This window comes from Notamacropus eugenii, chromosome 3 (genome assembly GCF_028372415.1).
Source record: "Notamacropus eugenii isolate mMacEug1 chromosome 3, mMacEug1.pri_v2, whole genome shotgun sequence".
Taxonomy (NCBI): Eukaryota; Metazoa; Chordata; class Mammalia; order Diprotodontia; family Macropodidae; genus Notamacropus; species Notamacropus eugenii.
The window spans coordinates 290237711-290526068 of NC_092874.1; the positions used below are offsets into that span (position 1 = coordinate 290237711).

At 42.0% G+C, this 288358-nt stretch overlaps 1 protein-coding gene and 1 long non-coding RNA gene across 7 annotated transcripts; one reads left to right on the forward strand and one right to left on the reverse strand.

Annotated features, from left to right (window-relative positions):
• Positions 1-4825: 4825 nt before the first annotated feature.
• TIMP3 (TIMP metallopeptidase inhibitor 3) lies at positions 4826-67240 on the forward strand. Its single transcript, XM_072655852.1, has 5 exons — positions 4826-5414; positions 52332-52414; positions 61173-61284; positions 61898-62019; positions 63089-67240. Exons 1-5 carry the CDS (start codon positions 5294-5296, stop codon positions 63284-63286), a joined length of 636 nt encoding a protein of 211 aa, XP_072511953.1. The 5' UTR covers positions 4826-5293; the 3' UTR covers positions 63287-67240.
• On the reverse strand, positions 65933-219403 carry LOC140534628 (uncharacterized). 6 transcript variants are annotated; one of them, XR_011977399.1, is made up of 7 exons: positions 219209-219403; positions 216883-217239; positions 202444-202498; positions 200595-200654; positions 191288-197811; positions 175668-176188; positions 65933-70678 (listed from the first exon to the last, which is right to left on the reverse strand). It is a non-coding gene; the product is annotated as an uncharacterized lncRNA (long non-coding RNA). The 6 variants fall into 6 exon arrangements; XR_011977396.1 differs by having other exon boundaries at positions 191288-200654; XR_011977398.1 differs by having other exon boundaries at positions 200595-202498.
• Positions 219404-288358: the final 68955 nt, after the last annotated feature.

Here is a 288358-nt window from a genome sequence, read left to right on the forward strand (position 1 = left end):
ACATATACATATGATCATACACATGATCATATATATATCTGTTGTCTGAGGACCAGTCAAGCTACTATTTAAAGACCATTTACTAGGTTGGACAGGGGGCAGGTCTGCTTCCAGATAGGGAGTACCCACATCTAAAGGAAGCCCTGACTTCCAGGAGGAATGAGAGTGACTGTCATTTATATTAATATCCATATTAATATTTGTCAAGGGCTTCTGCCTCATTGCACTCCACAATCATGGGAAAGATTATTTCTGCCTTTGTTTTACAGATGAAGAAACAGATGCTTGGTGATGTCTTGTTCATGGACAGCTGGTAAGTGTAGGTGGTGGGGTTTGAACCTAGGCCTGGGCTGACTCCTAATCCAGCTGCCTTTCCACTAAAGCACAGCTGCCTCTGTAGTACTGAAGCATATTTTATATACATATATATATGTATACAGATACACACACACACACACACATATATACATTTGTAGTTGTTTTTCAGTTGTGTCTGACTCTTCATGACCCCTTTTGGGTTTTTCTTGACAGATACTGGAGTAGTTTGCCATTTCCTTGTCCAGCTCATTTACAGATGAGGAAACTGAGGCAAACAGGGTTAAGTGAGTTGTCCAGGGTCACATGGCTAATAATCACATGAGTCTTCCTGACACCACGTCTAGAACTCTACTCATTATGGTACCACCTAGCTGTCCCACACATATATACATCTACATGTATATGCCTATACATGTACACACCTGTATGTACACATATCTGATTAGATCTAATACTCTTTGGAGTTCTATAGGGGAACACAATATAATCACCCTAATTCCTCTCTTCAAAGAGTTTCCAATTTAGTTGGGGAGAGAAGACCATGAGAACTCACTAGAGAATAATTAAGTGATAAACTCTGCTATGGAAGGTAAATTTACCAGATTCCAGCTGGAGCTAAGCTAAGCTTTGGATGAGAAGTAACATTGGTGGGAGGTGGGGAGGAAGAACAAATAAAAAGTACACTGGAAACACACTTATTTCTCTTCTCCATTAAAAAAAATAGTCAAGAAATAAAAGAAGGCTCCAAAAGTAAAGGGCAATTGTTTTTGGAGACCTGTCTTTTCCTCAGGCCTTCTTACCTCTGGGAGGGAATCATAGGGTCAGAGATTCAGGGCTAGAAGGGACCTTGGAAGCCAAGCTAGAAAAACCCCTTCCGTTTGCAGACAAGCATTTGGAAACTCAGAGAGAGTAAGTGATTTCTCAAGGTCACTGAACTATCAGTGGTTTGAACCCAAGGCCTTTGACTCTAAATGTGGAATACTTTCCAGTGTACCATACTCTTTCCATCATCATTATCATCATCATCCTCATTCTCATCATCATCATCATCACATTTAGATGCCAATTTTTTTAGTCAATCAACTAGCATTGATTAGGTGCCTACTATGTGCAAGGCTTCAGTTTCCTCATCTGTAAAATGATATGGAGAAGAAAATGGCAAACTTCACTATCTTGGCTGAGAAAATCCCAAATGAGATCATGAAGAATCAGACAGGACTGAAACGACTGAATAGTAAGGACCAATATGGAGATGCTATGTTAGATTCCAAGGATGATAGACAAAAGTAAAACAATCTTTGTCTTCAAGGAGCTTTGGGGGAAATGACATGTCCGCAAATGATCACATTCAAGCTATTTACAGGGGGAAAATCTCCCTTATCAAGGTAAATTTGGGAGGGGAGGGATACCTGGGAAGCCAGGCTTCATGGAGTAGGCAAGAGCCAAGCTGGGTGTTGAAGGATGGGTGAAATCCAGAGGAGTTGAAGAAGTTGGATATTGCAGACTAACACTGATCAAAGAAGCAACAAGCCCTGCTGGGAGCAGGCCCAGAGAAGAAGAGCAGTCCTGAGGACCTTATGAGAGGACATCAAGGGCCCTGTGGTATCCCATCTATCAACTGACCATTCACTGCTATTTACTCATGTAGGCTACTCCTGTGTGATCTATGTTCTTGCTCACTCTCCCCATTAATGGTATTATGTTTGGGGGAGACCATACCCTAAATTTTGGGGGGATAGTAATGCTCTATTGTAAATCTTACTGTGTTATTTCAGTAAGTCCCTTTGTTTTGAGCTAAATACGTCCTTTGACTGACTATTGAAAGGCAACATATCAATGGGGCTCATGAGCTAGTATAGGTTTAGGAGTTTCTACAGTCTTTAGAACGTGGGGTAACCATGCCCTGGGACAGGGGTGGGACACCTGTAGCCTTAAGACCACATATGGCCCTCTAGGTCCTCAAGTGCAGCCCTTTGATTGAATCAAAACTTCATAGAACAACCCCTGCCCTGGGGAATCCACTGGAGAGTTGGATGGAGGGGGAGAGTAGCCCAAAGGAATACTATGTCTAGATGAGGAAAGCCAGTCCCGGGGAGGTGAGATAATTTTTCCAAGATCACACAGGTAAATAATTCAGTAATCAGATCAAAATCTTTTCTTTTTTTAAAGGTGGTTCTTTTTCTTTGGAGGGAATGAGGAAGGTGAAGGAGTTTGCCCTCTGATGATTTCTTTATCTGGAAGAAATGTGTGTCATTTCCCAAAGAAGCAAGGGAGTGGAAAGGTACAAACTTTCTCCATCCTAGTCAGATGGAAAGTTTGCTAAAAGTCTATTTTTCCCTATTAGCTGGGGTCAGATAATCTATCCATCCTGAATGGAGCCTGGTTGCTTCTCTAGATTTAAGGTCTAGGTGAACACCAGATTTGGGCTTACAGAATGTCAGACTTAGGATGGGCCTTAAAAGACTAGCTCAATCCCCTCATTTTTCATGTGAGGTAATGGCCCATAGAGATAATGTGACTTGCCTAAGGTAACACAGAACCGAACAGTAGAGCTAGTATTAGAACCCTTGTCATCTGACTCCAGATTCAGGCCTCCAGCCATTACAGATGGCTGTAATTATGAACTGAATTCTCTTTAAATTCCTTATATGAAGAGAGAACACCTGTGTCTAGATTGATGAGATCTCCTACCCTTTTTGGAGTTGTTTTCCTTATTTAAAATCCAATTGCATTGAAATACAGCATAGTATGGAGGAAAAAATGTTGAACTAGGGTTAGCAAGTCTGAGTTCAGATCCTTGGTCTGCCACTCACTACACATGTGACCTTGGGTAAATCACTGACCCTCATTTGTAAAACACAAGGGTTGACCTGGATGGTCTTTAAACTGTCTTCCAGATGTCCATCTAGGAACTCTCTTATACTCAGATATATTTCCTTTTTAGCTGTGACCATCAAATATCTCTTGGAGGCTGATAGGATGCTCTTTTGTAGTTCCTCAATCCAAGGTTTGCTTGGTATGTATCTTGACCCTATGGGGTTGCCTCTGCACCAACGGATTCACTTTTGTCAATGCCGAGGGTACCGTCAGGACTTAATAAAAGCTTGATTGATTGATTAGATTTGAACTGACAGCAAAGGGAAGGGGAGGGGGTGTCAACTGGCGCCTCAATTTCCTCGTTTGTAAAATGGTGGGGTTGAATTAGATGGACTCTAAGGTCCCTTTCCACCTAGAAATCTCCGGTCTTACTAATTCACGTTCCCTCTCCGGGGGTTCTTTGGTGTCTGGGTCTTAATGGGGAGGAGGTGTTTAGCGTTTGTCTTTGTAGCACAGAGCCTTGGCACATCGTAGATAATAAATGTTTGTTGATTGATTAGCATTTAAATAGCTTTGAAGTTTGCAAAGTGAATTATATACTTTATTTTACTATCTTTTGAAGATAGTTATTATTATTATTATTACTGAAGATAGGTTATTATTATCCTTAATTTTTCGTTCTGGGGTTTCGGGCCTGCCTGACGTCGGGACCCCTTTTGGGGTTTTTTTTGGCAAAGATATTGGAGTGGTTTGCTATTTCCTTCTCCATATCCCCATTTTACAAATGAGGAAACTGAGGCTTCAGAAGATTAAGTTTTGCCGAGGGTCATATGTGGTAAATGTCTGAGGTAGAATTTGAATTCAGGTATTTTTGACTCCACATCCAGCGGCATATTCACTGTACCAATTGTTGACACCTGATTTTTTGGGGGGGGGGGGGAGAAGGGGATGGGGAATCAACTGGCAAGTGTTTCCTGATCTTTAAATTGAGGATGTTAGATCAGATGTCCACGAAGGACCCTTCCAGCTGTAAATCTATAATCCTATGACTTGGGTTCTAATCTTGATTGCTACTTACTATCTGTGTGACCTTGGGTAGCACAACCTTGTGGATGCTCCAGTAAAATGAGGAGGTTGTGCCAAATGGCCTCTACGCTTCGCCCCCTCCCTCGGCCCGGTTCTCAATTTGTGATTCGCCATGGGCAGCTGTGTTCCTACCACCCCCACTCCACAAGACACAGGTGAGGCCAGGATTGCGGGGTCATCCGGGCTCCGGTTGCGCTGTCCAGGAGAAGGTGGAGAGATGAACCCTCTTCCTCCGCAGCTCTCCTATCCCTCCAGAGGGCACAGCGCCGGGTCGACTACTCTAGCTCTCTTCCCCGGGGATGGACGTCTAGGGAGGACTGGCCTGCAGTCGGCGGCGGGGAGCTCTCCTGCCGGCCAGTAGGATGGATGAAAGGGGAAGGTCCGCGCAGGGAGGGCGCTCAGAGGAGATGCTCCAGGTGGTAGCAAACGTCCCGGAGGGCTCCTGGCCCGGGCTCCCGCACCAAGCTGCCCCTGGGAGGTGCGGGGAGAGCCCAAAAGGGAGAGCAGGGCTTTCTTGGGTCGCTCCCAGGCAGCCAGCACACTCCCGCATTCCCTAAAAGGATCTGGAGCTTACCGGGCGGCCCCGCCCCCTCTCCAGCGGCCCCCTTTCCCGCGGGGGGGCGATGAGGTAATGCGGCTCGCCGATTGGTCAGGGGGGGCGGACCTCGGGCCGCAGGAGGGGGGCTCCCAGAGCCTCCCAGGCTATATAAGGCTGCGGCCGCGCCGGCAAGCGCAGGAGCCTGGGGACGGATGTGGGTCTGGTCGCGGTAGCGTCTTAGCCCCTGCTCTCCCATCCTGCTCGTCCCGTCCTACCCCAGCCTCGCCACTCCAAGGGCTGCCCAGGCGCCGGGGCCCAGCCTAGGAGCCGTGGGGGAAAGTTGGTGGGCAACTTAGACAGAGAAGGAAAGGAGGAGAGCCAGAAGACAGGAGAGGGAAGGAGGAGAGAGAGAGACAGGAGACAGGAGAGGGAAGGAGAAGAGAGAGACAGGAGACAGGAGAGGGAAGGAGGACAGCAGCCCGTGCCCGGCCCGCGCCCGTGCCCGCAGCCAGTTGGGAAGCCGGGCGCGCCGCGATGAGCCCGTGGCTCAGTCTCGTGGTGCTTCTCAGCAGCTGGAGCCTGAGGGAGCTGGGGGCAGACGCGTGCACTTGTTCGCCGAGTCACCCCCAGGACGCCTTCTGCAACTCCGACATCGGTAAGGGACGCCGCGGCAGCCCGCTTCCCCTGCCGGCTCTGCCACTCTCAGCTGGCTCGGATCTTTTCACCTTCTCCCTGTCTTCTTCAGTTGCAGTCCGGGGCAGGAGCGTGGCGAGAGGGCGAAGGGAATGGGGAGTAGGCACCTAGGGCTGTATCCACACTTTTTGCCTCGTTCCCACCTTCTTTAGTTGCAGTCCGGGACAGGAGGGTGGCGAGAGAGCAAAGGGAATAGGGAGTAGGCACCTAGGACTGCATCCACACTTTTGTCTCGATGTCCCTTTTTGACTTGATCCCACCTTCTGTCTTCTCCAGTTGCAGCCCGAGGCGAGAGGGTGGAGAAGGGGGTGAAGGGAAGGCGGGGGTGGGCACCTAGGGCTGCATCCACCCTTTGGCCAAGATGTCCCCTTTCGGTGGTGGGGTGGTGGAGAGGTCTTGATTTTTTTTGTCAAGGTCCTCTATACTAGTCCATGGCCATAAAGGACTCCCTCTCTCCTCTCTTTGCTTCCTTCCCTCTCCTTCCCTCCCCCCTCTCCGCCCCCCTACAGAAGCTCTTAAGCTCTGAAATTTTTGCTTTCCCACTTCATCCAGTTTCCTTTCCCACTCCGATCGGTGGCACAGGGCACTTGAGATTCCTTCTGGGTCCTGTTGCCGTCTGGAAAGTTCTCTCCTACAAAGCCCTGCAGGAAGGATTGGTGGTGGGCGTCATAGTTTTCCAAAACTTTGAGTGGAGCCTGGAGTGGAGGGGATGAGGAGGTTGACTCTTTAGTGGAAACTGAAGCAGCCCTGTACAGAAGAGAGTGACCTGCAAACGGGGAGAGCTTGCAGCGTTTGGGGGTTCACATGGTGCTCCTCTTCTGGAGAGGGAGCCCTGCTCCCTGTCAGTCTTTAGGCAGAACTTCCAGAGTGACTAGACGCCTGGACTGGGGATGTGCTAAGGGAAGTTAGTTCCTTGGTAGAAATGTGGACTATGAAATGGATGCTTCCCTACTCCCCCCAAACGTAAACGCAGAACTGTTTTTGAGGGTGTTGATAGCAAGCAAAAGGTGTTAATCGTGGGGGAATCGCCCTACCCAAACTTGTGAAAAGTCTCGAACTTCGTTATTTATGGGATTGGGGTGGAGTGAAAGGGAGTGGGGTAGGGTGGGGTGGAGAAGAGCCCTGGGAGTCAGAAGACAGAGATTTGGAATGGGGGTGGGGGGGAGCTGTCACTGATTTGGTCAACTCCTGAGTCTCAGTTTCCCCATATAGCAAATGCGCAGAATAATAATATCCTAGTGCACCGCCTAGCTTCCAAGCTTGTTTTGAGGTTTAAATGACGTGACTGCCCTTCTTCCTCCCCTCCTCCCCCCTTAAAGGTTAATGCTTTTAGATGTTGTAGAAATCCAAACTGTTTTGTTTTGAGGCTTAAAAAATGTTGCTGTGGGCTTGCAGTGGGGGAGGGTGGGCAAGTCTCTTAGTGGGTAAAGGTTGGCGATTCTCTCCCAACTAAAGAGTCATCTTGCAAGGAGAAGCAAATCCAGTTATCCGGAGCCTCAGCGAGTGGCCCCTAAAACTCCAGTGGGGGGAAGGGGGTAAGCTCTTTGGGAAGCCTGCGCTACTCAGGTTTGAGGAGCTGGAAAAGCTTCTATTTATTTTCCTGTCCTTTTCTCCCTCAGGCTACAAGAATAGAGTGACCTCTGAGTTTAAGGGAGTAGGGTAAAGGAAAAGGGAGAGAGAAGTTCAGTATTTTTTTTTTGGGCTATGGTGTTTTGGGATGGATTCTTGCACGTAGTAGGTCCTTAATAAGTGTTTGAGGACCAAAGCAATGACAGGTTAGGGGGAAGATTGAAGGGGTGCTGAAATGGGGAAGAAAATCCTTACTGTGTCCTTCTTGTCTATGAGGCTGGCATTGTGAGGGCTAGTCAGCAAGTGGGCTGGGTGTGGTAGAGGAGAGGGTAGAGCAGCAGGAACCTTGCGGCTGGTTGGACCTGTTGGTCAGCTAGCTTTGGTTTGGGTGAGTGGCTGCCAGCATCATCAGGTGGCTCTAAGTTGGAGGCACTTGGGAAAGCCTAGGGTTCCTGGGATCCCCCCAGACAGATGCTTGTATAGCTTTTGGGGTGACAGGGGGGCATTGGAAAGGCTTTTGCACCGTGTGTGTGTGTATGTATGTGTGTGTATATGTATGTGTGTGTAAGGAATGTATTTTCATGATGCTGTTGTTATGAGTACCCAATACCAGGGGTAAGGCTTGTAATGAATAGGATCATAGATCTTTGTGACCTTAGCCAAATCACTTCATTCCTCTTGGACTATGGTGTTTATGATGTTTCCCTGTCTGCAAAATGAGGGAATTGGATCAGATAGCAAGCTTTATCCAGGTCTAAATGTAGTCTGGAAAAATGTAAACTCCCTGTGGATGGGGACTAAATTTTTAATATATATTTTATATTATATATATTTATATATTATATATTTCATATATGTATATTTCCAATGTCTTATAGCAGGTGGTTAATAGAAAGGTGCCATTTAGCTGTACCTATTTATTTTACAGGTGGGGAAACTGAGGCCAAGGGAAGAGAAAGGGACTTGTTCCAAGGTCACACAGAACATTTGGCACATCCAGAATTTGTACTCTGGTCCCCTGGTACCAAATCATTTATCAGATCCTTTTTGGAGAAATCAAACCACTAGGGACTCTCTTCCTTCCCCATCCCTTCCAAAGCAGCTCAGCACCACTCCCAAGACCTTGAAATATAAAAGGAGAGATTGTGTCGGGGTGGAGGGAACCATAGTGTTTATGTCTGTAAAACTGAGAGAATCAAAGAAGAAATTGGGGAGTTAAGGCTTGAGAGTCCCTTAGGATCTAAGAATGGAAAGGGCATTTCATAGGAGTTTACTTTTTTTTTTTTTTTGTTTCCCCACCCCCCCAGTCATTTGCTTCTGGACTCTTGAAAGACCCTGGGAGATCTGCCAAGGAGAAATAGAGGCCAGTATACAGGAGCGATCACTTGGGCACAAATAGGCAGTTTGGGTTTGACCTCAAGCAGAAGGTGGATCTGGCTTCCCATGGGGGCTTCTTTGCCCCCCCACCCTCGACTTCCACTGTTGTTTCCTCCCATCCACAGCTCAGGCACCCTTGGAACTTCTGTGAAACTCTTTATGAAATTGTGATTTAAAACCAACAACAAACCACTCCCTGGAAGGAAGCTTAAACTCCCCAGTGACAATAACCAGAGTTGGCCTTTAAAAGGTCTTTTCAGACATCCTGGATGATAGTACTTTGAAGGGATTTGCAGGGAGGCTTTTGTTATCATAGGACAGTGGCTTTAGAGTGGGAATGGTCCTCACCTGCCCTCTACTGCAACTGCTCCTTTTACAAGTGACAAATCCACGCCCCCCCCCACGTCCCCTTCCTCAGTTGAAATGACTTGCTCAAGATCATACAGGTAGTAAGTGCCAGACGCAGGATTAGGAACCAGGTCTGTTGAGCCTCGAGTTTCCATAACTTATATAGGCTGCAGCTGATGCTCAGGGCAGTTAAGAGTTTCAGAATCACATAGGTACTAAGCTGCCAGGGGCAGGATTTGAACCTGACTCTAGGCACTCTCAGGACAATATCACACTGGTTTAGAGATCTTTACCAGATAAGAACAAATCATCGAATCACAGACGATCACAGGGAAGTCAGAAGTCATCCAAGATTGTAGGATCCTAGAGCCAGAAGGACATTCGAGGTCATTGAGTTCAACCCTCTTATTTTACAGACCAAGAAACCAAGGCCAGGATATTTACTGGATTGTAGACATAGTCGGGGAGGAGATCTTTGAAGCCCTCTGGTCTCATTTTACAGATGGGGAAACAGAGTTAAAGTAACTTTCCCAAGATTGTATATATTCATTAACAAACATGAGGAGAATTCAAACCCAAGTCTTGTGACCTAAGTTCAATATCCTTGTCATTGTTTTTCACTGTCCTCCATCTATCTAATCCAATGCCTCCCTCAAGAAATTTCCCCTCTATATCTCAGCTAACAGTGGCCAAGGGGAAAAGCTCCTCCCAAAGTAGTGCATTAAACTGAGGTTGGACCATCCTAGCTGGGTCTGTCAAAGTTCATCAGCTCTCCTGTGTTTCTGGAGACAAGCCCCGATGTGCTCTGGACATGGGTCCCAGGAACGGGGCTTCTCTTTGAATTCCCAGGTCCCTGGGTTAATCTCTTTGCTTTCTTTGGGAGCACCCTGCTGGCAAGCAGGGGACAGCTCATATTTGTGCTTTGTTCTGAGGCTTTCTGGCTCAGAGCTTGGGTAGGAGGCTCCCCCCTCCGCTTTCCCTCCTTCCTCAAGGAGTTCTTACATGTCTCCCCAACCTACCCCATTCCCCAGGAGCTTGCCAGCTTTGTGGCCCATTCATTGGTTAGCCTTGTTCAACCCACCCTCCTTCCCTGGCTCTGCTCACCATCCCTTTGGGCAGAGGCAGGGGGCTGAGTTGGGTCAGAAAGATGGCCCAGGATGTTTATCCCTTTGAACATTTGGGAAGCCCCCTTAAAGCGCCCTCCCATGGCCTGAGCTCCAAATCTCAGCCCAGGTGACGTTTTTTCTGCAGCCAGCTTGGAGGGAAGGGGGAGAGGGGGACTTGGAAACTTCTGGGTGAGCAGGAGTTAAAAGGTGTTTCTATGGCAACTCTGGGCCCTGTACCCACAGTAGTGTTTGGGAGAAGAATAAACTACATGCCGGGTTATAAAACACGCTGGGGGAAGAAAAGGACTTGGCAGCAGCCAGGATGTGTGTGGTTCCTTGCCCCCTCCCCCCCACCCCATTCCCAAGTCGTTTAGAGAGATGGATTGGGGGGGTGGGGGGAGGGAGGAAGCAGCAGGTGAGGCCTGGGAAGGAAGAAGCCAGGCCTAGCAGGCCAAATCCTGTTCAAGCAACTCCTTGACCGCCATGTGGAGAAAATGACCCAAGAAGGGAGGCTATGCCTACAACTCCCTCTCTTTTTCTCTTCATCTATGTGTTTGACGTGCTTATTGTGTAAGAGGAAGCACATACATGCATAGTGGGGGCCCTGGGGCAATCTGGGTTTAGAATTCAGAGCCCTCCAAGGGAGAAGAGAAAGTCCTGCGGGCAGGGTGAACTGGCAGTGTCCCCCCAACATGCTGAATCTCATACTCCAGGCTAGGAGGATGGAGACTTCAGTGCCCCAAGGGCAGAGGGGTAGCAGGAGACCAAGCTCCATAAGATGACCCTTAGCTGTCTGGAAGGCAATGCCAGGATGGGCATCAATGGATCCTCTAATGCTACTTCTTTCAAAGGGGCCATTTCACAGGAAACTAAGCTCCCTTTGTGGGTAGGCACACGTAAACACGAAATACACCCTCTAGCCCTGAGGAGCCAGCTTGGGATTGGATCTTCCCCTCCCAGAGCCGGAAGGGAACTGGGACTCTGGCCTTCCCTGGAATAATGGGAACCTCTTGTTCAGTAGGGCTCGGACAGCTTTATTATATTGGGATTCCCAGCAGGAATCCTCTCTCTAGGCTAGATCCGGGGCTGGAAGAAACCTCAGGCCATTTACAGCCCTCTCAGTATTACAGAAAAAGAAACTGAGCCTCAGAGAGGGAGAGTAGCCAGCCCAGGGACACTGAGGTCACAAAGCCAGGATTGAAATCCAGGTGTTTTCATTTTAAGGTGGTGATTTTGGAATGATGTATAGAACTTTTTAAGAAAAGAAATAGCATAGTAATATAGATAGAATGTTGACCTTGAGGAAGATTCAGGCCTCTGACATATACTGATTGTGTGACTCTGGGCAGGTCTTTTAACTTTTCTAAGGCTGAGACCTGTCGGCCAGTGGGTGATCCATATAGTGGAGAGAGTCTCCACACTGTGAGTTGTGAAATCTCAAGTCCCCCTGAAACAAAAAACAAGAACAAATGATTTGCTCCAGGTCATATAGTACATGGCAGAACCAGAATTCAGACCTAGGACTTATGTTTCCAAGCTTGGTGCTCTTGGCTACAGTGTGTTTTCACCAGAAATCTTGATAATAATATGGAGCCTTAAGGAGTCAGGAAGATTCATCTTCATGAGTGCAAATATGGCATCAGACACTTACTAGCTGTATGACCTTGGCCAAGTCACTTAATCTTATTTGCCTCAGTTTCCTCATCTGTAAAATGAGCTGGAGAAGGAACTGGCAAACCACTCCAGTATCTTCGCCAAGAAAACCTCAAATGGAATCATGAAGTCAGACACATCTGAAAAACTTCTGAACAAGGATTTGAATTTGAGTTGTCCTGACTCTAAGACCAACGTTCTATCCATTGCCCCTCCGATGATGAGTGACAGAGAGGAGATTGAAACCCAGACCATTTCATATACATGGCTGCCTGAGGAAGTCTTTGAAGTTTGTGAGTTAATTCCATCACTTCATTTTATAAATGTGGAAACCCACGAAAGGAAAGTGAGTTGTCTAAGATCACATAGCAAATTAGTGACAAAGAGGAGACTAGTTTGAGGAGATGGAATGTGATGGAAATAAGAAATCTTCTACTAATACTCAGGACATGGGCCCTAGGCTGCAATCCCATACCCCTCATGGGTAGGGTGTAGGGCATATGCCCTTTGCCAAGTTCTAGGACAGATAAAACTAGAGTGAATGTCCATGGAAAGCGGCTGGGGTGGGGGGTTTTTTGTTATTGGCTTTGCAGAAACGTCAGGAACTGTTGTGCTCAGCTGCTGATTGATGCATTCCTACAAGTTCATTTAAAAAAAAAAAAAGGGGGAGAGAAATTGGGTATCCCTTCCTAATCAGCCCCTCTTGGAAGCAAGCACACCCTCCTTGTCTGGGCCAGCTGTTGATGTCCTGTTGATGTGACCCAAAAAAGGTATCCTTCCTTGCCTCTCCCTGGTTTTCATTTGATCCTACGAGATAACACATTTATAAAACATTTTGTGTGTGTGTGTGTGTAAGGTATGGTATTCTGCACTAGTGGTCATAAAGATAACTATGGACATTCTTTTTCCATCAAAAGTTTCATTTCAATTGGACTTGCTTATTTTCAGTTATTCATGATTTCTCTGTCCATATTAATCCTAGCTAGTATTTCTATAATATTCTGAAGTTGGCAGAGCACAGTATATTAACTATCCCATATGACCCTCACAACAATCCTGTGAAGTAACTGCTATAATTATTAATCCCATTTTACAGACCAGGAAACTGGGTGAGAGTGTTTAAGTGACTTGTAAGGAAAGGATGTGGGAGGAGAAGGGGGAGGAGGAGGTGGGATTACCCGACTAGTTAACATCAGAGGTGGGATTTCCACTGAATGGAGTTTTCAGTTCTCAACATGATATCTGGCTAACCCTAGATCAAAGGTTCCCCTTCCTACACCGCCACCCCCCCCCCCCCCAGGGGTGTGTAGATAGATTTGGGAGAGGGAGGGGAGAATTCATGAACTTGGATAAGAAAAATACTTTGATATCTAATTCAACAAAATTGGCCTCCTTTTGTAATCTGGTGTATTTTATTTTCCGCATCTAATAAAATTCTTCTAAGAAGGGATCCTACAGGTTTGACTGGGCTGCCAAAGGGGTTTACGATACAAAAAATCATTACGAACACCTGGGTTTGATGATCCTTGGGGTTTTTGGACAATTCTGACCACTGTACTTTATGTTAGTGTTGAGTTTAGCAAATATAATATATATATTTGTGTAATCAACTATCTCTTATGGTGATGTATCTCTTTTACAGGGCGTGGGACTTTGAGGGTTCCAGAGGTGGGGTAATCAGAGGCCTGTCTGGCCTAATCAATCAACAATCCTGTATTAAGTATTGCATATAAATGAATATTTATCTTTCAAGCAGAGCATATAAATGAATATATCTCTATAGAGTGCTGGGCTCTGTGACCTCAGACACTCATTAGCAGTGTGACCCTGTACTAGTCATTTAACCCTTCACTTAGCCATGTTTTCCTCAGTTTCCTCATCTGTCAAAAGAACTGGAGATGGAAACGGCAAACCACTGCAGTGTCTGTGCCAAGAAAACCCCAAATAGGGTCACAAAGAGTTGGACATGACTGAAAAATGACTTAACAGCAAAAAAAAAAAAAATAGATTCCTCCTTCCTTCTGAAGTGATAAAGGAGTTTGCAAATCTGGGATAGTAAGAAGGCAAAACCAAAAATCAACCCCTCCTGCCCCCCTTCCCTGCAAAAAACTGGTCCTTGCTCTCAAGGAGTTTACATCTGATTTAAGCAATACCCACACTAGAAATGGGTTTCTATTTATTTCATCACCAGTTTTAGGTTTGTTTCTGTTTACCTTTTTGCCCAACTACCTCTTGAGCTGAGGGAGAGTCATGGGGAGGAGCTCTGAACTCTTGACAGTTGGTTTGTTGACAGTTAGGGCATAATTTATCAAGAGAGGACTTTCCCCCTATACAATTAAGCAATGGATGGGGCCTTTATTGTATTCTGGTTTGTTTGACTTTGGGGTTTCCACTGGATAAGAGGAACAGGCCACCCTGTTTGAAAAAACAAGCAGCAGCCACCACTCTTGGCCTTTGGTGGCACACATAAGGAAGCCTTGTTTCCTGCCTCTGGGGCCTCCTTGACTTTTCCTATCTAAATGGTTTCTGTAGACAGTCCATCATGGGGCTAGGCAAGCCTTCTCTCTGGATCGTTCACTACTTCTCTTCCCTGGTCTTCCTTCCCCTGCTTCTGTTAATATCCTGCTTCACCTTTTAATGGGGGCATCAAAATACCATTGGTTAGGGGGGTGGTGGCAGAAGACTGGGAAGAAAGCTAGGCTAGACTTTAGATTCTTTCATAATAGCAGACGTGTCCTTTACTATTAAGGAAACCTGCCCTGAGGGGCGGAAGGAAAGGAATGTTATATTCCCATGGATATTGTTTTCTCCTTGAGGGCAAGAATTTTTTGATATTGTTTTGGTGTTTGAATTCCCCTACAAAATGGATGCTTGTCAATTTTATTAAGGACCTCTTGCCAGGGATGATATGGAGGGGATAGGTAGGATCCTCAATTAGGTACCTGTTGGCCTCTTTCCAACCGTGCTGGTGTTTTTCGGTTATTTCAGTCCTGTCTGACTCTTAGTTACCCCACTTGGGATTTTCTTGGCAGGGATGTTAGAGTGGTTTGCCATTTCCTTCTCTAACCCATTTTACAGATAAGAAACTGAGGCAAACAGGATGAAGTGAAGAATTAAGTGACTTGCCCAGGGTCGCTCAGTTAGTAAATGTTTGAGGTCAGATTTGAACTTAGGAAGAGATGTCTTCCAGATTTCTCCACCTAGCTGCCCCTCCAACTCTGAGATAGTTATAAGTGTCTCCTAAGGGAAAAATATTTGTTAGATGGCTTTAAAACAAAAATTGTTTATATTCCTTTATGGTTTTTGTCTCCTATAGGACCAGAACAGGAACTCACTTTCTCCATTACCATGTAGATGGTTTATTAAGTTCTGTGTGTATATCTGCATATTTAACTAAATTGTGACTTTTTCTCAATGTATTGATTTGAAGGGGGAGTAGCCAAGTCCTCTGTCTTCTATTAGTTAGAGTTTGGTCTTTCTTCAGATTCCCTCCCCTTTTTTTCTCCTCTTCGTAAAATATCCTTCATTTCACTCCCCCTTCCCCAAAGCACTCCAGCTACCCCATAATCTGAGTCAGATGGCTTTCTCTCCTATCCGGTTTACGTTTGGAGAGACTGCACCAGATCCCTCTCAGGAAATGACTGTGTAGAGAGGCCCCTGTGCCGGTAGAGGCCCAGATGTGCAGGCCCAGATGTTTCCAGCCCTGACTTCTGGAGTTTCTTCTTTGCTTTATCCCTTCTGGCTCCCGAGCTCCTGTGCATGTAAAGGCCCCACTTCTGCCCCCAGTCTTGCACTATTGACTAGTGGGAATGGGGTAGGGGGGGGGAGAGAGAGAGAAGAGAGAGAGAGAAAGAGATGAGGGGAGGAAAAGGGTGAGAAAGGAGGGGGGCAGGGAATGACTTGCTTTAATGACATTTTGAAAACTGCATTCATGGGCAAATTCCCCTTCCTGAAAAAAGTGACTTCTGTATAAACCAGGGAAGTTCTTTGGGGAAGGGAGGGGCTGCTATGTTTACTGGTTTCTGAAGGAGACTTGTGAAGCCTCAGAGCAGAAAGGCACCTCTTGGATTGCCCCATTACCTCATGAAAATACTGGCCTACAGTGAGAAGCTCACTTCACTTTGGTTTGCATGTCCTGGGAAGACCTCCAGGGGCTATTTGCTTCCTGCCAAACCCTGCTGCCTATAGAATGGTAGAAGGCCATGTGTGTGTCTGTGTGTGTGTCTGTGTGTGTGTCTGTGTGTGTGTGTTAATAGGAGGGTTTTTTTTTTTTTGAGTATGCAGAAGTTTCAGAGATCCAGAGGATCATAAGAGCATATAGAGGTCATCTAATTCCCTGGCTCCTTCATTTTCTACGTAAGAAAACGGAGACCCAGAAGCAGATCTGTGATTTTTAGCTCTGAAAACTTAAAAAATGACACTAAGACTTTAGGAATACCCTGTAGAACTCTGCGTTCACCATCTCCAAGAACTGGCTTGCATGATCAGCAGAATGTAAGGGAAAGTGCACTGGTTTTGGAATCATGGGGCCTGGTTTGAATTTTGGTTCTTCTGGGCCTCAGTTTCCTCATCTATAAAGTGACCAGGCTAACTGGCCAAGGATTTGGTAAGATTAGGTAGGATTTGCTTACTTGTCTTCAGGGAGTAGGATAAGGGAGGGCTGAGAATGTTGTCTTCTACTTGATCTTTCTGTTTTTGTTTTATTTTCTTTCTCTATCTGTCTCAATTAAATGCTTTGCTGTCTGGAGAGAGGACTAGATCTCCATAGTCTTATCCAACTCAAATTCTAAGCTGTTTCTCTGATTAAAGGTAATTAAGTGCCAAATTAGCTTTTGCTTTCAATTTTAAAGAGATACTTTTGAATCTCATCTCATTTTATCTTTAGGTGTGGTAGAGAATGGAGAAAGAGAACTAGGAAGGTTTTGTGTTCTCCTTTTAGGAATGAGGAAATGTGTAGACTTGAATTACTAGAGCTGGAATAGACAGTCTTGTCTTAAAGTGACTTTTCCCAAAGTCTTCAAGAACTCTGTTCTGTTACTCAGTGTTCTCTCTCCCTTTACTAACGAGTTTTCTTTCGTATTTGAGAAGTAAAGCGGGGAGAGAATTTGCACTGAGGGACAAAGTCACCTCTTGCTTTACTTTTCAAATACAAGGGAGAACTGGGGTCCATGGTACAATGGGAAAAATCACCATCTCTGGAGTCAGAGGAACCATATTCAAATCTCACTTTGGATGTGTATTATCTGAGTGAAAGCTGCTTAGCTTTATGTTACCTAACATCCTTAGGTCTCAATTTCCTCCTCCAGGCATGGATCTGAGCGACTTGAGTCAAGGATTCAAAAATAAGCAAGCCAGAATTAAAATGAGCATGAACTTTCCTGGGCCTCAGTTTCCTTTTTTGTCAGTGATCTCTAAGATTGCTGTCAGCGTGATCTGTGATTTCTTGGTGGTTGAGATGAATGACCTTGGGGGTGAAATGCGAGGAACTGACTGGCAGCCTCAGTCTTTTGACTGATGTCCAGTTAGGCCTGATTGCCCAGCCATGGCATTCACAGCCCGGGGATGGAACACTTGGGGCATTCCTAGGGTTGTGACCACCTGGCTGTTGTAGGGGCAGGGTGTGGAGCTGGCCTCTGAGAGCTGAAGTTAAAGCTCATGGGGTGGAATATCAGAAAGTGGGATGGCTTGCGGAAGGAGAGGAGGGGAGATCCATCCGGTCAGGGTGTCTTGAGGCTTTGCCTATCAGAGTAGTGGTGTCCGTTAGTCATTCCGGAACCAGAGACCTTAAAAATAACATGATAATTACCACCCTTTTCCTTAACCACAGCCCCCAATTTAATCCTTCTCCAAATGAGGGAGCCAGTTGTCAAATAGCTTCACCACCAGACTTAACTGCTGTTCTTTAATGAAAATCAGGAGATGAGCTGAAGAGAACTCATGGTCAACTTCTATCAGGGCTTAAAGTCTCTGTTAGCTGGGTACGATAACATGAGAGAGGTATGAGCTGGAATGCTAGGACTCATAAGGATAGCTCACATTTCTGCAGCCTGTTGGGGAAGTAGCAGGTTGCAGCGGTAAAAGTATTAGATCTCGACTGGGAAACTCTAGAATTGAAACCTGGTTTCTGGGATATTGGACAAACCCATTCATCACTCTGGGCCTCAGTCTCCCCCTCTGTAAAGAGAATTGGGGCTTATATAACCTCTACTGGTCCAATTCAACTCCCCAGATGGCCCTGGGAATGTTTACAAGCATGTTCCACATGATGGGCTTGTGAGGTAGGTGGAGAAAGCAAAATCATCCCCATTTTCCAGATGGGAAAACTAAGGCTCAGCTAGGTAAAGGGAGTTATGTTGACTGGCTCTGGATCAGAGTGTGATTTATTCTAGAGGGGATCTTGGAAAGCATTTAGCCAGAGCCTGTTTATTTTATAGAATGATACAAATTGCTTCATTTCTGTGTGTTCCAGTCAACTCTTTCAAGACCATAATTTATCAAACAGGTGCTAGGTGAATGTTTTTTGGGCATCTCCTACACCGATAAAATCACAGGTATATATCCTTACCCCTTTACAAAAACCCATCAACCCACAGGAGCAATGTTGTAGTGGCATGCATTGTGTTGTTATGAAGGACAAAAAGTCCTAATGGGCTCTGGTTTTCTCTAATGATCCAACTGACCACAAAGCTTCCTATCAGAGCCTCTCATTTGTCAACTGGACAGGAGGTTGGGTAATGCAGCTGCCTATAGGGGTGAGAATCAAGGTTACCCCAGAATGGGATGCTGAGAGCTGAATTCTACTCCCAAATGGGAGGTCTTTAGACTGTCCTCCATCACATGGAATGTCATAGCAGAAGTCTCCCTCGTCTTATCTATAAGATCCTAGTAGGAGAGTTTAAAGAGATCTCGGGGGCCATCTTGTTCAACCCTCCCCCTGCCCCATTATACAGAGGAAGAAACTGAGGGCCAGACAGGTGAAGGGACATAGAATATCTATGACAGGATTTGAACCCATCCAGAGCTTTACTGATTTAAAAAAAAAATCTTTTTAAAATTAGCATTAGATTCAGCCCATTGTTAGATTTTTCAGTCATCCAATGAGTTAACTGTCTTTCTGGCCTCTCCAGACAATGTTCTGATCTTCTGAGATGTTGTGATATGGAAAGGAGAACATTTTCAGGAATAGCTTAGAAGTTACTATTAACAGGACACAGGGAGATCATATGGAAAAAAAGAGAATAAAGAATTAACATATCAGAGGCATTCTAGAAAACTTGGGATCCTAGTTTGAGAGTTGAATGGGACCTTAGAAACCATCTGGCTCAACCCCCTCATTTTGCAGATGAGAAAACTGGGGTGCAGAGATGAAGAGACTTCCCAAGGTCACAAAAGTACTAATGTAGAGAAGCCAGAATTCAAATCCAGGGTCTCTGACTTGAAATCCAGCGCTCATAATTTTTGGACCACTTAAATGAATTTTAAGAAAAAACACCTTTTGAACCATTGCTTATTTGAAATAGAGGCTCTGTAGGGCCCATGTCCAGTGGAATTTTCCCCCTTGTAATTAATTGACCATGAACATCCTAAATTCTTTCCTGTGGTGACACAGTCTCCCTTTCTTACTTCTACTCCCTTTTCCCAACAGTTTTGAGATAATGTATACCAAGTGCTTTGCCAACTTTCAATACCAACTCTTCTTAGAAATCAAGCAAAGGCGAAGGGATGGGAGCCGTGGGAAGGGGAGAGATCCAGTTTTCAGGAAATCCTCTTCCCCTGCTTCTTCCTGTCCTGACTGCAAGGCACCTGGCAGGCCAGGACTAGGGGTGGGGGCGGGGGCGGGGGAGGTGGGAGTGGTCCTCTAGGAGGAATTGAGGCTGCTTTGTGCACAAACTTGGACGTTCTCTTGGGCCACTTAAGCTTGGCTTGCTTTTCCCCCCTAGTAGAATGTCAACTTCTTGAGATCAGGAGGACTGATTCCTGCTTTTTTTCGTTGTGCTTATATCCCATGTCCAGCACAGTGTGTTGGCTCAGGGACCTCAGAGGCTGTGTAGGCCAAGTCCACTCATTTTACAGCTGAGGACGCTATGAGACTGAGAAAGCAATCATAGGATCCTAAAGGGACCTCAGAGGCCATCCAACTTTTTATTTCATAGATGATGAGACTGAAGCCCCAGGAGATATTAAGTGTTTTGCCCTAGGCCATATAGTTATTGCCAATCTGAGGTAGGGTTTGAACCTCTGCCCTCTGATGGCTGAGTCAGTGTCTACTTTCCTTATATCACTGGTAAATGGTTGAGTGCTATGCTCATTATGGTTTCTGGACTTCTTGAAAACATTCCAGAACGTTAACACACATTTATAGATTCGTGGGGCATAAAAGGAAATCAGAAGGAATCTCAGTGATAGTGTAGATCAACCGTCAGTGAAGAAATTCCTGCTATTACACACTTAGGGAATGGTCATTCGGCTTCTGCTCAAAGATCACTGAGAAAGGGACCTTTGGAGATCCATGTGGGTGGTAGAAATATGGAGGCCCTGGGAAGGTAGCATTGTCCAAGGTTTCGCAATGTCAATACGTGATAGAGGCTTGACCAGAAGCCCCACTCCACTTAATATAGATTTGAAGATGGCTACATGATCTAGTGGGTCATGATGGATGTGGAGTCAGGAGGATCTGAATTCAAATGTGACCTTTGATATGTACTAGCTGTCACTTTAACTGTTATTTGCCTCAGTTTCCCCATCTATAGAATGAGAATTACACTTGCCTCCCAAATTTACCATGAGGATCAAATGAGATATTTGTAAAACTCTTAGCACATAGTAGGGACTTGGTAAATGCTTCTCTCCTTCCAAGAACAATTTTGGTTTTGTCTTACACCTCTAGCCTCTAATGCAGTGCTTGGCATATAGTAGGTACTAAATATATGCTTGTTCAACATAAAAAATAAAGGAATGGGGTCTTGGATAGACTCTAAGCTCCTTGAGGATGGGTGCCATTTTTCTTTTGTTTTGGCGTGCCTGGCACATAATTGCTTAGTGCGTTGGATCAAAGAAGGCTATAGTGGTGTTCATTGGTCCAATGTATTTGTTAAATGGGAAGTTGGGCACCCCTATGGGCCTTTCCAGTTCTGTAACCCTCTGACTGGGGTGGTGTTGCATCCTCAAGGCATTTCTACATGCTCTTAAGTGTTTCTGGTCTTGGGGATAATACTGTGTTGATACTGTGGCATTGAAGAAAGTGAGGAAGGGGGATCTTTGAGACAGAGATGTGAATGCCAAAGAAATTCAAAGGGATTGGTAGAGGGTGTGAGTGGATGGACCACTCTAGGGAGGATAATGGGAGGTAGACAGGAATCCCCCCCCACCCCAAATTCATGTGTTCTGTGTTCCTAACTAGTAGATCATACCTGGATGTGGGAAGCAATACTTGTGAACTATTTAAGTAACACAACAATGTTGAGTTCTGAATTGAAGCCTAAGCTGATGAGGAAGGAAAGGGACTGCGTGGGACAGCATGTTGGTTTATCAGCCAGATCCGGCCTCAGACTCACTGGGTGACCTTAGGTCTGTCCCTTACCCTTTCTGAGCCTTGATGTAAAAGTAGCGCTGGTGGGTAGGACTTGTCAATCTCCCAGGGTCCCTTTCTATGCAGATGTTTTGGTGACTTTCATTTTTTTCCATGCCATAAGCAAACAAACCCCACAAATGCAATTGGAGACAGAGAAACCCACTAATGGATTTTTCAGGACCAGTCTGATTTTATAGCCAAGGGCTGCTCCACACTGGAAAGCGGTAGGGGGTTGGTGGTGCTGCCTCTGTTGGGCATCTGGTGGAATTCTAGGGGTTTGGGGAATGGGGAAAAGCAGAGCCTTGTCTATGTGGAGGGTTCAGGAATGGGGGTGGGGAAGGAAGGGAGAGGAGGAAAGCAGCTTCCACCCAAGCAGAAAGAGGAGGAAATAGCTGGTCTGTGAGGAAAGTACCAGGTAAAGAGGACTGGGGCCAGCCTGCTGGTCAGCAGGCACTTGGACCTGGTCAAGCATTTGTTAGTCACGTGGTCTGACCTCTGCTCACAACTTGAGGAGGGAATGCATTCCAAGTCTGCAGGGTGCCTTGGCCCCTACGTTCCTTCCAGCGCCCCTCCTGGCCCCCTCCTTTATAATTTCCTATTTCCTGCCTCCCTCTCCTCTGACATAGCTATTAATAGTTTGTTACTAGCTCTTAGACTAAGTATAGGTGAATGGGAGAGACTGGAGAGGGAACCAGTTCTCAGAGCTGTTGAAGTGGCTGGCATTTGGGGAGGGGATCTGGGGGAGGTTCAGGTTTTCAAGAAGGAATGTTCCCCTTCCCTGCCCCCTTTATACTTAGGCAAAGGGAGGGAAGTATGGCTTTTTATTCTGAAAGAAAAGGCTTGAATTTGTATGTTAAGTGGCACCCTAGCATCCTAGGTTTAGACACAGAGGTTGGAGGACTAGGGTCTGAATCTTGTCTCTGATAACTTAGCAGCTACGTGACCCCATGCAAGTCACTTCCCCCAGCCTCAGTTTCCCCATTTGTAAAATGAGGAGGTGGCTCTCATGACCTCAGAGGTCCCTTCCAAGCTCTAAATCTGTGACCCTATAAAATCCTTTTTGTTCAAATCTAATGCCTAGAATTACAGATTTAGAGACAGAAGGACCTCCAAGGTCATCAAAACCCATGGCACCATCAAGTCAAAATTTCTCATTCAACAGATGGGAAAACTGAGGTAGACAGAGGTCAAGAGATTTACCCAGGGTCACCCAGCTATGCAGTGTCTGAGCTAGGATTTGAACCCAGGCCTTCCTGACTCCAAGTTTAGGGCTATGTCCGTTATGCTATCCTGAATCTCTGTCTGGAACCTTTCATTGATAGTCAGTGGTGTTGGCATCTGGGGCTGCTCAGACCAGCCCACCCTCCCTCCAGTCTGTGATCAGTCTCTCTAGATGATGCCCACATAAGGAAAGGAAGGGGTCTGTGGGCACCTTCATCAGGGTCAAGAGGGTCCGTTTTGATTAGAGGGCCTGATGGACAGGCATTGTCATGATGCCACGTTGGAGCCATAATTAGGGAGCAGTATGTTTCTATGAAAAGAGGACTAGCTAGGTTGGGAGTTTGGAGTCAGAGGTCCTGGGTTCAAATTCCAGTCTTGCCACCTGCTGCCTGAGTGACCCTGGGTAAGCCACAGGGTTTGGTCCTTTCTAGCACTGAATCTGTAACCCTGTGAATTGGTCTTCAACAAGCAGTGTTTGTAGGAATATAGATTTGGAGCTAGAATGAGGTCACAGTCCAACCTTATAGAGGAGGAAACTGAGGCCCCTGGGAGGTTAGACCCGGGATTAGAACTCAGGTCTTTCTGACTCTAAGTGCTGGACTCAGTCCAGTGATGAAAGGAAGAAGACCTTCTCTGACAAAGCCCCAGCCCCTGCAGCGTTACATCCTCACATCACTCGCTGTTCAGGGTCAGGGTTGTCAGTGACTTCCCAATGTACGTGGAGTCCTGGGGCATTAGAGCTGGGAGGAGGTCTCTGAGCTTGGTAGTTTCCTGCCCCCCCCCCCCGCCCCCCCCCCAACCCCGGCAGACTCCCCTCCTCCATCATCTGTGTTTTCCCTCTGTGCCCCTTCAGTTTCCTCTGGAAACTGGGGAAGGGAGGGAGGAGGACAGGAAAGAATTCGAGCAGAAGCTCGCCTGGCACTTTCTCCACCCCTCCCTCGGGCACACCCCCTGCTTACTCAGCAGCCCCACCACCACCTGCTGGCCTGGGAAACACGAGACCCAGAGCCAAGCCTGGAACCCAATGGAGCAGGCCCACAGGGTGCCTCCCTGGCTGGGATTCTATGGGCCCTCCTGCTTGGGAGGGGTGGGATTCTTCAGGGTCCAGGAGGGGCTGCATTTGCCTTCTACTTTTCTTCTTGCTTGTGAGGGGTGAATGTTTTTCCTTCCCTCCCTTTGAATGGAAAACATATCACTTTCCATTCTAAGAATCTAATGGACAAGTGGATCCACTTAGGTATGGAGGTGAGTATCCAAAGGTAATCTCAAGTTCATTAGATAAAAATTAATAATAAACTAAGGTTCATTCATACTTACATAGTCAGTCAACAGGCATTTATTAAATACCTACGATGTGCCAGCCACTGGGAGGGTACAAAGAAAAGCAAAAACACTCGTTCTGCCCTCAGGGAGCTTACTGTAAGGAGGCCACATGTAAACAGCTATGTAGACACAAAATACAGAGAGTGCAAAGAGAGGGTAGTCTCAAAGGGAAGGAATTATTGTTTGGGGAGACCAGGACATCTTTCCTGAAGAAGGGGGATTTGAGCTAAGTCTAGAAGGAAGCTGGAGTAACTGAGGCAAAAGTGAGAGGCCAAGAGCATTCAAGACATGGGGGGGGGGGGGTATAGCCAGTGAAAAGTCTCAGGAGTCTTGCATTCAAGGCATAGAAAGCTGGGTCAATGACTCTGGAATGGGGAGCATGTCGAGGGGTGTCAGGTGTGAGAAGACTGGAAAGGTAAGGGGCCAGCCTGGAGCATTAAAGGCTTAACTGTCAATTTTATATTGGATGTTGGAAGAAATAGGGAGCCATGAGAGTCTGAATAGGTGTGTGTGTGTGTGTGTGTGTGTGTGTGTGTGTGTGTGTGTGTGTGTGTGTGTGTGTGTGTGTGTGATATGGTGGGGCCTTGAAGTCCTGGGTTCAAGATCTGCCTCCTTCTATGTGCCCATAAGTCACTTTACATGTCAGTGTCTTGGACATTCTATAAGTTGCAGAAGAGGTGCTTACCTCTCTTGGTAGAGAGAGTTTCTTCGCCTTAGACTTCCCTATACTAACAAAGTCATAGGACCAGTCTGAGAAATAAGGGAGTACCTAAAGGTCATAGAGGTTCAATAAATTACCTATGGTCACACAGCTAGTAAATAAATTGTCATAGTTTGGGGAGGAGGGCACTGTGGAAAGAGCCTTGGGTTTGGAAGTCCTAGGACCAGGTTCTAGTCAGAGGTCCTGGATTCAAATTCCAGAGCTGCCACCTTTTGCCTGTGTGAGCTAGGAAAACCACTTAAAGTCTGATCTATAAAATGAAGGAGTTTGGATTAGCCCCTGAAGTTCCTTCTAGTTCTGAATCTATGGCCTGTGAATTGGCTTTGCAAAAAAGAGCTCACCTTCATTTTAGAGATAAGGACACTTGGGACCACAGAAGGGAAGGGATTTGTTTGGGTCACACAAGTAGTAGGTGGTTGTGCTGTGATCTCAACCTGAGCCCTTAAGCTACTATTCTTTCTACTGCACTGGCCACGATCCTGGATCAGAGGCGAGATTCGATCCCTTGTCTTCCTAATTCCAGATTCTATTTTGTCCTCACTCTGCTGTGACTTGCGGAGTTGGAGGATTCCTTCCCTCTTTACATGGGAGTCTTGCTCTGTGTGCCTGGGCTGATGCTTTTTCCCTCTTCCTTGGATTTGCTCATTCTGAAGTTGAGGTCCTAGTCACCAGGGGGATGGAGGGAGATGGAAGAAGGTAAGGGCTCATCCAAATAGAAGTCATTCTTTGAGGAGTCAAAGAGAAGCCAAAATAACTTTGAAAGCCAATTTTTTTGCCCCCTACTTCTTTAATTTCTGCCCAATTAAGCTAAAGGACAAACGATAGACACTTTTTTGTTGTCATGGATAAAGCAAGCCTTGCTTATTGAGTTCTAAATCAGCAATATTCGCTAAACTTGGGCATTTGTAATCTGACCCCCATTATTCTCAACTGGACTATAGCAGTGGTCTTTGGATTGGTCCCCTGCCTCCAGTTATCCCTTCCTTCCCACCCTCCAATCCACCACCAATGCTGCCAAGGCCATCTTCCTATTGTATGGGTCTAGCCACATTACTCCCTCTGCTCTAAGTACTTCAATGGTGATTCCTTAGCCCATCATCATGTGGCTCCAAGCTGACTCTCCAACCTTATTTTCACACAGCAACAGATGGCGGTTATGGAAAAGAACTTTGAGTCATCAGGGTTGGGGTAAGAGTCATTTGTCCTCATAGGTCACTCGTCCTATTTTTCAGCCAAACTGGGTTTCTCTTGCTTCCCTCCATCACACTATCTCTGGGCTCCATGTTTATTTGTACAAGCTATCCTGCTGGATGCGCTCCATCCTTATCACTGCCTTTTCGATTGCTTTTTTTCTTTGAGATTAGTGTCTTTAATTTCCCTTATTTGTTGATTGTCTGTTTATTCGTCTCTGTCTCTCTGTCTCATGTCATTAATTTATATTTATGTTGGGTCCCTCAAGTAGAATTCAAATCCCTTGAGGGCAGGCATTTAATTCATCAGTGAACATATATTAAGCAATAACTCAAAGCCAAACATTTGAACCATGCCAAAATAAGCAGTTTCTGTTCTCAAAGAACTTGTATTCTAGTGCAGGGTAGGTTGGAAACCTGTATACAAATAAGAAATATAAGAATTGTAGAATATGGTGTAAAATGTTGATCTAAACCTAATTTCTGCCAGACTCCCAGTTTTCTTAACAAATTATCAAATGGAGACTTCTTCTTAGGTAAACTTATGTTTAACAAATACTGGATTTCAGAAAGATCAGTGATTTCTCATTTTCTTCTTGTTTGTCGCATTGATCCCAGTACCAATAACCCAGTATTGTTTTGATGATTGCTGCTTTATAATATGCTTTAAGTCTGGAAGTGTTAGCTTCCCTTTATTCCCACCTTTTTTCATTATTTCCCTTGATATTCTAGATCAGGAGTGGGGAACGTGGGGCCTTGAGGCCACATGTGACCTTCTAGGTCCTCAAGTGCTGCCCTTTGACTGAATCCAAACTTCACAGAACAAATTTGTGGCCTTGAGGCTGAAGGTAGGTTCCCTACTCCATTCTAGGTCTTTTCCCTAGGAAAATAGGACATAAATATTTGTTGAATTCAATTTTGACATGACATTTTGTCGCAGTCTTTGGTAGTTTGACTGGTGATGCCTTAGGTCTATAAACTAACTTTAGTCAAGTGGTAATTTTTATTACAGTCAACCATGAGTCCATGATATTTATTCCTCCAGCTATTTAAATAGTTTGTTTTTTTTTAAATTTAAGAACATTTTGTAATTGGGTCTACATGGATATTGAATGTATTCTGGCAGACTGATTTACAAATATACGTATTTTGTGGTTATTTGAAATGAGATTTCTCTTTCTATTCTTGTCTCTTGGATTTTGTTTTTATTATAGCTTTGGATTTTTGTCAGTTTATTCTGTAATCTTAAAAGTTTATTGAAGCTGTTAATTATCTCAGCTTCCTTGTATGTTTTCTAATTTTTTAAAAATAAACTATCATCAGCCTGAGTGATAGTTTTGTCTTATATCTGTCTGTCTTTGTGCCTTCAGTTTCCTTCTCAGGTCGTAATTGCTTTTGCTAGCATTTTTGGAACTAGATCAAATCAAAGGCGAGAAAGAGGGTGGGGTGGGGAGAAATCCTTGCTTTACTCCTGCATTTCGTAGGAAAGTTTCTAGTGTTTCTGCATTGTTCAGATTTGTCATATTAAAAGAAGATCCCTCTATGTTTATAATTTCAAAGGTTTTCAGCATAAATGACTGGTGTACTTTGTCCAAAGCTTTTTTTGTGCATGTTTTGAAATGCTCATGTATTTCTTCTTGAATGTTCTTGTTTTTAATAAGATTCTTATTCATTCCCCTCCCACCTCATGTTGAACAGTCTTTGGATTGTTGATATAAATCCAACTTGTTCATAAAAATGATTTTTTTCATAAATTGCTATAGTTTTTTAGCCATAATTTTATTAAAATTTTTGAATATAGATTCATAATCACTATTATTTATCTAAAGTTTTCTTTCTTTACTTTGCTTACTAGCTAGCTGTGTGGCCCAGAACAAGTCATTTAATTTCTATTTGCCTTAGTTTCCTCAACTGTAAAATGGAATATCTACATTCAATACCCGTGTACACCCAATACAATATGTAATAGCAATACCTCCTGATTTGTGAGGATCAAATGAGAAAATATTTGTAAAAATCTCTTAGCATAGTACCCGGAATTTCGTGGGCACTCTATAATGCTTAATTCCTTTCCTTTTCCTTTTTTTTTCCTTTTATCCTTCCTCAGTTTAGGCACAAGAGAATATAAAACACATGTATTATAAGTATTACTGGACAAATAAACTTAGTATAAGATAGTCTAGGGAGGGAGGATGCTTGAGGCTGGGAGGATCAGGAGAAATTTTCAGATAGAATGTGGTACTTGAATCACATCTTGAAGGAGAATATTGTGAAGACAGTATGATGTGGGTGGTCATTTCTGGCATGAATGATATCTGGGGCAAGGGGTGAAATATACTGTATAGGCGGTGATCCAGAGGGAAGGCTGGCTTCACTTTTAGACCATAGGACACAGGAAAGAGAGTAATGTATGAGGCTGAAAAAGGGACACTGGAGCCAGGTGCTAAAAGCCAAATGGAGGAATTCAGATTTTTTTTCTCCTAGGGTCAATAGGAAGTCACAGGAGTTTATGGAGAAGAAAAGAATAGATTCTGATTTTTACCTTGGAGTCCTGTACTTTTGAGTCACTGAATAGGAGCTTTATAAATATTTGTCAGATTCAATTTTGGCTGAATCACCATCATCATGAGATATTTATATAGCGCTTACTATATGCTAGACATTGTGTTAAGTGCTTTACGATCATTATCTCATTTGTTCTTAACACCCTTGGGAGTAAGTGTTACAGATAAGGAAACTGAGGCAAGCAGTGGTTAAGTGACTTGTTCAGGCTCACATAGCCATTAAGTATCTGAGGCCAAATTTGAAGTTGGGTCTTCCTAACTCCAGACACAGCACTCTATCCACTATATTACTTAGCTGTCAATGATGAATAAACCCCTCTCTAATTATAGAGCCATGACCCGGCTCCATGTTGGGGTGGGGCCTATGGGTTGGCCAAGTAGAACTCACAAAACATGACTCACATGTCATAGGAAATCCTCATCGTCCTGTGCTCTCCAGGAAAGATATTCCCCTCTGGCTTTGTCTCTGCTCCTTTTCCTTAGAAAACAAGAGTATTTGAGAAGGGAGCAGAGTTTGGCATTGGCCATTCCTGGAGGTAGTATCCGTAGTACTGGAGTGTAGAGAGACTGAGCGAGGGCCCCATTTAGATCCTGTAAGAGGGTGGGCTGCCCTTCCATTGGCTCCTAAACCCAGAGGAATCTAGGATTTTAGACCTGAAAGAGATCTTAGAAGAGGTAGGACTAGTTAATATCTTTTATTATTATTACTACTACTAATAATATAACAAAATGCTGTGTATACGCTTTCTCATTCTCACAAAAACTCTGAGATAGGTGCTATTATTATCTCTATTTTATGCATGGGGAAACTGAGGCAAACAGGGTCGAGTCCATTTGCCCAGGTTCACCCAGGATTCAGGCAGGATTTTTCCATTTAAGGAAAATGAAACCGAGAGGGAAAGTAGCATGTATAACATCATGGAGCAAAGTGGGAGTAGAACCCAGGTACCACATATCCACTCCTGCTGGCCCAATAACACTTAAAAAAACCCAAAAAACAAACTTTTTATGTCTTTTGTTTCCACATCACTTACATTTCCCCAGCGTCCTGTCTGACATTTTAAGGTTTGTCAAATGATTGGTAGAATGTCCCAAATATTTTTTAATTTGAATTTTTTATTAATTAATTTATTTTTAGTTTTCAACATTCATTTCCACAAGATTTTGAGTTCCAAATTTTCTCCCTATCTCTCCCCTCCCCTCACCCCAGATGGCATGCACTTTGATCACCCCCTTCCCCCAATCTGACCTCCCTTCTATTGCACCCCCCATTCCCTTCCCCCTTACTCTCTTGGAGGTCGAGAGATCTCTTTACCCCATTGCCTGTATATCTTATTTCCCAGTTACATGTAAAAACAATTTTTAACACCCAAATGTCTTTAGTGCAGTTTGAAGCTTTTGTGGCTTGGATACATGAACTCATTTGTTTCTCACCACCCCAATAAAGTCACTGCAAATATTCCTTCCCCCTCTTTTAGAGATGAAGTTGGGACTTAAGAGAAGGTATGACTTGTTCATGGGGATTTGAACCTGGGTCTTTCTGACTCCCAACTCCAGCATTCTCTCCCACAATGCCTGCTCACCCTCACCTGGAGTAGGGAGAAGTTTTGGTCTAGGAAGAGAGAGATTCTGAGCATCTTCTCCTGGGTCCCTCCCTGCCTCGTGTCATGGCTTGCTGACATGACAAGCTGACTCAAACTGGTATCACCATGTCCTTGTAATTAACCAGGAAGGTAACAAGCCCCTCATCCCTTCCCCCCTGACTCCTACTGTAGCCCCCTGGGTGGGGGGAGAGGGCTCTGACTTTGGAACTGAGTCATAGGGATTGGGAGCCAAAGGATGTAGGTTTAAGTTCCATCCCTGTGCTTTGTGATTTTGTGCCATCAATCAGTCAATCAATCAACACTTATTAAGTGCCCATTAAATGACCAGTACTGGAAATATAAAGACAAAAAAAAAAAAAACCTCAGCCTAATTTCTCTGCAACTTAGTTTCCTCATCAGTCACTTGGGGTGGGGGATGAGATAGATGATATGGATGACCTCTAATTTCCTTTCAGCTTTTAAGTTTATGACCTTGGCATCTCCTTTGAAGGGTCCTGTCCCTTGACTTATGGTTTTCTCCTTCCTCACCCCTGTCTTCCTTTATATTACAAGCCCCTTCCTACCTTCCTCTTTATCGTTTAGCACAGGACCTAGCACATAGTACATGTAGGCACTTAATAGATGCTTATTGGCTGACTGTATCTTTCATGTCCATAGTCACACGTTTGTGTTGTTTCCCCCATGAGACTGTGAACTCCTGAGGTTAGGGATTCTGTTTTTTTGCCTTATTTCACATCCCCATGTGCTTGCACATAGTAGGTGCTCTTAATAAATGCTTGTTGATTGACTGTCAGGGAGCATCTTTTTGAGCATGTCTTTTTTTTCCCCCTGTTCCTTTCAGGAAGCTGTAAGCAGGTGTTGTGGTCTCTGGTCCCAGGACCTTATCATTACTGCACCTGGACTATGCTTTTTGGCTATAAAGTGGGATTTCCTCTGCCTCCTGAAGTATTTTGCAGGCAGCAGGATGTGCTGGAAAGTTGGATGGGGAGCCCGGAGGCAAAACTTTGAGTTTCAGCTTCTTTTCCACTAACCAGCTATGTAAAATGAAGCAAGTCCCTTCCTCGTTGGGCTTTCCTCCTTTCCTTTCTTGTAAAATGGCCCTCTCCCCTCTACTACCTGGGGGCTGGGCTATCTCTGGACCTGGAAGCAGTCTCCAGAGGGCAAAGGGATTGACTGAAGGATGTAAAACTGGGCTTTGGATGGATGGGTGGACTGAGGGAAGGTGTGTGTGAGGGTCTTCTCAGCTTGGCTGCTCAGCAGATTGTACAACAGCCAAATTTGCTTTGGTTCAGCTGCCAAAGTGGCTTATATAACTGGTCATGTGATGGATGTCAGCTCCTGCCCACAAATGGTCAGCAGGGGTCCTGAGGGGGAGCAGAGGCTGTGGGGGTAGGGCAGAGGGGATGGAGAAGCAGAAATAGCCACAAATGGAAAAATGAGAGTCACCTGGAGAACCTTCAGCCATCGAGGGTAGGACTCATTGTCTTTTATAATCTCAGAGAGGCTGCTCTATCGGAAAGAAAGCTAGACTTGAAACCAGGGGAACTTAATTCGTATCCTGACGGCTACTTATTAGATGTATGACCTTGGGCAGGTCATTTGAACTCTAGAAAGTGCTTCATTTGCTTCCTCTATGTAAAAGGAGGTGATTGAATTGATCAGGTCTTCCCAGAAGCCCTTTCCAATGAACTCTGGCAGATACAAACTGCTTTTTGCCACTTATGTTCCTTCACCCCCTGGGTCAAGGTCACCTAACTTTTCAGCCTTCCTGTTGACACTGGCCTTTGCTCACTCTCTGGTCCAGCCAAGCTAGCCTTCCTGTCCCCACCCACAGCTCTCATGAGATTGGATTCTTCTAAAACAAACTCCTTAAAGTTAGAGGAGGAAACCACGTGGTCCTTGGGGACTATTTTATGTTGCCCTAGGCATAAAGTGAGTTAATAATTATGGTCACAGAGTGACATAAGTTTCATTTCCATGCCTTTGCCTCAGGCTGGCCCCTGTGCCTGGAATGCCCTCCCTCCTCACCTTCACCCCTTAGAATCTCTAGCTGTGTTCAAAGTGCAACTCCTCCAGGGTCCTGCCTTCTCCACCAAGCCTTCCCTGATTTTGCCAGCTCTAACCACCTTCCCTGGCCCCAAATTACCTTAAATTTACTGATGATGTATCCTCTTTGAGGGCAAGGGGACCGTACTTCTTTGCGTTTGAATTCGCAGTGACTAGCACATTGCCTAGTATCTACGGGGTGCTTAATCAATACTTTTTTGGTAGACTGAGTCTGGTCTGTGACTCTGACATCACTGATGTCTGTCCAAGGCCAGAGAAGCTTGCTTCCTTCATGTCGAAGGAATCATCTGAATGGGAAGAGGGACAATTCCTACTAATACTCCCCCATAGCTCGCTCCTTCCTTCCTTCCTTCCTTCCTTCCTTCCTTCCTTCCTTCCTTCCTTCCTTCCTCCCTCCCTCCCTCCCTCCCTCCCTCCCTCCCTCCCTTCCTTCCTTCCTTCCCTTCCTTCCTTCCGTCCTTCCTTCCGTCCTTCCTTCCGTCCTTCCTTCCGTCCTTCCGTCCGTCCTTCCGTCCGTCCTTCCGTCCGTCCTTCCTTCCGTCCTTCCTTCCTTCCGTCCTTCCTTCCGTCCTTCCTTTCGTCCTTTCGTCCTCCCTTCCTCCCTTCCTCCCTTCCTCCCTTCCTTCCTTCCTTCTCCCCCTTTATTTTTATTTTTTGAGAAACATGCCCTTGGTGCTTTGCATGTCTTGAACATTTGATTGCTTTTTGTTAAATGAGAGAACATGATTTGAATAGTACCTTTGGTAGCTTTTCATATTAGAGAGAGGAGAGAAATGAATCAGGAAAACAAGGTTCCCTCCTGGCTGTGTCATATCACATAGGGTCATATCACAGAGCCAGTGCTGGAAGTGGCCTTGGGTGGGGAGGAGGGGGAGGAGCTCTCTATTCTTAAACTTTTTCCACTCGAGACCCCTTCAGCAGTTTTTGACCTGTGGATCTCGGACAGGGACATACCCCCTCCCCCTTTTTCAGATGAGAAGTAAAGTGTCCCACTTGCACAGGGCAAACCCGCAATAACCCACATTCTCAGACTCTCCAAAGCAATTTCTTTTTCATCTGGGTGAATTACTACATGAGTAGAATGTGATCCCCTTGAGGGATGGTTTCATTTTTCTGTGATATTGAAAATGTCTGGCACATAGTAGGCACTTAACACTTTTTTTGAATTGAAGAAAGAAAGGGTTGGATTAGGGAGTCTGAGTGTCCTCCTTTTCTCAGGAGGCCTAGAGTAGTCTGCAGGCCTGTTTTGGCTCACTGACCCTTTTCTCTCTGATTTCCTAGCAAAGCCCAGATATCTTTGTGAATTGCAAAGAGCACATGGGACCAGGAGCATTAGAGTTAGGAGATGTGTCCTGTGTTGGGTTTTACAGGGAAGGCCTTAGCCTCTGATTTTACCACATCAGTGATTCAGGTCAGGAGGAGTTATGTTCATCTATCCCTGGTGATTTACTTAGGCCTTGCAACTTTGAAATAGCAAGTCGAATTGCATGAGGCAGAAGAGGGAGGGAAGGTGAAGGGTAGGAAAGAGAAGCATCCTTTGTCATGGTACTTGGTGCTTCTCCGGGTAGGCGGCTTGTTCAGAAGCAGCACTGGATAGAAGGGAGAGCACTAAACTTGGAGGCAAGAAGACCTGAGTTTGAATTCTATCTGAGGGTACATACCAACTTGTGAAGACACTGGGCAAGTTATTGAGCCTTTCTGGGTATCAGTTTCCTCCTTTTAAATGGAGAGGAATAATATTACCTACCTCATCAGTTGTTGTGATAATGAGTGTCAAATTTCTTACACACCTTAGACCAATAGTTATTGTTATTGGATTAAAAAGCAATTGGAGGTGATGTCTGAGACTTATCATTTCATCAACCTGAAGAATGCCCTGTAGGAAATGCCTCCCACTTCCGTACACGGATATCTTTGTGACTTAGGGGTATTAGACGGTTGTGTGAGACACTGAGGTTTGAAGCAATTTGTCCACAGTCACTCCGCCTTCCTTCAGCAGGAAGATTTGATCCCCTGGCTCCCTGACCCCAAGGCAGGCCCCCCTCTATCCACTAAGATGGTCTTCTGTTTACAAGGCCAAGATACATGTTGAAAAAGTGGCGGTGCCAGAATTTTGCTTGGTACCAGGCAGGTGTGCTTGGTTGTAACTTTTCCATTCAAAATCCAGTTTCAAGGGCAGAGATAGATGGGCAGCCACTGGAAAACAAGGGGCCCCTGCTTGGTGCATTGGATGAAGACAACTGAACTCTGATCCTTATCATGTCATGAGATGACAATTCTTGGCCCAGGGTCAATGTTTCGATTTCTTTGGACTCTTAGTTTATCTGTAAAGTGGGGAGGTTTCCTTCCTTTAGGTACTAGACACAGTGACTCCTGGACCCTTAGTTCTTCATCTATAAAATGGGGATGATTCCTTCCTGTTAGGTACTAGACTCTGTGATCTCTCAAGCTCATTGTTCTTTTAAAACTTTCAAAGGAGACAGATAAGCAGCCTGGTAGGTTATGGAGTCATAGATTTAGGACAGTCCTAAATGGAGGCCATGGGGTCCAAACCCCTCACTTTTTCAGATACCTCAGACCCTCAAAGCTGAAGCGAATGGGCCAAGGTTGCAGAGCTGGTAAGCAGAATTAGGTTCCATATACAAATTCCCCAAGTCTGAAGCATTGCCCTTCTGACCTAAGGTTCTAAGATTTGCAGGTGGGGATGAGCTATAAACCTGGAGGAATCATAGTTTCAGACTTAGAGCCTGAAGGACCCTTACAGGTCATTGATTCCAATGTTCTCATTTCACAGATAAACTGAAGGTTGAGTAACCGGTCCCAAGTCACAAGCTCATGCTTAACTGAGTCAGGATTTGCACTTGAGTCTTCCTAGTTTTAAGTCCAGGACTCAACCCATTATGTAGAGAATCTCACTGGTCCTCAATTTTCTAATCTATAACATGAGGGGGTTAGACAAGATGACCTCAAAGGTGTCCCTTCCAGCCCTCAACCTGTATAAGTAATGGCTACTGGGGAGACATTCATTGTCATTCCCAGGCTTGCCAGGGACCTTTTCTGATTGATTGAAAATTCATTTCTTTAGCCTGGTGGTTCTCCCCACTTAGGAATCTCTGTAGAGTAACAGGTCAATAAAATCCAACTGTGGCCAGGAAGACAGCAAGTCTGCATATATCTTACTTGGTGTTGCCCTACTCTTGGATCGAGTATAAGCAGAAAAATTGGAGCAAGGCAGAGCCTCAAGAACTCCCCCCTCAGTCAGATATGTGAGTTGTATTGGGCCATGACAGCTGCTAAGGCTACCATCTTCAGCAGGGTAGAATTTGTCATCCTGCCATTTCCTTGAAATCTATACAGCGCTAGTGGGGAGGGAGCCCTGCTGTCCCTGAGGGTAGAAATGCAACTGAGAACTCATGATGGGATGGGTCATTATGCCTGACACCTAGTAGGAGCTTTAAAAAGAAAAAAAAAAAGGTTTGTTGACTTGATTTGTTACTATGAACAGATAAACCCTGGACTAGAAGATGCTGGTGGGGGGAGGGTGATCAAAGCAGATGTGGAGGGAAGTGAAGCCTTGCACATGCTGGAGGCATTTAGTGCAAGTCGATGGTTGGAAAGGACTAAATTCTCTTTGTATCTGTTGGTTTAAGCAAAAATGCATCTCAGAGATCCTCAGGATTAGGATACAGGATGTTGGGGGAATCTTGACATCTTGCCAGCAGCTGGCTTTAGGGGATTTTTCAGTAGTTGCAGGTTGTGTGCAGGGAGCAAGCTTGAATTTGACTGAAGCTGTTCACTCTTTGGGATCATACTGTCAGGCTGGAAGAACCCTAGAGGTCATATAGTCCCTTCTCTCATTTTACAGATGGGGAAGCTGAGGCTTCACAAAGTGATTTCTCAGGGTGCTATAATATTTGTATTACATAATTAGTCCTTCTAGGTAAACTTGAGATCAGAGGCAGAGAACCAGGTCAGACTGGCTCCAAGAGAATGTTAGAACTGAAGAAACTCTGGACAAAAGAGTAGGCTGGAGACGTGGGTGCCCACATTTGTAGACAGCTGGAAAGGGATCTTAGTACAACTTTCTAGTTCAACCTATGCGTTTTTCAGAAGATGGATAGGTTCAAGTGACTGTTAATCAGTATTTCTGAGAAATGCTGCTTTTTCCGATTAACTCTCTCCCCCTCAAGTACATTATAATGCTGTCTGGGATTGATTGAATAGCTAATTCTGCTGGATTTATAGTTTACTAGATGGTGAAGTCCATGAAGTCCAAAGGTCTAGAGTTAAAAAGGGCTCCTTAGACGTCCTCTAGTTCAATCCACTCATTTTCCAGATGAGAAAACAGAGGCCTGGGTACTGATTTGCCACACAGGTGACACAGTGGATAGAGTGCCAGGCTTGGAGTCAAAAAGACTCCTCTTTCTGATTCATAATTTCACCTCAGACACTTACTAGCTGTGTGACCGTGGGCAAGTCATTTAATCCTGTTTGCCTCAGTTTCCTCATCTATAAAATAAAGCGGAGAAGGAAATGGCAAACCATCCTAGTATCTTTGCCACGAAAAGCCCAAATGGGATCACAAAGTCAGACTTCACTAAAACATGACCCAACAACCCCACACAATTTGAAAATAATCTCTGGAACTATAAATATAAATAACCTCATCTCCCTGAGCCTTAGTTTCCCCATCTATACAATGAAGATTATGATAACTTGCACTCCTCACCCCATGAGATTGTTTTGAGGAAAGTACTTTTTTGTCCTTAAAGTGGTATACAAAGATGGAACCATGTGCCATCAAACTTCTTGGACTGTTGACATGTGGATTATTTCTCTACTACTCAATGCTGGGATGGTGGAATGGGGCTATGGGGGTAGTGGGGTTGGCTGGGTATCCTATTGCTTTAGAAAGCAGTTGACCTGAGGAATCAAAAAATGAATTAATTAGTCATTTAGCATTTTATTATCACTATGTGCCAGGCATGAAGCTAAATCTGGTGGGGGGAGGGAGGGAAACAAAGAAAGGCAAAAAAATATCCATACCCACAAGTCTCCAGTCTAATTGAGGAGACAACACATAACTATGTGAAAACTAGATAAATCCAGACTGAATGGGAAATAATCATGGAGCAGGCAGTAGCAGCTGAGGGTAGAGGAAAGGCCTTCTGCCTAAGGTGAAGGAATCTGGGGAAAGTGAGGAGGAAGAAAGCATTCCAGGCATGGGACAGTTAGAGACGTCTGTGGGAACAAACCACAAGAATATTAGTGTGTGTGAGGAATGAAAAGGAGGCTAGGTTAAATGTTAGAGGACTTTGTATTTCATCCTGGCGGCAATAGGAGACCCCTGGAATTTATTGAGTAGGAAGATGATATGAGTAGATTTATGTAAGCATTAGGAAGATCATTTTAGGATCATTGATTTAAGTGGAAAGGATGTTAATTCAGTCATTTTTCAGTCATGTCTGACTCTTGGTGACCCTATTTGGGGTTTTCTTGGCAGAGATACTGGATTGGTTTGCCATTTCCTTCTCCAGCTCATTTAACAGATGAGGAAACTAAGGCAAATAGAGTTAAGGGACTTGCTCAGGGTCACACAGCTAATAAGTGTCAGAGGCTAGATTTAAAATCAGGTCTTCCTGACTCCAGGTCTGGCATGCTATCCACTGTACCACCTGGCTGCCCTGTTAGTTTGGGGAAGATAATATTGTAGGAATAATATTGTAGGAAATTCATCTTTTCTTGGGGCCACAGCAAGGGCTTCTCTCACCACCTTGGTGTCTTGGTCAATGCATGGAGGAAATGTCTGGGAGGGAGTGAGAGAAGAGAGAAAGAGGAGAAACACACGGGAATGTCAGTTTCAACTTGGGTTGACCAGAATAAATCAGTCCTAGTCCTTCACCCCAGGGAGGCCGGGAGAGGATGAGGGGAAGCCAACCAGCTTGTTTCTTGGCTTGGTTCTGAACTTGAACTTGGTATTGGGAGATAGCTGATTGAAATGGCTGCCATTTCCTTGTCTTGAGTGTGAAGAAATCCAAGGAAGGGAAAGCCCCTTTCACCTGAACATCACTCCAAGGATGAGAGAGGAGCAGGCCCTAAGCTGGATGCCCTCTGCCATATTGGATGTGAAATTGATGCTACTTTTGCCTGAATTTCCCTTTTCACTGCCACATCTAGTTCAAAGGAATCATGCCCCAGCTCCCTGTCCCTGATCACTAGGGAAACAAAAGCTCTAATTGTTTCCAAATGGGATGGAGGAAAGCTTTTTTACACAGCTGGTTCCCAATTGTCACTTCATTAAAATAGAGACACAGAGTGAGAGAACCATCTTTTCTTTGTGAGAGTTGATTTCTGTTCTGTATTGTCACCTCCTGACTGGGCTAGTGATCCATGCCAGCCTCCTTCCTGCCAGGCAGTAGGTGTCCCTAAGGCAATGAAGCCTACCATGCCAGACTCTCATCTCATTAAGAATTACGCCCGGTTCCAATTGGCCTCTAATTGGTTTTGTTTCTGGCTCTGCTGCTCACTGGTTGGGAAGCCCAATTCTTTTTTTTTGGTGGGGGGTGGACAGGAACCATCCACCACACCCCATCCAAACCACATCTTTTTTGGGTATTTCTGAGACCGATGCAAGTAGATGTTTAGTAGCTCACTGTGAATGATCATTGGGTCCATCCAGGGCAGGGAAAGGCAGCAGTAGGAAGCTAACTCCCAAGAAGAAAGGGTATGTGTGGGTGTGGTTGGAGGAGTGGGGAGGACTTGCTCGAAGCAATCTAATATCATCCTATGACATGAGGCCTGTCCAAAATTCGTGTCAGGAGGAGAGGGGTTTCTAAACAGAGGGGTCAGTTCATGTGACTATTAATTAGCATTTCTGAGAAATGCTGGGTTTTCTCTTTATCCCCTCCTGTTCAAGGATATTGTGAAAGATCCTGGGATTGAACTCTAATTCTACTGGATTTTAGTTTACTAAACTGTAAATTCCATAGTCACATTTAGATGTTAATCTGCTCAAAGAGATTTCAGAGTGTCCTAGAGGAAGAAAAAAGTTAACTTTATTTTCACTATCCTCTAATCAACATTCAGCATTTTCTTCAATTACTTAAAAACATTATTCTGAGATCAGGTCTGTATATGCTTCCCCAGACTGCCAGAGGAGTCCTGGACACACGAAGAGTTTAAAATCCTTGTCTTATCCAATCCACCAAGCATTTTCTTTGGCGCATACATTGTGGCAAGAACATGTGATAGCTGCTAGGGAGGCAGACCCTCTCCTTCCCTCCCAGGAGGTCCTGGAAATCCCGCCTTTTGGCTTTGCTCAGCATGTCCTTCAAGGTGTTTCCTGCCTACAAATCGTGCTGACCAGTCACAGCTGGCACAAAGTAGGGCCTGCACGGGCAGGACACCGGAATCTCCTGCTGGCAGGGTTTTGTTTGGTTTATTTTTTGGAGGGGCTACCGGCAGGGCTGGGGAGGCAAGGGAAAAAACACCGCCCAAGTGAAAATGATTGAATATGCCTTCTGTTTTAAAACCAGAACTTCTGGGTCTGGGATGTGCTACATCTGAGCATGGGGAATCAAAACAAGGTTGGTCTCAGGAGTCTAGGAGATGTGGAGATCCTTCTTGTCAAGGGAAATCATGAGAAATACCACTCTACAGAGAAGGATCCAAGCTTGCCAATCATTCCAAGGATTTCAAGGAGCATTCTAGATGAGCCCTACTCAAGCACTTTACCTTACCTAGAACATTGTACAGAAGTTTGTGGGAATGGCTGTCTCCTCTATTTTGTAGATACTTGTGGTCTCTTTGCTATAGGGAATTCTCTGTTTAATCACTTGGCATTAGACAATTGCCTAGGGCACACAGAGGCATCTGAGGCTGGCCTGGAAGCACCCACAGAATTTACAAATGGCCATTGATCCTTAGCTTGAAGACCTCGAGAAGACATCTCCCTAGCCCATTTTCTTCTGTACAGAAGCAGCTGGTAGTGCAGGGGATGGAACACTGGACCAAGAGTTAGGAAAACCTGGGTTTAAAATGTAAGACACTTACTAGCTGTATGACCCTGGGTAAGTCATATAACTTGTTTGCCTCAGTTTCCTCAACTGTGAAATGGGGATAATAAGGGTACCTGAGACCACCAAGTGTCTTAGCCAAGGTCAGACAGAACAAAACCAAGGAACCAACTTGGAGAGGTAGAAAATGAAAATTCTCTCCTCCTTTAAGGATTGAGTTTGCAAAATGCAGAATAACCTCAGGAGTTTGCAAAAATAGAGCCCAGGACCATTTCATATGGAGAGAAAAGTGAGTAGTAATTCTAGATAAATAGATCTTTTCTCCTTCTCCCTCATCTTTCTCTCTCTCCCCTTTCAAGAGGGGAAGAGAGGAGAGGGAGGGAGATAGAAGGTTGGGGGAGAGGGAGGGAAAGAGGGATGGGGAGGAAAGGATTCTATATGACTAAAGAGTTACATATATTATTGGTCTTTCTTTTTCAGTTCTGTATAATTCTATATAAATAGACCATGCTTCCTCCCTCTCCCTCCTCCCCCCCCCCATCCCATCTCCCTCTCCCCACCTCCCACCTTGAAAGGAGGGAGGGAGAAAGAAGAAAGAGAAGGAGAAAAGATGATTTATTTATCTAGAACTACTATTCAGTTTTCTCCCCATATGAAATGGTCTTGGATTCTATTTTCCCAAATTGCTAAGATTATTCTGCATCTTGAAAATGTAAATATGGCTTAAAAAATCATATAGTCCTTGCTCCCTTGGAGTCAATGCTGTTCTCTGCTCCATCCAGGGCAGTGTGAAAACTAGATGATAATAGTGGATAGAGCACTGAACTTGAGGTCTGGAAGACCCGAGTTCAAATTCTGCCTTAGATACTTTCTAGTAACATGACTTGCCTTCTCTGAGCCTCTGTTTCCTCATTTGTAAGATGGAGATAATAAAAGTACTTACCTTATAGAGTTATTGCATGTCTCAGACCAGATAATGTATGGAAAGCTTCTTTGAAAACCTTAAAGTGTTATTTATATGCCAGCTATTATTAGCCTAAGCCACATGATACTAGGCTAGAGAAAACCTCCCTAATAGTAATTACATTTCCTGACATTTCTTTGGTTTTTCTTATAACCTTATTTTAATGACAGCATCTAAATGTAATAAATTATAATTTATTAAATACTAAATAATTCTTGTTGACTTAAGTCACAAGTGGGGAATACTTGAAACATGGGGTGGGCTAAAGAGATTACATAGGAAGTACCCCCAAAGTGACAGGAGTCCCCTTTTGAAGGGAGATGATCTAATGGGCTTTCAGGGTCACCCAGGATCATAGATCTAGGACTGAAAGGGGCCTTAAGGACCATCCATCCCTTAGAATGAAATCTTCTTTATAGGCCAGATGAATAGATGGAAGGATAGGCAGAGGGATAAAAAGATAGATAGAGAGATAAAGCTATGAGTATCTACCTATCCATATATCCATACAGACAGACAGATGGAATGAGAATACTTCTAATTTGTCATTGTACCCTCAAGCATCTAGCATACTCCCTTGTTCACTATAGTAGCTGCTCCTTAAGTATTTCTTGACTTGACATTATACCTTTGCTTATCCTGCAGATAAAGAAAGTAAAGGCTTGAGGTAGTGATGGGGTGGAGTGGGAAGAGTGACTAACTCCCAAGGGTCTATGGTGTGTAGCAGAGCCAGGAGCCAAGATCTTCTGCCTCTAAATCTAGGGCTCTGTTCCAGGACACCCCTTCTTACCTATCAGTGAAAAACTCCGTTTAGGATGAGAAAACATGGATTCCAATCCTGGCCTCTGACCCTAGGTTTTCCCCTGGGAAAGGGAGTGGATGGGATAACCTAAGGCAGACTCTCTCTAGCTGTGATGTCTCTTTCACCATAGCTTAGCAGACCAACCTTAGGCCACTGGATTATTTATCCTGCTAGCTAGTGGATGTCGATGGTGAGGGTGGTTGAATTCAGATGTTCTCCAGATGTCCTGTGTCGTGGGAATTGGCTCAGTGGGACTATGATTCCCTCCAGCAACATGATGTGAGCCAAGTGCATGTAAACCATTGACCTAGCTGTCCCTCCTTTAGAAACTGTAACGGGATCCTCCGCAGTGCCCATCTCTCTTGCCTTGGCTTCTAGCAAGCCTAAACACAGCTTACAAGCCTGCTCAGGTTAGGCTGTGTCTGCCTCAGTGGGGGTACATTAGGTCAGTCACGAAATGGACCTTGGGGCTTTCCCAAGGGCCTGAATTACATTAAAGCAAGCCTAAGAATACCACTCATATTACATGACGTGTGGGGTCTTCAAATTTCCAAACTGTCTCCTATCAATTATTACATTTTGAGCATCACAGCAGCCTTATGGGGTAGTAGGCACTATGGGTATGATGAATCCCATTTTACAGATGAGGAAACTGAGGGCACAGAGAAATTAAGGGATGCTTGTGGTTATTTACATGTAGTGATTGTCAGAGACAGGATTAAAACCCAGGTCTTCTTGACTCCTAGTCTAATATTTTGTCTGTAAGACCCAGTCATTCAAAATCACTCCATGTCTTAGCATGACCAACCTTTTTTGGTTTGGAGGCAGGTAAGGTCTCAGGTTCATGGCTCCAGATCTGAAGGTTCCTTGGTCAAATTACTTAACTTCTCTGGGCCTCAGTTTCCCTAACTGTAAAATCAGGAGTTTGGATTAGATTGGGGGTTCATTACTGTGTGTGTGTGTGTGTGTGTGTCTGTCTGTCTTATGGAGCCCTTTGCCACTCTAAAGAAGTCTCTTCTCAGAATGTATTTTAAATGCATAAAGGAAAATACATAGGATTATGAAGGAAACCCGTTGTATTGAAATAAAGTTAACAAAATTGGAAAAAAAAATACTCGCTGACCTCTAGGTTAAGAGCCGTTGGATTTGATGATTGTTAACCTCCCTTTCAGCTCCCGGTACATGACGGTGGAGGCTTAGAATCTTTTGTGCTCAAGTAAAAGACTTCCCATCCCCATCTGCTCCTTACTCTTGCCCCGGGGGAGCAGAGCCTTGGGTCAGTGCCTGGGTTGTGGCAGGTACAAAAACCAGGGGAAGAGGAGCAGCTGTGACTTGTCTAGACAACACCACCCTATGTTCCATGGCCTTGACTAGGCTCAGAAAAGTTAAAAGAAGAAACTTTGGGGGAAAAAAACTGTATACATATACATACGCACACATATACATATATAAAATTAGATATGTTATTTAGTATGTAATTACATTAAAATATTATAGAGCTATATCTGCCATTGTATGTATATATTTAATATCTATTAATACAGCAATATTATACAATTTTAATATTTAAATCAAATATATATATATATTTAATGTTATATAGTGTATATATTTAATATTGTATATATATGTGTGTATATATATGTGTGTGTGTGTGTATATTATCAGATACTCCGTGGGTAAAATTTATTAACATATTGCTCCTTGCCTCCTTGGCAGCCATACTAAATAAATTTCTTCTTGGCTGGCCATGCTGTTGAGTCTAAAACACAGGGAAGATCTTTTCGCCCTCCCCCATATATGTTTTAAGAGCAGATATTCCGTGACGTGAGCATCTGAGAATTTGGAGATAGTTTAGAAGAAGAGGCCTCTTCTGGATGGCATGGAACAGGCTTTGGTTATCATAGTCAGTCCTCCCATTTAGCATGCTGCCCTCCAATGTTTAGAAATGAAAATCCAAATGACACAGCGTAGGAGATGTTGCCAGCGGCCCTGGCCCCTCCAAAGACCCAGGCCCTGAAACTCCCAAGTTCTGAGAAACTCTCGTCCCCACGGTGTGTTTTTCTGGGCAGGGCTTCAAAGGGACTGTGGTTTAAAAATATGTGGCTATTTCAGTGACCACTTGTGTGGGATAAAATTTCTCAGGCCGGTAATGGGAGCCTGGGGAGGGTCAGGGGTGCGGAGCAGGGTGGAGAATGGCTAGAGTACCCCTTGATGCTCACTGCTAGATCGTTGCTGATGAAATTGGAGCTTCGGAAAGTAAACATGCACCTCCTGAGTCTGACTGAACCAGAGTGCGGGGGAGCAGCTTTCTAGAGATCTGGAGAACTTTGTAGAGCATTAAGGTAAAAGTTACTGTGGAAAGAATCCTGGAGAAAGAAAAGTATCTACTATGGGTCCTACACTGTGCCAAGCACTTTTAAAAAAAATGTATCTCATTTGATTCTGGCAACAACTTTTGAGAGAGATACTGTGATTTTCAGCATTTTACAGTTGAGGTAACCAAGGCAGACACAGGTGAAGAGACTAACCCAGGACCTTGCAGTTACTAAGTGTCTCAGGTGTTTCTGGCTCCAGGCCTGGCATTCTAGTCACTACCTCATCTGCTGCACTGGCTCTGGAGTCAGAACACCTGGATTCTACTACTCGGGAGATAGTAGAGGGAAACTCACTTTTCCTTTGTCAGCCACCATATCCTCTTCCATAAAATGTTAGATTAGTTAGTTAGATTAGATGACCTCCAAGGTCTCTCTCATTTGTGAAAGAGCACCATGCAGTACAAACAGAACTACACTGGGACATAGAAAACCTGGATTCAAATCCTACCTAAGACCCTCATTGGGTGACCCTGGGTACATATAAATCACTTATTTATATGAATAAGTAATTTATTTATAACATCAGTAAGTAAATATTATGTATAAATTTATATAAAATAATTTATTTTAAACTAATGAAGGTCATTCCTTTAAGTCCTTAACTCACTGCATAGGTAGGATCAGGTGAGAGAGTCTATATACTTGGCAAACCTTGATTCCCCATGATAGCAACATTTCTTATTTCATAGTACTGAATGAGATCATAGCCCTGCAGACCACATCTGGAGCCTTGGGCTCAGTTCTGGGCACCACATTTTAGGAGGGACTTTGACAGTTGGAACACCTCCAGAGGAGGAAAGCTAGGATGCTAAGGGCAATCTGAAACCAAGCCCTGTAGATGAGGGTGTTTTAGCCTGGAGAAGATAATTTAATTCAATTCAGCAAGCTCCTACTGAGGGAATTTCATGCTTCTTTGAATCTCTAATTTCCTTTAGAGCCTCAGCTCCAGTCCCACCTTCTCCCTGAAACCATTCCTGATTCCTTAACTTGTGTGCTCACTACCACCTTGCTACCACCCCAAATAACTGTAGTTACTTTTCTTGGTATAAGCTGGTGGTCTCCCTCCCCATGCCCAATGTGATGTAAGTTTTCCAAAGGTATATATCTATCACTATTACTTATATACTTAATAAAATACTTGCTGATTGATGCTGGAGAAGAAAGATTCTTAAGAATAAGAAAATGCCTGAAATTTGTACAGATTTGTACAGATTTGTACAAGGAACTTATCTTAATTTAAGCATCCTCCTTCCAGCTTTCCTTCTGTAATAGAAGAAAGAAAAAAAAAAAAGAAAATCAAACCCAGACTTGTAAACGTTCTGTCCCTTTAGGTGGTCGCTTTCTAGAACCTAGATCTGTAGGGATCTTTAGAGACACTCCAGGTGTGTGTGTGTGTGTGTGTGTGTGTGTGTGTGTGTGTGTGTGTGTGTGTGTGTGTGTGTGTGTGTGTGTGTGTGTGTGTGTGTGTGTGTGTGCGCGCGCTGGATTTTTTAATTGATTATTTTTGAGTTAAGGAGACAGGTCAGATGGATCATCTTCTGGAGAGACGGAGGGTCACAAACACTGGGGCTATCCTTACTTGCCTGTTTTTGTTGAGCTGTAAAGTCCATTTTCCTCATTTTACTTATGAGAAAATTGAGGCACATGCAGGTTCTGACTTGCCCAAGGTGGCACAGGCTTGTAAGCATCCTTTAGCACAAAGTTGGGGAACAACCCAGGCCAATAGAAGGAGGGAAAGAGGGAAGAAGAGAAGGAATTTGAGGAGGAAAAAGTTAAAGGCTTAAAGTCTAGTTAGTTGTTCCAGTGTCCAGGCTCAGCATGAGCACTCTTCACTCTTGTCACTTTCACAAAGCACCCCTCCCTCCCTTTTTTATTTGTGAGTTTCAAAGCTGAAACCCGGCATTTAACATGCACTTAGTATAAAAGATAAGCCTGGAAATTCAAAGCCTCTCTGACAAATTCTTTCCGTTAAGTCAAAATATTAATCTTGGTTTTATTTAAGCAGGGTTTTTTTTTTTGGGCACAGAAGAGAACTCAGGAAGCTAAAAATAAACCCAAACACACAAAAAAGAAAAAAAAAATCTGGAGAGACATAAGTCATTTTAGCCTGAATTTCCATCTCTACAAATGCTAAGAACCTTTGTGGAACTCTGGGTTTTCTGGGCTTCCAGGTCTACTGGCTGAAAATGCCTATTAGGTAAAAACACACAAGTATGCCCAGGTCTAGGGGGGGAGGGTGGGAGGAATGGTTGGCAGGAGGATTTCTTTATCTCCTAAGTCTGATGAGACTGGTAACTGATGAGATTGGTAACTTATGAGAAAGGTAGTAAACAATCAGGGGCCTAGATATTTAAGAAAAAAAGCCTGGAAAGAGGAAAGGAAAAGAGAGCAATGACTCTTTGGTATTTTTGGTGAGTGATAGGTTCAGCTTTTTCCAAAAGAAGCAAAAATAAAATTTTCTTCCCTACTGCCTTCCTTTTTAAAAATGCTAATTTTTAAAATACATTTTATTGTCTTTTTTTTTTTTTTACATCGGTGTTCCTCTTTCTTTTCCCATAGAGCCATCTCATATAACTCATAATATTTTACTTAAATTTCTAAAAAACATTTACTTTCCCCCCATTTCATTTAAAAACAAATTTTAACATTCATTGTTAATTTTTCAGTTCCAAATTCTAGCCTTCCTTTCCTCCCCTCTCCCATCCCTGAAACAGTAAGTGATCTGATACAGGTTATACAACACATAGTATTTGTAAAAGACAAAAGAGGGGGAAAATCAACAAGACTGATCAAAACACTGAAAGAAGTCTTACACGTGTGTGTTGTGGACCTCCCACCATTGCAAAGGGGTTGGTTGGGGCTGTCATTGCTCTCCAGTTTTTTAAACAATCTAAGGTGAATTTTGAGTTCCTAAGCTGGATTCCCTGATGAGTACTATAACATGAGTCTATAGCAAAACTCGACATATTACTATAATTCTAGTCTTTTTAGGGGTAGACATAAAGGCAACTTGTAAGCCCTCGAGATCAACAGTCTCCTCAGCAAAATCCCCAACAAGCTATATAATCTGGCCTCTTGCTCAGATTCCTGGGCAGGTTCAAATCTCGGTTTTGTTACTTACTGTGTGACCATAACAAGCCTTTTAAACCTCTCTGGACACCTGTTTCCTCATCTACAAATGAAGGGCTTGGCTTAGATGACCTCTAAGGGCTTTCTGAGCTCAAATTTGAAATCCTATGTTTCGAAGAGGGGTATTTATGAATCCCAAGGTCGCTCATTGCGTTGCTGGACAGCTCATTGTTGGGAAGTGATTCTACCTAGTTGGAATCTGACTCGTAGTTGTTCTTCAAGAAGGCTGAGGCTTTTCCTCCTGACGTCTTTCGAATATGAAAAGGCTACAATTCTGCCTCCTCCATAGCCCTTTCCGAAAGAAGGTAACTCCTTGAAAGCTACAACTTTTCATTCTTGCCTTTGTATTTCTGGTGCCCGATTTCATTCAGTGCCTACTGTGCTGGGAAACAATGCCTTCCCTCAAGGAGTTTGTATTCTGCCAAGGGGAGACAACATGGAGGCATCAATAGATTAAAAAAAGAATAATAAATATGTATCTATTTAGTGGTGGTAGTGGGGGTGGGACTAGCTTCACATAGAAAGTGGTGTTTGAGGTCTATCTTGAAGGATCCCAGGGATATTAAGAGACAGAAATGAGGCTGGAGGACATTCCAGGTGTGTGTGTGTGTGGGGGGGGATAGCCTGGGGAAAGGCTAGATGAAAGAAAAAGTAAGAAGACATGATTATTCGCACACAGGGTGGAGAACTGCGAGTCACATGGACTGTCCATTCCTATGTGAGCAGGTAAAGAGAAGTTGAAGTCTTTTAGGTGGGTATATTGGAGACAAGGTTAGACTCAAACTTTGTCCTCATGTAGGGGAAATGCTGTTTGGGGGGTTGGAGTAGGTGGCCTTTTGGCCCCCTAGACTGCTGGAGAAACAGGAATTCAATTATAAACCCTAATAAAAGAGGTCTGGATTCAATTGACAGAGAGATGGGGGAGCTGAGAGATGCAGCCACTCATTGGGTATCTGCCTCCCCTTTGAATATGCTAATTCATAGCATGTGGAAAACCTCTGGAAACAGGCTAATAGGCACATTGGCAGTGGGGCTCTGTTTGCCACCAGAATTCCATTTCTGTTTAAAGTCTGGGCTGCCTGCAGTCCACATGGAGGTTCAAAGTCAATAAAGCAATGATTTTATAGGGGATGAGAGTGCCAAAGCAATGCTCTCTCCTGCCTCCCCTCCTGCTGGGACAGAGAACCAGAAGAGAAAGCTGGGCTTGGAGTCAGGACCCCCTGATCTCTTCCCCTTGGTGGCTATGGAATTGTGATCAAGTTCTAGATCTACCGGAGAATAGATCTCCCAGCCTCAGTTTCCTTTTTTGCTAATCTGAGAGCTTTAGACTAAGACAACTTCAAAGTCATGTTATTTTAATCAATGGACTTCAAAAAGGATTAGTTATGGACTCTGTGCTAGGCATTGTGTTAGGGGCTGTGGATATAAAGAAAAAAGAAAATTCTCCCTGCCTTCAAGCGTACTTTCTGTTGGGGAGGAAACAACATGTGGTAGCTAGGTGGCTAGACTCCTGAGTTTGAATGCTGCCTCTGATACTTACTAGCTGTGTGACCCTGGGCAAGTCACTTCACTTCTGTGTAAACAAGACCAAAAAAAAAAAAAAAGTCCCAAAGTGATGGATAAAAGGCAGGATTTGAACTCTGGTCCCATGACTCCAAATTCTACATTTATCTCAATATGCCAAAATGCCTACTGAGTATCAGTTTCTTTATCTGGAAAATGGGGATAATAATAGCTTCTATCTCCCTACGTTGTTGTGAGAATCAAATAAGTGCTGTATAAATGTTAGCTATTACTGTTTAGTGTTATCATTATTATTATTATACTAGGCACGGTCAGAGATGGGACTTGTGATTTCATTGCTCTAAGGAACTCCTAAATGAACCTCAATTTCCTCATTTATAAAGTGAGAGGGTTTGACCAAGTTGGTGATTTTTAGAGATGAGGGAACTCCTGATACATAGAAAAGTTATGTGACATGTCTAAGGTCGCACAACTAATTAGTGGCCAGCTCAAGAAACTGAGGTTTCTAATCGGATTTCTAATCTAACCCAGTGTCTAATCTAATCTGAGATTCTAATCTGATCTAGTGTTCTTTTTATTATTCCCAAATGTCCTCTTGGGACTGTACGACTGTTCTAGGAGAAACAAACACAAACCCTTAGTTCAGCTGTGACTTCTAAAATTGGACTCAATCCATCAACTCAAGTTGGGTCAGAGTTCAAGGCTACTGGCTCAAAGTTGGGCAGCTGTCACTGTCATGGGGGTTTTGTTTTGCTTTTGGAGAAATGGCATTTCCCTTCTCATCTATACTTCTCCATAGAGAAGTGGCTTGTAGTGAGAAAAGAAGACTCTAGACTCCAGAATGTCTGCCATTTCTATCGCAATTTGAGAGGCAGGAGGGTGAGTGAAAAGAGAGCTGGACTGAGAGCCCTGGGTTCAAGTCTTGCCTTGGAAACATACAGAGTCTGCATGACTTGGCCATGGCCAAAGAGCTGGTAGATAGCAGAGAGGTCATTTCTCCTGACTTCAAAGGCAGAGAACACTGTTTTGGGAAGGGCTTTGTTTGTGAACTCTGCTGGGAGGGGAGCAAATGAAGAAAGACTTGTCGCTACTTGTTTCTGTTCTTGGCCGGGGCTTTTGCTGATTTGTGGGTCTGTATGATCTCATTTCTCTTTGAGATTAGTGTGTTTTATCACACATGCCCTCCTCTCCCTTCACGCAGAACAGTAAGTTGCATTTACTGGGACATTGGGGATCATTGGTTTTTGAGTTAGATTGGACCTTGGAGGTCATCTGGTTCATCCCCCTCTTTTCACAGAGGGGGAAAATGAGAGTGAGATAAAGGTCATAGGATTGTAGGATATACTGGAAGCTGGAAGGGAATTTTAGAGTCCTCTAGTCCTAAGCCCTCATGTTACAGATGAGTAAACTGAGTCCCAAATTGGACAGGGATCATAGATTCAGAGCTGGAAGAAACCTCAGATGACATCTAGTCCAGCACCATTATTTTACAGATTAGGAAACTGAGGCCCAGGGAGGTTAAACTTCTTGCCTAAGGTCCTACTTACTAGTGGTTAAGTGTCACAGGCAGGATTTGAATTCAGGCCCCCTGACTTTCTACTGTCTCATACACAAAGTAGGTTCTTAGTAGCAGCTTATTGAGTGATTGTTTTGTAACATAAAGTACTATGGGAAGGGGAGGTGTGGTGGTGGTAGTAATGGTTGTTGCTGTAGCTGGAAATGAAAAAATAATCTCTCGTGAAAGCCTGGCAAATAGGGAAGGAGAGGGTGAAGTCCATCCTGTCTGTTGCAACCTGCATTTGGCTTCCCTGCCCTTCCAGATGCCTTAGAGATGAGTCCTTATAAACACTGAGAGCATGGAAGGGCTGCCAACAGCCACTAATGCACTTGGGTGGATTTAGACTCACTGGGGGTCTTGGGTGGCGGTCTGGCCAGCTCTGCACTTAGCACAACCTTGGAAATATCCATCTGCCCAAGTGCAGAATTGTGTATGAGTCCATACTGCTAATGCCGTACTCCTCCTTTCTCCCCTTGGGGCCACTGAGGTCTTGTCCTCATCAGCAAAGTGTGTGTGTGGGATTATAAACTCGGTTTGCATCTAGGTTATTCTTTATACCTTACAAAATCCTTCTCAAACCAGAGATATGCAGAATATAAAATGTTTCAATTTTACAAGAAACTAGGGAAACATAAGGAAATGATGTCTCCAAAGCCAGAGGGACTGTCCTGGAGCTTAAATCAAAGACTTGAGAGTTGGGAGAGGCCTCTGAAGCCATTAGCCTAACCTCCCTATTTTACATATGGGGAGACTGAGGCTCAGAGAAGTTATAGGATCATTGATATAAAGTTGGAAAGAACTTCAAAGGCCATATAGTTCAACCTTCTCATCTGAGAGATCAAAAACTGAGGTTTAATCTTGTCCAGTGTTATATAAGTAGCAGGATTTGAATCCAGGTCTCAAGCCTCTAAGTCCAGCACCCATTACAAAGAAAGCACCACAGTTCTTCCTTACTGCAAACCACTTTGTAAGCCTTAAAATGCTACATAAACATAGGGGGCCCAGTGGATGGGAAGCCTGAATGTCAGTTTAGAAGTGATATGACAGGTAACAGGAAACCTCTTGAGGCTGCTGAGTAGGAGATGACATGACAGTTCTATTTGGGGGAGTATTTATTCTGGGAGCAAAGGACAGTGCCCAGCTGCAGCAGGGGAATGAGCCAAGGCAGGGAGAAATGGGACTAGGATGGTGGGGGAAATATCGAAAAGAGGTTAAAATGGCATTAAAATTGGAAAGGAAAAAAGAATAGTCGTATAAAGGAGGGTCAAGTAGGATATCTTGGAATTAGCTAAAGGTTTGAGTCCCACATCTGATACTGTCAACTATAACCCCAGCTTCTAACTTCCCTGGGACTCTATTTTCCTATCTGTTAAATGGGGACAATAGTACTCGACTATTTATCCTGATTTCCTAGAGTATATGAGATGATAGCGTTAGCTGGAAGGAACCTCAGAGGCCAGTTATGGAGTTTAATCCCCTCTTTTCACCAATGAGGAAACTGACAGTTTGACTAAGATCATATAGCTAATGTCTGAAGTGGAATTTGAACTCGGGTCTTCTGCATGCTAACACACAATACCATGCCGCTTTTCAATTGTGAGAAAAGTAATTTTGTATACTTTAAAGCACTACAAATATTGTATTATGATCTTTTTGGGGAGACTGGAAAAAGAACTGACTTTTGGAGTCAGGGACTCTGGGTTCAAACCCTGCCTCAGAATCACACTGCTTCCTCCTCTGTAAAATGAGAGGGTTGGACTCAGGGGTCCCATGAAAGGTTTTCACTGTGCTACAGCTTAGATGCCAGGGCAGGATCCACATGGCATTGCTTCATAGGAGGTTGAAAAGAAGAGTGAGGGGTCAGTGGTACTGAGATCCAGTTTTTTAAAACAGTAAGTAGGAGTGCAGAGGTACATGACTATCTGGGAGAAAAGTTGAGGTGCTAAGCTGTGACTTATTTGTGGAATAAACTTGGACAGTGCCAGTTTTCCCTTTCTCCTCACTCCCTTCATAGTCTTTGCTCATGTAAACAAAATCCTCTTTCCAGTTGGCTCCAAAAATACAAATGAATTTCCAGAGAAACTTGGGCTGGAGACCTCACCCTGAGACATATGCTAGTGGGGTGTGGAGTTGATTTCCCTGTCATTGGAAGCCTCTAGTAAATATCCTTTTCCATATATTCTCTCGTTCTCCAGTGATCCGTGCCAAGGTAGTCGGAAAGAAGCTGGTGAAGGAGGGACCTTTTGGGACTCTGATATACACCATCAAGCAGATGAAGGTGAGTGAGGTGTCTCTCACTTTGGACCCTCTGAGAGATGTCCAAACACATACAGCCCTAACCCTCCATCCTTCTGGAGGCGTAAAGATAACGTCGGGGAGTGACGGGCTGCCCTCTCCTTAAGGCTGAGTATCATTCAAGCAAGAAAACTGGCATCATGGAAAGAATATTCAGCTGGGAATCCATAGATCTGGCTCAGCCATTAAGGAACTGTAGGACCACGGAGAGCCTGGTGTCTTAGAGGGAAGGACCTGGGAGTCAGAAGAACGAGTTAGAAATCTGCTTCAAACTATGTGCTGCACATGGGAGCTAAACCCATTGTCTATTGACTGACACTCACTTTGTCTTAGATCTTAGATCGCTCTCTATGACCAAAAGTTAGAGAAGGTGCCAGACCTGTATTGCTAGAGAGAGGCTACCCCGTGCCAATAAAATCGCTGGTCCAGCGATCTCGTGTTAACTGTGCCAGGAACATAAAAGAAAAGACATAGATTTTGCCCATAAGGAGCTTCTATTCCACATTGTATGTACTTGGCACATAGTAAAGCTTACTTGTATTTTACTCTAAAATTGTTTACTTTTTTACATTCATTAAAAAACATTTTGAGTTCCAATTCTCTCCCTCCCACCCTTTGAGAAAGCAAACAGTATATGAGTCATTCATGTGAAATCATGTAAAACATATTTCCATATTAGCCATGTTGTATAAAAGAAATAGAGAAAGTGAAAGACTTTGGCTTCCGGGTACATTCAGAGTGCATCCCTTCTTTCTCTGGAGGTGGATAGCATTTTTTCATCATGAATCTTTCGAATTGTCTTGGGCCATTGTCTTGATCAGAGTAGCTAAGGTAAGGCTTACTTTTAAATGCTTTTTCACTGATGTATTCATTCTAAGAGGTAGCTACCATTATTGGCTGACTGTCAGAGAAGTATTCAGTGGACAGCTGTAAGTTTCTTTTGGGGCAAAGTCTTTCCCTTTGTAGCATGGACCTTTATGTGCTAAATGAATGAACACATGTAAAGGACTTTGTAAACATCAAAGTACTATATACTTGCTATTATTTATCATATAGATGTATGCACACACACATATGTATACACACATATGCACTTGTTTTGCTCTGGATCAGATTTCGTCATTATAGAGAGCTCTCAACATAAGACTCCCCTCTACTTTTTCAAATCAGCAACTTCTCTGTTGCTTCTAGTCGTACACAGTTGTCTAGGGACACTAAGAGCTTGGGTAATTTTGTGGTCACACAACCAGGAATGGATCAAAGGCAGAACTTGAACCCAGGGCTTCTTGACCTCAAGACAGGCCCTCCATCTACCCTACCACTTTGGCCTTTCTTCACACCTACATAAAAGAGGTTTATAAGTGACTGGTGAATGAATGGGGAAAAAAAAAAGCTAGGTTTTGAGCTGGCTAAATCTTGAAAGATTTAGATTTGAGGTGGGGGGGTGGTCAAGTCATTCTCAGAAGGACTCCTTTCTCTCTGCGGGGTCTTTGCAAATGCCCTGGTGTCCTAAGTGGCTGGATGGGGACACCTCTGGGATGCAGTCCTCTCCTTATGTTCAGATTTCATGTAACCTGCTTCTTAAAATCTTATTTTTTGAATTTCTGGACATTCCCATTGACCTCTTGTTATGTAATGTTAAAAATCCGCCCTGGCTTGCTTCCCTTGGCCTTGGCAGACCCTGTCTTTGTGGAAGGCGGCAGTGATGAGGGAGTGCCGGTGAGGGGTGGGGGTGGTGGCGGCTAGTGTGGGGCAGTTGGGAAACAACAAGCTGGAGGAACCAAGGCCCCACCCCCCCTTTTTAAAGGCCTTGGCAGTGGTCATAGTAAATGTGAAACAGATTAGACAAAGCAGAGGGTCAGAAAGTGCCTGCTCCATAAAAATCTCCTGTTTAAAGAGGAACTTCTGCACCAGCAGCGGAGCTATTGGTAGGGGAGCTGGCACAGAACTCCCCTGGGTCCCTGGGACCAGAGAGGATACCAAACCTTTCAAGGGATGTGGCATCCCCTTCCCTGCTTTGTGGGTCTTAGAAATAGGGGGCCCTACACTAGGAAGAGAATTAGGCTGGTCCTTGAGTGATTCTGAGTCATAAGAGAACCTCGTGCTTTGGGTCAGTCTTCCTGGAAAGCCTCAGGTCAGAGATTTCTGCTTAGGGGTACCCTTTTAGAGCCCACCACAGTAACCGGCACACAGTCAGTGCTTAATAAATACACCTGCTTCACACTAGGAAAGTTGACAAACAAGGAAAACCAAACAAATGTGGGAGAAGCCATGGGAAACCAGGCACTTTAATACACTGTTAGTGGAGCTGTGAATTGGTCTAGCTTTTCTGGAAAACAGTTTGGAACTATGCCCAGCAAGTTATTCAATTGATTAGTGAATGTGTGGAGGGAATACTTGAATCCTCTCATCAATTGAGAAGATGGAGCTGGGGTTCTTCATCTATGTTTCATGGACCCCTTTGGTGAGCTAGGTAGAGTCTCTGGACCCCTTCTCAGAGAGGTGTTTTTAAATGCGTTACACAAAATACACAGGGTTACAAAGGAAACCTATTCTCTTAAAATACATTTAGGAGAACAGTTAGGTGGCACAGTGGATAGAGCATAGGTCCTGGAGTCAGGAGGACCTGAATTCAAAACTGGTCTCAAACTTACTAGCTGTGTGACCCTGGGCAAGTCACTTAACCTTGATTGCTTCCCCCCACCAAAAAAAAAAATACAGTTAGCAAAAATAATTTTTGAAAAAGTTCACAGATCACATAGCTTTGTGACCTTGGTCAAGTTATTTTGTTTTTTTTGGCCTCAGTTTCCTTATCTGTAAAAGAGATAGCACCTTGTACTTGAGCAGGTTCTAATGAGGCTTTCATGAGATGGAACCTGGCCCTAGAATTTCATAGGCATAGGGAACTTCCAGAAGAGGAAAACCCCTTTTATCATTGCGTAGAGGCACCTGTTCTGCATCTTATAATCTTGGAGAGTTGTTTAGACAACTCGGAGATCAAGTGACTTGCTGGGGGTCATACATTAGTGTATGTCTTGAGCAGAACTTGAATTCAGGTCTTTGGGGTTTTAAAACTCTATTGGTCTATTATTTTTCTTATATGTGTGAGGTACTTTAGTTACAAAGTTAGTACTTTAGTTACAAAGAGTTACAAAGTTACTTTGTAACTATTACAAGGATGCATGTCAACTGGTCTGTTTGTGAAGGTCCTCTCTGAGTGGAAACCCCCTTCCATTAATAGAAATCTGCAAGTCATCTGCACACTTTTAGCCTGGGTCAGGACAGCAGCATGTGTCCAAGGTGGGGCATTAGCTTGGGCATTCTCCATGCTAACACTGCTCTTCTCCCGTTATTGCCATGCATTGAGGTATTTACTCCCTTCTAGCCTGATCTCAGAGGTTTCTCCTAACAAGGCTTTTGACTGCTGTCAAATTAGAGAAGATATATAGCTCAATGTGGAATCAACAGGGAAAGGAAATCTGTCTTCCTCTTCCCCATCCTGTTTCCATCTGCTATTCTTCTGGGTTACTTCACCACCATTTAAAGAGCATGAGATAATTTGTTATTTGCTGACCTAGAATCTTCCAGCACCTGAGTGACTGTGGGGTAAACCTCTTCTCCCCAATCTGGAAAACGAGTGGGTGGTCATAGGTGACCTCTGAGGTCTCTTCTAGTCCTAAACCTATATCCTGGGTTTGAATCTTGCTTCTGTCACTCTCTGTCCTATAACTTGGATGCCCTCTCTGGGCCTCAGTTTCCCTATTTGTAAAAATTAAGGGATTCAATGACCTTTAAGGTTCCTTCTAGTATTAATAGGGAGTGAACAGAGTTTAGCAATGGCCCACTCACCAGCCAATTAGCACTTCTTCTGTGACATCTTGCCAAGAGTATATCAGAAAAAAAATATTGTAAAGGAGAGGAGAGACAAGTCCCACGTGTGTGTGTTGGCAGGAGCTCGGGGCCTGTCTGCTATTGCTTTGTTCCGTGGGATTAGTGAGTCTGCCCCAGAGTCAGTCAGGGTGAAAGAGGGCTCCCTCCCAGTAGGACTGAAGGAAGCCTGAATGCAGGACAGAATGTCCACGATTTCTGTTTCTGACAAGACCCTCCCTGAGTGAAATAGCAGGGACAGTTTTTCCATGAACCCTTGGTCTTCCCTCCAACCTAGTTCTGAAGTCAGGGAACCGGAGCTTTCAGTCTCCCTCCAGTACTTAATCTGGGCATGACCCTAGAGCAGTGCCTTCCCTGGGCCTCAGTTGCCTTATTTGTCAAATCATTGTGTTTGGCTAGACGGTCTCTGAGTCTCTTCTAGTTCCTCATCTCTGACCCTAAGTCACGTAGCCTCCTCTCCTAGTCTCTGTTTCTTCATGTGTAAAATTAGTTTAGGTTTAGATGATCTGGGAGGTACCTTCCCACTCTAAATCAGTGGTCATAAATGTCTGTAATCAGACAGTCATCTTGGAAAGGGCAGATGATGTCTGCATGGAAGGGTCAAGAATTTGGGGAAAGAAGGTCGACTTTGAAACCCAACCTCGGTCTAAATCACAAGGGTTTGTGGGGCAGGTGAGAGTGATGGCTGACAGGAGGTGTAGCCCTAATCTGTCTAAGCCTTTATCACTCCGGCAAGACCGTGAGAAAGTGATCCCCTTTGCTGGGGGCTGTTCTCGTTCTCTGGAAAAGTTTCTCCAGCCTTTGGTTGTGGGAGGGACCGCACGTGTGAGACAATGTGTCCAGCCTGAACCATGGGGCTGTCCCGAGGAGCAGGACACTGACTCATGTGTTTCACCTTGACCTTGGGCAGGAAGGGCCCCCTGGGCTAATCTATTTGGCTCTAGCAGTGCCTGCTTCCTTCCTTCAGCTCATGCTTCTAACAAATACATAACTGGGGGGTGGGGAAGGGAGAAAGGGGAGTCTCTTCTGAAGCTTGGTCTCATGGCCTTCCTCCCAGCTGCCAGGGATTTACCCCACCCTGGAACTCACATATACCTGTACTGGCTTCATCACTCATTGAACACTTTCCAGGGACAGCCTTGGTCTGTCCCTTCACCTCTCCATCTAAAAAATGGTGCTGGTAATGACGTGTGCTCCCTACATTTCAGGACCCTTGCAGGGAGGGCCTCTGGAAACATAATCCCTTGGAGGGCAAGATCGGTGTCTTCTAGCTCTTCCCATAAGATGTAGTCTCCTTGAAGACAGGGGTCTTGAAGTCCTACCATCTTGTACCTGGAATGCATAGTAGGTACTTAATAAATGGGTATGGATTGATTTTTTTCTTCCCAGCATGATTCTCTGCATCTCTCCCTCTCTGTAAGGATTTCATTTATAATCAAGGACCTCAAAATCCACCCCTTCAAATCCTTCCTGATTCTATCATGGACACCAACGTCACTCCAAGTCGCTCAGGGTCTCCTTTACCCGTCCCATATATCCACAGTACTCCTCACATCATGCCCCTTCACTCTACTCACAGAGCCAATACCTGGGTTATAACTTCATCTTGTTTCATCTGAACTATGGCAATCGTCTTCTCATTATCCTCCTTTCCCCCTCCCCTCACATTTACATCCCCAACGCATTTAATTTGCAATACCTTAGGGTTTATACTTTCCTCAAACACTCCTGTGAGTTAGGCCAAATAAGCATTATAATCGTCATCCCCATTTGACAAATGAAAGAACTGAGGTTCAGAAAATTCAGTTGAGTTCATTTTATAGCCAGCCAATTTTAACTTGTGAAGGGCCTGTAAGCTCCTTGAGGGTGGTGTCTGGCACACAGCCCTTAAATCCTTTTTGCCATGACTTGTCTGAGGTCCTACACAGAGGTAGGATGGCCAAGGTAGGACTCAAACCTAGTTTTTTTGCAATACAGATTTGTTTTCCTAGTAATTTCTAATGGAAGTAGCATTTCAGGGTTTGGCTACATTTCCCAGGGGTAGAGAAGGGCTAAGAGGGGAGCATGAGGCTGACGTCTAAAGCTCCCCTCTCCTAGCTTGAGCAGATCCACTGCACCCAGTGGGTGCCTGGACCTGCTATGAAGGCCAAAACCCCTCCAGCCTACTGAAACCACAGCTGCAGATAGAAAGGAGCATGAAGTTGCTTTTGATGAGACACCCATGAGGTGATGTCTGGTTTGTATTAATTAGCATAAGCAAATTAATAACTCTTGCCAGAAAAACCGGAATAGAGACTTTGTCCTGTTTATAAACAACAATTCTTTGGAGACCACCATCAGCCCTAATAGGAGAAGACCGGATGGGAAGAGGATTGGGTAACACCCACAATGCCCTCCTCAGCTCACCCACTAACAAGGTTGTTTCAACCCTTAGGAACTTGACCCAGTGGACTCAGTGCCCTCCTGCTGCCCCCTCCCCTCTGCACCTCATGGACTTTATTAAATAGGTGAAAGGTAGCTTCTTGTCTGGCCATGGGCCAAACTGAGAGGAGGATAAGGGGAGGCGCCAGACAGATTTCAGCATCTGCCATCTTCTCTGTAAAATGAAGAGGTCAGATTCAATGGCTTTAAGTCCCTTTCAGATCTAAATCCCGAGATCTTGCCAACATCTCACACTCACAGCCCTCACTGTAACCTCATCTGGACTTAGTTCCTAGAGGAGAGTAGATGGCCTGAGTTGGGAACTTGACTTCAATTGCTTGCTACTTTGGGAACTCCCTTTGTCTTCCTGGGCCTCAATTTCCTCCTTTGTAAAGTAAGAAGATAAACCTCAGAAGTCCCTTCTGGCTCTCGATCGATAAAGCTGTGATCCCAATGTATCTCTGAGATTAGAGGATGGTTCTCTAATGCTTAGTTTATAAAATCTTCCTCTGGGATATTGAATCAGGGAGATGGGGCTCTCTGAGTTCTGCCTTCTGGGGCACCAAAGAGCAAATGAGATTGCATTTCTTCAAGGTAATGAATGCCCTTTCAAATTCTTAGACAGCTGATATTCATGTGGAATAAACCTGAGGCCTTTCACTTTCCTGGGTGTCCTCTTCTGTGTTCTCTCGAGCTTATCCAAAAAGAGGGTGCCCCAAATGGACGGTGACCATCCAAGACCACCCAGATAGGAAGGTCTTCTGGTGCTACCATCACAGTTCTGTCTTCTGTCTCACCTGCCTCTCCATTCTACTGTGTCAGCTCCCAAGGGTTACACACACAGTGATTCAGCCCTAAAAATTCACGTGTTCTATGAGGCACTGGGTGTGACAGGGATAGGACAAATCCAGCTTTTCCACCCTCTTCCCTCCTTTGGATTACTATGGGAATCTATGTGTCTTTAAGGGGAGCTGAGAAACATGGCTACTGTGGGCAGATGCTTGTGGCTCCTTAACCTGGAACTTGGGGATGAGTCCCCAGGTGGCCCAGTTAAGCCTGCATGAATGAAGGAAAGAGGGTTTAGTAAGTCCGTGCTGTGGACAAAGTGCAAGGGGTGATGATTCTGAATCATAGGATCTTGGAGTCCATCTTCCCTAACCTATGCCTGAACAGGAGTACCTTTGATGTACTGGTGGTCACCTACTCTGCATCTCTTGTGATGGGGAACTCAGTACCTCCCACCCAGGTGATTCCACTTTTGTAGAACTTTCATTGTTTTACTTATCTTAAGCTGAAATTTGCCTCTCTTCTACTTCTATCCATTGCTTTAAAATTCTGTCTTCTGGAACCAAGCAGGAAAAAGACTAATCTCTCTTCTATGTATTTGAAGAGAGCTTTTCTATCACCCTCAGTTAAAAATTTCCCCTTTGCTTCAAAGGGTTCTCCGATCGCATTTTGTTAAGATCACCATCCAGGTCATCACTGCCACTACCCTTCCCAAACTGGGGTGCCCATTTTCTTTCTTTGAAAAAGCATTTAGGCGCTTACTCTTTGCAGGCTCTGAAGAGACAAAGAAAGGCAAAATCACCTCCCAGCCTTCAAGGAGCTCACGCTATTATGGAGGATGGTGGGGGAGATAACACCTAAATAGCTAGGTACCTAGAAGGTCCATATAGAGTAAATGGAAGGAAATTTGAGAGGGAAAGGGAAGAGGCAAATCCAAAAATGATTTTCATATACAGACAAAAGGTAGTGACAAAGCTTGTTTAAATTTTTAAAAATAGAATCCAGAATTGAACCTGGTTTTTCAGATATACCTCAGTTTCCTCATCTGGAAAATGAAGGTATTGGCCCAAGGGCCTTGTAGCTCTAGCCATGCAATCCTACGGGATCTGGCCAGGACTTCCTCTTATTGAATACTGTGTTTCTCAAGGCAACCTCGGATTTCATCAGTTTTTAGAACCTACTGTTGATTGACTGAGTATGCCCATGTTTGAAAATCCTGGGATAGTTTGTTTCATGGTGCCAGGCACTGTGAACAAGGAAAGCCACCTGTTTAAATATGGTTTGAAACAAGGGAACTGCATTTTTTGGGTTTGGGATAGAAGGAATGGAGCAGAGAGATGAGGCAGATTAATTAAAGGTGGGGCAAGCTACAGATGCTGACAGACTCAATTGGGGTGTTGGTCAGTTTTGCAAAATTACTTTCTCTTTTATTTGTGATTACAAAGAATGGCTCTTAGGAGGAAGGGGACATATTTGGAAATGAGGAAGATTTATAAAAAACGAAAAAGGCAATGGATTTTTTTAACCTTAAAAAGAATAAAAGAAATGATCATCTGTCCTCGCTGTCTCCTCACCCCCAAACGACAATCCCAAGTTCTGCCAAGTCCTGACATCTAACAGAGACCCTCCCGTTCCTTTCCCCACAGATGTACAGGGGCTTTAGCAAGATGCCCCATGTGCAGTACATCCACACAGAAGCTTCTGAGAGCCTTTGTGGGCTGAAGTTGGAAGTCAACAAATACCAGTATTTGCTGACAGGTAAGAGCCTATCAGTAGAGACAATCCCATCCCCACCTAGAGGCCTACTCTCTGCCAGGGGCCATCTTGGATGGTTACATGTCTGCAGTGGGGAGAGAAGGAAGGAGGAAAAAAAAGAGTTCAAATCTTGTCTCACATACTTGATTATATAATGCCTAGTAGTTCTCTGGACCTCAATTTACTTATCTGTAAATGGAGGACATTTGACTTCTCCACCATCTATTGCTAACTGTATGAACCTGTAGGGATCCCAGACTGATCTTAGTAAGAGACTTCAGAGGCTAGCTCATTCAATGCCCTCATTTTCAGTGAGGAAACTGAGGCCCAGAGATAAGTGATTGATTCCCTCTTAAACTATAGGGACTGGCTCATTTTTTGGTTCTGTATCCCCAAAGTCTTAACAGTACCTGGTCTACAGTGAGTGGTTAGTAATTGCTTGGTGATTGACTGAAAGCCATCAGCCAGGTTCCAGCCACCACCCAAAGCCTAGATCTTTACCCGCCCTGCCTTCCTAACATAAAACCTGCTAGCTAGTTCAGCAGTCTGCTCCCTCCTTAGCTTGATGCCAGGCAGAGAGCTAACCTGACCCTCTGTCTTCTTTCTCTTCCCCCAGGCCGGGTATATGATGGCAAGATGTACACAGGCCTTTGTAACTTTGTGGAGAGATGGGACAGACTCACTCTGTCCCAGCGCAAGGGACTCAACTATCGCTACCACCTTGGATGTAACTGCAAGGTAAGATGATGGGAGTGGGGGAGGGGGTGATAGGGAAACATGGGGAGCTGGATTTGAATCTAGGCTCTGCCCCTCACCTATATGATTTTGGGCAACTTTTTAAATCTTGATTTCTTCATGTGTGAAATAAGTGACTTAGACTATGTGGGTTGTGAGGTTCCTTATGGCTGTCACTCACTGGGCCTCAGTTTCCCCTCTCTGTAAGGTAAGGGGATTAGACCAGCTGGCCTTTGAGCTCCCTGTCATCCTGTGCAGAGGACTGTATTTGGGGAAGGAGGTTGACCTTCTTTCTGGGATTTAAATGGAAGACAGCCAAGTACAAAGGATCCTGCCTGTGGTGATCCGTTGATGGATAGTATGACCACATCCCAGGAGGTGCTTTGCTGAAAGTGAGGGTCACTCTGAAAGCTGAGTCAGAGCCCCAACTGTCCCCTGCCGAGGATGGGGAAGAAAATAATCATGCCTCTTCTTTCTGCCTCACTTGTATGACAAAGTGCCTTTCCCACTACTATGAGGGGAGATGGTGCAAATATTATATTTCCATTTTACAAACAAAGAACTAGAAGAGATCTCAGGGCATCTCATCCAACCTCCTCCTTTGACAAAAGAGGAAACTGTGGCCCAGGGAGGGGACATAACTTGGCCAAAGTCATTCCTAGGACCGTTCATCAATGTGGCCAATCAATGACTCAAAAAAAATTTGGGAAGGATGTGAGAACTGGGAGGGACTTCAGAACACTGAATGTCAGAGTTATGTAACTGGTTAGTGATGGAATAGAGACCCAGGTCTCCTCTTTTGATTTCTTGGCCACGTATGTTTTGGACTCGAATTCAGAGTCAGAGCTACCCATATCTTCATCAAGATAACCCAGTGATCCTTTTGGATCACTTTTTGGTAGCCCTTTGGATGCCATATGGCATAAGGAATCAGATGCTGGATGAAAAGACCTGGGTTCAGATTCCACCTGTGACAACACCACTCTGCCTCAGTTTCCTTATCTGTAAAATGATTCGATTCAGTGACCTCCAAGGTCCATTGACTCACCTGTCTCCATTTCTGTAATTACAGATCAAGTCATGTTATTATCTGCCCTGCTTCGTGACTTCCAAGAATGAGTGTCTGTGGACAGACATGCTCTCCAACTTTGGCTACCCTGGGTACCAGTCCAAGCACTACGCCTGCATCCGGCAGAAGGGCGGCTACTGCAGCTGGTATAGAGGCTGGGCACCCCCGGACAAAACGATCATCAATGCCACAGATCCCTGAGCTGCTGCCCCTTCTCTTTCCCCCTTCCCTCCCTCTTCCGGCTGAGTTTCCCTCGGACACTAACTCTTCCCAAGACGATGAAAATGAAATTAGTGCCTGTTTTCTCGCCAATTTAGCACTTCGAACACTTAAAAGGAAAATTCTATGCGATCATCCTGAGTTTATTTTTAATCACATTTCCCTCCCCTCCCCCCTTCTTTTTGGCTTTGACATCACCTGTTTCCACCTGGAGAAATCTATGATGGCTTGCCAGAAAGGAACAAGGAGAGCAAACTTCTTTTATCAGCGTCTATATAATCTATATTTTTTTAGGAAAACAAAAATCTAAAAACTATCCCAGTTGGGCATTGTAATCCCCTCTGTCCCTTCCCTTACTCCCTCCCTCTTTATCCCCAGTGCACAAATTATATACAGACGAGGCATTTTCTGAAGGGAGGAGAGCGATAGAATGGGTCAGCACCAGCAAAGAAACAAATCCCAAGGCATGTGGGGAATTTCAAACCACGAGGACATGAGGAGATGGGATTGGATCCCCTAACAGCCTCTTGGAACTCGTCTGCATGTATGAGTGAGAGCAGGCGTGCTGGGAGAGTGTGATATGAGGGGGAGGTGGGCATGCTTGTGTGCACCCCAGCCCTCCCCCAAATCCCCTCAGCTGGGGGTGCTCTCCCTAGACTGCACAGTTTCATCAGTGCAAAGCCAAGAGGAAATGTACCTGCCTCTTACAGCAGACCAGGTGAAAGGCTGACACCCCCAAAAAGTTCTCCTAGAAACTCTGTGGTCTCTGTTTGACAGGGGGCTTAACATGTACATTTAAGAAATACATACACACAACTCTTAGCTAGAGTCCTTTAGAATGTTGCTTAGAGAACACCATTGCCAAATTAGCTTTTAGCTCAAAGGGGGAGGGGGGAATATATTGGGTGCACATTTACCTATAGCCACACAGAGGTATAAGCTAAGTTTTTACAGGACACAGAATTACATTCAATGCTGTTGAAATCCTCTTTCTCCCTGCCTTCTTTTGTTTTGACATTCCAAGTTGTTGGCTTTTGATATTAAATTTTTCAACCCCTGAGAAGTCCAGGGCAGGGGGCTCTGAGCATTTAGAACCTCTCCTCCCTCTCCAAGGCTGACGGTGCCAACATGGCAGCCAGGGCAAGGAGATGGGAAAGGTCGGGGTGGAGTGAGTACAGATATGGGAGAGGATAGCCTGATGGAATGGCCAGATTGTACAATGTCTCCTTTCCCAGCTTCCCGTTGCTGGACCCCTTGGCCTGCCGTACCCTCCTTCCTTGTCCCCACAGCATAACCAGTGGTGTTAGATGTTAGAGAGGTTGATTTTGCTGTTTGCTGGAGGGCTTTTTGTTGTCTTTTTTTTTTTTTTAAAGAAAACTATAATATAAATTCTCTTATTAAATAAAATTATTCTAAGTTTTAATGTTGATAAATAGGAGATACTGAGAAAAGGGTTGATGATGTGCATTTTACAGAGTTTTGGGGGTGGTGACATTTAACACAAGATTTTTTTTCTTTTCTTTTTTTTAAAGATTATAGTTATTTATCAAATATGATTTTCAGTTCATTCCAGTTTAGGAAACAGAGCTGCTCTGCTTTTTGATTTTGTTTTGTATTTTAAATCGCCAACACAATGCTTCTGTATATACATATACACACACATATCCAAACCCCTGAAAAAGGCATTTGAAATAACCTCAGTTTATAGACATCCTTTGTCCTCAGTAGCATTATTCTACTTTCCAGTCTTTCTGACCTGTAGAGAATCGATGCAGATGAGGTGGTATACCAGACTGCTGGAGATAATAGTAGTGCCCATGAATGACTAAGGCAAGCTGGCCAGTGGTTCTTGTTACCTCAAACTAGAGTATACAGCTTTTTTTGTAGGCCCCCCCCCTCCCCAAGACTGGCCAGTTGGGTATCTTGAACTCCAGTTTCACTGAGGCATTAGTGTTACCTTCTTTAGAAGGTAACTAATTATGTTGATTGCCACCCCCCCCCCTCCCCCACCATCTTGGTTGATCTTCAGAGTCCCCTGCCTGGTAATGGAGAGACTCTAAAACCTTAAAAAAAGCAAATGCTAGATGGGTTCCAGGGAAGACATAAGTGAGAGTGGGGGGGATTTCACCTCTCTACCAGCTCCAGGACAGAGATAATGGGGGGGTCTTGGCCAAAAAAAAAGAAAAGAAAAAAATTCTCTTGTGTGATGTCCAAGGGTGATTACTGAGCTTGCAATAAGCTACAGCTTTGTTGACTATACCTGTTCACTTAATGTTTAATTCAAGGTCATTTATGTAGCTGAGACATCTCAGTACTTCAAATTATTGTTAATTTTTTTTGTTTTGCTAAGTTCTGTGTTGTGTGTAGGTTGTAATATCTGCGCAAATTCTTTTTCAAAGCAAAACTAGACTCTTCCTCTTCCCCCCGTATGCCACCAAATTTTAGTAATATTTTGAAAGATAAAACATTTGATGTGTAGACAGCCAGACTGGCAAAATGTGGTTGATTAGAGAGCAAACAACTCTTTGCTTCCATTGGAAGATGTGACATTTGATTTGGGCATGCCCTTGGGTGGCAAGTATTTTCCTGGTGGAAGGGAGAACAAATCAGGGGAAAAAGTTATGTGACTGGTAAAAAAAAAAAAAACCAAAAAAACAAACAAACATGGGAAGAACGTTCTATGGATGTAAAAATAAATCTTTAGAAGGAGGATGAGGGTGGCTCTGGATTGAGCTTTTTCCTCTGATAAGCCAAGTCTGACATCAAAAGTTTGACTGTCCTAGCTTTCTCTTTCACTCCCAAACTACCCATTAGCAATACCCATACACCCAGGGTCCTGGCAGACCAGGAATTTGACTTCAAATGCAGTCATCCTACCTGGCCAGAGGATGCCTTTTTCCCCTCATCCCTAACACCAAACCACAATTGTGGCAGCACTGGAGATATCAGTTCAAGATCCCCATGAGCTCATCTTGTTCACTTTCCATGATTCTTGGGAAAGGACAAATTGGAGTGGGAGAGGGGAGCTAGAAGCCAACAGCCAATTGGAAACATACTTCCCAACAGATACAAGAGTCTTGCCTCTTTGGAATGATTTGTCTTCTGATTATAACATGACAGTGGTGGCTCAAATCTGTCATCTCTTACCATCCCTACATTCTCTCCACCTCATGCATGGATACCATCGATTCTAGCAGTGGTGGTGGGAAGGTGGAGTCAGTTACCATAGGGTAGTGCCTAAGAGTTTCACTGCTGGCTACTTCTTTAAAAAAGACAAAGGTCATTGGAGTAGCTGAAAGGGAACCAGAAGTCAAAGTACGAATGGCTTTGGTCAAAAGAAAGAGTGATGGGGGAGTTGAGCAGACATAGAATTTAGAGCTGGAAGGTCATCTCGTTCAATCCTCTCTCCTTTAACAGATGAGGAAACTGAGGCCCAGGAAAGCTGAGTAATTTCCCCAAGGTTACACAGGTGATAAGCGACAAAGCAGGGATTCGAGCTCAGGTCCTCTGATGCCGAGTCCAGCCCTATTTCTGCTACACAGGCACCAACAGCTTTTTAATTAGATCTTCCTCTTCCCCCTTGGTTAAGAGAAAGAACATGAGATCAAGGGAGCAGATTCTCTGGCATGGATTAAGCCTTCAGAGAATGACCTGAATGAGCTTACGGCATCCATCTAAACTGTCTCCAACCCTTCTGTGTAGCCAGTTTGCCGTCCTCGTGTTATGGGAGGGAAAACCACCAGGAGAAAACCTTGTCTGGAAGGAATGTATTTGTCGCTAAATTTTGTAGCACTGTTTACAGTTTTCCTCCATGTTATTTATGAATTTTATATTCCGTGAATGTATATTGTCTTGTAAGGTCATGTGGCATAATGTTCACTTTTTATAGTGTGTCCTTTATTCTAAATAGTAAAGTGGTTTTATCTCTATCACAAACACTATCTGGTCTCCCCTTTGTGTTGTGTGTGTGTACGTCTGTGCACCCCTCGCTCTCGAATTCCTTTCTGCCCAGTGGAGCTTAGATAAGCGGAGACTTAGGGAACTGTATTGTTATTGTCCAGAGAAGTGACTTTGCAGCCAGCTCCCCGGGATTGTCTGAATCTCATTTAATCTGCAATGAGACAGACATAATCTATGGAAAAATCACAACTCTCTTTCAGAAGTGGGGACCATGGTGAAAGTAATTCCATACAACCCTGGCTACATGGCTCAGTTGTAAGCATCGTCATATAAATCTGTCAAAGACCTGTAATCTTATCCTTCCAAATGGAAAGTCCCTCAGCAGATACAGTTCACAAATCATCTGTAATTTCCAATCTTAGCAAGTTGCCTGGGACTCAGCACATGCCCATGATCATACAACTAATAAAAGTCCAAGGTGGGACCTGAGTGGAAGAAACTCTGAACCTGAACAAAAGTGGCAGAATTTATTCCATAAAGTTCAGTGTCTACAGATGCCCTACATTTGAACAGGACTTTGGGCTTTATTGGGTTTCCTCATTTGTAAGACAAGAGTGGCAGACTAGATGGTCTCTATAGCTTCTTACAGTTCTAAGTCTATCAACTATGCCCATTCTATTGCTTATGATTGCAAGCACACCAAGAGAACATTCCAGCTCAGTCGCTAAACTTTGCCCCCATTACTTCCTGTGGGATTGTGCCGAGTGGTAGTTTCAGAATCACATACAACAAAAACCCAGTTTCTCAGCTGTGACATCTACCCACTTTAGGGAGCATTCCCTAACATTCCCCATCCACTCAAAGCTAACCATAAAAAATCACATCCCTGTGATATTAATAAATACATGACAAATAGGTAAAAAAAAACCCTACAGAAATCTGGAATAAACAGACATCATCTCAACAAGTAATAATGAGAGTTGATGCTATTGCATTTGTCAAATGCAAATGAAATGACTTACCTTCAGATGGAGCCTAAAAAATAGCTAAGAAGGAAATCAAAAGGCCCTCCATGGGTGACACCCACATAAACTCAGCCACCAGTATTGTGACAAGCACCATATGGCTGGATTTGCTTGTATATAGAGAGGAATTTATTGTGGCAATTGAGCAAACTATTGCCACCAGAAACTACAGAGGGATAGCAATCAATGCAGCTAATGACAGGAAAGGGGGAAGATGGTGAGACCCATTATTTATTCATTAGGTAAACTTAGCATCTACTGAAAACCAGGTACAAGATGATCTGGTGGCTAAAATTATATATCAGAGGTTCATGCTTTCATGGACACAGGGACTGAGAACAAATCTCTACACTATCAATGCAGACCTCAAAATACCCTGGAGAACTCAATCCATTAATATAGACCAAACCATAACTCACAATCACCCCAGACAAAAAACTGATTCATAAAAACTCTAGAACAACATTTTAAAAGATATTGCCATCCCAACGACTCATGCCAAGCTGAATGAAATGAGTCGCTTTTGCAATACAGAGACCTGGCCAAGATCACAGGCATGCAGAGACAGGCTGAGGTACATATCAACCTCATCATCGTATTGGAGTCATACCAAGGGTGCTTTCAGTGAACCTACAGAGGAGAACCTTAGATTGAATTCTTTTATTTAACTACAAAAAACAATATTCTATCTACCTGTGCAAGACTCCACACAATATTGAATATGAAGGAATCATAGCAGGACTTCAGCCAAGGTATCTCTGACACTGGACAAAAAGATGAATGGTAAATAACCTTATGGGCATCTGGAATCAGAAGACTCATCATTATGAGTTCAAATCCAGCCTCAGACATTTATTAGCTGTGCATCCTAGGTGAGTCACTTTACCCTATTTGCCGCAGTTTTCTCATCCGTAAAATAAATTGGAGAAGGAAGTGATAAACTACTCCAGTATCTTAGCCACAAAAATCCTCAGTGGGGTCATGGAGAATCAGACATGACTGAAATGACTGAAAGACAACAAAATGGTTCACAGAACACTAAGTAAAAAATCATAAAAGTATAGCGACTTATCAAGAGCTTTCTATGTGAACTCCATTGGCAAAAGATGAGAATGAGATAAAAGCGTAATGACAATAAAGATGGCCACAATAAAATAACCCAGTTTGGGATATTTGCCTCTGACATATGACACACTTTGGCCACCCTGGGTACAAGTCACTTAACTTCAGTTAACTCTGTGAATCACAGAACAGATGCTCATCTTCACTGAAAGAAGAAATTCCTTCCTCTGGGAATTCCTTATCCAAAATCATAATAAGTGTAGATTGCTTTTCTAAAGCACTTTAAGAGTTGCAAACTACTACTGGATTCTCACAAGAACCCTGTTAGATATCACTGTTCTGATTCTCATTTTACAGATGAGGATACTGAGGCTGTATCTGAGGTTTCCCAAAGTCTCAGAGACTTTCCCAAAGTTAATTTAATAAAGTTCTGACAATGGATTTGAACTTGGGTCTTCCTGACTATATCGGGCACTCAATTCACTTTGCCCTGCAATTTCTTTGGTAAGAAAGGCTGGTGTTGAGATCAATCCATTTATAAGAATAATAGAAGCCAGCTCTACATCGAAATAATGGGCATTTTATTGGTAACTTTATACAGCTTCATCCAACCAGAGAGCTAAGAATTCCTGTATCTCTATCCATAATATGGAGTAACCCTAATGATGACCACTTACACAATAAACCTTAAGCCAGAGGCTGTCAGTCCTGGCCCCAAGTCCTGAGTCCTGTGTACTATTCCTGAGTCCTTTTTAAAGTATCTGGTATCCAGTGGGGAAGAAAGAACCAACGTCTTGCTTTTGCTTTCCAGTGACAGATAAAACACGAATAGCTGTGTATTTTAAACATCAAAGGAAGAGTATTATCTCCTCACCACTTATTACAAGTCTTTACCCACTTTCACTGACCACATTTCTAGGCTTGGCCTTGGATTCACACAGGCAAAGACTCTCTTTGCCCTGCTGAGATCCAAAGGAACAGCTGCCTGCATTTACCACTTGACCTGCCCCACGGCATTTAACCCAAGGAGATCATTATTTTCTGGGAAAAAATGAGAACTCTCCCCACATGACTTCACAACACCTCTTTAGCTTTCAGTGGGTCAGAGGGTCAGAAGGAGCGAGAGAAAATGTTTTCTCATGCATACTCTTGTCTCATAGTACCCCTTCCCCACATCTCCTTCCTTCCACATGCAAAATGGTGCTGTCTGTATATGCTAGGTAAATTCATTGAGTTCCCAAAGAGCCTTGTAGACTCCTGAGCCAAAAGACTATTCAAGGAAACCAGTTGTACTTACCACTTGCTTGTAATTGGGGGAAAATGCTTGTTCTACAAGTGGAAACTTCTCTGGGGCCAGTGAACTGAAGATCTTCATTAACTGGAAAAACTGAAAGTGAAAGAGAGAACTGGGTAAGGTTCTGAATATGGAGGACATCATAGGGTCTTAGGGACCTCAGGGACCATGTAGTTCAATTCCTTCATTTTACAGATGAGAAAAAAGAGATCCCAGAGGTTAAGTGACTTGTCCAGGATCCTACAGGTAGTAAGCTTCAGAGGCAGGCTTTGAATCCAGGCCCTCTGATTCCAGTTCCCCGCCCCCCCCCCCCCAACTGTGACCTGAAAGAAGCACATTCTCTGCTCAAGTATCCTTCAGGCTGCCTCTAATGATCTACTAACTAGAGAAAAAATCCACTTTTGCCTAGAATCCTAAGCCTTTTGTAATCTGCTTCCTTCTTTCACCTCTTATCTCCACCTAGCAAACCTATATAACCTTAGATTTAATTATTATTCATCATCAAAAATGTTCCCCTTGAGCCAGAATAATTTTCTTCAAAAAAATAAATTTTTATTAAAATATTTTTTAAAAAGTTATTATTAAAATTTTTTTTTGTTAAAAATTTTTTTTTGAATTCCAAATTTTCTTTTTCCCTGTAGTCTTTCTCCAACCCATGGAAAAGTCAAGAAAGATTATAACAATTATACATGTGAAATCATGCAAAACATTTCAGCACAGTCTTCTTGCTTTCTTCTGAACTTGGAACCATTCCCAGCTCCTGAGGCTCAGATCTTGGGATCAGAGGACCCCAGATTTAGAGCTGGAAGGTGTCCTAGCGATCTCATCTATCCTCTTTATTGACACAGGAGGAAACTGAGTCCCAGAGAAGTGAAATGCCACAAGTAGTGAATGCCAAAGGTGGGATCTAAACCTGAGACTTTTGCCTCCAAATTCAGAGCTCTTCTCTCCACTTAAGAGTATACAAGACTTTCACTGAAATTGAAATTAGACGTGCTTCTCTTGCAGGTAGAAATGGGTTGATTCCCTTGATGTATTCTCTGGCTCTTAGGGTTCCTGACCCTTAATTTATCTTTCTTGTCCCTGCATCCATCCCATCAATGAGGTCCTTTTATTAGGATCATACCAATAGTATCAATCCCCTCCAAATCAGAATGAAATTATAGAAATCTTTCCAAAAAATTACGGTATTAACAATGTTAGTCCTGACAGGAACCTTAGAAAATATCTAGTTAACCCTTTCATTTTACAGATAGGGAAACTGAGTCCCAGGGAGGTTAAGTGACTTGCCTAATGTCATATAAGTAATGATTTTTTTTAAAAAAAGGCATATTTAATCAGTACATCAACTCTTCTGTTTCAACATTCAACTAAATCGTAAACACATAATTGAAACATTGAAAACTAAATCAACTATATTCCCCAAATTATTTTGTATAAACACGGTTTTTAGAGACTCCATTTTACACATGAGGAAACTGAGATGTAGAGAAGTGAAATGCTTGGGGTTCCCTGACAGTCTGGTGAATTTGTAACTGTGTGAATGCCAAAAAGCAGTAGTTAAACTTTCTGGTCTCAGGACTCTTAAAAGTTTTGTTGGTTATATCTATCAGTATTAATCATATTAGAAATTAAAATATCTTATTATTATGAAAACAATTTTGATCTCACAGACTCCTTGAAAAGATCTCAGGGACACCCATGGTTCGCTGGACCATACTTTGAGAATCACAGCTATTGAGGATCAAATTATGTCAATGACTTTGGGGAAAGTTAATCTCATTGTAGAACACTCATGCTGCTGATTATGTATCCCTTTGCTTTATAAGTGTCCCCAAAGTATTTATTAGATGTCTTTGTGGTGTACACTTTAAATTTTTTTTAATTTTTTCCAGTTACATGTAAACACAATTTTGAATTAATTTTTTTAAAATATGGAGTTTCAAATTCTTTCCCTTCTTCCTCTCCCCCTACATTGAGAAGGTAAGCAATTTGATATGTTATACACATGTAGTCATATAAAGCATATTTCCATATTAATCATGTTGTGAAAACACAAACAAAAAAATCCAAGAAAATAAAAGTTAAAGAAAAAGTCTGCTTCAATCTGCACTCAAACTTTATCAATTCTTTTTATGGAGGTAGATAGCATTTTTCATCATAAGTCCTTTGGAATTGCCTTGAATCATAGCTACCAGGGGTAGAAAACCTGTGACCTTGAAGCCACATGTGGCCCTCTAGGTCCCCAAGTGCGGTTCTTTGACAGAATCCAAATTAAGCTCTGTGCAGTTTGGATTCAGTCAAAGAACTGCACTTGAGGACCTAGAAGGCCACATGTAGCCTTGAGGCCACAGCTTCCTCACCCCTGAGCTAAGTCATTCCATAATACTATATTGATGATATATATTTGACTTTGATTTTCAAATTTTGATTTTAACTTCCTTCTCAAATTTGAGATCATCAGAGAGCTCCTTATGCAGCTACAATGGTCTGTTAAGATACTTGCTACTTTTCTTCTTCTTTGGGATGATTCATATATGTGTCATTAAAATTCTGTTCTTAAGAGCCTTCCTATCTGTCTATATAGGCCATGCTATGTAAATTAGTGACGACAGCACCAAGGTTAGGGGCTCTCTAGCTGATGAGAATTTAGGAGAATGTGGATGGCAGGATTCAGTCATCTGTGACTAAACTTAAAAGTTTGTTATCTGACATTGAACTGGAATTTTGCTCTATGGATTACTTCATTCCTGAATTCTGGATCTCACCTTCTGGACTTGGTTTTGCTTTCCATACGGCTAGTTTAGACAACGGTCACTTCCTCTAGCCTCATGATCAGAAACTCCAGCTATTAACCTTGACTTCCATTAGAGATATCACCAAAATCTAGTCCTTTAAGTTCCAAGACTAGTTTCCCAGGCACTGATTTCAGTTTACTTGTACTATAAGCCTATCTCCAACCTCCCTCCCAGTCTTTACCAAGGAAATTCAGTTTTAAGCCTCTCCCCCAATGCAGGAAAACATCATGGAGTAGTTCATTTCCCATTTTTCTGAAATTTTTCTTTTTTGATGTCTCAGGAATCATACTTAATGAATGCTTGCTGATTGACTGGTCATATGGATCTTTTCTCAGGACATTTCTGAAATCTCTTTTCCTAAAGTCTTGGCTACACATCTGAGCATACTCAGCATTATTTTCATTAGCAATCATAAACTCTAGGATGGTAAAGTCCCCTTCTCCCTGGGTTCCTGTCAATTTCATTTTATCAACTTGGAACTGTGGTCAGACTAGAAGTAACCCCCAACATTCCTTTACCCTCTCATAACTATACCTAACCATACCTATTATATGCCAAATCATGGTCATATAATTATAGGCAAAGGTTTGGGCAACTTAATTGATTTACTGAATCAGCACAAAGTAAAGAATAAGAGTCAAGGTTGGAATAAATCCCAATCAACTGTAGACTTCATAGGAAGATTTTTATTGTTTTTTGGATTATAGACTCTTTTTGGCAGTCTGGTGAACTCTATAGACCCCTTTGCAGAATGTTTTTAATTGCTTAAAATAAAATCCACAGGATTACAAAGAAACACAAAGGTTAGTGAAATTAAATGTAATATTAGGAAAATGAAAGATGTAATATCCCCCCCAAGTCCAGTGCCCCATGAAATATGTCCACAGGTCCACTGAAGGTCCATGGACCCCAGATTAAGAACCCCTAATAAATCCTAAGTGTGAAAAGTTCTGGAAGGAAATGGAGTGTTGTATAGGAACTGTGTTCAGATCAGCTGAAGAAACTTGATTATAGCTTAGGAGCTGTCTGCAAAACATCGAAGTAGTTTAGAACAGAAGTAATTCCAGAGATAGAAGCAAGTACAGAATTTTAGTAAAACATTCGAAGAGGAACTGTTTGGGGGTAGGGGAGGAAAAAGGGGTAGAAGGAGAGGCCTTGATCTAGGTCTCATTCCCTCCCCGTGATTTTGATAGAGAAGAGCCTTACAAACAAGGATATTTCGGATTTCCCATCTAATTATCAGTATCCTAGATGCATCCCTGGATCAGCTGATGGCCGAGTCTGCTTTGGAAGCCAAGATTAGTCTGGACATAGATTCACCACTCAGCAAGGAATCTAGCAAAGAAGTTATACCATGATCAAGAGGACCTTTATGAACACCTACAAAGGGGAGAAAAGGAATTCCAGGGACTGGGAGTTATCCCTTTTGCCCCATTCATTCCCTAAGCTTGAGTCTACTTTTCACTGGACTCTGTATTTACTGTAGAAGCGTGTCACAGACTTTTTAATGCTTTCTATCACTGTTCTTACTATTTTATTTCAGTAGATAATCTTTTCTAAAAGCTATTTAAGGCTGGCTAAGTTGATTCTGTTTATACATAAGATACTCCCTAAAGCCCTTCACAGATACTCCTAGAGTGCCCATGTGACATGGTAACCATGTTCTGCGGATGAGAGTTGGGACTGGACTTTAGAGGCCATGTAGTTCAACACCTTTATTTTAAAAATAGGAAAAATGAGGCCTAAGGAGATTCAATAACTTGCCTAATCATACAAGGAAGCAAGTATCTGAGAGAAGATCTGAATGCACGTCGTCTGACTCTATGTCTAGTACTCTCTCTATGTTCTCATTCAATCCCATACCTATGGAGAAAATTCCCTACATAGACCCATTAGCATGCAGGCAGGTAGGAGTCCTGTTCTTCCATCCTAGAATCATAAAGGAGCTCTTGTACATTTATGATGCGTGGCTGGGGAACGCTGAAGGGAAATTTGGTCATACAACTCACAGGCCAAAATAGACCTGTTTTAATAGACTGTAAACTTGCCCCAACAAGGTAAAACAGAAGTCCACAGATCTACATGTGGAAATGAAGGAAGCTGAAGGTCCAGAAAGAGGGGGGAGAAGAAGGGATGGGAGTCCTGCTGTATTTGGCTCCACTCAGATCACATCTGGGGTATAGTGTTCAGTTCTGAGTGTTGTATTTTAGGAAGGAAATTAATGAGTGTCTAGAAAAGGGGGACCAGGACAGTGAGGGCCTTGAGTTCAAGTAATATAATAATAATGAGGAAGAGGAGGAAGAGGATGGTAGTTAGTATTTATTTGGCACTACAAACAATATCTTCTTTAATCCTCAAAACAAGCAGATGAGGAAATGGAAGTAAACAGATAAGTGACTTGTCCAGGGTCACACAACCAGTAAATGAACTCAGATCTTCCTCATTTCAAATCCAGTTCCCTATCCGTTATTCCACCAAGCTATTTAGACCAAGGAGAAACTCAGTAGCTATTATTGTGTTTAAGTGGTTGGCACAGGAAAGAGGGATTAACTCTGTTTTACTTGGCCTCAGGGGACAGATCTAGGAGCAAGTTAGAAAGAGAGGATGATTTTGGTTCCAATTAGGAGGAAAAATCATAATACTTAGAGCTGTTCTTGAGCACAATGAACTCCTTTGTAAGATAGTAAGCTCTCCATCACCAGTGGTCTTCATACTGAGGCGAGCTGATTATCTGTCGGAGGTTATAATCGCAGTGGTCCCTTTTCCTGAATAGATAGGACTAGAAGCTGTCTCCAAACCTCCTGATTAGGGGGTGTAGTAAGGATATACTGAGGAAAGCTAGGTGGCACAGTAGATAGAGTGCAGGGTCTAGAATCAGGAAAACTTGTGTTCATATCCAACTTCAGACACTCAGTAGATGTGTGACCCTAGAAAAGTCACTTTTCCCTGTTTACCTCTGTTTATCATCTGTAAAATGTTTTGGAGCAGGAAACAGCAAACCCCTCCAGTATCTCTGCCAAGAAAACCCTAAATGGGGTCACAAAGAGTTGGATGTAACTGAATGATAACTGAGGGAAGGCTATTGGGATAGCTACATATTCTGTTTCTGAAAATGTCAACTCCTGTTGACTTGGGTTAAGGGATGGAGTCCATTGGTCTATGGGTAAGCTGGAGATCACATGCCCACAGCTTTCTGGTCTCCAACAGCCATGGCATTAGAAAGCAATCCTCGTTGGCATGTACCCCCCTAATCCTGTCACGGGGCTAAACCTTCTACCACTTCCTCAGGTTTGGCTCTCCTCCTAGGCTGGCTACCTCCCAGCCTGGGCATGTAGGTCTGGGTCCCTCCAGGCATAATACCTATAACTAAACAAGTGGAGGGAGTGAAGAAGGCTGTGGAAGGGATGGAGATGCAGTCCTGGCTCACAGAAGGAGAGAATCTTAGAATCATCTATTTCCAGCTGCGAGGAACCTTAGGTCCAAACCCCCTCATTTTTGCAATGAAGCAGAGTTCCAGAGAATTGAAGGGCCTTGTACGGTGACATGAACATTAAGACACTGAAACAGGGTTTGAACCCATTCTCTGTTTCCAAAGCCAATGCTTTTCTCTGTGGAGAAAAGTGAGACATGGACAAAAGTCCAATGCCATATTCCCCAACTGATAAATGGTCAAAGGATATGAACAGGCAATTTTCAGAGGAAGAAATTAAAGATATCTATAATCATATGAAAAAATGCTCTAAAACACTTTTGATTAGAGAGATGCAAATCAAAACAACTCTGAGGTACCACATTACACCTATCAGATTGGCAAACATGATAGAACAGGAAAATGATAAATGTTGGAGAGGATGTGGAAGAGTTGGAACACTAATTCATTGTTGGTGGAGCTGTGAGCTCATCCAGCCATTCTGGAGAGTGATTTGGAACTATGCCCAAAGGGCTACAAAAATGTGCATACCCTTTGACCCAGCAATATCGCTTTTAGGACTGTATCCCCAAGAGATCATAAAAATGGGAAAGGGTCCCACATGTACAAAAATATTTATAGCAGTTCTCTTTGTAGTGGCCAACAACTGGAAATCCAGGGGATGGCCATCAATTGGGGAGTGGCTGAATAAATTATGGTATATGAATGTAATGGTGTACTATTGTGCCATAAGAAATGATGAACAGGAAGACTTCAGAGAGGCCTGGAAGGACTTATATGATCTGATGCTGAATGAAAGGAGCAGAACCAGGAGAACTTTGTGCACAGCAATGACCACAGTGTGTGAGAGTTTTTTCTGGTGGACTTGGATCTAAATAGCAATGCAAGGACTTAAAAAAAAAATTCCCAGTGGTCTTCTAAGGCAAAATGCCTTCCACATCCAGAGGAAGAACTATGGGATTCAATCCCAGAATGTAGCAGATCATTTTGTGTGTGTGTTTAATGTTTTGGTTTGTTATATGATTTCTCCCATTCATTTTAGTTCTTCTACACAGCATGACTATAGTGAAAATGTATTCAATAGGAATGTGTGTGTAGATCCTATATAGAATTGTATGCCTTCTTGGGGAGGGAGGGGAGTGGTGGGGGATAAGTGGGGGGAAAAATATAAGTTTTATGGTAGTGTTTGAAGAACACTAAAAATACATAAAATTAATATAAAAAAATTCAATGCTGTGTCAAAGAACCCTATGGGCATCTACGCTGTCGAAATCCTTCAGTCAGACAGGTAGAATTTCAAAACAGCTTGTTAACTATTTGATATAATGGATAGAGGCTGGATTTGGCATTAAGGAGACCTGGGATCAAGGGCTCTCTCTGAATTATACTGGCTGGGTAACCCTGGGCAAGTAATTTCACCTCTCAATGCCCCAGGTAACTCTCTAGTTACTTCTTTATAGGACTGTAAATTTCAGAACAGGTCTTGATCTGTCTGGGTAGAGTGAACTCCTCCCTGAGAGCCCCCTAAATTGATGGGCTCACAGGTCCAGTCCCCCAAAACCCAACCCACTCTGATGGAGGGGGATGGGAAGTGGAGAATTAACTTGGCCCTTGGCCATTCCAGAAACCAGCAGAGGCCAGCCCACGATGACTGATTGAGCCCTTGTCTCAGGGTACCACTCATATCCACTCACTGGGGAACTAGGAAAGGGAATGACTGGGGTTAGGAAGATGGGAATCCAAGCTTCCCAAAGTATTATGGAGTCCCCAATTCCAGAAGCTATTCAAGGCCAAGTGCACCTTGGAAATTTCCCATTTGCAATTCACATATTATTAAAATTCCAAGTTCTTTGCGTGTTGACTCCCCCATCGTATCTGCAGGGCTTGGTACATAGTAAGCGCTTAATAAATGCTTATTGATTGACTGGGGAAAAGTAGGGCATGCTCTAAATTAGAATCCTAGAGAATGAAAAGGAATGTAGACAGAGTCAACAAATCCAAGGGTTTAGACAGGTAGGAGACAAAAAAAAAAAAAAAGACTTTATAGCAGTGGTCCAGCTAGGTTTGGAGTCAAGAATTCCTGAGTTCAAATTATATTTTGGATACTTACTTGCTATGTGACCCTAGGCAAGTCATTTAACTTCAGTTTCCCAATGTATAAAATCAAGAGGCTACTCTCTAAGGTCACATCTATGACATAGAATCTATGATATAGGAACTTCTCTGAAAGGGTGTCTTGGTTAGTACATTACCTCTTAGTAACTGTATCACCCAGGCCAAGTCATATCTCCTCCTCTATAAAATGAGAGGAGTTGACCAGATGGCTGTTGTGGTCTCTTTTAACTCTAATTCAAAATCTATGACTTGGGTCTGAATTCTGGTTCTTCTATTTACTATGTAAGTATTTGTGAATAATCAGCCTCAGTGACTTTTCTGGGCCTCAGTTTCCTCATCTGTAAAATGAAGAAGTTTCCCTTCCAGCTCTAGATTTATGCTTCATGTCCTGGTTTTCTAACACAAGAATTCCCTTCCAATCATGCTGACCATATGATTGTTAACACAGGGTTCACCATCTCCTTCCTTCATACCTTTGCACTGGCTGTTCCCCATGCCTGGAATGTTCTCTTTCCTTCTCTTTCTTTGCCTCAAGGTTCTAGTTTCCATCAAGAACCATTTTCTGCAGGAGACTTTTACTATTCATTCCAGCTTCTAGTGCTTTCTCTCCCAAGGTTACCTAGAATTTGCTTTGTATATTACAAACGTACTTCTTAGTGCTTTGTTAGAATGGAAACTTTCAGAAGGCAAGGTGTCTGGCATTCAGCTAGCACTCAACAAGAAATACTTGTTGAGAAATTGCCATCTTGATCATCTTTGAATGTTCCCCAGTGCTCACAGAAGATTTTTCCCACAGTTAGTTTTCAACCAGAGTTTGATCAAAGACTATCAAGCATCTCAGAGAACATTCAACTCAATTCCCAACATTTCTTGAGCACCTACTAGGTACCAGGCACTCTAGTTGGTTCCTCACTAGGAATCTCCTCTCTAACAGCTCCGACCTCCACTCTAGTGACAGGAAATCCACTAGCTCAAGAAGCAGTTCATTCATCCCTCCTTTTGAACAGCATTAACTTGGAAGATTTTTTCCTTATATGGAACCAAAATCTGCCTCCTTTCAACATCTTCTCACTGCTCTTAGTTTTGCCCCGTAGGGCGAAGCAGAACAGACTAATCTTCCTTTCACCTGAGAGACCTTTGGATATTTGAAAACAGCTATTACATCCCACTGTTTCATATGTTCAAAAAAATTTACAGAGCCTGCCAGAGGGTGGGCAATTTTGACCTTCACATTCCTTTCACCAGCCCAGGAAGCTAGAGATCCTCCTCTCCTTCTATTTTCCAGCCTATTGAAATATTTGCATCCCAGAGTCAGTTCAGCTCTCAGTGATCACAGGAATAACTTCAGCACATACCTGAATTCACTCCAAACTGATAAAACCTGGCCTGACTGACTGCCCAAATGGGTTTTCAGGACAAGTGGACTGCTAAGAGAAACTTTAACAGAACAGATCTTTGCAGGGGTGGGCTTCATTGTTTAAATATTTTAAAGCTATCGCAACGTGGAGGAAAGGTGTCTTCCTGGTGAGAGTTCCAAACAACAAAATCCTCTGCCTATTCTTAGAATAACCTTAAAACGACCACTTATCCAATCTGTAACATCTATATGTGGCACTAAGGGATAAATCTTCCAAAAGCCAGAGTTGGTAGCAGGCATCTGTATGGTGTAACATCAGCTTACTTTTATCCATTATAACCTCCTCTGTTTCTTCTGTTCTCTAATTAGGCAAGGGACCTTGAGAGCAGGAACCATATAGATTCCTCTTCTCTTGGTATCTTTAGGTCCTGGCATGGTACTTGGCATTCAGTGATTAATAAATGCCTTTTCATTTCTTTCCAAGCTAGCACCTAGCAAATCAGCTCATAAGGTAGGATACCTAAATGTATTATTCTCACTTCACTGATGAGATAAAGTGATTTGCCTGAAGTCAGTGAGTAGTAAAGGATAGCTAGGTGGTACAATGGAAAGAGCTGGGGTCTGGAGTCAGGAAAAACCCAAGTTCAAATCCAGCCTTTGGTACTTGCTAGCAATAGACTGCCTAGCAAATCAGTTCTAACACAAAAACAACTCTCTTTCCAGCCACCACTTCCCTGTATATGTTATTTCCCTCTATTAGAACAGAAGCTCCTGGAGGGCAGGGATTATCTGGCTTTTGTATTTGTATCCTTAGTGCATAATACCCAATATGTAGTGCATACTTGATAAATGCTTTTTCATCCAGTCATTTGTTCTACTGTGGAAGGGATTTCTTTAACCTGGAAAGACTTAAATCAACCGATACAAAGTGAAGTCAGCAGAACCAGGAGAATGCTATACAAAGTAACAGCAACATTGTTACAGTGATCAACTGTGAATGATTTAGTTATTCTCAGCAATGTAATGATCCAACAGAATCCCAAGGACTCATGATTAAAAATGCTAGCAGATGCTTCTAGAGAAAGAAGTGATGGCCTCTGAATACAGACTGAAGTGTACTATTTTCCCTCCCTCCTTTCCTCCTTTTTTTTTTGGAGTTTTATTCCACAAAATGACTAATATGGAAATGTTTTTACATGATTGCACATGTATAACCTATATCGGATTGCTTACTGTCTCAGGGAGAGGGGAGGAGAACAAAGGAGGAACAGAATTTGGAACTCAAAGCTATAAAAAAAAAAATTGTTAAAATTGTTTTTGCATAAAATTGGGGGAAAATATTTTTTAAAAAGAATAGATTTCTTCAAATTTCAAAATAGGAGTAGGTGGCCTCTGGGGCATCTTCTATCTCTGAGATTCTATCAGTTGAAATCCCACTTCTGAAAATTTTCCATTTTTATGACCTTGAGTAAGTCATGCCCTTTACTCTGAGGATTGGCTTTTCCATGTTGTAGAAGGGGAATTTGGTCCAGAAGATGAACAAGGGTTCCTTTCATCTTTAAATCTATAATCCTACAAACTTTGGACTTCATTGACTTGGGGAAATCCTCTCTGTGAAGCATTGGGGGCTAAGGAGAGGGGAGAAGGGGGCTTACATAACTCTGTGCTTCACCCCAGACTTTCAAAAGAAAACTATCTTCTGGTCTCACAGTTTGGTCTCAGCACTTACCACTCAGGGTTTGCTGCAGAAGTTGTAAAGGGAGTGCAAGGAGTTCACACTCTGGAGTCTACCACATTGGAAGCCAATAACTAGGCTGTGCTAATCCTCTGCCAAGGTCATACTGTAGGTGTAGGTCATACTGAACCAGGTCAAAGTTGGGCTTGAAGGATGTGAGAAGAGACAAGCAGAGATAACAGTGACTTCATATAAAGATTGAAGTTTGTTGTTTTTGAGCAATGATTTTATGTCCAACTTTGAGACCCTGTCTCTCTTCAAGTGACTTTCAAAGCTGTAGAGTTTCTTATCCTTCGACTTAGAAGGTACTTTGTAAATTCTAGTTGAATTTAAATGAGTTCAATGGGGAATCATATGCTTATAGGTCTAGAGCTCATGTAGTCTAAACTACTCATAAAGAATACTGAATCCCAAATGAGCTGACTTATCCAAGGTCACCCAAGTAGTATATGTCAGAGGCAGAATCTGGTCTCCTGACTCTAGAGACAGTGTACTGGGAGGCAAGATGGTGTAGTAGAAAAAAAACCTCTGACCTTCTAGTCAGAGGACCTGGGTTCAAATCCTACCTCTTATCTTAACTGCCTTTGTGACCTTGAGAAAATCACTTAACTTCCCTACCTACTCTTTTCCCCTACCTTCAAATGGACAGGATTGGACTTGAGGGTCTCAGAGGTCCCTTTCAGTTCTGTATCTCTGCTCCTGTAATCCTATGGCAACCACACTGCCTTGTAGAGACAAATACTTAAAGTCTAACAGAGACAGGTATTAACATTTCGTCAAGAATGTCAGCATGCAAAATTTTTATGGTCTCCTTGGGAAATTGTTCTCACAGCTAAATTTTTGACGACAGAAGAAATTTTTTAATGTTTAAATACAAAATCACATATACCATATACATGTACATATGCATGAGAGTGTGTGTGTGTGTGTGTGTGTGTGTGTGTGTGTGTGTGTGTGTGTGTGTGTAGGTAGAGATGAGAAGGGGGGAAAGAGGGAAGGGGGAGAGGGGGAGGGGAAAGGCTGAGATGGAGAGAGGAGGGGGAGGTGGGAAGGTCAACACATACATAGATGAGTAAATACAAATTTTATTCTGAGCAAATTCATATGTTGACCTTCCATCCCTTTCCCCAAGTGGGTACCTTTTGTCACTCTTTTAGTTCCCTTTTATATGGCTAAGTCTATTAGAATGTAAATTCCTTGAGTGCAAGGACCGCTATTTCTCACTCTTATATTTTGTATCTTCAGCCTTTTGGTTTTTATGAAAATTCAAATTTGGCTGAAAATTTTCCACTACTTAAGATATGTGGAATTTCAAAGTGCCTTCATCTTCACAGGGAATCCCTACCTTACCCCCAAGAGTCCCAGAAATGCCCCAAGCAGTGGCAGCCTGGCCAGAAGGACACAGAATTCTATGGTGACTTTTCATAAAGGGATGGTCATTCATCTGGATGGATGAGTTCTGGAATGTTTGCCTGAGCCCTCATGTTGCTCCTTCATTCCTGTTCTTGACTCATCTCATGGGACATTAGAATTAGGGAATTGAAATAGACCTTAGGAAATTTGTAGACCCACCCCCTCATTTTGGAGATGAGAGAACTGGTCTGTAGAGGGAAGGTGGGTGGTTGTCCTTTATTCTTGGAGAGGACCATGACATCAGGGAGGTGATGCCATGACTTGAAAGTGAGGGAGGGCTGGGCAAGGTCACCAGTCTCATTTTCTCCTGGAACTATCTGGGTTCAGTCACAAAATGTAGTTCAGGGGGACTGGAGATGGCTCAGGATGCACTGGGAGGCCCTGGCCATTTTAAGTTAAGGTCTTTCACAAGTCTCAGTTTGACTGAGGCAATACCCATTCAGTGACTAAGGCTAGGGAAGAAATGAGGCAGAGAATGGCCTCTTTACCTAGTCCAAGAAAAAAACAATCAGTGTGGGAAAGGAAGATCCTCAGGATTTCTAGCCAAAACAAACAATTGCACATTCACTCTGAGCCAATCAGGGCTCAAAGACCAAGTAAGGTTTGGGCTGGGACCTATTGTTGGTCAATCACAGGATAAATCCTGTTAAGCTGCACTTGAGGACCTAGAGGGCCTCATGTGGCCCCAAGGCCTCAGGTTCCCCAACCCTGGAAGATGATCCCCAAGTTCTCTTATAGTGTTAGATAGACTTAAGATCCTATCACTTTCCCAATCTGAGCTTCTATTCTCTTATCTGTAAAACAGATCGAGAGGGTATGGATAAATTAGATGGTCTCTAAGATTCATTCTCTAAGTGTGTGCTCTCATCACTCAAAAGGTATGTATTCCCAAAGGGGACCTCTTGCTGTTGAGTCTTTTTAGTCATGTCCAATTCTTCATGACCCCATTTAGGGTTTTCTTGACAAAGACACTGGAGTGTTCTGCCATTTCCTCCTTTAACTCTTTTTCCAGATGAGGAAACTGAGGCAAACAGGGTGAAATGACTTGCCCACTTACAGTTAGTAAGTGTCTGAGGCTGGATTTGAACTTATGGAGGTGGGTCTTCCAGGCTTGGTCTCTATCCACCTACCAGTCCTACCTCTAGGTACTTTGGGATATTGTTTGTCCCGGAGGAGGTTGGATCAGATGGATGGGAAAGGGAAGCTGTTTTTCTACTGGCTAGTCTTCAGAATGGCTTTTCCCTCAAGAAGAGACAGGGGCCAAAAATTCAGTGGAGACACATTTTCTCTGTGGGAAAGAACTCTCCTCTATCCATGCCCAGGATGAACTCAGTAGGGGCTGACCCTGTAGTTTCCTTCTCTTTCATGGTTTCATGGAGAACTCAATAGCAGCCAAGAATCCAGAGACATCTGGAAGTTGATATGTGTCCTTTTAAGGCCTGGTTCAGGCCTCTTCCCTGGCATATTTTGCATGGTCTCACACTAATGCTTAAAACCAAGAGTCTCTATTTAATAAAAGCTGATAAGTTTATATGTACCAAACAGGTGGGATTTCCAAAGCAGCGGAATTGCCTCTAACCTATCACTGACAACATCAGCCCTTGGAAGTTACTAGGTTAAGTGATTTGTCCATGGCCACAGAGTCTGGTGCCTCTTGCATTTCAGTTTTCATTGACATATTACTTTTATATACTCTAAAGCTAAAATGGACCATTTCATGACCTGCAAATAGGCATTGCTTCCTTCTTCCTCTAACTCAAAGCTTCTGCTCATACTTTTCCCTATGCCTGGATGTCTCTCCTGCTCTCTCTTTGCCTGTTGCATTGATAACCATCCTTTATTTTATGTTTTTTAAGTCTTTATTTTATTTTATTTCAATTAGCAAGCATTTAATCTCCTGCCAAGCTCCCATTTAAAAAAGAAAAGCAACATCTTTGTAACAAATATGTATAGTCAAGTAAAGCAAATTCTCATATTAAGTCAAACTATATTTCTGGAAATGTGAGCTTTTCCCCCCAAATTTATTTATTTGTTTTGTTTTCAACTTTCATAAGTTTGAAATTCTCTTCCCCTCCCTCCCTGAGAAAGCACGCAATCTTATATAGGCTCTACACATACATTCCTATTCAACACATTTTCACATTAGTCATGTTGCATAGAAGTATTATAGCGAATGGGAGAAACCATAAGAAAAACCAAACAAAACATAACAAAAGAGAAAACAGTTGCTTCATTCTGCGTTCCAACTCCATAGTTCTTTCTTTGGATGTGGATGGCATTTTACATCATGAATCCTTTAGAAATGTTTTTCAACCTTGCATTGCTGAGAAGGGCTAAGTCTATCAGAAACAGTCCTCGCACACTATGGCTGTTACTGTGTACAATGGTCTCCTGGTTCTGCTCCCCTCACTCAGCATCAGTTCATGTAAGTCTTTGCAGGTTTTTCTGAAGACCTCCTGTTCATCATGTCTTACAGCACAATAGTATTCCATTACATCCGTATACAACAACTTGTTCAGCCATTCCCCAATTGGTGGGCATCCCCTCAATTTCCAGTTCTTGGCCACCACAAAAAGAGCTGCTTATTTTTGTACATATGGGTGGGCCATTTTCCCATTTGTATGATCTCTTTGGAAGACAGCCCTAGAAGTGGTATTGCTGGGTCAAAGGGTATGCATATTTTTCTAACCCTTTGGGCATAGTTCCAAATTGCTCTCCAGAATGGCTGGATCAGCTCACAGCTCCACCAACAATGAATTAGTGTTCCAGCTCTCCCACATCTTCTCCAACATTTATCATTTTCCTGTTTTGTCATGTTAAGCAATCTGATAGGTGTGATGTGGTACCTCAGATTTGCATCTTTGTTTTGATTTGCATCTCTCTAATCAATAGTGATTTAGAGCATTTTTTCATATGACTATAGATAGCTTTAATTTCTTCCTCCGAAAACTTCCTGTTCATATCCACTGACCATTTATCAACTGGATATCCATCCTTTAAAACTCTACTGAAATGGCACCTTCTCTGATCTCTCTGGCCAATAATTTTCCTTCCCTAGGGAGCTCACATACACTTTATTTTTCAGGTCTCTGTTGTACTTAAACATTCTTTCTTATGCCCATTTTAATGAAAAATTAGGAAGTCACCAGAAAACACTGACATCTCAATATAGAGAGGATAATTAGCAGAATCAATTGCATGTGAAACTGAACTTCCATTATATCCAGTTTGTTTTGAAAAAGGATGGAGACTGGACCTGTGATTTACACAGATATGGGGAACTCCCAGGTGAAGATATTCTTTTTAGTGGGCATAGGTTTAGAGCTAAGAGACTCGAGGAATGACTAGTTCCACTCTCTTATTTGCAGATAAAATAATTTAACTTTTTATTAATTAGTACAAATCAAATGTAGTGTCAAATTACCCTAGGGAGGGATATAGAATGGGGTGTTGCTTGAGTTTAGTACCAAAGAATGCTGAGTAATGGAAGGATGGGAGCTGGGCACCTTCATAGGAACAGGCTGGTATCCTTCCACCATCCTGCTGCATGTTTCTCTCCGTCCTATGCTCTTCCATCAGTCTGAAGACTTGGTCATTATTCTACATGCCCCAGCACTTCTAAGGGAGGGTAATGAATTTGCCAAGAACCTTTGAATGCCCCTCCCCTTGACTCCAAAGGCCTGTGACCCAAAGGCCTCTGGCTTTCATGTCTCGGCAAGACAGCTTCATGCTTCCAAAGATGTTTGCCAAGGTTTTCCTCTTGTTGGGCTTCAGCTCAGAATAAGAGGTGTTGTTCCAGTTTCTGATTGGCTCTAACTGACCTGCACCCTTGAAGCAAATATTTCTAAGGAACTGAAGTTAGTTCCAGTTCTTAGACCAGTAAAAGTCTAAGTCTACAAGGGACTACACTGGATATAGAGTCAAAGGACCTAGGTTCAATGAAGTCTCTCCTCTGTCACTTAGTAGGTATGTAAATCAGCTTATTTCCCTGGGCCTCAGTTTCCTCATCTGTAAAATGAGTGGGTGAAACTAGATGAAGTCTACTGGGGATATAGTGGACAGAGTATTGGACTTGGGGGTTGAGTGCCAACTTGAGCCCAAAGACACTTACCAGCAGTGTGACTGGGCAAGTCACTTAACCACTCATCTATTTCATTTTCTTCATATGTAAAACCAAGGAACACAATAATGCCTACCTTCCAGGGTTTGGGGGGAAAGAAATGGAATAAGCATTTAGCATCTTCTGTGTGCCAGGCACTTTTTCTCCTTTCTTTTTCCTTCTTCCCTCCCTCCCTTTTCTTTCCTTTCAACCTTCTTCCTTCCTTCTTTTTCTTTCCTTCTTCCCTCCCTCTATTCCTTTTCCTTCCTTCCATCTTTCCTTGTTTTCTGCCTTCCAAATTCTATCTTATTTGATCCTCAAAACAATCCTATGGGGTAAGTACTGCTATTATCCCCATTTTACAGTTAAGGAAATGGAGGCAGACAGAAGTGAACCCAGGGTGAGGGAGGAAGCATGATGCTACAGAACACTGAATTTAGAATCAGAGTTCTGAGTTCGAATTTCGATTCCTTATTACCTTTGTGACCTGGGCTAAGTTGTTTCCCATTCCTGAGTTTCAGTTTCCCTATCCTTTCAGCTCTAAAGTCTATGATTCTGGAATTCTTACTCCCAGCCCCAGTTTGCCTCTTGGCGATTGTGAGTCTGGACCAACAAGAACAATCAGATTTAAAAAAAAATAAACTGAGGTATAAACAAAAAGTCAAGGTGGCTGAGTAGGAATCACCTCGAAGATGGCAGATGGTCCTGGGCCAAAGAGTAACTAAGGGATGAACTTGTGACAGTTAAGCACAACTAAGGGACATTGGATGGTTGTGCCCAACCCAAGGCAAAGACTATGAGCGTCAGCCTTTGGAGGTGCAGGAGGAATTCAGGCTCCCCTTATCTGGACAGCACTCCCACAACCTGTAGGGAGCTTGTAGTGCAGCTGAACCTGGAGTCAGGAAGACCCAAGTTCCAATCTAATCTAATAAACATTTAGTAAGCGCTTACTATGTATCAGGGACTGTGCTAAGCGATGGGGATACAATTAATAAAAGAGGGACAGTCCATGGCCTCAAGGAGCTTACAATGGCAGGCACTGACAGTTTCTTATGCCTCAAATATTCTACCCCCTGCCTTCCACCTTGCAGAACCCCCAGCTCCCTTGGAAACATCCCTCTGGGGCCACCTTGTCATTTTCTGTCCCATCAGGAGCTATTCTGCTTCCCACACCCAAATGGCTTTTTGTTGACTTTGTGTATATTTTGTATGCAGAGACAGGATAGACTGAAAGAAAACAATTAGCCTCAAAGTCAGGAAGATCTGGGTTCAGGTCTCCCCTCTAAGTTATACTCCGACTGTGTGTCAATCAGCGTTGACTGGTTTTTTTTTCCAGTTGGGTCTGATTCTCCATAGCCCCATTTAGGGTTTTCTTTGTAGAGATATTGGAGTGGTTTGCCATTACTTTCTCTAGTTCATTTTACAGATAAGGAAACTGAGGCAAACAGGGTGAAGTGACTTGCTGAGGGTCACCTAGTTAGTAATTTGAAGTTGGGTCTCCCTGACTCCAGGCCCAGCACAATCTGTCCACTGCACCATCTAGCTGCCCTGACCATGTAACCCTGGGTAAATCTCTCCCTCTCTGCCCCCTTCCCATTTCTTTCCTTTTCTTTCCCCCTTTCTCTCTGTACATGTATATATGTGTATATACACACATTTTTATTTAGTAATATACATATATGATTTTTCTGAATGGAACATAAGCTTTCTGAAAGCAGGTACTATTTCTTTTTTCATTGTTTAATACAAAATAGGTGCTTAAGAAATGCTTATTTAGTTGAACTCACAGGTTATGTTGTGTTTGTCCTTCCTTTGTAAAGAGGACCAAGACATCAGGGAAATGGTGACATGACTTAGAGTTGATTTTGATTTCAAAGAGGGAGGGCAACTAAGTTGAATTGAATCACTGCATCTGACTGGTAAGTGCCTTAGGTCAGATGAGGCAAGAGGCCAAACATTTGACTTTTAACCACCTGAGACATGTGGTTAAAAGGCCTCCAACTCTGCAGTCCCTGGGGGGTTCAAGTCCGGATGTTGGCCAGTTAACAATTCAGCTTTGACACCCAACTCAAGCATTCCTTATCCTCTAAGCCCAACAGCTATTTCATAACTTTCTCTGTTTCCCAATCAAAGAATGATGGCAGAGACAAATGGGTTTAGGGAAGGAGTAACATCACCATTGGTGCCCATCTGGATATTGGCAGGAGAGCAGCTTGCCTTCCACAATTCTAGACCTCAATCCAGGAGCATGGAGGACACTCGGTCTTGGCTGGCTGATGCTAGTTAGCTAACCTTTTTCAGACAAGTACTTGCTAAGCTTTTCTTCCCCTCATTACCCCAGACCTTCATAAACAAAAAAGTCCAGAAATTTTGATTCAGGAAGGAAAGAATCCAAAAGGAGCAAAGCTGTGTGCCAATGAAAGGGCATGTGATTGGAAAGGGAGAGAGATGGCCTTGGAAGCCTGTCCAAACTCGACAGCTAGGACCTGATAGAGTCACTGATCTGTGCTGATGAATTCCTCAGTATTTGGCAGAGACTGAGGCAGAAATGGTAGTGAAGGATAAAAATCAGGTACATGGAAGAACTTTGAACGTTATGAATAGTCTCTAAATGTTTAAACACTTAAAAGTATTAAGGGGAGGCTGGTACAATGAAAAGAGAACTACATTTGTAGTCAGTGGGCCCAGGTTAAAATACTTGCTCTGCCTTTTATAATTTGTGTGAACATGGGCTCCTTGGACCCCAGGTTACTTATCTTTAGCATGAGGGAGGTGAATTAGACAGCCTTCCACTTCTTATAACCCCAGTTCAGGTTAAAAAGAAATTAGATGTTTGACAAAAATTTCAGTAGAATGAGAAGCCCACATGAGTCTATCATCTCCACCTCAGCAATTGGACTCAGTCCTTTAAACCAACCTGGGCTTTGGTAGGCCAACTTTGGCCTTGCTTTGGCTTGTTCCAGGCCTCCATAGCACTTTGGGCATCTCCGGCTGTGCCATTATGCATGAACTTCACCTCACCCTCCACTGTCTTCCAGCTCCACTTTATAGGTTTTCTTCCCTCATCAGAATAGAAGCTCCATGAAGGCAGGGATAGTCTTGGTTGCTTTTACACAAATAACCAATCCCATGAAATGGTAGAACATGCACTAAAATTCACACTATTATAAGTGTTCATTATGTAAAAATATGGTAATTGCATCCAGCCCGATGGAAATATTCAGTGTAAATTGGAATAATGGGAACACTTCACTGACAGTAATTATTTGTACTCATTGGGACCTATTTGCATACCCAGTGCTTAACATAGTAGCTAGCACATAGTAAGTTCTTAATAAATGCTACACTGATCTATCTGTCCATCCATCTGTTTGTCCATCTATTCATACATTTGTCCACCCATCCATCCAGCTGTTCATCTGTCTGCTCATCTATCCATCCACTCATCCATCCACCTATTTGTCTGTCTGTTCATCCATCCATCCATCCATCCATCCATCCATCCATCCACCCACCTACTTATCTAATTGGACACATAGGAGGGTTGGTTTAGGCTCTCTGATGCGTATAGTGTACAGGCACGTTAGTCCTATGCCAATGGTCACTTTGACCAGTCCAAGAAAGGTTTTTACCAGTCAGTGAAGCTGTGTGTTAGACTTTGTTTGGCAAGCAGGTTAGATTTCCCTATTAGTTATGGCAGCCTTTCCAATGGTTGGTCTACTATACTTCAATGTTGATAAAATTAAAAAAAAATTACCCGAAGGAATTGAACCCTCTCACCTAGATGACAAAGCAGATAGAGGCTGGGCCTGAAGTCAGTCTAATTCAGCCTCAGACCCTTATTAGCTGTCTCTTAACTTCTGTTTGCCTCAGTTTCCTCATCTGTAAAATAAGGATAAAACCAGTACCTACTTTGCAGATGAAGATCACATAGTATTTGTAAAATGCTTAGTACAATACCTGGTATGCAGTGTGTGTTCATCCTTTGTTGCTGAAAACATAATGACATGAAATAGACATAAAAAGAAGACATAATGACATGAAAAAGACATAATGACAGAGAAATAATGACATGACTTGCACTTGACTTTGTTTTGAGTGAGGGAGGGCTGTGCAGGTCACCAGCCTCACTTCTCCTCCACAGTCATCTGAATCTAGTGACCAGATATTCTTCAAGATGACTGGAGATGATCCAGGATGAGGTAATTGGGGTTGTGACTTGCCTAAGGTCACACAGCTAGTGAGTGTCAAGTGTCTGAGGTGAGATTTGAACTCAGGTCCTCCTGACTCCTGCACTGTGCCACCTAGCTGCCCCACCTGATATGCAGTAGGTATTATATAAATACTCATTCCCTTCTCCCTCTTCTTGCTCCTTTTTCTTACTATCAATAACCTTCTCTCCTTGTCCCTATCTTTTCTACTTTCCCTTTACAAAAGGGAAGAAATTCAAGACCTATGACCAGAGATCTCCATTCTCCTTCCACATGCCATTCTAGTCCATCTCTGTAGGAACTTGTTCCTCAGTAACACCCCCACTAACCCCAGCCCCACCCTCAACACACCACCATCTTTATCTTCTATCCTCCTCTCCCTCTCCAGGGGCTTCTGTCTATCTTCAGGCATAGCTCTCATTATCTTGACAAAGAAAACAAAGTGTCTCCACTTGACCTTCTTGATCTCTCCAGGTCAGAGGTTCTTAACCTGGAATTTCAAGGGGTTTGGATAGGAAAAAATATGTCTTTATTTCAATATAATTGACTTTTGCAATCCTATGTGTCTTCTTTTATGCCCTTAAAATCAATATTTGGAGAGGGGGCCCATAGGCTTCATCAGACTTCCAAAGGGTTCCATGACAAACAAAAAACTTAGAACCACAATCTAAGCATTGTTCCCTTTTCCTTCTTCCATTTACTTCTCAAATGAGGCATCTCCATCTGTATGCCAATTCCCATGACCTCACTCCCTTATAACCCCCTAGAACCTAGCTTCTGCCTCCATTAGTCTGCTGCAGCTGCTTGAAGAATGCCCTCCTAAAGATGCCCAGATCAATAATCTTTTCTCTTTACTTATTTGCCTAAAGTATGCTAGGAAACATCTGTCTTTTGAGATTTCCTGATTCAAGCAGAATTGACAGGCTTCAGCTCAAAGTGAAAATGCATATTCTCTCTCTGCTTCCCTCCCCATTGCTTCCTTCCTCCCTTCTCTTCTCTCCTCCTTTTCCTCCTCTCCTTCTTTCTCCCCCATTTTCCTTCTTTTCTTCCCCCATCCCTTCCTCTCTTTCTGCCTTCTCTGTCTCTCTCTCCCCTCCCTTCTCTCTCTGCCCTCCCCCTCCCTCTTTACCCCCTCTCTCTCTGCCCCCCCACCCCTCTTGCCCCCCCCTGGAGCTATACTTTAGATCTTCCATTTGATTCTATCACACCTTCAATTATAATTACCTCTGTACATAACATATTCACTCTAGTAGATCATAAGCTCCCATGGCAGAAGGAGTGTTTAGCACTTTGAATCCTTGGTTCCTTGCACATAGTCTATCAGTAAGCATTTATTAAGTACCCACTATGTGCCAGCACTGTGCTAAGCACTGGGAACACAACAAAAGGCAAGAGGTAGATCCTGCTCTCAAAGAGGTCACAGTAGAACAGGGAGACAACATGCCAGCAACTTTATTCAAGCTTGTTATAGACAGTAAACAAGATACAGGTAAAGCAGGCACAGAGTGAACTTAGAGAGGAAGGTCCTGAGACCTGGAAGGACCAGGAGTCTCATTGTGCTAGGTTGGATTTGATCTGAGTCCTGAAAGAAAACAGAATTCTAAATGGTGGCAGTGAGGAGGGAGAACATTCTAGGTGTGTGGGGATAGCCACTTAGTACAAAGGCAAGGACCTGGAGCTAGATTGTTGGCTTCAGGGAAATGTAAGTAGATTAGTATGGGTGGACCATAGAGAGGAAGGATACAGATTAGGAAGGAGTCTAAGGATTGGGGGGATGGGTGTTAACTGAGTCAACTAAAAGTCATCTCTACCCCAACTGAAGGAACTAACAAGATATTGGAGTGTTGACACCTTTTTATCAGTGGAGAGGGCATCTATTATAATCAAAGACATTAAAGTAAACGTGAAAAACTCAATCAATTTGACAGCAGTGAAGGGCACTGAGTGAAATGTCATGATGCTGTACAGGAATTATGTTGGTATTGGTTGAGAAGATTTGGTCAAGCCCTGTGAATCTGGTACAAATAAAAAAGCTAGTTCAGAACCTGCTTATTCCAGTAGTGAGCCAGAAAAGAGCAATTTTAGTCAAGCCCTAAGAGGTAATGACTTTGGAAGTGGGTACTGAGAGAAAAAGAATCTGTCTCCTTTGCTCTCACCCTGCTTTGACTAGAGGAAGAAGACCTGCGGTATTTGAAAAAGTCCAGAAGATTTGGGCTTTTCATAAGCCACATTCTCAGACACACGAGGAAAGGTAGTTTCAGGACTCTACAAAAAAGAGAGAAGAAAGCTAAACATATATATGGGGCAATTCATGGGAGTTCCAGGAAGAAAGGTAAAGGACTTTTAGGGTCTGTGAATTATTTTGCCACGTGAAATCTATAAGCTTGAACCTACTTTCTCCTATTTTTTAAAAGGGATATATGTGTGTGTGTATAATGAACATAATGAAAATAATTGTTACAAAACATCTCCTCAAAAGTCTGTGACACATACAGAGTAGGGGAGAGTGTCACAGATTTTTGGGGAGATGTTTTGTAACAATTACTTTCATTATATCCCTTTAGAAAATCCCTTTAGAAAACACTCTATATGAATAAGTCTGATAATCTAAGTGAAATAGATAAATAAAATATGGAAAAAATGAATGAATAAAATAAAATTAAAAACCCCCAAATATAAATTTCCCAGATTAATAGAAGAAGAAATTGAAATCTTAACCCCATTTTATAAAAAAAATATCCTTTATGTAAAAATGAAATTAAATTTGGTTGGCTAATATCTACTAATAGTCATTGGGGAAAATACACCAGTGGGGTCTTGTGGTCTATAATACTAGAAAAACATTCTCCATCTTTCAGGGTTTTCCCCTTAAACCATAAGGGGAAATGTTATGGCCATATGTTGGGGAGCACACTTGTCACTCTTAATATGCGTTGGAGTTACAGCCTTAGAGTTATGGTAGGAAGGAATCAGATGGTTAAGACATTTAAATGCCAGAGGAACTTAATATTTGGTTCTCAAGGGAGTAGGGAAAGAAATGACATTTGATGAAAAGGGGGTAACATTCCTATACTTTAGGAAAATCACTTTTGTGTCTGAGAGAAGAAAGACTGGAATGGGGAAAGACCAGGGAAACTAAATAGTTACAATAGTTCAGGAAAGAGGTGACGGGGGTCTGCAGTAGGCTGGCGGTTGTGCGAGTGCAATGGAGGAGAAATATAGCTTTGAAAATAGAAATGACAAGATTTGACAAATAATCAAATGTGTAGGGTGATAGAATGGAGAAGTCAAAGACAGTTTTGAGATTATAAGCCTAAATAATTGGGAGTGTGGTATTGTTCTGAAGAGTAATATGAAAACTGGGAATCAGGGAGGATTTGAGTATAAAGATAAGGAGTTCTGTTTTGGATATGTTGAGTTTGAGATACCTACCTGAGGTTCAATTTGAAATGTCTACTGGGTAAGGTGTGATGAAGGACTGGAAGTGAAGAAAGAGATTAGGGCTCTATATATAGATCTTGAAATGGGAATCATCTGAACAGAGAATAATTGAACTCACACATACTGGAGGGGTGAGAAAATATAGAAAGAAAAGAGAGCCCAGTAAAGTGCCTTGAGAATACCCATAGGAATTTAAACTTCCAAGAGCCAAGATCGCAGAGTAAGCAGCAAGTCACACTCATCCAACCCAAAGAATATTGCCCTGGGAAAAATCCTGGAACAGTGGAGCCAACAGAAAGATGGGTTATCACAGTCTTTTAGCTTGGGAGGCTAGAGGGATTAATGAGAGAAGTCCCTCTTGAAGTGGCTGAAGGGGACCAGTACAGGACATCCTGGCAAATCCCACCTGAGCAGAATCAATAGGAGATCCTGAGCCCCAGGGTGGAGGAGCATGCAAGCACCAACATCAGGTACACACCAGCTGCCACCACTAGCTCCAGCTCAGCAGCAGGTTAACTACTAGATCACTGCAACATCCAGCTGCCAGCACCTGAGGCTCCAGCACAGAGAATCAGTACCCAGGCTCCTCATTCCTGGTACAAGTCTGGAACAGTGCTCTCTGGGTCCCAGAAAGAGAAATCAAATTTTAAAGGCAGAAAAAAGGCAAGCATGAGCAAGAAGAATCAAAGAAAAACAATATTTTGGTGACAGGGAAAACACAAATTCTGGACAGTTCAACATGGTCAATAGACCCACATCTGAAACCTTCAAAGGGAAAAATGAACTGGTCTCAAACCCAAAAGCCTTCTTGGAAGAGCTCAAGAAGGATTTTTAAAAGTCAAATAAGAGAGGTAGAAGAAAAATTGAGCCATTACTTTAAAAATACAATTGACAAAACTGAAAAAGAAAAGTACACTGAAGAAAACTCCTTAAGAAGTAGAACTGGTCAAATGGAAAATGAGGTGCAAAAGCTGACTGAAGAAAACAATTCATTAAAAGTTAAAATTGGACAAGTGGAAGCTAATGACTCTATGAGACATCAAGAATCAGTTGAATCAAAGAATGAATCAAAAGAATGAAAAGTTAGAAAAAAGCATAGAATACCTCAGTGGAAAAACAATTGACCTGGAAAATAGATCCAGGAGAGAAAATGATAAGAATTATTGGTCTATCTGAGAACCATGATGAAAAGAAGAACCTGGACAGTATCTTTCAAGAAATCATCAAGGAAAATTGCCTTATGGTCCTGGAACCAGAGGGCAAAATAGTCATCCAAAGAATACACTGATTACCTCCCCAAAGATTCCAATTTGAAAAAGCCAAGGAATATTGTAGCCAAATTCCAGAACTATGAGATCAAGGAGAAAACACTACAAGCAGCCAGAAAGAAACAATTCAAATATTGTGCAACCACAGTCAGGATTATGCAGAACCTTGCAGCTTCTACATTAAAAGAACAGAAGGGCTTGGAATATGATATTCTTTAAGGCAAAAGAGTTTGGATTACAATCAAGGATCAACTACCCAGCAAAACTGAGCACAATCTTTAAGGGGAGGAGATTAACATTCAATGAAATAGGGGACTTCCAGATTTTCCTGATGAAAAGACCAGAGGTCAATAGAAAATTTGGTCTACAAATACAAAACTCAAGAGAAGCATAAAAAGGTGCACAGGAAAGGGGAAAAAAAAACTTATGTTATTCAATAAGAACAAACTATTTACTCCCTACATAGGAAAATGACACATTTCTTGAGAATTGTATCTTTATTGCATCATACAGAAAGGAAATACATAGAGGGGATAGGTTTAAGTTGATTTTAATGTGATGATAAAAAATCTAAATGATAAAAAAATGTAATGAGAAAAGAGAAAAGGAGGCAGAAAAGGATAAACTACATCACATGAAGAGGCACAAAGAAATATAACAATAGAGGGAAAGAAGAGAGGGAGATGTGCAATGCTTGGACTCACTCTCATTGGATTTGGCTCAAGAAAGGAATAACATATTCAGGTATAGAAATCTAACTTGCCCAATAGGCAGTTGGAGGGGGAAGGAAAATAAAAGGGAGGGAAGAATAGAAAGGAGGGAAGAAGTAGTAAGGGAAAAGGGGAAAAAAAAGGAGGAGCCTGATAGAAGGGAAGGCAGATTGAGGGAGGTGGTTGTCAAGGGCAAAATTCTAGTGAGGAGGGAAAGGGAGAAAGGAGAAAAAAAAAGCTTAAATGGGGGAGGAGAAATTGGATGGAGAGAAAGACACAAATAGTAATTATAACTGTGAATGTGAATGGGAGTAGATAGCAGAATGGATTAAAAATCATAATCCTACAATATGTTGCTTACAAGAAACACATTTGAAAGAGAGAGATAGACACAGGGTAAAGGTAAAAGGCTGAAATAGAATATATTATGTTTGAATTGAAGTAAAAAAAGCAAGGGTGCAATCCTGATCTCAGACAAAGCAAATGTAAAAATAGATCTAATTAAAAGAGATAAGGAAGGAAAGTATAACCTGCTAAAAGTCACTATAGATAATGAAGCAATATCATTCCTAAACATACATGCACCAAGTGGTATAGCATCCAACTTCTTAGAAAGAAGTTAAGGGAGTTACAGCAAGAAATTGACAGCAAAATTATACCAGTGGGGGACCTCAAGCTCCCTCTCTCTGAACTTGATAAATCTAACCACAAAATAAATAAGAAAAGCTAAGGAAGTGAATAGAATGTTTAAAAAGTTAGATAAGGTAGACCTCTGGAGAATTTAATTAAATTTTATTTAATTAAATTTAATTTAAATATAAATTAATTTAACTAAATTAATTAAATTAATTAAAATTTAATGGGGACAGAAAGGAATATACTTTTTTTCTCAACAGTACATGGCACTTCCAAAAATTGACCATGTACCAGGGCATGAAAGCCTCACAACCCAATGCAGAAAGGTGAAATATTAAATGCATCCTTTTCAGATCATGATGCAATAAAAATTATATGTAACAAAGGGCCATGGAAAGATAGGTTCAAAATCAACTAGGAACTAAATGATGTAATCCTAAAGAATGAGTAGATCAAACAACAAATTAAAGAATCAATAACCTCATCCAAGAGAATGACAATAAAGAGACAACATACTAAAACTTATGGGATGCAGCAGAAGTGGTTCTTAGGGGAAGTTTTACATCCCTAAATGTTTACATGAATAAAATAGAGAAAGAGAAGATCAATAAATTGGGCATGCAACTAAAAAAGCTAGAAAAAAATTTTAAATCTCCAATTAAATACCAGGTCAGAAATACTGAAAACCAAAGGAAAGATGAATAAAATTGAAAATAAGAAAACAATTGAGCTAATAAATAAAACTAAGAGGGGGTGGAGCCAAGATGGTGGAGTAACAGCAAGCCCTTGCTAGTGCTCTCCTCACAAACCCAGTCAAAAACCAGTTAAAAATGACTCTAAACAAATTCTGGAGCTGCAGAACCCATGGAATGACAGAGTGAAGCAAATCTCCAGCCCAAGACAGCCTAGAAGGTCACCAGGAAGTATCTATCATGCCACACTGGAAGCAGAGCCCAGTGCAGCATGGGCTGTGCTAGCACAGACAGGACCTGAGCAGGCCTTGGGGAGGACTGAATCTTGGGCACTTGTGGTGGTTTCCAGACTTCATGACCTCAAAATGCCAAGGACAAATTGGAAGGTCAGTGGAAAAAACCTATGAGAGTAGAGTGGTCCAACCTGACTCCAGCTCCAGGGCAGTGGAGAGGGTGGAGAAATGCACTGAAGAGGAACCCAGGGCAGCAGGAGCAGCAGCAGCCAGTTTCTGGAGCTCTAGGCCCACAGAATGTAGGGGGATCAACTGGCTGACAGCACACCCTGCATTCCCACTGGAAGCAGAGAACTCCAGTGGCAAAGAGCTCAAAAGTCAAGTTAATAGCTGGAAAAATGAGCAAAAACCAGAGAAAGAATCAGACTATAGAATCTTACTTTGGAGACAAGGAAGACAAAAGTATACAAACAGAAGACAACAAAGTCAAAGCTTCTCTATCCAAAGTCTTCAAGAAAAATGTGAATTAGTCTCAGGCCATAGAAGACCTCAAAATAGATTTTGAAAATCAAATAAGAGAAGTAGAGCAAAAATTGGGAAGAGAAATGAGAGAGATGCAAGACAATCATGAAAATGAGTCACCTGCTTGCTAAAGGAGACCATAAACGACACTTTAAAAAATAGACTAACAAATGGCAAAAGAGATCCAAAAAGCCAATGAGGAGGAGAATGCCCTAAAAAGCAGAATTGGCTAGATAGAAAAGGAGGTCCAAAAGCTCACTGAAGAAAATAATTCCTTAAAGATTAGAATGGAGCATATGGAATCTAATGACTTTATTAAAAATCAAGAAATTATAAAACAAAGCCAAAGGAATGAAAAAATAGCAGACAATGTGAAATATCTCATTGGAAAAACAACTGACCTGGAAAATAGATCCAGGAGAGATAATTTAAAAATTATTGGACTACTTGAAAGTCATGATAAAAAAAAAGAGCCTAGACATCATCTTTCATGAAATTATCAAGGAAAACTGCTCTGATTTTCTAGAACCAGAGTTAAAATAAATATTGAAAGAATCCACCAACTTTCTCCTAAAAGAGATATCAAAAGAAAAATTCCTAGGAATATTATAGCCAAATTCCAGAATTCCCAGGTCAAGGAGAAAATATTGCAAGCAGCTAGAAAGAAAAAATTTGAGCATTGTGGAAATACAATCAGGATAGCACAAGATCTAGTAGCTTCTGCATTAAGGGACTGAAGGACTTGGAATATGGTATTCCAGAGATTAAATAAGCTAGAATTAAGACCAAGAATCACCTACCCAGCAAAACTGAGTATAAATACTTCAGGAGAATAAACGGTCATTCAATGTGATAGAGGACTTTCAAGCATTCTTGATGATATGACTGGAGCTGAATAGAAAATTTGACTTTCCAACACAAGAATCAGGAGAAGCATGAAAGGTAAAGAGGAAAGAGAAATCATAAAGGACTTACTAAAGTTGAACTGTTTACATACCTACATGGAAATATCATGTTTGTAACTCTTGAGACCTTTCTTAGTATTAGGATAGTTGGAGGGATTATATCCATATAGACAGAGGGCACAGGATGAATTGAATAGGTAGGTATGATACCTAAAAAAATAAAATTAAGGGGTGAGAGAGAAATATATTTGGAGAAGAAAGGGAGAAATAGAATGAGGTAAACAATCTCACATAAGAGATAAGAAAGAGCTTTTTCAATGGAGGGGAAGAGGATGGAGGTAAGAGGGAAAGAGTGAACCTTACTCTCATTGCATGTGACTTAAGGAGGGAAAATATGTATACTCAATTTGGTATGAAAATCTATCTTACACTACAGGAAAGTAGGGAGGAAGGGAATAAATCGGGGAACTGGGGGATGATAGAAAGGAGGGCAAATGGGAAGAGGGGGTAATTAGAAGTAAACAATTTTGAAAAGGGATAGGGTCAAAAGAGAGAATAAAATAAATGGGGGGCAGGATAGAATGGAGGGAAATGTAGTTAGTCTTTCACAATATGACTGCTATGGAAGTGTTTTGCATAACTTTTATTGAATTGTTTGCCTTCTTAGTGGGGATGGGTGGGAAGGGAGGAAGGGAGAGTAGGGGGAACTCAAAGTTTTAAAAATTAATGTTAAAAACTTTTCACATGCAACTTGAAAATAAAACATATAGGCAATGGGGTATAGAAATTTATCTTGCCTCACAAGAAAACAGAGGGGAAAGGGATAAGAGAAAAGAGCGGTATAATAGAAGAGAGAATTCCCCCAATTACCATTGGGGGAAATGGTAATCAGAGTGGATGCTGTCTTGGGGTGGGTGGAGGGGTAAGATGGGGAGAAAATTTGAACTCAAAATTTTGTGAAAATGAGTGTTGAAAACTAAAAATAAATAAATTAATAATAAATAAATAAAACTAAGAGCCAGCTTTATGACAAAAATTATAAACCAGATAAGCCTTTGGTTAATTTGATTAAAAAAAAAAGAAACCCAAATTACTAGTATCAAAAATGAAAAATATGAATTCACCACTGATGAACAGGAAATTAAAACAACAATTAGAAATAATTTTACCCAATTGCAAGTCTATAAATTAGACAATCTTAGTAAAATGAATGAATATTTGCAAAAACATAAATCACCCGGATGAACTGAAAAGGCAGTAAAATACTTAAATAACTCCATCTCAGAAAATAAAAAAAAAAATTAAACAAGCCATAAATGAGCTCCCTAGGAAAAAACTCTCTGGGGCCAGATGGATTTATAAGGAATTCTATCAAACATTTAAAGAACAATTAATTCCAATACTATCCAGACTATTTGGAAAAATAGGCAAAGAAGGAGTCCTACAAAATTCTTTTTATGATAGAAACATGATACTGATACCTTAACCAGGAAGAGTCAAAACAGAGAAAGAAAGTTGTAGACTGGTGTCCCTAATGAATATAGATGCAAAAATTTTAAACAAAATATTAGCAACAAGATTACAGCAACTTATCATGAGACTAATATTTTATGACTAGGTAGGATTTATTACAGGAATGCAGGGTTGGTTCAGTATTAGGAAAACTATCAGCATAATTGATCATATCATCATCAAAACTAAGAGAAATCATATGATTATCTCAATAGATGCAGAAAAAGCTTTTGACACAATACAACACCCATTCCTATTAAAACCACTAGAGAGCATAGGAATAAATGGAGTTTTCCTTACAATCATAAGTATCATCTACCTAAAACAATCAGCAAGTATTACATGTAATGGGGATAAGCTAGAAGTATTTCCAGTAAGAACAGGGGTGAAATAAGAATGTGCACTATCACCCCAGTTATTCAATATATTAGAAACATTAACTTTAGCAGTAAGAGAAGAAAAAGTTGAAGGAATTAGAACAGGTGAAAAAGAAACAAAGTGATCACTCTTTTCAGATGACATGATGATATACTTAAAGAATCCTAGAGAATCAAGTAAAAAACTACATGAAATAATAAAATAAATTTAGCAAAATTATTACTAACAAAGCCCAAAAGTAAGTGATAAAAAGAGAAATTCCATTTGAAATTACTGTAGACATTATAACATATCTGGGAGCCTATCTTCCAAAACAAACCCAGAAACTACATGAACACAATTACAAAATACTTTTCACCCAAATGAAGTCAGATCTAAATAATTGGAAAAACATAAGTTGCTCATGGGTAGGCCAAGGCAATATAATGAAAATGACTTTTTACCTAAATTAATTTGCTTATTCAGTGCCATATCAATCAAACTACCAAAAATTATTTTGTAGAACTAGAAAAAAATAACAAAATTCATCTAGAAGAATAAAAGATCAACACTATCAAGGGAATTAATGAAAAGAAATGCTAGGGAAGGTGGCCTAGCCATATCAGATCTTAAATTGTATTATGAAGCAGCAATCATTAAAACTACTTGGTACTGTCCAAGAAATAGAGTGGTGGATCACTTGAATAGGTTAGGTACACAAGACACATATATACTATATATGATTATATCAATCTACTATTTGAATAAACCCAAAGATCCTGGCTTCTGGGATAAGAACTCACTATTTGACAAAAACTGCTGGGAAAATTGGAAAATACTATGGCAGGAATTGGGTACAAACTAATATCTTACACTGTGTACCAAAATAAGACTGATATGATTTAAACATGATTTAAACATCAAGAATGATACTATAAGCAAACTGGGAGAGAAAGGAATAGTTTACCTGCCAGATTTATGGAGAATGGAAGAATTTATGACCAAACAAGAGACAAAGAACATTATGATATGCAAAATGGATAATTTTGATTACATTAAATTGAAAATATTTTGTACAAAGCCAATGCAACCAAGATTAGGAAGGAAGCAGAAAACTGGGAAAGCAATTTTATAACCAGTGTCTCTGATACAGGTCTCATTTCTAAATATATAGAGAGAACTGAGTCAAATTTATAAGAATACAAGTCACTCCCCAATTAATAAATGGCCAAAAGATATGAACAAGCAGTTTTCAGAACAAGAAATTAAAGCTATCTATAGTCATATGAAAAAATGCTCCAAATCACTGTTGATTAGAGAAATGCAAATCAAAACAACTGAGGTACCACATCACACCTATAAGATTGGCTAACATGACAAAACGGGAAAATTATAAATGCTGGAGATGTGGGAAATTTGGAACATTAATGCATTGTTGGTGGAGTTATGAACTGATCTAACCATTTTAGAGAGCAATTTGGAAGTATGCCTAAAAGGCTATAAAAATGTGCATACCCTTTGACCCAGCAATACCATTTCTAGGACTGTATCCCAAAGAGATCATACAAATGGGAAAAGGACCCACATATACAAAAATATTTATAGCTGCTCTTTTTGTGGTAGCCAAGACCTGGAAATAAAGGGGATACTCATCAACTGGGGAATGGTTGAGCAAGTTGCGGTATGTGAATGTAACAGAATACTGTTGTGCTATAAGAAATTATGAACAGGCAGATTTCAGAAAAACCTGGAAAGAGTTTATGAACCAATGCTGAGTGAGGGGAGGAGAACCAAGAGAACATTGTACACAGTTACAACCACATTGTGTGATGACTGACTTTGATACACTTAGTTCTTCTCAGGAACACGAGGTTCTAAGATAACTCCAAAACGTTTATGATAGAAAATGTTATCCACATCCAGAGAAAGAATTACGAGGTCTCAATATATATCAAAACATATTGTTTGCTCTCTCTGTTTTGTTTTATTTCTTCTGTCACATGGTTTATTTCACTGGTTATAATTCTTCTTTACAAAATGACTAATGTGAAAATATTTTCAATATGAATGTATATGTAGAGCCTATACCAGACTTCACATTGCCTTGGGAAGGGGAGAGGAGAGGAGAGGGAGGCAGAGAAAATTTAAAACTAAAAAGCTTCTGGAATGGAATGTTGTAAACTAAAAATAAATAATGTTGGAGTAGAAAGATGCATATACTCTAGTGCTTCCCCCACAGTCCACAAAATACCTGTAAAAATGACTCTCAACAAATTTTAGAGCAGATGAAGCCACAGAACGACAGAGTGAAAGAGATTTCCAGTCAAAGGTAACCTGGAAGGCCGACAGGAAAGGTGTATCCCATGGAGTGGAGCCCAGCCCTGGCAGCACAAGGAAGAACAGGACTGGAACAGGCCTCTAGGGCAGAATCCCCAGCAGGGAGGGTCGCAGATCCCTCAACCCAGAAGTGACAATGAAAGCTTCAAAGGTCAGTGTGGGAGAGCTTTCCCAGCTGGGCAAGAGGGGAGCAGGGCCCCTCCAGCACTGGCCCCAGGTGGTGGTAGAGTCAGTGGCAGCAGCAGCAGCAGCAGTGGGTGGCAGGTAACAAGTGGCTACAGTGGCCAGTTGCCATGGAAGCAGCCTGGGTCCATTGTCCAGGCAGCTCAGCTTAAAGCCTCTGGGTGAATTAAGCAGGTGATCTGAATCTTAACCCTGAGCACAGTCCTGGGGGGAGGAGGAGCACTAGGACCCACCTCTTGGCAAAGGTTTCAGAAGTCAAGTAACTGGCTGGGAAAATGCCCAAAAAAGGGAAAAAAAAATAAGACTACAGAAGGTTACTTTCTTGGTCTCCTTCCATCCTTTCGGATAAGGAAGAACAATACACACTGTCAGAGGAAGTCAAGGCTTCTGCCTCCAGTACCTCCAAAATGAATATGAAATGGACTCAGGTCATAGAAGAGCTTGAAAAGCAAGTCAGCAGTTTGCTAAAGGAGAACCAAAAAAATGCTGAGGAAAATAACACCTTTAAAAACAGGCAACTCAATTGGAAAAAGAGGTCCAAAAAGTCAATTAGGAGAAGAAAGCTTTAAAAAGCAGAATTAGCCAAATGGAAAAGGAGGTTCAAAAGCTCACTGAACAAAATAGTTCTTTAAAAGAAAGAGTAGAGTTCAGGGAAGCTAATTACTATGAGATAAACCAAGAAGTTAGAAAACAAAACCAAAAGACTGAAAAAAAATAGAAGATAATGTGAAACATCTCATTAGAAAAACAATTGATCTGGAAAATAGATCCAGGAGAGATAATTTAAAAATTACAAGACTACCTGAAAGTCATGATCAAAAAAAGAGCCTAGACATTATCTTTCATGAAACTATCAAGGAAAACTGCCCTGATATTCTAGAAGCAGAGGGCAAAATAAATATTGAAAGAATCCACTAATCACCTCCTGAAAGAGATCCAGAAAGAGAAACTCCTAGGAACATATAGCCAAATTCCAGAGTTCCCAGGTCAGGGAGAAAATATTACAGGCAGCTAGAAAGAAACAATTCAAAGTATTGTGGAAATACAATCAGGATAACATAGTATCAGGCAGCTTCTACATTAAGGGACTGAAGGGCTTGGAATAGGATATTCCAGAAATCAAAGGAACTGGGATTAAAACCAAGAATCACCTGCAGCAAAACTGAGTATAATACTTCAGGGGAAAAAATGGTAATTCAATGATATAGAAGACTTTCAAGCATTCATGATGAAAAGACCAGAACTGAATAGAAAATTTGACTTTCAAACACAAGAATCAAGAGAACCATGAAAAAGTAAACAGGAAAGGGAAATCATAAAGGACTTTCTAAAGCTGAACTGTTTACATTTCTACATGGAAAGATAATATGTTTAACTCTTGAGACTTTTCTTAGTATTTGGGTAGGTGGAGAGATTACACACACACACACACACACACACACACACACACACACACACACACATAGACAGAGAGTACAGGTTGAGTTGAATCAGAAGAGATGCTATCCATAAAAAAATAAAATAAAATTAAGGGGCAAGAGAGGAAAATATTGGGAGGAAAAAGGGAGAAATGGAATGGGACAGACTATCACTCATAAAAGAGATAAGAAAAGTCTTTTTCAAAGCAAGAGAAAAGGGGGGAGGTGAGAGGGGAAAAGTGAAACTTAGTCTCTTCACATATGGCTCAAGGAGAGAATAACATGCTCACTAAGTTTGGTATGAAAATGTATCTTACACTGCAGAAAAGTAAGGGAGAAGGGGACAAGTGGGGTGAGGGTGATGATAGAAAGGAGGGTAAATGGGAGAAGGGAGTAACTAGAAGTAAACACTTTGGGGAAGGGACAAAGTCAAATGAGAGAATAGAAAAAAAGGGGGGGACAGGTTAGGATGGAGGGCAGTATAGTTAGCCTTACACAACATGACTATTATAGAAGGTTTTTGCAAAATGATACATATATAACCTGTATTGAATTGCTTGCTTTCTCAGTGGGGATGGGTAGGGAGGGAGGGAAAGAAGTTGGAATTCAAAGTATTAGAAATGAATCTTGAGAATTGTTATTGCATATAACTGGGAAATAAGAAATACAGGTAATGGGATATAGAAATTTATCTTGCCCTACAAGAAAAGAGAGAAGATGGGGATAAGGGAAGGGTGGGGTGTGATAGAAAGGAGGACACACTGAGGGAAAGGGTAATCAGAATGCAAGGTGTTATGGGATGAGGGCAGGGGAGAGATGGGGAGAAAACTTGGAACTCAAAATTTTGTGGAAATGAATATTGAAATTAAAAATAAATAAATAAAACTATTAAAAAAAAGAGAGAGAAAGAAATACCCAGATGGTGGATTTGACATGAATGATGATCCAGCAAGAGACTGAGGTGTAGTCAGAGAGGTAAAAGGAAAACCAAGAGAAAACTTATGTACAAGAGGATGAGGTGCCCCACACTGTCAATATCTACAAAGAAACTGAAAAGGATGGAGCATGAGAGAAGGTCAGTGGACTTACTAATTAAAAATTTTTGGTAATTTTAGAAAGGGTTGTTCTAATTGAATGAGGAGTTTGGAAGAATAATTATACAAATTAAAAGAATGAAAGGAGAGGAAAGAGAGGCACTGAGTGTAAATGGTTTTCTCAAGGAGATGGAGAAGGGGAGAACAGATATGCTATGATAGCTATCAGAGATGGTAGGATCACATTTTTTTCCTTTTTTCTTTTTTTGAGCATATAGAAGAGTAGGTATACTTATAGGAATCAGGAAACAAAATAGAAGGTAAGAGACAGAAGGGATGATGGAAAGGGCAGTATGTTGGAGAAGACTTGATGGGATCGGATTGAGCAGACACATAGCAGAGCTGGCCTTTGAAAGGAGAAGAGCAAGTCACCACTTCAAGAATGGAGTGAAGAAGGAAATAGTGGGGGTGGAACAGTGTGAATTCAAGAGGATAAGATAAGCAGGGAAGAAGAGAGAGCTTTCTGAAATGGAAATTGATTTTCTCTGTCAAGTATGAATTAAAGTTATCAGCTGAGAGGACAGGCGGAGGGGGTCTTAAGGAGAAAAGCAAGGAATTCTGGAAGATGTGCTATGGAAAGGAGGGTGAACAAAAGGACAAATGTAATGCTTTGATCTATCAATGGCCCAGTTAAGATTGGAGGACAAGAAACTGAAATGAGCTCAGTCAACACAATTGTGTAATTTTCTCTCATTCATTTGAGCAAGCAGAGAAGCGGTAGGTTATGGTGAGGAAATTCAGAGATAGGGTTTGGCAAAGCATGATCAGGGAGGGCTCAAGAGAGCATGGGGTGAAAAAATAGAGAACATTTATGAACAGAATAGTTTTAGGAGAAAGTATAGGAAGAGATAAAAAGATAAACTGAAATTGGCTAAAGGAAATATAAAGTTCTTGATCATGGAAATGGAATATGTGGGAATAATAGTGAGAACATGGGCATGGCCACCTTTGACAATCCATAAGATAAAGTGGGAAAATTAGCATATTAAAGAAAAGGAAGCCAAATGTGTTTGGGAGAAAGTCTATAGGTCTGTTGAAGTCCTCTCCATTAGGGGAGAATTGAAAAGGAGAGGAAGACCAAAAGTCAAGACTGAAGTATTTGAAAAAGGAGTGAGAATATCCTGGGGACTGGTAAATAATCACCAGGATGTGGACTGGGCGACAAATTTGTATAAAGTGAAAATCAAAAGAGGAAAGTAGTAGATAGAAAGGATAAAAGAGGCACTTGGGATGAAGGAATATACTAAATCCTCTGGGATCAACGAATAGGGAGAGAAGGGTGTGGTACATATGAGTGATATGTTGATTATTTTCTTTCTGCCTTATTGTAGTATAAACATACTTACTAATGATTTTTAAAATGTTATAGAATGAAGATTCTAAGGCACTCAAGCAAGCCATGACAATAATTCCCCATAACTCCTTAAAATGGTGTTGGATCTAGGAGATGTACCATCTACTAGAATGGAAGATGAAAAACATCAGGGAGAATATAGCAACTCCATAACCCATTCTGGTTGCAATGGCTCTCCATATTGGCCACCATGTTGGGATGATAAAGAAATGAGACAGGTGAGTTTACATGATTCCTATCAGAAGGGCAATGGAGCCAATCATTCAGACCAGAATGGAGCCAAGGGTTCTGTGTTTTCTTAGGGAATAGTGGCTTCAACTTTCTAGCAGCTGCCATGACCCCAAGTGTTTTCCCAATAACTGTCAGCATCCTACTCACACGTCGGCTGCCCGCCAGGCTGCTGCAGAAGCGAAGGGGGACATTATTCATCTGGGAGATAAGGGGCAGCAGCCCAATGAGAGAAACAGCTCGTCTAAGCAGCTGTTCAGCAGAAGCAGTAGGAGAGGATGCCAGAGAAATGAGGTGGGGGCAGGGAGGAAAAAGGGAAGGGGAAAGAAAGATCCCTGTTTTACAGATTAAAAAATGGTGGCCATGGAGAGGACTGATGGGGAATGAGTCTCAAACAAAGACAAGAAGGATGTATAGTGTATGCAAATATTAGCTGGGCCAAAATAGCAGAAGGATATGACTGAGACAATCTATCCCATGTGCTGGCGGATTGGGAGTGGGAATATGCAGGGAGGAAGGTTAAATATTTAGAACAAGTTGAAACAGTTGAGTTCACTTATCAACTCGCTTGATGGAAAAATTCCACCTGATGGAAGTATTTTTCCATGCACTAAATAAGGCTGTTTTACATTTGCCCAGCACAAGGGTGTCTGCTCAATATCAACAGCTGCTAAGTGGGGTCGTGCTGAGTGTTACCCCCAAATCACCCATTTCCTGCCCCCCAATGACACTTAAGTGGCAATTTTTTCACAAGGGACCAGAGGATTTCCTGCTACTCCCCAATTCCCATCAGTTAGCATACAATTTTCTAGCTTTGAGGAAGTTTTTGATTTTATTTTTATATTTTTTATATTTTATATATTTTTATATTTATATTTATATTTATATATTTATATATTTATATTTATATATATATATTTATATATATATATTTATATATTTATCCATTCATTCATCTATCTATTCATTTGTTCATTTATTAACATTGCTTCATTTAAAAAAGATGCTGAGGGCTTCTTGTTTACTTTGCCTTTCAATTTATTTCAATTCCTTATGAAAGCTCCTACTGTGTGCAAGGCACTGGGGATTAAAAAAGTTAAATCTATTAGCTCTCAGGGAATTTACATTCTACTTGGGGAGGGTACAAGATCTGACTCTGACAAGTACAAGTTGTGCAACCCTGGCCAAGTCACTTTAAGTTGTAGAGAAAGTACCAATCTGAATTGGTAAAAGGAGGTGCCATACCTGGGAGTTCCTTAAATCGGTGAAATCAAGTCTCTCCTTCAAGAAGAAGGGTATTAATGAATGGGTACACTAGGAAATGGTCTGAGTAGGAAGAAGTTTGGAAGAGTATTCTTGATGTGAGAGTCTGGGCAAAAGCAGAGATGTAGAATGTGGGATACCATGTCTGTGGGACAGCTAGCAGGTTGGTTTGACTTGGAACAGAGAGGGGACTAAATGTGAAGACTCAAAAGAATGATGGGAATCTAATTGGAGAGAACCAAGTGGGATAAGGGAGATACCAGCCTGCAGATCCTTGGGAGCCCCCCACCCTAGGCCCCAGTGGTGTGAGGGATGTGCAGCATCGGGAAGCAAGGCTCTGGTCAGAGGAGGGAACATATGGGAAAGCAATTTGGGTCCCTCCTAACCCTGGCAGCACACAAATCATTGAAAATAGTATGGGAATGATTTCATAGTAATCATACCCAGTCAGGGTTCCCAGAGTAAATACTTCCAGGCACATTGGCTGCTGGGGAGGAGAGCTCCTTGGGATGGGATGTGGTGATATCAGGGCCCCTTCTGCCTCATCTCAGAGGGAAGGAGTTGGTAAGGAAGGACTCCTTTGCCAAAGCAACTGACTCATGCTCTTATTCTCAAAGGTTTCCTGTCTTGCTCAGCCTTATTAACCTTCTGGCTTTATAGACTGGGGTTCCTTAAGAGTCTGGTTATTTTTCCCTAGAAGATATTCCTGAAAATCAGGTAACGCCAGGCGCACACTGATGCTTCATTCATCATTCCTTAAAATAAACATTTATCAATCACCTGCCATCTTGCCTCTGACATGAACTATCTTATGAACTTAAGCAAGTCTCTTCTCTCAGCCTCAGTTTTCTTACCAGTAAAATGAGGGGTTTGGGCACTGAGATCTATTTCAGCTCTAGACTGATGATTTCTTTGGGGGTGAGGACATTGTTTCTTTCTCAATACCATTTATTGATTGGATGGTTGAGAAGCACCTTCTTAGTATGTTTAAAAAATTTTTCTCCCCAACAAGACTAGTCTAGGTCAGTTCTAATTAGGGGTTGCTACTTCTGGTGACTTGACCAGTTGTGGTCAACTACTGTTTGGACTCAGTGCCACCCCCTAAACACACAATGATCAGTGGGATATCCAACAGGCATTCATGTTCTTCCAGAACTCTGAAGTCCCTGGATCCTTGCTCAAGGTGATAACGGGGAGTATAATAAAACCTTACCCCACACTCTCATCCAAGAGCAAGATGGGCCAGTCACTACAAGTACAGTCTTCCTTAGCTATTTCATGAGCTACTTTCCTTCAAACCAAGTTCAGAGACATCACTTGTAATAGCTTCCCAGTGAAGATAAAACATGGGGAAGTTAGAACCACCACCACCAATAGATTCTTTATTGTTTTCTGAGTGTGGTAGAAAATGGGTCATAGTCAATTATGACTCCTGGGACTTCAATGGCCTGCTACATCTTCATCACTGAGGTACAGGGCCCTGATAGCCTCTGCTGTATAGCAGTGATCAATGGAGCCTGGTAAAGTATGATACAAAGCATGAGGGAGCACAGTCCAGGATTCTGAGACTCGAGAGGCAACATTTAGCAGTGGACAGAACACTGTCTTTGGCAACAGGAGAAATTGCAATAAAATCCTACCCCGCTTTTTATCTCTATGACTCTGTGTAAGTCACTTCTCTGTGTCTCAGTTTTCTTTTCTGTAAAATAGGGAAAAGTCTAAGCACCCATCACACAGAGTTACTCAAGTAAGATAATTTGTGTAAAGCAAACTTTATAGCAGTACATAAACATCAAGTATAGAATTCTTATTACTGGCAGGCTACTGACCTATGCCTCTAGGTGGTCTCTAATCTCCCCCACTGGGGATGGGAGTGGAAAATTTCAGTTAGGTAACATGGAAATTAAGCACAGAACCACAGCCAGAGCTGGAAAAGATCTCAGAAGTTATCTAATCCAACTACCTTACTCATAACCCAGACCTGATCCGCAGTATTCTCAACAAATGGCCATCTAATTATGGCCTCGATACTCTCTGAGGCTACTCATTCCACTGTTGACATTTTAAATATCATGAAGTTTTTGGTTAATTTAAGTCAAATTCCCTTCCCTGAGACCTACAGTTCTGCCTTCTGGGGCAAAGACAAACGAATCTTCCATATGACAACCCCCAATCAGAGCATTCTTATTTCCTGAAGGTCTTCCCTTGCTCAAGCTGAACATTCTCATTTCCTTCCGCCCTTCTTCATGAGGCATGGTTTCCTGGCCCTTCATTATCCTGGTTGATCACATTATGATCAAATTTACTTATATTGACCAGGTGTAGTCTACTAAGACTCCTGGTCCTTTCTCACATGAATTCTTTGCCCATATATTTTACTTCATGCTCTTTTATCAGGTGATTTTGGAACCCAAATATAGGAGGGGTTTGGATTAGATTGTCTAATTTCCTTCTAGCTTTAAATACTCTAAAAGTCATCCCTACTGAATTTTTACCTTGACCCCAACACAGTGATGCCATTTTGGTCATCTTCAAGGATGAAGGACAATAACCAATCATTGAATTTCACGTCATTAAAGACAGATGTGTTGTTTTGGCCTTTCAGGCTCTTTTTTTTTTTTTGCATTCTTCTATATATTACTTATCCCTCTTGACTTTGTGTCATCCACAAATCAGATGCCTTCATCCAAGTCATTGATAAAAATTTTGGACAGAATATAAAGATTCCTGTATCACTTCATAGGACAACCCTCTAGGTTGTTCTTAATTCATTAATGGGGTACTCTTGGAGTCTGATCACTTAACCAGTTCCAAATCTATCTAACCGTACTGTCAATCAGCCCAGTCCTCTCCATCTTGTCAATAAGGGTATGTTAAGAGGCTTATTCAATTCCTTCTAAAATTCTAATATGCTACTTCCATGGAATTCCTTTTCTCCCATAGACTAGTAGCCTGTCCTCTCCTTTCTCCCAAAAGATCTCAGGATCATCGGTCTAAAGATGAAAATAATCTCCAAAGCTATCTAATGAAACCTTTGCTTTTTTATAATTGTAGAACCTGAGGCCTAGAAGGATAAATGGCCTGCCAGCTAACACAAATAAGCATGGATTTGACTCCAAAACTAGTGTCCTTTCCACTGTGCCACATGGAAATGAGGCTAGTCTGGCATGACTCATTAGTTAAAGGTAGGGATGGGAGGGAGAAGTTGAATGAGATGACCTATAGAGTCTCCTCCATCACTAAATCTATGATCCAATGATTCTTAATGAACCCTTGCTGGTTCTCAGTGATCACCTCTTCCCTTCTGAAGAGCTCACACATTGTCCCTTTAATTTATTCTCTGGTGGTGGCGGCGTTGTTTGAACTCAGGAATCAGGTTAAATTCCCTGGCCTGTAATCTCAAGAATCTGCCATCTTCCCCTTTCTGAAAAGCAGGACTCTGAGGAGAAAGAAGGTTCCCCTCCCATAGGCTAAATGTTTGATCACAGAATTTAGAACTAGTTGAGACTTTAGATAGAGTCCTATCGGACCCTTATCAACTAGTTTTTGCCAAGTGCTCACTCATGGACGAGGATTGTGCTAACAATACCTATGGGGAGACAGAGAGAAGGAGAAAATGCCAACTCTGCCCAGGAGAATCTGTGCAGGTGGGGAGAAGATGTCAATGTGAAAACATGACATACACACACAGTTAGTTACCAGGCAGTGGCAGGGATAAGTGTGCAACGAGGGTTATCTTCAGGCTGCCCATATTTCCCAGGACTAATTGAACTCAATGTCCTACTCATTTGATGTTACCTAATAAGGATGTCTACCTTTCCAAGCTCATGGGCTGGGGGTGTGGGGAGAAAGCAGAGACAGACAGAGAGACAAAGACAGTCAGACAGAGAGACAGACAGAGAGACACACACACACAGACAGAGAAATGGGCAGAGACAGAGAGAGACAGAGACAGAGAGACACACACAGAGAGAAAGAGAGAGAGGAAGGGAGGGAAGAAGGGAGCAAGGAGGAAAGAAAAAAGAAGGGAGAGAAAGAGACTTTATGTAGAGTCAAAGTTTCCCTTTCACCTTATAGTTTTAGAATTGTAGAAACACAACTCAGAATATAACATCATAAGGAGCATAGGTCTAGAGGTGGAAGGGACCTAAGAGGCCATCGAGTCTAAGGTTCTCCTTTTACGGATGAAGAAACTGAGGCCCAGAGGGGGGAAGTGACTCACACATGCAGTAACTTTCAGAGGCAAGATTTGAACCTATGACCCCTGATGCCGGAGCCCATTCTCTCTGTACTACATCCTGCTTGGTAAGAATTCAACAGGTAATGAGAAAAAAAAGGGCATCCCAGGCATGTGGAAGTGTGTGAGTAAAATTGTGGAGGCAGAAATCACATAGCAGGTTTTTTTTGGGAGGGGGAGGAGAACGTGAGGGAGAGATTAGTCCAATTTGGTTGGCATGTTGAGTTTATGGAAGGGATTAACAGAAGAGTAGGCTGCAAAGGTCGGAAGGTACTAAAAATGCTGGAGGCATTTGCCAGGCAAACATGCATGAACTTTATTTAGGAAGTAAGATCCAGCTACTGCAGATTTGTTTTTTTTAAACAAAAGAACCACATGATTAGATCAAGGTATATCATTCTGAAATTGTGAGAGCAGAAAGAGGATGGGCTGGGGGAGGGGTTAGAGGGTCATAGCTATAGAGCTAGAAGAGACTTTAAAGCTGTCTAGGCCAACTTCTTCATTTTACAGATGGGGAAACTGAGGCCCATAGATGAAAGCACTTACTACAAAAACTTAAAGAAGAGTTGGAAGGGACCTCAAAAGTTATCTAGCCCAAACCCCTCATTTTACAGGTGAGGAAACTGAGGATCAGGGAATCGAAGGGATAACACGGTTACTGAGGGTCAGAGTTGGAATTTCAACCCACTTTCCACTGAACCAGTGCATTTGCTACAATAGTTCAGAGAGATAAGGGAGCCAAAGGAAACTACTGATCCGTATGAACAATGCTGAAGTTCTGAGCCTGAGGGATTAGGATGAGGGTGTTAGCCATAGAAATGGGGCACTCCAGGAAGGGTTGGTTTTGGCACGAGAAATGAGGACACTCAGTTTTAGAGAGGCTGAGACTGAGGAGGTGGCGAGACAGAGCGAGTGGTTACCGGAATCGCCAGTAGAACCAGGCCAAGCCCTCTGGTTCCCAGTATGTTGACGCCTAGCTCAAGGGCTATAAGGCACCTCTATTTTAAGCAGCAGAAATGTCATGTATTCCTGCGCCATCTGAAGTCTCTTAGAGTTGATCTGGATGAGATGTTAAACATAATGGGAAGCCAAGAAGTGGGTCCCGCATTTGCTGAAGGGATGTGACATGAACCGTGGAAGAACTCCTGTACCTGTTAAAAATAGATGATCCCTGCCCCCCATCTGGAGACAGGGGTGGGGGAGGCCTTTGCCCCAAGCCATATTCCTTAGTTCTAAATAGCCCAGACTTAAAGAGACCTCCAGATACTCCCTGCCTCCTCTTCCTCACAGGCAATGTTTTCTTAACGAAAGCACTGGACTTATTTGGACAGGACCTAGGACTCACAGCCTCCCTCTGCTTCAGAACCCAGGGCACAATTGGCCTTCCAACACCTTCTCAGATTAAATTCTTCCATCATAAACAGGCCTCTCTACTCTTAAAGCAGATGAGGACACTTTGTGACCAACTGGGGTCCCAGGAAGGATAGCTAAGCCCTTCAGCTTCTCATGTTGGCTGCTGGAATGTGGGGCAGTGGAAAGGTTCTTAGACCTAGGGTTAGAGGACCTGGGATCATTGCCCAACTTTTCCACTTGCTACTTGTTTGACCATTGGCATGGTGACTTCAGATTTGTGCCTCTGTTTCTTCAATTGTAAAATGAGGGATTGAACTAGGATCCTATGGTTGTATAAAGTTAAGGGGATCATGGAATGATGATGGTCTTGTACATAGTACTATATACACATACACTCATATAGAGAGATCTCTATATATGAACAGATATGTATGTATATCTATAGAGATACAATAAGATCAGTAAAAGGAGGGGGAGGGAAAGAAGAGGTGGGGAGTCCAGGTGTCATTCTCATAAAGTAAAAATTTAATGAATGCTTGTTGATTGCCTTTAAAATCTGCTAACAATTTCTGTACATTATTATAGAATCATGCATTTGGGGCTAGGTGACCATTAGGATCAACCTGCTTAGTTGATAGGTGAGGAAGTCGATGCCCACAGAAGTTGGGGTCACTTGTCCAAGACAACATGCTATCATGGACTTGGAGTAAGGAGGACCTGAGTTTGAATTCTATGTGACCTCAGGCAAATTTTCCCAAGACCTCATTTTTCTCATCTGTAAAGAAATAGGGTTGGATTTGGTGATCTCCATGACCCCTTCTGGATCTCAATCCACTATTCTATGGTGGTCAAGTGTTGGGACTTGAGCCTGGACCTTCTGAATCTAGCCAGTGTCAAAGCTCTCTCCATTGTGCCACACTCCCTCCTAACATTTGGACTTTGCAAGTGATCTGAGGATTTTTCCCCATTGTACAGAATCTCAGAGAGAAATGAAGTGATTTTACCAGGGTCATCTAGCTAATAAGTGTCAGAAATGAGACTAGTCAAAGCTAGGTCTTCTGAGTTCTTCCCCTGTATTATGCCCCTAAGGCCTCATGGGGGCCATAACAGCTGAGCTGAGCTTTGAAGGAAGAGGACTTTGATAATCCAATGGAATGCAAACTCCTTCACACATCTTTAGAGCCCAGCTGGAACAAAATTGGAGGAATTCAACAAATGAATCTGTTACTTAGAGTGCCTAGCACAGAAGAGATTCTTATCATATGCTTATTAAATTTATTTGAGGCAGTGAGGTAGGCTGGACTTGGAGTCCAGAGGACCCAAGTTCAAATTCAACCACAGACACTAGTTGTATGACCCTGGGCAAGTCATTTGACTTCTGCCTATCTCAGTTTCCTTTTCCATAAAATGGGAATAATACCTACTTGACTGAGTGAATATGAAGATCCTCATGGCTGCCCAGTGTCCAATGGGGGCCAGATATAGGCTGTAAACTCCTTTCCCCTCTCTACTCATTGTCCTTGGTGAATTCCTGAAGCATGAATCAGTTTCCACCTTCCTGAGAACCAGGAGTGGTCAGCAGTGGACACTTTAGGAGTTTCCCTAATTCAAGCTCTTTGGAGGGAGAAAGGTGCCCATCTGTGACTTGGGGAACTGAATGTCCCTTTTGTAACACAATGTTAGGGTGTCTCACCCAATTCTAAGATTATATTTTTAAAGCTATAAATTAAGGAGGAAAGATTTAGGGAGAGAAGGGACCTCAGAAGCCAGCTAGTCCAACACTTTTACTTTACAGTAGGAAAGAAGTTTCCTCATTTTACAGATGAGGAAACTGAGGTCCAGAGAGATCACAGATCTTAAATTTAGAGCTGTAGGGGGCCTAAGAAACCAAACTCCTTATTTTACAGGTGAGGAAAGTGAAATCTTGAGAGAGAAAATAACAGACAATCATTCAGGTAAAAATGGCAGAATCAGGATTTGAAACTAACTTCTTTGACTCAGTGCTCTATCCATTGTGCTCTCAGGACTCTATTACCACTGGCTACTTAGTTCACCTTTTCCACGAGATCTTGGATGTCTCTGTTTACAAGACTGTCTAAATTTCTCTCATCTCCCTCCCTCTAGTCTCCTCTATCCTCTCAAAAGACTCTCCACAAACTCAGTCTGATTAAAAATAAAAGATTCTAACTTAATTAAAAAAACAAAAAGATCCTTCTGTGTGGCAGGCTCTGTGTTGGGTCCTGGTGGAACAAAGACCCAAACAATTTTAGGCCCTGCCCTCAAGGAGCTTTTCATTCTTCCAGTGGGAAACAAAGGGCATCCAGAGAAGGATACATGCAAAGGAGATGCCAATTAATTTGGGAGCTTGTAGGAAAACTGGAACGGGGGAGGATGGAGGAAGGGCCATGGGAAAAAGTGACCCTTGAGGTGAGATGAGGCTTGAAGGGAGGGAGGGATTCCAAGAGGTACAGAGGAGGAGGGAAATCATTCTGGGTGTGGAGCCTATCTGTGCAAAGGGATGGAGACCAAGTCAAGTCAGCTAACATTCATGAAGTGCCTACTGTGTGCCAGGCACTATGTGGTGTCAAGTCAATGACATATCAGGAACTCTGCTGATGACTGGGGAAAGAAGGAAGGAAGGAGGGAAGGAGGAGAGGGAGAAGGGAGGGGAGCAAGGAGGGAGGGAGGGAAAGGAAGGAAGAAGGGAGTCCTTGTTCTCAAGAAGCTCCTAGTCTGATGAAAGTACACAACGTGCAAGCAGCAAATGACATCTGTATCTACAGGAGAGAAAGGGTCACGTATTGGGAGCAGAAAGGAGATGAGTCTGGCTCCACAGAGACTGTGTGATGATCAGGTTGGATAGGGAGGCTGGAGGCCAGTGGCGGAGAGCTTCACACACCAAGCAGAGGAGTTCTCATTTTATCCTTGGGGCAATAGTGAGCCAGCCTCTTTGTGAAGAGGAGTGACTTGGTCTGATCTGAGCTTTAGGAGGGATTAACATGAATTGAGGAACTTCCTTACAGAGAGACAATAGTCTCAAAATATACACAAGAATTGTAGCTCTAGGCTAGAGCATGAAGGGACCTCAGAGGTCACCTACTTACTCCAACTCTTTTTTCCAGACAAGGAAACTGAGCCCTAGGAAAGTGAAGCGCCTTCCCCAGACCACACAGGGGGCAATTCTCCATCTGAGGTGGGAACTGAAGCCCGATTCTCCGATGCTAATTGCATTCTTTCCCCCATACCACAGCACCAAAAACCCGGTTTTTGTGCTTATATTCATGTGGTTGGAGGAGATTGTTGGGGACTTGGTGGATGCTGCTGCTTAATCCCCGGGACCTTTGCGCAGTCTCTTAGACCAAGACAGAGAGCGACATGCTCTGGTCCCCTCACGTTTCAAGACAAAGGCATCAGCCTCAAACAGACTTGGTGGTTGGCTATTCTGGGCACACAAAGAGCACATGGTTATGAAATGCCCCCAGCCAGTAATGTGAGGTCCCCAAGCGGCAGCCTTCCAAGGAACATGGTGCCAAGAGAACACTCATCGGCTTTTCAAGATATCTTCTTTTGCAGATAAACAGCCTTTCCTGTGTTCTAACTTGAAACAGGGTAGCCAGATGAGTGGATAATGGTTGGTTACAGTTTGGTGTGCAGTGGAAAAGATGTGTACAAACTGAAAGCAGGCCCACCCTGCAGGGCCTGGTGTTTGTGGGGCCTGAAATAGGGGAGGCAAAGGATTGGAAAGACGCACTTCTTCTCTACCCCTTTTCTCATCTCTCTCTAGTGTCTCAGAATTTTAAAATGGTTAACTAATAAAGGATGATGGATTGGCACTGTGATCCTGGGCAAATCACTTAACCTCTCCAAGCTCTAGGAAGTAGATCTGGAGTCTGGAAGACCCAAGTTCAAATCTAGCCTGTGTGACCCTGGACAAGTCCCTTAACCTTGTTTGCCTCAGTTTCCTCATCTATAAAATGAGCTGGAGAAGGAAATGGCAAACCACTCCAGTGTCTCTGCCAAGAAAACCCCAAATGGGGTCACAGAGAGTTAGACATGACTGAACAACAATGATGAAAAGATGACTACATGGGGAAAGTCATTAGAAAAGACAGAAAACCCCAAATGGGGTGATGAAAAAGTTGGACATGACTAATGAACTGAACAACAATTATGAACTAAGAATTGTGTTAATGTTTTGAGGATATACAGGAAGGAAAAGGCTAACCTTAGATCAGGAACAACACTGGACCTTCGGTTTATTATCACTTGGAGATGCTTATCTGTTGTTGTTGACCCTGGATAAATCACATCACCTAATGGAAAGAAAGCTGGATCTGGTGTCAGAAGACTTGGGAATAAAACGGAGTTCTGTCACTTAGTACTTGCGTGACCCTGAGCAACTCACTTCTTCAGATTCTTAATTTTCGTTGTGTCTAAAATGAGTTCTAAGTTAGTTAGGAACTCTGATCAGTCCCTGAAGTTAAAGTGCTTTCCTTCATGTGAATTTGAATGTGACAAATTTGTTAAAAAAGCCTTTGTTTTCATAAGCATTGTTTCCTCCTTGGGACTCTCTAAGCCTACTGAAATAGACTGCAATGATGATTGAGAAAGCCCACTAGGAAAAGACAGAAGGAATCCAGCCCTCACCACCATACCTGGCACAGACAGTAAGAAGGTGCTTAATTCATGCTTGTGTACAGACTACGTCAGTGGACAGGGTTCCAACCAGGGGTGTTCTGGGAAACTTTAGAAAGTGGACTCCCTGAAAAATGCATTTGACACTTTTAAATTTAATCTGTGTTATTAACAATTTCTCCATCCCTTTCTCAAGTCTAGCCAATCACACGAAACAATAAATCAAGACCTGATTGGTAGCATTTGCCAATTTCCAACTTGTAAATGCTCACAATGAAAATTTAATAATCAACTCTCAAGGACTGGTCCACCATACGTCTGTGTCCCAGTCAAGAGTAAAACCACAGACTCTTAGAGAAATGAATAGTATCACACTGCAGGAGTTTAGTACCTAGTTGGGGAGAGAAGACTAGTACCCCCCCAAAAATTAGGGGAATGATATAGGACAATATGTAATTTAGGATTAAATAGAATGCCATAAAAAATCAATTAAACATTTATTAGGCATCAAGGCACCATGCGAAGCTCTGAGAATACAAGACAAAGGTTGCTAAGAAAATTCCAAATGGGGGCACAGAGAGTCAGACACAACTGATAGGACCTATTACCAACAATAAGGAGCTTATATTCTAATAAAAATGTATGAGGCAGGAAATAAATACTTTGAAGTGGTAGGAAGAAAAATAGAATAGAAGACCTGAGCAAATTTATTTGGAGGAGAGGGAGCAACCTTCCTCCCCCTGGTTTGATGGAAAGGTTATGGGGTTTAGAGTCAGGGGATCTGGGCTTGAACTCCAGTCTTACCATCTACTTTGTAACTTTGGGCAAGGCCCTTAATGTCTCTGGGTCTCAGTTTTCTCATCTGCAAAAGGGGGGAATGGACTAACTGTCTTTTAAGGTCCTTTAAACAACTGAAAACCACCTGAATCAAAGTCCTCTGGGGTATAGTTTCTGAGGTCCGATTCTCTTTGCCTCCAAAATTCCTTTTCTCCCCACAGACCTTTCTTTTCTTTTGTGTCATGTAGAAATGCAAAATCTTGGTCTGTAAGGGACCCTAGAGGACACCCAGTGTAACCTCCTAATAAAATCAGAAATGTCCTCTGCAACTTTACTGACCCGAGCAAGCAAGGGGAGTTTAGGTAACTTTTAAGATGCCTTTTCCCCTCAAGGCTTACTAGCCAGTTTACCCATCTGCCTTAGATTTGGGGCTGAAGGGACCATGATTCACTGACTTTGGGTGAGAAGGGCATTTCCATATGGGAATCAGATCAGGTTCAGTCTAGCTCCTCAGTCCCAGCCTGGATAGCTCTTTCTGGTTGAAGAATGAAAAGGTAAAAAGGGAAAACAGAGATATCCAGGGCTGGAAAGGACCTCAGAGGCCATTGGGCCAAAATCCTTAATTTTACAAAAGAGGAAACTGAGGACCATTAAGGTAATAGGACTTCCTCAAGTTTCTACAAGTATGCATCTACATTTTATAGATGAGGAAACTGAGGCTCACTATTTATAAATGTTGGGATTTGAACCCAAGCCCCCTTGACTCTGTCTAGGGCTTGTCCCAAATTCTTAGCCACTGTGTGGGGCCAGAGGTTTTCCCTGGCTTCCCACAATGGCCTCAAGAAAGCAGAGCCAGGATGCTCTTTCAAGAAGTGGCTCAGAGCAGCTGGAGGTAATTTAGAAGAGGGATGGAGACAATTAAGAGGCTGTACCTGGAGGCAGAGGGCCCTCCCACAGAGAAACAGTGGGAAGAAACTGAGGCTTGTAGCTACTCTGGGTGGTTGGGGGTGCAGACCTGAAGCCCAGGATGCATAGCCAGACCCCAAAAGGGCCCCCAGGGCTCTCGTTTCACCAAGGTGGAAATAGGAGTGGCTCGAGGGTCCAAAAGGGGTCTTTAAGCGGTTGTGCTCACCTCCGTGCCAAGAGAAAGAAGCTGAAAAAGTCTGGGGTGGGGCTCCCATTTTTAAGGGGTTTTCAAAGTTGACACATCTCCCTCAAAGAGATTTCCCCTTTTCACAGATCCCTCTCTAAGATGAACCAACTTGCCCATGATTTCCCATCTAATCCTTGTCTGAGCTGGGATTTGTCCCCAGGTTTATCTTGGTACCAACTTCCACCTTCCCTCTAGCCACAGTAGCTTCATGTGTCTTATCTGAACTTTTACAATTTCTGATCCATGCTGTACCCCTATGAGGTACAAAATAAATATCTGCCGATGAGTACTGGAGAAGGGATGAAAATTAAGACATGCCTTTGCATATGCGGGAGACTATGGATGTGGAATACTATTTACATAATATACTGTTAGACTTGGCCAATGGGTTGGTTTTGTTGGGCTGATGTTTTTCTTATTAAAGAAAAAGCATGAAACAGCTTTATACAAGGGATAGATCCTTGGGTAGCAGAGGGGTAAAGGATATATTTGGATAGTAAAGTGCTGTAAAAACATAAAATACCAAATGACATTTTTTAAAATTTAAAGTGAATGGAAGGAGAAATCCCAGACTTTTGTACATAAATCAACCCATGTCCTGCCCTTTTTCCCTTGCCCCTCCAGGAGATACAAAAAGAAAAATTAAAACTCTCCATTGTAAACCCCTTACTTATTGTCTTTTTGAGATATCGTATCCAATACAGTCTTTCATGTGCATTTTAAACTGGTTTCATCCATAGGAACAAGCAGATCCTACCACTTCTACATGTCACCCATTAGGCACTTATGAGCTCTGCCTCTCCCAAACCTGGGGACCCAGGCTGGGACCAGAGTGGCCAAGGACAGCCTCTAGAGAAGTCCCCTACCTGTCACCCATTAGTTCCCCAAAAGTTTGTGACCAAACTCCTCAAAAGGAAGTTATCTGTCATGTACATCTTCACATCCCCAGCAACAAGCAGAGTGTTTTCTATACAGCAGGTGCCTAATAGATACTCTTATACTAAGTAGGATCATAGAGTGGACCCTGGAGGTCTAGTCTAATCTTCTGTTACAGATGAGGAAACTGAGGTTCAGAGAGTTTAAGTGTTCACACACTTGGCTGAATACACACAAAGTCGCACTGAATGGTCATCTCATGAGATCCTGTATTTCCCTTACTACTTGTAAGGATCTTGGACAAATCAGTCACTCCTTGGGCCTCAGTTTCCCTACCTGTAAAATAAGGGGGTTGGACTAGACCTTTGAAGAGATTCCTTTCTGCTCCAAATCTGTGATCTTTTCCTTTTGATTCTTTGGGTCTATCCTGTAGGACTTTGGGGCTTGCATTAAGTATTCACTAAGGAACTTTACTTCCTTGGCCTGTTTTCCCTTTCATACAATGAGGGAGCTGGTCTAGCTGGAATTTGAGCATCTATGATCCTGTGATTGCCCTAGGTCTCAGTTTCCCCTCCTGTAAAATGAGGCAGTTACTCTGGATGGCTTCCAAGGTCCCTTAGTTTAGGTCACTTCTAACTCCAAATTGAGGAACTTTAACCTGGGGTCCAAGGAGAGAATTCATGTACAGAAAAAAAAACCCCACTTACATCTGTATTTTCAATAACTTCTAACTGAAATTTAGCATTCCCTTAAATGATGAATGGAGGTAATAAAACATGCTTCTGAGAAGGTGTCCGTAGGCTTTACCGGACTGCGTCCAGGACACAAAAAGCGTTCCAACTCCTGGGCCAGATCTAGGATTTCCTGAACTCTCAAGACTGTGCCTTTTTTTGTAATGTGCCTGAAGTCACCCAGATATACATGTCAGGGCAAAGATTCAAGCCCAGATCTGACTCCAAACTCAGGTGTCTTTCCACAGTACCACACTGACTCTCATTTGGACTCTGCCCGCAAAAGCTCAGCCTCCTGATTTCAGAGCCAAAGAACTTGGAACGAGTTGCTATGGAGACCTCAGTGTGAGGCCCTGTTGCTCCAAGATAGCTTATTTATAGGGAAAAGATGAATAGGCTTGTCTCAGTACTCTCAATAAACATTCAAGGCTTAGCAAAGTCATCTGCTGATGAGACTGACATGGCTAATGTGCTTTATCTCAGGCCTTCCAGGGTCTGAGTCATGAATGCCCATGGGGGTCTCCACAGATTCTTTCCAGCACCTCCTCGGAATACTGAGATCCTGAAGGTGGGGGCCTCGGCACCAAAATCTGGCTTTCTCATAGCTCCTCTCCTCCTTGGCCTGCCTTGCCAGGACACTATTTGTTTAACATCTTTCAAATGTATTCCATTAGCATTATGGACCTGTCAAGCCTTCCCTTCCCACTTAGGACTGGGTTGTCAACTGGATGATCTCAGAGCAGGGAGTGTGCGGGCGGGCCACATTTAAACCTCCGTGATCCAGGGTGGTGCCTGAGTAGATTTCTCTGTGGTTCAGGGCACCCATTAGAGTTTGCTTTTGCGGACAGGAAGGGTCTGCAGCCTTTTATTTTGTGTTGTTCAGTTGTGTCTGACTCAATTCCACTTTGGGTTTTCTTGGCAAAGATACTGGAGTGATTTCATTTCCTTTTCCAGCTCATTTTACAGATCAGGAAACTGAGGCAAACAGGGTGAAGAACTTTTCCAGAGTCATATAGTTAGGAAGTGTCTGAGGCCAAATTTGAACTCAGGAATATGAGTCTTGTCTGGCGCTTTATCCACTGCACCTCCCAGAAGCCATTTCATATGTAGTGTTATAGAAAGAGACCTGGATTTGGCATCAAAAGACTCAGGCTAGAGATTTGCTTTCTTATCTGTGTGATGCTGGACATATCACATCACCCCTCTAGACCTCAGTTTCCCCATCTGTAAAATGAGCACTAAATGGCCTTGAATTTCCTTCCAATTCTAGGCCTATGATCTTATGATTTTTCTATTGGTTCCTCGGGTCTATCCCATGTGATTCCTGTTCCTCCACTCCAAGTGTTTTTTTCTCTAAGTCAAACACCTCAAGTTCACATCCCTTCTCTGGACCTCAGTTTCCCCATTTATGAAATCAGGGCAATGGACTATTATAGATATTCTCCAAGAATTGGTCCAGTTTAAGGTCTTATAATCCTACAACTATCTTTTTTTAAATATTTATTGATTTTTCTTTTTATATCACCATGATTTCCAAATGTGTTCTCTCCCCAGAGAGTCATTCCTCATTACAAATATTTCTTTTAAAAAAAATTGAAAGTATGTAGCACAACCATCAAGTTCAATGTTATGGGCACTCTGGGATACCCATCATCCTGTATTCTGTAATGAAGGCAGGGAGGTGCATTTTCATCTTTTTCCTTTGGTCATTTTAACTACACATCATAACTATACCATATTTGGGGGGCTACAAAAACAAATGGAGTAAACCTGTAGATTGAAGAGAAGGCAGGTACCTGCTATCAGGAGGGTAGAATGGATGTGTGTAGGCCCCAGAACAGGGGAAAGGTTTTGGGGTAGGGGGAAGTTTGTCATGATCAATGGGGATTGACTGTTTTTTCAACACGATTCTGAGTGATGCTTTCCTTATTTCTAGCTAGCTCAGCTTTCAGTGGGAGCAGAGGCAGGCAGAAAAATGGCTGGAGGGAAGGTGCTGAAAATTTCTACCCTTTCCCCAGAGATTGAGAGGGAGTCAATGGAGCAGATTCCCCAGAGTTGACTTGGTCTCTTTCATGTGGAGGTCTAGGGGTGACTAAAGAGAGATCATGAGTCTAGTAAACTCTGACTGCATGTGTTCTGGGACTGACTTCTCAGGACAAGTGACAGTCAAGTCACACAGTCAATCTCTCTCACCCACACACACATACACATATACATACACATACATACACACTCCCTTTGGATGGGGCAGCATGGAAGGTGGTAATGAGGGATGGCTGCTAGGGGCTCTGCAAGGAGAAAAGCCAGGGGGCCCTGGTCCAGCACATGTGTTGAACAAATGCTGAGGCTCCAAGGTTACCCAGATGTTCACTGACATTAGAATGCAGATATGCTCTTCCTTGACTCTTGAGATGAGAGGGCGGGTAGGACAGCCATTCATACGGACCCCAAATGCAATTCCACTAATGGAAACCAAATTGTCAGTCAGGGAACCAGTCAGAAGAAGCACTTGGTGATGAGAAGAATTCCAAATAGGGAATAATCCAAAAGCTCTTCAATAGAGAATATGAGGTTGTCTTGGGACCTGGCATTTGGTCAAAAGGTGGGCCTTACTGTCTATCAATCAATTTGATAGATTGATTTGACAGATTTGATGATTGAGAATTTACTATCAACAAGCATTGATTAGGCACCTACTGTATAGAAAGCACTCTGCTGGTTGCTGGGAATGTGAAGATGTATATGATGGATAACTTCCTTTTTTAATGTTTATTTGTTTATGTCTAGTTTTCAACATTCATTTCCACAAAATTATGAGTTCCAAATTTCTCCCCATCTCTCCCCTCCTCTGCCCCCAAACACCATGCATTCTGATTACCCTTTCCCCCAATCTTCCCTCCCTTTTATCACACCCCTCCCTTCTCTTATCCCTATTCCCTCTATTTTCTTGTAGGGCAAGATAGATTTCTATACACCATTACTTGTATTTCTTATTTTCCACTTGCATGTAAAACCAATTCTCAATATTCATTTCTAATATTTTGAATTCCAACTTCTCTCCCTTCCTCCCTCCCCACCCATCCCCACTGAGAAGGTAAGCAATTCAATATAGGCTATATATGTGTAGTTTTGCAAATGACTTCCATAATAGTCATGTTGTATAAGACTAACTATATTTCCCTCCATCCTATCCTGCCCCCCATTTATTCTATTCTCTCTTTTGACCTTGTTTACTTCTAATTGCTCCCTCCTCCCATTTGCCCTCCCTTCTATCATCTACCCCACCCCACTTAACCCCTTATCCCCTATTATCCTGTAGTGTAAGATAGATTTTCATAACAAATTGAGTGATAATGTTATTCCCTCATTAAGCCAAATGTGATGAGAAGCTTCACTTTTGCCCTCTCACCTCCCCACTTTTCTCCTCCACTGAAAAACCTTTTTCTTTACTCTTTTATGAGAGATAGTTTGCCCCATTCCATTTCTCCCTTTCTCCTCCCAATATATTCCTCTCTCACCCCTTAATTTTATTTTTTAGATATTATCCCTTCCTATTCAACTCACCCTGTGCCCTCCATCCCTACATATGTGTATAATCCCTCCAATTACCCAAATACTGAGAAAAGTTTTGAGTTACCAATATGATCTTTCCATGTAGGAATGTAAAAAGTTCAACTTTAGTAAGTCCCTTCGGATTTCTCTTTCTTGTTTACCTTTTCATGCTTCTCTTGACTCTTGTATTTGAAAGTCAGATTTCCTATTCAGCTCTGGTCTTTTCATCAAGAATGCCTGAAAGTTCTCTATTTCATTGAATAACCATTTTTTCCCCTGAGTAGATGATTCTTGGCTTTAATCCTCATTCCTTTGACTTCTGGAATACCATATTCCAAGCTCTTTGATCCCTTAATGTAGAAACTACTAGATCTCATGTTTTCCTGATTGTATTTCCACAGTACTCATATTGATTCTTTCCAGCTGCCTGCAATATTTTCTCCTTGACCTGGGAACTCTGGAATTTGGCTACAATATTCCTAGGAGTTTCTCTTTTTGAGGTAATCAGTAGATTCTTTCAATATTTATTTTACCCTGTGGTTCTTGAATATCAGGGCAGTTTTCCTTGATAATTTCATGAAAGATGATGTCCAGGCTCTTTTTTTGATCATGACTTTCAGGTAGTCCCATAATTTTTAAATTGTCTCTCCTGGATCTATTTTCCAGGTCAGTTGTTTTTCCAATGAGATATTTCACATTATCTTCTATTTTTTCATTCTTTTGGTTTTGTTTTGTAATTTCTTGGTTTCTCATAAAGTCATTAGCTTCCATCTGCTCCATTCTCATTTTTAAAGAACTATTTTCTTCAGTGAGCTTTTGGACCTCCTTTTCCATTTGGCTAATTCTGCTTTTTAAACCATTCTTCTCCTCATTGACTTTTTGGACCTCTTTTGCCAGTTGAGTTAGCCTATTTTTCAAGGTGTTATTTTCTTCAGCATTTTTTGGGTCTCCTTTAGCAAGCTCTTGACTCCCTTTTCATGATTTTCTTGCTTTGCTCTCATTTCTCTTCCCAGTTTTTCCTCCACCTCTCTTACTTGATTTTCAAAATTCTTTTTGAGCTCTTTCTTGGCCTGAGCCCATTGCATATTTATTTTGTTGGTTCTGGAGGCCTTGACTTCCTCTGATGGTATGCATTATTCTTCCTTATCCAAAAGGATGGAGGAAAATGCCTGTGCACCAAGAAAGTAACCTGCTATAATCATTTTTTTTCCCTTTTTGGGGGCATCTTCTCAGCCAGTTACTTGACTTTTGAGTCCTTTGTTAAGAGGAGGGTATACTCTGGGGACCTGTAATTTCTCCATTCCTCCATGGTGGCACAATCAAGGGAGAGGGGTTTCCTCCTTTCTTGGCCTGCACACTGGTCTGGGAGCAACCAAAACCTTTTCTGCTCAGGATCTGTGAGTAGAATTCCCTCTCCACACCTGCCTCCAGCTCCACCAGGCCAGCACTCCTCCTCACTCCAGGGCTGCCTCTCAGGGCTGAGATTCAGATCAGTGGCTCAATTCCAACACGGTCTTTAGGCAGAGGGCTCCAGAAATGGACCCTGCAGCTGCAGTGGCTCCTTCTGGCTGGGCCAGACCATGTTCCCTTCTCACACAGGTGACAGAACTTTCTCACTCACCTTTGAAGCTGTCTTTGGCGTTTGTGGGTTGAGCAATCTGGGAACCGCAGTTGCTGCCGGGGATTCTGCCCCCTGAGGCCTGCTCTGGTCCTGTCCCTGCCATGCCTCACAGCCAAAGCTGTGCTGTGCTCTGCTCTGAGCCTGGTGCAATAGATTTTTCCTGTTGGCCTTCCAGGCTGTCTTGGGCTGGAAATATCTTTCACTCTGTCGTTTTGTGGCTTCTGCTGCTCTAGAATTTGTTTAGAGTTATTTTTACAGTTATTTTATGGGCTATGGGGGAGAGCTTTTACAGTTCCATCCTTATATTCCACCATCTTGGCTCTGCCCCTCAGATAACTTCCTTTTGAGGAGTTTGGTCACAAACTTTTGGGAAACTAATGGGTGACTGGTAGGGGACTTCTCTAGCAGGTTTCCTTGCTCACTCTGGTCCCAGCCTGGGTCCCCAGGTTTGGGAGAGGCAGAGCTCATAAGTGCCTAGTAGGTGATGTGTAGAAGTGGTAGGATCTGCCCGTTTATTTAAAACAAATTATCCCCAAGGCTAAAGTGTGTGCTGATGTAATGTGACTTCTGCCCAGCCCTCTAGAGAGCAAAATAAAGAAATGAGGGATGAGTAAACAGGATAGCCCAATGACTCCGTATCTCACCATCAAACCCAATTGGCATGATCTGACTGAAGTAGGCCTCAAGTCAAGCTTTCTAAAGACTCACTTCTCCCTTCTACTGTCCTCTACTATTTTATGAACCAATACCATTTGTGATCTATCCTCTTCCTTCATGACTGCCATGTCTCTAACGGGCAAAAATGATAGAAGAAGACAGGTGACAAAGAGCTGAGCCTGGAGTCAGGAAGACCTGAGTTTAAATCCCACCTAAGATATTTTCTAGCTGTGTGATTCCAGGCAAGTCACTCAATCTGTTTGCCTCAGTAACCTCATCAGTAAAATGGGGGTGATAGTAGTAACTAACTTCCAGGGTTATTGAAAGGATAAAATTAGCAATACTTGTGAAGTGCTTTGCAAACCTTAAAGTACCATATGAATACCAGGTATTATTAGTATTACTATTATATTTACCTCTGGAAAGGACCTTCAAGACCTTGTCCAACACCTTTGTTTTACAGATGAGGAAACTGAGACCTAGGGAGATGAAAGGATGGCAGTGGAGAGATGAAAAGTTTTTTTTAACCTAAAGTGGTTTCTGTGTTTTCATTTTAAAAAATTCTTATGATTTCCTTGCATTGGCTCAGCTGCTAAGAATAAAATGCCACTATTTGCTCTCTTTTTTGTTCTGTTTCTTTTTTCTCATGGTTCATTCCATTGATTATAATTCTTCTTTGCAACATGACTAATGTGAAAATGTTGAATGTGAATGCCTATGTAGAGCCTGTATCAGATTGTGCATCATCTTGGGGAGGGGGAGAAAATTTGGAAATCAAAAGCTTGTGGACCTGAATGTTGTACACTAAAAATAAATTAATTAAAAAAAACACACAAAAAATGCAAATGGCACTTTGAGATTTGCAAAGCATTTCAAATGTTGTCTCATTTGGTTCCTCATAACAACCGCATGTTGTTGTTCAGTTGTGTCCAACTCTTTGTGACCCCATTTGAGGTTTTCCTGGCAAAGATATCATTTCCTTCACTAACTCATAACAGATGAGGAAACTGAGGCAAACAGGATTAAGTGACTTGCCTAGGGTCACACAGGTAGTAAATGTTTGAAGCCAGACTTGAACTCATGAAGATGAATCTTCTAGACTCCAGACCCAAGGTTCTGTACACAATGATGCTACCTGCCTGCCCCTTAACAACCTGTGTGGTAGGTATTACTGTCCCCATTTTACCAATAAAGAATTGTGACTGAGACAAGTGAAGTAACATGTCCAGGGTGATATAGCTAGGTATTATTACCATCCCCATTTTACTGATAGAAGAAATTGAGGTTGAGACAAATGAAACAACATGCTCAGGATCATACAGCTAGAGTCTGAAGGAGGTATCTTCCTGACCAAATTATCATTGTACATGGATGGACGGACTAGATCCCCACTACCTTTAGTCAATATCTCTTCCACATTTATGACCAGAGTAGAAAGGCACGCAGGTGAAGTTGATATATAGTCATGAGTGAGGGCTAGCAGATAATGGAGCCCAAGTGTTAGAATACACATTTTTTAAAAAAATTAATTCATTTTTGATTTTCAACATTCACTTTCACAAGATTTTGAGTTCCAAATTTTCTCATCTCTCCCCTCCTCACAAGATGGCATGCATTCTGATTATCCCTTCCCCCAATCTACCCTCCTTTCTATCAGCTCCTCCAACTTCTCTTATCCCCTTCCCTTCTATTTTCCTATAGGGCAAGATAGACTTCTTTACCCCATTGCCTGTAGATCTTATTTCCCGGTAGGCATGCATGTTTCTTGGAGAGAGGAACTGTTTTCCATTTTTCTTTGCATAGTAGTCTCAAAATATCAAATATGGTATCTTCTGTGGTAGCCACAGCATATGGAGGCCTGGGGGGTCCTGGGTAGATTCCTTTCACAGGCTTTATGCAAAGTTATAGACAAGCACTGCCCTGAATGTGAAGGAGTAGATGAATTCTTAGCTGCTCCAGTGGGGCAAGTTCCCTCTCTATTCTAACATTTATTTTTAAACAAATTCTAAGGTCCCTTGTAATTCTAGATCCACAAGCCTATGAAGCACCTTGTACAGAGTAAGATAAAACAATATATGAATATCATCTTTTTAAATTCTCTTTCTCTTCTGTACTGGATGTTGGAAGGGCCCAGGAATGATAAAAGGCCTATAGACATACCAATCTATGACCTTTCATGATCAAGACCCATTCACAAACACTCCCTCTCAGCCTCTGGATCTGCTTATGCTGCTGTGCCCCTCCCCTCAAAATCCTGATGCATCAGGATGATGGTGATCTAAGACCTAGCAGATCCTCTAAACTTAGGGCCTGTGAACTTTAATAGTCTCTTATTTTTTTCCCCAGTTATAGGTCAAGAAAATTTTTTGCATTCGTTTTTATGAGATTTTGAGCTCCAAAGGGTCTGTGAACTTTAAAAAAATTTTTTTTGACAACTATACTTTGGTATAATTGGTTTCCTTTGTAATCCTATTCATTTAAGACCATTATTCTGAGAAAGGACCATCGGCTTCTCCAGGACCATCATACATACAACAAACTCTTAAGGACCCTAGGCTTATCTTCACAGTTCTCTGAATACTTCTATTCCTTCGTGGAGACTGGTACTAGAAACTAGAGTCCTGTAACCTATTTCTCCAGCTCCACTCCAAAATATACTTTCCCCAGGAAACTCCAGTCCAAGATGTATTCAGTTCCTTGGAAAACAGAATGCACAGGAGGACTCCTCCTCTGAAGTCCTGAAATATATGTTCACATTGCCTAGGGACTTCGAGTGAGACATGTAGCCCACAAACCTCAGTCTCTCTGTCTCTCACTACTAATCACTTAGTCCAAAATGAATACTCTCTTTCATACAGTTGGGTCCTTCATTAATCACTCCCTGTGCTTGCACACAGTTACTCAAATCAAATACTAAATTCACTCAACTCTGCAGACTCAAACTCCACTCTACATTTTATCACAAACTTTCAGGTCTGCTTCCCAACATACTTGTTCAACAATTCTCAGCATTAACCATCCTGTTGCTCCAAGGCAAGGGTGATGGCAATGGTGGTATTGGTGGTGGTATTAGTAGATGTGAAGAAGGGCGTGGTAATTATCTGTCACCATGAGCAGCTGTGAGACCTCATCAACTCAGGTTCACAGCTGTTACCATTTCAATTATCTCTCACTTTCAGGTAAGGACAAGTAAGTCACAGTTCTACCTGATTTCTCTAGCTCTAATTCCTTGGCCTTTGCAGTTCAAGGTTGTAGAGAAAAAAAATATGTTGTGTTAAGTTGGTTAACACCGTTTTTACTCATTTGGGGTTTTCTTGGCAGAGATACTCAAGTGGTTTGCCATTTCTTTCTCCAGCTCATTTTACAAATGAGGAAACTGAGGCAAACAGGGTGAAGTGACTTGCCCAGGGTCACACAGCTAATAAGTGTCTGAGGCCAGATTTGAATCATTTGAATCATCTTCCTGATTCTAAGCCCTTGACTTTGTCCACTGTATCACCTACCTGCCCTATTTGACACGTTTAATAAATGCTTGCTGAGGGAACTCCCATCTCAAAGGTGGCAAATTACATTCTGGGGAAGATGTGAAGCAAATGAGGTTTATAGGGATACTTTATCCAATCTATTACTCCCAAACTACAGGGACTTCAGGTGTGGGTCTTAAAATAATAGATGGAGAGCCAGGAGGAATTTAAAAGTCATTCAGTCTAGTCCCCTTTAATTTACAAATGAGGAAATGAGACCAGAAGTTAAGTGACTTACCCAGGGTCATGCAGCTAATAATTGATTGAGTTGGGGTTCAAACCCAAATCTTCTTGACTATAGCTTTAGCTCTCTAATAAATAGGCTTCATATCAGCCTATAGTGAAAGGCCCTATGTCCTCTTAGGACAGTTCTGGACAAGAGGGGCCAGGTTTGTTATTGTGTTGGCCTCAGGGTGATGAATTATTCAATCACTGCAGGCCTCAAAGTTGTAGAGAATTTTTGGAAGTGGGTCAGTGGAGAGACCACCCACACTGACGAAATGAATAGAAGCTTGAAGTTTTAGGAGGAAAATTCAGGAATTTTGTTCAGAGCTTATATCACAATTTTTTTTTTTAAGTTTCTTGATGGGGGCAAGTCCCCCTCCTTTGACTGGGGGATTTAATTTTTAGATACAGGCAGAAGTCATTGAGAGAAAAAGAGATGAAGGAGATGGGGGAATCAGTGCTTCTGATAAAAAACAAAAACAAGAACTACTCTCTAGAATCAAGCTATTATTACTCTAAAGGAATGAGACCAATTGTCTTGCTTGGCTTGCAACTTGACTCTGCCAGTGGTTCCCAAACGAGAGCCCGGAAATCTTTTGAGTATTAGTAACTTTCTAGCAAATGTCCAGATCCCCAAGGTGACTCCATTGAAAAGCAGGCCAATTCCTGAGGAAGCTGAGCCATGCAGCTTTCTCACTCTTGCCCTGGGGCTGACACATCTGGATTGGTGACTGAGTGAAGGGATACTGACCTATTCTACCATATGTAGCTGGGACCAGATCACACCATGCTTCATGGGCCATCCAGCTCTGTCATCTTGCCATCAACATGGCTGCCACACATACACACACACGTCAGCCTTTCCCACACTCCACTTTTCCACCTCTTGCTCAAGGCACAATCATCAAGGGAATATTACTGCTTCTGGTAAACGTAAGTCCCTTGAATGTCCTAAAGTTCTGTTCATGCTGGGCTTGTGATTCCCTAGACCGGGAGTGAGGAACCTGCAGCCTGGAGGCCACATGTGGTCTTCTACGTCCTTTTGACTAAGTCCAAGTTTTGCAGAACAAATCATTTTATTAAGGAGGTTGGTTCAGTGAAGTTTGGATTCAGTCAAAGAGTTGCCCTTGAGGCCCCCGGGGGCCCACATGTGGCCCTAGACCAAAATATCCTTTCCTGATCAATATTTCTTGTTATTCTTGTGAAATGGTTCAAACTTCTTGGAAAGCAATTTGGAATTACATGAAGAAAGTGACTAAAATCTCCATATCCCTTCACCCAGACATTTTATTGTTAGAAAGAAATTCCCAGGAGATCCACGGCAAAAAAGCAAGGTCCTACATACACTGAAATATTTACAGCAGCAGTGTTAGCAGCAGCAAAGACCCAGAGGCACGGTGGATGTCCATGGATTGGACTATAGTCATGAATGGAGTAGAATATCACTGAGAGGTGAGAAATGATGCGCAGGAAGAACTGGGAGTCATAGGAAGACTTATATGAACGTATACAAAATAAAATAAGCAGAACCAGGAAAACAACATATACAAAATGACCAAAACTGCTTAATTTAAAAGAACCACAAAGGAATTAATGACCAAGATTGTCCCCAAAGAAGAAATGCAGGTAGGTTGACCCTTCACTTCTCTGCAAATGTCGGGGATTCGTGGATATGAAATATTCCATGTAATGTGGGACTTTTTCAAAGTGTTGGCCATTTTTGCTGAAGCTTTTTTTTTTAAATCCTCTCTTCTGAAAAATTCTTTGTTATCAAGGAGGGCGTTTTGGGTAAGGGATATCAAGGGTAATATAGAAGATAAATTTACTTTTAAAAGAATGTAGGGCTTTTTGAGGATTTCTGGAAGTTGTATCCTCAGAGCTCAGCTTAATGTCTGGCACATATGGGTAATAATGCTTTTTTCTTTCAATTATTCATTTGTTCACTAGCTCATTCATTCATCCAAACGCCTAAGGTCTGACACATCTGAATGACCTGGAAGGAAAAGATTGAACAACTGCCCTATGCCAAGCTCCGTGCTAGGTATGGAGGATTTGTGTGTTCGTTGTTCGTTGCCGAAGAAGACCGTGCCATCAGAGAAATGATGACATGACTTGCACTTGACTTTGTTTTGAGTGAGGGAGGGCTATGCAGGTCACCAGCCTCACTTCTCCTTTAGAGCCATCTGAATCCAGTGACCAGATATTCATCTGAATGACTGGAGATGACCCAGGATGAAGCAATTGGGGTTAAGTGACTTGCCCAAGGTCACACAGCTAGTAAGTGTCAAGTGCCTGAGGTGAGATTTAAACTCAGGTCCTCCTGACTCCTGCCCTGGTGCTCTACCCACTGCACCACCTAGCTGCCCCTATAGGGGATTTAAGACAAAAATGAATCCAGCTCTGCTTTAAAAGGTTTTGCATTCCAAACACAACATGTACACGTGTAAATAAAAAACACGCACAGGAAATACAAAAGAATCTTTTTTGGTGGCTGGGGGAGGAATATGTTAGCCATTGCCAGGATCAGGATAATCCTTGAGCTAGGGATTCTAAGAAGTGGAGATAAAGAAAGGCATTCCAGGAAGGAGGCAAAATCTCTGCAAAGGCATAGAGGTGGGAGATGGATTAGCAAGTGGGCTAGTTTGCTGGAGGGAGAATAAGGGGAAAGAAGCCAAGCTAGAAAGATGGGAGTTAGAACCTGACAGGCACTTAACACTATTCCGTAAGAGCGTAAGAAGATTGGTTAGTAAGAGGTTCTTGTCACCTTTCCACCTGAACTGTCTTTGAGCCTGTTTGGTCGTCCTGCCTCCTTGGGATGCATCTGCTTTTTATGGGGAATGCCTTTATAGGTTGATATGGCCAGCCTCAGTGGACAATTACAGACTCGGACCTCAGACAGTCAGACTGGTTGGCCTCTGAGGTTCCTTCTGGTTTCATGTCTATAATCCTATGACCTCAGAGGCCATCTGGTCCAAACCCCAGAAAACTGAGGCCTGGGCGGGGGGGGGGGGGGGGTGTTAAATTTTCTTTGGGGTTGACTATAGACTAGATTGCTGGCCCCAGCTTCCATCATTCATTTGGCAAACCTTGGGCCTGGATCTTCCCATGGTCATTTAGGCATGTGTCATGAACCAAAATAGATATAAAAGGTACCTAGAGTTTAAAAACAAACAAACAAGAGGTTTGAAGGCCTAGTTCCAGCAGCATTATGTGAGGTTGGTCTGCTTCCAGGCCAGTAGTTGACAGGTTGTGTTCCCTGGGTGTCCTTCCCTCCCTCCTGCAGAAAATCCTGGTTTTCAAATGGATACATGACGATGACTCCATAACAATCCTCTGTTCACCCCCAACTTGCCTGCTTCTCCTGTTGACAAGAAACAAAGTATAGCGCCCTGATGGGATGATCCATTCCAATGAACGAATGATCAGGGAAACTGAGAGTGCTGCCCCAGAATGTAACTTGCCACCTTGTGGTTGAGGCTATCACAAGGGACTACCCTAGAGGTTGTATGGTCAGTCAGTTTAGCGAATATTTATTAAGCAGGTGTCAAGTATGGCAGGTAGGTGGTGAAGTGGAGAGAGCCAAAGGTTTAGAGTCAGGAATACTCATCATCCTGAGTTCAAATCTGACCTGAGATACTTCCTAGCTGTGTGACCCTGGGCAAATCACCTCACCCTGTTTGCCTCAGTTTCCTCATCTGTAAAATGAGCTGGAGAAGGAAATGGCAAACCACTCTAGTTATCTTTGCCAAGAAAATCCCAAAGGGGGTCACGAAGAGTCAGACATGACTGAAATGGCTCAACACCAGTAAACAATTGGATGTCTCAAACTGAATCTCCCATAGTCATCACAAACTCAACATGTATCCTCAAGAAATGATGAATTTACATGTTCCAAAAGATTCACTCTGGAGAAGAGCTAAGTCATTTCTTGGACTCAATTTCTCCAGCTCTACAAGGAGGGCTGTATTAGATGAGCTAAGGTCCCTTATTACACAGTAGCTATAATGATCCTTGCTGGGGCTACAGGGTCTTTTACCTGAGCTTGAGGGAAGAATAATTAGCTGTGTGGGCTTCTGTTGAAAGTTCCAATGAATGGGGAGGGGAATGGGGAGGAAGGAGGTAAGGTTGTTGAATCATCAGCAGGCTGAGAAATGAGGCCCTGAAATGTTCAGAAGTATTGATAGTCACTTAACTGTAAACACATTCTGGCCAGGAATCTCTGTCTTCACCTCTTGGAAGTCATTAATCATATAAATCCTCATATCTCAGGATTATAAGATCCTAGATCTGTAATAGACCATTAAGTCAAAGTCCCTCATTTTACACATGAGGCAACTGACTCATAGGCAGTGAAGTCCATAGTCACCTGGGAAATGTATAAATATATAGATCACAGACTCAGATCTGGAAGTGGCCTCTAGTCCAATTCACTCATTTTCCAGATGAAAAAAACTGTATATATCCCTATATTGGGAGCAGCTAGGTGGTGTAGTTGTTAGAGTGTCCAGGTTGGAGTTAGAAAGACTCATTTTTCTGAGTTCAAATCTGGGCAAGTCACTTGATCCTGTTTGCCTCAGTTTCCTCATCTGTAAAATGAGAAGGAAATGGCAAACCACCCCAAGATCTTTGCCATGAAAAATCCCCAAATGGGTCATGGAGAATTAGACACGACTGAAGAAAATGACTGAACCATAACAGAAATACCTATTATCTCCTTTGTTAGAATGGAAATTCTTTGAGGATTGGGATTCTGTCATTCTTTGTGTTTCTATACATAGAATTGCTCAGTATCCAACTCCTAGTAGGTACTTAACAAATGCTTATCAACCAATTGATTAGTTTCCTCACTTGAAAGATCAGGTTGACAACACAGTGCTCACATCAAGAAAATGTTTTATAGACATTAAAATATCAAGTAAAATGTGAATTATGAAATATACCACTCTACGCTCTATAGCAAATTTGTCATTGACACAAAGCACGATGGCACATGGGTATAAATAGTGTGTTTGGATGTTGGCTGGGTTGACTTGTGTGCAATAAATGGCTCACCAGACTTCTATCTGCCTTAGAATCCTTCTTTGAAAAATGGGGCTAATTGTAGTACTTACTTCCCACGATTGTTGTGAAGGCCAAATGAGATAATCATCGAAAAAAATGATTAGCACTGTATTTGGCACATATTATTACTACTACTTATTATTATTTTTGATATCCCAAGTCTTGTCTTATATGAGATTGTGGTCACATGAAAAAAAAATATGGTTTCAGGAAAAAATATCATTTAGGAATTGAATTTAAGAAGCATTTATTCAGCACCAACAATGTGCCAGACCCTGGGGATATGAAGACACAAGTGAAAGTAGTGCCTGTCCACAAGGAGTTTATATACCACTGGACTACAAACACAAAGTGTAGTTTCAAAGTGCACTAAGACTTTTGGGACAACCTGTAGAGTACAAAGGGATAAGGGCTATAAGAATTTAGAAGAAGGGAAGAGCATTGGGAACTGGCACGACCAGGAGGTTGGCTCTGCAGTGGTACCCTAGGGAGGAAAGCACATAAGACCAAGAGTCAAGAGATGCACATCCTGGCTTTGCCACTAACTAGCTTTGTGATACCATTGGGCGAAGCTTTTAATTTCTCCAGGACCTCAGTTTCCTTATATGGAGAATGAAGGAGGTGAATTAGGTAAGTCTCCCAAGATCTCTCCCAGATCTAACTCTACGCCAGATGACCTGTAAATTGGGGATAATACCATCTAGCCAGTATTTGGTTTAAGTATTATAAATATTATAGTTATTATAAATTATAATAGACATAATTATAAATTATAATAATTATTATAAATATTATAATACATTATATTATTGTATATTGCATTACTGTATAATGTAATATATGCAGTATACACATTATAGAGTGTTTGTGAAGATTAATCGGTGGAATGTATATATCGGGTGTCCCAAAAGTCTTAGGATGGCTTCAAAGTATTAAAGTATACACATGCACAAAGACTTTTGGGATACCCTGTCTATGCAGTCTATACCCTGTCTGACCCAGTATGGAATTTTAAGATCATAAGACAGAGTTGAGATGGATCAGAGGGGGATCAGTTGGGAGAAGCAGTGTAGAAGAGTAGAGAGAGTCCAGGATTTCAATCCTGGCTTCTTCCAATTCCTGGTCATGTGAGCCCAAACAAGTCACTTGACTCTTTGAACCTTCCCTTTCCTTACCTATAAAACAGGAATGATGATATCTGCACTATCTGCTTCATAGGGTTGTTGGGGTTGCAGTAGGATTGGATGCCTGGACTCAAACATGCTATAAAAATGGGAGCTCTTGTGGGGAGTAAGCAGCTAGGTGGCTCGATAGTGCATAGAGCGCCAGGCCTGGACTCCTTTTCCTGAATTCAAATCCAGCCACTTACTAGTTGTAGGACTCTGGACAAGTCACTTCACCCTGTTTGCATCAGTTTCCTCATCTGTAAAATGAGCTGGAGAAGGTAATGGCAAATGACTGCAGTATCTCTGCCAAGAAAACCCCAAATGGGGTCACCAAGAGTAAGACATAACCGAAAATGACTGAACTCACCTACCTATCTACTTATGAGGAGTAAATTGAAGGGAAGGTTATGTCCAAGAGTTTAGCCGAGATGATGAAGTAGGGAGCTGAAAGGAATGAAACCAAGAGCTAGAGTTCCTATTTATTGCCTTCCACAGGGCCTTCTCTCTTTTCTCCATTTTTCCACATCTCAGTTCCAAGTAGAGAGGGAGCCCCAAAGGGAATATAGAACATTAAGGAATCCCCACACCAAGCGCCATATTGGGAGAGAAGCCTCGATAAGTTGTGTTCCTGCTAATTCATCCCAAGGTCCTGTTCATTTTTCATTCTTTGTTTTTTCTTTGATTTACAAAGACAAAGGCATCGACTGCCAGAAATGATAGAGACATGCACAGTTTTAAAGCAATACAAAACGAGCCCTCTTGGGTCAGAGGAAGCCAAGGCAAACAAATAAATCTTGTATGATTGTGTTAACCGAATAGTGCTGTGTGGATCGGTAAAAGAACTGAACTCCAGAGGACCGAGCCCTGCAGAGAAATATGCCAGGCTCTGGCTAATGTCAAATGTTAGGAGGTCATGCAGAAAGAAGGAATGATAAAGAGGTTCAGAGTCAAGCCTCGACATTTCAGACTGAGCACAGCAGTGAGCCATTATCCAGGCCAGACTCCAGGGGGAAGGGAGGCACCGCTGTCTACCTCAATTCTGCTAAGTGGGCCAAGTCTAGGTCCAAATAAGTCTAGAAGAACACTTCTATTTCCCCAGAATGCTGGAGGGGAGTATGTTGGTGTAGACTAAAAGAAAGTTAGGAGAGAGGCTCCTTGAGGGCAGGGAGCTTTGTCACCATTGTCTTTGTATCACCCAGGGTGTGCTGAATAAATGATGCTCTTCTTATGCATTGATTGAAAAGAATACGTAGCCAGATAAATAACTGAGCATAAATAAAGCGAAAGACAGGGGAACAGAGGTGAGGAAGGAGATCAAGGATACACTGTAAGGACTCAAAAAAAACCATGTTGCATTGAGTCATCTCAGTCAAGGTCTAAGAAGTCATTGAATATTGTCAGTTCTGTGAGAGAATATGAGAAATAGTGGCATTTTCTCAGGTCAGTTATGTATGCTTATATCTAGCCAACTTGCCTTGCACCTACAATAGAAGAAATCTTTCTAAAACACTGTTTTCATTGGGTGACCTCGTGAGAAAACCTTCAGTGACTGCCTCTCTCTCCTTCCTTCCTTCCTTCCTTCCTTCCTTCCTTCCTTCCTTCCTTCCTTCCTTCCTTCCTTCGTTCCTTCCCTCGTTCCTTCCTTCCTTCCTTCCCTCCTTCCTTCCTTCCTCTCTTCTTCCCTTCCCTACCCTCACCTTCCTCTTATTTTCCCTTTCTCCTTTTTTCTTTCCTTCCTTCCTTCATCCCTTTTCCCCTATTCTCCTCTGTCTTTCCCCTTCCCCTTCCTTCATTCCTTCCTTTCCCTCCTCTCCCTCTCTCCTTCCCTTCTACCTATCTTGTTTCTCTGTTCTTCCCTCTCTCCATCTCCTCTCTTCACTTCTATCTTCCTTCCCTTCCTCATGTAAGTTTGGCAGAGGACTACACTGTGCTGGTTAGTGAGGGGAGTGCAAACATGACACAGATGTCTGCCCTATAGGAGTTTCCAGTCCAATAGGATTTGGGATTTTCCCTGCCTCTGAATTGTTCCCCCTTAGTACTTTAAGGACAGGGCTTCTGTCTTTCTCCACAGTGCCCTGAACAATGTTGGGCATGGGTTTGACAGGATGCTAACCTTACTGCCTGCCTGCCTAATATCATATCAGCATGTTTCCAATTAAAGCTGGGAGAAGCCTGGAGCCCCAGAATCTTGGCTGGGACATTCATTATCATCCCCTAGCTCCTGCTCACTAGCTGTTTTTCAGTACTGTGAGACTGTTTGATATTATTGCACTCATCAGCCTCATCACTCAGGCACATGGGGTTTGGGGGAGTGACGTGGGCTTGCCTCAGCTACACCGGGACCTTTCAGGCTTTTAGCAGGACATTGCAGGAAGACACTGATGTGCCAAGACAGCATTCTGGGTAATGTCATGCAAATGAAGCGTCCCTTCCAGGGCACTCCTCTGGGGGATTCAAAACCCCTGGCTCAGAGTCAGCTGAATTGAGCAGTTTCAGAACTGCTGGGGGGGAGGGTTCAAGGGGGACAACCACAGACCTCCCAGAACCCTTCACAGGTGATAGGCTTCCTCATAGCTACTGGTCTGGAAGAGATGAACTCCAACCAGAGCATCTGCTGGTGCCCTTGGGGTCACCACAAATAAGGATTTAGAGGTAATTTGCAGCTACCAGAGGAAGTGTGTGACCCAGGGCTGAGACTGGATAAGGCATTGATTCTTCCAGAGACAAGTTTTGAAATTTCTGAGCTATTTTCACAGTAACAGGATGTTGGTCTTATCACCAAGTAAATACCCACAGACTATAGTAGTATTGGAGTTAGGGAGACCTGAGTTCAAATTCTGCTTCAGATACTTTATGTGATCCAGCCTCAGTTTCCTCATCAGTAAAATGGGGATAATAGTACCTACTACCCAGGGATATTGTAAGGATCTAATGAGATAATATCTGCATATCTTAAAGAATTATGCAAATGTCTATATTATTTTTATTATTATAATGACTTCTAGTATTAAAATTATGAGCACATGTAAACAAATGTCCCTCACTTCACTCCTCAATATCTATAGCATCCTGGACTTAATTCTAGGGAAACTTCTTTGAGGGTCATCCAGGGTTTGCTTGGTGGAATGTCTGTAATTCAGTCAACAAGCATTTGTTGAATGCTTACTACAGCTGTGTGACCCTGGGCAAGTTACTCAATCCTGTTTGCCTCAGTTTCCTAATCTGTAAAATGAGTTGGAGAAGGAAATGGCAAACCACTCCAGTATCTCTGACAAGAAAACCCCAAATGGAGAGTAGGGTGTGATTGGAAATAACAAAACAACAACTAAATTGTTCCAAGTACTGTGTGTACTCCCAGAACACAGAAAAGCAAACACCTAGTCTGTGCCCACAAGGAATGTACTGATGGGAGAAACATGATGCAAATGATTATGTACACACAAGATTTATACAGTATAAATCAGCAATGATGTTAGAGGGGAAGCATCAACACTGGGAAAGGGGTTGGGGAAGACCAGGAAATACTTCTCTCTGAAGGTAGAATTGATCCCAAATTTAAGAGGAAGCCAGGAAAGCTATGGGAGAATTCCAGGTTTCCAGGTATGAATGAGATACTAACTCTCTTTTAAAATATAATTTTATTTAAATTTAATACATTTTGTTTATTAGATTTATTTTATATATATATTAAATTTAACAAAATTTGTGTTGATCTAGTTGTTTTTACATTACCTCAGTTTCCCCAATAGAAGGGAGGAAACAAGCATTTCTATAAAAGTACACTTTGTGCCAGACACTGGGCTAAATTCTTTTTATATATATATATTATCTCATTTTAGCCTCACAACAACCCTTCAAGGAATATGCTATTATTACCCTCATTTTACAGTTGAAGAAATTGAGTCAAACAGAAGTGATTTATCTAGGGTCACACAACTAGTAAGTATCTGAGGCTGGATTTGATCTCATGTCTTCTTGACTTCATGTTCAGCATTCTTTCCACTGTGCCATCAGTGTCCTAATATCTCTCTTGCTCCCTTTTCCCAGAGAGATATAGCTTATAACAAAGAACTGATGTGCCATCTTTCTTTGGAGAGGGGAGGAGTGACACTATTGTAGACATGGGGGGATGGGCTGTGCCTCAAAGGCAACAGCAAAGATCTGTTACATTGACTTGGGGAAGCATTTGAATTTGGGTCTCAGTTTCCTTATCTGTAAAATTAATGAGTGGGGAGGGGGCAAGTTCCTTTCTGGCTTCATGTTCTTCTGTGATATGTTCTAACATACTGAGATAGAATAAAGGGGAAGAAATGGGAGAGATTGGCCAAAGACAGAAGGGCTCCTCTTCTAGACCCTCAATATTCATCATTCTCTTTGTATGTATGTGTATGTGTGAATTTCCAGTGATGGAAGAATAGTGGAACATTCAGTGTAATTAATTCTGTACCCCAATGAAATCACCAGTCAGCCAATGAAAACCAACCAACCAACTGATAAACAAGCATCAACAGGATTGGGCTAGATGAATTTTAAGGTCCTCTTCAAGTTGAATGTTCTGTGTTTTTATGATTCTTAGAACATACTGGACCCAACAGGACTCCCAGCAGCCAACGAGGAAGCCAGAAACTCCATGGAATGAGCCAAAGGTTGATTTCTTTGGAAAGAGATGGAAACAATGAATGGAGGCTTGTCATTCCTAGTGTTCCCCAGATCTTTCCTTTCATTCTCTTAAATGATGATGGCGCCAAATGAAATGAATTATGCAATCATAGGCAGAGAGCTGGAAAGGGGCCATAGAGGTCACAGAGTCCAATCTTCTTACTTGACTGAGGAGGAAACTGGGGCCCAAGAAGGGTAGATAGGATCTCAGAGGCCAGAAAGTCCAACTTTCTTATTTAACAGATGAGGAAACTGAGACCTAGAGAAGTTAAGGAAATTTGCCTATGATCACAAAGTCTGTATGTGTCTAAGGTAGGATTTGAACTCAGACAAGGAAGGGAGGAAGGAAACAAGTGTTTATTAAGTATCTATTATGTGTTGAGCACTGTTCCAAGACCTTTATAAATATTATCTCATTTGGTCTTCACTACAACCTCAAGAGGTGCTATTATTATCCCTATTTTACAGATGAAAAAACTGAGACAGGCAGAGATTAAGTGACAATTTTCAAAGCACTGCACTTACTACCAGAACACAAAGAAAGTCAAAAACCCAGTCCCCATCCTCAAAGAGGTCCCCAGTGGGGAAACAAGATGTAAATGACTATGTATATACAAGATTTATGCAGTATAAATGGGCATTAGTCTCAGAGGGAAAGGATTTGTCCAGCATCACACAGGTAAGAAATATCTGAGGTTGGATTTGAACTAAAGTCTTTCTGGCTTGGAAGTGGTCCTCATCTCTGATTTGGAAGTATTTGCTTTACCTTGCCTTGGGTTTGGGCCCTGATGGCTCTGTGCCATGCTATCTGCAATTCCACCTGCCACCAGAGCTCAAGATCCCCACCTTGTGATGGATGGTGAGCCTTCACTTTCACTTCTGTCTTGCCATGGTCCCCAGCCAATCACATTTCCCTACCATCTCCATGCTAGAATATAATGTGTCCAACACACTCCTGCCCACCCTTTCTCCTCCTTTCCAACTCTGACTCTGAGAACAGTAATTAAACCAACACTAGTATTATTCCACAAAAATACACATCAATTAATTACCCTATGACTTCAATTACCATTCCTTTGGACAGAAACATCCCTTCCTTTCTACCACTCACCACAGGTGAGTGCCAGTTTCTTGAAGGCAGGGACTGGTAAGTCACACAGGGAAAGCGCTCACAAGATGGTCAAAAGAAGCACTACAAGGACACTCTCAAAGTCTCTCTTAAGAATTTTGGAATTGATTGTGTGACATGGGAGACACTGGCTCAGGACCACTCAGCCTGGCATGCCCTCATCAAAGAAGGTGCTGTGCTCTATAAGCAAAGCAGAATTGAAATAGTTCGAAAGAAACTCAAGGTGTGCAAAATTAGAGAACCTACCCCAAATGTTCACATGGGCTATTTGTGCCCGACCTGTGGTTGAGCATTCTGAGCCACAGTCGTACACACTGAAACTTCACTTTATCATAGTGATGTCATTTTGGTCCTCTGTGAGAATGAAAGACAACGACCAATGTATACTCAGTGCTTAGCACAATACCTGGTATACAGCAAATGCTCAGTAATTGCTTTTTCCTTTCAAGATTGCTATCTGTCACTGGAAAGCCAGTCAAACCAAGTTTAGGGGTCCTCTTGACTTTAACTTTGACTACCAAGTGATACATATTTTTGGCCATAGACATTTATAAATCAAGAAATCAATCAACAAGATTTTGTTAAACTTCTATTATGAGCCAGGCACTATGCTAGGCACTGTGAATAAAAAGAAAAAATGAAAAACCTTTGCCTCAAGGAGCTTATATCCTAGTGGGGAAAATATCATATACTAAGGAGCAGAGTAAATCATCTTTACATGATTCTGTACATCAGTAAAAGCAACACCCATTCTGATGTAATTGCCCACCTAAAGCAGAGACCTGGGGGATCACAGATCCCTCTAGGGATTTGTGGATGGATTTTAGGGGGCCCATAAATTTGTGTGGGAAAAGGAAAAAAAATCTCCATCTTTATTTCAATATAATTGGGTTCCTTTGTATTTTGTTTTGTGCATTTAAAAACATGGTTCTGAGAAGGGTTCCAAGGGAAGCAGAGAGGACTGCCTAAGGAGTCCATGCAAAAAAATTAAGAAAGAACGTCTGCTTTAAAGAAGAATTTAATTGAAACAATTATTACAATAGTGGTGTTATAAGGATAAGGATGCTACTAATGGGAGAAGAAATAGAGTGGAAAGGAAGAAGGAAGAGGAAGGAGAAAAGCAGGTGGAAAGGAAAGAAGAGAGAGGGGAGGAGGAAAAAGAAGGAAAGAAGGGAGAAGAAGGCTGGGCATGCATCAGTAATGGAAATATTTTTCTTCTATCCTTTCTCCCTTTTTCTTAGTTTCATGTCCTTTCTTCCCCTCCCATCCCATAGAACCTTCAAGGTGGAAGGAAATCAAGCGGTAATCTCATCTAGCCCTTGCATGAGCAGAAATTGCTCCTAGATCATCCCTCAGGACTCTTGCAGCCTTTCCTTGAAGGAAAGGTTAGGGATCACTGCCTCCTCTATCAATCAGAAGGAGTAAGTGCTCCAAACCAAAGTCACACAAGGTTTTATAGTGTGATGATCATAGTGAGAAGGAGAGGATAACAGATCATTTGTTTTATTTCCTTGTGTCTCCAGGGATAAATTGTACCTTTTAGTCTTTGGAGCATAACTGCTGAGGGCAATCAGGATGTTAAAGGAACATTTTACAAACGAGGAAACCGAGGCTCAGAGAATTAAAGTGACTTTCCCAAAGTCAAGTGGACAGATCTTTGCTGTTACTTTACAGCTTATCTCTCCATACCTGGAATATTCTCCCTCCTTACCCCTTCATTTCAAATAAGATAATACTTATAAAGCATTTAGCACAATGCCTGGCATGTAGTGGGTGCCATATAAATGCTTGTTCCTTTTCCCTTCCCCCTTCTTCCCTTCTGCCTCCTAGCTTCCCTCATGCTTCACAAAGATCAGTTGAAGGGATCAGGAATTTTTATTCTGCAAAAACCTTGGAGATCACTTGATGGCTGCCATGTTGAAGAGAGATCATACTTACTCTGCAAGGCCCCAAAGGGAAGAATAATGATCCATGGGGGGAACCTGCAAAGAGGCTTCCAGGAAGATTTTCTGACACTGCTTTCCTCAGGAGGTGACAGGACCATTGGACCTCAGAAATAGAGCTGGAAAGGACCTCAGAGGTCATAGAGTCCAACCTCATCATTTCACAGAAGAGGAAACTGAGGATGAGAGAGATGCCACTTGTACAAGATCACCGGGTGGGCTCAGAGAGAAGATTTGAATCCAGATTCTTCGGAGCTCACACTTTCCCCCTTTGTACGAGGCAATAAGCTTCTCTTTGGAGACTGGAGGTTTTCAGGCAAAGACTGGAGAACCACTTGTCAGGTGTGATGGAGAGAGGATTCTTGCTTTGAGGGCTGACTATCTATATGTCTGTGGCCATGTCACTCTGAGCCTCAGTTTTCTCATCATAAAATGGAGATTAAAAATAGAAAGGTAGGAATATCGCATTGTTAAGGGGATTGGGGGGAGGGAGGGAGGGAGGGAGGGAGGGAGGGAGAGAGAGAGGGAGGGAGAGAGAGGGAGGGAGAGCCAGAGAGATAGAGAGAGAGAGAGAGAGAGAGAGGGAGGGAGGGAGGGAGGGAGGGAAGGAGAGAGAGAGAGAGAGAGAGAGAGAGGAACTACCAGCCAAACTGAAGGTTGAAACCAGCTGAAATACAGGATGGATTAAGGAGATTATATACCTGGTACACCAGAAGGGAAAGGGGACTAGTATGTAAGAGAATGGACTTAAGGAGAACATGAAGTCTTAATACCTAAAACTGGGACATACCATCTAGCCTGAAGATGCCTCACTACAGCTGGCACCCACCAGTTCCTGTTATGCCTTCTAAGGCCAAGCAGAATCAATTCTTTCTTCTAAATGACAACCCTTGAAATGTTAGGAAATCTTGGTCATGTTTTTTAAAAGTTAGAAACCAGATGTATGCATGTGTGTACTGCATAATACATGTACGTATAGGTGCATATGCATAGTTGTATAAATACCTATGTCTATATTATATATTGTATATACCCAAGTACACATATTGTGCGTATATTAAATTCACAGAGTCTGAGAATATGCGTGCAGGTTTGTATACTTATAAGATTACATGATTTCATATACACACACATATGAGATTATTTTACACATGTACAGTGCACATACACATACATGTGTGTATATATACATACTATACACATATACACACAAACATGTACACATACACACATGCAATCTCATTTGGTCCTTAGAACAATCCCATCAGGTAGGTGTAGTATTAGCCTCATGTAGGGAAACTGTCACATAGTGTCTGAGGTAGAAGTTGAACTCGGGTCTTCCTGAATCTAAAGTAAGCACTCTACCTGTCATGCCACCCAACTAATCCACCTAGAAGGCAAGGAATGGTTTACATGACCTTTTGGAAACTGTACAAGGCTTTGAATCATCCCAAACTAGATTTTGCTACATAATTCTGCTTTTTTTTTTTTTTAACACCAGTATTAATTCTTCCAGTGGGAGACAGAGTGATGGAATGGTGAAAACCAGGAAGACCTGGGTTCAAATCCTCTCCCAGAAAGTCACTGAAGTGCTCTCAAGAGACTCAAGATGTAGATAAGTAAATGAGATGTAAAAATCTGCTTTGGTGGAGAGCGTTGCTACAAATGTGCAGGTATAGACTGACTGTCCACTCCCCCCTTCCTCCCAGTTCTTCCCCTGCAACTCTATCATGATAGATCATAGAATGCCACAAAGTCATAAAAATCAACAGCAAAATTGACCAAAAGTGCGCTGGAAATGTGAATGGGGATATCAGCTCACTGCAGTTTACTAGCAATGCCTTGTGACTTGTATCAGAATCGACATGAAAGGAATGACCAAGGAAACGGGGCTCCAGGAAAGGGAGTAGCCTGGTCATATCGTAGGAATGAGAATTAGAATGCGCGAGAATCTGAAGGTTGTATTTGTCATCCATGGAATTTCCAAAGAGACAGAAGAGGACCTTGGGGCATTGGAGGACACAGGTGAAAATATCAGAGGATGAGAAGGGATGACGGGGTTGTGATTTGAACTCATGGAAGGAATACCTATATGGAAAAGCTTATGGACCCATTGGCTTGTCAGTGTGTAAAACTGGCCTGTCAGTGTGTAAAATGAGGCAGCATGCTATAGATTTGGTGTCTCTAGTGCTGGGTATGCTACTTCCTGGATCTCTCAGGTACCTTTTCAGTCATAAAATGTTGATTCCCTGCTTCTAGAAATCCCAGAGGACTCTTAGGAGTGGTGAACCTGTGACCTTGAGGTCACATGTGGCTCTCTAGGTCCTCAAGCGTAGCCTTTTGATAAAAGGATCTGTTCTGTGAAGTTTAGATTCAAAGAGCTGCACTTAAGGACCTAGAGGGCCACATGGATTTGTCCTGTGAAGTTTAGATTCAGTCTAAGGGCCACACTTGAGGACCTAGAGGGCCATCCCTGACTGTCCCACCCTGCCTAGAGGAAGCCCAATCATCACAATCACCTGCAGAATCTCTTCCCCACTCTGGTGAATGGAGCGACCTGCTACTTTGGGGTTGGCCCTGCTCCAAGGAGTGGACTGCAGCTGTCTCTCCCTTGTTGACATTAGTGGGAGTGGTGGGGTGAAAGCCTCATCTGTCACAGCCAGGATACAGCTCGATGGAGGTGGGGATTTGGGCGGGAGGAACTGAGGGGCCCAGGCAGGTCTTGTTTCCCCACTGATCCTCTGCCCCACATTCCTGACTCCTTCCCTCCCTACTCTTAATCTATCCCCTCCCTCCTAGTTCTTTTCCTCCTCTTCTGAAATGCTGAAAAGGGAGGAGACAGTTGTGATCCTGAACCTCATAAGCAGGTAAAAACTGATTCATTCTGGGGCCCCCAGGGAGGACTAAAGCGATGTGGGGATGTGAAAGCTAGAGACTGAAAGCAGAAGCTGTAGATTCAAATCCCAATTTGGTCATCTCGATTTGTAAGATTAGGCAAGTGTTTTGACCATTCTGAGCCTCAGTTTTCTCATGTGTAAAATGGGGAAAAAGACATTTGTACTGCCTGCTTCACAGGGTTATTATTTTGTAAGGAACAGAGCATCTTATAAAGTTAAGCTCTATGGGGCAGTTTGGAGTAGAGAATAAAGCACAGCTCTGAAAATGAGAAAGACTTGGATTCAAGTCCCAGACCTGATGCTTACTAGGTACGATAACCCAGCATTGTCGGAAACATTCTGTAAAGTGCTTTATAAGCTCTCCATTAAAATGAACTATTATAATTGATATCTATTTATGTATATAAACATATAATTATAATATATTTTATATACAGTATAATATATATTATAACAATATATTAATTTGTAGTATATTAATATAATTAATATTAACAAAGCACTTTAAATAGATTAGCTCATCTGCTTCTTGCAATAGCACTTGGAGTTAAGCATTGTTGTTAGCCCCATTTTACAGAGGAGGAAACTGAGGTATGCAGAACTGATAAATATCAGAGGTGGGATTAGAACCCTAGCCCAGTTGGTTCCAAATCTAGTACTTTCTTCACCACACCAGGCCCCTTTCAAGAAAAGTTTGGCTTCTATATTCTGGAATGTTTATTAATATTGCCAGCTCTTAATGGTTTTGATCACAACTAAGGGAAGCAGGAATGTTTCTTAGAGGGAATCACGGAACCTCTGAGTCAGAGTGGGCCTCCACTGCCACGAGTCTGACTTGTATTTGAATAAGAATCCCCGAGACCATTTCAACCTCTGATTTAAGACCTCCCAGGAGGGTCAACCACCCATCTCCCTTGGCAACTCATTCCTCTTTAGGATCAATGTGTTAAGAAGGCCTTCCTGACATCAAGCTCCATTCTGATTCTTTAGGATGACTACCCATTGGTTGCTGCCTCTAGGGTCAAGCAGAGGAAACCTAATCCCTTTTCCAAAAGAGCTCTTCAAATGCCTGAATCTAACTATGGATGCCCTGAACCTTCTCTTTCTTGGGTTATTCATGCTCAGTTCCTTCAAGTGATTCTCAAAGGCTATGGGCTCATAGGGATGGCTTCCCCGTCCTCTCTGGCCTCCCTCCGAACACTGGCATACACTTGATAAATGCTTATAGACTGACTCTCCAGCTTATCTATCTCCTTCCTATAAACTACTATCCAGAATTGGATATTATGCTTTAGAAACTAGAGTCTAGATGTAGTCTGACCAGGTAGAGTACACAGAGATCAACTTTTCACTTGGACTTTGAAGAACTGACTTCCATTTGTGAAAAGTAAATAAAAAGATAGATGCCAACAAGCTGTGGTGAAGCCAGGTAAGAGTTCAAAGTCACTAATAAGAACTAATAATAATAGCTAACATTTATGGATCAATTACTATGTGTGGGGCACCGTGCACAGCATTTTACAGTATCTTGTTTGATTCTCCTAACAATGTGGGAGATGAGGGTGATTATTGTCTCCATTTATAGATGGAAACTGAGGAAGCCAGAGGTTAGGTGACTTGGCCAGGGTCACCCAACTAGTAAGTGTCTGAGGCTGGATTTGAACTCGGATCTTCCTGATTCCAAACCCCACTCTCTATCTACTGTGCCACCTATGAGTTTACGTTCTAATGCTGGAGATGAAATGCAGAAAAATAGATGTATTTAACACACAAACACACAAACAGAAGAGGTGAAAGGTTACCCAAGGGAGAGGTATCAGTAGCTGGGAGCTAGACAGAAGTACATGATATTTTGCAACCAGTAGGCATTTAATAAATGTTTGTGGAATGAATGAACAAAGCAACGAGTGAACCAATGGATACAAACGCAAGCCAGGAGGGACTTTGAGAGGGCAAAGGCACGTATACCACCCAAGCAGCGGTTGTACTGGAGAGAGGCTTCCAAAAGACCCTCCCCACTCCCACCCCCAAGTTCTGCCTGAAAGCTGTTTGTCTTGTACCTTTCTGAAATGTTTCCTGGAATTTCAGCTTGGACCACAGCAGAGAGGTCATGTAGTCCATCCCGGCCTGGCTGCAAAGCCATACTCAGTCTCCCTGTGGGCCACACACAGAGCTGACCTTCTCTGCTGGAGGTCTTTTAGCTTAGTTAACATACAGATTGGGTTGGATGACTTTCTGAGAAGTTCTGCCGACAGATGGGCAGATGGGAGGGTCTGGTTAGGGTCTAGATAGCAGATAACTTCTAGGGAATACATCCCACTCTGCAACTAAGTTAGATGATCTCTGGCAAGCTGGGCACTCTTTTCTGGCTCCCAGGATTTTGGACTCCATCCCTACCTCCTGGCTCTTGTCCCCTGAAATCCTTCCTCCCACCCTTGGGCATTCAGTAGGGTCTCATGTCAAACTTCTAGTACCACATAGGGCATTTGAAAAATGAGAATTAGAAAGCTAGCTTCTCTTATTCTGGGAAGTTACTCATCTTGGGAAGGCAAGAACATAAAGGATTTATGACTAAACAGCTCTGATCTTCTCTGGCTGTGGAGAGAGGAGAACCAGAGTAAATTATATTTGCCTTTGGTCCAAGAGGATCTCCTTCAAATAAATCAGTCTGGGATTTTACCAGAAATAATAATAAAAGCCAGCATTTCTAGAGCCCTTTAAGGTTTGCCAAGGGCTTTCCAGATACTTTATCTCACAACTCCCCTCTGAGTTAATGCTATTACTATTTTCATTTTGTAGATGAGGAAACTGAGGTTTAGAGGTCAAGTGACTTGCCCAAAGTCACACATCTAGTAAGTATCTGAGGTAGGATTTCTATCCATAGTTCCAGCTTTCCCAGTGAAGCAATAAGGATAGATTTTCCCAAGGAGGAAGGGGTCAAGAATATTCCCTTCAAGTTTTAGCTTTTTGTCTCTCAAAGGTCTCCAAGGAGATTACAGATGTTTGGTGAATAGGTTTTAAAATCTCTGACCCGACAGAAGGAACTCAGGCACTTTTTCTCCTCTATGGCATAAAGCAAATCAAATGCTAAAAGCCAGGTCTGAGATAGCTCTAGGCTCTGACGTTTTCTCCAAGGAGGCAACCCCCAGCAGAAATTGAGCATCCAATGGTGATTATACAGGGATCCTCCAGAAAATCTGCTGGAAACTTCATGTTTTGAAGAGTGGATGCGTGGTCTCAACTGGGGGCTGCTTCAATGTTCCTTTGATTGCTGCTGGCAGCTGCCAGGTGTGGATGAATTCAGCACCTTGGGAAGCTTCTGTTTGCTTCCACGATCTGACCTCCATTGGAGCACTTAGCTATTCCCTCTTCCTCAAGGCAAGAGTGGACTATGCCGTCCTCATTCAGGTTAAAGTCCAGAAGTCTCTGGACTCTCCTGCAACTCTTCTAAAGAAAAAGGCAGAAACCATCAATTGGGGAATGGCTGAACAAGTTGTGGTATATGAATGTGATGGAATACTATTGTACTATAAGAAATGATGAGTAGGCAGACTTCCAAAAAACTTGGAAAGACTTATATGAACTGATGCTGAGTGAAGTGAGCAGAACCAGGAGAACACTGTACACAGTAATAGCCACAGCGTTCAAGGACTGACTTTGATAGACACAGCCCTTCTCAGCAATGCAAGAACTTAGAAAAATTCTGAAAAACTCATGATGGAAAATGCTAGCAACATCCAGAGAAAGAAATATGGAGTCTGAATGCAGATCGAAGCAGACTGTTTTGGGGGGTTTTGTTCTTTTTCTTCTTTTTCATGGTTTCTCCCCATTCATTCTAATTCTTCAATACAACATGACTAATGTGAAAATATGTTTAATAGGAATGTATATGTACAGCCTATATTGGATTGCATACTGTCTTGGGGAGAAGAGTGGGAAGAGAAGGAGAGAAAATTTAAAACTTACAGAAGTGAATGCTCAAAACTAAAAATAAACAAACTTATTTTTAAAAAAAGGAAAAGACAGAATAAACCCACTGTATTAGTCAGTAGACTGGGGTGGGGGGGGGGGAGAAACATTTCTGGGTATTCCTGCTTTTTTTTTCCCCTTAAAAATATTTCTTTCGGATCCATAGCAAGAACAGGTTTTTCATCTCCAGAAGGAGACTTTGCCTTGACTACCAAGCTTCCTATGGTAGAACACAGGTCAGGCTCATTTTTTGTTAGCTAGTGTCTTCAGGCTCAGTTCTACTTTTTGAACATGGAGCCCACTGGAGTTTGAATTACCGAAGATGTTCTAGCTTCTGGCCAGCAAATTCATGTGACTTCTAGTTTAATTTGCAGTAGCTAATCAGCATCGAGTTATAATCTATGAAACTTCTTTATCTTCCAGTGAATGGTTAGGAGCTCTGTGATCTAAGGTCTCATGATTTCTCCATCCAAAACTACTTTTTTCTTGCCATGGAAATGAATGGGGCTGTTATTATCTCCTTTTTACAGCCGAGGAAACTGAGACAGAGAGAGATTAAATGGCTGATCACATGGATTGTGTTTGAGGATGGATTTGAACTCAGGAATTCCTGATTCTAGGTTCAGCCCTGCTCCCTCCACTGTATCACCAGCTGCCCCAAGGTATGTTCCAGGGTCTTGATTTTTCCAGCTTCTCCTTTCCTTTCCCCCTTACTTGGGCTTTGTATCCCAAAGGTTGAGGGTCACCTCACCTCTTTCCCTACATTTCCCCACCTAATAAATTCATCTTCTTGCTTGTTCCAGCACTTTTATGCCTCACCCTTCAAACTCTCAGTGGTCTGGAAGTGTTAGGTGGTGTGATAGATAGAGCACTTGACTTGGAGTCAAGAAACTTGAATTCAAATCCACCCTCAGACATTTACTGGATGTGTGACCCTGGGCAAGTCACTTAACCTCTACCTACCTAAGTTTCACCATATGTAAAATGGGGACAATAACAGCACCTACCTCCTAGAGTTGTTTTGAGGATAAAATATTTGTAATATGCTTAGCTCAGTGCTTGGCACCTTGTAGGTTCTTTATAAAAATATTATCCTGTTAATATTGTTATCTCAACTTTCCCTTCCCCATTATGTCCCCAGCTTCTGTTTTTAAATTGATTTCCAGCCAAATGATGCCTGGTTTTTAGAAGCTGTAACTGTATTAAAAAAATAGTCACAAGAAATTGGTCACAGGTCTCTTCAAAGATGAGGATGCTTGGTGAGCTGAGGTAAGAAATTCTAGCTTCAGACGGCAGAGGGAAAACTTCTCTCAGTGGAGAGAGTGCTGGATTTGGAGGCAGGAAGACCTGAGTTCAAATCCTGCCTCAGACACTAACTATGTAACCCTGGCCAAGTAACTCTCAGTTACTCCATCTGTAAAATGGGGATAATAAAGGTACCTACTTCCCATGCTCGTGTGAGGACCACATGAGATCTAGGGGTGGGGAACTTGCAACCTCAAGGCCACATATGGTCTTCTAGGTCCCCAGGTGCAGTCTTTTGACTGAGTCCAAGTTTTACAGAACACATCCTAATATGAAGGGAGCTTGTTCTGTGAGGTTTGGATTCAGTCAAAGGACTTGGGGACCTAGAGGGCCTTGAGGCTTCAGGTTCCCTACCCCTGAATGTCAAGTGTCTTTGTAAACCTTAAAGCATCATAAAAATGTTAGTTATTCATTATTATAAATATTATTACCTTCACTAGGTCCAGGGAAGCAAGTTAGGATCAACCAATTAATCCATAGGCATTTATGAAGCACTTACTGTGTGCCAGACTGTATTATAGACACTGGTGATACAGACCCAAACCAAAACCATTTCTGTCCTCAAAGAACTCATACTCTGTTGGAAAATAAATAGCATCCCCTACTTCTGACTTCTCCTCCCAAATTTCATTTTGTTCTCTCATCTACACAATTGCTTCCAATCTTTTTTGGAGCTCTCTATATTTTCACCCTGTTTGAACTGAAAACAGTGGTCCTACCAATTTTCCAGCTGTAATAGGAAATATCCAATAAGGTCATGTACGTAAGGTGCTTTTGAAAACCTCATACTGCTATGCATAATTCTTGTTCTTATCTTATTTAATAGTGTTCGGATAAAAATGGTGTCGGGCCAAGTCATCGTCCTACTTTGGTAGTGAATGCTTAGTAGAACAATGCACAGGTGATGAAAATGATGTGATGTAATGCATGTCCTGAGATGTCTCCTCATTCTTTCATTGTAGGTCCACTGAGAACATCCTCAGGCCAACTCTAGAGATGGAGAGACCAACAGGGATTGGATGGATCTCCATCTATTTCCATATAGTTTGAACTTCTTGCACTAGAAGTCCTGTATTTTGGGATCTTCCCATTCCATATCATCTGAAGACTAATTGTATTCAGTATGACATATTAATTATTTTATATACATATATATTTGTGTGTGTATATATGTATATGTATATATATAGAGAGGGAGAGAGAGAGGAGAGAGAAGGAGGGAGAGAGAGAAGAGAGGGAGAGAGAAGAGGAGGAGAGGGAGGGGGAGAGAGAGAGAGAAATACTCTTATCATACAGGCAGCTAGGTGGTGCAGTGGGCCTGGAATAAGGAAAAACTGGATTCAAATCCAGCCACAGACACTAGCTGTGTGGCCCTGGACAAATCCCTTAACACCGTTTGCCTCAGTTTCCTCATCAGCAAAATGAAATAGAGAAGAAAATGGCAAACCACGCCAGTGTCTTTGCCAAGAAACCCCAAACAGAGTCACAAAATCAGTCATAACTGAAATGACTGAACAACATTGTTGTTGGTTTCCTTATCAATTGATATGTTTTCTTTACTGAAATACGAGAATAATTCCTAGTTTTGTCAGAGCTGGGGCACTTCTGGTGCTGTGACTCCCTCTAACAAATAAAAGATCACAGCCTTCCTCTGACTTAGTATATGTCCAACCCATGCCTGAGAAAGAGTCCTTTCTAAAACACTCCTGACAAATAGCTATCCAGTCTCCAGCTGAAAGGGAGGAGACCATCCCTGCACGAGGATTGGGCTGCTGGCTTTATAGAGAAGCATACAGTCTTTGGAGAGCTAGCAGGGATGGAGCCAGTCTATACTGCTGACTCCATTTCTCTGCAAACATTGCTTTTGTACAGCCCATGTCTGGAATGCTCTCCTTCCCCATCTCACCTCTTAGGGTTCAAGCTCCCTTTCTGACTCATCTCAAGAATGACCTCTTGAACAAATCCTTCCTTGATGTTTCCAATTCTTGGCATTCTCCCTGTTCCCAAATGACTTAATATGTATGAAGCACACGCTCTCAGATCACTGCGCCAACTCCCACTTACCCTGATGAATCATGTCCCCGGACCTTGATTACGTGATCCTTTCAGCATTCTAGGGTGAGCCTTGAAGGGAGAGAAGGAGGCTTTCTAATGCTGTCGAGCTCACAAGCTCCGATCAGGGTGCTTCCTGAAGCGCTTATTGGTTTAGAATCCTCTACTTAGATTACTGATTGGTTGGTTGAAGTTTACTCTCACCTTTCTGCGGTACCAGGGCATCTTATTACTCATTTTAAGTTGGGCGGACAACTTGATGGATTTATTCAATCAATCCCACCTTTACATTTACTATATGTACATATATTATGCACTATAATTATCTGTCTATATATATATTTATATAATATAGTCCCTATTTATTTACCCGTGGGCTTGTTTCTACCCCAAAAGAAGATAAAATCCTTCAGGGCTCTTGTCCATATATACCCTTTACTTGTTAAGAACTTATGAAATGAACTGAGGTGTAGAGGAAATTGAGGTGCCTTAACTGACTTGCTCAAGGTGTCACATTCTTCAGAGTGGGATTTTAATCTAAGTCTCTTATCCCCAGGACTCTTCCTTCAGTTGAATTGCCCTTCTGTGATCTCATTTCTAAACTGAGGGTAGGCCTCTACCTTTTCAACTGTACAATGTGGGGGTTGGACAAGATGACTTTTGAGAGTCCTTCCAGCTTTCATTAAAACGTTGAACCTATGACCCTTCTGGGCTTCGGTTTCTTCATGTGTACAATGAAAGGGTTGGACTTCTGCGGTCTCTCCCAGGTCTAGATCTATGGTTCTACGAATGGAATCCCTTGGTTAAATGAACTTTGGAGTCCAGTATCCTAACACTATTACTACTGATGCGTTTGCTGTGAGTGTAGTTTAGGCTACCTCAGATCCAGTTAATTTCAGCTGTCTATAATTGGCATGCCACTTTTTCCCCTCTTACTCTTCTTAACCCCTTACAATCCTGCTTCTGATTTTATCAATCCATCAAGACTGCCCTCTCCAAAGTTACCCATTATCTCTTAATTGCCAACTCCAATAGCTTACTTTTTGCATTCTCATTCACCTTGAACTCTCTGTAACCTTGGACACTATTTCAGAAACTCTCTCCTTCCTCCTTCCCTCTCTCCCCTGGTTCTCCTCCTACATATCTGACCATTCCTTCTCTGTCACATTTGCTGGACGCTCTTCCAGATCACACCCTCTAACCATAGGTGCCTCTCAAGGTTCAGTCTTGGGCCCTTTTCTCTTTTCCCTCTCTATTTCTTCACTTGATGATCTCATCAGCTTCCAAGGATCTAATTGCCATCTCTACGTTGAGGATTCTCAGATCTACCTTTCCTGCTCCAACCTTTCTGCTGACCTCTAATCTTGCATCTCCAACTATCTTTCAGAAACCTTGAAATTGGTGTCCAGTAGACATCTTAAATCCAACATATCCAAAACAGAATTAATTTTCTCTTCCTCCAAATCCTCTCCCACTCCTAACTTCACTATTGCTGCAGAGGGCACTCTATCCTCTCAGTCAATCTAAGGTGGCATTCTCAATTCCTCTTTATCTCTCACTTACCTTCCCCATAATCCAAGCTATTGTCAAGGTCTGCTGATTTCACCTTTATAATATTTCTTCAATATGTCTCCTTCTCTCCTCTAACACTGCCATCGACCTGGCGCAGACCCTCATCATCTCATATCTGTACTGTCATAGCAGCTGCTGGAACAGAGAGCATGTCAGCCTGCCTCAAGTCTCTGCCCACTTTAGTCCATCCTCCAGCCACCAAAGTGATTTTCTCATCTGCCATAAAACTGCAGCCTGATTGGGAATTAAGGGGTCTGGGTTTGACTCTTTGTTCTGTTTCTACATGGATGATCTAAGACAACTCATTTCCCTGACCTGAACTTTGCTTTGTAAGTGCTTTGGAACTGCTGACCTGCCTCTAAGGTCCCCTCCACCTCTCGGTTATAATTCTGGAGAGTGTCCTGGGCACCAGGGTGTGAAATTAGAGGGCATGGATGAACCTCTGAGAGGCAACATGTCAGAGTGAACAGGGAACTCAATTTACAGTCAGGAGGACCAGGATTCACATCCTGCTTCATACACCAACATCCTACTTCTTACACTGTGTGACCCTAGACAAGTCACTTTACATTTCTAAGCTCCTCTAAAATGAGCAGATGTAGGACCGTATGTAGAAACAGGATCCCTCTCTGAGGGTGCTGGCTTCCTTATGACTCTAAATTTATAATCCTATGATCTGAATCTAACCCTCACCCCTTCAGAGTCAGATTTTTTAATTTATGTCAAATTTACTGACAACCCTCAATCAGTCTGTCATTAAGCATTTATTAAGCATCTATCCTAAGCACTAGAGAGATGAAAGGAGACAAACAGGCCCTACCCTCAAGGATCTTACTTTCTATTGGGGGAGACAAGCAAACGTAGTTTTCTAAATCTCTTAGCAAAATCCAGCTTGGGGGCAAAAGAGGCAAAACTCTTACCATCAGCCAGCACTTAAGGATCTGGGTCAGAAGGGGTCTTAGTCTAACAGGTAGCCTGCAATCAAGCCCCAGACAGATGAAGTGAGTGCAAAGTCACAGCTGTGGGGTCTGAGGCAAGGTTTGAGTCCAGTTCCTCTGAGCCCAAGGCTAATTCTCTCCTGGCATGCCTTGTCATTGGGCATTTCTACACAGGCGATTTGGGCCAGTGGACCCTGAGTTGATGCAAGCCTGGATCAGATTCACAAATCGCAGAGTTCCTTGGAAAAGGACTAAAGAAGGCATTAAGAAGGAAGGGATATAGAAGCAGAGAGAAAGAGTCACAGACTGTCAGATTTGGCTGGGGTTCTAGCCAGCACAGAGATCTCCGGGAGGTGGGGGAAGTTAGCAGAAAGAAGAGTTGGTCCAAGGGTTTGGAATCCAGTTTTAACAGCAATAACTACTTGCCATGTGACTTTGAGTAAGTCACAGTTTAATCTTTCTGATACTCAGATTCTCTATCCATTAAATGGAGTTAGACTAAACTGGTCTTTAAGTTCATGTACAGCTTCTGATGTTTGATTCTATGATCCATTATCAAGACGAGGATTGAATGAAATTCTCTGTAAGAAAGGGTAACAAGGACTGCTGGATTTGAGGTCAAAGAGTCAGGCTTGAACCCTAGAGCCCCCTGCCACCCACACTGTTCCCTTACTACCTGAATGAATGAATGAAAGACTGAATGAAAATGCATTTATGAATGGTTTACTAGGTGTCAGGCACTGTGCTAAATGCTGGTGATACAAAAAGAAAAATCCAGACAGTCCCTGCTTTCCATTTAAAGGGTCACCCTCACTCTAATTGTGGAAACAATACACAGAAAAAAGTTCATCTGCAGGGCAGAGGGAAAAGTCCAGAAATCAGTCAGTGGGTCAGTCAATAAGCATTTATTAAGTGCTCTCTCAGATACTTATTAGCTATGTGACCCTGGGCAAGTCCCTTAATCCTGCTTGCCTCCGTTTCCTCACCTGTCAAATGAGCTAGAGGAGGAAATGGCAAACCACTCCAGTATCTTTTCCAAGAAAACCCTAAATGGGGCCATGAAGAGTTGGACGTGATTGAACAAGTACTCTAGAGATCAGACACTCTGCTTTCTACTGATTACCCGTTCGTTGCTATGGTCCCTTCCAATTTAAAATCATTGGTTCTAGGGTACCATATTGGTGCTTAGGTATTGCAGAGATAACTTGGTGAGGGTTGGGGGGAGATTTTGAGGGCAGGGACTGATCCAGTTTTGTCTTTGTGTCACCAAGGTATAGTACCTGGCACATAGTAGGTCTAGCTTAATAAATGCTTATTGATTGATCCAGCTTCTTAGAGTCATATGAGTTCAAGGAATAGGATCTAGAGATGGAAAGAAGCCAAGAGGCCATTTAGGCTACATTCCTCATTTGCCATATGAGGAGACTGAGGTCTGAGAGTGAAAGTGATCTGTCCAATATCGATTTATAGGAAGGAAGAGGCAGAATATGGAATCGAGTCCCAGTCCTCTGATGGAAGATACAGCAATCTTTCCCTCGCTCTGTGAAGACAGATGATTTTTCTATGAAAAAGTGGATGAGAGAAGCAGGGAAAGAAGGAGAAAGGGGAATGGGAAGGGGAAAATGATTTAGAAAACTCTTTTCCACCTACACTAACCAAGCTCCAGCCCCCACCCCCACCCCCCACACTGAATCATACAATCATCTGATTTCTCTAGGCCGGGATTCTGAGAGCAAAGCTCTCCCCCAAGAGTCCAGGGCAGGGGGGAGAGGAGGTGGAGAACAAAAGCTTGGGATGCCCCCGCCCAGCTGGAGCAGCCAGCCCTTTGGATTGGATGGCCAAGGGACCTCACGGAGCGAGGTCAGCACTTAAAAAATTCCTGGAGTCAAAGGGCCCAGGGGCTTGGGTGCTACATAAGGCCTTCCCTGTATGCCCCCATTGTTCCCCAGATAAAAGGGGCCAGGCTGGGAAACAGAAGCCCGTCTCCAGGCTACTGGCAAGTCTGCTGCGGAATGCCCAGTCCCCTCCCCCCCACCTTGGCCCTTCCTTTGGCAGCCGGGATGGCCTGGGCTGATGTGGCTGCTAAGGCTGTGTGGTGGTGGGCATAGAGAGAGAGAAGGGAAGACAGCACAGACCCTGGATGCTGCTGGTGGCTTTTTTCTTTTTTCATTGAGGAGTGAAATGAGAGGGGGTGCTGTGGCTAGAGTGGACAGGGTCAGTTTCCCTGTGACTCTCCTAATTCCCATTCTGGACATGGCAGGCTTGCCCAAGTCTGCTGCCCAGTTAGAGAGTTTGGTAAAAAGAGTCTTAAGGAATTAACTTTCCTAGGCCTAATTGTCTATAAAAATTCTAAGTCTAGGAGTTTCATTATCTCAACTAAACTACAGGAGATGGGAAAAGGGACAAACTTTTCTGTTACCTCCTCTTGTCTTAGCTTGGGGCGGAGAAAGGAGACAGAAAGACGAGGTTGCTGGGAATCCTTAAACATCCCTTTCGCTCACTCCCTGCCAGGCTTTGCCTTTAGAGACTGTCCTTAGTGGGGGTGGGGAGGAAGTTAAGCAGGGAGACACCCCTAGGCACTCATTCGTCAATGGTTAATGGCAGTGATGGGCAGTCCTCTCCACCAGCACAGTGCCAAGGGCACCTGCTACCAGACAGATACCCCAACCAAAAAACCCAACCCTGCACTCATACTCATCGGCTCCTTGCCAGGTCTGCCAAAGTAGCCCATCAAAAAATTGCTCATTCCCCCCACCAAACTGAAGAATCTGGGCCACTTTTAAGTCCAGGAAGCTGCCTGGGCATCCTGGGTGGCATGCTGCCCTGGTCCCTAGACACCACCATGGGCCAAGTTAAGGAGGAAGAAAGAGTTATCCAAGTCTCAGGGTTTGGAAACTTTTGAAAACGTGTGTAAGGATTTCTTTGGTGCCTTGGACTGGAAATGTTTTCAAATGTTTCCCCAGCCCTTGGAGCAGAGGTGACATGCCAAGGATGGAGGAGGAAGAGGAGAGTGAGTATGGGAGCTCAGGAACATCTTCAGAAACAGAAATGTTCCAGGAGAACCCCCACAGGTCAAAGAGTGAGACTTTGCTAAGGACTGATTCTTTCCTCAACTTGCCCAAGAAGGGTCAGGTTCTGGAGAGAGAATGAGAGGGGGATGCTGCTATCTAGTTACGTGACACTATTGGTGTGTAGTCATTTCAGTTGTGTCCAACTCTCTGTGACCCTGTGGGGGTTTTCTTGGCAAGGATATTGGAATAGTTTTCCATTTCTTTCTCCAGCTATTTTACAAATGAGGAAACTGAAGCAAACAGGGAGAAGCAATTTTTCCAGGGTCACACAGCTAGCCAGCGCCTGAGGCTGGATTTGAACTCAGCTCTTCTGACTCTAGGCTTAGTGCTCTATCCACTGGTCCACTCAGCTGTCCCATATGACACTAGGAACACAGATTTGCAGCTGGACAGGACCTTAAATGACACTGACTGCAACCCCTTCATTTTACAGATGGGAAACTGCGGTAACAGAAGTCAAATGACTGATATGAGACATCTGTTTGGCGCTGGAAGGCACCTGAGAAACCACCTAGCTCAAGTCCTCAGAGAGGATCAGTGATGCAATGGAGAGGGTGCTGGATTTGGATTCAAGGAGAGCTGAGTTCCAGTCCTGACTCAGATATTTACCAGCTGGATGACCCTGGGCAAGGTACTTAGCTTGTCTCCACCTCAGTTTCCTCATCTGTAAAATGAGAGTAATAGGAGCACCTTCCTCCCTGGGTCAAGCAATCAACAAGTGTTTACTCAGCATTAACTATTCTGTGTTAGTACTGCTAGAACAAAGAAAATATAGCAGCCTCTGCCCTCAAGGAGGATATATTTTAATGAAATTATATATACATATATATATATATACGTGTGTGTGTGTAAAATACACTCATGTGTACAGATACACAAGACATATATGTACATGTATACATACACACACATATATGCACATGTATGTGTGTGTGTGTATCTTTTTGCAAACCTTGAGGAACTATGTAAACGTTAGCTCAACAAAATGGGGATAATTACAGCACCTACATCTCAGATGTTGTGAGGATCAGACGAGATAATATTTGTAAAGTGCTTAGCACAGTGCTGGATGTATAGTAGGTGCGTAATAAATGCACATTTCCTCCTTTATCTTTTTATCCTCCTCCTCTTCTTCCTCCTTCTCCTTCTCCTTCTTCTTCTGTGATTTGCCCCAGGGCACACAGTTGGCCAATAGCAGACCTAGAATTTCCACTCCTTTGTCTTCCTACCACACCATAGCAGACAAATGTCTGCTCCCCTTACTGCACTGTGTGCCTCCTGAGGGCAGCCACCATGTCCATCCTCAGCTTTGGCTTTCCCACTCCTTAGCATGGTACTCTGTCCACAATAGTCCTTTAATAAAAGCCTGTCAAATTGATCTTAGGACCACAAGATCTCTAGCTGGCTTTGTTTGGTCCAACCCATACATGTCACAGAAGAGGAAACTGCTTCTAGGGATCATTCCAGCTCTCATACCAGACATCTGTTACATCCTTCAGTTTCCACTTGGGATCCTAGATGTGGATTTGGAAGGGACCTTAGAAATGTTTAGCACAACACCCACCACAGAGTAAACAATAGGTGCTTAATAAATGCTGGCTGACAGACTGACTAGAGACCATCTCACCCAATCCCATTTTTATAACTGAGGAAACGGAGGCCCAGAGAAGTTATGTGATGTGGCCAAGATCACACGGATGCTGAGTAGCAAGGCTGGGCTCATACCCCATTCCTCTGAATCTTTAGGAGATGCCTGTGCAGTGTAGGCTGGACTCCATGATCCGAGGTTCCTTCTCATTATGAGATGGCCAGAAGGGATTTTAGGGTCTATCTAATCCAACTCTCATTCTACAGATGAAGAAATGGAGGTAAGTGTTGCAGAGAAAAGGTAAGTGATGCCCACTATCGCATTCCACTATGAAACTCAACTCCCTTAACCCATCCCCGTCCCCATTTTGCAGAGAAAGAAGGAACTTGACTTGCCCAAGGTCATTTGACTAGTGAGTGAAAGAACTGACTCCAGATCTAGCACTCTTGGCCCCACACCATCATTTTATGAGGAAACGGAGGGCCTAAGAAGGCCCCTGTTAGACGGGACTAGAGCAGAGTTTCAATGGGGTGAGCACTCCCTGAGAGGAACCCATCTACCAGGAAAAATGGGCACCTTCTGTGCTCCCTATGGATTTAGGGAACTGCCCAGGGTCCTCTAGCCAAATTGCCTTAGAGCTGGACTTGAACCTAGGTTCTCTTGACTATGGAACTAGCTTTCTGTCCTCTATGCTGTGTGTAGCCTTTCACTTGCTTCTTAGGGGAGAGGGGGGGAATGAAAAAAGCTTTCTACCTTCTCTCGGGGGCAGACATTTATTTCAAAGGACATAATTACAGAAAGTGAGCTTGTGGATATTTTGATCTTTGCAGAAATCTCTCTCTTACAGACAATGTGCAAGCTGTTTGACATGCCCCGTCAGGGTGGGTCAGGCAGGCCTGAGGTGGGAACTTTCTTCCTGGGGTGAGGTCACTATGAGAGAGCAAGAGTTTGGCTCCCTTGGAATAACATGGAGTCCTGCCACCCCATTTCCTCATGTTCCTGTGTGCGTGTGTGCGCGTGTGTGTCTGCTTGTCTGGAATCCTGTTCCCTGGCATCAGGTTCAGTCCCAACACAAAGGATACAAGGGATATTGGCCTATCCCATGGTGGAAGGGGGTGGAGGAGGCTACGACAGGTCTGCCAGGCCACGGCAGGGAGGAGGGGTAGGATCTCTCAACTGAATAACAAGGATTTGGTGCCTGCTCTGGGCTGGGGGTAGGGTGGGGGAACAGTAGAGTGCAGTGGAGAGAGGCTGGCCTCAGGGGCAGAACTTGTGCCTTTGTTTTGTCTGACAAATGCCAGCTGGGGGACTCTGGGCAAGACACTGAATTTCTCAGTGACTATAGGAAACGCTCTAAGACCGAGAACTGAGAGTGCTGGTCTGCAACGATAGGAGTGGTTTTCTTACAAAGGTAGATTGATGGAATCAACAAAGTCCAGAGAGAGAAAGAATGAAATAGAGTGAGAGAAGAAGAAGAAAGGAAGGAAGGAAGGAAAAGAAACAAAGGAAAGGAAAGAAGGAAGGAAGGAAGAAAGAAAAAGAAAAGAAGAAAGGAAGGAAGGGAGGAAAGAAAGACAGGAGAAAGGATGGAAGGAAGAAAGGAAGGAAGGGAGGGAGGAAAGAAGGACAGGAGGAAGGATGGAAGGAGGGAAGGAAGAGCCAGGCACTGAGTTAGTTCCATTGTGTGATGCTCTGGTTGCTACTGAGCCTTAAATTCTAAACTTGCTAGAAAGGAGGCTTGGAGAGGAGAAATGAATTCTAGAGTCAGAACATCTTAGAATGGAAAGTTCACTGGGTCATGCTCTCTTACCCTATGAAGGGATCATTGACATTTTATCCTTTAGTTTTGTCTTAATTCACCATCAGGAAACCTATAACTTCCCAAGTTACTTTACCTGATACCGTCCCAACTTCCTTATTGCAAACTGATCTCCTTAGAACCAGATCTCTTATAACTTATGTCCCTTCTCCCTTAAGGAATTCATCCACTCAGCTTTGTAACCCACTCCTGACTGGTGAGTGAGAACAAACTCACCTAACCCATTATATCTAGCTATGCCTAGACCGTGGTTCACATCACATCCAACCATCCATAGGAAATCAGCACAGGCTTCCTGCCATCTGCTCTGATGGATGCCATTTCCATCTGTGCCCTGGGAACCCCACCTCCTACTTTATAGCCCTTGCTCTGGAAACAGTCATGTAATACTGCTATTGATTCTTGAGAAGGCCAGGCAGATAACTACCCAATGTTTCCATTCATGACTCTGCAAGCCAAAAAGACAAACACATAAACAAAAAACAATCTTCCCTAGTTACCGTTCCCTTTATGCATTGTTACCTCCATTGAAAGGTAAGCTCCTTGAGGGTAGGACTTATTTCTCTTTTGGATTTGTATTCTTAGCACCAAGCACACTTGCATAGTATGCACTTAACAGATGCTTTCTCAACCATCCATTTACCTATCCATCCATCCATCCATCCACCCACCTATCTATCCATCCATCCATCCATCTATCCAGTTCTTCCAAAGTGTTTCCCAAGTCTTCATTGAGTTGTTTCACTCACTCATTTACTCAACATTATTGTGTTCAGTCCTAGGCACTATATTTGAGGAATGCCATTGGAGAGCTACAACTAGTCCATATGAGAATAAGGAGCATGCTGAGTGCCCCACAAACCATGGCATAAGATGCTAACACTTCCGCAATCCCATAGTGTTTTTCTGCCTCACAAAGCATTTCCTTTCAAAAGCCCTGTGAGGTAGGCAGTGCAAAACTGTTTGGCTCCTCACCTGAGAAAATAGAGCCCTGAAATCTTCAGTGGGAGGCCTGTGGTGTCACAAGTTCATACTGCAGAGTGTGTATGTGTGTGTGTGTGTGTGTGTGTATGCATGTGCACACTTGTGTCACATACATCTGTGGTGCCATATTTCTCCCTTTTTGAAACTCCTATAAAAGGGGGCCTATATTCAGTGTCTCTACCTCACCCACTCTCAATCTTTCTTTAGCTCTGCATTCTGGCTTCTGATCTCATCATTCCACTGAGACCACTCTCCCCAAAGCTACCAGTGATCCCATGGACTTCTTTCAGTCCTCATGCACCTTGACCTCTCTGCAGCTTTGGACACTGCTATCACCTCCTCCTTGATATTTTCTCCTCTGGATTTTCATGACATTGTTCTGTCTTGGTTTTCCTCCTACCCCTCCAAACATTCCTTCTCACTCTCCTTCATGGGTTCCTCATACATATCATACACCTGAACTATGGGATCCACAAGGCTCCTTTCTTTACGCTCTTCTCTTTTCCATCTGCACTCCCTGTTGGTACCTTTATCAGGTTCTATGGCTTATTTATCATCCCTATATAGATGACTACTGAATTACTCACTCACTCTCTTCCCACTGTCTCATCCCTCCCCCCTCTCTCTTTCATACACACACACACACACACACACACACACACACTCACACGAGGGGGGAAGTAAGGAGAAAGAGAAGAGAGAGAGAGAGAGAGAGAGAGAGAGAGAGAGAGAGAGAGAGAGAGAGAGAGAGAGAGAGAGAGAGAGAGAGAGATATTGGGGGAAAGGGAGAGGAAGGTCCCTCTTCTCTCTCATGCCTCCACTCCAACTGAATGTCCTAGAGACACGTTAGATTCACCATGTAAAAAACAAGAATTGTCTTGGTCCCCAAGCCTTACCCTCTTCTTTCTGCTGAGGGCATTCCAGTCAGCCAGATTCCAACTCTGGCCTCACCCTCACATGCTCCCTCTCTCCACACATCCAATCAGTTGCCAGTTGCTGATATTTCTCTCTCTTGGACACCTCCTGAATCAATCCCCTTGTCTCTGTCCACACAATCATTGCTCTGGTCCAGGATCTCATCACCTCCCACCTGGGCCATCACCACCATCTCTCCCCACTCTAATCCATCCTCCCCACGGCTGCCAAGGTGATTTTTTCTAAAGCTTCAGTTTAGACTAAATACCTTTCCAACTTCAGATAATTGAGTGGCTGCCTATTGCCCCCAGGATAAAACACAAACTCCTCCATTTGCCATTTTAAGATGTTCACAATCTGGTTCCAGTCTCCCTCTGTGGGTTTGTGGCACATTACTCCCTTGTACACACCCTGTGTTCTAGACAAACTGTCCTAATTTCTTCTCCTTATCTATAATGTGAAAGCTCCTGCCTCTAGGCAGGCTGTTCTCCAAGCCTAGAAGGAGTATCCTACTCACCTGTACCTCCTGGGATTCTCAGCTTCCTTCAAAGCTTGGTGCAAATACAATCTCCTGCCCAGCTGATTCATTCCCACCTCTTGCACCTGTTGAAATGTCTATCTGTCTATCCATCCATCTATCTAAATCTATCTATACCCCTGTCTATACCACTATCTCTCTGTCTGTCTTTTCATCCATCTATCTGTCTGTCTATTCATCCATCTATTTATATCTATCTATACCCCATCATCTGTCTATACCTCTATCTGTCTGTCTATTCATTCATCCATTCATCTATTTGTCTGTCCATCTATTCATCCATCTGTCTGTCTATATCTGTCTATACTCCTATCATCTGTCTATCTGTCTCTTCATCCATCCATTCATATTTATCTGTATACCTGCCTATCTATTCATCCATCAATTTATATCTATCCATCTATCTATCCATCTCTCTCTCTCTCTCTCTCTCTCTCTCTCTCTATTTATCTATCTACCTACCTACTTACTTGCCTATCTATCTATATCTAGTGTGTGTATAGTTTTATTTACATATACCTTGAATTTACTCCCTGAAATTACACATTCTCTCTCTTTCTGTCTCTCTCCATATATATGTATATATACATACACACATATATACATACACATATATGTAAATTGTGTCTGTACTTATTATCTATGTCCGTGTTGACATTTCCCTTTTCTTGGCCCCACAATAGAATGGAATCTCCCTGAGGAGAGAGATTTTCTCTCCCCTGCCCTCATTCCCGTATCTCTAGGGTCTGGCAGAGTGCCTGGCACAGACTAGACATTTAATAACTACTTGTTGAATAAATGTATGTTTAGCCTGAAGAAGAGACCATGGAGATGTGACAGTGACTGTGAAGGTGTGCCATCTGGGAGGATCTGATGGCTTCCATCTGTCCTCCAGGAACAAATAGAAGCCTAGGGAGAAGCTGCTCAGATTTAGGGTCGATGGAGGGTAACATTTCTCCTTTGTGATTTGTTTCAGGGCATGGGGAGTCTCTTCTGAACAGATTTTCTCTAAAGGGCTGGCTGGCCATTCATCAGGGATGCTATAGGGAGAGACCCTTGTCAATGTTTATGTTGGATGACAGGTCTGCTGAGGTTCCTGCTAGCTATGATCTCATGACTCAGCCAAGATTTGAATCCAGGACTCCTGACTCTGAGTCTAATTCTTCCACTTTCCATTGTACCAGGCTCTTTCATAGTTAATGAATTATTATAATGAATTATATTAAATGTATTATAAAAAATAAAATAGGATCAGGGATCTGGAAGGGACCATATAGTCTCCTCATTTAACAGATGAGAAAACTGAGGCCTAGAGAGAAGTGGAAGAGACTACAAAGGCCATGTAAGACCAACCCATTCATTACATAAATAAGGAAACAGAGGCTAAGAGAGAGATGATGACTTGCCTAGGTTCTATTTCTAACCACTGTACTGCACCTCATATCATATGAGCCTGTGAGAAGGATTTGGACCCAGAAGACCTGCCCTGCTCCTTACTAATTGTATGACCTTGGCCAAAGTACTTTCTCAGCCTCTGCATCTTCATCTGTAAAATGAAGGGGCCAGACCAGATCATTTCTACATTCCTCTAAAATACCATGCTCCTAGAAACAGCAGAGTTTTTGGGAAGGGTTTGGCCTCACTCTAGGAAGAAACTGAGGCTTTATACCTAACTTCTACTTAATTAGAACAGGCCTTTGGCTTGATGTATGGAGCCCTGGAAAGCTTTGCCCTCCTCCTGGCCTGCCATGGTGTCTGAAATTATACCGTTAGAGCCAGTAATGAAGCTTTCCTTTAGATTAAGCCATTGCTGGCTGCAAGAGTTTCCATTAACAACCACCACAACACCATAGGCAAATGCCTTTAAGAGAAATGGTATATGACCCCAGCATGGATTTCCCTGGGAGATGGGTAGTGGATTTTTTTCCACTAGAGATTTTCAAGCAAAGATCCAAATATTGTGGACATGGAAGGAATTCCCGTTCAAGTATAGATTGGAGAAGTCAGCCTGTGGGGTTCCTTCCAACCCTTAGATTCTGTGATTATTAATCATTAGGGGATTAGTTCCTACCTAGGTTCCTTCTGATATCAGAGTATGGTGGTAATCTTGGGGTATCACAGGTGATAATAGCGGAAGGCAAGTTCCAACAGGGACCGCCATGTTGGAAAGAAAGCTTTATGGATGTGTAATCTACCAGAAGTAGATTCAATCAGACATTTATTAATCACCTGATGTGTGTCAGGCAGGAGAAGCTGATGCAGGGGATAGAGAGCTGGCCACGGAGTGAAGCAGACAGGAGTTCTATTCCTGCCTTGGACAGACTGTGTGATTCTGGGTGAGTCATTCAATGTCTAACTCTCTAAGACTATAGGGTGTAGGACAAGGGTTGGCTTGCCTTGGCAGAATCTTTCTTACATTCGTGAAATCCCAGGTCCAGAAAAACAAACAAACAAAAAATAGTTCCAGATAATGTGTTAGGTACTACTGATACTAAGACGTTAAGGGAAACCCTGCCCTTGAGTTGATTACTTTCCATTGGTGAAAGCAACGTGTACACAGTAGATATATACAAAATGCATATCAATTAGATACAAGATGATTTGGGGAGAGAGGGCACTTTTAGAGGCATCAAGAAAGGCTTTATGTAGAAGGTGGCACTTAAGGTGAGTCTTGAGGGAAGCTCACGATTTTAAGAGCTAAAGGTGAGGAGGGAGAGCACTCCAGGCAGAAGGCATAGCCACTGCAAAGCCTGGTTGGTAAGAAATGGAGAGCTGTGTTAAAGGAACAATGAATTGAAACATAGAGGCCCTAGCAGGAAGTAACTTGTTAGGAGGTTGGAAAGGTAGGTTAAGGCAGGCTGTGAAGGGATGTATATGGTGAACAAAGGAGTTTATATTTAATCCCCAAATCAATAGGAAGCCATTGGAGTTTACTGAGTGGAGAGAACACTTGTACTCTAAGAAAACTACTTTGGCAGTCACTGGGAGGTAAGATTAGGGAGGGATGAGATAGGATAAGTTAGGAGGCTATTGCATTAGTCTAGGGGAGATGGGACCAGAGTCTGAATTATCTGAATGACAGGCCTAGTTAAAGTCAGACAACCTCTCACTAGGTTGGTTGGAGGGGGATAAATATTTCAGCTTCAGGAATTCTCAAAGATGGTCTAATGATGAGTCAGTCAAGCACTTATTAAGTGATTATTATATGCTAGGCACTGTGCTAAATGCTAAGGATACAAAGAAGGGCAAAAACCAGCTTCTGCCCTCAAAGAGTGTATAATCTAACAGGGAGACAACATGCTGACAACTACATACATACAAGATTCATAGAGTTGAAAGTACTCGGATGAGAGACAGGCATTAGCAACAAGGAGCGGGGTGGAGGGATGACTGGCAAAGGTCTTCTGAAAAAGGTGAAACTTCATCAGTGGGTGAGGAGGGAAGCTGAAGAGAGGAACAGAATTTGGAACTCAAAATTAAAAAAATTGAACGTATATATAAAGCATAAGAAAGTTAAAAAGCTAAGAAGGGGTCAGGCTATGAATGGTTTTAAATGTCAAAGAGAATATCTTGCAGGTAATAGGGCAGCTAGGTGGCATAGTGGGTAGAATACTTGGCCTGGAGTTAGGAAGACTTGAGTTTAAAATCTGGTTGCAAATACCTACTAGCTATATGACCTTGGGTAAGTCACTTAACCCATTTGCCTCAGTTTGATCATCTGTAAAACGAACTGGAGAAGGAAATGGAAAACCATTGCAGTCCTGCCAAGAAAACCCCAAATGGGGTCAGATAATTGGACATGATTGAACAAGGAGCTCATTGTGCAGAGCAGGTAGCATGGTCTAACCTATGCTTCAGAAAAATCATCTTGGCAGCTGAGTGGAGGCAGGGAGCCCCAATTTGGAGGCTATTGCAAGAAGTGATGAGAGTCTGGATTAGAGGGCTGTCTGTGTAGGGAATATATAAGAGCTATGTTGGGATGTTAGAAAGAACATGATTTTGTGATGGATTATCTATGTGGAGTGAGAGTGAGGAATCAAGGATAACCCCAAGGTTGTGAGCCTGGGCTCCAAGGAGATTGGTGGTACCTTCATTGGATGCAATATGGAAGAAAGTTTGGGGAAACCAACCAAAATATGGTTTTTGAGGAAAGATAATGAGTTCTGAATTTGGACACATTGAATTTGAGATATGTAGAGGACATCCAGTTCAAAATATCCAACAGGCATTTGACGATTGGGGATCCCCAGAGATATGTAGATCTGGGAATTATCCACATAGAGATGCTACTTTGATCCGTGGGAGCCAATGAGATCACCAGCTATAAGAGTGTTGAGTGGAGAGAGAATGGGTCCAGCATGGCGACAGTCCTAGGAGACCTCAGAGGAAGTGGTCACTGGATCAGTGAAGTAAGGGAGCAGGGCTGACAGGGGGACATTAGAGGGCTCTGTGGGGGCAGTTCAAAGGTTGTAGGAAAGCAGAGATACCCAGAAAAGAGTTAGAAGAGGTGGCTCTAACTTCAGGTAAGTTACAATTCAAATTGGGACTATGCTAGGAAAATGTTTTCCCTTCTCCCAATCTGGGAGAAAGACAGAAATAGAGACAGAGGGAGAAAAAGAGGGAGGTGATGAGAGAGAAAGCGAAAGAAATAGAAAGGTGATGAGAAGGAAGACAGAAAGAGAAGAGAGAGGGAGGTGAGGAGAGAAAGAGTAAACCTATGAGAAGGAAGTCAGAGAGAAGAGAGGGAGGTGAGGAAGTGGGGAGAGGGAGAGGGAGGAAGGGAGGGAGAGGGAGAGGGAGAGGGAGAGGGAGAGGGAGAGGGAGGGGGAGAGGGAGGGGGAGAGGGAGAGGGAGAGGGAGAGAGGGAGAGAGAGAGAGGGACAGGGAGAGAGAGAGAGAGAGAGAGAGAGAGAGAGAGAGAGAGAGAGAGAGAGAGAGAGAGAAAAGAAGAAGAAGAAGAAGAAGAAGAAGAAGAAGAAGAAGAAGAAGAAGAAGAAGAAGGAGGAGGAGGAGGAGGAGGAGGAGGAGGAGGAGGGAGGGAGGGAGGGGGAGAGGGAGAAGGAGAGAAGGTGAGGAGAGAGAGAGAGAGGGAGACAGAGACATACAGAGGCAGAGAAAGAAGAGACAGGATTGGCTGGTGAGCAGGAAGCTGGGAGCGGGGGCGGATTTTCCAATATGAGATTTCTTCCTTTCACCTCTTGGAAAATCAATAAGTGGGGGATGGAGAAAATCAAAGGTAAGAATTGGTCATTGTTCCAATGGAGTAGTGGACATTCTGGGAACAAAGCCATGGATGAGGTAAGGGGAGAGGCCAGCCAGCATTCCAGAGCATCCGGCCTCACTGAGGCTTCAGAAAGGAAGGCTGGGTTGTGTTGGGGCAGGCTAAGAGCTGGGATGTTCTTCTCAGGTAGGAGACAGCCTCACATCCATGTTCCTGCCCCACCCACTGCACAGCCTCAAACCTCAGTCCAAGGTGGGGCAGCTTCTCAGAAGCTAGTTTGCTCTTTGTTCATTTTCAGGGTGTTGGATTGTAAACATCCCACACTGCACAACTCAGTCATACAACCCGGACACACACAACCTCATCAAGCAGCCGGGGGGTGGGGCAAGGGACAACCGAGCCGAGTAGTTCCAAGTGGCTGTTTTGCTACCATCAAGACAGACCAAGGAGAACAAACAACCACTTTTAAATAGAAATAAGTTCATGAAAATAGAAATGCCTCAACTTTCTATCCACCACAAGTCAGCTGATGGGCATGCTTTCCGAGGGACCTTACAGAGCAGTGAAAAGTACCTATTTCAAGGGTAACAGTAAGAGGAAGGTATGGGGAGGGGAGGTTCTCACCACCACCTTCCTTACCTTCCCAGTCCGAAGGACTGACTGAATGTACATGATGGATAGAGAACATCAGACTGACAATTAGGAAAATTTTAGATTTTAGAGCCCGTTCAAAGGATTTCGAGCTGGCAGGGAGTTCAGTCTACTCTCATTGTACAGGTGAGGAAAGGATGGTCTGCTGATGGTATGTGAACCTCCCAGCCCTGACGCTTGTTTGTATTCTAAAGGCCCTCCCAGCGTGGATATCCTCTGTTCCAAGGTCACTCCAAGCTCTGACAGTCTGTTCTAATCTCCTGCCCCGCTCTGACATTCCCAGTTCTAAAGTTCATTCAATGGACCTTTAAGCCCTAATGTACACACTATTGCCAAGTATCCCAAGTACTCAAGATCTGGTTCTCTCCCCACTATTCCTTGCTGCCCAGGACTCAGGGGCCACCCTGTTGAGCATCCTGACATGTGACAGTGTCTCAGGTCTATATAGGATCACACCCCTCCCCACCAGAGAGCCAAATATCCTATGATGAATAACTGAGGTCTGAGGAGCTGATCCCAAGCACGGGTGCCCAGTGACTGGGAAGAGGGTGCCAACTTTCTCTTCTAAGCTTACAGGGGCCCTCAGGCCATGCCTGGTTTGTGTCCCGGGTTCACTTTTATCCACATCAGTGTATCTTCTCCCCATTTTAATCTCCTAATAGGGAAAGAATGGGGGCTGTGTGGGCTGGCTTTTCCTACCTTAATGACTTCTCCCTGTCATTGACTGCTTGTCCTAAATGACAATGTAGGGTTGTTTCCTAGGGAGGAAAGTAACTGGGAAGATCTTGGTGGTCTGAGAGGCTGCCCGTCCATTGGTCTGACGCAAAAGGAGAAAGTGGGACATACCTGCCATCTGGTGTCCCCATTGGGGAAGTGCAACAGCTTTTGGAGAGAAAATTTCCCAACATTTTGTAATGAGGATATAAGAGAGAAGTAGGCATGGAGTGGCTACCTGTGCCTCTGTGTGGACTGATGCCCTCTTGCACTGTTCCCAGTGGCTGATGTTCTCTCCCTCTTGAAGTTGCTGGATAACTGTGAAAGATTTCAGAACTCCAGGAGATGCAGTAACAAAGCAGGGCTCTGGTGATGAAGTCTGCTGCCTACCTCTTGCCAGGGAGGCTGATGGGATCAAAATACAGAATGAGATAAACACTTTTGGACATGACCAGTGAAGGAATTTTCTTCAAAGAACTATGAATACTTATCATGAGGGTTTTCTTTTTTTCTTCTGTTGACGGTGTTGTGCATTTGTTGGAATAACGAGTACCTGAATAGGCCAAGGTCTCCCATTGCATCTTGAGCCTTCTCCAGTCAGTTTGCTGGTCAGTGGATCCAGATGGCTCAGGAGGGGAAAGTGAGGCTGGTGACCGTGCACTGCCCTCCCTCATTCAAAAGAAAGTCAAGTGCAAGTCATGTCATCATTTCTCTGATGTCATGGTCTTCTTCGAAAATGAAGGATGAACACAGACAGACCTGTGCATTTGTTGGAATAGAAAAGAGAAAAAAAGTATTTTAATTAGAAAGAAAATAAAAAATAAATTAATAACAAATAAATAAAAAATTAAAAATTTTAAAGAAACTATTTGATATGATTGACTTATTTGTGTGTGGAGGGAATATCTCATCCCTTCCGGTACAATATGAGCCTCTTGAGGGCAGGTTCTGTCTCATTTTTGACTTTGTATCCTCAGCAGCTGGAATAGTGTCCTGCCCACAGTTGGCTCTTCTTAAATGAAGATGGAATTGAATTGGCCCTAAAGCAAATTTTCATGTGTGGGTCTCTTAGTGCCCTACATTCTATGTCTCCCAGCTGATACTTGAATATGTTCAGAGGAGGACTGCTGAAAGTATAGGATGTCTTCATTGCAACCCCTAAGATTGGCCTTAACATATAGAGATTAGGTACTCTTCTACTGGTATTTGAAGGAGGAAAGCATGGTACCATGGAAAAAAGCAAAGGCTTTGAGAGTCAGAGGATAGGGGTTCAAATTGTACCTCTCTATGACCTGCTACCTGTGTGTTAATGGTAAGTAATTTTATCTCTCTTTGTCTGTATCCTCATCTGTAAAAAGAAGTGGTTGGATTAGATGATCTCTGAAGTTCCCTGAAAGAAGACCTAGATGCTTCTACAAGAATTACAGGTTAGAGACAACAGAAGAAACTATTATTTAGAGAAGCAGTGTGGCTGAACTTAGAGTCACAGGTCTTGAATTCAAATTCTGACCATGACCACTTAATACTGAGGCCTTGAATAACTTTCTTCATCTTTCTGGGACCCAGGTTCCTGATCTGTAAAGCAAGAGGGTTCAATTCAATGAACTCCATGGTTCTTCACAGTTCTAGATCTAGGATCCTATGATCAGAGTGACACGTGACCAGATGAGCTCCATGGGTCCTCCTAGTTCTAGATCAAGAATCTTATAATCAGAGTGACACATGACTAGATGAACTCAATGGTTCCTTCCAGTTTTAGGCCTAGAATCCTATGACCAGAATGATACATGACTAGATGAACTCTATGGTTCCTCCCAGTTCTAGATCTAGGATCCTTTGATCATAGTGATACATGGCCAGATGAACTCTATGGTTCCTACAAGTTCTAGATCAAGAATCTAGAAATCACAGCGACACATGACCAGATGAACTCTATGAATCTTTTCAGTTCTAGGATCCCATGACTGGAGGGATACATACCATGAAAAGAAGTCCTGTAGCAATAATGTTAAATAGTAGTGTATTGATAAGCCATGAGAACTGTGGGTTTTTATGGAGTAGATAGTATTTTATATAGGACTTCATTTTTCTGTAGAAAGAATCCCAAAGAATAGGGAGAAATTACCTTTTCTCCAACTGTTCTGGAAAGCAATTTGGAATTCTGCTAGCAAAGTAAGAAATATACCCATGCTCCTTGACCCAGAGATTCTGCTACTAGGCATATACCATGAGGAGACCAGAGACGAGGAAGAAACAAAACTTTTATACTAGCACTTTTTATAATGGCAAAGAACTGAAAACCAAGTAGATACTCACTGACTAGGGAATGGCTAAACAAATTGTGGTACTGTATATTATAATGAATGTAATTACAATATGTAGTTTATTAAATAAATAAATAATAAACTACATATTGTAATATAATAAATGAATATGAAGACTACAGAGAAGTAGGGAAATCCCTGTATGAACTGACACAGAATGAAATAGAACCAAGAAAACACATTCTTTCTCTCTCTCTCTTTCACACACATACTCTTCCTCTCTCCTTCCTTCTTCCCTCCCTCCCTATTCCTCTATTGTTTTTCCTCTTACCCCATCTCTTTCTCCATCTCTGATCCTCTCTTTCTCCTCCCTACCTCTCCTCCTCCTCTCTTGTCTACCCTTTCCACATATATATATATGTATACATCTATTCATCCATCCATCCATCCATCCATCCAGTCACTGACCTACCCATCCACCCATCCACCCATCCATCCATCCATCCATCCATCCATCCATCCATCCATCCATCCATCCATCCATCTATCCATTCATTCATTTGTTTATCTTCACACATATGACATGACATAAATGGAAAGCACAACAATTTTAAAAAACCCAAACTGTGCAATTATAATTGTCAACATTGGCCCTGCAGAGGAGAGAAGAAAATTGCTGCCCTTCCTCAGGGTATGGAGCATTGCATATGTTACACAATTTAATTGGTGTGTTGGTTAGTTTTCTTGAAGCACTTTAAAAAATCCTCTTTACTGATCACTTGTTTTTATATCACAATTTCTCTCAGCATTCCTGCCCCTACTCCCCCTTTTTTTTCATCAGGCTTTGATACATAGGCTGGTCCTTTGGTGAGAGGATACTTTCGGAAATGAAGGAGATATAAAAACAGTAGATATGAATAAAATTTCAATTTTCTTGTTCTGCTTTTAAGACAGAGCAGAAAGTTTCAGATTAGAACACTCCTCTGAGAAATATGAACATTAGTTGAGTGTCTCAATTTTAATACTCAACAAAAGATGCATCATGGCATGGTGATATTCTCAAGATATCCTCATTCCAGGATAAGTCTAATTTCTCCACCCATTTGGCATCCATGATCACATTTCCTTTCTTTCTCCAGAATCCTGGTCTGGAAATGTCCTGTCTCTCAAATATCTTGAGTCTCTCCTTTACCTGGAATCCCTTCTCTTTTGCCTATAAATAAGCCCAAGTCCTTAAAAAAATCACCTCCTCATGACCCATTTATCCACTGCTGCTATTGTATAATCTCTCTCTACTGGAGTATTGGGCCAATAACATCACATCTAGGCACATTCCCTAAGACATGAGAGACAGAGGAAAAGGGCCCATATACACAAACATATTTATAGCAGTACTTTTTGTTGTAACAAAAGAACTGGAATCAACAGGGCTGCATCAATCAGGGAACAGCTGAATAAACTGTGTTACATGAGTGTGATGCAGTATTGTAGCACCATAAGAAATGAAGGAAGGGCAATGTAGAAGGGGGGTAGATTTGGGGGGGATGCAAAAAAAAGAAAATAATATCAATGAAATGTTTTAAAAGAACATAGTAGAGCACAAAATTGAGGACAGAGATAAGCAGTGCAATGTTGCAACTCATGTTAAATTTAATTACAATTAATTTACATTTAATGTACACAAAAATCCAACTGTGTATAATAGAAGTTCATCTAGAATCTTTTCTGTTCTCTGTATGCTAGAATGATGTTTTAAAAGTTCATAATGACAAATACGCTTCTTAAAAATAATTTAAGAAGGTGATTAGATTTGCAGGCAAATCTGGATTCACTTTTATAAGCTGACACAAGACTGTTGTGATGGTAATACATACACATAAAGTGGTTTCTATACACATTATGAAGTGGTTTATTTTTGTGCATGTACATTCACAAAAGAAACAATTGTCTACATTGGAGATGCTGATGACATTGTTGGTGGAGAATGAGGAGAATAATATATACAATAGAATTAGGCCAACCATTCTGGAAAATAACTTGGAATTAGATTAAAGAAATAACTTAGCTGTCTAGCCTTTAGATCCTTTGACCCAGAGAACCCATTGTTGGGTATATATGTCAAAGACAGGAAGAAAGATCCCATATACATTAAAATATTCATAGCCTTATATAGCAAAGAACTGGAAACAAAAAGGGAAGGGAAGAGAAAGGAGAGGAAAGAAAGGAAAAGGAAAGGAAAGCAAATAGATTCCACTGATTAGATAATGGCTAGATAAAATATCAACAATGAATACCACAGAATATCACTGTCATGAGGAACTAGAAATATGAATAGTTCAGAGAAGCATGGGAAGATGTGAAAGAACAAATTCAGTGACTGAAGCAGAGTCAGGAAAACAAGATAAAAGCAATAAAAAACACAATGATACATAATATACGTAGCAATTCAAATGGGTGGAACGATACAATGAAGTTGAACACTGTAATTATGACCAAGCTTGTCCTGGAAGAACAGAGAAAACATATTTCCCTGTAGTCATAGAATAGGTGGGACTATGGGGTCAGAACATTGATGGCGGACTTGGGTGAATTTAGGGTTTGTTTTTCTTTTACACTTTGTTGCAAGGGAAGGTTTGCTGGGTGAGTGAAGGATAGGGATGTATTTGGAAATGAACCTTTAGTTTTTAAAGGATAGTGGATACATCTACTTCTTCAGTGCCTGTGATTTTTTTGATGTCGATCAGTCAGTCAATACTTATCAATTACCAGACACTATTCTAAGCTCTCACAATCCAGCTTCTGCCCTCACCATATTCCTGAAACTGCTCTAAGGTCATTAATGATCTTTGGGTAGACAAATTCAATCATCTTTCTTCTTTCTGCCTACCTCTCCAGTCTTATTTATGACTCTCTATGCACTCTCCATTTCAGTCAAACTGGCCATTACTGGTCATTACCATTTCTCCCCTAGTAGGGCTGCACACCACACCTGCATCTCTTCCCTGCCCTTGCATCTTATGATCCCTTTATTTCCTTTAGACATACCTCAGGTGCCTCCTCCTCCATGATTCCTTTCTTGATTGTCCTTTTCTCCTCTCCTTGTCAGGGCTTTCTCCCTCTTGAAGCTATTTTGTAGAAACTTATCTGTGCTCAGGTTGTATAGAACATGTCCTCCTTGAGGATAGGACTTGTTTTATTTTATCTTTCTACCCCCTTTGCCTAGAACATCATAGCGCATACGATAGGTGTTCAATTAATGTTTATTGAATTGTACTGACCTTAATTAAGATTGATACTGTTGACTAGACCCTCCTGTTGAACACCCTGTCTTCCCAAGGTAGTTGAGTGGTTAAAACACCAACCCTGGAGTCAGGAGGACCTGAGTTCAAATGTGACTTCAAACACTTATTAGTTGGGTGACCTTGGGCAAATCAGTTAACACCCCAATTGCCTTAAAAAAATACTACCTTTTCTCTTGGTTTCAGAGACATCACATTCCCCTGGTTTTCTTCTTAGCTCTCAAGTTACTCCTTTACTGTTTACTCTGGGATAGCTAGATGGTACAGTAGAGGTAGGGAGATCTGAGTTCAAATCCTACCTCAGACACTTAATAACTGTGAAACCTTTGGCACTGAACCTCTCTTTGCCTCAGTTTCCTTACCTGTAAAATGGAGATGAATAATAGCATCACAGGGTTGTTGTGAGGGTTAAATGAGATAATATATGTAACTGACTTTGCAAGCCATAATACACATGATAAATAATAGTGATTATTGCTTCTCATCCTTTTTATGACCCTCTAGAGCTGGAGGGAACCTTAGGAACCATCTAGTCTAATTCCTTAATTTTACAGATAGGGAAACTGAGGCATGGAGTGGTGAAATCATTCGCCCAAGATCACACAGGTAAAATAGGATCATAGATCGAAAGCCAGAAGGGACTTCAGAGGCCAATCCAGTCTGTATTTCTCATTTTACAGATGAGGAAACTGAGACCCAGGGAGACAAAATTACTTGCCCAAAGTTACACAGACAGTAATGTTCAGAGACAGGATCTGAACCCAGGTCTTTTGATTCCTTGGTCTTCTCTGAACTCTGCATACTCTCCCTTTGCAACATCATTTGCTCCCATAACTTCAACTACTATCTCTGTGAAGCTACTTTTCACATCCCTATTCTGAGTGCTTGAGCCTCTTCTGGCCAGTAGTCTACAAAGATACCTTTGCTCCACAGGCATCTCAAGCTAACATGACCCAGATTCAGCTTATCCCTTTCTCTTCCAAACCTAGCATCCTCCTCCTGGCATCTCTATTGTACCATTGTCCACCCACCTACTCTACTGATTTGTATACTCAAGGTTATCTCAGCAGCTTAGACTTAGCCTGTTCCCTCTCCCTCACCTTCTGCTTCTAATGCTTGTTGTTTAATCTTTTCAGTCATGTTTGACTCTTTATGACCCCTTTTGGGGTTTTCTATGTAAAGATGTTGCATTGGTTTGCTCATTTTACAGATGAGGAAACTGAGGCAAACAGGGTGAAGTGACTTGCCCAGGGTCACACAGCTAGTAAGTGTCTGAGGCCAGGTTTGAACTCATGAAGATGAGTCTTGCCGACTCCAGACCTGGCACTTTGTGCACTATGGGACATCACTTGACTGTCTCATCCAACATGTTAGGTACAAATCCTGCCTCTGATACTTACTACATTGGGGATCTCTGGCAAATAACGTAATCAATCGAAGCCTTTTTTCCTCATCTGTAAAGTCAGAATTGAGTTATGTGGCCTTAGAGGTCCCTTCCATATCATCTGTCTATGATCCTGCATCCATCCTCTCTACTTTCTTCAAAATGTCACCACCAATGAGGTGACTCTTCACACCCATTCATTGGGTCTATTTCAATAACCTTTGACTCCCCCAGCCCCTTTAACCTTCTCTCTAATTCATCTTTTAGGCTGATAGCAGAAGAGCCAGAAAGATGAAGTCTAATGCCTGCTATAAATGGTAGGGAATCCTTTGAATCCCTGAACATACTTATCATGTCTCCCTTCCAGGCTTCATGTCCTAAGGTCTTTCAAATGGTCCTCTTTGGACATGTACCCAAGACTCTTCACCATACTCTTTGCTGGACAACCTTTCTCACTGTCTTCCTCAAACTGCAGCACCAGAGCTGAACACAATGCGCAGATGTCTGTGGAGGGCAAGGTGCCTGAGGGCCCTCAGAAATTAGGTGACTTGTCCAAAGTTCTACAGTCAATTTGTATCAAAGACAGGACTTGAACCCAGGTTTTTCTGCCTCCAAGACCCCTTGTCTCTCGTAATACTGTGGATTACACTATCTTTGGTCATGTTATATCTTCCTACTGAACTAGAAGCTCCTAGAAAGGGAGAGACTGTTCCAGGCACTTTCTTGGTCTACAAAGACAAGAACAAAAAAGCTGACCTTCAATTATTTCAGGGGCTTTCCCATAAATTGGACTTGTTTGCCAAAGTCTCAGAGAGCAGAGTTAAGACAGACAGGAAGGAGAAAAACAGATTTTGGAAAGGGGGGCAGAGCCAAGATGGCAGAGGAGAAAGATGGACATACTCTAACTCTTCTCCCACAGCCCATAAAATACCTGTAAAAAATGACTCTAAACAAATTCTAGTGCAGCAGAAGCCACAAAATGACAGAGTGAAAGAGATTTCCAGCCCAAGGTAGCCTGAAAGGCCGACAGGAAAAGGATATCACACAGAATGAGGAGCAGAGCACAGCCCATGGAGCCCAGCCCAGCCTTGGCCTTGTGGCACATCAGGGACAGGACCAGAACAGGCCTCTGGGGTGGAATTCTCAGCAGCAAAAGCGATTCTCAGATCCTTCTACCCACAAATGCCCAAGACACTTCAAAGGTCAGTGAAAAAGCTTTTCTCCTGGGTGAGAAGGGAGCAAGGACCTCCCCTAGCCCTGGCCCCAGGCAGCATTGGCAGAGGCAGTGGCAGCAGCATCATCATCCATTTTTGGAGCCCTCTGTCTAAAGCCCCTGGGGGAATTGAGGGGATGATCTGGATCTCAGTCCTGAGTGGCAGTCTGGGGTGAGGAAGAGTGCTGGCTGGCATGGTGGAACTGGTGGAAACTCTAGAAAGGGAATTCTACTTGCAGATCCTAGGCAGAAAAGCTTTGATAGCTCCCAAACAAGAGTGCAGGCTGGGAAAGGAATAAACTCCTCTGCCTTGATTGAGCCACCCTGGAGGAACTGAGAACCGAGAACTTATACCCTCATCGACAAATAACTCATAAGTCAAGTAACTGACTGGGAAAATGCCCAAGAAAGGGAAAAAAATAAGCCTATAGAAGGTTACTTTCTTGGTGAACAGGTATTTTCTTCCATCCTTTCAGATAAGAAAGAACAATGCTTACCATCAGAGGCCTCCAAAATAAATATGCAATGGTCTCAGGTCATGGAAGAGCTCAAAGGATTTTGAAAATCAAATAAGAGAGGTGGAGGAAAAATTGAGGAGAGAAATGAGAGAGATGCAAGAAAATCATGAAAAATGAGTCAACACCTTGCTAAAGGAGACCCAAAAAAAATGCTGAAGACAATAACACCTTTAATAATAGGCTTACTCAATTGGCAAGAGAGGTCCAAAAAGCCAATGAGGAGAAGAATGCTTTAAAAAGCAGAATTAGCTAAATGGAAAAGGAGGTTCAAAAGCTCACTGAAGAAAATAGTTCTTTAAAAATGAGAATGGAGCAGATGGAAGTTAATGACTTTATGAGAAACCAAGAAATTACAAAACAAAACCAAAAGAATGAAAAAAATAGAAGACAGTGTGAAATATCTCATTGGAAAAACAACTGACCTGGAAAATACATGCAGGAAAGACAATTTAAAAATTATGGGATTACCTGAAAGTCATGACCAAAAAAAGAGTCTAGACATCATCTTTCATGAAATTATCAAGGAAAACTGCCCTGAGATTCTAGAACCAGAGGGCAAAATAAATATTGAAAGAATCCACTGATCAACTCCTGAAAGAGATCCAAAAAGAGAAATTCCTAGGAATATTTTAGCCAAATTTCAGAGTGCCCTGGTCAAGGAGAAAATACTGCAAGCAGCTAGAAAGAAACAATTCAAGTATTGTGGAAATACAATCAGGATAACATAGTATCTGGCAGCTTCTACATTAAGGGATCAAAGGACTTAGAATATGATATTCCAGAAATCAAAGGAAATGGGATTAAAACCAAGAATTACCTACTTACCAGAACTGAGTATAATACTTCAGGGGAAAAAATGGTCATTCAATGATATAGATGACTTTCAAGCATTCTTGATGAAAAGACCAGAACTGAATAGAAAATTTGACTTTCAAACACAAGAATCAAGAGAAGCATGAAAAGGTGAACAGCAATGAGAAATCATAAGGGACTTACTAAAGTTGAACTGTTTACATTCCTACATGGAAAGATCATATTTGTAACTCTTGAGACTTTTCTCAGTATTTGAATAGTTGGAGGGATTACACACACACACACACACACACACACACACACACACACACAGAGCACAGGGTGAGTTGAATAAGAAAGGATGATATCCAAAATAAATAAAATTAAGGGATGAGAGAGGAATATGTTGGGAGGAGAAAGGGAGAAATGGAATGGGGCAAATCATCACACATGAAAAAAGCAAGAAAAAGCTTTTTCAATGGAGGAGAAAAGGGAGGAGATGAGAGGGAAAAAGTGAAGCTTACTCTCCTCACATTTGGCTTAAGGAGGGAATAACATGCTCATTCAATTTGTTATGAAAACCTATCTTACACTACAGGAAAATAGGGGAGAAGGGGACAAGTGGGGTGGATGGTAAAAGGGAGGGCAAATGGGAGGAGGGAGTAATTAGAAGTAAACACTTTTGGGGAGGGACAAGGTCAAAAGAGAGAATGGAATAAATAGGGGGCAGGATAGGATGGAGGGAAATATAGTTAGTCTTACACTACATTACTACCATGGAAGTCTTTTACAAAACTACCCACATATAGCCTATATTGAATTGTTTGCTTTCTCAGTGGGGAGGGAGGAAGGGAGAAAAGTTGAAATTCAAAGTATTAGAAACGAATGTTGAGAATCATTTTTACATACAACTGGGAAATAAGAAATACAGGCAATGGGCTATGAAAATCTATCTTGTCCTATGAGAAAAGAGACAAGATAAGGATATGGGAAGGGAGGAGTATGATAGAAGGGAGGGCATATTGAGGGAGGGGGTAACCAGAATGCAAGGTGTTATGGGGTGGGGGGAGGGGAGAGATGGGGAGAAAATTTGGAACTCAAACTTTTGTGCAAATGAATGTCGAAAACTAAAAATAAATAAGCATTAAAAAAAGAAAGAAACCTCAAAATGAAAACTCCCAGAAAAAAAAAAAACACTGGATTTTGGCACATGAGGCAAAATATGCCATATGGTACTTTGGGGGGCATTCAGAGCCAGCAGCTACAAATTCCTGTTCCAGTAGAAGAGCATTAATTCTAAGGTAAGAGAACCTGGGTTCAAATCCCTCATCTGATTCCTATTACCTGGGTGACCTTGGAGAAGTTATTTAAACTTTTGGGCCTCAGTTTCTTGATCTGTAAAATGGGAGACTTGGACTAAATGGTCTCTGAAGTCCCTTCTGGCTCTAAATCTATGATCCTAAATCCTAGGTTCAAATGTTGCTTTTGATCTTATTTTAGTCACTTGCCATCTCTGGGCCTCACTTTCCTTATCTGTAAAATGAGTGAGGTTGTACTAGATGTTCCTCAAAGTCCTTTCCTATTCTGTATCCATGATCCTAAGGCACATTTCCTCTCCTTTGCAATTTTGTCGTGGCCTGGTCCTGCCAGAAAGTCACAAGAAAACTAGAGCCTTCCCCTAAAAGAAACTGGTAGGAGAAGAGGAGACAGAAGGGAGGGTTTATGTCTGAGGAAGGTTTTTCTTTTTTCTCAGAAATACAGGAAGGTCAAGAGAAGGGGGGATGATAGAAGGGAGGAGGTATTCAGAATGCAGGCTGTCTTGGAGTGAGAGGTGGGGAGAGATGAGGAAAAAAATTTGGAACTCAAAATCTCATGGAAGTGAATGTTGAAAGCTAAAAACAAACCAATTAATGAAAAAAAAAAGACTACCCCCCCCCCCCAAAAGAGAAAGAAATAGAGGAAAATATCTGCATTTCAGACACAGGGTCCAATTCAATGTAGCTAACCACAAGTGGTAGCATAGGCCTTGACTGTGTCAGGGACGTAGCCTCCAGCCCCATCTCAAGAACAAAAGCAAACATTTAAAAATGAAAAACCAACAGGTGTCTGGTATGTCAACAGGAAGAGGCTTCTTTGTGACCTTAGATACATCATTTCCTGTCTTTGGCCTTTGGCATCCTTCTCCTGTTAAGTAAGTCAGATGGCCCCCAAAGCCAGGGATTCTTAAACCTTTTTTTTTTTTCTTATGTCATGCATCCCGTTGGGCATTTGGTAAAATCCAGGGACCCATCCCCAGAATCATGTTTTTAAACAACTTATGGAAATGCTCAATTTTTTATTAGAGGTTAGCAAAATAAGGAATGGAATTTCTTTCCCACTCAAATTCACTGACTCCCTGAAATCAATCCATGGACCTCAGGATCAGACTATCCTTAAGTATTCCTTGAGTTCTAGCATTTGGTATTTCTATTCTTTTTCTCATTTTGCTAAAGATGAAACTGATTTCTAGAGCAGTAAAGTGACTTTTTTTTTGAGTAGACTTACATAAGATTCTCAGAACCTTCTTTGGGTCTCAGTGTCCACTTGGGTAAAATAAGAAATTTGGAGATAACTTTCAGGGTCTCTTCCAGCTAGGTGACATAGTGGATAAAGTCTTGGGCCTGGAGTCTGAAAGACTTGAATTCAAATACAGACTTAGACATTTCTAGCTGATTAGTGTAACTTTGGGCAAGTCCCTTACCCTGTTTGCCTCAGTTTCCTCAATTGTAAAATGGGCTTAATAATAGCACCTAACTCCTGGGTACCTGTGAGGATCAAATGAGATATTATTTTGAACCTTAGCATAAGATTTGGCACACAGTAGGTGCCTAATAAATGGTTGATCTTGAAGGTTGATACCCTTCTAGTTGGTATAGTCTGAATCTTTCTGGGTTTTTGCTTTCACATCTGCAAAAGGAGAAGATTGGGCTATATTATCTCATAGGTTTTTTTTTTCTAACTCTACCATCCTGGGACTCAATGAGAGCCCTTGGGAGATAACTTGAGACAGAAAATATGCTTTCCCCAGATGCCTTGTTTCCTCCCCAATTCCTGAAATTGTCGTCATTGGAGAGTTTCAATGAGAATTTCCAGCATTGGCCACCAGAGGGAGACAGTGGTCATATAAGAAATGGAAAACTCCCAGACCTGGTTCAGAATTTGCTAGGGTAACTTTGGGACTTAGTCCAAGGACTGAGGAAAAGAAGAAACTCTGAATCTTATATGGCAAGGTGTCCTATAAAAGGAAGGCAGGGGGCCTGAGGTGGTCAGAAGGACATGGCTGGGTTCTGTCAATGATCTTGGCTTGATTCATTCCACTTTGGGTCTCGGTTGTCCCAGGACCAATACTCTTTCTCCCCCCTTTCCTGTCCCTTGCAACTACCTCATCAGGAAAAGCAGTGGGTGGGGTATTGGTCCTAATTAGTGTCAAAGCACCTAATTATTAGAGGATAACAGTTATACTTTGCATTTATAGAAGTATTACACAAACTATCTCACCTGATTCTTATGATAAATGTGGGAGGTAGATACTGTTATTATCCCCATTTTACAGATGGAGAAACACCTGACCAGTGTCACAGAACTAGTAAGTATCTGAGGCTGAATTTGAACTCAGACCCTCCTGACTCAAGATCCAGCACTTTATCCATTGTGCCACCTGATTGCCCATCTCCATCACATGTCCCAAGCTCTAGGTACAAGTATTGAGAATTTTATGTGCTACATAGGAAAGTTTGTTGTTCCAAAGGCTAAAGTTAGCTCAGTTGAATGGGTAGGCATAATTCTTAAAGTCTCATGTATTCTGCTGACTGACTTACATCAAATATCTCTGATATCCAAAATATGTATTTATATACATACATATGTATACATACACATATTCACACATATACATATGTATATATCTGGGTTAGCTCACTATATATGACCAAAAGTCATTTCCCAATAAGTAAATGGCCAAAAGACAGGAAAAAAACATAGTCTTCAAAAGACTCATCCGTTATTAATATATCACCTGAAAGATGGCTGAAAACCATTCATCACAAGAGAAATGAAACTCTAAATAAATTCTGAGGTTTTACATCATCCCCAGAAACTTTCCCTAAAGGACAGATATATTAATGCTCTGTTGGTGAAGCTGTGAGTTATTCCGTAGATTCTGGAAAACAATTTGGAATCATGTTAAGAAAGGACTAAGATTTCCATAGTTTTTGATCCAGAGAACCCAATAAGTAAATTAATTGACAGGCTTTTACTAAGGCTTCACTATGTGCCAAGAACTGTGCTGGGGGTGATGTGGAGGCATGAAAACAAAGGCAGAATAGGTCCTGCCTTCAAGGTTCTTACATTCTGAGAGGGGAAACACACACACACGTGCATACACATACATGTATACGATACATATATGTATATACATACATGTGTGAATACATACGTGCATACATATACAGAAATTACTTACCAAGCAGATACTGGGCAACATTGGAGGGAAAGAGACTAGCATCTAAGAGTAGGGTTGGGGGAGAGAATCAGGAAAGACTTCCCGCATGAGCCACCCCACTGCTGGGCATATACCCCCAAGAAAGTCATGGATAAAAAGAAAGTCCCCCACAGGCACCAAAATATTAAAAGCAGCATTTTTGGTTATAGCAAAGAACCGGAAACCAATAAAGCCATAGAATGTTACTGTGTCCCTAAGAGACAATCAATATTTAGAGCTCTGTCTCTGATGCCTACCACCTCTAGGTAAAGCACTAAGCCTTTCTGGTCCTCAGTTTGCCCATCTGTAGAATGAAGGGGTTGGGTCATATGGTTTTTAAAGTTCCTTCCAGCTCGAAACAATGCTCTTAAGAATTCAGAGAAGACTGGGAAGTCCTTCTTGACCAATCTCTCCCCACTCTGTGACCCTTCCTAATTGTTCGTGCCCTCCCTCTCAAAAAACTCTCTTATATTTAGTTTGTATGTAGTTTTGTTTTTCCTTATGTAAGTACATGTTGTCTCACCTATTACAATATAAACATCCTCAAGGGAAGGGATGGTGTAATTTGCCTTTGTATCCCCAGGGCCTGGCAGACAGTAGGTGCTTAATAAATGCTGAATGATTGATTCATTGATATGAACAGATACAGAGTAAAGTAAGCAAACTAAGAAAGCAAGGATTGCCACAATGTAAATGAAATGAACCAAAATATAAAACTGAGTCCTGTGGAATTATAACAAACCCCTTTTCTCTATTCTTTGTAGAAGTAGGGGACTGCATATATTGTTGGACTCCATTGAGGTGTTCAATTTTGCTGAACCATTTCCCCCCTTGTTATAAGGTCTGCTTCACTGGGGAAGAAAAAGGGAGGGATATGTTAGAAAGTAAAGGTGATATAAAAACAAAAGGATTTAATAAAAATCTTAATTTTAAAAAAAATTTGAGGTTTGGGTTAATTGATCTCCAAGATTCTTACTAACTCTTATGAGATTATTCATTCAATATTTCTTAATTAGCACCTACTAAGCACCACACGAGGGCAGTAGAAATATAAAGACAATCAAGAAGCAATCAAAATGCTTACGTTCTATTGTGGGGAACCAACAAGCATACAGAAAATGAAAAACAAAATATGTATCAAGTAGATCCAAAGTAACTGCCAGTAAAATTAACTCCTGAGGGAGGCACTAGTGGGGATGGGCATGTCACTTTCCTATAGAAAATGACAACTGAGCAGAGCTTTGAAGGAAGCTAGGGATTCAACGACTCAGAAAAGAGGAAGGAAGACCTCTTCGGCATGTGAGACCACAGCTGGTGCAAAGGTGTGGAAGTGGGAGATCATGTGCAGTGTGATCAGTTGGTTTGGCCAGAACTGGGAAATGTGGAGGCTGAGCTACATAACTTTGGAGGATGCTTCCAGGTCTAAATCTTCAGTCTCTTGAATATAGAATTCTCTCCACTTGATTCCCCCAAATGTCCTCCTTCTACACAAATTTTTTTTTTTTTTGGTATTAAAAGTCATGGATAATAAAGGATGTCCTCTTTCTCCACTAGTGAGTAGAGCTTGAGTTATTCAGAACTGCTATTTTATATGAGGAAAAAATTTATAAATTCATAGCCATAGCATATCTTCTATCCTGGGATAGATTCATGACCACAGGCAACAAAGGACTCTGTTGAAGGCTGAAGGTCAAACACAGAAACTGATGGATGAAATGGCCAAGGGAAGAGAGACTTCCCTTCTTTGGAAAGGTCAAACAGAGGCAACTATTGAAAGAGGGCTTGGTTCCCACATCAGAGGATCTGTCTCTCTCTCTCTTCCCCAAGTCTCTTTCAGAAGGACTACCCCTCACCCCATCAAAGGCTCACCGTGGTCTCTGAAGAGTTCCTATTGGCTCACATGGTCTCTTCTCAGTAGAGGCTCTTCTCTGGGCTTCATCCTCAGGAACAAAGGGGCATAGAACCTATGGGAGGGTTGGAGTTTCCAGATAGAGATGCTTCAGCCTTTTGAACTGGGAATATTGAGACCTAGCCAGCTTGAGTCTCAATCTCTTTGGAGGGTCATGAATTCTATACCCCTGCCCCTTATCAAGTTTAAAAATTACCACCACCTTTTATTTTTTTATAGGACTAAATAATATGTGTAGAAAAGTAGTACAGTGGAAAGGATACTGGATTTAGAGTCAAATCATGACCCTAGTTACCTATGGGATGCTGGGCTTGTCCCCTCATTTTTCTGGGCTCTTGTTTCCTCATTTGTAAAAAAAAGAATGGATTAGATTGTTTTCAAATTTTATTGATGGGCTTAGATGATGGTCAACCTTTCTATGATCAATTTAGGGAACACCCTTGATCTTTGAGAACTACATCCTTCTATAACTTAGAAGATAAGCTTTCTGAGAGTAGGAATTGTTTTTCTTTTTCTTTTTTTGGTTCCTTGCATGATTAGCTAGCATAGTGCAAGGTACTGAGTAAGCAGATAGTAAATGCTTACTTAGTGAATGGATGACAAAGAAGGATCACAGATTTCAAGCTAGAGGGAAGTCAGAAGTCACCTGACCGACTGTCTCATGTTCATACATGAGGAAACTGAGACCCAAGTTGGTAAAAACAATTTTCCTCAATTTTCACAGTATTCAGTAGTAGAGCTGAAATTGAGAAGGGATTGGTCTGGAGCTGGTGATAAAGACATTTTGGAAAGGCAATAAAGTAACTTCAGAAATTTGTGATTTTTAGAATGCTTCTTTGCATTAATTTCATATGTCAGGTGATTTTCTGCCTCTTCTTTGAGGTTCTGCTCTTATGAATTATGTTGAATCTCATTTTCTCCACATGCTGTTAATGGTGCTGATTGATAGTCTTTGGACTTGTATGTATGGACTTGGAATATATACTGGGACTCAGGTTTTAGGGAGAGAAGGTTCAGTCTGACTTCTGTCCTGGGGTCAGTCTCTCTTTCAATACTGAAGTAAAGGCTTGTTCTTCATAAGTTTGGCCTTAGGGATTTATTTCCTTAACAATTTTGGTGTCAGAAGTCAGATAACAAAAGGCCAAGGACTCCTAAGGGGTAGGATCCAGATAAACACAATCCTCTCTGTTTCCACATAGTTCCCTGGCTTAAACTTTCCTGTGGCTGCTGACCATTAGACTCATCTAACTTATGTAATCAGGAGAGACCTGAGAGGCCAGGCTCCAACACTTCCTAGGAGGGTGAAGACTGTGAGTCAGTGCCCTTGAGATGCTTGTAGTGTGATGGATTAGTGGATTTGCCAAACTTCATGGGAATCTGTCCAGAACAGCTGGAATCAGTCCAGAACAACTGCAACCTGTCAAGATCAACTGGAATCATCTCTCTAGATCAAACAGAATTTGTTGAGATAAACCAGAATCTGTTAAGAACAACTGGAATCTGTCAAAATCAATCAAAATCTGTCAAGTTCAACTAGAATTGACCAAGAACCAGCAGAATTTGTCTAGAAGAGCTTGCCGGTGCTAAGGTTTTTATCTCTGTTTATTTGTGAGGGGCACATGGAAAATTTCTAAGATTTAATAATACAAGAAATTAGTTCCAAAACTTCCTGTTCACCCTTTCCAAATTTTCAATATGCTAATTATGGATCCTGTCCTGCATGATTTCTGAAATGTATTGTTTTGGGGTTTGTTTTTGTTTTTTACTTTTATTTTTTGTTTTTACTTAAGATAACCAACTGGAGTTTTCTTCAGAACGGAGGTGGTTAACCTAAGCTCCGTGGGGTTCATGGATAGATTTCAAGGGGTCCAGAAATTTGAATGAACAAAAATTGCATCTTCATTTTCATTAATCTCTGCTGGAGATTTAGCATTTTTTTCAATTACTTAAAAAGTGTTATTCTGAGAAGAATGAGAAGAATATTATCCTTTACCAGAATGTCAGAGGGGTGCTTGGCACAAAGACACTTAAGAACCTTTGCTTTAGAAGGATCCTTTAATCATGAAATTCTCAGACACTGTTACGAATGACTCCTTTCTTTATCAGATGAGGGTACAGATTCTGTGGAAAGCAGAGTCAGAAAAGCAGTGGCTACAAAGCCTCCAGAACAAAAAGGCAAAGTGAAGGCTGCAACTGGAAAAATTAAAGCTGGAAATGGAACAAATGTCCATCTCTCATCCTCCCCTGCACACCTATCTTTACCACCTTATTCTCCCATGTTGGCTCTGTCTAAGATAGACCCTTTGAACCTTGGGTCCACTTTGAACTTTGGGTCCCCAACAACTTCAGCTCTTCTGGCAGTTACCCAACAAGACTCTGGTGAGAATTCTTTACCATAGTTCAGACTCCAAAGCATCCATTTAAAGTGAACCTGACTGCTGAATAATCCGGAATTGAGAAGTAGTCAAACGTAATTATGATTCCTGAGTACCTCTTCAAAACCAGTTTTAAGAAAGCAAGCTAACCTCTTAGAGACGAAAACTGTAAGGTGCTCCGTGTAATACACTGGATGTGAAAATATCTCCAACATTTAAATACCTCTCTACTAACATTTCAGTCCTCAAAGGATGGTGTGCCTTTGTTCCATGCCCTCTGGTCATCTCCTGTCATTATCCCCTGGTCCAATACGTTTCCTAAATTATGTGAAAATCCAGGTGAAAGTAAAAATAAATTGGAGATTTTTTTTTCATTTTTCTTGTCAACTTGGACTAATGTTAAGCAAATCACATTTGCCATCCAATGAGTAAAGGACTTTGTGCAATCTACCAATTGCCCCAAATCCTCCAGGATGCCCACCTTCTTGAAGCAATTCTTAGCGTTTGTCCTCCATATACTGAGGTGAACCAAACTGCAGTCAGTAAATAGAAACCTGAGGAAAGCCCTTCTGATGATTTTAACAGACCGTTCAAAGATTTCCAGATTTATCCTGTCCCTCCAGACATAGAAAATGCATTTAAAGCCCGTGTTATTCCAGATATTGGTCAACTGATTGGAAAAGATTATTTCTCAAAGAAGGAGAAAATGCAGTTATGTGCTGGTAAACTAAACCTACTGAAGACATTATTGTCAGAGCAGACCACCAAGACAAACAAGTGGCTGAAAGTCTGTTACTCAGAGTAACCTAATGGTAGGACAAATCCAGAATGAGGAAATCTTCTTGAACTCTCCTAGTCTTCAAAACTCATCTTTCCCACTGAATAATTGATACCATTATTATTGGAAACAAATGATCCATTGGAAATCTGAATATAACTCATCCCAAAATCCAAGATTCCAACAACTATGGAAAGTGGGGCACTCATATAACCCAATAGCTCCCCTCCCAGCACCCACCCCCAAACCATGAATTCCTGTTGCCTTGGCTGAAATTCTTTTTAATTGATGCTGGGACGACCCAAGTCACTATTATCCCCCATTGATTGCCACAATATTTCTTTGACTTCTGATTTGATCAGTGGGTATTGAGGGACAGCCTCATTAGATTTTTTTTCTCATTCAGTTACTATGCAAATGGTCCCCTAAGACTGAGTGTGTCTTCTTTCCCTCTGAGAATCTTGGTTTCAATTTAATGGGAAGGGACCTGCTCTGTAAATTAAATGCCGTCAGTATTTTTAATTCTGAAAGAGTTCATCTGAAATTGCCTCATTCTAATATCCCTTACATAGCTCATGTTATTTCTGAGAGGCAACAACAGATCCTCAATACAGAGGAACTTCATTGGCATTAATTAGAGACAGCTAATTGACACAGGGGAATGTTGGACTTGGAGTGAGGAAGACCTGAGTTCAAATCCCACCTCAGATGCTTTCTAGGTGTGTGACTCTGGGCAAGTCACTTAATCTCTCTCATTCTCAGTTTCCCCATCTGCAAAATGGGTAATGATAAGCACCTCTCTCACAGGGTTGATGTGAAGATCAAAAGAGATAAGTAAAGTGCTTTGAAGTCTATATAAATGTTAACAGTTATTAATTAATGACCCAGTCCTCTGAGGAACCCCTTGGAGGAGGTGGCTATTTATTTTAGCACTTCCCTGGAAATCTCTTGCCACGTGTGGGGTCTCAACACCCTGCTTTGGGTGAGACCAATGTTCTGATCACCTTTTAGGGTAACTACTCAGGGACTCTTCTATCCCTGCCATCCTTCTTCCTTTCCCTACCATTTCCTGCTCCAGGATGCTGCCCCTGGGGTAAAAAAGTCTAAAAAAGAGAAGGAGCTATGATCCAGGATGGAATGACTCTGTCCAATGACTTCCTTTATAATTCTCCTAATAGTTGTGCCACCTTTACTGGTGGCTGCTTCACTCTATTGTCAGCAGCAGAATTCTGGGAAACCTGAACTGAAAGGCTACCTGGCCATTCTCCCATGTTCAAATAGACTTTGCTGACTTGTCTTCAAGGGCATTGCTCTTGAAGAGTGTTGCACTGCTTTAACTAAATTAGTCAGTTTTATCATCTCTAAATAAAGAAGACTCACTTACGCTAGAAAGGTCTGCTCATGACCTCTAGCCAGCCACTGGGATGGCAGTTTCACATGCAAATTCACTATTGAATCACCAGATTGGTGTGAGCTACAAAGACGACTTGCCTCATTCACCTGGGCTGTGATCTTCCTGACTCTTCTTCACAACTGGCATTTTGAAATGGAAATTCTAAACCTTAGATCATAAAACCAAATTATCTAGCTCTCTGAGGGAGAAAGCTTCAGAAGTGTATCCAAAAACACGAGAGCCCTCCGAGAATGTTAAGCTGGGAGGGGTCCTCAAGTTCTTTTGTGCTAAGGACCCCCTCTAGAAGTCAGCTTGGTGAAGTCTATGGAGCCCTTCTCAGAATCATGTTCTGAAATGTATAAAATACACAGAATTACGAAGGAAACCAATCATATTGACATAAAGATGTCATTTTCCCCATTCAAGTTCAAGGATGCCCTGAAATGTATCCACAGATCCCTTAGGGTTTAGTGGTTCCCTGGTTAAGAATCCCAAGACTAGAGTAGTTGGGAAATTATCTTACAGAGTCACAGAGCTCCTCATGCCCTCTGCCAAAGAAGAGGAGAGTATCTCTATGACAATTTGGCAATTTGTTAAAAGGATGACTTGAGAGGTTTACTTATAAAGTCTAGAAATATAGGGTGAATTGTTTAATGATTGGTTATCATGGAATCTATAGAAATGATGTGAAGGATAAACTGTAGAGCAAACGTCAGGGTTTCTTGCTGGCCTATCTACTTGTTGCTGAGTGCTGAAAAATAGGGCAGTTTAATGAAGCATTAGACCATCTTCACACCCTCACATAATAATGATAATAATAACAGATAATATTTCTATAATGCTTTAAGGTTTACAAAACACTTAATGAATATTTCATTCTATCCTTCTGACAACCTTGGGAGATATTATCTACATTTTACAGATGATGAAACTGAGGCAGAGATTAAGAAACTTGCCCAGAGTATCAGAGCTAGTAATTATGTGAGGCTGGATTTGAACTCAGGTTTTCCCAATTCCAGATCTAGCACTCTCTCTATTGTACCAGCTAGTTAAGCATGGCAAGTTTGTAAGTTGCTTCTATGTGTAAAGGTTTCACTTTCCACTTCAAGTCCTCAAGGGGAGAGATAGTTCTGCATATAGCCTGCTAAAGAAGGGATCTCACCAGAGACCTCAGACCTTAAGTATCACTATTGTACTTTGGATCCACAGACCCCAGCTCAAAAGACTTTTGTGCCCTAAGGACTCTTGTAAGAACGTCTTCCAGGTCAAATATAATTAATGCCTCTTCTGCTTTGAGTGAAATATCAGGTATTCACTTTCTGTGTAAACTCCTAGCATCTGATTATTTTATTAATTTCTAATGATGGATTATGATTATTATTTTATATTAGAATGTTTAATTAGAAATAAGGGAGGGAAAGTTGCAAGTTTTTTTAAAGCCTCCTTTTAAGTTTAATGGACACACTGGATGAATATTATCAATTATCATTAATTGTGAGCTTACTGGCATGATTTTAAATTTGAGAGATGACTATATCATCTCATCCTCTTCAACTGTAGCCAGTGGAACTTGTTGTCTGATATGAAACCTCTTGGCACCATAACTTTAACTTGATGTTATTCTAAGTAGGGTATCCAGATAAAATTGTTTGAAATATCATTAAGCCATTAGTTTACCATTAAAAGGAAAAATGCTGCCACAAGGATTACTGTCTATGTATCCCCAAATAGTATAGCCAGTCAGATGTATGTCCATTTCAGGGACCTTACAAAGGTTATGGTAGGAGCTTCCTGACTCAGTTTCCCCATTGTGATAAATTGCTTCTGAAAGGGAAAGTTTCTCACCTGTTGGATTATGGGCTTGGCTATGATATCCTTTGAATAACGTGGACTTCTGCTGTATGAGCTGGCCATTCCAAAGGTATTTATGACAATTACCTGAAATCAAAAAGAGCTGAGATAATTTTGTCCTCTTAGAGCTAAAATAGGCCAGTCTGTGGTTTTCAAGCATAGATGTGATAGGCCACTTTTAATGCTGTTTTAACCATATCCCTCTTCTTCCTCTGTCAGCAAAGTCCCCTGAGCAAAGCAGGTAGATTGGCCATCTTTTACAGTCAATTGTGCTGTTACAATCACCAGATAGCCCTGAACCTGCAGCGCTAAGGGTTGAGGGACAAAGGACTCCACTGTTCTCCATGTAGCTTGCTAGAAATTCTTCACCTGGCAGATCAATTTTTCAGACTGCCATCTCCTTGCTCTTTGGTTTAGAGCCCTTGATTCTAGGTCAGGAAGATCTAAGCTTGAAACCTACCTTACATATTGCTAGCTGCGTGACTCTGGACAAGTCACATTACCTCTCAGCCTGAGTTACCTCATCTGCAAAATGGGCATGCTAATGGAGCACTTGGCAAGTCTTCAATCTCTCTAAAAACACAGCAGTTGCTATGGTTTTCCTATCTCACTGCTCTGCAGGAACACTTTCATCCTCTTAAAACCTGAGGCTAGAATTATGATGTTGCAAATATTTAAAAAATACCCACAATAAGGAGAAAAATGAATTTGAACACTCCCATCTATTCACTGTGTAAGGTGTGTGAGTATATGTTTGTGTCATCCATGTACATTACATGTGTCCACATGGGTCTGTCTAGATCAGGCTCACAAGGAGGCATAATTATCTCTAGAATCTTCTCTGCCCACCTTTCTTCTAGGTAGACTTTGATTACTACCAGAAGGAAAGGATGAATTTGGAACTCCAAAGCTATTCTATTCTCCTCAGAGAAGTAGGGTACCAGGCTGTAATCATACCTACCTGCACCCTAATATTGTAATTTCAGGGCAGGAGTTGGTAAACTTCACTCCCTTCTTTTATTCAGTTCTAAGAGTGGGTTTTATGTTTCTAAATACATTTTTCTTTATATTTAAAAATAATTGTTAGCTTAAAAGTAAAAAAAGAGGAGTGGGCTGTGGTTGGTAAACCACCAGAGGGTGGAAATAATTGTTAGGTTCCAGCTGCACTACTGATCTGCATCACTTAATAGAGAAGGAGCTCTCCAGGGTATCTATCCAAGGCTTAACTCTCTTCCCAACCAAATGCCAGTTGCATAAAGACCACGTAAAACAAATAGGAAATAAACCCATTTAGCCAAGCTGATAGCAAACAGAAATCAGAGAAGGTATACAGATGAGACTATATCAGACAAACACAGAGTGAAAGAACTCTCCCACTGGGAGTGAGGTATCTCAGTTCAACCAAGAAAGAGAGTCCCGTATCTCACCCAATGTGAAATTCCCTGAAGTTGGGGATATGGTCAAGGTGTAGGTTTCTCTACCTCTTGGCTTCTTCCCAGAGCCTTTCTTTCCCTCTGGGGACCTCTCTTTGAAGTGAATCTGGAACTGAGTATCTTCTCTCTCTTGAAACTGGAAGCCAGAAGACCAACATCTCTCAACCTCTGCCCCTCATGAAGGCATGGAACATTGAGTTAATCAATATCCATCAGTGAGGAGAGTTTTATACCAATGGTCTTTGAGCCTCTGGCTATAAACCTTTTAAGGACCTCTCAACCCCATTCTCTCTTTCTTCCCCAAAGGGGAAAATTGATGCAGAAACTTAAAAAAATTGTTCTCAATTTTAATTGAGTAGAAAACTCACCTTGAAGAGTCAGTAAAATGATTTTAAGAATTGGGAATGTTATTTGAAACTTGGGACGTTTCTTTGTTTCCCCTCCAGGTTATGCTTCTCAGCATGGGGGTCCATTGCGTGAGGGAATTAACTGTGCCCCCCTGCCCTTTTTTCTTGGTTATATCTGGTTTTTCTCTATAAACTGTTAAAGGTGTTGATGGATGATCTTTGTTCTCTTGGAATGTATTAAAAAAACAACCTCTCTGTGACTCTTAGTCTTTGGGGAGAGAATGTCCATTCTGAATTCTGGCCTGGGGTCTCTCTTCCCAGCAATATTACAATAAAGGTTTGTTCTTGATAAATCTGGCCTTAGGGATTTATTTCCTTAACAAAGGGAACTCAGAAGCCCAACTTCATAGTCCAGTCTCTTCATTTTATAGATGGAGAAACTGAGGCCGAGAGAAGGGAAATGTCTTATCTAAAGTCAAAAAGGTCATAGGGATCATAGTTCTAGAGGTGGAAGGGACCTCAGAGGCCATCTAAGCCAAGTTTCATTTTACAGATGGGGAAACTGAGTCATAGAAGAGCTTTAGGGATTTGCTCAAAGTCAAAGGGGTTAGAGTTCTACAGTTGTAAGGGGCTTTAGAGGCCATCTAATCTTATTTTCTATATGGAAACCCTTTCATTCTGCATATGGGAAAACTAAGACACAGAGAGAGAGAGATTCATCAAAGTGATAGAAGTCATGGGGATCATGGACCTAGAAGCTTGGTCCATCATCCTCATTTCATGAAGAAACTGAGACAAATGTAATGGTTTAAGATGACATTGGTAGTGTCAGAATTTGGAAAATCCAAGACCCCTTCACCTGTTTTCTGGGTATAGGCTGTTTCTCCAGGAGAAACCAAAGCTCTAGCTGTAATTAGGAATTTCTGAGTGTGGCTTGAGAGGCAGGAAACCAACTCTCACATGTATTTGAATCTTCTAGGCACCCATGGGAGGTGCTAGTTAGAAGAGGCCAGGTTGGAATCTGCTCATAGGGAACACAGTAACCTGATGCTTCTCCTACCTCCACCCTCCTTCCCCTAAGCCCAGGTACCTGTGTTCTCTTCAGCCTCTGGTTAAGTGGGAGGTGTCCAGAATGGTGGAAGCAAAGTCCCTAGATGAAAGATATCAATCAACAAGTATTATATTAAGTACCAACAGAGTGTAGGGCAGTGTAAGAGGCACTGGAAACAAAGGGACAAAAAGTAGTCATAGTTCTGACTTCCACAGACCTTGGCATACCTGACCCCCCTCTATCACTCTCCAGAGGTGAGACAAGCATCTGCTTTCTCAATGCCTCCGGGGCCAATCTGACGACTCTTAACACACCAAGTCAGTGAGCATGTGCTGTTCTGCGTTGCTAAAGGGAGTTATACAAGCCAGCAAACTCATAAGTTGGGTCAAAAAAAAAAAAGTCGCTTGCTTGGGTCAAAGCCCTATTTGCCGCACCTTGCTTATAGCTCTTCTGGGATTTGAACCCTGGTTTCATATGTGATTCCCATAATACCACATGGTCTTCAAACTGAAGTCTTCTGACTTCAAATCCAGAACTCTTTAGGGAGTAATGTATGGATTTGAGTGTTTAGTTGATAGGTCTTATGGGTCTATGTCTAAGAATCCTGCCTCTTTCCTAGAGGATGATAGTCCTGGAACAACCCAACACATAAAGGGCACTGGACAAAGGACTCCTGAGGGTTTTTTGAAATTGTGTGATAAAAGCAAAAGAACCTTGGAACCACCCTGGGCTGTGATTGGGAAGCTTTCATCCTATCTTGCCAGATTCAGGCCTCTCAGGATTTGAAGAATCTGAGTGTGTGTGTGTGTGTGTGTGTGTGTGTGTGTGTGTGTGTGTGTGTGTGTATGTGTGTGTGTATGTGTGTGTGTGTTGCATTTATCATGGAGAGGAACAAAACCCAGGGCAGCACATGATTGCTATTTTCAGAGGAAAGAGCATAGCTTTTAGAGTCAAAGGATGTGGGTTCAAACAGTGACTCTGCCTCTTAATAGTTATATGACCTTAGATGAGTTCCTTCACCTCTATGGGCCTCAGTTTCTTCATCTGTAAAATGTCAGATTGCATTTGATTTAATTACTTCCCAAGTCTCTGCCAGCTCCACATTTATGATTCTCTTGACAGTGATGAGGTGCAGTGAGTAGAATATTTGACCAGGAGTTAGGAAGACTCCAGTTCAATCCTACCCCAGACTCTTAGTAGCTGTGTGACCCTGGGTAAGTCATTTGACCTTTCTAAACCTCAGTTTCCCCATTTGTAAAATAGGAATAATCTCATAGGGTTGTGGTGAGGATGAAGTAAGGTATTTGTAACGCACTTAGCAAACCTTAAAATGCTCTACAAATGCTAGCTAACATAAGGATTGTGACTATTACTGATACTCTGAAGCACTTTGAGACCCCACAGGCCTCTTTCCATACACCCAAGGTAAAGAAGGAAGCATCAACACCATCACCTCTATTTTGCAGGAGAGAAAACTGAGGCTTGGAGAAGTGAGATGGCTCATCCATGCTCCAGTCAGTAAATATCAGAGATGGAATTTGAAGGTTTCTAGACTCCAAGTCCAGCAGGATATTTTATGACACTGTATTGTCTGTCAATGCATCCCATTGTCCCGCTACCCTTGCAGAAGTGTTGTTTAGAGTTTTTACTATACACAGCTATTTCCACAACCTCTTTCTTACAAATGGAATTTACCAAATTCACACCTGTCTTGGCACTGGGATAGAGGCAGCTGGGGGCACAATGGATAGAGCAGCCCTGAAGCAGGAAAGCCTGAGTTCATATCCAGCCCCAGATACTTACTGGATGTGGGGTCTTGGACAAGTCACTTGACCCCTGTTTACCTCAGTTTCTTCGTCTGAAAAATAGGGATAATAACAGTACTTACCTCCTAGGTGTGTTGTGAGGATCAGATGAGGTAATGCATGTAAAACATTCAATATCTAAAGATAAAATATAAAAACATTCACTATATAAATGACTATTGATTATAATGATTACCGATCACTCATCTCAACATCTCAGCTTCCTCATCTATAGCATGAGGATAATGACAACTGCATTACCTAAGTTCTAAGTCCATTAGAAAGAAAGAATTTTATAAACCTTGAAGTCCCTCTTTAATGAGTTGTTGTTGGTATTTTTGTTTCTATGGTTCCATCAGCATAGAGAGCTGCAGGAGAAGAATAACCTCTACTAGGGCAGGTCAGTACATGCCCTGCAAGTGATAGTCTTAGAGAGCTCTCCGGAGCATTGAATGGTGAAGTCAGATAAAGGGGGGAAAGATGGGAAAAGATGAGTAGGGGGAGGAGGAAGAGAGAAAAATGGGAGAGAGAGAGGGTAGAAAGAGAGGGAAAGGGAAAGAGGTGAGAGATGAGATAGAAAGGAGAGAATAAGAAAGGGAAGAGAGAGGGTGGGGAAGAGAGGGAGGAGGAAGAGAGGAGACAGAAGGGGAGGAGGGAGAGAGAAGAGAAGAGGAGAAAAGAGAAAGAGATAAATGGGGGAGAGAGAAGGTGGGAAGAGAGGGAGGAGGAAGAGATGGAGAGACAGGTGAGAGAAGAGAGAGAAAGGAGAGAAGAAAAATAAAGAGAAGAGAGGTGGAAGAAAAGAGAGGAAAGAGAGAAAAAAGGAGAGAGGAGAAGAAGAGAGAGCAAAAGGGAGAAGAGAGAGAAAGGAAGAAAAGAGAGAAAGGGGAGGAGAGAGAGGCAACAGAGGAAAGGGAGACAAAGGTGGGAGAAAGGGAAAAGAATAATAAAAAGAAAAGTGAAGAGACATAAGGTTGAGGAAGAAAGGGAAACGAAGGTGATAGAGATGGGAAGGAGAGGGAGAGAACCAGAGTAGGCATGAGAGAGTTGGTATGCAGATGAATGTTCTTTTTTCATAAGAACGGCTTCCCTGGATACTTGCTTTACAGATAGTGTCCTGGTCCTCCAGGTTAGAAGTTTCTCTAACTGGGAGTCTAACTATCTGGAAAATGTTCTAATCTGTTGAGCAGAATGGGTAAGCCCCAAATGCTCCTTACATTCAAGGTTGAGCCTTGATAAGTCAACGAGCATGTCCCCTTAACATTTGTGTAGTAGCTCTTTTCAAATAGCTTATGACTACTGAGCCTGCTGCTCTGAGCCCTCAGCAAGGAAATGGACTCACTTGAATTTCCTTTAAGGCATTTAGAGAACAGGAAATTGAAAAAACTTCTTCACCGGCAAAATTAATGCTCCCAGCATAAGAAAGGGAAAAGTCAAATAGGAAAAAACAAAACAAAACCTTGGTATCCAATATATCTGATAAGGGTTTGGTATCTTAGATGCAAACAGATATCAAATTTACATAGGACCAATAGCCATTTCCCAATAGATAAATGGTCAAAGGATATGGAAAAAACAAAACAAAACAACAAACCCGTTCTCAAAAGAACTGCAAAGTGTTCACAACCACATGAAAAAGTACTACAAATCACTAAGAAGAGAAACACAAATCAGAGCTGTGAGATTTTACCTCTGAAAATTGATGAAGATGACAAAAAAATGGCAACAATGTTGGAGTGATAGCACGCTAATACACTGTTGGTGAAGTTGTGCAATGAAAAACAATTTTGGAAAGCAACTTGGAATTAGGACAATAAAAGATAAAAAATGCCTATATACTTTGAACCAGAGACTCCATTACTGGGTTTATATTACAAGAAAGTCAATTATGATAAGAAGAAAGTCTCCATATACACTAGAATCTTATAGCAGCACTTTTTCACAATAGCAAAGAATCAGAAACAAGTGGATACTCATTGATTGGGGAATGGCCAAACAAATGGCAGTACATGAATGTGATGGAATATGACTAAGCTGTCAGAAATAACAAATATTATGAATGCAGAGAAACATGGAAAGATCTCTAAGAGCTGAAACATAGTGATGAAAATAGAGCCAAGAAAAGTGCATATATATATATATATATATATGTATGTATGTATGTATGTATGTGTGTATTGAAAAAATGTAAATGGAGATCACTGCCAAAATATTGAAAGTTAATGTTAAAAATCATAAGGAATAAGAACGGCTGAAAAGAGATGTAAGAAGACATTGTCTTCTTCCTAAGACTTTACATAGGTGGGAGGTCCACAATTATTGAACATAGTATATATTTTCAGACTTTGTTGATGTATTACATTATACTGATATCCCCCCTCCTCTATTTTTAGTCTAAAAACACTATTTGTTGTATGGGATGGCTCTGGGTTGGGGGGGAGGGAGTGATACTCAGAAAAATTATAGAGATGCTAAAAAGTACAACAGAAATCAATAAAAACTTATTTAAAACAAAAGAGAACCATGGAAGGCAATGGTAGGCATCAGGCAGCTGCAGCACAGGGTAGATGATGACATCCCTCCAAGGTGCTGTAAAGACAAACCTAATCAGTCATCAAGCAAGCAGAAATTACTGAATGCCTGTTGTGCTAGTACAAATAATGAGTACAAAGAATTACACAATACCTACTCACAAAGAGCTTACAAGTCTAATCAGAGAGGCAAGTACATATAAAATGCATATATACATATATATATATGAATACATACATACACACATAAGATACAGATAGAGTGAGTAAATACAAATATATCCAAAATATTTATGTACTTAGTAGTTTGGGAGGGAGGACAGAAGCAGTGGGAAGGATCAGAAAAGGTTTCACACAGAAGATGGTGGCTGAGTTGCACCTCAAAGGAAGAAAAGGACTCTGGAGGGAAGGAGGGAATACATTTGAGAGGCATCTCTAGAAAAGCAATGAGCCATCTGAAGACGTAAGGAATTCCTCATCATTGGCGATCTGTAAGAGATTTCTTATCTACTCACTCCCACCAGCTTTTTTCTTTCCCCATTTAATGTAATCTGACAGGTACATTATGATGATTAAAAAATAATTCCACAAGTGTCCATTATGCACTCACTGTGTGCCAGGCACTGTGCTAGGCATTGGAGATCAATAAATTAATGAAAATACATTTATGAAACTCCTATGTGCCAGGCACCGGGCTAGGCATTGAAGAGTGATACACCAACTGACACATTCATTAAGCACTTGAGCTATGCTAGACTCTGTGTTAGGCACTGAAGGTCAACCAGTCATTCCTCACACCTTTATGAAGTTCTTATTGCCAGGCACAGTGCTAGGCATTGGAGATCAATAAATAAATGAACACACATTTATGAAGCTCCTATGTGCCAGGCACTGGACTAGGCTTTGGAGATCCGTCGATCACTCTCTGCCAGGTACTGTGATAGGTGATGAACAAAGACAGTCCTTGCTCTCAAGGAGCTTACAATCTATGGAAATAGTGGATGAGAAAGTTTGGCATGCTAAAATTCACCATACAAATATTAGAGTTGGGCAGAGCCTTGGAGATCACTGGGTCTTATCTCCCTCCCAGTGGTGGAATGCATCCGTCTCTTGACAGACAATCATCTAGTTAAAAAGAATTTAGCCACTTTGGAGGAGGAAGAGACTTGAGAGATCATCCAAAGTCCTGGACTTATCATTTAAATCAATCATTCAACCAACAAACATATATTAAATGCCTATGGGGTGCCAGGTACTGTGTTACAGATCAATAAACTGATGAACAGAGAGGGGGAGTGAGTTCCCTAAGGTCACACAGTTATAAATTAGCAGAGTCAGTATTAGAATTTCTGCCTCTTCCCTCCTGGTTCGCCACCTTATCCCCAACATGCAGTCTAACTTTCTTTTCTTACATAGCCAATATGGTAAATGGAAGTCTCATCCCAGAGAAAAGGAGAGCTGCCTAGCCTTAGGACTCCACAGCACAGCTGGTTCCTGGCAAGACTTTGCCCATTTTGGGAAAGCTAATTTGCAAAAACTTCCCAGGCTGCACTTCTGCCATTTGAGTGGAATTAGGAGAATCCCCTAAACACAGATTCCAGGGGTTTAGTTAAAGCATTAACATCATTGCTACAAAGCAATAGCCAAGGTCTGCTTTCCCTGGCAGCTGGGGTCCAGATTTATGGGTTTTAATTTTCAAGGCCTTAGGGCTGGAGTTGGGATGATTGATGACTCTCATTAGGACTGGTACAGCCGCTCCCTTGATGTTGAGGGAGAGAAAGAAATCATACTTGCAACGGGGTCTATGCTGACAAGAGATTATGATGACCTTGGGGAATCTCATCTAATGACTTCAAAAGACTTTCCCAAAATGAAAAAAAAAAAAAAAAACAATCAGCTGTGATGCTGGGTCCTGGAACACTGCATCTCAGAGATGGGAGGAAGATCAGAGGTCATAGGATGACAGGGTCCTAGACCTACAGCCAGCCAGAAAGGGCTTCGAGGGGTCATCTAGTCCAAGCCTTTTATTTACAGAGAAGGCGGCTGAGGCCCAAGGAGATAAGGAGTTAGGTCACAAAAAGTTAGATTTACTTAGTTCATCTCAAGCCTGAATGAGAATTCCTGATATAATATCCTTAATATTATACGGGATTGGGGCAGTTATCGTTCTGTTCTACTGAGCCTCTACAACGATAAGGAGCTCACTACCCATGAAGACAATCAACTTTACTTTCAGGGAGTAATTTGTTCACAAGTTGTGTTTTTCCTCCTATCAAGTCAAATTCTGTCTCCCTTGCCTTGTACTCATAAGTTCTAGTTTAACTCGCTCAGACCAAGCAGGGCATGTTTTAACCCCTCTTTTACACAATAGTCAAATACTCAAAAGAACTCTTGTTCATTTACCATCTACAAGTCTTTTTTCCCCAGGTTAAATAAATATTCCCACTTTCTTCAGCTGATCATCACGCAACATGGTCTATAGTCTTGTCTGTTCTCCTTTTGGAGAATCTCCAGATTGTCACTGTCCTTTCTGAAACATAGGACATAGAACCAGACAGAACACTCCCTCTGTTGCCTAACCATGGCTAAAGGCAGTGACAATATCAACAAACCAGTTTTGGACACAGAATCTCTCTTGATGGAGATGAAAGTTATATTAAAATTTTTTTCAGGCAATCATATCACAACATTGACATACTGAGCATACAGTTCACTAAGACCTCCAGATTTCATTTCATATAGACTGCTGTCCAGTCTTACCCATCTTAGGATCATAGATTTTAGGTTTGGAAGGGAATTTTGAGTTCATCTAACCTAGCCTGTTTATTTTAAAAATGAGGGAAGCAAGAGCTAGAGAGGAAGTATCTTGACCAAGATTACACAGCTAGAAAACAGAAATCCAAGATCTGATATCTAGACATTTGATTTAATTCCTATGCAGTCTGGAATGTCATGTCACTAAAAAGTACGTATTGAGACCATTGTGTTAAGAAAGCTCCCTTCAATGCACCCCATGGAGCTTTCTACCTTGTTTCCCTGTAGGGCCAGATAAGACCAGAGAATAATTGTCTTGGGTGGGAGGGAGAATTCTTGGTCGGTTGTCTGACCCAGGCAAGACTGAGTTCTCTTTTCACTTTTTGTTTGTGTTTTGAACATCTTTTTTGTTTCCCTTACAATTAAGCTTAAATCCCTCTCTTTGCAATCTCCCCTCAATCCTTTGCTCTTAGTTTTGACCTCTGAGGTCAGCAGCACCAGGGTAATCCCTCTTCCATATGACAGACAGCTCTTCAAATAACTTCAAGGGAGCCCTCATGTCTCCTCTGAACCTTTCCTTCTCCAAGGGAAGATCCTCAGTTCCTTCAAAGGAAATGGCCCTTTGACACTGGCTTTGTGCAAAGGATACCCTGTTCTTAAGTCGTGGATCAGGCCAGGTAGGCCAACAGAAAACAAAAGAGCAGAGGTATGATGAGTCATCATAAGCAGTCATTTAATCAGTGCTCTACTAGTGACAAAATGGATGAAAAATTCAGAGCCATCTGAGATTCAAATTCAGTCTCCTGATGCTTAAAGGCTATATAATCTCGGGAAAGTCACTTAACATCTCCAAATCTCAGTTTCCTCATCTGTAAAATGAGTGGGTTGGAATATATCAGGGGTTCTTAAACTAGGGGTCTATAAAATGTAACAAATATTTTCATACTGCCAATTAAATTAGTCTCCTTTGATAACTTGTGTATTTTATTCTGTGCATTTAAAGACATGATTCTGAAAAAGGGTTTATAATGTTTATTGGATTGCCAAAGGGGTCTATGAAAATCTCTAAGGTCCCTTCCACCTTTAAATCTATGATCCTGTGATTCTCATAACCACCCAAGAAAAGTAGGAGGTGCATGGTTAAGGCAGATAGATAACATCTTAAGAGACTTTAAAGTACAGAGAAAGAAAGTGGCCAGAACAAACCATCACTGGGAAACATTAAGAACCAGAGAAGCAGAAACAAGATAGGTATGGGACCAGGTAACAGAACATTAACAATAAAGAGATGATCTGATTCTAAGGCAGTCTGATGCTTGGATTGCCTCACACTTTGAGGGGGTGGGAGTCATTAAATATAGCTGACTGAGGTCAAAGACATACAGGTCAGCCATTTTGGTGATTTCAAAGAACTGCAAACAAAATTAATGTCCATCAACTGAAAACTGGCTAAACAAAATATGGGACATGAAAATCATGGGATATTTCTATGCTATAAGAAATTACAAATATGAAGTATTCTGAGAAGTACTGGAAGATTTACATGAACTGATGAATGTGAAATAAGCAGAACTAGGGACACACTACATACAACTATAACACAAATGGAAAGAACAAAAAAACTGAAAATACACATTAAGCGATTACAGTGGCACAACTTGGCTCTGAAGAAGAGGTGAGTACATGCACCTTTCCCCCTTTATTGCAACAGTGGAGGGATATGGATGAGAAAAGATGTATGTGCTGTCAGACTCAGTTGCTGGCTTGCTTGGCTTTGCTCTGTTTTTCCCCATTTATTTTGGATTTTTTGTAACAGTGGATGGTTTGCTGGATATGGGGGGTGGTGGTACATGGAATTAGAAAATGATGATGATGCTAAAACAAAAGGAATTAATAAATTGTAATTTAAAGCATAGAAAACAACTCTCCTGTATTGCAGAAAGACGGTAGGATCAGACCCACTGGCCTGACGTCCAGGCACAATCAAAGAAACCACCTTAGTGGCTCATATGAGACTCCTGTATACCAGAAAGCCAAGTTACAATGATCTAGGGAGCATAGTAGTCTCTAGAATAATTAATAGCAACAATTGCGTTTGTCAAAAATTTCTGTGCGTGTATTAATGTTAACAAAATCTTTTCATATATCATCTTTTTAAATACCTACAAGAAGAATGTGATATAGGGGATAATATCACCCTGCCTCCCCTCCCCCCATTTTATAGATAAGGGCTTAGGGTCAATTGTCAGAGGTAGGACGTGAAATCCAAATCCTCTAATAACAAATCAAACAATCATTCCGCTGCATCATACTTCCTTTACCAAGGTCCAAGCGCTTACTCTTCAAAGTCTAACCAGTTGTTCCTATCTATCTTTACTACAATTACCACTCAGGAGACAAAATTCCAGATAAGAAGATAGCTCACTGAACAGCATAACTGGGGCAGAGACAGTTGCATGTCCTTCAGGAATTTTTCCACTAAGCTATAAAAATCTGATGAATTACCCCCTCTCCACTCTAAAGATCTGTCTGTGTAAAGACTTTCAGTCTAAATTGTTGTTTTGTGTTAAATCTATCAAACACTTGCTGATTAAAGATGTGGGACTGATTACCTGGAAATATGAGATTATACAATAATAGATTTATAGCTAGGTTATGCCTTAGACATGATCTAGCCTGACCTCAAATTTTAAAGTTTTTTAATGTAGAAAAATCCATTTACTCTCACCTCTACTCTCGACCTATTAAAAAAGAGGAAAAAAAAATCAAATATGTAAATTTCCTCCTTGATTGTGTTAAAAAAAATTTTTTTGGTCTAATTATGTATCACCTTCAGTTAGGATGTACAAAGCATGCTCCATCACTGGTCCTCTAAAATCAAAGATAGTCACTGTGTTGATCATATGTCTTATGAAAGAAGAAAATGGGGCCAAGAAGGATTATTTGATTTGTTACTGGTCATACAGGTAAATTTCAGAACCTGGATGTAAATTCTGGTTCTCTGATTCTAAGTTCACTATTCTTTTCACTCTGTCACATTAGTCACTGGATCTCCATTGACTAGAATTGGTGAAACACTGAAGAATTCCTAACCCCCAATACTTCCCCCACTCCTGTACTCAAGCTAGTACTGGTCATCTCAGAATCCGTCTTCATTTCCACTTACTTTTGTACAGTTCTAAAAAGTCCCCATTATTTTATGCTTGAAGTTAGCAGTTTCCCAGTGACTTACAGGGATGTAGCTTAATCTCCTCAGTCATCCATGGTCAAATCCCATTGGAGGATGGATTGCTTATCATTGGGATTGTTGTAGCTGGCTGATCTTACAGAAAGCTCATGTCATCTGTGGTGTTGGCTTTATTTTCAGAGAGTGGCACTTCATGAACTCTGGCCATACTCCTTCTCTGGAGAGGGTTGAGTATGTGAAAGTCATCCTAAAATGTATACGTAAGGTCTATACACAATACACATGTGGTCTGACCTGAGCATAGGATTGCATTATCATAACCCCTATTCTTTAAATGGCTTTCCAGGAATGGTATGATTTCATTATTTTCTTTGGCTACCATATCACTCTGTCAACTTATAACAACCATGTACTCTGCCCTAGATTGCGTGGTTTACAATCTTCTGACCTAATGTCTTAGAGGATAGCTATGCGTTAGTCTGGGATATGAAGGGTTATTAAAACACAGAATCTCAGGGCTGGAGGAAACCCTAGGGATCAAATATTCTACCTACTCAAAAAAAAAAATGCCAAAAACCAAAAAATACTTACCAACCCCAAAGAAGTTAAATAAAAGGTAAGTAGCTGTTTTCTATCAGTTCTCCATTATCATCTCAAGCACTCCCAGCAGTGGTTTCATTTAGTCTCTGAGTCTTCTCTTTTCTCAACTATAGTCCAAAACTGTTTTGGCCTTCCTAGTATCATGGTATGGCTCTACTGATTATCCCATCCCATTTAAAAGTAATTCCCTTTGTTAGGAGAGGTCACTTCTTGAATGAGTTAGTCAACCAGAACTTGGTGGGAACAAGGCCACCAAAGGTTGTTGGATCAATCAAAGGCATTGAGTGAGGGGCTCAGCTGTGGCCTGAGAAGTTTGTATAATAAGGAGGTATCTCAGAACCAAAGGAGTCCTGAGAACTTGGCAGTGGAGAGGAAGGAGTGGAGACATACAGACCTGAGCTAGTGAGAACCTCAGAAACAGAAAGAGAAAGCTAGGACTGAGTGTTGTCACAGAAGGGTGATATGGAGAAGGATGATTAGTTTTATAGATGTCTCTGAGTGGAAGTCTCAAGACAATGCTACCAATTGTGCCTGCTAACTAAACAAATGAGAGACATTCCAAAAAAAAAGAAGAATAAAAAAATAAAAAGTCTGCCCTTTTTCCAAATGTCCTCTCCAATGCCTATCAAGAGACATTGAAATTTAATATTTTTCTTTGTTAACCCAAATGTTTCTCATAAACCAAATTTTGCCTTAGCTGAAAGAAACAAGGAGTTAATTAGAGATAGATATTCATGTAAAGTAAAGCAGAGAATTAAACCTTTGACAATTTTTTTCTAACTGAGGGCTCAGAGCAATTGGGATCACGTTTCTAATTTTTCATCTAAAAATCTCCCTAAAGTAGCGCAAGACAGAACAACATGGACACGAGAGACCATTATATTGCCTCTAAGCATAAAAGAACTAATTATTGTGACACTTAGCATTCTGAGCTTTAGTATAACTGACGTTATTCTTATGGAATCATGTCATGATTTTGTATTCTTCCTCAGTTAATGACCCTTCTTTCTCTCTTTACTTCGTTAAAAAAAAAAAAAAAAAGTAAATTGGTCATTGAATTTACCTGTGAAATCTAAATCAATCTGTTAAAAACTTCCCCATTTCTTCCTTAACAGACATGTTTCTCTTTGTGTCTTCAGAATTTCCATCTCTCCTGAGCTGACTTACTAATAAAAATTTATTCCATGATTCTCCCTTTGAGAACCCTTTAAAATCTCTCCCTAGATCTAGGATGCGTGACAGGCTGTGCCCATCTTTCCAAAGGAGTTTTTCAGTTGGGACACAACCTTAGATGCATGATTTGTCTGGGTCACGTGTGTTTACTCTCCCACATGTTTTCCTAAGCTATATGGGTTCTTTCTGTAGGTTTCTTCTTCCACCAGGGTTGTGGAAATCTGTAGAAGAGTGCGCTCATGTGTGTATGGGGGTGTGTGCGAGGATTTTCCTTGTTATTTACCTAGTGTTTTTAAAATTAGATGCCTTCTGTTCTGAATTAATGCATCTTCTGGTTTCATGTGGTAATAATAGATAGTACTCTTATAGTAATTTACATTTTGTACAGTACTTTACAGATATTATATCTCATTTAGTTCTTATAGCAACCCTATGAAATAGGTGCTACTATTGTCACCCCAGTATACGAGACTGAGGTAAGTTACATGACTTACATAGGGGCACATAGCTAGTAAGTGACGGGCAGAATTTGAACTCAAAATCCAAATCTGGTGTTCTATCCACTATGTTCTATTGCCTGGTAAAAGATTCGTTAGGGATTTGTCAGCTGTGATTTTAAATTTTCAATTTTTGAATGTTGAAGTTGACTCAAAGTGTACCTTGAACCTGGGTATGTATATCTTCAAGGGCTCACATATGAGGTGGTTATGGGGTAGAATTATTATATTAAAGGATGCTGTTGAATAAGTGGAGTATACCAGAGAAGAAAAGGAGTGAAATAAAAGGGACTTCCCCAGAGTACAGGAAATGAAGCTAATAAGGTAGTATGTGTCCTGTTGCTAAATGCAGACCATCTTATCATCTGTTGTTACCCAAAGCCACCTTCCTAGAGCTTACAAAGGGTAGAGAACAGACTGGGATCTTCCCACAGTTGCCAAGGGGCACCCTAGGGAGTAAATGAGAAAGTTTACAGTTAGAGCTTGGGGTGCCATAAACCTTAGAGGGAAGAAACTGCCCTCAGTTTGGGGTTCTGGTTATTAGGCAGTGTTTGGCTCAGCGTTACTGCATTTACTCATGAGAGATAGCTTGGGGGAAACCAAGTCAAGAGACTTGAGTTTGGCCACTAACCTAATACCTTCTTCTTTTAGATTGCATTTGTCTAATCAGTGGGCATCTTATATATTCCCATTTACTTAAGTGCTGTCTCCCTCATTAGATGATAAGCTCTTTGAAGGTAGGGACTGTTTGTCATACTGGGTTGTTTGCCCTTTTTGGTATCCCCAGGATTTAGCAGCATTTCTGACACAGCCAGCACTTAATAGAAACCTGCTAGTTGACTGATGGACTAACTAGAGGTGGGTAGGGGGAGGTAGAAGAGATCTCAGTGGTCATCCAATCCAATCCCCTCATTTTAAGGACATTTCCTCTGGGGGAGTCCCTTTTATTTCCAAAGGAGTGCCTCTCTGGTACACTCCACTTACCCAAGGGCATCCTTTAATATAATAATGATACCCCATATCTGCCTCAAAGGTAAGCTCCCAAATATACACACCCAGGCTCAAGGGACATTTTGACTTAGCTTCAAAATTCCAAAATTCAAGTTTCAAAATCACAACTGACAAGACCCTCATGAATCTTTTTACCAGGCAATAGAGCACGGTGGATAGAACTGCAGATTTGGATTTTGTGTTCAAATTCTGCCCTCACTTACCAGCTGTGTGACCCTGGGCAAGTCATATAACTTCCCTCAGCATCAGTTTCCTCATTTATATAATGGGGTGATAAGGAGTTGAGAGCCATAGACTGACTGATTTGTCCAGCATCATACAGGTAAGTAAGTGGCATGGCAGGGATTTGAACTCAGGTCTACAGATTCTAAAGTCAGAAATCTTTCTGCTTTGCGATACTATCTTAAGCCTCAGCTTTTTTTCATTTGTTCAGCATTTATTAAGCATCTCATATGTAGCTAATATAGCAACTTATATTTATATAGCACCTCCTATGAGCTAGGCACTGTGCTAAACTCTTTACAATTAGTATCTCAGTTGATCTTCATGACAACTCTGGGAGGTAGGTGCTGTTTTTATTCTCATTTTACAGATGAGGTAACTGAGGCAAACAGGGGTTAAGTGATATGCCCAGGGCCACTCAGCTAGTAAGTGTCTGAGGCTGAATTTGAACTCAGGTCTTCCTGATTCCAAGTTCCACATTGTCTTTATTATGCTACAATGTGCACCACACATTGTACCAGACATAGGGAAATATAAGAACAAAAACCAAAGGGTTACTGCTTGGGTTCTAAAATGGAAATGATAATATTTGTATCAAAGGCATCACAGGAAGAGATTTAGAAGGACAATTCAGCCTAGAGCCAGAGGATCTGCATTCAAATTTAGCCTAAATCACTTATTTGAACCTGAGATCAAATGTGGCTTCCATCACTTACTAGTTGTGTGCTCTTGGACAAGTCAATTAGCCTACTTGCCTCAGTTTTCTCAACTGTTAAATGGGACAATACTAGCATCTGCCTTGTAGGGTAAGGTCAAATGAGGATCCAATGAGATAATAATTGTAAAGTGCCGTATAAACACTGCTGCCATCATCATCATCATCATCATCATCAATTTCGGGCGCGTCACTTCTTTCTCTGGGTTTCAGTTCCTTTGCTATAAAATAAGGAGTTAGATTGGAAGGTTTTTTAGACCCTTTTCCGCAGAGGTAAGAGGATCACAGTTTGAGAGCTGGAAGAGACTTTAGTCCAACCACCTCATTTTATAGATGAAGACGCTGCAGCCCCAAAGAATTTCAGCAGCATGTCCATGGTCATACAGGTTATAAGCATTGGAGGCTGGATTTGAACCCAGGCCCTTTGACTTTAGAGCTAGTGATCTTTTCATTGTGCCACCATGACCATACACATATCATTTCAAACCTCAGGGAGGAATGGGTGTAAAACATGGAGAAAGGAGTTTCTGTCTCATAATTATTAAAATGAAAAATCCCCCGACAGCTAGGTGGCAGCATGGATAGAAAACTAGGTTGGGGTCAGGAAGACTTGTTAAAATCTAACATTAAAAACAGATGGGTGACCCTGGGCAAGTCACCTAATCTCTTTCAGCCTCAGTTTCCTCAACTGTAAAATGGGAATAATATCATCTGTTTTCTAAGATTGTTATGAGGCTCAAATGAGATTTCATACATATATACATGCACATATATATATACACATATATAGAGATACAGATATATATAGATATAGATATATACCTATGTATACAAAACATTCATTTGTTGATTTCAAGAGCACTAAGCACACTGCCTGGCACAGAGTAGGCACTATATAAAATGAAAAATTCCAAAGTTAATGCTAAGGGCAACAAATCCCACTTTTCTTTGTACAAAGTTATCAACCATATTTCCCAGGTTTTCTGTGGCAGGTTAGTGGAGTGGAAAGAACTCTGAGACTAGTCAAAAAATGTTGGCTCAAGTCCAGCTGTGGTGCCACAGATGAGCTGGGTGACCAGATGTGTGCCAGTTCAACTTCTAGGGCTCAGCTACTTTTAGTGTAAAAAATACAGAAAGAAGGAGGTAGAGGGGGAGAAAAGGAGAGGGAAGGTGGAAGAGGAGGATGGGGAGACGGGAAGAAAAGGAGAGAGAGATGAGAGAAGAGGAAAAGAGAAATAGAGGGGGAGAAAGGGAGAGGGATAGAGATGAAGGGAGAAAGAGGAGGGAAAGGGGAAGGAGGAGGAGAGAGAATAGAAGGAGGGAGGAGAGGGAGAGAAAAGGGGAGAAAGAGAGAGAGAGAAGAGAGAAAGACAGAGGGAGGAAGAGAGGGAAAGGGGAGGGAGAGAAGAAGGAGGAAGAAAGGGAGGAGGAGAAAGAAGAGGAGGGAGGCAGAGGAGGAGGAGAGAGAGGGAGGGAGGGATATGTGGGAGAAAGGAGGAGAGAGAGTGGTAGAAAAAGAAGAGGGAAAGAGAAAGGAAGAGGAGATGGGGGATGAAGGTAAGGAAAGAGGAGAAAGAAGGGGAGAGGGGAAAAGAAAGAAGGAGGGAAGAAGAGAGAAGGGGGAGAAAAAGAAAAAACCAGGAAGGGAGGTGGGGAGGGAAGAATGGAGGGAGAGAAAGAGAGAGGAAGGAGGGAGAGAGAGATTAGATAATTTCTGAGGTTCTTTCTGGTTCAAAATCCTGTGCCCAGACATTTGGCACTTCTCTCCCTGCCACCCCCCCACCCCCCAATCAGGATGTCCTATTTATGACTGTGTCTCATTTTGGTCTTACCTTTCTTTCCAATTCTTTTTTCCTCCCTTTCTTTTTCCTCCTGGGGCCTTCACTGTCTCCAGAGTTTTTCTTATTAATGTAGAGTCTCTGGGCTAGAAATTCCCAGAGGGCTTTGCAATGTGCTTTGACTTTGGCTAGGCTTAGTCAGAAAATCTCCCAAGAGCAGCCTCCAAGGCCAAAAGACAGACAGATACCCTCGGAATGAGAGCGCCCTCAAATGTTGCTGTTGAGGAGAAGAAGCAGGCAGGATGTGCATCCACTCTCTATACAAGGAAAGAGGACTGGGAGAAAGTCGCTGCTCGACTTAAGCTGTGTGACCTTGGAAGTTGCTGTACCTCTTTGGGCCTTGATTTCCTCCTGGGCAAAAATGAAAGGGTTGGAATTAAGGAATCCTACTAGAACTGCAGGACTATGCTATGTACTTCAGAATATACCTATTAAATATTCATTTATTATAGAAATAAATGAAAAATTTCTGGTACTCTTAAAATAACTCAAGGATTAAAAAAAACAAGCACAGGATCATAGGACAAGGTTTGAAAAGCTCCTTTGATCCTCAGGACAGCCCTGGGGGATATGGGAGATTATCATTCATTCCCATTTTATGGATGAGGAAACTGAGGTTGAAGAGTGATGAAGAGACCAGAGAGGTGCTCAGGGTTATACTTATTAAGTATCTGTGGTAGGATTTGAACTCAGATTCTCTTGACTTGAAGGCTGATTCTCTCTCCACTATGCCCCCTTCCCTCTTCCCTCATTCTAAAAAGAAAGAAATGGAGGCCTGGTCAAGCATCACGCAGGCAGGCCCCTCAGACCTTTTCTCCAGCCACTATTCCATGCTGCCTTTACACTACCGGTATATTTTACAGATGAGGAAACTGAGTCTCCGAGAGGTAGCAGCTTCTTCGTGGTCATACAGCCAGTAAGATGCTGCTCAGATCTTTTGGGTTCAGAATACTAGCCCCCAAGCCAGGCTGCAGCTGAGTAAAGGAAGCAGCCAGAGCGGAGGCTTGCCTGGAGGATGGTTGCCTGCACACTGGGCTGTATCACCACCCACATTCTCCCCCTCCAAAGCTTCTTAGTGGCACATCTCAGAAGGCTGGGCCCCAGCCAAGCAGCAGTAATTCTCCCTCAAGGCAGAGACAATGATCCTGAGTGCTGGATGCCTCGTGAAAAGCCCAGGCAGACCTCAGGAGCAGGAGCAGAAATCTCCCCCACTTTGGAATAGAGAGCCCCCAGAACCATCCTCCAACTTCCTTGGTCCCAAAGAGCCTGGCATCATGCCCAAACTGTCACACTCAGACAACAAAGGGATTTTTCAGCCCCTAGAACTGAGGCTGCTGCTGCTGCAGCAAGCCTCTGCCTCCGCCTCCTTTTCTCCGCCGCCATCCCTCTCCCTCCCTCCCCAGTTCCTGCAGGAAACAGCAGTGCACCAGCCTGTGGATGGAAGTCTCAGCCGCATAGAGAATGCTGCTGAAGGTAAAGCCTGCCCACTTTCAAAGGGACCACTTGGGCTCTCCTCCAAGTTTCTTCCTTTTTTTCTCCTCTTTCCCTGTACCAGAAAACCCAGGGACGCCCATGGCAGGACACCTGCCTGGTTCAGGCCCCACCATCTCAAAGAGAAGAAGCAAAATCCCCTAAAGAGCCCCCCTCCCCGATTTCCAACAGCTAACATGAGCATGAATCACTCACTGCTCCAAGGTCTGTCCCTCATTGATCAGGCAGAGAGTGGATAGATCAGGGCGTCAGACACCTAAATGTTATTATCCATCTATTTACCTCGTAAGATCCTAGGTCTAGAGCTGGAAGGGACCCCAGAAGCCATCAATCCATCTCGTTTATTTATAAGTAAAGAAACTCGGCTCAATGAGATTGTAAGTTTCAGAGGACCACACAGCTGTGTCAGAGGCAGACTATGAAACAAGATATTCCTGACACCAAATCTAACAATCTAGGCTTTATGGACCCAGATAAGTAATTTAAACTTAGCCTCAGTTTCCTTATCTCTAAAATGGGGATGAAAATAGTAATATCTACCTCACAATATTGTTACAAGGATTAAATGCGATAACTTCAAAAATACAGATAAATGTTGACTAACTAACTGAGGTTGAGGGTAGGTGGGTGGTAAGGGGAGAAGCCCCTTCTATAGCTAAATAGAAGGGTAACAGATTATTTCAGACGTTGGGCCAGCTATTTCCAAGCTAAGTATGGGCAATCACTTCCCCAGACTGAGCTTTATATTTCCTCTTCTGTTAAAATGAGGAGTCCCCAAAGTCCCTCCCAGCTCTAGAGTCTAGGGTGAGAATTTAAATAATATACTTACATGATCTTTGATCCAGGCAGCCCCAGATGATTCACCTTGAGTAAATATTGGGCCCATTTTACAGGAAAGCAAAGTCTGAAGGATAGGGAGGGAGATCTTGTCTTAGGGAGTCAGGCAGGGTAGGCAACAGAGGAACTCAGAGGCTTTAGAGACCTCACGTTGTGTTTCTGGTCTTGGAGTAAAATGCTGCCTCATTCCATCCCCTTTCCCTCCCCTTTCCCTTCCCCCTTCCCCCAGCCACCGCTGGTTCTCTGGAGAACAGCCTAGCCCCATTGGATGAGTCAGTCCCTGGCCAAACCCCTCATTTATGCCACCCTCCCCCTCCCAAGCTTCTCTCCTCCCTCCTCCTGCTCAGGCAGGACAACTCAGCATCTTTCTTTCTGGCTTTTTGTTTGGCCTTCCAAGCAGTGCAAAAGACATGCAGTCAGGGAAAAGAATTCTAGAGGGAGTGCTACTATTGTCACTACCCAGGAGAGCCAAAGTTAATTAGTGGAAGCAGAAAAGGATGACCAAAGCCTTGGAGTTGGGAGTTTAGGGCAGTAGAAAAGTATTTTTCTTAGATCCAGAAGATTCAGGTTTAACCTTTGACATGTACTGTGTGGCCTTGGGCAAGTCACTGCTGTGTGTGTGTGTGTGTGTATGTGTAACACAACCTAACCTGTCATCTGGTATCTTCTTTTTTTAATTTTTTAAAAATATCTAATTCCTAAGCTCTATTCTTTTTATATTGCTAAGAAAAAACTGGTCCTGTCAGCACCATGAGGCAAAGTGACCATCACTCCACCCTAGTTATGGCTCTCCTTGTACCTCTCAGTTCACAATGCTGATGAGTGGAAAAATCCCTTTTCTACCTTATTACCTAATTAAGATGAGTTATCATTATTATCTGAGCCTTGCATAGCTCCACTGCATCCCTTTACCATCGTGTCAAGGTCAAAGAGAGTGGATTGAGGGGGTGTATGGATTTTTCTAACCCAGAAATAAAGCTTGAAAAATTGACAACAGCTTTATACCACAAGAAAATCATGGCAGAACAAGGAGATCTAGGTTAGAATTTTGTGAGAGATATAAATGAGCTGTACGATCCTGGACAAAACATTTAATCTCTCTGTGCCTGTTTCCTTATCTGTAAAATGGGGTGGGTTCAATAAAATGTCTTCTAGCTCTAAATCTATGAACTTATGATCCTATGGCTCCCAGGTTCTAATCCTGGTTCTTCTGATAAATATATGACCTCTGGTTGGGCACTTGTCCCTTTGGACCTCAGTTTCCTCATCTGTTAAATAAGGAAGATGGCCTAAATTTAAAGTCTCTTCATAGCTCTTCACTGCTGTTTCCCATTCCTAGTCGGCAACATCCTCTAAGAGTAGGATTCAGCCCCAGAAGTCAAAGATGCCCGCCTTAATGCAACAGTTTTTTCTATTTCTGGAGGTCACCAGATCCCATCTGACACATCTCCCCCTCAACAGTTGGAACAGCTTTCCTCCAAAGAGCTTAATCACCCACATGCTTTGCTTATTCAAAGAAAGCAGAATGTCAGTTTCATAGAGGTCCCATTGGGGTGGTCTGGGAATTCCATCTTCATTGATTGGCCCCTTCCTCCTCTTGATTGGGCTACAGAAGTGGCCTAATCAGTTTTTTAGAAATCTAGATTTGGAGCTCAGGCAATACAAAGATTGACTAGTCTAGCCCCTCATTTTACAGATGAGTGAACTGAGGCCCAGAGAAGGAAATGATTTACTTGTCCAAGGTCATGCTAGTAGAAAGGGGGCTATTAAGTTGGCATTGATGGTATCCTAGAGTAAGAGGTAGAAGTGAACTTAGAGGTTATCTCTGCCCTCATTTTACAGATAAGTAAACTGAATCTTAGGGGGCAGTACCGACTTGCCTAATTCCAAGACTGGATTCATAAGATCTTGGATTCAGAACTCTGTATTCCCAACACTTAGTGCTATATCTTGAATGGCACTGTCTTGTACCCACTGGGTTCAAATTCTAGTTTTATGACCTTGGGGAAGTCATTTAACTTCATTCACTCTCCATTTCCTCATCTGTAAAATGGGAATAGTACTATGTTCACCACCTGCCATGCAGGGATAAAGGCACTTTGGAAAGCTGGAACCACCCTGTAGATGGGCATGTCATACATGCATTTTACTTTTTCCTAAAACTTTTTCCTCTATGATTTTGTGGAGAATCAACTTCAGGACCTGTAACCCTACAGATAATGTGCTCCAAGTGTGCACTGTTAGCCCATACCAATGAGATTCTGCGTGGAGAAGATGGGAGGTACAGTAGTTAGAACATAACGTCGTGAGTCAGAAAGACCTGAGTACAAATCCAATCTCAGATAATTACTGGCTATGTGACTTACCCCATTTGCTTCAGTTTCGTCATCTGAATATGGGGATAGTAATAGCATCGACCTCTCAGGAGCGTTGTGAGGATCAAATGGGATAACATTCAAAAAGGACTTAGCACAGTGCCTGGCACAGAGTAGGCATTTAATACGTGTTATTTCCTTCCTTTCCCTATGAAAATCAGTGACACTAGGTGGCACATTAGTAATGAATAATAATAATCCAGACCAGAATGTGAAAATTCAAAGCTGGTGTTTTGAAAATTGCCCCCAGGTTGATTTTTCAATGTTATGTGGATCCCAGCATGCATCTCCCTATGGACAAGCCACCATGCTCATTAGACCATCATTATCCTTACTGGGCAGGTATCAGAATCCATCCTCCTCCATATACTCAGTTTGAGAAGTAACACACAGCTATGGCTTCAGGATGGCAAAGAGAGAGGCCCAGTGCCTCTCCCTTCCCATGATCCCTCAACACAGTATGCCAGAAGGAATGGAACATGGACAACTCCGGCATCCATTGTGGAAAGTTTGCTGACTTGTGACCTGGGTTTCTTGGTTTTCTGAGCCTTCTGAAGAAAGGGGTCAAGTCATAAAATCTAGACTTGAGTCCTGGCTTTGATTCTAAGTGTTTACCCTTGCTATACACACACATACACGCAAGTGTGTATATATATATATATATGTATATACACAACACACATATGTATATACACACAACACATATATGTATATACAAATAACACAAAATGTATATGTATATATATGTATAAATGTATATGTGTATGTATAATATCATAGCATATATATTTCCCAAGGCTAAACAATTTATACTCAGATTCTCTTTCTCTCTCTGAGCATAAATTCTCACATTTACAAAGTCAGCAGAATGAGCTAGAAAATCTCTTTGGTCCCTCCTAGTTCTGACATTTTCTGGTCTAAGGTCTTCCAGGCTCTGAAATTCCTTGTTTTAAGAACCCTCCCACTTCTGAGATTTCTGACTTTCCTTGTTCTAAGCTCCTTCCAGCTTTGGCATCCTAAGTTCTAAGGGTCCTCCCAGTTTTGACACTGTGTTCTAAGAATCCTCCAAACCATCACATTATCTGTTCTGAAGACCCTCTCAGGTCTGACATTCCATGTTCTAAGGGCAGTCCCAGCACTGATGTTCTAGAAATCAATGATCTTAGCTTTCTGTTCCTCTTAGATCTCTGCAGTCTATAGCAAAGCACAGAAAACAACGGTAGGAACTAAACATCAGTTTTTTGCATTCAGTTGATTAAAGGCAAAATTGTTCCCTATAAACAGGCCTTCGGCATTGGAAAAAGATTAGGGCCTGAACTGCCCATGCTTTCAGGAAGGATGTAAGCACATTTTGAGAGAAGTAACCTCCCAAAATTCATTGATTGAATAACTTATCAGATATGGAAGGAAACTTAGTAGCCATGCAGTCCAATCTATACCCAAACAGGAAGCCTTATCCCATTGAATCCACTGCCAAGTCTTGTCCATTCAGCCTCCAGAACATCTCTCACATCCATGCCCTTCTTTCTACTAGAGACACTGTCATTGTCCCAGTTCAGGGGCTCATCATCTCTTACCTGGACAGTTGAACAGTCTTCTAATTGGCTCCTGTGCCTCAGGTCTCTGTCTCACTGTCTCTGTGTCCTTCTTCTAAAGCATCGTCAGCTGTTTTATGAATGCTTTGAATGGGCATGTCTGATGTTTGATTTACATTCTACTTGGGTCTTATATCCTGGGTTCACATCCTGCTTTTGACATAGATCATTTAACTTTCTTAGGCCTCAGTGTTTTTATCTGTTAAATGGGGGCATTTCTCTCAAGACCCTTTCTATATTGAATGTTTCTCATTCAATAGAATGAAAACTCCTTCAGGGATGGGATGGTTTCCTGCTTAACTTTGTATTTCTCCTACCATTCTCTGATACATAGTTGTTGTTTGACAAAGGGCTTGATAACTGATTTATTATTCTGTACATACTTATAAATACATTTTTTTTGCTCCTTGAAATTGGAGATTGTTTCATTTGTCATGTTTATATCCTGAGGCTCACAATAGGTGCTTCATAAATGCTTGGTAGAACACAAGCTTCTTACGAGTAGTGATTATTTCATTTTTTTGTCTGTCTTCCTAAATTTAAGGCAGGCTGGTTGAGGTACATAACAGGTGTTTAATAAATGCTCATTAAATGATTGACTGACAAGTGGTCTTTCAGCCTATATTTCAAGATCTTTCCTTCTCTCCCTCCCTCTTCTCTTTCTGTCCGTCTCTCCCTTCTCCTTCTCTCCGTTCATCTGTCTCTGTTTCTTTTCCTTTCCCTCCTCTGTTCCCTCTCTGTGCTTCCCCCCTGCCATTTCTCTCTCCTTCCCCATCTCTCATCCCTCCCTCCCTCTCAACCTGCAGCCCTTTACCATCCCAGTTTCTATCTTATGGATACTTTCCAGATTTAAAACAACAACAAATCTAGCCCTTGCTAAAATGTGGTACCCAGAGCAGAGCAGAGAGTGCAGATGTGGTCCCACAGGCAAAATACTCGTTCACTGCGGTTGGTGAATAGGGCTTTTCTCACCAAATCAGGTGACTTCTCACCAGTCTGGTACCCTGGGCTCTGTGTGATCAGCATGAATTCTAGAGTGCCTGCCAGCAAGCTCAGGAAGCAGTGGGGAGTCCAGCTGGGGCTGCTGTCCTCCCCTTTGGGAAGGCAGTGAGACTTTGCGGCTCAACTCTGCAATTTCTCTTTTCCCGAAATCATTCTCCTCCAATCTATCCTCCTCAACCCCTAGGTCCCTGTTTCCAGTAGTAGTACTCTAAGGGACATATGCCTCATTGCTGGGGAGGGATGAAGTGAGTGCAGAGAAGGAGCTGCAGCTGTTTGTTGAGAGAAGGAGAAATCGATGATTCCACTGAGCCTGGTACCCAGACACACAGCTGGCAGAAAGGAGGGGGAGGAAAAAAAAAAAGACATCTATCTAGTGCACAGAATAATTAACCCTTTGGGTTTCTCTCCCTCTATTCCCCCCTCCCCAAGAGAAACAATAGATTTAACCAATGAGTAGTCAGCCCAGAACATTACATCATCAGGAAGGATGCTCATTGGCTAATCATTCTGGCAAGGCAGAATGCTGTTGCTAGTGGCTTAACCCTTTCTTCGACCTCACCTGGGAGGAATAAAGAGAAGGGATTATTGATTGTCACTTGGGATTCACCCTTTCTGAACATTCAGCAGTTTGATCATCTCATGTCCTAGTTCTCAAGAGTGAGTCATAGCCAACATGATCATATATATGTATATATATATGTATATAGGTACATGTACACATGGGCATACATGTGCATATATGTACACACATATTATTTATATATGTACATATATATCCTATATATTACAGGAAATAAGCAGCGGCAGAATTGCTTCTAATTAAACCAAAGGGCCAGTGTCCATTTCCTGTAAGGTCCTCCGTAATGGCAGATGATGCCTTAAGTTCTTTAATCAGGTTCCCAGAGATCATCAGCTCTATCAGGAAGTATCACCCAGAGCTAAACCTGGACTGGGGGTATAAATGACCCATTCCCACCTCATCCTCCCTCTCCCTTTCCCTTCTTTGTATTAAGATGAATTTGCTGCACCCGACCCTGTCTTTGTCTAGGACTCTTTCCCTGTGTAGGTCAGTGAAGAGTCAGAAACCATACGTCCTGAATTTCCAGGCTGGACAGAATCAATTACTCAACAAACATTTATTGAGTGCCCACTATGTACCAGATATTCTGCTAGGGATATAGCTGGAATCATGGATCTCAGAGCTGGAAGGCATCTTAATCCTCTAAATCTTTGATATGATATGGGTGGAATACCATTCTCCAAGGAATATTCTAGATGCTAGATCTATTTCTTCTGCATAATATTTTGGTCATAGGATCATAGATTTATAAGTGAAAGGGACCTTAGAGGTCATCTAATCCCTTCATTTTATAGATCAACAGGCTGATAGATTAGGTGGCTTCCCCAGGGCTACAGAACTAGTGCCTATGGCAGGATTTGTACCCAGGTCTTCCTGACTGCACAGGTCAGTGTGCAATCCACTATGTTACATTCACATCCCCAGTCCTTGGCTCTGAGTTGCAGATGGCAAGATGGAAGGCAATACTATTTCTGGCCTCATCTGAAGGCACACTTGAACATTCTTCCCCACCACATTTCTGATGAGCCTGAACACTAGATATATTTTATATTCTCTTCTCTAATACAGGTGAGCTACAGCCTCAGTTTTTCACTCCTGTAAGTCCACAGAGAGTCAGATAACTTCAGAGCACGAAGAGATTCCCAAAGAATATCTAGGCCAATCCATGCCTGGAGCAGCTATGAGGACTGGAAGAGAGGAGACTCCATCCATCCCACTGAAATACCATTCATAATGATCAGTTTCATTGCTAAAGGATAATCAATGACCCAATAAAATGGGAAATCAGACCAAAGCAAGCTAGCAAGAGGATTGCAATGTGGAAAGCACTGTTTTAGGAATTAGGAGGTCTGAGTTCAAATCCCATATTGCTACTAATTCCCGTATTTCTTTGGTAAAGCCTTTGAACTGACTGTGCCCATGTCTGGCATGTCCTCCCTCCTCATCTCCACCTTTTGGAATCTTTGGCTTCCTTGAAGAATGAGCTCCTATAAGCCACCTTTCTCAGTCCCTCAGCAACTAGAGCTGCTCCTTGGAGATTATCCTCCATCTAATCTGCATGTTTCTGGCATGTGCCTATTTCTGCACATTCTGTCTCTTCTGTTAGACTATAAACTCCATGAGGTCAAGGACTGTTTTTGATTTAAAAAATTTGCCAGAGCTTAGAATGGTCCCTGACACATAATAAGGACTTACTATGTGACTGCTGTCTGAATTGTAATCTGGCCGAGGTTTATTTACCATGTGAAAAATGAGGGGGGTTGGAATAGATGAGTGCTCAGACAATGCACGAACACTTCACATTCCCCTCTTGTATATCTTTGATATGAGGCAGATTTTGAATTTATAAAGGTATTGAGCTCAGATGTGCTTGTATTCCTAAATGTTTTATGTGTTTTTAAGTGTTTTATTCTATACAAAATGTTTTACGTGCCATAGATACAGCTGCACCTGAATATACTCACAATTCGCTCTTGTCAGAGTAAGAGAAAAGGGAAAAACAGCCAAGCGGAAACCCTAAAATGGAGACCCTTAAAGAGAAGATATGCTATGCATGAACAGCTGCCATCTTTTTTTTTTTTTAAAGCACAGATATTATGGGTTTTCTAAAACCATTAGTGCCTACCAGTAAATGAAATTGTACATGAATTTCCACACACTTCATATTTATTTGACAGCAAACTGGGTCATAGATTTTGAGTTGGAAGGGATCTTAGAGGTTATCTGGTCCAATTTTCTTATTTTAAAAATGAGGAAATTGAGGAACAAGATGGCTGAATGACTTCATAAGAGGATAGATTTATAGCTGGAAGGGACCACAGAGGCTAGTCCAACGTTTTCATTTTAAAGATGAAGAAATTGAGGCTCTGAGAGGGGAAATAACTTAGGTCCCATAAGTACTGTCAGAGTGGAGATTTGAACTCAGGTCCTCTAATTTCCATTTGAGGGTTTATGCCCCTTATTCTATGCTATGGGTTGGAGATGGAGGGCATCCAGGACCACCTTGTGAGATCTTACAATCATATCTTGACCTCTATACCAACTAGAATGGCTTTTTCCCCACTTTTCCCACCCCATCTTCTTTTCTTGTGACTACTCACATAAGAAAGGCAAAAAGCTGAAGAACAGTGAAGCTGGAGCTGAAATCCTGGGTTTGAATCCAGCTCTGAGTGGTGTGGGGCAAATCACTTAACCTCTCTTAGGCTCAGACTCCTTATCTTAAAATCATATACTTAAACTAGATAATCTCTAAACTCCTTTCCAGGTCTAAAATCTTCATGATTTTATGAACCATAGATTTCAGCCCTGGAGGCACATGTATCCCAGGCCAACATAAAACCCAATTCTCTTAAATAGGCATGAATCAAAGGATGCCACCATTTCTTGGGGGAGTACCATGGGATTATTGTTTATAGAGATGCTGGCTCCTCCCAAGTTTAAAGTTCTAAGGGGGAAAATTCTAGGGTTAGCCTGCTTTATAAAAAGACTGAGGAGAATGCAGTTCCCCTCTGACCAGGATGACAGGCTGGGAAAATGTGAATGCCTCAGGACACCCTGATCAAAAAGCTTGTCAAAGTACAGAGTCTAAATCTCACTCTACTCACTCTCCCTCTAGTGAGTGTCTGGTTCTGCTAGTTCTGCCACAGCTGCAGTGTGCGTCTTTTTTGCAAAGAGATGATGAGGAAGCCAGTCTCTTTTGGCCCTCCCCTTTCTCTGCACCTTCGCTACTCTCCCTTCCCCCAGCCAATTCGGATTCAAAAGGCTTTCCTTTGAACACCACCAGTTCATTTTGAAGGCAACTTCCTTCTATTTTGGCTTCTGTTTGAAGCATGAAGTACATGATCCTTGGACTGACGTTTAGAAAATCACAGGATTTAGAACTAGCAAGAACCATAGAGATTATAGCAACCAAACTCCTCATTCTATAGATGAGAAAACAGATGTTCAGAGAGAAGTGACTTCCCTGAGGTCAGGTAGATAACCATAAAACCATAATTTTAGAACTGGAAAGGACCTTAGAGACCATTGAGTTCAATCCCTGGATTTTAAAGATGGGGAAATTGAAGCACGTATTGATTATGTGACTTGCTGAAGGTCAGACAGGTACTAAATAACAGTCAGATTATAACTTGAAATCCAGCGAACTTCCTATTATGCCATGGTCTCTGGGCTTGGGGATTATTTTTGAACTTCTCCATTCAGATAGAGGGATAACAGCATCTTTCCCTATCATTCTGCTCTATCCTTATACCTGGAATCTTCTAGAACCTCCATTATTATGACTTTGTATGGGAACAAATCCCAGTCCAGCATTCCTCCTCCTACTTTAGAAAATAGAGATTCTAGCTTTTTCCTCACTGACGCAGTTTCTGGATCCAAATTTCAAGGTAACTTTGAAATTGATCCATGAAGCCATGAAGTCCCTTCCCCACCTGCAAAGATGCTCACTAGTAATGTCCCACAAGTGATTGTCACTGTGCTTGGCTTTCTCCAGGGCAGAGAAGAATTTTTTTTTTAAAAGCTTACAGTTGAATAATCTCAGTCAATTGGAGGAAGCTGATTAGGTCAGGGCATCTCAATAAAACTTAAAAACAATCCAAGTTTTATGATGAGGTGTATATGTGGATGTGGGTGTGTGTGTGTGTGTGTGTGTGTGTGTATGCTCGATGTGTATGTGGGGGATGTGTGTGTGTACATATGCGTAAGCTTGGGAATTTAGGGAGAAGAAAGAGATCCCCATAACAAACCTGTGGAGAGAGAGTGCAGATCTTGAAATCTCCATTTTCCAAATGGAAGAGGTGAGAAGACTTGATTATGGCCGCACAGCTGAGTGGAGATGGGGATTGAAATCCAAGTCTCTCCCCAGTCTCAAAGCTCTTTTCACTACTGGCAAAGTCATAGCTTGAGAACTGGGAGGGACCACAGAGGCCAACTAGTCTAGCCTTCTCATTTTTTTTTAGGTCATGGAAGCCTGAGGTAAAATAACTTGACCAAGGTCACCCAGCTGCTTCTCCTTACCATCTGCTTGGCAGGTGAGGCTGGTTTGGGCTGGGTAAGGATATGCTTATGGAGTGTGACTTCAGGGGCACTGGAGTTTGATGCAGTGTGCTGCCTGAAACTCTAACGCCAGAGCTTGGGGGGGGGGGGTGGTGGTGATGGTGCGGGGGATGAGGACTTAGCAGCAAGGCAATGGAGTTTCCAGAGAGGCTGGGATCAAAGATTAAAGCTGGAAGGAACCTCCGAGGCTGTTTAGTGAGAAGTCCTCATTTTAATGCATAAGGAAAGGGAGATCCAGAGAAGATGCCTTGCTGGATCATAGACTAGGAGGGCCATCTAGTGCCTCATTTTTACAGATTAGGAAACGGAGGCCCTGAGTGGTGTAGTCATCTGCTCAAGGTCATACAGGTGCAGAGACGTAGACCTGAAGGATTTAGGGCCACGTAATCCAATCCTGTCATTTTACAGGTGAAGAATCCTAGGTCCGGGTGATTTTGCTTAATGTCTTACAGGTGGTAAAGGGCAGAGGCAGGATCCTATCCCAGGGCCTCTGTATCCAGGGACAGGGCTTTTTCACCTTCCAGATTTTACCCAGGGCCCTCCAGGAGGCCGAGACTGAAAACACAAGATGCGCCACAGCGCCAAATGCTGTCGAGTATTTGCTCGATGTCGTAGCAGCAGGGGACGCCTGTTTATAGCCTCCTGCTCGCCCGGGGCTGCCATGGCTCATCTGGGGCAAGGCCTGCGTGGGGCGGGGGTGGAGGGGAAGGGGGAGGGGGAGGTAGGGGATGGCTCCGGTAACCTTTAGCGGCTCGTTCCAGCTCTCCTCTGCTGCGTGCAGATGTAGGCCGAGCATAGGTTCTCAAGCATCAGATGCCAGTCGCGTTTTCTCCCTTAGGACTGCAGGGATTGGTGATGTCGCAGCCTATTCACCTCCTCCCCACTCCCTTCAGGGAGCCCCGCTGAGGCACCCCCCCCCCCCCCCGCCGCCCCTCCCCAGTGACTCAGATAAGAGAGGCAGAGAGAACGTCAGCCCTTCGCCTCGAGCAACAGGTTATTAAGGGCCTGATGGGGGGGAGGGGGGGCGGTTAATGCTGCGGTAGCGGGGGTGGGGGGGGGTGTTAAGCAATCGGTGGCTGCCCCCTAATCCTGCGTCTGTGGCCTCCCTGGCTGTATTCCCCTCCTCCCCCTCCAGCATCCTCTAGGGCAGGTGCAGACAAATCTGCTGCCAGGAGCACCTGGCGCGGAGGGATTGGGGCTCCCTGCGTCCAAGCGCCCGACAGTGGCCCTGGTCAGTGCCCAGACTGCAGGCGGCCCGCTTTTCTGCGGCTGCGGCAACCGCAACTGCAGCCGCAGCTGCCGAGCCCCGCACCAGCCCCGCCTGGCCTCCTGCGGCTCCCACCCGGCCCATTCCCGGCTGCGTCGTCCAGCCGCGCACTCTTACCCGGAGACTGGCCGCCCAATGGTGCCTGCGGCGGGTTGGGGCTGCAGCCTCCCGAGCACCCGGTGCCCTCGCCTGCCTGCCTTCCTTCCTCTGGCTCCCGTCTCCAAGGCTCTGCGCACAGACGGCGAGCTCCCAGCCCCAGCCTCCTGCCTCCGCTCGTCATCCCATTCTCTCCTCTCCCCGGCACGTCATTGGCTCCAGCTCCGCAGAAAAGTCAGCGAAGCCCCGCCCCAGAATTACAGTACCAGTGGAAAGCAGGAGGCAGCATTTAGGCAACAACTGGCTAGTGGCATCCTGGCAGCGGGCCACTGGTGGCTGACTGGGCTCCCCAGATGACCCCCTACCCTAGGTGAAGAATACTGGGGTGCAGGAAGGCGGCACAGTGGGACAAGGGGTCAGAGAATCGTTGGATGGCGGAAGGCAGAGGGACCTTGGAACAAACAATGTCCCAGCTGGGAGGGACTACAGAAAAGGGGATGTCAGAGCTGGGGAAGGGCCTTAGGACGCAGAATGGCAGAGCTGGGAGGGGTCTTAGAACAGGGAGCGTCAAAATGGCAGGAACCTTAAAACGCAGAATTGAGATGAACCTTAGAACCCAGAATGCCAGAGCTGCAAGCCCTTTGAATGCACATAACAACCAAGCTGGGAGGACCCTTGAATCACAGAACACAAACTGTTTGAACTGACAAAGGGGCTTGGAACACAGAGTGTGAGAACAGGAAGGGGGCTCCAAGACATCCAGTGTAAAAGGTGGAAAATCCTTTAGCACATCCACTGCCCAAACGGGAGACAGTCTTAGAATATAAGACTCAGAACTTGAAGGAAGCTTAGAACATGGAACACAGAACACGATGCCTGAGCTGAATATTAGAGCAGGATAGTACCCAAAAGGCAGAAGCATAAAAGGACTTTGGAACACTGGATGTTGAAGGAGACTGAATATTTAGAACATGGGATGGCAGAATTGGTAGGAACCTTAGACTATAGACCACAGGCTGGTGGAGAGGATGTTAAAGTCACACGATGATGAAGTTAAAAGAGACCCTGGAAAACAGATCCCTACAAGCTATAATGAAAGGGGTTGAAAAGTTAGATCTCCCTTTTCTGAGATTCCTTTCTCCTCCAACTGTCCAGATCTTAATTACTCCTTGAAGATTCAGCCCAATTTCAGGGAAGTTTTCCTTAATAACCTCCTGCTACAGACATTGATTTCTCCTGTCTTGTAAGTCCCCAAGCCTTTACTCTCCATGACTGTTGTCTGCACTTATTACATATAATCTTCTATCATTATTTGTCTTATTTGTGCACAGCTTGTCTTGCCAGCAAGGCTGTAATAAGCCCCCTGAGGGCAGGAATCCCTTTGTAACTCTTGGGGTAGCTGCTACCACTTTGACTATTTCAGTGGCAAAGAGTACCAAGGAACCAAGGTCAAACTTTGCTTACTACCCATATGACCTTGTGAAAGTCATTTTCCTACTCTTCTGTAAAATGAGGGGGGTTAGACTAGACAGCCTTTTCAACTGTGAATCTACTAACTATGGATCCACTTTATGACAAAGAAGAAGGTTTAGGGATGGTTGTCAGGTTGTAAAGGGCCTTAGAACATCTCTTGTATTATTTCATCCTCCAGGTACCAGGTATGGTCATCTGACCTGCTAATACACCCCTATGGACCCATAGGTCTTTCTCATCCATCCTGAAGGTCCTCTCTTCTGGATCATATCATTGTAGGCACTCTAGGCATGATCACAAGGCATGACTAGCCTCATCTTCTTTCATTACCTTTGGAAAAGTACAGAAATTAAGTTACATTCTAGACTTTGAGTTCTTTCCTTATCTTACCCCATTTTCCTCTGGGATTTCACACATAGCTTTCTTTCTCTCTATTGTATTTATAAAAACATTTCATATTATAGATATCTTAGCTGATATCTTATCTCTCTACCAGACTGTGGATTACATGATGGCAGTTACCAAATCTTATCTAAATTCATCCACATACAGTGTTCTCCAGACATAATGATGCTTAAAAGATCAGTGGGAAAAAAGCCAAATCCAAAATTTTTAAGATTTTTATGTTCCCCCATATAGGACAATAAAATTACCATATTTGGACTGTAATGCCACAGTACTTCTGAAGGCAAGGGAAACAGTACTAAAGAAAATAAAGAAGGAAAAACATCTCAACTAAACCATATATATAGCAGGGACATGATTTTGAGGGCACCCAGGCATTGATTCTAAAGGTATCTGTAGGAGAGGAGGATAATCAAGGTGCAGAAGAAATCTCAGATTTATTTTTCTTATTAAAAAAATTAATCTTATTGTTACAAATAAAAGATAACTGAGGCAACCTCAGTAGTTCCCCCCTCTCATGTCTGCTTTCCAATTCATATGAAATTTTTATGAGAATAATCAAGACAGATATCCAGGGCATCCTGGATGAGGGAATTAGAAAGGACCAGGCAGACTTGCATGAACTCCATAGAGAATACAGGATCTCTCCTCCTTATTGTTTGCTAACAACAAACAATGGATTTTTTAAAACAAAGCTTCATTTAAAAAAATTATTGCTATCTTTTGTCAATACATAACCTCCTTAATATATACCTCTACTACCCAGAGAGACATTCCTTATAAAGAGGGAAAAGAGAAAGAGGAGGGGAAAAAGTTGTTCCAGCAAATCTAATGATGCATCAATCAAATTTGATAATGTGTACTGTTCCATACCTGCAGTCCCCCACTTCTGTAAAGAAGAGAGGGTAGGATATCTCATTTCTTTTCAGGGATAAGCTTGAACATTAAAATTACATTGAAGAATATAGTTTTCCTCCAGCAAGGTGTTTTCTATGCATAGGAAAGGGAACTGGACTTGTGATTTCGTTGGTATAGAACATGGGTGGGGAACCTGTGACCTTGAGGTCAGATGTAGCCTTCTAGATCCTTGGATGTGGCCTTTAGATTAAGTCCAAGTTTTACAGAACAAAACCTTTTATTAAGGTGATTTGTTCTGTGAAGTTTAGATTCAGTCAAAGAGCCACACTTGAGGACCTAGAGGGTCACATGTAGCTTCAAGGCTGCAGATTCTCCATCCCTGGTATAGGGAATACTTGGATGACCAAACTCAGCCTAACAATTTCTCTGCAACTCATATTTTTAGAGAATTGTAAATATCACTGAGAGTTTAAGTGACACAGTCAGTGTATATCACTGATTGGACCCCAAGTCTTCTTCAGTTCTTTCCATTAGGTCACAATGCCTCATACATGCATATGTCAAAGTCAAGTAAGATTGCTTGAAATATACAGCAATACAACAAAGTATTATCTCACAACTCTGATCATCAATCTCAAGTGAGGCATAAAATGGACAAGAGATATGTTTATAATCATTTGCTATTGTCACAGAAGAGATCCAGCCCAGAGTTCAGTTTGAGAAGGTCTTCTCTAAGGATGCCAAGGTCCTTCTGATGCTCCTGTTTGGAACCCTGCAACACTGCAGAGCATCCTAAATCATTATCTCAGTACAAGATCACTCTCAAGAGTGCCTGGCATAGAGTAGGTGCTTAATAAATGGTTGTGCATTGTTGAGTGACCACTCCATAAGCAGCCCTATTCTGCACTGAAAGAGGTCTCTATACCAAGGAAATCATTAGTCTGGTCCAAAAAAAGCTAATAAATTCTAGCAATTCATGAGGCCAGAGCAAGAGTCCTAAACTTATCTGTGAACTTAAGAAAATGTGATAGCTATATTTTAATGTAATTGGTTTCCTTTGATATCTTCTATAGTTATTTAATGCCTATAAGAAGGCATCACGTCCCAAAAGTCTAGTGCAATTTAAAGTGTCAATAACTTAAAATAATAGCTGCATTATTCTGAGATGGGGTCATTTCATAGACTTCAAAGAGCTCCTAGACATAAACCAGGGTGAGCCCCTTTCAGTTAGAGGGTCTCTTGAGTTTCCCATTAGTTTTGTAATTCTCTGATTTTGTTTGTAGCCCCAGCACAGTGCCTGGAACCTAGTGAACAGTGAATAATAAGTACTTGCAGATTGATAAGTAACCAGTGTCAATCAGGAGAGGGGCTACGCTGTTCAAACAGTAAGCCTTTTAAGTGTTTGATGACCTTGATTCTATCCATTTCCCGATCTGCCACTAAACCTCAATGGATGGGGTTTGTATCATCTATTTTCTTTCTCTAGGTCTCAGTGACATTTTCTGTAAAATGAGGCAGTTGAATTGAATGATTTTCCACCCAGTATTACTATTCTACTGATCTAAGAGAAAGAGGTGGTAGAAATCATTGCATGGATTCTTTTCCAGTTCCAGATAAGGGTCAGCCATGGAGAGCAGGGCCTGGAAGGTCTGTAGCTCAGAGTCTGACAGGGTTTGGCCATGACCACCTATGCAGTTACTGCAAAAGATATGCCATTAATTGCATGAATAGGCCTGTAAAAAGCTTCAGGGAAACATGAGGCTGGTATTTCTTTCAGCATCTAAGCTCAAAACACCTTGATGATGGAATCAGCTTTAAACAGAAAAAGGAGAACAAAAATATGGATAAAAAAACTGGGATCTGGAAGGAAGAAACTTCAGTTTGTGTGAGGGAGAAGGAAAAATAGAGACTATTTTTTTAAAGATCTAGAGCTGGAGGAAGAAAAAAAATCCATTAGAAGCAGGAAAGTTTAATGGTTAGAAATTCTTAGGCTATGTAGCGAGCTAGCTGAGGCAACTGCACCTTCACTTATCACTCAAGGCCTTTCAGTAATGAGCTACTACAGGCCTGCAGTAGGGGGGCTATTGAGGTCTTGGGTTATTTATTTTGTTGTGGAGAGCTCAGATAATGGAAAAAGGATGGAAAGATATTGTTTCCTCCTCCCTCTCCCTTTCTCTTTCTTCCCACTCTCCTTTCCCTCTTCCTCTCTCTCTCTCTCTCTCTCTCTCTCTCTCTCTCTCTCTCTCTCTCTCTCTCTCTCTCTCTCTCTCCCTCTCTCTCTCTCTCTCCACCCTCTTTTACTTCTCCCCGCCCCTGTCTCTGCAGTGAATTTCCTTTGCCTTCTCTCTAAATCCCAGTACTCATGGATACTGCATAAAGCCAGAGAAGTCATTTCTGGAGAGGAAACTCTCCAGAAAATAATTGTGGGGGAGCCAAAAAGCAATACTGACTTGGGACATATCAATTCTGTCATTAACTGGCTATTTAACTTAGAACAAGATATTTCTCTGTGCCTTAGTTTCTTTGCTTGTAAAATGAAAAGACTCTGACAGCCCCTGTTCCAAGGCTCCCTCCCCTGAAACTCTGACATTCTCTGTTCTAAGGCCCTTCCCAGCTCTGACATTCTCTGTTCTAAGGCCCCTCCATACTCTGAAATTCCCTGTTCTAAAGCCCTCTTGACACTGAAATCCCACATTCTTTCCAGCCTTCTCAAAGCCTTCCAAGCTTTGACGTGATCTCTTCTAAACTCTTTCCTAGCTGACTTTTTTTTTTTTTTTTGTATTTGGAGCAGGGTGAGGGAGTGATAAAAACAAAACCTACCACCTTGACAATCAATACAACATTAACTTGGTGCAACCTGCCCCCCCCTCCCCCCGTTATTGTGACAGAGGTATGTGAAGGCTCTTCTTGTGAGAGGACACGTAAATGTCTAGGTCACCTAGATAAGCACCTATGAACAGATCTACGTATGACTAGACGGGTACAGTACCCAAATACACACCCATACACTAAGGCACATGCATACTGTGTGTGGGCTGTGTATATAAACACAAACATATGTCCCTTCCCACTCTGGAGAGGGGGAAGGTAATGTTATCACTACAGGAAAAGTATTAGCCAGTGCTATTTTTCTTTTTTTTTTGTTCCTAGTAGGACCGAGAAAGAGAGGCTGTACATGGGGTTATTTGGGAAGCCTGTTAAGGAGAGAACAGTACTCTGTTCAAGTAAAACAGCTACCTGCCATTTTTAAGTTAGGTCCCAATTAGTACAAAGAATGAATCCCATGAAGTAGTCACATGTGTTTTTATTAGCAATGTTATAATTATATAAAATATAGCAATTGGTTCCAGCTTAATGGAAATATGCAGTGCAGTAGGATAAGGAATTGGCGCCTTGACCAAATTTCCTTGTTATAGATTACTCCCTGTGTGACCTTGAGCAAAGTGTTTAACTCTCTGGTCTTCAGTTTTCCTACCTCTAAAATAAGAGGATTGAATTAAATGATTGCTAAGGTAACATCATTTCTACCAGCCAATAAGCCTATGAGTACTTCTTAATTGGCTAGAGGGAGTGAAACTTAGAAGATTAAATCAATGGGACAGGTTGAAAGAGAAATGGGGCAACAGCAATCTATCTGGGAAGGAAAGAAAGGAAAGGAAGGGAAGGAAGAAAATATTTGGTATAAGCTCAGTCTCAAGTAACATTATGACATGGAAGCATAAAATAATAAGCAAATATAGAAATAAATTGGTGAATGAATGATTAAGTGAGCAAATAAATAAACAAACAAATAAATAAAGCTGGTCCAAATCTTAGACTGCACTGAGAGGAGTATAATGGCTAGAACTAGGGAGGTCTCTGATACTCTCTGTTCCAAGGGCCCTCCCCTTCCTGAATGCTGTATGGATAAGATCACCCCTGGAATATTGGGTTCAGGTAATACCATAATATCTTCAGAAGGATATTAACTGGGAGAAATCAAAAAGAAGGAATCCAGGGTCGATGATAAGACTCAAAAATCAAATTTTGCCAGAAAAGGAACTATAGGGATGATGTGAAAGAGAGGTGAAATTTATGTTCTCAAACTCCAGAAAGGACAATTGGAACTCATGGGTGGAAGTTATAGTGGGCACAAAGTTCTAGCTCATTACTAGGAGGGATTTCCTAATGATGACAGGTATTTGGATGGTGGGTAAGATACTGAGATCATGGGAATTTTCAAGTAGATATCTATTTTGCAGAATATGGTGGTAGGGATTTTTACATTCCGAAGCAGGTCGAATTAGTAAAATTCTCAAGTCTAGGGATTCTTAAATATAATTCCGCTTGAACTTAGGGAAGAGTAATTTCTACCCATTTTGAATATTCCAACCTTTTATTTGTCTGCACACCTGCACAGACAAGTGTTTAGGCACGTGCAGGTAGTCATACTACAAAAGTTATTTCCCCTCTTGGCTTCAGTTTCCTCATCTGTAAAAATAGGGGGTAAGAGTAAATGAACTTTAAGACTGCTTTCAGTACTAAATCTTATAACCCTATTCAACTTTTGGGGCCATATTTTCAGAAGGACGTGGAGAGTCCAGAGGAAGAATAAAACTGGGATGGTGATGGACTTCAAGTCCATGATGATTGATTGAACCAACTGGGGATGTTTAGCCAGAGTAAGAGGTGACTCTGTGGTGGTGGTGGTGAGATATTCAGCAGGGGATGTTGGCCATCTTCTACAATCCCAAGAGCAATCAGATGGAAGAGGGATTAAGCTAGTTCAGTTGGGTCCCAGAGGAGAGAATCAGAACCAGCCAAAAGGCAAATTTAGACTGGAATAGAAGGAAAATCTTTGAACAACCAAAGTTCTCCAAAAATGGAACAGGCTGCTTCAGGGGGTAGAAAGTGGTCTTCCTCATCTGGAATCTTCAAGTAAAGGTTGGATTTTCATTTGTTTGATTTGCTATAGTGGTCCTTCTTCTTTTATGGATTTTTTAAATGACTTGGATGAAATGGTCTTTGAAGTCTACAGGCTTCTGGATTTTGAAGATTATAGGTTTAGAGCTAGAAGGGGGTCTTAGAGGCCACCTAATCCAACCCTTCCATTTTACAAATGAGAAAACTGAGTCTTGACGAAGTTATGGGATTATAGATTTAGATCTAAAAGGTACCTTCAAACCTCTCATTTTGTAGATGAAGGAACCGATTTTAGAGAGATCATAGGATCATAGGTTTAGGGCTGGAGTGAATCTCAGAGGCCATGTGGTTCAACTTCCTTATTTGACAGGAGGGGAAACTGAGGTCCAAAGAAATGAAAGTCACAAAATTAACAAGCATCAAAGCTCTGACAGTCTGTGATTGTGGACTGGACATACCTCTACTTGATTCTGGTACTGAACCCAGAGAAATGTTAAAAACTTGGTGGAATTGTGAGTGGTACATTCTTACATGGAAGCTGTATTTTTCTGAGATTGGAGGAAGGATAGGCAACTTAGCTATTGTCATGGCAACTGGAAAAATACTTCTAAAACACTGCAGATGAACCTTTGGAAGACAGATGTCCCTGAGAGCTCCAAAGGACCATAGAGAGTTTTCATTTACCAACCACTCTCAAGGCAATGCTTAATGTGGCCCCCTCCCTACATAAACAGAGGGGGACAGAGGGGAAGGGTTGGCAATGATTCTGCAGAGTATCATGGGGCTAAGTTGTCTACATGAATCTGACTGCTGGCCTGAATTTCATGGATCAGTCAACAGAAAAATCACAAGGAAGAAGATGTCAGTTTCTATTTCTTGATCCTCTGCCCTATGGAAGACAAACATAGACCTCCACCAGACAAAACCTTTAAATCACCCTCTACTCTCTTTTTAAGACCACACTTCCTCATGATAAAGGACATGGCCAAAAAAAAAAAAGAAGAGCTAGACAAGGCAGAAGATTACATTCTGTCTCATCTTTTTCCCAATCAGTTTTGAATTAATGGAGGGGAGGAAGCATTAATAAAAGCTTCCTGGGAACTAAGAACTGGAGAAATAAGCAGAAAAGAGAAAATCCCTGCCTTCAAGGAGCATACATATGGCATTCTTCCATGGTTATCTAATAGGAAAAGACAACACAAATAGGACACTGGTGACCAGGTAGGGGTATTTTGGTTTGGGAAGTGATAGGACTAGTAAATGGAACCACAAGGGAGTAACTGTCTCTAGAGGGTCTTCACATGACACCATCAGAATGGTTCACTTGTATTTGAAAATAATCTGGTCCCAGGGCAATTCAGTTCAAGTGATCATCACAATCAAGTCAACCAACCAATCAATCCATCTATTATTTAGCAACCTTATTATATCCATTGAGTCCATGCTAGGGGCTGAGGTGGCAAAGACTAACATGAAACAGTTCCTGACCTCCAGAGAGTGCAGTTTCTTAGGGGAGACAACATGTGCACATGTAGGTATATACAACGCATATACAATGTAAAAGTTTGCGGGGGAGACTGAGGCATCAGCAGCTGAAGGATTAACTTGGTACTTAGTGAGCACCTGGTGATGAGGGATTTTACTTTGCCAACTGTGGATCAGGGAACTATAGATATAGTGCTGTAACGGAACTCAGAAGTCATCTAGTCTGAAGAATTCTTTTTACAAATGAGGAAACTGAGGCATAACAAAGGTCACAAAGGTACTAAATGTCAGAAGTGGGGAGAGGGAGAGAGAGAGAGAGAGAGAGAGAGAGAGAGAGAGAGAGAGAGAGAGAGAGAGAGAGAGAGAGAGAGAGAGAGAGAGAGAGAGGAGAGAGAGAGAGAGAGAGAGGGAGAGAGAGAGAGAGGAGGGAGGAGGGAGAGGGATAGAGAGACTGAGAGATATATGCTTCTTTGACAGACTAGTGAAGCTGATGAGCCCCTTATCAGAATAATGTTTTTAAATAATTGAAGAAAATGCTAAGTTTCAGTTGGCAATTAATGAAAATAATGATAGAGTTTTATCCCATCCACGTTCCCATACCTCCTCTGAAATCTATCCCCAGACACCCCCCAAGGGACCCTTAGACGTCTGGTTAGGAAGATTTTTTTTATAGTTAGTTCCTTCTCATTATTTAAAAAAACAGCACTTGATAACATAGAAAAATACTAATGAGTATTTTAAACTGATTCAGAATCACGCAGCACAGGTAAAACTTCTTTCCATTCTCCCTTAAATCAAAGGGCCTCCTCTAGGAAGAATGCTTTTTTAATCGTTTTGAATTGAACAGTAGGCAACAAGCCTGCAGTGAGTTTCTGAGGCCTGACTGGTAAGCTGGAGAGGCCCATACGAAATGGAGAGGTCCTGTTAGACTGGAACATAGAGTGTGTCTCAAGGACATCAGATGAGATCACAGCAAGCCCTTCTCAAACATTAAAGTGATTTATAAATGCCAGCTATTGATGATGCTGGAAAGGTCGGCTGGGATGCATTTGTAGAAGGCTCTGCAGACTAGGCTAAGGAGTTTTCATTGTATCCTGTAAGCCATTGGAAGCCACTCAAGATTTCTGAGAAAGGGAGTGATGTGTTCAGGTCTGTGAAGGAGAACTGCAAGTCAGAAGCTCAGTGGTGGTGGTGGTGATAGGGAGATATTTCCCTCTCATCATCCTCCTTACTTGGAATGTTTCTTATGCTCTGAAGCCTGAGATTCCTTCAAGATTCACCATTGTTGTAGGGCCATTATAGCTTACAGCTGAGACAGCTAGGGCTTAGGGAGAACATTGGAAGCAGAAGCAGGAAGACCTGAGTTCAAATTAGGCCTCAAACACTTACTGTGTGATCCTGCACAAGTCACAACCTCTGTGTGCCTCAGTTTCCTCATCTGTAAAATGAGGATAACAATAGCTCCCATTGAACTGGGTTGTTGTGAGGATTAGATAACGTATATAAAGCCCTTTGCATATCTTGAAGTTAGCTATTTACAGATTTCTTTAGTGATCAGTTTCCTTTCCCAATCCTCCTGGAAATTGTCTTGAGGTTTGGGATAAGTATGTTATCTATGTAGAGAGTGTTGAAAGTACTGGGTAATATAATGTAAAGAAGACTGGCTTTGGGGAGGGTTTAAATCTTGCTTCTGATAATTATTCCCTATGTGAATCTCTATGTAACTCAGTTTCCTCTTCTCTAAGATGAAGAGGTTCCATTAGATGCCTGGAACTAGAAGGGACTTTAATTCTGTGATCCGGTGTACATGTTTCCTCTCAATAGAATGTAAGCCCCTTTTAGGGTAGGGGCTGTTTCAGGTTAGTCTTTGTATTCTCAGCCTTTGCACACAGTAGGAGACTAATATGTGCTGGGTGAATGAACATCTTAATCAACAGTAACAAGTGACTCCCATGGGCTAGGAGTCTCCTGATCATTGCACTTTTTGTTGGCAGAAAAGATACCTCCTTACAGCTCCTTACAGGGATGTGGCCAAAAGTGATCTTTGTTCCTTCTCTTCCTGGGCTGGGCTAGAAGGTAAAGGTGAACCTGAGAAATGAGGAGAGTAGCCCACAGAGTCCTTTTAAAGGAAGCCGATGAGTGTTTCCTCAGGTCTCATGGCTTGACTGTATTTGACTCAACTCTAGTGTGCTTGGAGGTTGGGACCCTCTATCTTAGAGATGACTGACCATGCCCAACACTTAATCACAGTAGGTGATTAGTAATCTTCATCTGGAAGAAAAGGATTTTCAGACTTCAGGAGGCAGGAAATGAACCAGTTTGGAGCAATTTGGCCCATCATGCAACTTAACTGGAAGTCTTCCTACATATTACTACTCCGCACTCTCTATGATCCCTCTATATTCTTTTGTCTGCTGTTTTTCATACATAACACTCCCATCTCCCATCCTGGTGTCTTTGCACTAGATATCTTCCCTGCCTGGAAGAATTTATGGTTTCCTTCAAAACTCAGGTTAGATATTCCCTTCTACAGGAAGCCTTCTCTAGATCCCCAGCTGCTATAATCTGCCCCCCCCCTCCTGCCAAGGTCACCTCCTGTCTAATCTTATTTATAACTATTATCTTACCTATATCTATTATCTTACTTATTTATGTATATACAGCCTGTGCTATTAGAATGTAAATTTCTTGAGGGTAGGAACTGTTTTTATTTTATATTCATATGCCCAGCACTTGGGTGTAGCTAGGTAGTACAATGGATAGAGGTCTGTGGCTAGAGTCAGGAAAACTCAACTTCATGGTGATGATGATGATGATAAGGATAAAGATAATGATGAGGAGGAAGAGGAGAAGGAGGAGGAAAAGCAGGAGCAGCAAGGGCAGCTAGGTGGTTCAGTGGATAGAGTATCAGACCTGGAGTCAGGAAGACTTGAGTTCAAATCTAGCCTTAGACACTTACTAGCTGTGTGACCTGGGCAAGTCATTTCATCCTGTTTGTCTCAGTTTCCTCATCTGTAAAATGAGCTGGAGAAGGAAATAGCAAACCATTCTAGTATCTTTGCCAAGAAAATTCCAAATGGGAACACAGAGTTGGGTACCATTGAGAAATGACTGAACATGCCCAACTCTTAGCTTAGCACACAGTAGGTGTGCTTGTTGATAATAATGCTTGTTGTTAGATTTTTGGATCAATACACAGAACTTATGATCTTCAGAGTTAGAAGGGATGTTAAAGTTCAACTAGTCCAACTGCTTCATTTGCATTTGCATTATGGGATATGGATCTTTAGAGGCCAAGAAACCCTGCCTAAAGTCATAGACCTACTTAATGACAGAATTGGAAAAGAAACAAATAGATCTCTGATTTCCCATTGCTATGGTCTTCCTGCGTCCCTCCTAGAGCTGTCCTTTCTCCCCTCTTGGTGCCTCTGTGGATGAGAAGCAGATATTTCCCTCTTTCAAGAAGGAGAGAAAGTCCTAGGTATGACTCATAAAATACAGGGTTGGAAGAGACTTGAGAAATCCCTTGAAATTGGATTCAATGCCCTTATTTTTCAAATAAGGCAAATGAAGGTCAGAGAGATCAAGTCACTTTTTCAGGGTTGCATTGCTAGGAAAAGGAAGAAAGAGAGCCTGAAACTCCAGATCATGATGCTGAGACCAATCGATGCTTAATCAACCACATTACATAAGAAGGTAGAGGCTAAGCTGCTATTTTGATTGAAGGTGGGGGAGATTTTGAGTTTGGGGGAATTCATCAAAAATTACCCAGATGGCAAAAGTTACCCGGGAATTCACTTATCTATTTCTCTCTTTGTGTCAGATACCACATGCTGGAATTTAGTGTTTTAGGGTTTTTTGGGGGAAGGGTTAAGTGATTTGCCCAGGGTCATGCAGCTAGTACATGTCTGAAGCTAGATTTGAACTCAGGTCTTCCTGATTCCAGGCCTGATGCTGTGTTCACTGTACTACCTAGCTGCTGCTGGAACTTAGTGTTTTAAACCTTATAAACATATTTTACATATATTATTTCATTTAAGCCTCAAAATAACCCTGATACAGGTACTCTAGGAATTTTCACCCCTATTTTACAGGTGAAGAAAGAGATTCAGAGAAGTTAAGTGACTTTCTCAGTGTCACACAGCTACTGCACAGTACAGTAAAAGAGTGCCAGATATGAAACTGAAGGTTCAGTTGGCTATCAGTGTGACCTCAGAGGTAGGAAATCACTTAATTTCTCCATGCCTCAGTTTTCTCAACTTTCAAAAAATAAGATAAATTTTTATAGGTACCTTTTGTTTTATATCACTTGAATTTGCCTCCACAGGACTCCTCTCCCTTCCCAGAGAGTTATTATTTCTAAAAAAAAAAAAAATAGAAAAAAATAAGAGGATGGCAGAAAATTTCAGCAAAACTGATCAGTACATTAAAAAAAAACACTGATGTTATATGAAATGGAAGTTTTGGACCAGATGAGGGGTTCTTATGCTGGGGTCCATGAACCACCAACAAGTCTCTGGGTAGATTTCAAGGGAGGGTTCCTTGAATTTGGATGAGTAAACAGTTACATGTTTATTTTTACTAACATTTACCTGAAATTTAGCATTTCCTTCAATTATTTTTTTTAATCTTGTTTTTACCAGATTGCCAAAGGGGTTTACAAAAAGGTTGATAATCTCTGCATTAGATGACCTCAAAGTTCTCTTATGACTCTAACTTTAGGATTTTACAATTTAAATCCAGGGTTTTGAAGCCAGTTCACTGAGGCAGTATACCATGGTGATGGTGCCTTTGTTTTGTTTTCATCTTTTCCTGCTTATAAAATTATGTTCTAGAAATTTCCCTTTCAGCTTGTCATTAGTACTGTTGGTGTTTCAGCCCACCAGTCAGCAGGAATAGGCTGAGAATGGTGGTACTGTAAATTCACTGATCCCTAAGCACATTTCTAGGCAGGTGGTGATGACTGCAGCAGCAGAGCCTGCTGGATTACCGCAGTGCGTGACTGCGCTTCGGCTGCTGCTACCTTCATTCATTCCTGGCTCCTTCTGGTCCCTGGATGCTCCATAACAGCTAGCCTCTTCCTTTTTGTTGCTAGGCAACAGAAACAGCACTCCCTTCCCCCATGAGTTCAAAGAACCAATCAGGAGGTGTGGAGGTGGCGCCTCCATTGGATTACATTCAACATAGGGAGGAGGTAGGAGAGAAGGGCTGGAAGACCAGTGGCTGCCAGAATGCCCCACCCCAAGCGCCTCAGGAGACCAGAAACTGGGGACATTTTCCACTCATTGCCACCTTTCCTTTTCCACAGCTATTATATAGCCAAGAGAAACACTGCAAATGGTCATTAGGTGGAGAAGGGGCAGTCCACAGTCCCTAAGCTCTGCAGCTGGAAAGAACTTTAGGAGGTATCTAGACTAATGCTCTCATTTTGTAGCTGGAGCAACCAAAGCCCAGAAAGAATGGACTGATGCAAAATCATAGCTAATAAGGAGAACTGTGATTTCAATCCCAGGTCATCAAATCCAAATCTGGGGATCTTTCTGCTTTATCAGAAAGATTCTTCTGTGACTGTTGACCTCTATAAGGTGCCTGTTCATCTACTCTATATCATTGTGGAGGTGCCTAGTAATTTGTAGGCTGTCTCCCACTGGGGAGGGGCGGGGGGGACTGTTTCTGCCTTTCTTTGTAGTGCCAGCACAGTGGATCATTCACTATGTGCCACAGCCTGGCATGTAGCAGATACTTGATACGTGCTTACTGCCTGTCTTTTGTCCACAGTGGGTACTCCATGGAATTTTTCATATTTGTAGCCTATGAATCAAATAATTATTTATTATGTTTGTACTTGAATTCTTTAAAGAAAACTCAGAAAGGGATCTTTTCTCTTCAAAATAGGCAACTCTCTGGAGAAGATAAAATTAAAATCTTTTTCCTGGAAGGCATGGTCTTCCCCACCTGGCCTTCTTCTTGACCTCCTAGATTTTAAAATCATGCCTTTATTGCTTTCCCATCCTGAAACTTCCCTCACCACCTGGGGCCTCATCATCCCAGACCATCCTACCATCCCTGTGACCTGAGCACCATAGGGAACCCATCTGCAAGGCTCACTCCCCTTCTCTCTTGGGTGAATTCCTTCTGAATCCTTCATTTTGTAGAGGGGCCAGGTTGGCCTACCTTTTTCTCCCTCCTGACCTTGCCAACCCAACCTTCTGCACTTCAAAAGCATGTACCAGAGTTGGATACCTTCTCCCCTCACTCCTTTCCAGCTTTACTTTAGTGTCATCTTCCCCATTAGAATTTAACCCAAGACCCAAAGTGGGACATTCTACAGTCCCATGGACTACCTTTGCCCAGGGTCGTAGATGTCAGGAGCTACTCAAAACAGCTAATCCTCATTGGGGATAGTTATAAAATTGAATTTATTTTACTCACTTATTAATTTGTGAAGTATATCTACCTCCTTGCCTTCACTGACAAGACTCCCATGTTTACTGATCTAGGGATTTACTCTGCCCTAGAGTCCTGACTGCAAAGTCTTCCCAATACCAAAGCAGATGACTCAGCCCCCTACTTCAATAAAAGACTCCTCATTTCAAACATCTTCCTTATCACCCTCTTCCTCCTCCTTTCCTCATCTCAAATGTTGAAGAATCCCTAGCAGTTTTTAGAGCTAAGCAGACAATATGCAAACAAATACATAGAAAGCAAGCAACATGCAAGATAAATAGAACATAATTAAAAGAAGTAAACTAAGAGGGGTTGCGGAAGGCTTCTTGTAGTAGGGAGGATTTTAGTTGGGACTTAAAGGAAGTAAGATGGTCAAATGTCAGAATGAGTGGAGGGGCTTGTTCCTGGAAAAGCCAGGAGGTCAGTGCTATTGGATCCAAGAATATGTGTTGGCAAGGAAGGTGTGAGAAGACTGGAAAGGTAGGAGGAGTCCGGTTATGAAGGGCTTTGAGTGCCAAACAGCATTTTGTATTTGATCCTTGAGGTAATAGGGAACCAATGGGGTTTATTGAGTAGAGGGTGACATGATCACACCCTCATTTTAAGAAAATCACTTGTTACTGAATAGAAGATGGACTAGTGAGGAGAGACTTGAGGCCGACAGACCCTCAGCAGCTTTTACAGCAGTCCATATGTGAGGTGATGGGGGTCTATACCAGAGTGGTGGCAATGTCAGAGGAAAGAAGGGGGCATATTCGAGAGATGTTGCAAGGGTAAAATCAACAGGCCATGGCTGCAGTTTGGATATAGGACAGTGAGTAGTCTGGGATGACTCCTCAATTGTAAGCCCAAGAGATTGGGAAGATGGTATTGCCCTCTCCAGTAACAGGGGAAGTAAAAAAAGGCACAGGGGAGAGTTTAGGGAGAAAGTTACTTATCTCTGGTATCCATGTTATCTTTTCCTAGAAAATGTCATGAGTGTGAAAAGGATCTCATTTCTCATCTTTATATCTTTAGCATCTAAGAAGCTAGGCGCTACAGTGGAGTTTTGCTAATACTGAGTCATTTAAGTTGCGTCTGAATCTTTGTGATCCCATTTGGGGTTTTCTTGGCAAAGATACTGGAGTAGTTTGATATTCCCTTTTCCAGATTATAAAGAAACTAAGGCAAGCAGGGTAAAGTGACTTGCTCAAGGTCACACAGCTAATAAATGTCTGAGGTTAAATTTGAACTCATGAAGATGAGTCTTTCTGTTCTATACATGATGGCAGCAACTAGTCACCCCCCAGTACAGCTGGGTCTGGATTCTGAAAGTCCCAAACTCAAATCCAACCTCAGACACTTTCTAACTTTGTAACCCTGGCCCAGCCACTTAACCTCTGTGTGCCTCTGTTTCCTTGTCTGAAAAATGGTGATAAAAATAACATGAGCTCACAGGATTGTTGTGAGGATAAATGAAATAATGACTCCTTGTCTTTGTTTTAACAAAATTTCCCATCTCTCTCTGCCTGTTTTTTCTTTATTATCTGGGTTGGAGACTTCTGTTTAATATACCACCCCCCCAGACTTCTCTTCCCCCACTGTTTTCTATTCTCAGGTTCCTTATCAGGAAATGTTTCAGACTCTTCTCAGCTTGTCCTGTGGGACTTCAAGCTTATTTAGTAATAATATCTGACATTTGTGTAGCACTTTACAAATTGCTTCCAAGTACATTATCTCCTTGGATTCCCACAAAAAACCCTGGGAGGAAAATAGGACGGGGGTTGTCAAACTCATTATTTATAGATAATAGTAATAATAACTCATATTTATGTAGGGTTTAAAGTCTTGCAAAGCATGTTTTTCATTAAAAAACAACATTGAACAAAAATCTTGGAGTTAAAGCAGTTCAATCATTACTACCCCCACTTTTCAGATAAAGAAACTGAGGTTATCAAGGTGAAATGACTGGCCCATCACCACAACTGGAGTTAGTGGCAGAGCATGTCCCTGAATTTCAGCCCTATTTTAGGGAGGCAGCAGAAAAGTTTACATCCTGCCTCTAATAACCATGAGTGACCTTATGGAGATCTTTTTACCTCCTTGTGTCTCAGTTTCCACTTCTGTAAAATGCAGGCATGACTTGGATGGTCTCTGAAATCCATAGCTCTAGGTACCTTTGACCTTATCATTATATCATACTGTTTCCTAGGTATTTGGAATCACTATGACTTCGCAAGCAAGACTTCAAATTTCCAAGAAAAGTCATTCTAGATACTATGATAGCAAGAGCGAATTCTATGACTTTTTACAATAACAAAGCACATTTCCCATGTCTTTTATCTGATCCCCCACTAACTTGGTGAGATAGCACAAATATTATTATCCCCATTCTAGAGATGAGGAAAGTAAGGCAACTCAAATCTCTCATAGGCTCATTGATTTAGAGCTGAAATGGCCTTCAAAAGCCATCTTATCATACTCTGCCATTTTACAGGGGGACAAACTGATGCCTAGAGAGGTAAAAACAGACTCACACAAGTCTTGCTTCTGGCAGAGCCAAAATTCAAACCCTGGCCTTCTGACTCCCCATCCATTGCTCTTCTCACCAGACCACATTGCTTTGTTCCTTCCAAAAAATACTGAGGGTGTGCCCTGAACTTTGGGAGAAAAGGATACTACTCCTTTAATGCGGGTCAAACATCATTAAATAAGTACAATCAAAGGAAATAATTTCCAAGCTCTGGCTGATGGGTTGCTCAATTTAAGAAATACTAAATATGTTCGATGCCCAGCAGAGTGACTTGTATACAGAAAGAAAAGCATTGCATTTGCTTTACATCCGGTGAAATCCTAGGACAAATAAAAATTTTGTAAGGCTCTAAGAGTTTGTTGCAATAGGCTTTGACCTGTACCAAAAAATCCATTCCACTAAATGAAATGCTATAGTTGTCTACCCTTTCCCCCCACCTCCCTACCTTAGAGAGAAGGATGTTTTGTGGATGAAGAAGGACTTTGAGATAATCTCTTTAAGAAATCAATTCATAAAGAAAGAGGGAAAAGGTAAATAGAAGGATAGATAGAAGAATGGAAGGAAGAAAAGAAGGAAAGAAGGAAGGTAGGAAGGAAAAAGTATGGGAAGGGGAAGGAAAGGAAAATATAAGAACAAAGTGAAAAAAGTATGGGAAAGGCAGGGAAAGAATGAAGCAAGAGGCAAGCAAAGGATGAAGGAAGGAAGGAAGGAAAGAAGAAAGGAAGGAAGGAAGGAAGGAAAGAAGGAAAAAAGGAAAGAAGAAAGGAAGGAAAGAAGGAAGGGAGAGAGGGAGAGAGTTCCTACCCTCAAGAAACTTCCATTCTACTTCTTAGGTACAATATGAACCCAGATAAGTAAATGCAGAATAATTTGAGAAGGGAAAGAACCTTAACAACTTGGGGTGGTGATAATCAGGAATGTCTTCGTAGAAGAGGTAGAATCTGATGTTACCTCTCTTGAAGGAAAATAAGGAAGGAAGGAGAGTGTATTCCAAGGATGGAGGTCAAAGCTATTAGAGTTCAGGTAACTGTTGGAGGTGGAGCCTTCTATCTTTTAAGGATTAATCTTCATTAAACTTTGGTTAACCAACGCAGAAAGACTTGAAAGGAAATCAAAGATGAACAATCTAATCTAAATAAACATTTATTTACCACCTACAGTATGCTATGGCTGGGGATACGAACAAGCCAGTACCTACTTTCAAGAAACTTACCTTCATCTGGGAGTATATAATATGTAGGTGAGTGAGTAAATGCAAATTTTATACAAAACAATTTCAAGATGGAAACTGTCAAAACAACTAGGAAGATCCAGAAATATCTTTCCTGGAGGTGGCACATATGCTTTGAAAGAAGTGGGAGATAGCACCAGGAGGCTGTGTTGAAGGAAGATGTGGTTCCTGCCCTCAAGAAGCTTGGGTGGAGAGAGGAGATGTGAGAAAGTCCCAACAGGGATGGATGATACTCGTTATTCACCAAATTCTGCTTCTTCTTGTCATGCTACAAAGGCATAGCCTTGGAATCAGGTTGTCTTCCTCCCTCATTCACATTTCTAAATCACCTTAAGTTTTCCAGAATGCTTTCCCCACTACAACCCTGTATTAGGAAAATCATACATCATTATTTCCAGCATCCAGATGAGGAACGGAAGTTTCCATGTGGTTAAAGGCTTTGTCTGAAGTTGTCACCTAGCAACTGAGCTGGGCCTCCCACTTCACTTCAAAGACAACCCTCTTTCTCCCATCCTCCCTCTTAAATGCTAGCCTCAGACACCCACATTACCTCATTAGGTCAGCTCTCTCTCTCCCTTCCTCCACCTCCAAATCACATGCCATGTCTTACTCATCTGTCCCTTTCTTTTCAATTCCACAAGCATTTATTAAGCAGAGGGCTAGGTGCCAGAGAGAATACATATTCTAGATAACAACAGCTCCTCAATAATATGGCATTCAAATTCCCAAAGTATTTCCCTGACAACAAATCTGGGAGATGTATGGTATGGTTACATCAATTTTACAAAAGGGGAAACAAAGGTTCAAGAAATAATTGAGTTGCCCAAGGTGAGGCAAGTAGCAAATGTCTGAGTTAGGGCTTAAACTCAGACCTTCTAATAGCAAAATGAGGACTTTCTCCATTATTCTATATCTTGGAATAAAAAAATAATCCATGTTAAAATCCTTAGAGAAGTACAAAAGAATGTTTGAGGCAGAAAAGACTTTAACTCACTTGGAGGTAGGTGTGAGGAGAAAGTCCAAAGAAGCAGGCAAAACTTCCTCAGGAGGTGACCCTGAAGATGATTTTTATAGTACAAGTTCAGTAAGTGAAGAGGAGGCATTAGAATGACCATTCTAGATAAGGAGGTACAATGGGAACTAGAGCACAGAATTAGGAAAGCATTTAGAGATGGATTAGTTTTGTTTGGCTGGAGCAGAGTAGAGCCAGAAAAATTCTGAGATAAGGCTAGAAAGTAACAGATTATACATGGCCTTCAATGCCAGGAAAAGAAGTTCTACCTTTACTCTGGAGGCAATAGTGAGTCTTTAAAGATTTTGAAATGGAGTGTCATGATTGGATCAATTATTCTTAGAAGGATGGATGAAAGGGGAGGGAGGGGGGACAGGGGCTAGGGGGGAGAGAGAGAGAGAGAGAGAGAGAGAGAGAGAGAGAGAGAGAGAGAGAGAGAGAGGAAGGGAGAGAGGGAGGGAGGGAGGGAGGGAGGGAGGGAGGGAGGGAGAGGGAGAAGAAGAAGAAGAAGAAGAAGAAGAAGAAGAAGAAGAAGGAGAAGGAGAAGGAGAAGGAGGAGGAGAAGGAGAAGGAGGAGGAGAAGGAGGAAGAGAATGAAAAAGAAAAGGAGAATAAGGAGAGGGAGAAGAAGGAGAAGGAGAAGGAAAAGGAGAAGGAGGAGGAGAAGGAGAAGAAGTAGAAGGAGAAGAAGAAGAAGAAGAGGAAGAAGGAGAAGAAGAAGAGGAAGAAGAAGGAGAAGAAGAAGAAGAAGAGGAAGAAAAAGAGGAAGAAGAAGGAGAAGAAGAAGAAGAGGAAGAAGAAGGAGTAGAGGAAGAGGAAGAAGAAAAAGGAGGAGGAGGAGGAGAAGGAAAAGGAGAAAGAGGAGAAGATGAAGAAGAAAGGGAAGGAGCAGGAGGATAAAGAGAACAAGGAAAAAGAAAAAAAAGAGAAGCAGAAGCAGGAGGAGAAGGAGCAGGAGAAGGAGAAAGAGGAGGATGATGATAACAATGACAACTTTGGAAGGTATTGGCCATAAATTTGGGTGAGTGACAATGGGTATAGAGAGGAAAGGGTAAATAGGAGGGAGAAAGCAAAGGCAGAATTGGTAGGATATGTAAAGCCAGGCCATGTGCTATTTTATAAGAGTCCCAGTGAAAGCTTTCCATTTCGTGCCTCCAAGTCCTCTAGGCACCCCGCCCCCAAATTGCTTTTTTTGGTATTGTGAGTTTAGTAAAGGAGCACCTACAAGAGTGACAATGAACATGGTCTACCCTCCCAGCTTTGGCAGCTAAGGGGGAATGTGGGTCAAAATAATAACATGGAATATGAGGAGTACTTAATGCTCAGCTTTGGGTAGCCTTTGTTTCCATTGGAATAACTTTTCTTCTTTTTCCTTCTTGGTGACAGAGAGAGATGTTTGGCCTCACAGAGTCATGTGGAATTAGCTCAGCTTTCTAATCATTCCATTCATCTTCCTTTTGGCCAGATTTCAGTTAGCTGCTTATCCTTTATTTCTCATTTTATACTGTAGAACCCCAAGAAGGATTTTCCACTTCCACCTGGATGCAGTTCCCACAACCAAAAACAACCTGTGTACTTGGAAATACAAAACAAAGAATGAACAATCCCTTCTCCTGAGGAGTTTCCATTCTAACAGGGGAGATATCAATTAGGATCCTAGCTAACAGTGATAGCAGCTAATTTTTATACAGCAAGGCTTTAAGGTTTGCAAAGCTCTTCACAAATATTATCTTATTTTACTCTCACAACAACTGTGGGAATGGGGTACTGTTATTATCCCCATTTTACAGATGGGGAATCTGAGACTGACAGAGATTAGTCACTTGTCCATCTGTTAAGTGTCTGAGTTAGAATTCAAACCTAGGACTTTTTTCTTAGCTCAGCAGTATCCACTGTGTCATCTGGCTCTCACTTTTTGCTGTTGTTGTGTTTGTCCTTCATTCTCGAAGAGGACCATGACATCAAGATGATGACATGATTTGAAGTTGACTTTGATTTGAGTGAAGGAGGGTTGTGCAAGGTCACCAATCTCATTTTCTTCTTCTGAGTCATCTGGGTCCAGTGACTCCCACTAATATTCATCAGGATGGCTGGAGATGATCCAGGATGCAATGTGAGACCCTGGTCCTTTTAGGATAAGGTCTTATAACATTCTCACCTTTTTACGAATGACAAAAAGGAAGTTTAACCTTGAAGTTAAAGCATTTACCCAATGGAAGAGCTAGTATTTGGACAGGGAGCGTCTCTTTGACTCTGAACCTAGCATGTTTCTGGGACCCTAAGCTGCCCCAAGTAAATACAGAATAAAGAGAATTGGTATTCACTCATTCATTTAATTTGTAGAAGATACTGGGATTGGAGCCAAGTCTGCCACTCACTAGTGGTATCACTTTGGGTAAGTCGCTGTGCTTCTCAAAGCCTCCATTTATTCATCTTGTAGAATGGGGACATTAATAGCTGCAATACCAATCTCACAGGGTTGAAAATGAATTTATTTACCTTAAGAATTGTATAAATGCTGGATATTAGAACTCATGAGTATGCCTGTGTTTTGTTGCATTACATTTTGCTTTCTCCATTACATTCTGCAGACACAGTTTCAGTGTTCCTAAAACACACACGCGCACACACACACACACACACACACCCTAGACATGACTTGGAGGGTGATCCTTTCTCCTAGTGCTGACTTTGGCATTCCAATCCTTCCCAATGCCTCTACCTTCAGCCATCTTCCCCATAGTTACCTTTCCCCTAAGTCTCAGATGCTTATTTCAATTATGCATCTGCTAGATGCTTAAGAATGAATTTGACAAGAAGTTAGGGGAGAGTCCTACAGAATCAATCAGAGCCCATGGCAGTGTCTGGAAAGGTCAAAAGGAAGACTCTTGGGTCCCATGGATGTTCTTCTCACTCTGTTTGCCGCCTGGATTTTCTCTTCCGAGAGTGGAGTGCCCCTTCACCTCTCCTCACTGTCTCTTGATCTCTACTTAACTGGAATAGTGGTTAAAACAGTTTTTATTTTTTTCATGCCTAGGACCACATAGGTCAACTGTCAAGTCAGAGATGGAGACGGTATGACTCAGTGAAAAGGGCAGTGATTCTGGAGTCAGATGACATAGATTCAAATCTTGCAATCTGTGTGACCCTGGGAAAGTTACATCACATCTCTCTGGGACTATTTCTTCTCATTTGTAAAATAAGAGGGTAGACTAGATGTCTCTAAGGTCTCTGAGCCTCGGTTCTGAATTTAGATTCTTTTTCTGTCAGTCACTACCTGTGTGACTTAGAACAAGTTATATTCTGCTAGTTTCTTCCTCCATAAAAAGAGGGGGTTGGATTAGTTGGGGTTCTTAACCTCCTTTTTTTCATATCAGACCTCTCTGCCTCTCTAATAAAGCCTTGAACTTCTTCTGAGAATCATGTTTTTAAATAATTGAAGGAAATGTTAACTTTCAGCTGGAAGTTAGTGAAAATTAAAAAAAAATCACGGATTCATTGGAATAAATTTTTAAATATTTGAAAGCATTTTTTTGTCCTTCTTCCTACTCATGCTCAGTCTTCTCTTAGCTAAATGCACAGATTTTTTTCCAAACTATATCTTGAGTGGGATGAATTTGAGGTCCTTCATCATATGTGTTACTCTCCTCTAGATGTTCTCCTAATCAATGTCCTCCTAAAGCTGTGGTGCCCAGAAATGAACACAATATGCCAATTCTGGTCTTAAGTATTGCTCTGCTTTCCTGTCTTATCTCCCCTGAATTCCCAGCTGCCCTGATGGATCTTCACACTGACGTGAGAAGTTGGGCACATCACTTCAGCATCCTTCCCTTGCCTTATTTGCCCTCATTTCCTTTTGTTGTAGAAGCTGGTAGTCAGCACAGTGTAGTAGAAATCTGACTGGACTTGACCTGAAACCTGGCTTATAGGCTCAAATGCTTAAGAGCTGAAAAGGGCCTTGGAGATCATCTTCTCTAATCTTCTCATTTTCCAAATGAGCAGATTGAGAAAGAAGAAAGTTGAATGACTTGGCTGAGGCAACATAGGGCATCCTGTCCCATGTTAACAGCTCATGGGTGGGCATGTTTTGTCTCATAAGTCATTTGATGTTGACAATCAGTGGATCACTTAACAAAACTGTCTCCCTAGTTGCATTTGTCAAGGAGTCTTTTGTGTTGTTGTCGTTAATATTTCAACATGTACTTGGGAGGTACCATATGTGAGGAGAGCCTTTGAGGCTGAATTTTGTTCTGTAGAACACATTGTTTGCTTGAAATAAACAAACAATAGACACAGTGTATATATGTTCTATTCCTTTATGCCTCTCACTTTTTTGGCTGTGAAGATGTGATCTGTTTTAGAAAATTGTCTGCAAAAACTCTGTTTTCTTTTCATTCTCCTACTCACTAGTGTTGCAGAAAATTAGGTAAATTACTTCACCTACTTGACTCTCAGTTTCCCCTTTTATACTGTGAAAGGGGGGAGTTAGTCTAGATGACTCTTAAGGTTCCCTTTGACTTAAATACTATAAACTTCTGAACCCATTCCCCATTTTTCATGACTCCATGCTCTTGAAATTCTTTTCTTTTTATAGTACAATAATATTCCATTACATTTACAGACCATAATATATTTAACCATTTACCAATCTATGGGCATCCACTTTGTTTCCAATTCTTTATTACCACAAAAAGGGTTACTACAAATATTTCAGTGTATATAAGATGCTCTTTCTATTTTTGACCACCTTGTGGATATATGACAACTGGGTATCACTGGGTCAAAGGGCATAAACCACTTTCCCAGCATGCCATTCCAAATGGCTTTTCAGAATGGTTGACATTCTGAATTGACAGCTCCACTAAGAGGGTCTCATCGACCCTCTTAGTCTTTCAAGATCCCTGCCAATATTGAATCTACAGAACATTTCTACCTTCTGTTATCTCTGCCAATTTTCTAGGTATGAGGAAAAATCTCAGATTTGTTTTGATTTGCATTTTTCTAATTCTGGGTAATCTGATGCAGTCTTTCTTATTATGATTGTTAAAAGTTTGCAATTCTTTTGAGAACTTTTTGTTTATATCCTTTGGTGAGTTGCCCATTGGGGAACCTTTTCCATGTTCCTGAAACCCTTGATAACTACCATAGCCCATAGAAAGGTCAGGCTCTTGGTTCCTTTGCAGCCCAGCACTGTTACCTTTTGAACTTCCATCACTTTTCAGTGAGCATGAAACCGAAAGGATGTCTTGGTATTGGGAAGAGAAAAATTGGCAAGTACTTGCAGTCATAGGTATGTCAGGATAAAAGTAGAGATACATGGCTGTCAAGCAGCCTTATAGAGTGTCTATCAGTTAATCAATACTTATTAAGCTTAGACTAAGTCTATGCTAAGAGCTAGGGATACAAAAAGATAAAAGACAATCCCTGTTCTCAAGGAGCTCACAGTCTAATGGTGGAGAAAGCATGCAAATAACTTTGTGCAAACAAGTTATATATAGGATAAACTGGAAGCCATCATTAAGGGGGATTTGGAAAAACTTCCTTCAGAAGGTGAAATTGTAGTTGGAACTCAAAGTAAAAAGTACTGGTATTTCAATAAAAAGACATGGGTTCATGTCCAAGTCCAGATGATTTTTCTATTTAAATTATTTCACAGGACATATTTTTCCATGATGGGTAAACTTCTCCCCCCACCCATCACTATCAATGATTTGGATTATTGAGGCATTATGTGACCTCCTTACTGTATGTCAACTTTCTGCATTGTCTCCTTGCTACTGTCAAACCACTCCTGATATTAATAATCAGTGTGTCAATGATGATGCTCAAAACACTCTTTTTAGCAATATTTATTTATTCACCCATTTGATTTGTTAGTCTTAAAGCCTAACGTAAACAATTATTATTCAGTCATTCAACTGTTATTTATTTAATGCTATGTGATATATAAAATCACTCTCCCTTTAAGGTCGAGTAGCCTATTGGGGTCTAGCAAATGACAGCCAGTGTCAATTCACCTGAAAATTCATCCTCTGTTCCAGATGACATCATCTAGATAAATATATGCTTACAGATGAACAACATGCATGCTCTGGGTGAGTCATCTTCCTTGTGGGTGCACAGAGACAAGTAAGATCAAATTTAATAAGCACTGATAGAAAGGAAAGAGCCTTAATGTGCCAAATTGATTCAGGGAAAATTCAGTGGATGAGAAAAAGATGGCAGGAGCTAGTCTGCTTTTCTAGACTTTGCTTTTCTGCTCTCAGAGTCTTAGGATCTTCAAAGTTCAGTTTGGGAAGATTCGTCAAAGGTTATCTAATCTGCCCCCTAACTAAAGCATAAATTTTCTCTACATCATCCCTGACAAATAGGCATTCGATCTCAGTTTGAAGGCTTTCAATGCAGGAGAGCTCACTACCTTACAAGGGCTCTTCACGTCATATTTTGGACAGCTCTAGTCACAAGCCAGTTCTTGTTTTCACTCAGTTAAAAATCTGCTTCTCCCAGCTTCACAAGGGTGGTTGTGAAGTTTGAACAACATAATCCTTGAAGAGCAATTTGCAGACATTAATGTGCTAAACTAATCCCAGTTTAAAAAAAAAACATTATTGCTCTTGTACCCATTTCTCATAGTTCCACCCTCTGGGACCAAGCAGAACAGAGTTAATCTCTCTTTCATATGACAGTCTTTCAAATGCATAAATGGAATAATCATATCTAACCCCTTACCTCCAGCACTTTCCTCTCCAGGTTAAAATGTTTTCAATATGTGTTTCAAACGGAAATACTGTTCCCTTAAGAGCAGAGATGAAATAAAAAATTCCTCTAATGTATTGCTAGATAAGGACGGCTTAATTAGCCTGACTACATAAACCAAAGAGACCTTAAAATAGGAGAAAAAGTAATGGATTTAGAGTCAGAAGAACTAGATTGGAATCCTAACTCTTCAACATTCTGGCTCAGTGACCTTGGGAAAATGATTTAAGGAAGGGAAGGGCATTTATTAAGCTCCCACTATGTGCCAGGAGGCACTGTGTTAAATGCTTTACAAATATCTTATTTGGACCTCACAACTCCCCTGTGAAGTAGAAGCTATCATTATCATCATTTTATAGTTGAGAAACCTGAAACAGACAGAAGTGACTTGACTAGGATCACAGATTCAGGAAGTGTCTGAGGCTAGACTTGAACTCCAGTCTTCCTGACTCCAGGTCCAGTGATCTATCCACTGTGCCAGCTAGCAACTTCAATGCTTAATGCTTCTGGGCTTATTTCCCCATTTGCAAAATGAAGGATTGGATGAAATGATCTCTGAGTTCCTTTGAAACTCTAAATGTATGATTCTAGGAATACCTCCCAGTACCTGTGTGTGAGGCATGGGTACTTAGCTTAAAATTCTGTAGTGGTAGGAGCTGTAGTCAGTTGTTTTCATTCCACATTCACAAAGTCCTGTCTGTGTGATGCCACCCACTCAATAAATAATGGATTATTGTCTGATTAACCATAAGAAGGAAAATTAAATCAGGTATTGTTTTGTCTCATATTTTCCGGTGTGTAGCTTTGAAGGCCCCTCAACCATTATGAGTCTGAGTTTCCTCATATTTGAAATGAGGATGTAGGACCAGATAATAATTATATTTGTTCCCATAGCTAATAAATAATCACAGCATGGTAAATTTGATGCCATTTCCTGAGGACTGCAAAACCTTTAAAAATAATGCTAGAACAATCATGAGACATAAATGTGGTCCAGTAGGAGGAGCCTTATTTTACCATTAACAGAAAAGGTTCACATCCTAAGTCTGCTGCTGTCTAGCTTTAGACAACTGTCTAAACAACTTTGAACCTCAATCTCTAATCTGTAAAATAAGCCAGTTGCACTATGGCTCTGGATCCAGTGCCACTAGGACATGGAGCCCCTCAGAACACGCCAACTGTCCAATTTCTTGGTTGTGATCTGTCCGTGGTGCTGAACCCTATGAGCTTTCAGGATTGAAAATACCCTCTTGTTTCAAGGATTTTTTTTTTTTTTGAGGGGATGGGGTCAGAAAAAAACAGAAGGGGAAGAAAATATTAATGAAATCAACCAATCATTTGAACAAATTTAATTAATAATGCAAAGTACCCTTTATCCACCTGCCTAAAATCTAAATAAAGACAAACTTCAGGAAAATATAAAAGTATGTCAGAAAGAAACAAAAACACTGGGCAGTGGGTCTCAAAACAAATATAACAAATTATCTATTTCCAAGCCAGACATTTTAAGAGTAGCTGATTATAGATAGGGTGCGAAATCCTCAAAGCAGAAGAAGAAAAAGGAAGAAGCAGCACAATATTAAGAGTATGAACCAAAGTTCAAAACAAAGCAAGATTCACAGAATTAAGGAATATTTGAACTAAAAATAACCTTAGAGATCACTTTACTGTATCCTACCAAATTGTAGATGGGAAATCTGAACCTAATAAAAATGAAGTACAGCCCCTTTTAAATCCAGGCCATGCTCTTCTGACTGAACTATACTTCCTTGACATGGAAAATAGTAGATAGAGAAATTATGAGGTGCCCCCCCCCCCCAGAACTAGGGAATTTAGGATCAGCTTCTTAAAGGGCAAATACTAAGAGATATTTGCATATACATACGTTTGGTTTCTCCTGAGTTAATCTTTCATGGGGATTTATGAATGTATTTTTGTTGAGTTGATGTTTGTGTTCTCATAGGTTGGTGATGGGAGATGAGGGACACAATTGAGGAAGACCATTGCTACATGAAAGAAGTAGTATACCTAAAATAGCTTTTCAAGGCCTAATCATATTACTTGTTAATTTGATGGTGATAATGAATCCCATCAGTCATTTCTAAAATAAAATAAAGTTACTTATTTGTCAGATTCTTTTGTAATAAAAAAAAATGATTGCCCAGAAAGAAGGTAAGTAGGAAACACAGAAAAGCAGTATAGTTTTGAAAGCAACATAGTGAACTTATTTTATATTTTAAGAAATAAGGAAATTGTACATAATATGAATTCATAGAATGCTTGTCTTATTTAGTGTTTGTTTAGTTCAAAAGAAATGGAAAGAAAGGTTGTCACTCTTATGTAATAGTATGTAAAATCCATCAGGAAATTTAATACAACTTTTCTAGGATGTTTTCTCTAGAGATCACAGGATCATAGAGAAAGGGTCAAGGGATCATACATGTAGAACTGGAAGGGACTTTGTAAGTCATCTTGTCCAGCACCCTTGTTTTATAGATGAAGTGACTTTAATTCTTTGATTTGTGACCTCATCAGTATGAACACACCTCTGTCAGTGCAGATACCAACCTTTACACGCTTCATGAGTTGCCATGGCTAAAAGGCTCACAGCAGGTGGTCAATTGTCTAGTGCTGAGTTTGTCTCACACTTATCTCAGTGGGACAATAGATACAGTCTGTCACCAGGCTTGCATTTGAATTCCTTCCAGGTCATTAGGATTTGCCAAAGCTAGTATACCTTTGGCATTGCCCACAACAACTCTGAGTCATCTCCTTGTCACAAGGAGACATCATGAACAGGGATTTCATGGAAGATTAACAAGCATAGCCCAGTTATAACCCCATATTTCCAACAACTGGAAAATGGTTGAATAAATTATGGAATATCAATTATTGTGGATTATTGTAGTGCTGTAAACATGATAATTATGAAACTTGTAATGAAATATGGAAAGTCCTACAAGATGTAATATAGAGTAAAATCAGTAGGTCCAGGACTATAATATACCCTGTCTACTACAAATACCTCCCAAGAAGGAAAGAGACAGAAAAGCAGACAGACACATAGACAGAGCCAGAAGGTACAGGATCAAAGTTGGTAGAATTTTATATAGGACTGGAAAGGGACACAGAATAAAAGCATCTTTTTCGCTTGCTTGTTTCTTCATTATTTGGATTCTGCTTTGGTAAAGGACTTTGGAGAATATATTCCTTGTTGTGTTGTGTGTTTATTAGATCCTGTTGTTATTAAATTGATAAAAGCAACATCATAGTAACTCAATTTTATACTGTTATTATTTATTTTTAATTTCCAAAGGTTTAATAACCATGTTTAACAAATTCTCATGGTAAACAGGTTTAAACTGATTAGTTTGCATAGATTAAGGACCAGGAATTTCAACATGAAAGACTATGTTTATCATAAGCTTGTCACATAGAATTCAAAAAATGTTGATTGATAACCATTTTCATCTTCTGTCTAAAATCAATACACAAAAAGTAATCTCACTTAATTTCAGTAATCCCTTTGTATTAGAAGTTTTTCCTCCTTTTTTCTTTTGGTTTTACATGGATTCAGGTCCAAGTATGGCAATTTCCTTTACCCCAGACTGCAACTAGCCTTAAAGAATTACTCGGAGCTCAAGCTATTAAGTAACCTTGACAAGTTCAAGTTCACATCCCTCATATTTGGCAGGTACAGGCTTTGAACCAAGATCTTTTCATGATGCTATGATGACTCACAGTATTAAGAGTGCTTTTGTAAAACACCAAGGAATGGAATATTTTAATTCTGCAAAATATAGAGAGAAGGTATGATCCATTTTCTCAGGGTTGCTGTTTCTCTCTGCTAATAGTAACCTACCTCAAAAAATATCTATACATGAAACACAACACTGGTTTCTGCGAATCATCAGGATAATTGCATAGACTGTCATGTCTTTAGAGATGAAATTTTTTTAGACCTCTCAGCTGGATGAGTGATCATCATCCCTCCTCGTCTTTCCATGAGCCTTTCTCTCATGTGCCATTGAGGTAAATGGCAATGATGAATCTTCAAATGACAAATGGAATACATCAGCTGCTTCAGGAAGTCAAATACCCACATTAAGGACCCTTTTATTATCAATTCTTTCCTTCTTTATTATTGCTATTAATAGTATGTTACTAGTATTGCTACTCATAACATCAATTTTATTTTGGCAAGTGGCAATGTAGAAATCATGGATAGAGTATGAGACCCTCGAGTATGGAAGACCTAGATTCATGTATCACCTCTTTTATATATACTGGAAATATGATCTTGGCAAAATAACAAGCTCTCAATGCCCCAAGCAACTCTCTAAGATTTTAAGTTACAAACAACTTGTTGGTCTATTATCAGTGAAAGAAATTTCTGGGGAGTGGAGACAAGATGGTGGAGTAGAAAGACATACATACTCTAGCTCTTCCCCCACAACCATTAAATACCTGTAAAAGTGACTCTAAACAAATTCTAGAGCAGCAGAAACCACAAAATGACAGAGTGAAAGAGATTTCCAGCCCAAGGTAGCCTGAAAGGCTGATAGGAAAGGTCTATCACACAGGGCATGGAATGAAGCACAGTCCACAGAGCCCAGCCCAGTCCTAGCTGCTTGGAACCAGCAGGAACAGGACCAGAACAGGCCTTGGGGGTGGAATCCCCAGCAGCAGTGGTGGTTCTCAGATCCTTCAACCCACCAATACCAAAGAAGGTTTCAAAGGTTAGTGAGAAAGCCTTTCATTTGGGTGAGAAAGGCCCTGACAGCAGCAGCCACTGAAGTGGCAGGATCCACTTTTGGAGCCCTCCACCTAAAGAACCTGGGGGAATTGAGTAGCTTATCTGAATCTCAGCCCTGAGACTACTCTGCAGTGAGGAGGAGCAGCACTTGGTGTGGTGGAGCTGGAGGGAGCCATGGAGAGGGAATTTTACTACTCTCAGAATCTGGGGAGAAAAGTTTTTGCTTGCTCCCAGACCAGTGTGCAAGGCAGGAGAAGAGTAAATGCCTCTCCCTTGATTGTGTCACCTAGGAAGAACTGAGATCTTACAGGTCCCCAGAGTATACCCTACTCTTGACAAAGGACTCAAAAGTCAAGTAATTGGCTGGGAAAATGCCCAAAAAAGGGAAAAAAATAAGACTATTGAAGGTTACTATCTTGGTGAACAGGTATTTTCTCCCATCCTTTTGGATGAGGAAAAATAATGCATACCATCAGAGGAAGTCAAGGTTTCCAAAAACTTCCAAAATAAACATGCAATGGTCTCAGGCCATGGAAGAGCTCAAAAAGGATTTTGAAAATCAAGTAAGAGAGGTGGAGGAAAAATTGGAAAGAGAAATGAGAGAGATGCAAGAAAATGATGAAAACCAAATCAACAGCTTGCTAAAGGAGACCCAAAAAAATGCTGAAAAAAATAACACCTTTAAAAATAGGCTAACTTAACTGGCAAAAGAGGTGCAAAAAGCCAATCAGGAGAAGAATGCTTTAAAAAAGCAGAATTAGCTAAATGGAAAAGGAGGTTCAAAAGCTCACTGAAGAAAATAATTCTTTAAAAATGAGAATGGAGCAGATGGAAGGTAATGACTTTATGAGAAACCAAAAAATTACAAAACAAAACCAAAAGAATGAAAAAATAGAAGATAATGTGAAATATCTCATTGGAAAAACAACTGACCTGAAAAATTGATCCAGGAGAGACAGTTTAAAAATTATGGGATCACCTGAAATCCATGATCAAAAAAGAGCCTAGACATCATCTTTTATGAAATTATCAAGGAAAACTGCCTTGATAATTCTAGAATGAGAGGACAAAATAAATATTGAAAGAATCCACTGATCACCTCCTGAAAGAGATCTGAAAAGAGAAACTCCTATGGATATTGTAGCCAAATTCCAGAGTTCCCAGGTCAAGGAGAAAATATTTCAAGCCACCAGAAAGAAACAGTTTGAGTATTGTGGAAATACAATCAGGATAACACAGGAACTGGAAACTTCTACATAAGGGATCAAAGGGCTTGGAATATGATATTCCAGAAGTCAAAGGAACTAGGATTAAAACTAGGAATCACCTACCCAGCAAAACTGACTATAATACTTTAGGGGAAAAATGGTCATTCAATGAAACAGAGGACTTTCAAGCACTCTTGATGAAAAGACCAGAACTGAAGAGAAAATTTAACTTTCAAACACAAGAGTCAAGAGAAGCATGAAAAGGTAAACAGCAAAAAGAAATCATAAGGGACTTTCTAAAGTTGCACTGTTTACATTCCTACATGCAAAGATAATATGTGTAGCTCATGAGACTTTTCTCAATATTCTTGAAGTTGGAGGGATTATACACACACACACATATACATATATATAATATATATGTATATGTGTGTGTAATATATATTATATATCATATAATATATATGATATAATATATGTAAAATATATACTATATAAGATATAATATATTATATATGTTACAATATATATTATGATATATAATATATGATATAATATATATGTATAATATATATGATATATGTATAATACATATGTGTATATATATATGTATATAGTCAGAGAACACAGGGTGAGTGGAATAAGAAGGGATGATATATAAAAAAATAAAATTAAGGAGTGAGAGAGAAATATAGTGGGAGGAGAAAGGGAGAAATGGAATGGGGCAAATAATCTCACATAAAAGAGGCAGGAAAAAGCTTTTTCAATGGAGGAGAAAAGGGAGAAGGTGAGAGGGAAAAAGTGAAGCTTACTCTCTTCACATTTGGCTTAAGGAAGGAATAACATGCACACTGAATTTGGTATGAAAATCTGTCGTACGCTACACAAAAGTGGGGGAGAAGGGGACAAGTGGGGTGGGAGATGATAGAAGGGGGGGCAAATGGGAGGAGGGAGTAATTAGAAGTAAACACTTTTGGGGAGGGACAAGGTCAAAAGAAAGAATAGAAGCAATGGGGGGCCGGATAGGATGAAGGGAAATGTAGTTAGTCTTACACAACATGACTATTATGGAAGTCTTGCAAAGCTATACATATATAGCCTAAATTGAATTGTTTGCCTTCTCAGTGGGAATGAGTGGGTAGGGAGGAAGGGAGACAAGTCAGAAGTCAAAGTTTTAGGAATGAAGGTTGAGGATTGTTTTTGCATACAACTAGGAAATAAGACATACAGATAATGAGGTATAGAAATCAATCTTTCCCTACAAGAAAAGAGACAAGATGGGGCAAGGGAAGGGAGGGATGTTATAGAAGGGAGGGCATATTGAGGGAAGGGGTAACCAGAATGCAAGGTGTTATGGGTGGGGGTAGGGGAGAGATGGGGAGAAAATTTGGACCTCAACATTTTTTGGAAATGAATGTTGAAAACTAAAAATAAATAAATAAACATTGAAAGTAAAATCCTTTGACACTTAAAAAAAATAAGAAATTTCCACATTAGGGAGTTTTCAGACACAAATAAAACCACGAGCCAAAGAGGGAAAATACATGTTTTCACTGCTCTTGCTACTAGGCAGTAAGATGTGCAACTACCTCCTAAGAACTAAGGAAAAAAATACACAGAAGGCAATGGAAAGACAAATTAGGAGAGCGTGTGATACTATAAAATCAACAAGGAACTCTGAAGGACATGAGAAAAAAATATTATTGAGGAATAATATGACAAAAGAGAAGAGGGGATAGTCATGTGCTGGGAGCTGCAGATGATAGGTATACTTCTAGGGTTCTCCACTGGTACCTTTATGATGTTGCAGGTAATATCAATATCAGCATGTTGGATGAACATGATGAACTTTTGGGAGGATATAGATGACTGTCAGGGTAAGAAGGTGTATAGGGATATTGATGGTTGAAATAAACTTCTAATTTAATGAGATCAAGGAACCATTTGAGCATGAACTCTGATAGATCTGTGCTTTTGCTGGTGGGAACCATCTCTGGTTGTTCTGATCTATATCTTGCCAATGGACCCATATGGCTATGGAGAAGAAAATAAGGCTGGTGACCTTGCTCTTTCCTCCCTCACATAAATCTAATTCATTTGAAAGTCATGGCATCATCTTCCTGATGTCATGATCCTCTTCAAGGACAAACAGCAACCTGTGAGTAGTCTTAATTGCCCCATTGGGGACCTAGTTGGACAAGTCCTCTCCTTTCCTCTCCCTCCATTAACATTGGTATGATAATCTTAAATGATGTAAATCTGCTCAAAGTAATGTAAATTTTGATGGCTGGAACCTAACAAGATATCTTGGGGTTTACGCTGTTAGATTTCTTTCTTAAAAATCATGCCTTGAACCCAATTCACTTTGGCTCTCATTGATTGGCCAACAATAGGTTCCAGTCCAATTCCTACTTAGTGACCATTGTAATTGTAATTGTTTCTATTTTGGCCAGAAAATATGAGAGTCTTCCCCTCTCAGATAGATTTTTTTTTTTTTTGGATTGGATAAAAGAGGCCATTCCTTGGCTCATTTCTTAATCAGCCTTAATCATTGAATGGGATTACCTCAGTCAAAGTGAGAACATAGAACGACCTTAACTTAAAAAGGTTCAGGTCTCCCACTGTATCCATGGCCATCTTCAGTTATCTTGATCAATACCTGTCCACTGGACCCAGATGGCTCCAGAGAAGAAAGTGAGGTTGGTGACCTTACACAGCCCTCCCTCACTTAACTCCAATTCACTTGCAAGTTATGACATCACCTTACTGATGCCATTATCCTCTTTAAGAACAAAGGACAAACAGCAACAGCTTTCATTTCTAGAGATAGTCCTCCTATTTAATTTAGAGTATAATATCACCATACCTTCTCATAACAATATGAGGGTCTAAAATGAGAAAGAATCATAGAGAGTATTTAATACTAATCCATCTAATTTGTTTTGTGAATGAGGAAACTCAAGACCAGAAAGAAACTTTAGACCCTTGTCCAAGGTCATACATCTAATAAGTAGCATATCTGGAAATCAAACCAAGTACTGTCATTCCAAACCAGTGACTTCCTTCATATGCTATGCGTTTCCTCCTCCTGAAAAAATCTTGCACATGTCCAAAAATCTTGCATGGAGGATTAACAATATATGCCATTTGTTAGCATCTTATGTAGTAAAAAAAAGAATGCTGAATTTGAGTTAGAAGACTTGGTTCGAGTCATGAGTCTGGGGACTTAGTTATGTGACCTGGGGCAGATGATTCCCTCTCCATCTTGCATAAGATTAGAGAACTCTGTCACTGATTATTCTGAGTTTGCTGTAATCTGTTACAAAGTGTGAGAAGCAGCATGGTATTAGAGAGAGAGAGCCAGCCTCAGAGTAAGGAAAACCTAGGTTCGAGCCCCATCTCTGATACATATTGACTGTGTAGCCCTGAACAAGTTTTTTAACTTCTCAGTGTTCTAGGAGATTTTATAAGACGGTATACCACAGTAAAGGTGCTAATCTGCGTTAGTAGAGTTAGTTTACTCATGTGGGTGTGTACACACACACAATACATACATGTACACGATACACATATATGACCATGCATACATATACACATGTTTACATGCATACATACACACACACACACACACACACACACATATATATATATATATATATATATATATATATATATATATATATATATATACACACAGGCAGCTAGGTGGTACCATAGTTGGTAGAATACTGGGCCTGAAGTCAGGTAGATTCATCTTCTGCAGTTCAAATCTGGCCTCAGACATTTGCTGAGTGACCCTGAGCAAGTCACTTGACCCTATTTGCCTCAGCTTCTTCATCTGTAAAATGAGCTGGAGAAGGAAATGGCAAACTGGTCCAGTATTTTTGCCAAGAAGCCCCCAATAGAGTTATGAAGAACTTGACCAAAATGACAGAACAACAACAACAAATTTTCATTGTTTGGTGAAGGGCCTATATTTCTTGCAGTCTGAAAAGTTTCTTTCTCCTTTACATGGGGTCTGATTGAGTTGAAGATTCCATTTCTCCTTTTCCACATTGATTACAAAGGCTTATTTCCCCCTGTAGAGTACTAAACTGAGATAGATTTCCTGGACAACTCATTAGTACAAAACCTATCTTGCTACTGTTTTCATGTGGACTTCAGGAAAACTATGGCACCCAACCTTTCCATTTGTGCAATCCTGCTCAAAGGAATAATTTCCAAATTGTTGCCCTATTTGAATTAGGAAACTAATGGATTACATCTGGTCCTTTTTAAACAGCTGGAGGGAGGAAGATCAGAAAACAGAACACTCATGCATATTTCATGGTAATCAGTTTCACCATGGCTTGACAACCAATATTGATTTCTTGATACTTGGAAAATGTCCAGAGTGGAATTTGAGCTCTCGGAGGCTGGTGTAGTTCATGCATTTTCCAATTTCCCCCAGAGGATCTCAAGATGAAGTCCGGAAATGACAGGTAATGAAATTAGTGAAGAAATTGACTTTTTCCAGGAAAAAAAGTAAAGCATGAATGAAATTGGCAGCAGATTTTCCCCAGTGCAGTGGTGAATGAAGATAAATGGGTTGAAGATTAGTGGTATGAACCTTTTCTTCTTCATTTCATCTAGAATGCCAAAGTTTGCTTATATCTATAGCTTTATAGATGGAAGGGACCTCTGAGGCATACCAGTCCAATTCTTTAATTTTTCCAATGGGCAAGCCAAACCCAGAGAGGTTAAAAATTTGTCCAAAACCATGCAGGTAAAAAGTAACAAAGCTGGGATTTGAATTCGGGTCCTCAGATTCCTCAGCCAATACCGCTTCCACTAAGCCCTGACTCTTCCTGCACCCAATACTACCAAGGTTGTGGGATTTCATCCTTTCATCTCCATTTCCTTCCACAGATAGAGACTGTGACCCTTCATGACCTTTACAGATGCTTTTATGAATTCCTGCAGCTAAAAATTCCTTTGCTTATGGCTAATGTGATGATGAGTTTCTAATCCTTGGACCATATTCATAACTCATGTTTCTATGGTACTTTGTACAGCTTTCAAGGTATTTTACACCTACAATCTCCTTTTATCTTCACCTTAATGTTATGAGATAGGGTACGCACACATATATGTACGTACACATGTATGTGTGTGTGTTTGTGTATTTCAACTAGATCTGACATGGTAGCTAGGTGATGCAGTGGATAGAGTGCTGGCCTGGGAATCAGACATGAGTTCAAATCTGGTCTCAGACATTTCATAGCTATGTGACCCTAGGTAAGTCACTTAACTCCATTTGCCTCAGTTTCCTCATCTGCAAAATGTGCTGGAGAAGGAAAAGGCAAACCACTCCAGTATCTTTGCCAAGAAAACCCCAAATGGGGTCATGAAGAGTTGGACATGATTGAAAAATGACTGAACAATAACAAAGATCTCCCCATAAGGAAATTCTCTCTATCAAGGGAAGTCATCACCTACCCTGCTGGGTGAGGGATTTGTTCAGGGTCATACAGCTTCTACATATTGGTGGTGAAATTTGAACTCAGGTCATCTTGACTCTGAAGTCAGCTCTCTATCCACTATACCAGGGATGGAGAACAAATAATCTGTTGCCAGGTCAAGTATTATTGCTAACATTTTCTACATTAGGAAACGGGGGACAAGAGGTTAAATGACTTGCTTATGATAATACAGGTTGCTATGTGTCAGAGTCCAAATCTGAAGTCAGGTCTTTTCTCTAACACATTGGTGTTTTCTCCACTATGTCATACTACTTGGGGATGGACAATGGGTGTAAAGTGTGTTATCAGGCAGTTTTAATGTCTTTTCTAGTCCTAGATGTATGATACTTTGATCTCACACCAAAGCGATGGAGGCCAGATGTAATGGAGGACAAATGTTATCATGGAAATACGTGACATCAATTACGTTTTGGATCATATTTTCTCTTTTCTTATCCTTCCTGCTCTTCTTATGTAGTTGGCTCACTTGGTTATAGCATGGTGCTAATGAGCTTAACACAAACGTCCCTGTCTGGCATTTAAAGCCATACATAGTCTGGCTCCAGCCTAACCTTTTCAGAGACATTCCACATTACTGCCCTTTGCTCACACCACATTCCAGGGTGCCAGGCTTCTCTCTTTCTTCCTGGAATGTAGCCTTCCACCTTCTATCTAAATGACAAAGAGATTCGGTGGAAAGGGCATTAGATTTGGGGTCTGCATTCAAATCCTACCTTTACTATTCATTACCAGTGTGAACCTGCCCAAGACACAAATTCTCTAGGTCTCATTTTCGTCATTTGTAAAAATATCAGAGTGGGAATCAAGGTCCCTTCCAGTTATAAATATATGATCCCATGAGTGTCTGTGCCACTCCTGTGACTTTGTAAACCCAGGATTCACCTTCTCCTCCCTAGTGCCTATTAGAATTCTTTCTCTTTAGAATTCTCATTAGAAGCTTTCATGGAAAACTACTGTAAAAAGACGGAAAGGGAAGGAAATAGAACTAGGAAAACAATATACATGATGAAAATAATATAAGTACAACAACAATAACAAATACTGAATGTCTCAGAAATTATAATTACCAAACCTGTCCCAAAGAAGACAATGTAAGAAGTCATCATCCCTTTCTCCTTCACAGAAATGGGGGACCACAGAAGTGAGATACTACAAATAAGATAGGACTTTTTGCATGCTGTTCAGGTTTGTGAAAATTTTTTCTCCCTTTCTTTCACTTAAAAAATATTTTTATTATGGGGGATGTTTCTCCATTTGGGAGTAAAGATAGGAAAAATACAGTGAGAAATGAGGATGATGCAACAGTAGATTTCAATAAAGGTTTCTTTTTTAAAAAAGAATTCTTATTTTCCTTCAAGGCTTTTCTCAGGTGATATACTTTAGAGCAAAATTTCTTAACCTTTTTAGTGTTCTGGACTCCTTGGGCAGGCTGGTGAAGCCTAGGCATCCTGTCCCAGAATCGTTCTTTAAAGACATAAAATAAAACCTATACAATTACACTGGAAACTAATCATATTAAAATGCAATAAAATACGTAAATTAAAATAAAAATCCACTGCCCCCAGGTTAAAAACCCCTGCCCTACAGATAATTCTTTTGAATTACCCTGTTAGTACTCTGTTCCTCCTTAAATGTTTGGTATTTTATTATAAGCATACATTTTGTAGTTCTCAGTAGAATATAGGCTCTTGGAGGAACAGAGGAATCATATGTCCCCCCTTTGTTTCTCCCCAGCCTCCTCTTTGTATCCCCAGCGGGTAACAAGTGCTTGATAAACTTGTGCCAGATTGAATTGAAGGTTGTGATTCCAATCCCAGAATGGGATATATTTATCCAGAGGAAATTCCCAGTTCCTTAGTCAGGAACACTGCTGTATATAGAAAACTTTCATTCATAGTTGGCATTCTTTCTATACATGGGATCCATGGCTAAATGCAATTAGAACTCTTCTCCACTAATGACAATAAATGACCCTTGTAATAATTTATGGCTCACAAAGGTCTTAATATATCCCATTTTATCTACTACAACCCATGAAGTTTCACAGAATTCCAGCACTGGAAGGGATCCCTCAAAGTCATCTCATTCAATGTGTATCAAAGGAATTATCTCGACAGCATCCCCATGATAGGATTAAGCAGAGTATACTGGCATGAGGCACAACCCTCTTTCACTTCTCTCTACTTTGTACAGAGTGGGCAGGGAGTAAAGAGAGATAAAAGTATGTCAGAAGAGGATAGAGGCAAATCCACAGTGAGCATAACTGTGAATGTGACTGGCATGAACTTACCCATAATGTGGAAGAAGAAAGCAGATGAATTAGAAATACGTTGTTTACAAAAAACTTAAAACATAGAGATGCACACAGAATTAAAATTAAAGGGGAGGTCTTTTTGTGGTGGCAAAGAATTGGATATTGAGGGGATGTCCATCAATTGGAGAATGGCTAAAAAAGTTGTGGTATATGATTATGATGGAATTTCATTGTGCTGTAAGAAATGATGAGCAGGATGCTTTCAGGAAAACATGGAAAGATTTATATGAACTGAAGAGAGCAGAACCAAGAGAACCTTGTAAACAATAACAGTAATATTGTAAAGTAGTCAATTGTGAATGGTTCAGCAGTATGATGATCTAAGACAATTCCAAAGAGCTCATCCACTTCCAGAGTAAGAACTAATGACTTAAAAAAACCTTTCATTATTTTTTTTCATTTTGTTTTGTTTTTTTGTCTGTTTCCTTTTACAACATGACTAATATGGAAATATGTTTTGCATGACTGCACATGTATAACCTACATCTATCTAATTGCTTGCTATTTTAAGGAAAGAAAAGGAGAAGAAGAGAATTTGGAATTCAAAATTTTAAAAATGAGTGTTATACATATTTATACATCATTGAAAACAATCTGAAGAAAAAGTGATCTTGAAAAAACAAGGGGATGGAGCAAAATCATGATGCTTCAGTTGAATTACAACTGTTCAGCCTGCAGTTGAGAGCTTCCTGTCACTTCCTGTCCTCTCAAAGCAGCCCATCCCACCTCTAACTGTTAAGAAATTATTTTTATACTGAGCCCAAATCTGCTTTTTGTTATTGGGACCACTAATTGGAGAGGAGAAGGCCAGGAAAAATCATGTGGAGGTATAAGTGACAAGACTTGGGAATATACTGGAGGTGGGCAGTGAGGGAAAGGGAAGAACCATGGAGGGTTGCAGTTATGAATCTGAGGGCATGGAAGGATGGGAGCAGTGTCAGGGAAATGGATGAGCCTTGTTTATGAAACATTGACTATTCAATGCCTGTGGGGCACCCAAATGGAGAGTTTCACAGGATTCATAAGATCAGAGGATCAGAAAACAAGGCATAGAAGGAACCTCAGAGGTCATCCAGTCTAACCTCCTCAGTTTATTGATGAGGAAACAGGTTCAGGGTGGCTAAATGATCAAGAGTAGCTAAGATGTCCAGTCAGCAATGGCAGACTGAAGTCCCAGGAGATCAGGCCTAGAGATGGAGATCTGAGAGTCGTCTGCCAAGAGATGCTGAGTGAGTTCAGTGGATGATTCATCAAATGATTTCTCTTTCAGCAACCAGTTCTTCCTCCTTCATCTGAATCAGTTTAAAGAGAGAGACTTCACTGATTTCTCCCCCATCTTTTACAGAATGAAATTACATTAGGTCCTGATTAGCTCAAACGATGAATCTTGTCAAGTGGTTGCTTGTATGCAAATTTGTATGATTTGAAGTTATAATTATGTAAAATATGCCCATTGGTACCTGTCCCATGGGAATATGTAGTGCAGATTCAAATAATATGATTATTTCATGAGATTCACAAATGTATCAAATTGTGGAGAATGGATTTACATTTACTGTAGTTCCTGTTCTCAGTGAGCTTACCCTTAACTGAGGGGAATGGGGCATGTATAGAGGCAAGGGAAAAAAATTCATGTTAGGGATTATTGGCTACCAAGGAAAGATCGCATCCAATCCAATAATTATTTATTAAATATCTATGGGCATCTTGATGGCATATTGGATATATTGCTAGAGCTGGAATCAGGAATATGTGGATTCAAATCCAGCCTGAGATATTTACTAGCTGTACAACCCTAGACAAGTCACTGAATCCTGTTTGCCTCAGTTTCCTCACCTACATAAGGAGCTGCAGAGGAAATGGCAAACGACTCCAGTATCTTTTCCAAGAAAACCCCAAATGAGTTCATGAAGAATCAAACACAACTGAAAATGATCGAACAATAAGAAGTGTCTATGTATTAAGCATTAAATGTTTATTATTGCCAAACAGGATAGTGTCTTATCCTCAAGAAGCTTCCAGGACAGAGAAGTAGTGCTGGTGGTGGTGGTCCAGGTAGGACATGAAAAATTGACAGGTGATCACTTGAAGGAGGAGAAAGCACTGCTATCTAAGCTATTAAGGAAGCTTCCTGTACGATATCACAACTGCAGGAAATACTGAAGGATGTTTAGGAGCCTAAGAGGAAGAGAGACCACCTTCTGGGTACTGGGGGCACAGGGCGTGACCAGTAAGTCACTGTATGACTGGAATATCAAAATCTGAAGGCTAGATCTATTGTACTTCAGGAAAACTTGAGCAGGATAGAACATTTCCACTTGGGAAATTAAGACAGGATTTGCATAGGAAACAGAACCTGAACTGGTGTTGAAAGTAGAAGATTCAAACGTACAGAGAGGAAGTGGGAGGGGTACAAGAATGGGGAATGGTCTTTGCAAATACTTGGAAGTGGGAAACATCATTACTACATGTCATAAAATCAATAATTATTAAGCAGTTATTATACTCCAGGCATTATGCATCCATTCTGATGTGACATCAGTTCTGCTAACTACCAGCTCTATGCATACGATTCCAACTATCTGAGTCTTAGTATACTTTATCTGTAAAATGAGGCTGAACTAGATGATCTCTCAAGGTCTCGTCTATCAATCTGTCTGTCTCCTTCTCTTTCCTTCTACCTCTTTTTCCCTGCCCCCTTTAGCTTCTATCTTGAATGCCAGAAAAAGCAACCTAGATGCCCATTTTCTTCCTGAAAATGGGATGCAGGATCTATGGTAATATTAAGCTCCAGAAACATCTCCCCTGCAGCCACATTAATCTTCCAGTTAATGTCATGCCAGGCCCTGCTGTTCTGTGGCATTGGATAACAACCAGAAAAGCCCCTTTACCCTATAACATATAAAACAACTTCACCAGAATTCCAAATTCCACCAATGTTTAGTTCAGATGACTTAATGACTGTGATAACTGATTTTCACTGAGGAGTGATGGCAGCTTTGTGAGTGTGGCAGGGGATAGTGAGCATGGCTCCATTCCCCTTGCAGTTCTTATCCTCTTCCTCTTATTGAGAAATACCAAGAATTGGTTAAAACCATCCTACACCTGAGTATATGGCCAACCAGGGGCAGAAGTCTGACTAGAGGACATTAAGACCTTGTCTGAGACTGCTGATGGAGGACATTGCAGAGGCAGATGTCATCCTGGTTTTGCTAAATCTCCAGATTAAAACCTGGGAGTCAAGGGACAACCAAGCTCCCAATGATCAAATATCTGTGATTTGAGGAAGATGATTAAAAAATACAAATGAAAATTGAAAACTACAGGGAACTCAAAAGGTCCTGAAGACCATTGTCCTAGAAGCACAGCATTTCAGAGTTGGAAGGGACTTCAGAGGCCATCTCATCCACTTAGCACTTGAATAAGAATTCCATCTCCATATATCTGACAAGTGGTCATCCAGCTTCTTGATGAGGAAGTGGGGATATACTGGAGCCAGCTTAAACCAGCTTGTGAGAAACAATAATTAAATATTTCATGAGAGTATTTACAACTGAAAAATCAGCAAATGCTACAAATGAGGGCTAGAGATGGATGGGTGGGTAGATAGATAGATAGATAGATAGATAGATAGATAGATAGATAGATAGATAGATAGATAGACAGATAGATAGATAGATAGATAGAATAAGACTTTGAGGTGGTAGAGAACACAAATACCTAAGGAAATAAAAAAGTCTTCCCAAAAGTTATAGTCCCTGAGCTAAAACTTGAGGAGGATGATGATTTTAAGACACAGAGTGAAAGAGGCATTGCATCCCAGGCATAGGGGCCTATCTGTACAAAGACGTGGAGGCAAGAGATGAAATGCTAAGTTGGGGGAGAAGTAGTTGAGTTAGTAAATTTATAATATGTCTCAATGTGGCATGATCTCAAAGGCCCTTCACCAGTTTATTAATATTCCTCCCCAACTATGACCCCCTTTCTTTCCACCTCAGAATAGAACACAAGAGTTCCAGTTGCAGGGCAGAGCAGAGGACAGAAAGATGGTCTGAGCAATGCAATCCTACCCTGCTATCTTTTCTGTGAGGGGTAGCATGGTTCGGTTTATGTAAGTACAGAACTAGTCATTTGTTTTTACAAATTATTTTTCCTCCAAGGAATAGTGGACTCTGAACTTCTCCCCATTACATAAGTTATCCACTTTCTCTGGGCAAGGGCATTTTACCAGTCAAGACACTGAGGTACAAACAGAAGGGATTAGCTGGAAATCAATCACACAGATAGTATCAGAGTTCTGATTATGAATCTTTCCTAGTCTTTTAAGATAATAATTATTATTTTTAATATTAGTAAAATAAACATTAAATATTATTAAATTAAATGCCTTAAATTTTTGTATTAGTTATTTCCAAATACATCACTCTTCATCAATCCAGTGAGGCTCCTTTCACAACAAAGAAAAATAGTTAAGCAAATTGCCAGAAAGATCATATCCAACAATATTTGCAATATTCTGTACCTTTAATCCATCGTTTTTCCAAAGAAAGCCTTCCTTACCCCTGTATTTGCAAGGTGTGCAAGTCCTGGTCATTCTGTGGCATGAAAGACTAGCTCGAAGAGGTCAGATCAGACATTATCCTAGGAAGAAGGCTCAGTTACCTTCTCCATGGCTCAGACTGAAAGATGGTGATTGGAAGGAAAGATAGGCAACTAAAACCTCTAGCCTTGATTATATTGTGGTCAGTCAACAAGAATTTATTGAGTGCTTGCTAGTGCCAAGCTCTGGTCCTTGACTCAGTCTACATCCTCTGTCTGTACACAGACAAGCTAGTCTTCCTGTTGCTGAGAGCTCATGACTAATTCAGCATCACACCACAGGTGGAGTTCAGAGAGTGTGTGTGTTCAGCTAAGAGCCTCATTTCCTGAGGCTGTGCTGATTCTTGCTTCCAGATGAGAGCAGGAAAGATGCCACTCCCCCCACACAGTGGTGCAGCATTAGCTATGTCCTTTGCCTTGCCCAAGACTTGGATTATGGTACATATCTCAAGGGGCTGTGCCTGCCAGGAAGGGTCAGGAAGGGACTCAGCACTCATGATGGCTTGCTTTGTATTCACTGGGTGGGGCAAAGTAGAGGGCCTTTTACCTCCCACTTGCCAGATTTTCACAAATGCATCACTTCTCATATTTTCAAGGTGGGCTGCTTTCTGTGGCTGTGACAAGAGCTTTAGGAAGTACTGAGCTCTCCTTGCAATTCTGAAGATTTTCCAGAGGCTGAAGTTATGCCTTTTCTGTTCCAGGATCATAGCTCCCCCACTTCCAATGATCCATTTCTAATTTCCTATAATATCCCACTGTGGTCTGGGAGATGATCCTGGGTTCTTGAAGGATATGTTAATGGCATATAAATTCTTACCAACCCAATCATACAAGCCAACAAGAAATGATTAAGTACCGACTATGTGCAAAGTATTGTGCTAGGTAGCAGGGATACAAAGAAAAAAAATAGTCCCTGATCTCAAAGAGCTTATATTCTATGAGGAAGCTGAAAATTCTTTGGACCTAGTGATGGAATATGGGTCTATGGGTCCATTCTCAAGTTCAGAAAACTTCTTACTCAGCAGCCAACAGTCTTTGTGACCACAGCATATCAGGGGTGCTCAAGTGCTAAGTGGAGGAGATGGCCTCTGAAGTAAGGCCTGGAAACCTGGATCGATTCAGTGAGCGTCCATGTGAATGAAATACTTGGAGTGATGATGCTTAATTACCTAATTCTCTAATTCTTGAAATGATATGTGGGAGGTAGCCCAGTGTGATGGGAAAGGAAAAAACAGGTCTCCGAGTCGAGGAGACTTGGATTCAGATCCTGCCTCTGACATTCTCCAAGTCTCCACAGCATTCTGCCTGCACTCTCCTCATCATTCTTACCTCTCTCTCTGGAACTCTGGACTCCCTCAAGTCCTAACATTGGTCTCTGGAGAGTGAGAGGGATCAGGCTCACATCTTAGCTTTGTCTCTATGTAGCAGAATTCCATCAAGTTCCAAGTCCAAAATCCCTGCTGCCAACTTGGGCTTGGATCCCAGGCACATTGACTTTTCAGAGCTTCTTTTATGGCCTGGCAACAACATATAACCTGGGAGTGAGGCTTCAAGGTTGCCATGGCTTGAGTCCAGGTCAGGTGGGGTTGTACCACTTGCACCTAGACCTGAAAAGGACAAATGAACAGCAAAAACTCACGGCTGTTTCTTAGGGCCCTGAAGCTTATAAGGGGCAGAAGAGGGAAGGGGTCCTTCCCCACATCCAGTTCAGTTTATGATGCCCATGCTGTGGATGAATGTGGTGGGGAAAGAGAGGGAGAAAGGGAGAGGGAAAAGAGGAAGTGAGGGAGGGGCAAAGAGAGAGAAAAGGGGGAAAGGGAGAGAGAAGAAAGAAGGAGTGAGGAAAGGAGGGGGGAGGGGGGAGAGAGAGAGAAGAAGGAGGAGGAAGGGAGAGGGAGAGAGGGAATGAGGAAAGAGAGAGGGGGAAAGAAGCGGGAGAGAGACAAGAGAGGGAGGGGGAAAGAGAGAGAGAAGGGAGGGAGAGTGGGAGGGGGGGAGAGAGAGAGAGAGAGAGAGAGAGAGAGGAAGGGAGGAAGGGAGGAAGGGAGAGAAACCCTCAGTCTGCACAGTCTGGTAGACTCAGGCTGTTCTGGCTACACAGCCAATGGAAAAAGACTGCTCCCACCCACGTGGTAAGGGAATCATAATGTTTTTTTCCAGCAGCAGGTCCCTAGTGTTTCCCACGCCTGTGCCTCCATGTTAGGTGATCTGGGCATGTGCAAAGCCAAGCTCCATAATATATACATGCGACATAGAGGGGAAACATCACTAGCTCTAAGAAGCAGAGGTCGTGGGTTTGGATGCTTCTAGCACATGACCCTGATAAATTCCTTTAATCTCTCTTTCCTTCAGTTTTCTCACCTATAAAATGAGAGGGTTGGACTCAAAGGTTTCTCCTGGCTTTAAATCCAGGACAGATGCAGTGCTAACTCTAGTCAGGTGACCCAGGTCTTGTCTGATACGTACTATTACAAATCTGACTTTGGTGAGCCTCAGTTTCCTCATCTGGAAAATGAATAGATTGGACCAGATGGTCCCTCTCAGTGCTAAATCTATGATTGTGTGAAGACATAGGCTGAAAGGAATTTACAAATAGCAAATCCAGGCAGAAGAATGAATCCATATGGCAGGGTTATTAATGGAGACTGGGAGAGAAAGGTTCTGAAGCGGGCTGGGAGGAACCCTTGGTCTCTTCCTTTTATACTTCTCAGCAGAAAAATGCATTGAGACAGCAGGATGCTCTCATTCCTCTCGTGGAGGTATTTTATTTTTGCCAGACAATTAATTTTTTCCATTCTTATAAACATCCTACCTTTTTCTATAAATGGCCTCAGGGTGTGCATGCATGAACCTCTCATGCTGATTAAGTAATTAATATGGAAGATGAAATCCTGGCTGGGGAGAGATAAAAATGTTTAAGAAAATCTAAACATAAACCATAATTTAAGGGTCTCCCTTGGAGGCAAGAGTCGTTCTGACAAGTCGTCTCTCAATAAGCTTTTCCCTGTATAGGATCACAGATTGAGAGCTGAAAGCAACCCAGAAAGCCCTGTAGTTCATCCTCAGCTCATTTTACAGATGAGGAAACTAAGGTCCAGGAAGCTCAAGTGACTTGAAGTGATTAGACTCCCCCTGTAAAATAGGCTTGCCTAGAACCCGGAGAGGTTAAGCAAACTGCCTAGGGTCACACAATTACTGTATATCTTTGAAGCTAATTCTTTATCTACTTGACTCTCTAGAACTTTCCTCTGCTACTGTCTCTTTCCTTCCCTTGTTTTGCTCCTCACATGCATTGATCTCAGCCAATGACACAGGAAACCCTTCTGAAGAGAGGTATCCTACTGCTGAGGTGCGGAGCCAGAGATCATCATGAAACAAAGCCCTCCTCTCTCCTCATCCAAGAGGTCTTACCCCAATTCTCTTTATCAATTACAACTTGACTCTTCCCCATCAATTCTTTTTTTGAAGTTAATTTATTTTTCATTTTCAACATTCAATTCTATAAGCTTTAAATTTTCTCTCTCTCTCCCCTAAGATGGCATGCAATCCGATATAGGCTCTACATATACATTCCTATTAAACATATTTTCACATTAGTCATGTTGTATAGAAGAATTAGAACGAATGAAAGGAACCATGAAAACGAGAACCAAACAAAACAAAAAGAGAAAACAGTCTGCTTCAGTCTGCATTCAGACTCCATGGTTCTTTCTCTGGATGTGGATGGCATATTCCATCAGGAGTCTTTTGGAATTGTTTTAGGTCCTTGCATTGCTGAAAAGGGCTAAGTCTATCAAACTTCAGTCCTCAAACACTGTGACTGTTACTATGTAACAGTTCTGCTCACTTCGCTCAGCATCAGTTTGCATAAGTCTTTCCAGGTTTTTCTGAAGTCTTCCTGCTCATCATTTCTTACAGCACAATACTGATTGTCAGTAGTAATTGTTGCTGTTTCCCTCCCAGCCTGATTTAGTTATTTTTCTTTGTCTCGTTAAAGGGGCCATCCCCTGACTACTTCTTAAACAGGCCTGTTCACTGAATGGGCGTTACCTCACCATAAATGAGTACCTAATAGTCCTTGGCCTAAAGGGGCCAAGGTCTCCCATTGCATCCTGGGCCATCTTCAGTCATCCTGAGGAATATCTTGTCATTGGATCCAGATGGCTCTGGAGGAGAAGTGAGGCTGGTAACCTGCACAGCCCTTCGTCACTCAAAACAAAGTCAAGTGCAAGTCACGTCATCATTTCTCTGATAGTATGGTCTTCTTGGGCAACGAGGGACAAACACAACAACATAGCACAATAGTATTCTATTACATTCATATACCACACCTTGTTCAGCCATTCCCCAATTAATGGGCATCCCCTCAATCTCTAATTCTTGGTCACCACGAAAAGAGCTGTTATAAATATTTTTGTATACATGGGTCCTTTTCCCATTTTTATGATCTCTTTTGGATACAGCCCTAGAATTCTCTCCCCCTCACCCCTATCCATTCTGAGAAATATTGTTAAATGTTCTCTGTGAGAGCTGGAGGCTGGCATCCATTCAGTCCCCACCCCACTCACAGAATCAATGGCTCACAATCAGCACCTTCTTGCCACAATAGCCTTAAAATAAACCCCCATCACTTGTCTATAACTTCCAAAGGACCATTTGGCCCATTTAAGAAATGGAATCCCGGTTGCCTGTTGTTTTCCTTGAAATTCTGACTCTGGGTTTCCTCTACTTAAGTGAATCAGTGATAGGGAAATAACTCAATGAATGGAAAATTCAATTACACTCTTCAATGATTAAAGAAAAGGATTTTGATGAGGTTTGAGCATCTTACCATCCAGGTAACCTGGCACAATCCAGATCAGACCAGTCTAGGACACACCCAAGGGACTATTAACAATTAGTGGTTAGAGATTTGCTTTTCCTGGATCACCGAGAGGCCACTGAATCTATAGTCCTCATATTGAATGGGAAAAAAACCGAAGCACTGAGAAGTGATTTGCTCCAGGTCAAATAGGTAGTAAATACAATCTGCAGCTTAAAGCTCATTTACATAAGATTCTCCTCATAGGTAGAGACTGATTACTCTGATTGCATGAGGAGCAGAGTAGGTAAAACCATGAGAGAGAAGAGAGATCTTGATTTTCTGACTTTCAGGTTCTAGAAAGGAGACACCGGTTCAGGCTCACTTCAGGGCCCTGAAGGGAGAAAAAGACTCTGGGAAGAAATCAACATGTAGAGGAGATGGCACCTCAATCCCATCCCTATCTCTAGTCGATTATAGTAGAGATTTTAAGGAATTTTCCTTTGATTTTAATCTGGGACTCTTTCTCTCTTTTGGTTTTGCTAAGATTTCTTGCTCCGAGTGGGAAAACATATCCACTCTCTATTTTCTGGTATATTCTCATTTGTATAACTTCTCTGACTTCTATTTGCTACCAGCTTGAATAAATGGGTTGATTTGCTATTTGTAACATGTTCATTATGGAATTGGCATTTGGTGGGAAAGGAGTTAAGCCTTGGATATATACCTTGGGTTATCCCTTTCCCATTAAGGTATAAGGACTAGGAACTCAACTTGAATTAAAGAAATGTTTTCCTCAGATTAACAAAATTTAGGGCGAGGTTAGATATATATTCTAGTCTGATAGTCCCTCTTTTTGAGGAGAGAAGAGGGGTCAGCCTGTGGTCCTAATTTCTTGCTTATCTTCTTGGAGAAAAGTGGGTAGAGGAGATACCAGACATGTCAACATGAGGATTTTCCAGAGGAGGATCATAAAAATGTCAGAGATGGGAGGGACCATAGAACATAGAATGTCACAGTTGAGAGGGGCCATAGAACATGAAAATATGAGAGCTGGGAGAGGCCTTAGAGCATAGAATGTCAAAGCTTGGGGAGGGGTTATAAAACATAGAAGGTCAGACCTGGGGGCAGGGTTAGACATACCTTCTTGCAATCCACATCCAGACAGACTCATGTGGATACCCATAACCTACATGGGCAAAACCCAACACATGACCACATCCCTTACATAAGTAACAGAGGTGATATTTGAACTCAGGTCTTCCTAACTCCATGTCTAGCATGATAGCTCCTATGGGACCTAGCTGCCTCTAGCTAGGTGGTATGATGGGTCATCAAATGCATTCTAAGTACATGGAATAATGTTGTGAGGAGTAGTTTGAAAGAAAGAACTCCAAGTAGGAGACCTGGAAAAGTGCCGTGAAACCAAGATACTGTAAAGACCTTCTAGGAGATTGGACTTCTATCACCATAGCCAATGGATAACCGTCATCTTTGTGTACAAGGTAGACTGGAAATCAGGGGAGGGAGAGCCGTGATAAGAGAGAATGGGAAGCTAGGTTGAAGAGGAAGTGTGGTATCTGACTGTACAGGATCCAAAATACTGGGGGGGAGAAGAGAGAGAGAGAGAGAGAGATTAGACTGTCCTGATCAGGGATAGGGGGGGATGATGGACTGATGGTATTGGAACAGATTTGGTGCCACACCCTATGATGCAGTCCTGAAAACAGAGGTACTTGGACTTTAGAATTCCAGAGCTAGAAGAGACCTTAGAGATAATTTGTGCCCTGAGAAAACCTATGTTTAAATTCTACTTCTGGTACCTCCTACTTATGTGACTTGGGCAAGACACTGCTTCCTCAGATCCCAGTTTCCTCATTTGTCAAATGAAAGGGTTGACCTGACAACAGGTGCAACTCTGGACAAATCATCAAATTTTCTTGAGCCTCAGTTTCCTCATCTGTAAAATGAAGACAGTTCTTTCCATTTCTCCTCTTTCTATACCAGGTAGGTATTGAAAAACATTCTTCCTATTTTTCAGATGAGGACACTGAAGGTCAGAGAATTTGTGTGTCTTGCCCAAGTTACATAACTAGCAAATGCTAGAGGTCATACTGAAAGTCAGATTTTATAACTGTAAAAACAGGATTCTTTCTCCTGGAGCAGACCAATTATACTCGTTATACAGATGAAGAAAGTGAAGCCTATCGGTCCATGACACTGGCCTGCTTTTAACTTGATGGATATGCTTAAAATTTAGTAAACACAATAGTATACAGATATAAAAAGACCTGTTACAGCAAAATTTTCCCACAGGCACTGAGCCCACAGTACAGTGCAGTTTGCCTGAAGCTGCCTGGCATCTTGTCGGTAGCCTGGCGTGATCCCCGGGGCTCTTGGTTCTGTGTCTAGCTTTCCCCTCTGCATGTTCCCTCCCCCCCCTGCAGGAGAACAGGCACGATGCCTAACCAGACACCGAGAGATTAGTGAGGGAGTGAGTCACAGCTCTCTCAGTCTGCCTTCAGCAAGAAAAATCCCCACCCCGTCTCAGCTTTTAAGCACTTGCTATAAATTTGAGAAACGAATATGAGCAAGGCCAGAGAGAAGCAGGCGCACCTCATGGTAATGGACTTGTATTTAATAGATGGCAAGCTTTTAAATACCATCTGTTGTTTCCCAAGCTTATCCAAATCAGAAGCCCAGGGAGGAGCAAAGCAGGTCTATGTGTATTCAAGGCCTCAGAGAAATGTGATATTTCCAGTGGTCTCTGATGGGAAAAGGGCCATTATAGTCTAGGGCAGCCATTTGTCAAGTATAAAACCATAGAATACCTGAGCAGGGAGAGAGGCCTTAGGATAAAGACTAGGAGGATTGGGAAAGGCATAAGAACACAGAAGAAAATATTAAAGCATGGAGGATCCTTAGAACATGAGATGTCAAAGCTTAAATGGACCTTGGAACACAGAATGTCTGAGTTTAGGGGATCTTAAAACATGAAAATGTCAGACCTGGGAGAGGCCACATAACAACAGAGGACCTTTGAACATGGAATGTCAGGGCTGGGGGAGACCACAAAATATGAAAATGTCAGAAGTGGGAGGGGCCTTAGAACAGAGAATGTCAGGGCAGGGACATAAAATGTCAGAGCTGGGAGAAGCCTCAGAATAGGGAATGGAAGAGCTCAAAAGGAAAGTCCAGACCATCTTTTCAGATTCTCCCACTTTTCAGAAGATCTAGATAAGGCCCAGTGATTTGCCCAAGGTCACACAACTTTTTAGTGAATCCAGTTTTCTCATGTTTTTATAATTTTTTTGAGTGGAGGTTCTGTTTAACAGTCTTAGCTGACCTTTTAAACTCAAATCATCTTGTTAATATTGCTGCTGCTGCAGGCTAGCTACAATCAGCATATCTCAGGAACATGCTTCTGAATATAAACTGATTATTTCTCTGTCCTAAGTGGCATGAAATGTGAATTGGTGAGGAGGCCTCAGAAAAGTAAGACGGGAGCTTGGCATCACCTTTCCCTACCTGATCAACTCCCAGGCCAATAGAGCTGGACTGAGTTCTGCTGACTATCTAAACCTGACTTTCCTCATTTTGCAGAAGAGGAAAATGAAGCCCAGAGAACAGAAGGGCTCTGATCAGGGTCACAGAATAAATTAGGGGCATCATAGAGACCAGATATTTTTATAAAAATTAATCAGTTCATTTTTAGTTTTCAACATTCATTTCCACAAGATCTTGAGCTCCAATTTTTTCCCCATCTCTCCCCTCCCTCAACCCCAAGACACCGTGCATTCTGATTACCCTTTCCCCTAATCTGCCCTCCATTCTATTACATCCCTCCCTTTCCTTATCCCCATCTTCTCTCTTTTCTTGTAGAGCAAGATAGATTTCTATACCCCATTACCTGTATTTCTTATTTCCCAGTTGCATGCAAAAACAATTCTCAACAGTCATTCCTAAAACTTTGAGTTACAACTTTTCTCCCTTCCTTGTTCCTCATGCATTCCCACTGAGAAGGCAAGGAACTCAATATAGGCTATACATGTGTAGTTATGCAAAAGACTTCCATAATAGTCATGTTGTGAAAGACTATATTTTCCTCCATCCCATCCTGCCCCCATTTATTCTATTCTCTCTTTTGACTTCGTCCCTCCCCAAAAGTGTTTACTTCTAATTATTTCCTCTCCCTTCTGTCATCTCTCTACACCCCACTTCTCCCCTTCTCTCCCACTTTTGTGTAGTGTAAGATAGATTTTCATACCAAATTAAGTGTGCCTGTTATTCCCTCCTTAAGCCAAATGTGATGAGAGTAAGCTTCACTTTTCCCTCTCACGCCTTCCCTTTCCCCCTCCATTGAAAAAGCTTTTTCTCGTCTCTTTTATGAGAGATAATTTGCCCCATTCCATTTCTCCTTTTCTCCTCCCAATATATTCCTCTCTCATCCTTTAATTTTATTTTTTTGGATGTCGTCCCTTCCTATACAACTCACCCTGTACCCTCTGTCTGTCTGTCTATCTATCTATTTACACACACATATATAATTATATGTATATATTCTTCCAACTACCCAAATATTGAGAAAAGTTTCAAGAGTTACAAATATTATCTTTCTATGTAGGAATGTAAATGTTTCAACTTCAATTTTAGTAAGTCTCTTATGATTTCTATTTCCTGTTTACCTTTTCATGCATCTCTTGATTCTTGTGTTTGAAAGTCAAATTTTCTCTTCAGTCCTGGTCTTTTCATCAAGAATGCTTGAAAGTCCTCTATTTCATTGAATGACAATTTTTTCCCTTGAAGTATTATACTCAGTTTTGCTGGGTAGGTGATTCTTGGTTTTAATCCTAGTTCCCTTGACTTCTGGAATACCATATTCCAAGCCCTTTGATCCCTTGATGTAGAAGCTGCTAGATCTTGTGTTATACTGATTGTATTTCCACAATACCCAAATTGTTTCTTTCTAGCTGATTGCAATAATTTCTCCTTGACCTGGGAACTCTGAAATTTGGCTACAATGTTCCTAGGAGTTTCTCTTTTTGGATCTCTTTCAGGAGGTGATTGATGGATTCTTTCAATATTTATTTTGCCTCCTGGTTCTAGAATATCAGGGCAGTTTTCCTTGATAATTTCATGAAAGATGATATCTAGACTCTTTTTTTGGTCATGGCTTTCATGTAATCCCATAATTTTTAAATTGTCTCTCCTGGATGTATTTTCCAGGTCAGTTGTTTTTCCAATGAGATATTTCACATTATCTTCCATTTTTTCATTCTTTTGGTTTTGTTTTGTGATTTCTTGGTTTCTCATAAAGTCATTAGCCTCCATCTGTTCCATTCTAATTTTGAAAGAACTGTTTTCTTCAGTGAGCTTTTGAACCTCCTTTTCCATTTGGCTAATTCCACTTTTAAAGCATTGTTCTCCTCATTGGCTTTTTGCACCTCTTTTGTCAATTGAGTTAGTTTATTTTTAAAGGTGTTATTTTCTTCAGCATTTTTTGAGGTCTCCTTTAGCAAGTTGTTGACCCACTTGTCATGAGTTTTTTGCATTTCTCTCATTTCTCTTCCCACTTTTTCCTCCACCTCTTGATTTTTACTTGACTTTCAAAATCCTTTTTGAGCTCTTCCATGGGCTGAGACCACTGAGTATTTATTTTGCGTGTTTGGGATACAGAAACCTTGATTTTTATGTCTTTCCCTGATGGCAAGCATTGTTCTTTCTCCTTCAAAAGGATGGGAGAAGATATCTGTTCACGAAGAAAGTAACCTTCTATAGTCTTATTTTTTTTCCCTTTTTGGGCATTTTTCCAACCAGTTACTTGACTTTTGGGTCCTTTGTCAAGAGTAGGGTATACTCTGGGGATCTGTAAGATCTCATTTCCTCCAAGGTGGCACAATCAAGCATGTCCACTGATCTGGGAGCAAGCAGGAATTTTTTATGCCCAGAATCTGAGTAGCAGAGTTTCTTTACAACCACCTCACCTCCAGTTCCACCAAGCCAACACTGAGGGCTGAGATTTAGATAAGCTGTGGGGGAAGGGCCGCCATTCAGTGTGAGATCAAGATCAGCTGCTCAAATCCCCCAGGTGTATTAGGTGGGGGCAGAGTCTCTACACAGGGTTGAGGTAAGAGTCAACTGCTCAGTGCCCCCAGGGGTTTTACAATCTAAGTATTAATGCAGGTTGCTGTAGGGGCTGCTGTGGAAGCTGCTGCTGCCTGCCACCTGAGGCCAGAGCTATGAAAAGGCCCTTCTCCCTTCTCCCTTCTCCCAGCTGAAAAAACCCTGTCACTGACCTTTGGCACCTGTGGGTTGAGGGATCTGTGAACCACTGCTATTGCAAGTGAGGATTCCACCCCCGAGGCCTGCTCTCATCTTCCTCCCCAAGCTGTGTGCGTGGCCAAGGCTTGGCTGGGCTGGGCTCTGCTCTGTGTCCAGTGCAACAGATGTCTCCCGTTGGCCTTTCAGGTCACCCTGGGCTGGAAATCTCCTCCACTCTGTTGTTATGTGGCTTCTGCTGCTCTAGAATTTGTTGAGAGTCTTTCTTTACAGGTATTTTATGAGCTGTGGGGTAAGAGCTAATATATGTGCATCTTCCTACTCTGCCTACAATAAATCTTTTCATGATTTTCTTGCTTTGCTCTCATTTCTCTTCCCAATTTTTCTCCCCCTCTCTTACTTGATTTTCAAAACCCTTTTTAAGCTCTTCCATGACCTGAGACCATTGCATATTTATTTAGGAGGCCTCTGATGGTAAGCATTATTCATTCTTATCTGAAAGGATGGAAGAAAATACCTGTTCACCAAGAAAATAACCTTCTACAGCCTTATTGTTTTTCCCTTTTTTGGGAATTTTCCCAGTCAGTTACTTGACTTTTGAGTGCTTGTCAAGTGGAGGGTATACTCTAGGAACCTGTAAGTTCTCAGTTCCTTCAAGGTGGCACAATCAAGGGAGAGGAGTTTAGTCCTTTCCTGGCCTGCACTCTGGTCTGGGAGCAACCACAAGCTTTTCTGCCCAGGATCTGGGAGTAGAATTCCCTCTCCAGAGGCTCCAGCAGCTCCACCATACCAGCGCTCTTCCTCATCCCAGGGTTTCCACTCAGGACTGAGACTTAGATCAGCTGCTTGATTCCCCTGGGGTCTTTAGGCTGAGGGCTCCTAAAATGAATGCTGCTGCAGTGACTTTGGCTGCCCTGGGGCCAGGGTCAGATCACATTCCCTTCTCACCCAGGTGAAAGCTCTTTCTCACTGACTTTTGAAGCTGTCTTTAGCATTTGTGGGTTGAGAAATCTGAGAACCATAGCTGCCACCTGTGATTCTGTGCCCTGAAGTCTGCCCCAGTCCTGTCCCCGCCTCTAGGCTGGGCTGTGCTCCACTCCAAGCCTGATG

Coding starts and splice junctions, on each gene's coding strand:
- TIMP3 (XM_072655852.1), top strand. CDS start 5,294: ATGAGCCCGTGGCTCAGTCTCGTGGTGCTTCTCAGCAGCTGGAGCCTG. Junction 61,285..61,897: donor ATACCAGTATTTGCTGACAG/GTAAGAGCCTAT, acceptor CTCTTCCCCCAG/GCCGGGTATATGATGGCAAG. Junction 62,020..63,088: donor ACCTTGGATGTAACTGCAAG/GTAAGATGATGG, acceptor CTGTAATTACAG/ATCAAGTCATGTTATTATCT.